General features: G+C 41.2%; 6 protein-coding genes across 16 annotated transcripts; 1 reads left to right on the top strand and 5 right to left on the bottom strand.

The window, feature by feature from the left end:
• Positions 1-2,121: 2,121 nt before the first annotated feature.
• On the bottom strand, positions 2,122-36,993 carry UBQLN1 (ubiquilin 1). 2 transcript variants are annotated; one of them, XM_084629702.1, is made up of 11 exons: positions 36,632-36,993; positions 22,442-22,593; positions 19,787-19,902; positions 17,919-18,181; positions 16,857-17,015; positions 15,817-16,060; positions 12,194-12,336; positions 10,934-11,017; positions 7,651-7,766; positions 5,140-5,308; positions 2,122-3,313 (listed from the first exon to the last, which is right to left on the bottom strand). In XM_084629702.1, exons 1-11 carry the CDS (start codon positions 36,791-36,793, stop codon positions 3,161-3,163), a joined length of 1,761 nt encoding a protein of 586 aa, XP_084485828.1. In that variant the 5' UTR covers positions 36,794-36,993; the 3' UTR covers positions 2,122-3,160. The 2 variants fall into 2 exon arrangements, with proteins under 2 accessions (XP_084485828.1, XP_084485827.1); XM_084629701.1 differs by having other exon boundaries at positions 2,122-3,316; positions 36,632-36,989.
• Positions 36,994-43,192: 6,199 nt separating this feature from the next.
• GKAP1 (G kinase anchoring protein 1) lies at positions 43,193-84,903 on the bottom strand. Of its 3 annotated transcripts, none has more exons than XM_084628639.1 (12): positions 84,819-84,903; positions 70,847-71,118; positions 66,688-66,831; positions 58,824-58,901; positions 56,208-56,340; positions 54,455-54,477; positions 53,533-53,685; positions 51,491-51,592; positions 49,092-49,155; positions 46,863-46,933; positions 45,987-46,064; positions 43,193-43,500 (listed from the first exon to the last, which is right to left on the bottom strand). In XM_084628639.1, exons 2-12 carry the CDS (start codon positions 71,063-71,065, stop codon positions 43,453-43,455), a joined length of 1,113 nt encoding a protein of 370 aa, XP_084484765.1. In that variant the 5' UTR covers positions 71,066-71,118; positions 84,819-84,903; the 3' UTR covers positions 43,193-43,452. The 3 variants fall into 3 exon arrangements, with proteins under 3 accessions (XP_084484765.1, XP_084484763.1, XP_084484764.1); XM_084628637.1 differs by lacking the exon at positions 84,819-84,903 and adding an exon at positions 84,612-84,810; XM_084628638.1 differs by lacking the exon at positions 84,819-84,903 and adding an exon at positions 84,632-84,810.
• A 7,963-nt stretch (positions 84,904-92,866) lies between these two features.
• On the bottom strand, positions 92,867-145,121 carry KIF27 (kinesin family member 27). 4 transcript variants are annotated; one of them, XM_084628636.1, is made up of 20 exons: positions 145,004-145,121; positions 142,478-142,546; positions 141,215-141,591; positions 138,464-138,664; positions 128,248-128,334; positions 127,358-128,079; positions 121,215-121,358; positions 118,443-118,649; positions 116,622-116,797; positions 116,075-116,208; positions 115,285-115,440; positions 113,009-113,214; positions 112,325-112,522; positions 111,853-111,963; positions 104,333-104,509; positions 103,471-103,686; positions 101,681-101,887; positions 98,665-98,863; positions 97,395-97,559; positions 92,867-95,071 (listed from the first exon to the last, which is right to left on the bottom strand). In XM_084628636.1, exons 3-20 carry the CDS (start codon positions 141,510-141,512, stop codon positions 94,608-94,610), a joined length of 4,068 nt encoding a protein of 1,355 aa, XP_084484762.1. In that variant the 5' UTR covers positions 141,513-141,591; positions 142,478-142,546; positions 145,004-145,121; the 3' UTR covers positions 92,867-94,607. The 4 variants fall into 4 exon arrangements, with proteins under 4 accessions (XP_084484762.1, XP_084484761.1, XP_084484759.1 ...); XM_084628635.1 differs by having other exon boundaries at positions 127,358-128,334; positions 141,215-141,608; XM_084628633.1 differs by having other exon boundaries at positions 127,358-128,334.
• Positions 145,122-147,881: 2,760 nt separating this feature from the next.
• QNG1 (Q-nucleotide N-glycosylase 1) lies at positions 147,882-164,963 on the bottom strand. 2 transcript variants are annotated; one of them, XM_084629290.1, is made up of 5 exons: positions 164,797-164,963; positions 164,174-164,520; positions 162,477-162,736; positions 150,285-150,480; positions 147,883-148,655 (listed from the first exon to the last, which is right to left on the bottom strand). In XM_084629290.1, the coding sequence occupies exons 1-5, from the start codon at positions 164,946-164,948 to the stop codon at positions 148,423-148,425; spliced, it is 1,188 nt and encodes a 395-aa protein (XP_084485416.1). In that variant the 5' UTR covers positions 164,949-164,963; the 3' UTR covers positions 147,883-148,422. The 2 variants fall into 2 exon arrangements, with proteins under 2 accessions (XP_084485417.1, XP_084485416.1); XM_084629291.1 differs by lacking the exon at positions 164,797-164,963 and having other exon boundaries at positions 147,882-148,655; positions 164,334-164,686.
• Positions 164,964-166,547: 1,584 nt separating this feature from the next.
• HNRNPK (heterogeneous nuclear ribonucleoprotein K) lies at positions 166,548-193,415 on the bottom strand. 3 transcript variants are annotated; one of them, XM_084627861.1, is made up of 16 exons: positions 193,283-193,415; positions 190,429-190,503; positions 190,243-190,325; positions 188,994-189,091; positions 187,007-187,063; positions 185,453-185,496; positions 184,412-184,484; positions 183,723-183,836; positions 182,320-182,448; positions 181,097-181,404; positions 180,857-180,911; positions 171,290-171,340; positions 169,035-169,056; positions 168,875-168,957; positions 168,280-168,449; positions 166,548-167,465 (listed from the first exon to the last, which is right to left on the bottom strand). In XM_084627861.1, exons 3-16 carry the CDS (start codon positions 190,289-190,291, stop codon positions 167,435-167,437), a joined length of 1,284 nt encoding a protein of 427 aa, XP_084483987.1. In that variant the 5' UTR covers positions 190,292-190,325; positions 190,429-190,503; positions 193,283-193,415; the 3' UTR covers positions 166,548-167,434. The 3 variants fall into 3 exon arrangements, with proteins under 3 accessions (XP_084483987.1, XP_084483985.1, XP_084483986.1); XM_084627859.1 differs by having other exon boundaries at positions 166,548-167,525; positions 193,283-193,414; XM_084627860.1 differs by lacking the exon at positions 193,283-193,415 and adding an exon at positions 192,959-193,059 and having other exon boundaries at positions 166,548-167,525.
• Positions 193,416-193,512: 97 nt separating this feature from the next.
• RMI1 (RecQ mediated genome instability 1) lies at positions 193,513-198,745 on the top strand. Of its 2 annotated transcripts, XM_084627858.1 has the most exons (3): positions 193,513-193,638; positions 195,350-195,534; positions 195,646-198,745. In XM_084627858.1, exons 2-3 carry the CDS (start codon positions 195,385-195,387, stop codon positions 197,251-197,253), a joined length of 1,758 nt encoding a protein of 585 aa, XP_084483984.1. In that variant the 5' UTR covers positions 193,513-193,638; positions 195,350-195,384; the 3' UTR covers positions 197,254-198,745. The 2 variants fall into 2 exon arrangements, with proteins under 2 accessions (XP_084483984.1, XP_084483983.1); XM_084627857.1 differs by having other exon boundaries at positions 195,350-198,745.
• Positions 198,746-234,526: the final 35,781 nt, after the last annotated feature.

Raw genomic sequence — 234,526 nt, 5'->3', positions numbered from 1 at the left:
AGAAAGGCATACACCTCAATAGACTGGGCCAGGATTAGTTTGTACAGTGGTAGAAGTACTGAGTTACATGAGAGACAGTATCTCCTTTGTAAACATTTTATTAAGCAAAATATGGATCTGACATCCCTGGGAATTAAGGAGGCTAAATACTTTTGTGGATCTGGGCTTAACGACTTGGTCTGCACAACAGGTAGCAGTTGAAAGTGCAAGCTTTCATTATAAAGCAGCCTTGACTTGCAGGGAGCGTCTCCAAGGGGCAAGGAATCAGGCCAGTCTCCATGATGTTCAGTGCTCGACTTCTCCAAAAAAGCCAAGTGTGGGGGTAGTTTTATTGTGTGGGCACCTGTTCACCAGAAACTGGACTGAGCTCGCCAGATCACTTTACATACGAAGTCAGCAGCCAGCCGATAATAACTTGAAGACACTACTAACCTGGACTGAATTTGAACTAGCAACTTTGAAGCAATAGGTTCAGCTTACTAATGGCATGGGACAGGTTAAGTCCCCCATGATTGAGGTTTTTGCCATTATTCACTGTGCCTACTCTAGCACCTTTGAAGTTGACATGTTTTCTTGCAAAACCAGGTTCCTTCCAACCCATGTACAAAATGGTCAAGTGTTGCAGCACTGTTCATGAGCAAGAGACTGCTAGGACTGTACCTTGAAAGCTAGGCCAAGTTTGATATTTGAGCCGTCACATAAATATATAGGTTTTAAGTTATCTCCAAGGAGAGCTCATACAATTTGAATGTAACGCTTTAGACTTCTTTCAGTGAATTTGGAATAGAGTTCACTTTCCTCTCGCCTACTCTTTAATAATTTTAACTGTCAATAGACTAGAGATATTTTAACAGCTCTCGACTCTCCATTCAAGTCCTCTGAACGTACCTACTTTTTTTTTTTAAGACCACTGAAATCAAGGAATGAAAGTCCAGAATCACTAGTCACGTGAAAATCTTGGCTAAGAGTAACTGACAAAGTGGAGTGGTTATATAGGCAATTTGCTATATCTTCACTAACTCCCTCTGAATTGCACCTGAAGAGATGCCTTTTCCACAGATTGAGTAAAAGATTCAAGTTGAAGATTCCCAAAGATTCAGATTAAGGTATGGGAAGAAAACCCCGTAGTTGTCTATATTCTAAAATGGAACAGTCCCAGTCTTTTTACTCTCTCCTCATATGGAAGCTGTTGCATACCCCTCATCATTTTTGTTGCTTCTTTCTATACCTTTTCCAATTCTAATGTATCCTTGAGATAGGACAACCAGAACTGCATGCAGTATTCAAGGTGTAGGTGTAACATGCCTTTATAATAATTGTTTTATTATCCACCCTTTCCTAATGGTTCCTAACACTGTTAGGTTTTTTATTCCCACTGACATTGAGCAGATGTTGTGAGCAAAGAGGTTTTCTTGAGCTTTTCCCAGCACTGTGCCTAAGCTGTAATTCAGCAATTTACTTATTAGTGCCAAAATTCAGCTAAAATGTTTACCATCCAGGAAAGGTGCAAATGAGAACAGCACATTCTCTTGAGATTTGCGCTAACAGATGTTAGAAGATTTCAGTTTTATAACCAACGTAAGTGATTTAAATACAGAGAACCTGATCTCTTTTTGTTGTTTATATTTCAAAATTCTTTTCGTTCATCTAACTTATGTATGGAAGGATAAGTTTAACCTGTTTCCCATCACCTTTTAAAGTAAATCACATTTATACTCAACAGCAAAGGAAGTGATTGTTTACATGATTTGATAAAATACAATGCTGAGATTAAAGTATAAATAGTACAAGTGAATAATCTTCAACATTTAAACTTGACGTAACAGGCCCCAGAAGGGATGAATCATCCAAACCAAACCCAGTTTGCTAAACAGGAGAAAGACAGTCTAGTATGCTTTATCTCATCAAGTGTTACATTTTACCTACTTTCAAAGGGTGGTCCTCATACTTTTGATTTCCCTCTCTCCTTTATAATCCAAACATTGTTTATTAACCCCGGTCAAAGGATAAACATTTGTATGGTGTTCCAAAAGTCTCCCTTAATGGCCAAACATCAAGAGGTTTCATTTTTCTGAAAGTTAAAGAATCAGCAATTGTGCAAAAACACTTGAGACAAATTGCTCAAAGAATTTTTAATTCATTTATTACCTGTGCACAAGAGAAATAACTACCAATAAAAACTCAAAAGATATACAGTATTTTTACATGGTGGTTAAAAGTAATTAGAATATCACATGACACTGTCAGTGAAAGTAATTCTTCCAATTACAAATCATAATGCATGTTAGAATCTCAATGAGAGAAGCCAAAAAGCTTTAGAAGCAGTTTCAGAGCATACAGTAGTGCTCCTTCAATCTGCAAAAAGATTAAGATAATTTACAGTCAATCCTTGTGAATACTGAGACAATGTTACAATGCAGCTTTCTGTACAGTTAGATGTAGACTTAGAGATAATTAGATCAATAATTCTAGCATATTTTAAATGAACTTGCCTAAACTCTTTTGCTGAGAGATGTTCACCAAAGATGCTCAAAGTTTCTCCACTAGAAATGTGTCAATTTTATTTGTTCTGGATTTTTTTAGTTACATAGATTCATTCTATTGCAGTGTTTAAGTTCCTAGATGTGAGCTGTTTCCAACATTTATATTGTGTGTATATTTTATACAAATAAAAGCAAAAATGATAGATAAATCAAGTGGTATAAATCTTACAGCATTTTGCTAGCAAAAAATACATGCTGAAGTCACAAAAAGCAGTATTGGTACCCACAAATTATAGCTTCATTTAATTTGTTTCCTTTTTAATAATTTGTATTCTACATAAATTACTACCCAAAGCTAATGTTTAAGTAGTAAATAAATTGGACAATTGTAGGTCTGACAAAACCTGTTGATTCAATTGTGAAAGATATCTGTTTCAACAAAATCACAACAAATGCTGAACAAAGAGAAGTGTTTGATGCATGCAACAACTGTGAATGAAAAAGCATTGATTCCCACTGTTCAAAGAAAACTACTGCACTCCACCTTAAAATGCATCAGACTGGGTGTAGTTATAACAAGACAATCTCAAGAGTCAGAATGAAATAAAGCAAGTATTTTAAAGATTTAAGAGCTGTTATCAAAAATAAATTACATTTTTCAAGTTAAAGAAATGTTGCTATGATGGTTGGGAGCCCAGTAGCCTTTCAATAGCTGCATTGATATCTCCTCCTGTTGCTATTAGAGCTTGTAAATTTGCTTCACGGTTCAAAAAGCCCATTGCACTGAGCTGCTCCAGTTGTTGCTGAAATCTGACTTCTGGATTTTGTAACTGCTAAAAAGAGGACAATTTATTTCAAGCTATAGACACAGGCTTAATACAAATACTGTGTACAAACTGTACTAGATTAAATACATTTGATTCTATTCCATACTTTGTCTTGGCATATTTCTGCAACTAAAGTTTCCTTTAGTCTCCAAAACCAGACAGCAAAATTGAAATGCTTGAACAACTGCAACTGAATAGCATCTTTCTCCAAGGATAGTCTGCTGACTGGTTTAAGAACACCTGTACCTGTACTGATTGTTTTTGAAGTGACTACAGGAAGTGCTGCATGTTTGATGTGATGTAAGGGAGCAAAGCAAGATAATCTGATTGAGAATCATTTCCTCAAAATAGTTCCTTCAAAATGTCATTAACAGATTGTTCTTGTAAATGAAATGAAGAGTTAAATCCAATGATGCTATGCTTTGGAGATTTTTAATAAACTCATTGTTGGTTACTGAACTGATGAGGCAAAGTAAAGTTATTCTCGTTATTGGCATATTACCTTTTATAATTTCTAAAGGCTTTAAAAAAGTCAAGAAGTATTTGAAGTTGCAAAAGTTTTATAAAAGTTTAGAACTTCCAAATGGGAAACTGAACAGCTGTGCTTTTATGGTCTGATCCCGCTCCCACACAATTAGTGGCAGAAATACTGGCTTCGATAGTACAGAATTGAGCCCTTACAAACTTCTGATGGTTAGAAGCATTCTTTGAAACCGTTTTAGTTGTAAGTGACAATATGTTTAACATAGGTATTTTAAACCAAGAAAGCCAAAGAAACTACACTTCTTGCTGTTTCCAGAAGTTGCCATTCCAAAAGAGTTCTTTAACTCCAGTTTTGACAGATAAGCAACAAAGAGGAAACTGTTTTTCAAATACTAGATTTTAAAAAGAGTGAACAGTTACAGGAGTTAGTGAACAACCTATAAAAATACAAAAAGCTTTTTTTGTTCATCATCAAGCCTTCCATTCTAGCTTGATTCCAGCTATTAAGCCCATGTTCAAGTATTACAGCACAGATGGTATGGCTGTTCTGAACTCCCTACATTACCTAAGCAGTAAGGGAATATTAAATGGACACCAAAAAATTCTCTTAGCCAACATTTTTACCTACTATTTGTTACTTGGAACTCTCAGTTTAACAGATTAAACAAAAACATTTTGTTTAGTTTGTCTAGTTTGTGTGCATTTCGCAGAATGTTATCTATAGTGAGTGTCCTTTGTCTGTATAGCAATTAGGCTGACAAATAGTTTTAAGATAAAATGTTACTGTACAAACAAGAGTTAGCAGAAATCTTAGGGGCTATTGCATACCTGAAAAAACTTGCTTTTTGAAATCTAGTTCATCTCAAGTTTGCAATAAAGTCAGTACCCAAATTAAGAATTTTATAGCTTTTGTCAGTCTAAGTTTGCTCTTTGTACTACTAAGGACATTTTGCACATTGTGAGAAACTTCTACCACCATATCAGTCTTTCAGATCGATACAAGACAAATGACACCTACACAGAATTGAAATAGCTTTAAAAAAACAAAACTGACTGGGCAGAGGCATAAGTGAAAGGCTCAACATCGACACTGAATCTGCGCATTTCTCTGTGCACGTGAACAACTCAAAGGCAAATGGTCCCCAGGACAGAAGTATTAAAATTTCAATTTTTCCAGCATTTATTTTCACATCGGGAAAATAACAGTTTTCTAGCCTGGTCTGCTCATCCATCCATTAAGCATGTGTTTTTTCAAGTACTCCCTAACTGTCCCTTTCAGCCTCCATTGATAAATCAAATAATAGATACATCTTAAAGTTCTAGGATTTAGCCATCTGCTACCTTACCTGAGCATTTGCACCAGCAAGTGCCTGCAACATTTGCTGAACAAATTGTTGGTGACTAGATTCAGCAACTCCTGAGGCTGGACTTGTATTTTCACTGGAGATGGAGCTAGGTATGGTTGTCCCTGTTGGACCGCCAGTGCTTCCTAATCCCCCTACACCAGGATTAAATCTGCAGAGATGAGGAACAGCAATGCTAACATTCATTTTTGTATTAAAGTTGATCATCACATACTATTACTCCTCCTCCCACCAACTGTCACACTGGAATTCTGTGGATATCAGTGGGAATGGAGAATGTGAATTTAATGTAAGTAAAGCATCCAAACACAGTAAGATCCATTATAAATAGGACCCTACCAAGTTCATGGTCCATTTTGGTCAATTTCATGATCATAGATTTTTAAAAATCGTAAATTTCATGATTTCAGGTATTTAACTCTGAAATTTTACTCTGTTGTAATTGTAGGGGTCCTGACCCAAAAAGGAGTTGTGTGTGGTGGTGGGGGACTTCCGGGGGCTGTGGGGGAGGGGAGAGAAAGGGTGTCACAAGGTTATAGTGAGAAGTGTGAGGTCATGCATTTAGGGATTAACAACAAGAATTTTAGTTTTAAGCTGGGGACGCATCAATCAGAAATAACGGAGGAGGAGAAGGACCTTGGAGTATTGGTTGATCATAGGATGACTATGAGCTGCCAATGTGATATGGCTGTGAAAAAAGCTAATGCGGTCTTGGGATGCATCAGACGAGGTATTTCCAGTAGAGATAAGGAGGTGTTAGTACCGTTATACAAGGCACTGGTGAGACCTCATCTGGAATACTGCGTGCAGGTCTGGTCTCCCATGTTTAAAAAGGATGAATTCAAACTGGAGAAGGGCTACTAGAGATGATCCGAGGAATGGAAAACTTGTCTTACAAAAGGAGACTCAAGGAGCTTGCTTAGCCTAACCAAAAAAGGTTGAGGGGAGATAGGATTGCTCTCTATAAATATATCAGAGGGATAAATACCAGAGAGAGAGAGGAATTATTTAAGCTCAGTACCAATGTGGACAAAAGAACAAATGGATATAAACTGGCCATCAGGAAGTTTAGACTTGAAATTAGACGACGGTTTTTAACAGTGAAGTGAAGTTTTGGAATAGCCTCCAAGGGAAGCAATGGGGGCAAAAGACCTATCTGGCTTCAAGATTAAAACTCGATAAGGTTATGGAGGAGATGGTATGATGGGATAACATGATTTTGGCAATTAATTGATCTTTAACTATTCATGGTAAATAGGCCCAACTGCCTGTAGTGGGATTTAGATGGGGTGGGATCTGAGTTACTACAGAGAATTCTTTCCTGGGTATCTGGCTTGTGAATCTTGCCCACATGCTCAGGGTTAAGCTGATTGCCATATTTGGGGTCGGGAAGGAATTTTCCTCCAGGGTAAATTGGAAGAGGCCCTGGGGGTTTTTCACCTTGCTCTGCAGCATGGGGCACGGGTCACTTGCTGGAGGATTCTCTGCACCTTGGAAGTCTTTAAACCATGATTTGAGGACTTCAATAGCTCAGACATAGGTGAGAGGTTTATTGCAGGAGTGGGTGGGTGAAATTCTGTGGCCTGCATTGTGCAGGTCAGACTAGATGATCAGAATGGTCCCTTCTGACCTTAATATCTATGAATCTATTGTGGGGGAGGGGTTGTGGTACTGCTACCCTTACTTCTGCACTGCTCCTGGCGGCGCTGCCGCCTTCAGAGCTGGAGAGCAGCAGCTGCTGGCCAGGAGCCCAGCTCTGAAGGCAGAGCCATTGCCAGCAGCAGCATAGAAGTAATGATGGCATGCTATGGTATTGCCACCCTTACTTTTGCACTGCTGCATGCAGAGCCGGGCCCTCAGTCAGCAGCCACCACTCTCCAGCCACCCAGCTCTGAAAGCAGAAGTACAGAAGTAAGGGTGGCATGGTATGGGGTATTGCCACCCTTACTTCTGCCCTGTTGCTGGTGGGGTGCTGCCTTCAGAGCTGGGTGCCCAGCCACTAGCCTCCGCTCTCCGGCCACCACTCTCCGGCCACCCAGCTCTGAAGGCAGCGCAGAAGTAAGGGTGGCAATACCATGCTGCCCCCCGCCCCTCCCCCCAAAATAACCTTGAAAACCCCCCCCCCCGACTCCCTTTTCTGTCAGAACCCCCAATTTGAGAAATGCTGGTCTCCTCCGTTAAATCTGTATAGTATAGGGTAAAAGCACACAAAAGACCAGATTTCATGGTCTGTGACGCATTTTTCACAGCTGTGAATTTGGTAGGGCCCTAATTATAAACATTAGCATATTAACATTTTTTAAGGGGAAAAAGGTAGGAGATGCCTGAAATGAAGATATTTAGTAAACTGTAAATAGTGTTTGTGTGGAACAACTTGTGCAACTGGACAAGCTTCTAAATTTAAAGCAGCTAGACAAAAAGCTGACAAATAAACCAAAGAGATTTAAAATAAATAAGTGAAGAAATGTACAAGTTCGTTGGGCCAACTCTTACCCTGGTATAAGCCCTGGTGCTTCTGTTGCTAGTGTCTGCAAGCCCTGTTGAATTTGTAGCAAAGCTTGCATTGCTCTAGGGTTTGACATTGCCGACAGTGTGTCCGGGTTCTGCATCTAAGAAAAGGAAAAACTTGTTATATAACTGAAACATGTACCAAGTTAATCTTCATCACTGTTTGTTTCTTGTAGTGAACCCACTCCCTTAACACCTGTTATTGCTCATCTTTTTATTCTAATACCTCTCTGCACGCTTCTTGTGATGGTTCCCTCTTTTGCAGTTGCAGCTCTACCAAGACCTTTTAAGTATGGGGAATCGTGACAGATAAGGCAGTATCCTCAAAAAAATGTTACTGTACTAAATGCAAAGCTTACATATTATTGTGGGCTAGGATTTCAGGTAACCTCTTGGGGGATGTGATGTAAGACCTGGAAGTTCAAAGGCATAATCTCAGTATAGTCTAGACAAGAATGGGTTTTCCGGGACAATAAGGGTGAAGTGAATTACCTAGGGAAATGTTAACACAAATTATTCACTTCCGGTGATGCAAAAACCCTGAGGAGAGGGTAACTGTCTTCTGATTACCTGGTCCTGAAGGCTAATGGCCTGAGCTGTATAGAAACAAGATGACTTCCCCAATCTTAGTTCTGAGACAACTATAAACTTGTAAACCCAAATGTGGGTTTTGAAGGACTGACATCTATCAGAGCCTGAAGTTGGAGTAATCTCTGGTAACTTTTTACCATGCATGTCAGTTCTTCTATTGTTTTTAAACATTTTTTCTGCAACGCTTTTACCTTAAGAATAAATGTGCTTCCTTACAAGGAGCTGTGTGGTCATTTATAACAGAGGCAGTATATTGGGCGTAGCCTTTGGAGAAAAAGCAGAAGCACAGATGCTGGCTTTAGGCAGTCTGGCTTGCTAGGTGTAAATTATCACAGTGTAAATTAGGGAGCTGTGCAGCTGTAACACCCCAAGACAGGAGGGAGAGAGATGTGGATCTCTGCCCAGGAGAGTTGACAGCTGAGGAGTTGGGAGCCTAGAGGAAGTGCCTTTGGTGGACCACCAGGGGATGGGGGTAGGGGAGAGGGGAGGAGGATAAAGGTGCAATTGGCCTACATTGTGACAAACTACTCCAGAAGCACTGTTTCTCACTAGTCGTCCAGTGAAATGTATCATATGACATACCTGATCTTCAGACCAGGACTGCTATTAAGTTTAGACTTCGCAAGTGTATGCTCAATACCCCCTCTCTGCATTATCTATAGTGCCATATCAGCCTACTTATGTACACGAATGCTATCTAGATGATACATACAGTCTGATGTATACACTTAAGATGGCTGGATCAAGTTCCTCTTCACCTGCTGGAACATCTGAACCTGTAGCTTTCACAACTATTGATAAGCACAAGCCAAATCCTGAGATCTGAAAATCTCTAGACACTGCGAAGTTTCAAATATGAAACTGAAGTTCATGGCTTCGGCCCATCTCTTATCAGAACTACATAAACAAAAGGTGAAATCTTGCAATGACTTTTGAGTGACAAGATTTGTCTAAGATTCAAACTCTTGGGGGTTACAACAAAGACAGCACTCTCATTTACCATTTGGAGAATCACCTAATGGATTCTAAAATGAGGCTGGCTTAGTATTTGGTTGTGCTATTTATCATCTTGTCTTCAAAGTTACAATGGACCATTACCAGATTTTTGACAAACACTGTGCATCAAAGGGAAGTGGCTGAAAATTAGGACATGCCAAGAACTATTTCCTTCTGTGTTTTGAGATTGTGGCACTCCTTTCCTCTTAGGGAAAGGGGACTAGTTTCAAGGTCCATACTTGAAGACTAACAAAAGCAAAGTGTTTCAAGAAGGCCCTACCAGAAGTGGCTGCTCCTCTAACAACCATTCTTATTGGGTGTTTTAGTATAGGATAAAAATTATAAAAATCCTACCATGTTAGGCTCCTAACCACCCTGTTCTCCAGTTTTTCCCTTAGGCTATGTCTACACTACACCAAAACAGCCAAGGCAGCTGACTCAGGCTCATTGGGCTCGGGCTTTGGGCTATAAAATTGCCGTGTAGATGTTTGGGCTCAGGCTGGAGTCTGGGCTCTAGGACCCTTACATGGATCAGGCCAAGTTGTTAGCTTCCACAAATGCAGAACAGGATCTGGAGAAAAATTCTAAACCTTCTCTGATTAAGTTCAGGCCAGTAATGCTCAGTGAGATATGAGAAGTATTGTGGGCCCTTCATGCACACAATACGTCTTTTAGATACGTTGAGGAAGGTCAGAGGGAAAGAGCTAGATCCACAGCTGGTGAAATTTGTCAGTGTCTCTGAGGAAAGACCCAGTGCCAACTTCTGCAAAGTATGCCGCTATGCACTCTTTGCCTTTGCACAACTTGTCTATCATCTAGTGTCCAACAGTTTGAGTTTTATTATAATAGAAAAGACTGACAATTCAGAGCACCTAGATGTCTTAGATTTCCTTACTCCTGTTAATCTGGTACAGACATGAGTATAGATCAGAAACTATATTGATGGATGAGGATCTCTCCCAGGAGTGGTAGGGCTGCACACAGCTGTGCGTGTTCTTCCTTGCCGAGCACTCCCACAGAGTAGTACTATGCAACTGCTCATTATCCCAAATGACACAGTCACAACAATTGCCATGGGATTCCGTCTCACCTTCCCTCACCTAGAGGATTAGTGCAGAGGTATGGGCTGCAGTGCTTTTAGCTCTGCATCTCCATCTCACCCTACGCAGTCAGTGGTTTGAACACCTGACCCTGCCTCTGTGGAGGCTGAAAAAATGGATGAGAGTGAGATGGCTAAAGTTCAACCCAGATAAAACTAAGGTTATTTTATTTGACGTATGCAATCTGGCCAAGCCACAGCGCTCTTATCAAGAAGGTTCAAGACCTCCACGAAGTTGAGTCATCATGCAGTTCCCAACAACATGCATCACGGTTTGTGGCTGCCCACACTGACATAGTGGACTTTCTCATTCAGGGCACACTATCAGGCCTCTACCTTTCGGGGAGGGAAAGGCAAACCAAGAGTTCATGTTAGTGGTGGAGGAAAAGGGGTTTGGGTTAGTATTTGCAAGTATTTAAATCACTAAAAGCCCAACTCCCAATTGAAGCTAGTGTTTGCAGTAGAATCATAGACCAGGCCTTTATGCTTTCAACCAGAACAAAGCAAGACCATATGTTTGCAATTCAGCTAACACTACACGCAAGATGTTTGCTGACAACAGTTAGCCTCTCTTTTACTCACTTGTTGAAGGAAAGTTGGGAGTTGTTGTCTCATTTGTTCCTGAAGCTGAGGATTTCCAGCAAATAAGGGATTATTCAGCATCATCTATGAGGCAAATGTTCAATTTTAGCTGCAAATACTAAAGACAGTAAATAAAGCTGCTCCCCTCTCCATCTCCCCCTCCCCCCCCCAAAAAGGTGATTTAGTGCAACTTATATATTCAGTACATTTATAATTAACCGTTTAATATGACAATTAGGATCTTCTTTGAAAAACAGAAATCTTTTAAATGACCATGTTGTCTTCCTTCACTTACTGTCCAAAACTGACTTCTGCTAGACATCCAGTCATCTAACAATGGACAACTAGGTGGATGGGTTTTTTTTGTAATTTTTTTTTTTTTTAAAGTTTTTATCCAGATGGAAGTGCCATTATTTGCATAAACATCCCTTTGCAGATGAGATAGACTGAAGAGGATGAACAGGATAAGACTTGCATACTACAGAGTTAAGGACTGTTCCTCTATGCACACATTCAATGTGTGCAAAAAGCCAGTGAAGCTCCCCTGCTAAGTGTTTTTTGTTTTTTTTAAAAGCATGAGATACTTTCCATTCCACTCCACGTGGCACACATCCAACCTGTGCTGACCCTTTAGAAGCTGAACCCACAGGCATATTTGCACTATAAGTGATATTAGGAAAAGACTATGCCGCCATTCATAAAGCTGTAATAGTATTTGCACTTATACAGCAAATGAAAGCCATACAGGAAGGTCACAGCTGACGACTGAAGATACAAGTGCCATGTATCTGACAGCCTGAACAACTAACTCCTAAAATCAGTTTGGGGCTACATAGACCAGTGGCCCTGCCTAAAAGTTTGAGACTAACTTTTCAAGTGGTTCCTATATGAAATCACAAGTTTATGGTTGTTAAAACATTTCACACTGAAGTACACACAAAAAATTTCAGCTCCCGTGGTTGTTCTGTCCATCTAACTTAGTACTACCTGGCCCCTTCGGTTCACCCAAGGTTCTGAGCCAAGAGTTTTTGCAGTTTGCTTTACAGTCTTGCCAGTGCTCCCTGTTTAGCTCTATCCTGCAGTTAGACTCAGGAGGTTGACTGTCAAGATGTCTAACTAGGAACTGGAGAAGCATATTAATAGGCTAGTAGGTGTTGGTGTTAGCACATAAAATTGTTACTTTGTTGTGACAGTAGTTATTGCATGATTTTGCAATCCCTCTCTTTTCATTCAGTACATACAATACATAGGTGCCTTTACCTGTGCTGCAAGATCAGGGTTCTGGCTTAGTGACTGCATCATGCTTCTCATATAGGGTGCAGACAACATGTTCTGCATAAGCTGTGGATTTTCTGTTATCTGCTGCAACAAACTCTGCATTCCTGGAGTGTTGAACATACCAGCTTAAAAAGTAAAAAATGGTCACTTTAGCAATTCATAAGCATGAAAATAGTGACAGATGCATTTTCATTTAATTATAATTAAATATGGTGATGAGTGCATAACACTTCCATGATTTAACATGAGAGAGTAATTACTGTCTATAATGGACATCAGCCACCACTCATCTCAAGAAGCTTCTCCACTTTTAACCCATAATCCAGGGGTAGGGAACCTATGGCCCGTGGGCCGGATTCGGCATCCTGCTTAATTTCATCTGGCCCATGGCAAGTCTGGGCGCTGCAGGCCAGAAGCACCAAGCCTCTGCGCCATCCCACGGGGGACTCGCCCCGCTGTGGAGTGAAACTGGGGTTGCCAGGCCATTAAAAGTCCAGTTGGCAGCGCAGCAGGCTTAAGGCAGGCTCCTTGCCTGCCCTAGCTCCGCGCAACTCCCAGAAGCAACTGGCATGTCCCACCCCGCACTCCAACCCTCTGCCCCAGCCCAGTGAAAGTGAGTGAGGGTGGGGGAGAGCAAGCGACTGAGGGAGGGGGGCTGGAGTGTTTGATTTTGTGCAATTAGAAAGTTGGCAACCCTAGGGGAAGCATGTGCACGGTAGCCAAAAGATTAAGAAGGAACTGAGGGGGTGGTGGGTAGGCAGGCCTCTATATTGAGTGTCATCAAGGCAAGACTCTAGGGGGTACCCAGGGCGACCCGACGGATGCTGCTAGGGAAAAGTCTTCCAGCTACCATGCATATGCACACACCTGGTAGGAACTGACATGAACAAGCACTCGAAGAACAGGCTGTTAAACTAATAAGGGCACTTCTCAAAATTGTGCACTCTCCATAATTCTTTTAAACCACTCAGAAAACCTGATTATCCCATCACAAATGGTACCAACACTTCTAGAAGTGTGTCCAGTCACACCCTTCCATTCCTACATAAGCTTCCTGCACACAGTTTTGGAGCTGTCTTCAAATGTTGATTTACATCTCTTCAGTTACTCAGTCTAGTCATTCCTTCACCATTTGACCATGTGCTATCACTACAAAGTCAGATCCAGCAGACCACTTCCCACATCTCGTGCAGGAAGAATGCGTTGTGCTTTTTGGGTAACCTGAATAATCTACCAACATTAGTAAGCTTGCAAACAGCTCCGAAGAGAAGTCAACTTCCAAAGCTGTGCAAGAGCACTGCGAACAAGTTCTTCCTTAACCTGTGAAACTTCAGTTTGTAACTAACAGCGTTATGAGAGTGTGGAGTTGACACTGAAACCAAGATATTCTACTTTTCATTTTGTACGCTTATTCAAAAATGTTAAAAAATAACTTTAAAAATTAGGTAAATTATTCTCTGGCAAAAAAAGGTTTATATGCCAAATTTTTGCCTGACTTAAATTTTCACATCCAAGTTTAATACCCATATCCAAAGACTTAGAAGTCATACTGAAAGATATGTACTAGTTACATCAGTATGAACTGAAATGAATTTGAAACTTTCACAATTAAAAAAACAAACAAACAAACAAAGACTATCTTGGATATCAAAACTCTATAGACGTTTGAGTTACATTACTAAATCCTAATTTAAGGTAATTCCATATCATCAAATAATCCTAGACTTTTGGGGTTTTTTTTGCTTCCTGTCATGTTTTGCAGTACTTTGGGGTGGAACACAGCAGCTGGTTTAACACAGAAGTGGCTGCAACAGATCTTTCTGTACCTCTCCCTCTGCTCCTGTGCCTGTCCTTGTCTCCCTCCCCTTAACATGCACCTTTCTACACTAACCAGTCTGTCCCAGCCTTCCTCCTCTCTGCACTGGAGCAAGTCAGGCTGTTTCCCCCCCACCATGCTACTTGAGAAGCAGCAGGGGGATCACTTACAGCACAAGAGTCTCCCTACTCTCCTCTGGTGAATGGAGCCACGCACAATAGCCCTTGGCCTACAGCACAGAGTAATTAGTGGCAACGTCAGCCCCTGCAACCTGGGGATGCTGCATGTTTAGTAGCTCTGTGGGATGGGGCATGCTCAGTGAAATCTTCTGTAAATACTGCTGCCGGCCACTAACAGATTTATGAGCATGAGTGAAGTGCTATTTATAAAGACTTGTAATTTGGAAAAATTATGCTAGGTTTTCACAGAAATCACAAAAAGACCCATCCCTTAAAATAGGGTGATGGCTTTCATCTCTGCTCCAAAGCACAGAAATACTAGGGCTTCAAGGAAAAGAATAAAATATTTTATTTTTAACATGCGTTAACCATGTTTTCCCTGGCTCGTTCTCAGAAATGGAGAATAATTTTTGCTGAAAAACTTTAAAAAAATTTAGTGTTAGACTGAAAATGTCTATGCTGGTGTCTGACTAAACTGTTAATATGACAAAGTTATAGGCAACTGAAAACAAGGTTTTATAATGTGAAATGTTCAACAATCTTCATTATAAGCCTTGAGACCAGCACCACCGATAATATAATTTTATCTAAACAAGTACTTTCTCTTATTTTCCCTTCTTATTACGATGTATCTTTTGCCTTTATATTGCAGCAAATCCTATTTTCCTCCAAATCTATACCAAAGTAGTTGATACCTTGATTCTGACCTCCACTCTGGCAGAGATGTCAACCTGCATCGACTACTTATTAAATTTTCAAACAAGCACCTTTGTGCTCTCTTCCATGGTGTCTTTCGCACAGGGGAGGCGATCCCCATAAACATCCACTAAACTGCCTCATTGTCCTTAAACTCTTGTTTGCTGTGTTGCCTGCAGAAAACTTGATATAATAAGTAGCTGCGCTGCTGAGACCAATGTGCATCATGGTGATCATGTTTTCTTGCTTCCATAGGCTCTTCCTGTCTGTTGTGGCCACCCTTTGTTTCTTGACTTAGCTTTAGACTGTAAGCTCTTTGAGGCACAGACAATATTTTTTGTTATGTGTTTGTGCAGTGCTTAGCACAATGAAGCTGTGGGTCCGTGACTGGGGCTCCTACGTAGCATGAGAATACAAATAAACTGACTTTGAAGTTGGGGCATTACTATTACAATTTCTAATATTGGTTTATTTAACACATTCACATTTCATTCCTCTGTTTACATGGTAAAATTTCAGTTTGTTTCAGCTCTCACATGAACTCTATATGTCCTTTCAGGTAAGTGGGAAAGACAGAGGCTGTATCTAACAATATCTCATTCACTACCTACTTTACTGGACTTTTGCACTCTGTCCAGTGTGAAGAATGTTTTCAATTTGTCTAGCGAGTCTCTGCTTTTACTGTTATTTTAGCAGATCTGTGGCTCCTCTTAGTGTTCTTGAGATAAGTTTACTTTGCATGTTTGTTTTCCTACATAGGACTTTGATACTAGTAAAGAGAGCTATGCAAGTAAATATTAGTAACACTAAATCAAGTCATTGAAACACAACTTTGTCCAACACAAGAATGTCTGTCATTTCAGCAATTACTTGCACCTGTGCAAGTAAATACAATTCTACCATAATGAACATACCTCCTACTCCGGGTCCCAAATTAGGCATGGTTGAGCCTGGTCCTGTACTGGTGGAGGTGCTATTTCCAACACTACTACTGCCCCCACTTTCGCCACTGTTGCTGCCACTGGTTGTGGAACTCTGAGAACTGGACTGAGGAGCCCAAGGATTTGGTAAAGGGTCTCTATTTTCTGTACGAGACGGCTGACTTTCCCCACCTGAAGATGCATTGCTTACTAAGGAAGCAAATGGGTTACCTCCAAACTACAAAGGAGGAAAAACAAGGAATACCATCTATTAAAACCATCAATTTTATCTCTGCTAGAAATGACAGATTTTGAGACATATGCAAAATTACAAACTTGAAGACTCTTGACTCTGAGAGCAGTCTTTAATTATATTCACCAAGCTAAAACCAGTTTCATGGTAGAATAATCAGCTGTTTTGAGATGCTAATCTTAAAAAGGGACATTAAAAAAATAAAATAAAATAAATCACATCTCTCAAAATGTTGTACCTTACTATAGCAGCAACACCCAGGATTTCAGGCTGAAAGTAGGAAGGGAAAAATCTATTTTCTATTTTGTTAACTTGGTGCATTTGTCAACACTTCCCTTAAAATGAAACTGACTATATATCGTCAGGATATTGAGTTTCTCTCTTGTTGAAAAGACTTAAGAAAAGCAACAAAAAAGACTTCGGAAACTGTGCATAAGGAATCTAAGATAGAATTTCCTGAACCTATTTAAAGAGTACTTTTAAAAACTTTTAGGAATTTAAGTCAATTTCAGAAACTTCAAGTTAAGTGTTCCTTTATGAAACGCACATGCCATAATCACTGACTTTCAGACTGTGTCACAAAACCAAGAAACACAAACTTTACTCTTTCAAGGTTGAGAGTTTGGGATTTCTGCAGTCCTACTTCTACAAATGGAAACAGAAGGTGCAGTGACTTCTAGCACCAAATTACATTTTCTTGAATGCTTGTTTAAACAGTGCATAATTTCCTTCACTCCTGAGAAACTGATTTAATATTAGGTTGTATGTACCCATTTCTCACCTGCTCTTGGGCTGCATTCAACATTGGCTCCTGAATATCTGTGTACATGCGTCGCAAGGCATTGTATCCACCTGGTATGCTCTCAAGGTTGCTCAAGGCTCGGTCTTGGTTTCTCATCATTTCCTGCATCATTGCAGGGTTTCTCGCAAGTTCTAGGGTCTAAGGAACATTTAATCTGTATTAGTAAAAAAATTCATTCTAAAGTGAAAACAACATCTGAAGCAGTGTCTCCATTATAACAGCTATTTATAGATTATCTAACCCACTGCAGTTAGTTTGAACTGCTGTTAGAACTAGAGCAAGAATTTTTCTTGTTGGAATAATTAGAAAGTTAAGACAACTGAATTTTCATCTGCCATTTTGTCAAAATTGTAAAATGTTGAAACATTCTAGTTATATAGTACTGATACAAACAGTATGAATGTATTGTACTGGGCAAGAGAGAAGGAGGAGGACACAGAAAGTTACGTCCAAGTTCATTTCTATTCAAACAGAATTAGTGAATTTACTAAATATTGTTTCAACTCAGAAATACAGTATGCTGCTTTCAAATAAGAACCATTTGAAATAAATATCCGGTTTCTCAAATCCACAGTATCCATCAGTTTGTGTCTTAAAAGCCTCTACAGTGTAGAAGTATGCCAGCACCTTTCAACTGCATTTAAAATCTGACTGAAGTACTAAAATTTATATTAAAGAGTGTTGGGTTTTTTGGCAAGTACATTATTGGCTGTATAACAACCCTCCTTTCTCAAAGAAAATAGGAGATCTGAAGTGCACACAAGTTCTGTCCTAATTTAACTTCAAAAAATTTAGTTATGTAATCCTGAAATACTCTCCAGGGAATGTTATGGATTATTTAACATTAAAGACAACACATTGAACTATGTCAGACATTAGTGACTAGAAAAAAAATCAACAGTATTTGCCTAGAGTAGCATTCTATGAGTTTTCCTATATGATCCTAACTTTCTCAGCAATACTTCAAACACTCAAGTCAGCACATTTAATTTTATTAAAGAATTTTAAAGTTTATTAATTTACAGAGAACTTTCAACATACTTGTCTCATTATATCTGGATTATTAAGCATGTGACTGATCTCTGGATTTCGCTGTATCAATTGCTGCATTTGAGGATTGGCCATAATTAACTGCCTCATCAGGTCGGGATTTGAAAGCATGCTCTGAACAAAGGGATTTTCCATTATCTGAACCATCATTTCCGGGTTGGACATGAGCTGTCGCTGCATCTGACTCTGTAACTCTGAAAAGTTAGACGTATTCAGGCCCAGGCTACTCAGACCTGCAAGTCCTCCGAGGCCACCTTAAGGGGGGAGAAAAAAAAATTGAACTTTCTGCTTTTAGTACATTTCTAAATCATTTTCATCTGGACAACTTTTCTTAAATACAAAATACTTTAATGTATCACCCAAATTTCCAGACAATGCAAAACAGTGAGAATTCCATCCTTCCCAGACACTAAAGAGTCCTTCCTCCAAAGTCTGTTGTTTTAATAATGAAGACATTTAGCTGACAACCAATACTTTGGATAAGACATACATGTTATTACCACTCTAGTAATGTTGATGTCTGTGTCCTTCAGATTTCAAAAATTTCTCCCTTGTAAATCATGCAGTATATACATGCATGTCCGCAAGAGTCTATTTGCAGGAGTCATTTAAAATTTAACAGAGAGGAAGTATGATAGCATTACAATACAGTATATTTTCCTTTTATTTTGATAAAGCAGAACTCTTGCCAGTTCCTAATGCATCAGGTACTAAAAATAAGGTAAAACAGTTTTCCACAATCTTCACGCTGTCTAAATTGCAAAACTTCAAACTGACCCCAAAATTGTGGCAACCAAAATCACTCATGAAAATCTGAGCCACTTTAAACTCATAACAGCAAATGCTTACTAATTTTAACTTTTTTATTCTATTCATTTTTCAGAAAATGAAACGAGATAGAGGGCCTGAATCACCAGTGTTAAGTCTGGTGCGGGTAGCAGGAGAAAACCACTTTTCAGCTGCAGAACAGGAGTCTGTCTGTGCTTGGGAAATGTATGCTCCGGAAGAGAAGGTAAGATAGAGCTATTAGGCCCAGTGATTTGATTTGGTCAGAGAAATATGCTTGTAGGTGGAGTAACAGTTTTGTCACTGTTGTTCACAATCTGGGTGACACTAGGGGCACAATTTCTGCAGTGCCCTCCACTCCTTGGACCAATCCAGATGCATTGTAGAGCAGGGGTGGCCAACCTGAGCCTGAGAAGGAGCCAGAATTTACCAATGTACATTGCCAAAGAGCCACAGTAATATGTCAGCAGCCTGTCCCCCCTCCCCCATTAGCTCTCACCCTCCAGCCCCGCCCTCCATGGCCCCACCAGTCAGCACCTCCTGCCTGCTACAATCAGCTGTTTCACATGTGCAGGAGGCTCTGTGGGGGAGGGGGAGGAGCAAGGGCATGGCAGGCTTGGGGGAAGGGGCAGAGTGCGGGCAGGGCCTGGGGCAGAGCAGTGAGCACCCCTCCGGCACAATGGAAAGTTCACATCTGTAGCTCCAGCCCCAGAGTCAGCGCCTATGCAAGGAGCTGCATATTAACCTCTGAAGCGCCGCTTGCGGCTCCGGAGCCACAGGTTGGCCACCCCTGTTGTAGAGCATGCACAGCTCACAGGGAGCTCTATAATTTTCACACTACCAGTAATGCTGGAATGAAACACCAGCTGCACCTTGCTATTCGTTGATGTGCTATATGAAGCAGCAGCATAGGAGTATTCCATGTATGCAAGATTTTCCACAGAGGAAGATTTCAAGGAAATAAGATTCCTACAATCAAATGCTGAAATTAAACCCTTTACTCTAAATGGGCTATAACAACTCAGGGAAGGGCAGTGTTCTTAACCCACAAAGTTAGCAGATAGAGATTGTACCCAAACCAAAAGGGCTGCTGTTTGTTGAGGGGGGTGTGGAGGTACTACTGCTTGATGTCGATGTGGTAGAAGTATTCCCTGTGGTGTTCGTTTGCTGTACAGGATGATCTTGTGATCTGAAAAATAAAGTTAAAACTATGAACCACTTTATTGAGGCAATTTAAAAGATTTCTGGAAGGATCCAGAGACAAGTTAGCATGAAATAACCAGAATATAAATTATGACTATTCTCATATATTGTGTCAATACCGTTACTTAAACATGGACAGCAAGTAATCTGGCTTGAGTGATTTATTTAGAACATGCTTTGGGTATTTCTATTTTCTGCCCAACTGGATATTAAACTCTCATCCCCAGCCCAGACAAAAACCAGAATCTCAAGATTCTCCAGGACAATCTCTAAAAGGAAAGATTTAAACACAAATAGGGTTAAAAAGGTGATCGTGCATGTTTTATCATTCCAAAATGATGTTTTCACTGAGATCCCAAACCCCACCCCTCACTGCAGCTGGAACTGTGAGCAGGATTTCTGCCAGTCACTGAAGCAATTAACACAGTACCACAGCCATTATTTCTGATAAGCTTCAGCTGTTTTCTGAACAATAGCAGGTACCAATCCATTTCCCTTCCCATTGTTTTCTGCTCAAACATTGCAAATAAACTGAGAGAAACAAAACCATCCAGACATCTAAATTATCTGACAGTGCAAAGTAAAAGCCTGTCCTACCGAACCATTTCTAGCTGGGACACTGTGGCAATTCTAATCTGAAGGCCAATTGTGGATACAACTATAAACAGTCTACAGCCAATACAAACAAAACTGAGTCATTTCAGGCTGCAAGTGTTGTAACACGTACTGCACACTACTGTCTATTCAGAGTTAGAACTCTTCAGAAAATGGGAGCACAATTATGTAAACCTGGCTACTGATTTATGACCAAGTCTGTTCCCAAACTTGGTCATGGCAGATTTCTCATTTTCAGTCTCAGGATAGCAGTCCTGCACTTGACGGATCAGCTCAGCTTTGGAAGGTCAATCTGTCCTTTGCTGAAATGATATGGACCAGTCCCAAAAATGTGAACACCCCCTCAGCTGCTTCTGGTGCAGTTCGCTGTTGCAGAAGGTAAGGAACATTCCTGGAGCACCGCTTACACACGCCCTAGACAACTGCAATGGAATCGCCCTTCCTTGCACAAAAGGCCTGTAAAAGCAGCCATATGTTTGTATGAAGAAACAACATTAAATTGTCTTGGCTAAAGAAAACAGATGATTTGCAGTTCGTAGGAAGTGTGTAGGTGGCTAGCAGTTGTGGGAAGGCCTTGAAAAATGGTATGCTTAATTGAACCTACTGGGCTTGGAATGTGGCTTTACTGGAAAAACTGGACCTGGAAGGTAACTGATAAAACAGGTGAAAAGTCTTGAAGAAGAAGCCCCAATCATCAGGGGTGGTTCTACGTGGCTTTAACAAAAAAAGGTTTCAGAGTAGCAGCCCTGTTAGTCTGTATCTGCAAAAAGAAAAGGAGTACTTGTAGCACCTCAGAGACTAACAAATTTATTTGAGCATAAGCTTTCGTGAGCTACAGCTCACTTCATCGGATGCTGTAGCTCACGAAAGCTTATGCTCAAATAGATTTGTTAGTCTAAGGTGCCACAAGTACTCCTTTTCTTTTAACAAAAAAAGAAATTCATAAAGCAGTGACTATAGTCACATAGGTTCTGATACATAAAGTATAAAAGGGTAAACTCAAAAGGATCATTACTAGTACCTGCTGTCCAGCTGAAGCCAGCCAATGTGGGTTTGAGTGACCTCAGTCTAATCCTGCAGTAAGTACTTGAACAATGCTTATAACTGCATGTTACTGAATGGGCATATGATTGCTTAGGCATTTAAGGCACATTTGGAGCAGCTGTATCAATGGCATTCAGCCTTTGAATTTAATAAAGGATTTTAAGATTAAACTGGTGTCCTGGTGATGTCTGTATTATCAATAAAAATAATTCCAATAGGGCTTCTGCTCTACACCTGGAGATTGACTTAAAGGTAAACACAGTTGATGTGTTCATCTTTTGCAGATATTTTTCTTTCAGTTGGGCATGGTTTGAAGTTGCTGAACAGGCTACCTTCATCCCGGAGAGGTGAAAACTCAAACACCTAAGAAGCTTATAGGGCAACAAATAATGCTGGTGTGCAGCACTCAAGTGCCAGAATTGAGTGCCAAAAGAACAGAAAGTTTTTTTATTATTAGCAACCTAAACCCATCTAGAAGGGAAGAACATGGCAAGCAATACTCATGAAAAGAGCACTGTGACTGTAGAGGCTCAGCTCCTACAAGGAGTTTTCACTGACTGAAGTCAAGAAGGCACTGACTGGAAAGTTTTAAGTGCAGTGGTGAAGTTCAGAAGGTGGCACATGCCTGCCAAGAGAGGAGGCTGACACTCACACTATCCTGCTATTGCAGCATTTAGGGAACAAAAAACTTCAAGAGTTTGGAGATTTCCACCTATGCTTTTGCAAGGGACCTCAGGACCAGGAGTAAGAATATTGCTTTTTTTTGAGATCTAGTAATTGCACAATAAGATCTAACTGGGAAAGGAGAATATTTATTTGGTTTCTTACAGCTAAAAAAATAGAAGACAGCTTATCAGCAAGGTTACCTGTTTTGTGTTTTGATGACAAGGTGAACAGTGAGTCCATCGTGAATCCCATGCTGGGTCAGAGTATCTTGATCTTTTAAAATTTTTCCAGCAAATATTAATACAAGTTGATCTGTGTGGGACTTGAAACGCTTAGAGATTTCTTCCTTAAACTAGATATTAGAAAGAAAAAGTTAATGTGATTATGTTTAAATCAGTGCATTAACTATTCTATTTTAAAAAACTTTTGAGATTTGGTGAAGGTATTTTGCATGTTTACTATTTTCAAGTTTATACAATATACGCCCCCTTTATTAAATGCTCCCTCAGTTTTTTATTTTTGACAATGACTATGAAGTCAGATCATTCCCATTTGTAGATTCAAAATAATAAACAGTATGTCAATCAACAGTGTTAGAAAGTGATTAACTTTAAATCCTTTCCTGCACCAGCCACATATACAACAAAAGCTTAATGTCAAGGAATGAGAAAAAAAAATCTTGGTTATCTTTTTCAATTACAGCTTCTCTCATATAATTTTGTATAGGTGTCTATGTAAGAGGTGTAACTCTTATTAACACCTGTAACAGATATAAGTATTTGAAAACAGCATTTTCACATTAAGTAAAACCCATTTTTGACAATGTAGTATTAACATAATGTTAGGCTTGTTACAACTTCACAAAAGGAAGCATTTCCAGTGTTCTTATATTATCGCCATGTACTGAAATGGGGTCAAATTCCTGTGGTCAAAGCACATATAACAGAACCATAGCTAAGCTGAGCAAATGCTACCATGGCCATCTAACTCAATTTTCTTGCTCTTATGGGGGTTATACAGCAACACTATTTTGTAATACTTCTGTGTAGTCTATCATTTCACCACTTAACTTCTGTACATGGTACTATGCATTAGCTTTACAGTGCTGGTGTGATATTTACAAAGTTATGGAAAGCAGTTGTGACAGATACAGGAATTTCTTGCATATCCTTGGGAGACCTTAAGTTCAGGTATATTTGAGGTCCATTGTATGAAATGCAAAGTTTATATATTATTGTGGGACAGGATTGAATGTAACCTGGGGGAAAGGGACAGGAGGATGTGATGTGATGCCTGGGATTTCAAAAGACTCTATGCCAGACAAGAATGGAGTTTTGCATTAATAAGCGTTAAATGGATTTCCTGGGGAATACCTAGGGAGAGGTTAATGCAAATTCCCCACCTCTGTTTAGAAAAGTCTGGCTTGCTGGGAATATCACAGTGTTGGCTGTGGAGATCAAGCAAGGAGGAGGCACGCCTCAGGGCCTTATTTCACCCCGGGGTGTTCGCTACTTCCCACCACCCAACACAGACGTAATGAGGTTAAGTGGTGTCTGTATAAAATAAGAACTATTAATTATTCCTCAAGAAAGGCTTTTAATGATTTTCAACGATAACAACAGCATAAACAAAACAAGAAAAGGAAAACCAAAGGCCAACAATGAATAAGAATACAAAAGGCAGATTTTACTGAAGACAAGCGCAAGTACAAGTAATATTGTGGACCATTTGCGAGTTTCTGAACAGTGACTCTACATATGCTGGTCCTGGCAGGTCATAATAAAAGCCCCGAAGACAAGCATAGGTAAAACTATTGTTCACCAGCCCTATATTCCTGGTGTTTTTAAAGGCAACATAAAGCTGACCAACGACAGCACTACATGCGTTTGCTAGGACTATGTAAAAGACAAGCAATAACACGTGCAAAGCTATTATGCATCAGCCGTCTACTATTGATTTTATACTATGGTATCGATACAACTCTTGGCAAGGAACAGGAGGGAGAGAAACGTAGGTATCTGCCCAAGAGAGGTGACAACTGAAGGGCTTGGAGCCCAGAGTGGGTGCTCTTGGTGGACTACAGAGGGGGGAACTACAGGTGCAATTGCCCTGAACTGTGACAGCTGTTGCATATGCTTTTACTTGTCTTAAGTTTCTATTCTTATCACCAGAAAAAAAATTATAGAACACATTTAAAGAAATCAGGCAAAAGAACGGGAATGACTCAGTGTAACAGATAGTGATATGCAACATTTTCAACATCCAGATCACTAGTTCTAATTAGCAGTGACCAAAGTTTGTTGCATCCTAGGACTATGTTGTGGCTTCAGCCTAGTTATACTGAATATACCTCCACACCACAAAACAAAGAAACATACAACCAATGGCACCAAAGCCATCTTTTGTTGGCAGTCTCAGAAAACAGAATGACAAGGCAAGCTAACTATTTTGCTCTCTGCCCTCTAGCGGTGATCCTTGCAGGCCCTGGTTGCAGCATGCTGGGGCTACATAAGCAAGCGTGGATTGCCACCTGTCTGTGCTTCATCTATTCTGTGGATAGGTGCTATACTGACACACAAAAGTAATAAATGCATTTCATTTTAAAGAGAAAAGGAAGATATTTTGACAGGCTGATGACATATTGTGGAAAAAAATCAAACATTTCAACTTATTTCTTGATTTAAGGACTAAGATTGTAAGCTAAATTGCTTGGAAGATTTTAGGCTTTTAAAAATCTTTCAGAAGCTTGCCATTTTTTATTATTGATATGATCAATTTAATTTTTAAAGAAATCATGCTCTAACTGGAGATAGAAGTGAATTCTCATTCCATGCAAGACCCCAAGATATTGATCCAGAAATGAGTTATTCATTTATACTGCAGTAGCACCTATGGACCAACCAAGTCAGGTCCCATTGAGCTAGATACTGTATAAACATAGAAAGTGACAGTCCCTACTCCAAAGAGTTTGCAATCTGACAAAAAAGATAACACAACAGATGGATGAGACAAACAAGAAGGTAGTGTTGTGGCAGTGAAGGCAAGAAAACTCTGTGCCTACACAAAGCTTTATTAAGTCAATAGAGCTCTTCACACATGGAACTCATCTCAGGATGAGGATCTAAAAGAAATTATGGCTCAGAATTTTCTTTTTAGGGGGTTTTTTAACCTTAACTGACCTTGATGGCTACTTCTTGCTCAAAAGACACATTTTAGATACTGCTATTTACACGTGCTGATTTGTCATAAAAACAGTAGTGACTGGTAAAAAACACTGTTTAGTGACAGCTTTAAAGCTGAAGAAAAATTATTCAAGTTGCAATAAACGAACATTAGTATTAACTTTAAATTTAATCTTAAATCAAGTCTAATTTGCTATGACCCAATTTCTAGAAGGAACTACTCACTCAAGAGGTCAGGACATAGAACAATTTGTGGGAGGTTATATAACCACACGCTACCCAGTGCCATCAATATACTGGCATCAAAAGCAGCACCACCACTCCCTTCTCTCTGCCCAGACATATCTATGGTTTGCAGATGACCCACAAAAGAAACACAAAAGATGGGTGACTATGCCAGTGGTGAAAATGCTAACAGCCCCTGACAAGCTAGGGCACAAACAATTCCTACATGACATACCTAGGCCATGGAATTGGTCAAGCAATCTCTTCTGCATAGGTAGTAAAACTATTCTGAACTGTGAGACATTTTGGGAACCTAGCAGATTGCATCAAGCAGCTCACTACACAAAGATCATCTGCATTTGCAATAGCCGCAATTATATGGTTATACACAATAGAGATACAGTATCCCTCTTTTTAGACTTTAATCTGTTAACACAATGGGAAGCCATAGAAACACTGAAGAAAATCCAAGCCATTACTTGTGATTTTCAGCAATAGTTTTTCTGGATGGCGAACGGAAGCCAAGAATACCCAAGCCAACAGATTGCCAGTTTACAATGCACTTGAAAACCCAACCAACCTACCCACCCACCGAAACAGAACACAAGTTGAACAATGGGTACCCCAGAAACCAATTTTTAGTACAGGTGACTTCTAAACTATTGCCAGCAGCTAATCTCCCATTCCTGGAAAAAGTTATTGTTTTTCATTAGCTTCTGAATCTGCAATGCAACTGCCAATATAAGAAACCCTTCTCAAACAGGTTCTACACTAGAATTTGGCACAGAGGAGCTGCTGGTTGCACCTTTTAACCAGGCACAATGGACAAATAATCACATTCATTCTTCTGAATTTCAGTATGTGAAACGATACATTACGAGATACTTTTCACAGTAGGGTTGTGAGGGAGGACATTTAAAAAAAATAAATCAGAAAAACATTATTCTAGGGAAAATTAAAAAATGAGAACCTGAGCTGCCTTTCCACAGCCCCTCCTGGTAAGCCAAACACTGTCTGCTGACTCACAGTAAGCAATAAAAAACAGCAATTGTGAATGCATTGGTGCCCATTCATGTGCCTGACTGAAGACAAAGAGTGTTGTGAAATAAAAGGAATAAAACCAAGGGAATAAAAATATCCAGAAAGACCACTCCCCATTTTCAACCAATCGTGGCCTAGCATGAGAGATACCTATACAACTCATAACTATTAACTATTATAGCAAGGATTTTCAAAGAGGCCTAGAGTATTAGACACCCAACTCCCATGAAAACTGGGCACCAAATACCTTTTGGCCTGTTGAAAATTCCAGCCTGCAACTTTATATATCTAAACAAGAAAGTGAAAGCTGCTTGCTCTTCCAAGCACAGGACTTTTGTTTTGAACAGTGAAATTCCTGTAGTACGGGACTGCATGTGAGACTGTCCAGGCTTTGTAGCTGGGTGAAAGAGTTACAACAAGATTTATGTTCCTAAAAGTCACTTAAAGTGCAGTTCTATTTCAAAGATTGACATCACCTTACTCAGAGCAGCTCCCTGTTATGTTCCAAGTGTCATCTGTAATGACAAATAAGTTTTTACTATTATTTATTCCTATTAAAAATAGAGGCAATGCAGCTAAAAGAATTAGCTGGATTCCATTCAGGTCTGGCCTACACCACAGCATTAGGGTGACCTAATTATGTCAGCGTACATACCACAGCCTTGCTCCCGCTGAGGTAAAAGCCTTAGTATACTGACATAACTCCACCTCCAGGAGAGACCCAGGGCTTATTTCAGTGTATTTAGCCTGACACAATGTTTCTGTAGACATTCTGTTACTTACAAGTACTGGTTGTCATTCTTGTCAATTTCACTATTCCGCTGGCACCCGGTTTCTCAGCACCCCGCCAGGAACAGGGCAGCCACACCAGGCTTCTTAGCTCCCCGCTGGGAATGGTGCAACCAACTGGACACTGGAGGCAGATCTCCCCTAGCCTGGCTGCCCCACAAGGCTCTCAGCTCCCCAGTGGAGCATGGCTGTACCCGACAGGAAACTCCACGCCCAGAGTCTGGTCAGCTGCCACGCTCTGGGTGAAGAGCCAAGAGCCCAACGGGGAGCCGAGAAGCCAGGTGTGGCTGCCCTGTTCCCCGCAGGGAGCCCAGGGGGAGGAAGAGGGGGTGGTAAGCCCAGCTTCTGGCAGGGAGCTGCGTGCGGAACTGAAAGCCCCGGCTGTCAGCCCCCACACTGCCCCTCTTAAATCGGTGGAAGCACTCCAAGTGAAGACACACACCACCAATAGAAGAAGGATTATGCGGACATGAACCATTGGCGGTAAATCAACCTAACATAGATCAACTTAAGTTTATAGTGTAGACATACCCTCTGTCTTACACAAAGGAATCAGTATTCTACTTGACAGTCCAAATACCTAAATTAAATCTGGGCAACCCCTTAAAATCTGCAGAATTGTATTTTCTTGTGATTAGAGAGAGGAGGAAAGAATTTTTATTTCAGTTCCTTGGCTGATTTGTAAGGTTGTCAGTTTTAAAAAAATTACTAGTGAGGCAATGTAGCCTGGTGGACAGAGCACTGGACTGGGACCCAGGAGAGTCTAATCCCAATTCTACTGCTGGGTACTATTGGGCAAATCACTTCAACTCTGTGCCTCAATTTCACCATCTGTAAAATAGGGATAATTATCCTCACCTCCTTTGTAAAGTGGTTTGAGATCAAGTGACAAAGAGCATGATATTCCTATAAACTGAGCAAAATGATCTGGAACTAACAGATCACTAGAAAGGCATAATGGGATTCCATGTTAACTATCACTTTTTGAAGGAGAACACCACTTTGAGAACCCGGCCAAGTATCCTTTTTTAGCATACAAGTCCTACAAAGGCGTTAAATTTAAACTTACCAGAGCTAGACAATTTAGTGGCATTCTTACTGAGAAAACTAAATGACTTCAAGTTCTAATACTCATAAAATGGCAAGTGTTTGCTTGAGAAAAAATACATACACTGCATCCACAGGTTAGTTTTTCCACCTAATTTTAAATTAGGCATTACAGAACCAAAAACATAGTAACCTACAAAGAAAAGCTAGTAGATTTATTTTAGGCAACACCAGAGCTATCTTAAAAGGGATTTTATTAAAGTTCAACTAACCTTATCTTAAAGTCTGACATAACTTTATATTAGACTGCTTTGTTTCGGCTACTGAAAGTAATATTTCTTTGGCATGGAAAATTTTAGTGCTAAGGAACATAAGTTACCAACCCCATCAACAAGGGCAGGTCCAAACAAAAAAATTTTTCCTCCTCCTCAGCACACAATCCTTAGTACTTTAGAATGTAGTACAAGATCTCACCTAACCAAATCAAGCATCTGAGCACCCACTGCCATTCTGTCAATGATTCCTCTGCAACAAAGTATTTCATTGATTAGTTTTTCTTTGTGGACTGCATTCATAACAGTATTTAGAGCAGCCTTTCAAAGTTCTGTTCCCAACAGACCGAGGATGAATGATTTTTTTAAAAAACCCCATCAAGATAGGGCAGAAAATTAGATTTTGTGCTTTGGTTTATAAACTTTCATGACAATTCTGATTTACAGAAAAAAGTGATGAAGCATAGGCAATTTACTTAATTCGGAATTATCACTCAAAAATCATATTTGATTACAAGAAACTTCAGACCCTTATTCTTACAGCTGTTTGATGCTTAACTATTTTGTCTGTCAATCATTTATCAGAAAAATGTTAGTAAAATACTTGATGGTATAACATTTTTTGTTTTGTTTTTTAAATATGGCACTTTCTACCTGATCCAGGTTTTGGAGGAAAGTAAATACATATTTTTTTAAAAAAAGTCACCATTACCAAACCAAGCAGTACCTTTTTGTTGTTCTTGAACAGCTTTTAAATCAAGTTTCCAGAATGTGGGAGAAAGAATTTAAGTTATGAAATGCCGAATAATTCATCCCAGCAGTGGTTTTTTGTGTTTGTTTGTTTGTAAGAAAAAGAAATGCATGAAGAAGAGTTGATGATTTGCAAGAATGAGTCAGTTCACATGAGTTGGCTGTGAGTTTGATGGCTTTTAACGTGTAGTTTAGGGAATAGAAGTGTATGCAAAAGAAAACAAGTCAAATTTTTACTCCATTTTTGAAACTTTTATGCACTCAGCTGCTTAACTGGAAGAAAGCAATCAGACAGATGACACTATCAATAGCTGGAGAGAGCAATAACTGACTATTATGTGACTTCAGTAGTTTTGAGAGTGAACCTAGGTTGATGAAAGCCACATCTATGTTATACCATTCATCAATCTGTGGACTGCTAGAAAACCACTGAGAAAGGATTGATTTACACTAGTTTACAGAAATTGAAAGCAAATTGCACACATCAGGAATATGAAAATATGGTGCCAACATTCTGTTCCCTTTCATATATATAGTTTTATAATTACGTTAACACTGTTCAACATCAGGCCTTAATATGTGGAACGTGGCTAAGCTGTAATTGTGGGAACCAATAACAATTTCGAATTGCATGATTTATGCATTTAAACATTCAACCATAGTGTTCCATGAATAGCTTTTTTCCTTTGGGTGTTTTAAAGATAAAGAGAACACTAATGCACAAATAGCCATCTTTCTATCATGCAGAACTCCAGAATACGAGATACATGTGCATGTATGCTTGTAAAAAGGCATTCCAGAATTTTAAAATTGAGTACAGTATAGTGTGCACAGCACATTATTTTAAAATACGTGGCATCTTATTTTTAAACTATTGGAAATCACTCCAAACATCTCAAACACACTTCAAAGAGGACAAGAAACACTGTATGGCAAAGATGAAATTTAAAAAAGGAATCATTAGAGCACAAAAACACTTGAAATTTTTCTCTAGGTTCGATAATTTAAGTTGCATTGTACTAACCTTACCAAGAGAAGATTTACGTGTGAGCTTAGGACAAATGAAAAATTTCAGGCCTGAGGGTAATTTTTTGCAAGAGTTATAAGCACTTCAATACAGGATCCTAAAATAATAGTGCCTTGACTACTACAAACAATCTATAGAATATTTCTATGTATGTTTTGGAGCATTTTAATATGCAAGTAGACTGTTTGCATACAAATTAAAAAGATAAAGCAGGCTGCATTTTTCTGCCAGGACTGTAGTATTTACAAAATAATGCATGACTTGACATTTGGGGATTTTTGCGTATGTGTAGGTGGATGGAAACAGTGAACTCCTTACACTCAGAACCTTGAAAATTGCCAACTTCAGCCATGGATTGCATGAAAGGTTAACAGAGAGCATGAGCTCAGGAACACAAAGAAGCACACCAGTGAATGCCCAGTGAGCTTTAACTTCTCCAAGGTAAACTGCCTAAAAATGAAGAGTAAAGTTGTTTAAGGTGGCTGATTCTAACATCTTTTACCATTCAAAACACAGCTTAAGTCATACTATAAATAGGAGGAGAGATTATTTAAAGAACAAGAGGCCCTTAAAATGACTTCCTCTCCCCCACCCCCACTTTTGCCTTCTTCCCTATGACCTCTCCTAAAACTTCTCTTCTTAAAACAATCCAACTGAAAAAGAACTAACAAAATCATTCCCTTGAATACAAGAACGTTCTGGAATGTGCATCTTCTGGAAGAGTAGTCAGCATGCTCCTATATCTGTGATTGATTCTTCAAACAAAAGATGAAAGACCTAGCCAAATAATGTACCTAGTCTGGAGTCAGCAGGTTTACAGCTATTCCTTATCCCTCAATATACTACAAATCTTTGTATAGTTGTGCAAGTTTAGTAGCAGACCCATTTCAAAAACAGTGAAGCTATAGGCTCCAGTCCTTGGGTCAAGCCCAGCTGCATGCAGCACAGAAACAGAAGGTGCTGGGAAAGAGAGACGTGACAATATTCTACCTTTATGGTTAACTAGGCTACCTACAGCTTATTTGGGTTTTGATGCAAGTTAGAGCAATCTAAGTGCTGCTCTAAACTGCGCATGGCTGTAACGGTCCCCCAAGAAGCTGTCATGGCATCCAGGAAACACCAGAGCACAAAAACACTCGAGACACATTCCCTCCTGGCTTAAATACACCCTACACTGGGGCTTTGTCTACACTGGAAATTGAACGACAAAACTTTTGTCTTTTAGAAGTGTTAAAAAATAAAAAACACCCCCAAAAGACAAACATTTTGCCAACAACAAGCGCCAGTGTGAACAGTGCTCTTGCCAACAAAGCTAACCCCACTCGTCGGGGGTGGAAGTTTTTTGTCAGCAGAAGAGAAGACAAATAGTGGCTACACTGCGCAACTTTTAGCGGCATGGCTATAGCGATACAGCCATGTCACTAAAAGCTGTGTAGTGTAGACATAGAATGTACATGCAAGATCCAGACTAATTCACCAAACAGTGTCACGTGAGGTCTCATAAAAACTGGTGTCACACTGGTTGTCACGATCACTGTGATATACATGTATGAATGCTGTGTAAGGAGTTATTTATATATAAGGCTACGTTTTTGTTACCAATATTTTTAGTGAAAGTCAGGGACAGACCACGGTCAATAAACAAAAATTAATGGAAGCTCGTGGCCCGTCCCTGACTCTCACTAAAAATATCCCTGACAGAATAGGGAGGCGAGTCCCCACCACCTGCCCCGACTGGGCAGCTGCAGGACCCACCTGCTGCCCCCAGCTGGACAGCTGCAGGGTGCCTCCATCAGTGTGGGGGCTGGGAGCTCCAGCCCCAGGGCAAAAAATGTCACAGAGGTCAATGGAAGTCACTGATTCTGTGACATAATCGTAGCTGTATTTATATACATGGAAAATTATGTTCTGAAACATCTGTTGTCCAGGGACTGGTTACCAGTAAAAATGAAAAACAGATTTTCTGTCAGAAAAGAAATGCTTATATAGTTGACTGTTCACATGTAAATTAAGTATTGTATGTTTCACAATGCTAATGAAGGACTAGGGAAAAACTTGAGAGAGAAAAGTAATAGGAAGAAGCAAACAGAGGAGGAAAGGCAGGAATATCAAAGGTTTCTGTGCTGTAATTGGGGGACAAAGACGACACCCTGTTATCCCTCACTGAAGAAGTAAGTGGACAGCGAATTTGCTTCATGAAAGCGGGATCTCATCCAGGCTTGGCTGAAAACACTGGAGAGAACTTCAGGTGAGATAAGCTTCTTCAGATAAGAAGATAACTTGCTAGTTAAGTTTAGTTTTTAAAAAGCATGTTATGATTTTGTTTTCTGTGTAACCATTTGTATTCTTACCATGGTAACCTGCATCTCTGTTCTTTGATTATGAACTTATTCTTGTTTTCACTATAGATATATCTAAGTGTTGTGATGCTAAGCACAGTGGTGATCCAGAGTTGAAGCTTACAAGCTGGTCTGTACTGTTTCTTTGGGAACAGCAGACCTGGTAATTCGATGAGTGTTCAGTGGATAAGGGGCTGGACACTGCAGAAATGCTCTGAGGATGGTAGTTAGTGTTTGCCTATTGCTTGCTACCTGTACATTCAGAGCAAGGCCTGTGGAGGCCTGGAAGTCAATGCTTGTGCTGCCAGAGGCTGGTGGTTTCAGGGAACTAATCCACCGCACCGCAAGCACAAACAAGACTTCCTCACACTAAGGGCAGTTGACGGTGAGGTGTCTCACAACCCTGGGTACTGTCACATTGTTCTATTCCGGAACTCACTGTGCAGTACACTTTTCTTAAAATGAACTTCAAAAATAAGTCTCAAATGACGAAGGGATTATTATGCTGATATACAGATATGCAGATATACAGTTTAAGGTGAACTGAAAGGCTATTGAATCTGCCCACACAAGTTCAGACCCTCATCTAATTTCTACGTTTTTCCTGCAGCTATGGAGCACATCATTGTCCCTGCTGACACTAGCAAAAGGACCCATTGCTGACTACGTGTCAGCAACAGATGCAGTTGAACTGGTGTTCAAAACTATTTGGTCAAGTCTACACTCGAAATTAATCCATTTTTAGCACTGGTTCAACTGCATCCATTGCTGACAGTGAGCAACTACAACAGGTTAATGTGATTGTATAGCAAGAGCTGCTAATATCTAAAGTATTACAGGAGCTTCAGACCTTACATCCTCTCAGATGTTAGCAAGGCCATCAATTATTGCAGAGATGAAATCCTGGCCCCACTGACTCTATGGTAGCTTTTGCCACTAATTTCAACGGAGCCAGCATTTCACTCAAGGCCTTATCAGGTAAAAAGTAGGATCTAATTTTAACTAATTTGCTTAAGTAGGTATATATATTCTGTAAAATCACCTGACATCCAAAACTTGTGTTTATTTTGGGAAAATATTTCATTACTCCATTAACTGCTTTATAACTATTCCAATTTTTAGACAGCTGTCTACTAGCAAAGACAGGTTTTGGAGTAGCAGCCGTGTTAGTCTGTATCCACAAAAAGAACAGGAGGACTTGTAGCACTGCCACAAGTACTCCTGTTCTTTTTACTAGCAAACAGTGCATCTACATTAAAATATCAAATTTTTAAAAAGTAGTCAGAATTTATAGATCTACTGTAGATATATTTCATATATAGATCCAAGGAATAATATTTAATGATAAAAAGTCATGCACAAGTACATTGGTCTACCCAGATACTTATAATGAACTCATTACTATACTAACTAAGCAGAGCTTGGAAAATCCATTGGCAAGTGTAAAGCTTTTCATGGCAAGTGAGAGTCCTAAACTAGTTCCTATACAGAATATAAGAACTCTGAAAAACAAATTTCCAGATGTAAAATGATGCAGAGTTGTTATTTGTAGCCCACAAACAGCTCTGGGCTAAATGCTCAAAGACACCTAGGAGAAAAGTGACATATTGCCTATTAATTTCAACTAAAGATTTGTCTACATCCCTGAAATAGCTTTGAATATCTCAGCTCTAATGTCGAAAGTTGCAAAGTTTTGACAAAAGAGTGAAAATAAGACTAATCAGTTTCACTACTGCTATTCAGAACTCTCAGGTCAAGGGGGAAATGAAAAAACTTGTCAGTTTCACACAGCTGCTGCTTAGGAAAGCAGCCAGAAGTATCAAAGCACTCTGGAATTTTGACTAGGCAAGAAGAGTCCAAAAATGAAGCTTGCAGGCAGCATAGCAGAGAGCCTACCCCACTCCAGCAGTCAGGAGGCTCTGGAAAAGCTAAGGGTATGTCTACACTGGATATGCTACAGCAGCACAGCTGCAGCTGTGCTCCTGCAGTGTAGACAAATATTACAGAGATGGAAGGGGTTCTTCCACTGCTGTTGCCACTGCTGTAGTAAATCCAACTCTGACAGGCAGTAGTTAGGTTAGTAGTTAGCAGTTTCTACACCAGGGCTTAAATCATCTTCATTACATTGAACAGGGAGTGAAGTTTTTCACAACTCAAAGATGTAGTTAAGCTGACCTAACTCTGTAGTATAGACCATCCCTAACAGGCAAAGCAGCCAAGAGGAAGACTGTGATGAAACTTCTGGCCTAGTAGCCAGAAACTGATCTAAAAAAACCAAAATCAAATTCCTGAGCAGGGCCCAAAGGGAATGCCTTGGTAGAAATTTCAACATCTTACCCCTTCCTAGTAGCAGCAAGGGGCTGGCTGTGCTTTTAACCAGATTGTTGATCTTAAGTCTTGCTACTGGAGCTCCCATCTTGTCCTTTATAGCCTTACCTGGCTAAGAAGTTATGACCTTCAGCCAGTAGGCAGCTGGTGCAATTTTCTACACACTGGGCATATTCCAAAACACCTAGTTGCAAAGGCTTAGAAAAGAAGGCTACCACTTTGATTGAAATCATTATGGAGTTAAATTTAAGTTGCATACATTGAATGCTCCAGTGATGTGCAAAAATTAAGCACTTTTTAATAAGAGCATGAAATAAGCTCTCATGGGTAACATTTCTTTGGTTTTTGCAGCTCTGTCAGTGTGGCAAAGTCTGTATCCTTCATAAGTAGGAAAACATCTACTCTACAGCTAGCTGCTTTACAATTTAACTGTTAATATCCTAGGACCTGCACCCACAGAACTTCAGGGTTCTCATAAGCTAAATAGAACCAGGCCTGGTCCATATTTGGATGGAAGGTCTCTAAAGAAAGACTTAAGTACCACAGGAAATGATGTTGATTGAAGAATGGCATTCTTCCCTATGAACCCAAGGTGGAAAGGAATGAATTGATTTTCATTAGAACACAGAAAAAGATCCTAACAGCTCATGATCGATAGACAATACCACTGGAGAAACTACTGTGTAATGGCACCAGCACATTCCCACACAGCTGTGGCTGCATTTCACTGGCAGCATCCTTATCAATATAATTTTAAGCGGTAATACTCTTTTTGGGTAAAGACATCATGTGCACACACCCTAACTAAACTACACGCTGCACCCCTTTCTTTAGCCACGAGGACTGTCGGGGAAGGCTGTAACTATCCTTTCTCATCATCAACCTCTGCCTAACTGGTAACCCATGCAATATGCGTGTCAGGTTGAGGCCCAGCCTCCCGCTGTTAGCGCCGCTCAGCTGCCTGGGCTTAGGCTCAGCTCACAGTAGGAGAGCTAAAGCCACTCATCTCCTCTCGCCGACGGGACTACTACAGAGACAGGAGCTGAGGGCTCGCTGCCAGTGGGCGAGCCGGCCCCGGCAGCTCGCAGCAGCGCTAGCCGTACTAGAGCAGGCCATACTCAGGGCCAGGGCAGGCAGCGACAGCGCACAGGGTAACACAGCGGGGCGCTGCTTCGTCACCCGGCAGGACTCGGGCTTGGCTTGGCTAGGAGGCCCCCGCCCTGCGGCTGGGCTCGGCTGCGGGAGAGTGCTGCCAACCTCACCTCTCCCCACGGGAGCAGAAAACTCCCCAGGGCTCGGAAACTCAGTCGGCGGCAGGAAGCTGCGCGGCCTCGCCCACCTCCCCACCGGCGCTGCTACCGGCACGGCCTCCCGGGCCCGCCCCCCTCACCTGCCGCACGTTGCTGGTCTCGGACACCGCGAACTCCTCCTTCTCTTTGGGGGTTTTCACGGTGACTTTGATGATCCGCGGCTCCGAGGAGGCGGCTCCTCCCGGGGCGGGGGAATCCGGGGGGCTGCGGCCCCCGGGGGGGCTCTCTCCGCTCTCGGCCATGGCGGGGGAGGAGGCCGCTTACTCGAGGTCTCGCTCGCTCTCGCTGCGCGGGGCACGCTACGTAAACCCAGCCCCTCACCGCCGCTGCCTCGCGCGCCGACACCAGGAAACACTCGCGACACTCTCACTCCAGGAGAGTTAAACGGAAACAACCCATCTCAGGCGCGGCGCGCAGTGATGACGTTGCGAATGAGGGAAGTTACTAGAAAGGGATGTTGTCTCGCCTGGCGTGGGGCACACAGGTCAGCCTAGCGCGCATGTGCAACGAGTGTTGCGCAGTATCAACTTGATAGCAGTGCGCAACCCTGTCCACTGAAGGCTCTAGGTTAGTCGCTGTGAGACTCCTTCCGGTTCGCATGCATAACCAGTGCGCCTGCGTATGTCACCTGACCGGGCTAGAGCGATGGTGCGTTGTGTTCGCTTTGCTTAGTGCGCATGTGCGGCCTTTTCCCTTCCGCTTGAGCGTTGGAGGGCGAGTCGTCAGTGGTTCCTGACTGTCTGGGTTGGAACCTAGGAGAGTCCCGCCTCCCTCTCTTGGTGCTCCGCTGTCTCCAGCACTCCCAGCGTGCCCGGGACTTGCTCATTGCTGGGGCTTCTGAAGCAGCCAGGCCCCCTGGTTTCACTCTGCAACATGCATGGTGCACAGCAAGGGGCCTGGAGATAGCTGCGCTCCAGGCCGTGTGGGCGGCCGTTATGCCCGACTCTGGCACAAGTAAGGTAAAGCACCAGGTACAGCCCACCCGCCGCAATGAGTGAAAATCTGCGTCCCCTTTATGCAGAGCTGCTAGGGCATGGTGTCATGCATCTCACCTGACGCATGGGGCAGCTTCGTCACATCACTCGACCCACTCCCCCCATCATTGGTAAATTGTCAGGTGTGTGTGAGACACCCAGGGTCTCATAGGCTAGGGGGTGAAAGAAGTGCTCTTCTCACCCCATTGTCACTGCCATAGATCAGTGGTTTTCAGCCGTTTTTCATTTGCAGACCCCTAAAAAATTTCAAATAGAGGAATGTACCCCTTGGGAAACCTTAGACCTAGTCTGTGGAGCCCCAGTTGAAAACCACTGTTCTATCATAACCACCTTTCGCAGACCCCGTAGATATAATCCGTGGACCCCCAGGGTCCATGGACCACAGTGCTACCTGAGAGGTTGCAAAAGATCCAGGCGGATCTGCTTAGTATAGGGCGTAGATCTCCAGTCTGGCCCTATCATATCTTCTTTGCCACAGTGCTTTCCAGAACACCTGCCAAGTTGTGCTTGGTTGTGCTGGCTGTAAGCCCTAGCCTCCACTCTGCTCCCAGCCCCAGGAATAGAATCCTGGGAAACTGTTACCCACCATTCCACTGCTGGCTTACAGTCAAACAGCTGTATAACCCATTGGTAAAGTGCCACATTCCCTCTTCCAGTTGGCCTGTATACAATATAATACCCTGGTTTTGCTACCAGTTACCCCTACTGGAAGAGATGTGCAACATATAGATGAAAATTCTGGGTTCAAACCTTGTTAATGACCCAGGTAGAGTCAATCAGGGGAAGAATTTGCTGGATGGTAAAACTAGACAAATAATAGTGTGGCCAGATTATGGAATTTACATCACTACGCTCCCACAAATTAGTCACATACCCAGAAAAAGATCAGAGTGAAAGGCAAATCTTGTTCCCTGCCTCCACTTCTGTGGTGTCTTGTCAGCAAAATTGGTGCAGGCCTGCATATCAGAGCAGAATTACAGGGTGCTTTTTCCTTGTGTGGTATGGAGTGGCAGTGGCTCCCTATGCTCTAATGCAAAGGAACAGGGCAAGAAGAGGATCGGCTGCTATATAGAAAATTCTATACTTCTATACACATTTAAAGTGGGCTAAAGCCATAGGATTAATGCAGTCTCAGCTCCCCAACCACTCCAACGCTGGCAGTGAAGACTGTTTCACCCCCTTCCTCATGGGGATTTCCTTAGAGCTCCACTACCAATCCTGGAATCTTTACTCAGGATCTTGCTGTCATAAACATTCACCATTTTGAAAGGCTGCAGAATTATAACAGAGGCATCCACAGCAATACCACTGTTAAAGTGTAAGAGAAAGTGTGGTAACGTATCTATAGCACCTTCTCTGTTACCAGTTTAGGCAGAACTGTGAACTGTGCAGCCTGGAAATATGGTCAGATGGCAGAGAGATGTGGATCTCCACCCAAGAGAGGCAACAGCTAGGGAGCTGACAGCCTGAGAATGGGTGCCCTTGCTGGAGCGTGGGAGTGGAAATATAGGTGCATTTGCCCTGAACTGTAACAGTTCCAGCAGTGCAGAGCAGTGGAAATTGTCTTGAAATAGCATTTTATACAGAAATCAAGCATCAGATTGGGGATCAGAATTTCATTTGCAGTCTACAGACTAGAGATATACGAGTTGGGGTAACCTAGGAGCTAGTCTAAGTTTTACATATATTTGAATCCCACCTACAAAGCAGTTGTACAATTGGGAATGTCACAAAATAATGTATTCTTACAAATATTAAGAATTACACAGTGCCACATTGTTTGGAACAGCCCTTTTATAAATTTTCAGTTTGAATGAGGCAGATTACTAATGCCTTGATTCAATGAGAACATTTAAAAAAATGGGAACAAGTAATTTACTGCAGGCTGGTTGTGGAGAATGACTTACTAATGCACTAGAGAGGGTCCTCATCATAGAATTAGTCAACTGGGGGGGGGGGGGGAGAGTTCATCAAGAAATTAAAGATTTCTTGATCCACCTACTCCTTTCAGTCCAGACGATAAGGAAGAGTCAGTTTGTTGAGTTTCAACATCTTTTTTTTTCTTGCCATTTTCTCAGGGGACAAAAAAAACAATGTATTTGTTCAGAGACATTAAACTACACTGGTGTGAACCCATCTTACACCTTTTACCCAGCAGCATATGAGAACCAGAAAGTGAAACTAACCCTAAACATAGGATTTTTACAACTGTTCTAGTTTCTTCCCTCTACAGGCTATGTATGCACTGTAGATGGGAGGTATAATTGCCAAGCTGGGTACACACACTAGCTTTGCTCAAGCTGACATGCTAAAAATAGCAATGTAGTCATGGCAGCACTGTCTAGCCCAGGGGTGGCCAACCTGAGCTTGAGGAGCTGCCTGAATGTACCAGTGTACACTCCCAAAGAGCGACAGTAATACGTCAGCAGCCCCCCATCAGCCCGCTCCCCGTGCCTTCCACCCACCAACAGCCCCACCGATTAGCACCTCTCCCTCCCTGCGCCTCCCGATCAGCTGTTTCATGGCATGCAGGAGGCTGGGGAGGGGGAGAGGGCGCTGCAGGCTCAGGGGAGGGGCCAGGAAGGGGTGGAGTTGAGGGTAGGGCCTGTGCCACGGGTTGAGCAGTGGGCACCCCCTGGCCCATTGGAAAGTTGGCGCCTGTAGTTCCAGCCCCAGAGTCAGTGCCTATACAAGGAGCTGCATAGTAACTTCTGAAGAGCCGCATATGGCTCCAGAGCCACGGGTTGGCCATTCCTGGTCTAGCCTTCTGAGCACATAACCAGGATCTCAAAACAGGACTGTATTTGGGTGGCAAGTGTGAGCTGTTGTGGCACACTGCTATTTTCAGTATGTCAGATTGAGCAGAGCTAGCATGTGTTCATCTACCCAAACTGAAAATTACAGCTCCCAGCTGCAGTATAGATATTAGTAAGGGTAAGTAGATTTAAAAAAAAAATTAAAAAAAAATAAAGAGTATCTTGACAATGTTCTTTCAACTCGTACTCCCCTTCTTCACTTCACTCTTTTTCTTCTTGCCCTGCTCCTTGTCCTTTCCCTTTTCTCAGCTAGTTTTTCTGCATCAATTTCTGACTACAAGTGCTATGTCATTTGGTATAAAAAAGTTCTTTGGTGCAGGGAGTTAACTTTTTCCTTTTGTCATTTTCCTATTGCTACAGTTTGAACATAGGAAAGCTGAAGTTTTGCAGTTAGAGGGGCAGATTCTGGCATAATTCTGGAACTAGTTTGGGGCATTTACATCTGTGTGGCATCAAATTCCCTGGCCAGCCAAACTTTGCGCAATTCTGCTTCCATAGGAGAAACAAAACCTTTGATGGGAACAGACTCAGCTATTATGATAATATAAATGAAAATCTTCTGATATAACTGAATGTTTGTGCAAAGATTTTAAATAGTTTTTGTTAATAAACTGATTTTAATATATTGTTGTATTTAACCCAACAAGGTATATCATTTGCATTGTGCTAGGATAGTGCTGCTCTTTGGTCGCACTGGTAACTACCAGGCTGATGGCTGAGTATTCCAGCCACCAAAGAAACAGTGATACGCTCCCTGAAGTGCGTATCAATTACGTATTAATTTTCAACAAAACCCTTTAAAGAGTGGAAGGTGTGACTTATATTTCTACACATAAGGAGCAAAATAGATCCATCCAGGTCAGTCCTCCCTTACTGATCTAAATTACCATAGGAACTGCAAATTCTGCAACTGTTGTGTTAGTTAATGAACATTCTTGATAGGACGCTCAACTTTTATGTTAACCAATTACTTCACTTGTTATTAATTACTCCAGGACCAGTTGGCTTTTTCCTCACACACCAGTCCTGTGCAACCACTGATTTCAAAAAGGCTTTGAGTTTCAAATTAAAGTCAAGCTTGCAAAGAAAAATATATGTCTATAGGACCCCACCAGTGCAATAGCTGAATGATTCTTAAACAATGAACTTGTCCTTGCAACACCCTTGTGAGGTAGGAAAGTATCTTTCTGAGCTACAGAGATTAAGTGACTCGCCCAAGATTGGAATTGGGAGCTAAACCCAGACCAGTGTCCCAGTCCAGTGCTTTAGGTCCCTAGCTTCTATTGAAAAGGCAATGGGAGTTAGGGACCTGTCATTTATATCTTTGAAAATCTCTCATGTAATGACACAGTCTATTTACAGAGAGTTTAAACCAATAAGCATTTACAGCTACAAGCTGTAGTTGTGCATGTTTGTTTGGGGGATTGTGGAGAATGGGAATGAAGGGTATTTCATGGCACTAGAATAAGTTAATATTACTGTAGATTTGGTCCCATTGTGATGCAGGGTACGCAAAGCCCTGGTTATACTCCAACATGCTGGCCTTACTAAAGGCTTGGTTTAGGTACTGTAAAATCAAATAGGCAGTATGCTTTTTTATTGCAAATAAATTTCCAGCAGCCATGTTCTTGGTTTCAATAAGAGTCTCTCACCGACATATTTACAGACAGATGAATGGTATTATGGAGACACTTTCCCCAGGGCACTCATATCCTAACAAGAGCTAAACAATATTGATAATTAAATGGTAAAAAAAAAACCTACATAAATGCGGAGTTAAGGTTTCTTTGTGGTATGTTGTTCCTCTTGCAGGATGTTGAACTGATCAAAACTCAAACTTCTGAAACCCAGGAAATACACAGTTAAGGTTACCTATGCAACCTTAACGTTGCCTTCTTTCAGCAAGGCCCCAAATACGCTCCATTGACACACATGCCTTTACTCTGCCAACCCGAGAGTTAGTGAAATGTACAAGCTATTCACCTTTTAAAACCATTCACTCTCCCCCATAGGATTCCATCTAACATTAATAAGGGACACAAAAACAAAAAATTGACTACATTAATGTGAACTAGGAACCTTTCAGTTCGTTACCACAGTGTCCACATGGGAAAGTTACAGCACAGCACTTTGGTGCACACTGCTATTCATACCCCTGTAGTCTGAACAAACCCTCAGTCTTTAGTACCTCTGACTCAGTTTTACAGTACAATGCAGCAAAAGAAAACCAAGCGGGGCTGTAACTTGAGAAGCCCTCAGTCAAATGATCCCAAATTGGGACCACTAATGCTACTCCTCGCACTCTTATGGGGCACATCAAATTTCAAAGCAATTGGATTAACTGTTCAAAGTTTAGAGAACTTACAAGAATAGAGCTTTAAAACATAAAATGGCAGGAATGGAAACTCTCTAGTCATCTTTTTGTATTGGGGCACGCAGAGTGTTAAATTGTACATTTTCTTAAATACCATTCTGGATCACCCAAAGATTTAGTGAGTGCCCAGCACTATCTTGGATAAAACTTGACAGACTATTTTTACCCTAGCTCATCAACCATTTGATCACTAGCTTTGGACAAAAACCCCACCTAGAAATCTTTTTTAAATGCCTTTTTATTTTCTGGGGCTTATATTTCTGAAAATCATGGCTCAAACTCCTCCAAATTTGGGTCACTAATCCTATACTGCACCCTTCTAACACACACTTAATTTCAAAAGAAATCCAACTAAGTTTACTAATTTTAGAGGAATTAGAAAGGTTGACCTTTAAATAGATGTAATAATGCAACCTATTCTAAAAAGCAAGAGTTTAGACATACAAATGAAAGAGTAAATTTTATTGACTGATAAACTAATTATGGCATTAACAGCAACAATGTTTGAGCTCTGCTAGAACAGTTCTCTGCTTTTTTCTTTAAACTAACAGAAAGTGCAACAAATTAACTATTTAGAATGTCAGTCAAATTAGTAATGGTTAGTCTCTTTCCAAAAAAACTGCATAGCTTTGCAGTGTACAACAAATATATACATTTCTGCAAAACCCTGAAGAACAAGATTTGATTTTTTGCTTTCAACTTGATGGCAAGTATGATCACCTGCATTGGTCAGATTCTGAGTTTCTTTTCCCTTTTCTCCCACCCTGTAGAGGAAAAGTGAAATGGTAAACTAAAAAAATACCATTTGACATATTTGAATATTTAGTAAGAGATACATATGGGTATAAAGACATGCACGTCAGTTAAATGATTTTTTGATTGTTTAAATCTTGAATTGTATAGCATTTTACATACACAAGTCAAGCATTATTATCTGAGCACCAAAAGTGCTGTACAAAATAGATGAAGATAGTTCTTGCCTCAGGGAACTCACAAATGAAGAGAATGACTGACAACACATGATTAAGCAAAGAATTTTAAAAAACACTTTTGTTAGAACTATTGAAAGGATTCACAGACAAAGTGTGTTTTAAGGCAATACTCAAATTAAGAAGTGGTGTGCAGTGTGGGGCTCAGGTCACTGCTGGCGTGAACTAAAGTAAATGGTGGAGGCTCTGTAACAAAGTCTTTAAATCAAGAACGGAGGACTTCAATAACTCAGCCAGAGGTTATGGGCCTATTACGGGAGAGGCTGGGTGACGTTCTATGGACTACAATATACAAGAGGTCAGACTAGATGATCATGATGCTCTCTTTGGGCCATAAAATCTATGAGTCTTTTGGTGCACAAATATGAGAGGGAGCTCAAACAGGTGAGGGAGGTCATGGAAGACAGTGCAAAGACAAAAGTGGGAGAAGGGGTCCTTTGATAGACAACCTAAGAGAATTATAGGAAGGAATAAAAGTAGAAATTGTGATGGTGTAATTGTGCAGTGCCCTTAAACAGACGGCAAGCTTGAACTTCGCACAAAAAGAAAGGCAGCAAAGGGGATTAAATGAGGAAGGAGATAATAGGAATGGAGGAAAAGGAACATTTTAAAAAGCAGAATTTGAATAGAGAGGGAGGGAAGAGAAGAGGACACTACAATAATCAAGACAAAGATGAGGATTTTTGTAGGAATAAAAGATGGATTTTGGAGATCTGGAGGAAGAAATGAGAGAAATTAGCAACAGCATGGATATTAGAGAAAAGTTAAATGCAGCAGTAAAGTTGTAAGTCTGAGTGACAGGGAATATGATGGAGTTTGATGGTAACAGGAGTGTTTGTTTTTGTTTTGCTTGGTTGGTTTTTAAGTATTAGTGGTGTGGCATGCTGGATGTGTGAGTGAACAGAGAGTGAGAGGTCAAGGTATGCTTGTACACATTTGGGAATTACTGTAAAAATAATTTACACTGAGTGTATGAGATCATTCCTGTGAAATGCACAGGGAAAAGCAGGTGAAATTGAGGATAGAGCATCATGGAATATCAGAGAGGGAAGATGTTAAAGCAATGAGAAAGAATAATTAGATTCTAATGCAATAATGAGGTATTGTCATGGGATGAACATGCAGGACTCCAGCATAAACAAACAAACAGCAGCAGCTCGAAACAAGAGAGCTTACTGTTTACACCCAAGTCTATGCAGCTACTTGAAAACTTTCTATTTTAACTTACAAGTGATGAGCTTTCCCTATAACTAAGGATAGGATTAAGTCATGGATTCCGTGATTTTAATAAAACTCTGGGACTCCTTCGGCTTCAGTCCCCCATGGTGATCAGCCCTTCCCGCTCCCCTGGTTATTTTTAGTAAAAGTCATGGACAGGTCGTGGGCTTCTGTTAATTTTTGTTTATTGACTGCAACCTGTCCATGACTTTTACTAAAAATAACTGACAAAATCTTAACCTTACCTATAACTGAAGCAATATTTTCTTTCAGCATTGTTTTAAGTCTTTTTCCAAAGGAAATACTACCATACAGAAATAAGCACAGCATCTTATTGCTGTGAAATCAAATAATTTCACTATTTTGAAGGTGCTCATAATTGAATAAGTATAAAAACATGCAAGTGTGAAAATTCAGCTTACATGAAAACAATTTCAAACATTTTTTCAAGTCTTATATTTCATTAACAAAAATTGATCTATTGCTGAGCCAAGTAGAAAATGCCACATTAAAAAGCACAGATCATTAAATGCACTCTTCTATATATTAAAAGCAAAATTAAAATCTATTTCATTTATCTCATTTGAAAGGTTTGCCACGGGTGGAGAAAAAGCCATTATTCAATCTACTAAGACTTGCACTTGGCTTCAGGTTACCTGTCCCAGATAAGAAAAATATACAAGATCAAGTTACTAATTTAGATGTAGTCTTATATTCAGAATGTTAAGAGTATATAGAAGCAACAAAGATGTGTAATCTTGTTTACCTGTATAATTCAAGTAGGTTTTGAGGCACAAAATGGAAGACTAAATCCATTCAGTCACCCAAGTAAATGTGTAACTATGCTTCAGTTTTGTTACTGTTTTTCTAAAAAAAGTCCATTTTTAAGATCGCCTAGGTAGTAGCAACTTTAGCAACTACAGATACATTACCTTCAAAGGAACTATTCAAAAGTAAAGATTCTCTTGCATCAATGTTTCCATAGACCATTAGAATTATACTAGACATTGGTGAATTTCTAAAGACAATATAAAAAAAAATACCTGATATTTTGTTAGTTCTGCTTGTAATAATTTCACTTTAGATCTTTCTTGTTCTAATGCAGCATGAAGTGTAGTCACCTACAACAATTTTTTTAAAATGTTACAGAATTATCTTAATCTCCAAACACACACACTCCCTGAACATTTCTGCTGCAGTTCAACAGCCTAAATTTTTTTTTTATATAAATAAAATTTTTAAAAAGTGTTGATTGGAAGAGATATTTAATTTATTCAAGAAAATTATTATTCTCAAAATGATCAAAATTTGATGTACCACACAAAGTGCAAGTAGTATTCCCTAAGTCTCTATTAGTTCCCAAGTGCCTCTTTGTGTTTGCCTGAATAATGTGATATGAAAAGTGACAGTTTTCTTTCAGATTTTACTTTATGTCAGCGTACTGTAACTGATGTAATTTAATGCAACACAATTGATTCAATTACCTCACCCTTAAGTAGTGATTATCTCAGCATTCACAATTAATGGAAACTGAATTATACTATTTCGTGTCATTCTATGACATTGCACAAATGGAATACTGGATCAAGTTTAATATTTTAATTAAAAACCACTGCAAAGCCAAAACAAATACAGAAATATGGTGCGTACTCCCTATACTATGTTCATATAATAAATGTTAATGCTTCGTTTTGGAAATCTGCTCTTCTGCAGTAGAAATCTCTGAATGCACAAATGCCATTTAACAAAGGGTAGTTGGATTTTATATACTCTGTCCATTAACACAAAGGAATTCTGCGCTTATTTCTGTGCTTATACCCATTTTCAGTTTGGCTTTGCTGTTTGCCTTCATATACTATTTTTAAAAATATTCACAAGGTTTAATTTTTATAAAAAAAAAACAAAAAAAAAAAACTTACCTGTAAGGTCAACTCATTCTTGATACTCTGAGATTCATCAACCTGTAGAAGTATTTCTGCTTTGTCTTTCACTTAAAAAACAAAACAAGAACATTAGGCTGTCTCTGTGTTTAGAAGTCTTTAAATATAACGGTAGTTGGGGTTTTGCTTGATCCATTTTTTTGCTACCCTTAGGATATTTCCTCAGTCATCATTGAAGGCAGGACCAACCATAGAAGTTGCCTGGAGCCTACAGGATATTACCATTTCCAGTAGCAGCAGCCTGTGAACATAGGAAGCTTTTTAGGCCTTTTAGGAAACTTTCACTGCCTGCACCTGTATGGGATCCCACAGACTTCACAGAGACTTACTATGGACACAGGTCCACCTGCATGGTTCTCTGGGTATGGATGGAGCTTGAGATGGTAAGCTTTCCAAAGCCATGCCTTAAATCAATGTGAAAACCTTGGTTAAAGTTTTAAATACATAGCAAAATTAAGGTGTGCTGAACCTACATACTGGTTACTTTCTTTGAAGGTTGTGGATAATTCAGAATAGTGCTATCATTATAAACCCCTACTGTACATGTGAAAATTGGGATTTTCAAGGCTCAATTGTACCACATTCAAGCTAGTTTTTACCAAAAAACACATTAATTTTTCCTCAGTAAGTGTTCCATCAAATTAATCTTTTTCCCTCAGCTATTTCAGCAAGAAATCTAGTAAAAGAGGTGGTAAGATTATTATTTTATAATAGGACATTGTTTCCACATAGGGTTGCCAATTTTATACTCGCACAAAATGGAACACCCTTGCCCCGCCCCTCCTCCGAGGCCCCGTCCCCGTTCACTTTATTCCCCTTCCACTGTCACTCGCTATCCCCCCATAACTCTCTCTCATTTTCACTGGGCTGGCTCAGGGGGTTGGGATGAGGGATCCGGCTAGGGATGCGGCCAGAAAAGAGGAGTTTAGGGTGCGGGAGGGGGCTCCAGGCTGAGGTAGGGGGCTGGGGTGTGGGTTATTGGGTGAGGCCAGAAACGAGGGGTTCAGAGTGTGGGATGGGGCTCGGGGATCTGAGATGCCAGCTGAGTGCAGACTCTGGGGTGGGGCTGGGGATGAGGGGTTTGGGGTGTAGGAGAGCGCTCTGGGCTGGGACCAAGGGGTTTGGAGGGCAGGAGGGGGATATGGGCTGGGGCACAGAAGGGTGTCACAGGTGCAAGCTCTGGGTGGCGCTTACCTTAAGCAGCTCCCAGAAGCAGCAGCATGTCCCTCCCTCCGGCTCCTATGCAGAGGCGCGGCCATGCTCTGTGCACAGCCCCATCTGCGGGCACTGCCGCCGCAGCTCCCATTATCCGTGGTTCCTGGCCAATGAGAGCTGCAGAGCCAACGTTTGGGGCGGGGGCAGTGTGCCAAGCCCTCTGGCCGCCTCTACACGTAGGAGCCGGAGGGAGGACATGTTGCTGCTTCTGGGAGCCTTGTGGAACCACAACAGGCAGGGAGCCTGCCTTAACCCTGCTGCACCACCGACTGGACTTTTAACAGCCTGGTCAGCAGTTCTGACCAGAGCCTCCCAGGGTCCCTTTTTGACAGGGCATTCTGGTCGTAAACCAGACACTGGACAACCTTGTTTCCACACTCCTCCAAAACTGGCTGAACCAATTATTTTTTCCCCAAAAATATTTCACTCTGACCAAGACACCAGAAATTTTCAGTAAATTATGAGTGACTAAGAACTGGGGGTTGGAATGCAAACACATGGGCAACTTTAACTATAGTGTCACTAGTGAGCCTGTTATAGTGTAGCATCCCCAATACTGGTAAAATTACAAAATTTCTTCTGAGTTACCCTCCTCTCTCATATTGTTTTACAATGTGTGATGCACTAAAGTATAGTTTACATACTGCACCTGATGTCATGGAACCAACTTGAACATGCATGACCCAGCAGTATTAAAAAGTGTAACACAATCACATGATTCTTCTATTCCTATTAGGAGGTTGCTTATAAAGATAATTTTACTGAAATAGTAACTAATGAAATTGAACACTAGTCACTCGAATTCATTTTCGGTCTGAGTGACTTGCAAAGGAAATTGTCAGATTAAATAATTCCATTCTTACAATTTACAGTTGCCACTCATTACTCTTATCAATTTATCTTTAAAAACTGTTTTTCAAAGTCATTTAAGTAATTTTTAAAATAACTTTGTACGCTTTAAAATTCACATCTTAGAGAATAAGCTTTACTTACTTTCACCTTCCTGCAACATTTTCAACAGCTGTGCATTTCTTGCTTTTACTTCTTTATACTTCACCTAATATTAAGAGATTTAAATAAAATCACCTTTTACTATATGGCAAAAGGGACCTTCTTTAAATTGTTATTTGTTATTTTTAAACATCAAGTTTGAAACCCGTGATTTTACGGTTAATTTAAGAAGCACCAGGGTTCCAGACTCATCTATTTCAATGCACAGGAGTCAAGGATGAGAGAATACAAGAGTGGTAGTTTAAATCAATTAGAGGCCAAAGTCAAAGGAGCTCAAGCAGGCACTGGCACTACAGAAGATTCAAAATCAACTACACATGGTGTGAATGGAGAAAGAGAAGAACGAACTGCTAAACAGAACTTTCCGGAAGATTTTAGCTCCATGCCTGACAGAGGTTTTGTGGGTTCCCTGAAAAAAAAAAAATGAAGGCCACATGAAAGAATTCTAATGCCAAAAGAAGTGACATTTAGACTATGGTGGTAGCCAAAGAGCACATTTAGGATTGAGTCCTCGTTGCCCTAGGTGCTATACAAGGACGCACAGGGAAAACATGATCACTGCCCCCAAAGACCTTACAGGCAAGGAAATTCTCTTTTGGACTCTTCATCTTTCAGTTTTTCTGACCTTACTGATCTCTCCTGTCCATCTGATGCCTGAATTGCCTCTTCTAAGGTAGCACTTCTCATGACTGATCACTGGTGCCAATTCTGGCAGTTTGGTTTCTGTGTCTTTTCTTAATTCTACACCTGTGTTTTATATTTTCCTCACTCTCTTTTCTCCCCATTTCAGTGTCCCTATATTGCTCTCTCTGGCCTTGAAGAAAAAATTATTTTTATAGGATATCTTGAACCTGGTGGCAAGTCACAATGCTCCACTTACACACCAATCTCATCCCTCATGTTAACGCCATAATGCTTCATACAACAGGGTCAGCTGGTTTATAAACAGAGTTAGCAGTGTTCCTTCTAACAGGATGCTGATTCAATTGCATGGGAGCAGAATGAGGAACCGCAAATGCCAATATTGAAAAGGGGTGGGTAGATAATTCTACAGTAGAGTACCTTCAACCTCTCCAAGAAAGTAGACTAGAATGCCACACCATCCCTTCTATAGCCATGCTTTAGAGCAATATTTATTGAGCCCAATGCCAATAAGTGAATTTAAATGGTCATAGTAATGCATTCTTCCAGACTCACAGCTAGCTAAAGCTTTCTATACCCTTCAATGCCCAATAAGCATAAAAGACTATCAAGTAGAAACTCTTAACAGGTTATATCACATGAAATGAAGCACTTAACAAGAGTTCTTGTGCATTGCATTATTCTGCCAACTGTACTCTAGGAGCAATATCAAATAGAAATGGTTTTCCATTTCAATTAATTTCATCTGTGAGCCCAACCTTGACACATGACAGCAGCTGTTAACCAAAAAACTTGTTTCCTGTTTTGCAGCAGATTGAAATCATATTCAACATTTCAGCTAAGTTCCGATTAGAAAATCACTATTGTCAACAATTTAATGCTGTTTATACAGAGTACAACTGTTCAGTACCCAAGGCTAAGTTATGCAGTTGACATATTGATCAGTTTTTGTTTACATAAACAAACTATTCCTCCTTGTATTCCTGTTCACCACTCCCAAGCAAGGATAAACAAAAGCTGATTTAATGTGACCAATAAGAAGTTGGTCCTGGTGCTTCAGTGCATTTACTCTCGCCTTTTGACATAATGGTAATTTCTCATAAAAGTTCCATCCTTGCTGCTTTGTATTCATTTTCAACCCGTGTCAGCTAGAGTCACGACAGGTATTAATATGGTGTTCCAGAGCAGCAATTCTGGGAATTTTCCTATCTAATTTAGCATCCAGCAACACCAGAGGATTTAGTAAGGAGTCAACATTTGTACTGAATATTGTTTTGAAATCTTCCTCATAGGTTGGGAGAAGGGGCACAGCAGATGCAAAGCTCCATTTCAATGCTACAGGGCTACAGCTCTAAATGGTTTCTCTTGTATCTGGAGAAGTATGCACTGGTTTCCTTTTTTAGGCATTGCAGATTGGTCTACAGTCTTGACAGCTAACAAAATGGCAACATCTGGGAAACAAATGGTACTTGGGTATGCCAAAACTGATAAATATTTACTCCTTGATGGGTGACCTTCTTACAGTAGTCAGTTTATTTATAGATACCTGTCTTACTTACCAAGAAAGGTCAATTCATCTGGTACTGCAGGAACAACTTTGGAGAAAGATGCTCTGGAAAGGTAGTATTTTGGTGGCCAACACAAAGTTCCCTTTCAGACTAACCATGTTTTGGCTTAATCAAATGGGTAAAAAAAAGTTAGATTTTGTTCAATACTTGGAAACATCATCAACTACATACCTCCCACTGAGTAATGATGCTTTTCAGTTGCTGAATTTCTGTATCTTTCTTTTCAAGTTCCAACTTTAATCGTTCTGTTTTTCCATCTTTCAAAATAACCTCCTACAAAAAATAAGCAACCACACAATTTTAGGACTAACGATAAAAGTTTGCATTAGAATTTCAGTCCTGCAAAAGGCAGAATTCAGCTGCCCTTGACTGTGTCCAAACAAAGAAAAAAAACAACAACCCACTATTAGTCTGGTTGCTTCAAAGTAGCTCTTGTGCAAAAAAGTGTTGGTTTTCCATATCTGCTCCACCATTAAAATATGGTATATGTAAATCAGTAACAAAGTGTTTAAGTTTTAACAAATACTTGCATGCTTCAAGTATGTTTTGAAGGACCAAGCCATAAAACATTTAAAGACTGGGTATCTGGCAGACTCATGTGACAGAGCTTCTGTAAAATGTTCATTTTAAAAATATAGCTTTAAAAATATTTTAGAAGCTTTTATGGATGGATACACAAGCAGGATTTTTTTAAAATCTTTTTCAACTTCAAAAAACATTAGACTTGAAGAAGCACATTCTGTGGAAGTGCAAGCAAAATGGGAGAAGCTCTCTAAGCCTTGACTATTGGATTTTGTTCTTATTGCTAGAGAACCAGTAAGTGTGACAAACTATTCAAGTGTTTTCGAATATTAGTGTACACACTAACCCCACCTGAATAGAAGCTGTTAGAAAAAATTGCTTGTACCCAGCATATGAGACAACTTTGCCCTTCGTTTTTACAACTGAGGAAGTCCTAGTTTACTAAACCATGCTAGAAGATTTTAGGAGCTAGGCAACTTTTTGATGCTTTAGATGTATGAGAGGAGGAGGGGGAATGGAAGTAGTTTTGGGCAAAAAAGTGTTCTGGGGTTTTGTTTTGTTTTTTTTAACATTCAACGTGCTACAAAGAGCTGGGAGCAAAAGTACACACAAACCAGATTAAATGCTAATGCTGTTTCAAGTTCACGCTCGAAATGACTGAATCCTGCACACTGTGTTTAGCTGGAGCATATGCAATGCTAACAGTCATTTTTTCTCCAAAAAAAGATTTTTTTTTAAGAAGATTAGAACTAAAGAGAATATCAGATTTTTTTTCCTGAAGGAGTATAGCAAGGTTTGTGAAGGTTGTGAATAGTGAAGTCACAACAAGATTGTAACCTCAGCTCAGCTCTCTCTCAACTGAGTAGGGAAGAAAAGGATACCAAGTCAGGAAAAAAAACTAGGACAAACCAGAACACATAATTAAACCTTAAAAGTACAGTCGTAACTGAATTACTTCAGCTTTTAACAGTCAGATCAAGATGAAACTTGTTCTCAAACATTAATGTTATATTCTTAAAAATCAGCATTTGCTCTCCCTTCTGACTTTATTTTCTCACTGTAGGGAAGAAATATCCCACTCAACAACACGGAAGTCATAGGAAATATCCCCATTATGGCTTTCTGCAAGGACATTCAGTCACCACTGCAGCAAGGGGCACAGAGCAGAAGTAGTATTTTCTGAAGGAAAAAAAAAAATTTGCTAATGCCAGACTACTACTACAATAATAATAGCCCTAGAAATATCTACAGGTAGTCAAAGGACCTGATGACTGATCCATGAGAACTGCAACCAGACTGCAGGGACCAAGGTGTTAGAACTACCACCTCAGGAGCCAATTTTGTAATTCTCCCTTCTCCAAAGATATTTATGCTACTGGAAAGAGGTCAAAGAGGAGTGGGTCTTTGTCATTCCTTCCTCTTGACCTTCTCAGGAGGAGGAGATTTGGCAGTCCCATTTCAGTTGTTTGCATTTTGTTTTTTCTAAAGTGATACACTGACCCATTTTTACATGAACCAGTCAAAAAAAGTTATCCATAAATTGTGTTTTCAGCATATAACTGAAGTTGTGAGCGCATAAGCAGTCAGATATTTTTTGGTAAGAAGAAAAATTATTGCAGAAGCTTCACATTTTATTTCGGTTATCCACCAAGCAAACACGTGCACTTGAAAATAGCTGCCATTGTACATGCCTGACTATGTTCATGAGATGTACAGTTATCCACTCCATTGTAATCTGTGAGTTGGTCTCTCCTTTTTTCTCTAATAAGTATTTTATGAACATCATCTTCCAGTCTATTGAAGAATCCTCCATCATGCAATAAAGTCTGGGAAGAGCTCAGTTCCTGTCAAGAATTAATGTCATGATATATCTCCATTTAAATAAAAGTCAATATCCAGCTAAACAATTAAATATAGCTGAGTTTTAAAGAAGTCTGTTTAAAGTCACAAAAATGCACAAAATATAGATATCTTCTTTAATATCTAGAGACACATCATGAGAAAACTGAGTACTAAATTATACCTAGTGCATATTTTCCTGCCAACCATAAAACTCTGAAAAATAAGAACATTTCACAGAAGTGGTATCAGGTGAGAAAAAAAATATTCCCATTGATTTAATACTTTTGTGCAATGCCTATCTAGATTTTTGAATTATAAATCACTTTGACGTTAAATATTTCTTTTTCTACCTAAAAGGGTCATAGTATTAGGAATGTTCCACTGCACAATATTTGCCATTAATATTTTCTTATCTACTCTGCTTCCAATAGTTATTTAAATTCTTGTACCCTGCCTAGAGAACTTTTAGGGCCAGGCTTTCAAATCTGTCTGAACTGCACCAACAAAATTTGCAAGCCTGTAACTGATGGCACAAAACTGGAAAAGGCATATATAAGTTCTCATTCATGGACTTTTATCTTTGCATTTGCTCACATGAGTTTTATGGACATACTTTAGGCATCCGATTTGAAAAATTAATTCCTGTCATTACAGAAAGTGATTAGGCCTCTTTGTTTAAATACTTATCTTCTGCACACAAAACCTCATTATTTAAGCTGGTCTTTGGTGTTGTGTTAGTTTTTATTAAACTAATAAACATAAAAGTCCTACCTCGTGCTTTTTAGCAAGGGGATCTGAAAAAGAACACAGGAAAAATAAATATTATTTAAAAAAAATACTACATTGATTTAAATTATACCAAAAACTATCAAAGTGAAATAATTCAGATGAGGCTGAAAAATCCATTTTGGTTCTTCAGCATTAACTCTCATTCTTTTCCCAAAGTTACACTAAAGAATTAAAGAGGACTGTCTACACCAGTGATACTCAGACCTCAGTGGTTCAGAAGCCAAATTAGCGATAAATATTACTCAAAAGACCAACAGTAGTGTGAATTCATTGTTTCATTTACTATAGTACTATATTTTATATATATTATTCTCACAGCAAATAAGTTAAATCAGTGCAAGTTGATAACTTAGTTTATAAAAGTATCCCGATTGGTTAATAACTACATCACACAGTGTTTTAAAATCATGTGCTGCAAAGAGTCACAGGAGACACGCTAAAGATCCACTTGCAGCTTGTGAGCCTCAGGGCTTCTCTACTAGGGAGATCAATGCTGCTGCAATCAATGCAGTGGATGTTGAATTAGCGACTTAAGTACTCCAGCTCTCCAAGAAGAGTAAGGTAAGTTGACTGGAGAGGGTCTCCCACTGACACAGTGCAGCGAAGACATCAGGGGAAGTCAACCCCAGGGACGTGAATAATGTAGCTGGAGTCACGTAACTTAGGTCGACTTACGCCAGTAGTGAAGACAAGCCTCAGTCTGAGTATCATTGGTCTATGTTGTATTTTAAACCCTATCCCTTAAAATAACGTAAAAGAAAGCAGACCCTAATTTGTTAAATGCAGTGAGAATTCATAACTGGCAAGCAACATTTTTGCAATAAACAGACTGCAGACTGTATTTAATTCTATTCTGGTTCTTATATTGCCCTTATCACCTTAGAATCTCAGTACCTTCCAATAGCATATTAGGGCACAAGACCAACATCTATAATTTGTTCAGACTGTCATCCTTTGTGGGTGTTTTACTGGTTTTTTTTGTTTTTGTTTCTTGGTTTGTTTTTAAAATCAACACACATTTAATAAAATACTGGTAACTTAGATAAGTGCTTAGAATATTTTTTTTTAAAATAGACTTGATTCAATAGTATTTTTTCTCTTTCCAGATCCTACCATTGTTTCCCTGCTAAAGGCAGGACCACTGCTCTGAAGACACCAGAAACAAACCAGCACCCAAAGAATTTACAAAGAGTGTAAAAGGCGCTGTGGTAAGCAATATTTCCCCTCCCTTAATTCTTCCTCCCCAAAAGAGCCAGCTTTGGGTGCAAAGGGCAACTAGTGTCCTACCACGGTCTGGGAAGTAGAGGGAACTCACTAGTGTGGGGAAGAGCAAGGCAGCAAGTACAACCAAGCTGGGAGTAAAGAGTTTTTCCTCTGGAGTGAGCTTGGACCATTGCCTGATACTGGTCACTGAAACAAGTTCAGTACTTCTCCACACCTCAGCAGTTAAAATACTTCTCTCATTTGCTCCTCTCCTTAGCTTAACTGATTAGTCCACATTAAAAATAAGAAGATTCAGGATACCTAAAGTTAGATTTAGAGCTATTAGAACACAGTGTTTAGTTTACTTGTTTCTAACACTGTTCAGTGAATATATTTAAATACAGTGTTCCTGAACTGAGACTTTGGAAATGCAGAGTTTCAGTCCAGAGGGTGTTTTGTTATTAAAAGTATAAGTCATAGTAATTCCAAAGAATTAAACACTTGGTTTGTAAATAAACATAAAAATGCATACCTATATTAATGTCTGACTGAAAGTCTTTCAGAGATACTGTGAGAGGTTTGTCTTTTCCCTGCTGGTTCTTTCTTTTCTCTTTCTTATTCACTGATTTTGAGGGAGGTGAAGCATTCTCAGCATTTTCATAGTCCTGAAAGGAATAAAACCCTACTGATTGCACTATTTTACTCTAATGAATAAACCAATTAGTAATTTAATTGCTCTAAAGCGGAGGTCCCCAAACTGTGGGACATGCCACCTTAGGGGGCGCAGAGGAACATTAGCAGGCCCAGGCCAGCCCCCCCGGGGGGGGGGAGGGCAGGGAGGGAGGGCCACCCAGTCCCACCAGGCCCCCAGCTTTGCTTTGGCCACACCCCCAGCCATGGCTCCCGGCCCTATCCCCAGACTCAGCATGGCTTCACATGCAGCCGGAGGCCAGCTGCTGACCCCACCACAGCCCAGCTGCGGCTTCACTCCCAGCCCTGCCCTCAACCCCTGGCTGCGACTCCGTTCCCAGCCTGAGGCAGAGACTTGGGGGGGAGCTGCACCTGGACAGGGGCTGAGCAGCCAGCCCCCAGCCTCTGCTCCATTCCTAGCCCTGCTCTCAGACCCACCTCCAGCCCCTTACTCCTGTCCATGTCATGCTCCACCCCCACTCCCAGCCCCAGGAGGGCTGGGGGGGACCACTGCTCTAAAGTTTTGTGTTCTTAAGAAAAATGACAGTACATAGACAAAGCTCTTGGTCTAAAATAATTTGAAGGCTTTTGGTAGACATCTTTCTTGCTCTGTACTCTGATTAGCCTAAAGAAACAACTGTGTTCTTTAAACCAGAGTATAGCTATTCACAAACAGTACAGTGAACGGTCAGCCTACTACCCCAACACCTAGATAAAATGATATCTAAAAATCAATTATTTAGTATAATATAATCAAAAAGCACTGTAATACAGTAGTGTCACAATCAATTATACTTGCTTTAAAAACAAAACATCTGCTTGACATTTACTCTCAATATCCCTAGTCATTCATATAGCAGTAGATCACCAATATTCTGTGGCCATGCTCTAGCCAACTGACATTACTTCTTAAATGAAATTAGACAAAGAGTTTTAATGAGTTCCTTTTAAGCCTGAGGTTCTGTTTTATTAAATGTGCCATTACACTGAAAACAGTAAAGTGTGATTTGAAGGTTTTACCTAAAGAGAAAAAGTAGTGATACAGAAAATAAATAAAACAGGGAAAAAAAGATAAAACAGTCTCTGATGTTGTATACCAGCCGCTCTCAACTGGGGGTCCACTGCCTCTCAACTGGTTTCAGGGGGTCGCGAAGCAGGCCAGTTTTAGACTGGATGGGGCCCAGGACAGGAAGTTCAGAGGCCCCCAGCACTCCACAGGGCAAGAGTTCCAACCCCTGCCCCCAGCCTGGTGGCTGAAGCCTGGACCGACCCCCTCACCACTTGCGGCTGAAGCCCAGAGCCATGCCTCTTCCTCAGCGGGAGTTTTTAATAGCCGGGGGGGTTCAGAAAGAAAAAGGTTTTGAAACCCTGTCCTATACTATGAGACTACAATATAAACAGCTACTAGATTTTAAATTTACTAGCATATACAAAGTTCTCTCAAACTGCTAGAGAGTTGGCTTTACTTGTAATCCATGCAGATGCCATTTGGACTCAAGAGCAAATCCCCAACAGGCTATGCTTAAAGACTAAGTCTTCGCTTGCCTGTACTTAAGTATGCATTTTAAAATGAAGTTAAAATTGGAAGTTAAATTACAGTTTAGTTTTAAGAACTTTAACTTAATTGTGGGGATTCCCTTCAAACAAACAAAAAACCTCTGCAAAGCCTTAGTTTGTCCAACAGAAGTACAAGACACTACTAAAGCTGACACTCAGAGCAAAAAATTGGATGTGTGCCATTTTTGCTTTTTTATTCTGTATAATTTAAGGTTTTTGTTTTTCTTAAAGTTTCCTACTTGTTTTTCACACTAGAAATTCAGGACTTATCAGCACTCTCTCTCCTGGAACACTATGTAGATGACTGGAGAACTAGCAAGACAACACCACAAGCACCAAAGGTGGTAAACCTAACCAGCTGAGAAGGAATTTTTAGTCAGCCTGTTCAAAACTGTTATCTATTTAAGTCAAATACCTGAAACAATTGGGAGGAAAGACATTAAAGATTCAACATGCCTACCACTTCAATTCAGACCTAAAAAAGCTCCCCCTCCCCTTCAGTTCTATGATCCTCTAGGAAGACCTCTCCAGAACCCCCACCAAGACCAATAAAACAAAAAACAAAACACACCCACCCACCCCTACATAGAACAAGCTTTAGCAGTCCTATTTTTAATGTGAAAACAAATGTCTTTATATTATCAAAGAAGCAAAGAGGGTACAAACTCATTTTCCCCCTTGGCAGGTCATCTTTAACATTCTCAAACTGTAATATGGCTGTTTGTGGTTTCCCTCAACTCTCTAATGGTTCTCTCAATTCTTAGTAAATCTTTGGGTATTAAAAACTAAAGAGTTAGCTTACACAAAATTTTGTGGAAACCAAATTAGACTCCTTTCTCCAGAACTCAATAAAGGTCAAAAACTTGCACAATTTTCAGATCACGATGAAGCCACCAAATACCTTTTTGTGCTCTTCATATTCCAGTTTGCTTAGCAGTAATGCCTTTTCAAGATCTGCTTCAAACATTTCAGATGTCAGCTGAAGAAATAAGATTAAGACAAACTCATGACCGATTGTTTTTGTTTTTATTAATAAAAAGCAAAAAGGTGCGCAATTGACAGCTGGTTAAAAAGGTTAAAACTTAATTTTAGCCTATGGAATGTTACAGCTACTGTCAACATACTCTTGGTAATATGATGAAATGCACAAGTAAGAACGACTAAATACGTTTGTACAACAGTTGGTAGAATACCTTATTGGTTGAAACACATTTTGTTAAATAAAAGTCTGACTGAAACCATGCACTACTAAGTCACTATAGGGAAAGTGAAGTTCTTTTTTTTTTAATTGCTTTTGTTCAAAATGCTTGCTTGTAACTTAGATCTTGAAGTTTTGCATGCAGAAGCTTGTTGATTTTAAAGCCTAAAATATGAACAAGTAGAACAGGGGAAAGAAGAGCCTCTCAAAAGCATAGAAAAGACCAGGCCGCCTCTGCCGCCATTAACAAAAAGTAACTTCTGCTGAATGGCAGGGATGGCAAGAGACTCCAGGACATCATGTGTGAAAGAAACAAAAGTTTGTCTGGGATGCCATAGGAGGATGTGCAGTGCAAGAGTTGTTTCAGAGAAGCGTAAGGGATCAAGAGCGGTCTTAGATTAAGGAGAGATGGAGGGAAGCTTTAGTCTTGATGGAGTTTCTTGGGATGTGGGATAAAAGGGGAATTGAAATTTTATATGTGGGGACTGAAAAGGAAAGAAAGAACTAAGTGTTGCTTAGCAGAGGTAGAGGGGTAACATCTGATTTTATAGTGTGGTGGTACGGTAGAGGAGTAGCTGAGTTTTGTTTACAGCACTATATTAATCTCCATGGGAAAAGGTAAGCCAAAAAAAAAAAAAAATACACCAAAGCCAATACAAACTTACTGAATGGGGAACACAGATGGGCTGAAGATAAGCAGAGGAAGGGATTCACCTGGATTCAGGGTATTGCTGGATCAAAAGGAAGTGGCTGCTTTTCAGGGGGTTGGAAAAACTGCAGTGTGCACACCTCAGATGTAACTAATTATAATACATCTCTAAAAACGTAGCAGTTTGTTTGCATCAGATATTATTCCTTTAAATGGTTCCCAAATTATCAAAGCAATCCCAGTGTGACAAATAAGCAAATATTATCATGTTTCCTAGTTTGTCTTTGTCCGTTCATTCCGCTACTCTTCTCTTTCATCTGTCATTTGTCTGTTCTTTGAGTTGCAATTAGGATGTTTTCAATTAGTAGGGATTAAACTTGAAGTCTCTGTAAATTGAAGTCTCTAACTCATGATTTGAGGACTTCGGAATCTCAGCCAGAGATTATGGGTCTGTTACAGGAGTGGGCGGATGAAGTTCTGTGGTCTGCAATGTGAAGGATGTCAGACTAGATGATCATGATGGTCTCTTTGGCCTTAAAGTCTGAGTCTTTGCACATTCTCAGCTCAATTTGATCAAATTAAAAATGGCTCAACTAGCTTTTATAAGTTTTAGTGATACCATATAACTTTCCTGCCTGTGATAACTGTGCCCTTAAAGAACTTACAGGGTTTCAGGAGACACAGATTGCTTAAAATACATGGTTTATTAAATCCTCCAAAGATCTAGACCAGTGGTTCTCAATCTATTTACCACTGTGGGATGCATTGCTCACAGCTCTCTTTGTGTTATCTGAGCCGCATCCACACATTATATATACTACCTGTATGGTCCTGAGGATGTCACATGGGCCACAGCTGTGTGCGGATTGGGCCGCGGGATGAGAACCACTGATCTAAACATTCTTTGCAGTCACTCTAATCAGACAAAACTCCCACAATGAGTTTTGCATGAATAAAGACCAGTGTTCTTAGTTTTACAATAGTGAGCCAAGAGTCTCTCCTTTTGACTTAGGTCCTTGAACACAATCATATAAATACCCTCTCAACAGGAGGCAAGGACATGTGAGAGACTGCCAGAATGCAGGTATCTGTTTGGGGTAATAGCGCATAATTTATTTATTCTATGGCTACAATTTAGTATCAACTATAGAACAGAATCTGAGCCTGATCAAGAAGGGTGTCTACCAAAAAAATCAAGGCACAACGCTTGTCCTGAAAAATTAAAGTAATGAAAAAAAGGAAGAGATGGGTGGAGTGGGGGAGGAGTAAAGTTATAAAAAGGCAATGTTTAACATGTATGTGGAAGTTAATACTGTAAGTTCCTCAGGACAAAGACTGTCTCCTTAAATGTTTGTACGGAGTCTAGCACAAAAGAGACCAAACAGTTATTGGAGCTAAGTGCTACTGCAATACGAATGCCATCACTAAGATGACAATCCTCTTGGGGCTACGTCACCAGAAATCCTTTACCAGCTTTAGGACCTTGTTCTGTTCTATTAATAGTTAAATATTTTCCAAATACTGTAGGAACAGTATTTTAAACAAAATTTACAATTTAAACATTTACATTGCAGTTGAGATTTAAACTGGAAGACTAATGGCTATATCCTCTACTGCAGGGGTCCCCAACGCGGTGCCTGCAGGTGCAATGGCACCCGCCAGGGAAGTTGTGTGTGCCTGCAGGACACCGCGCCGCCGAAATGCCACCACCAAGCACGGCCACCTGAGAACCGCCCGCTGAAATCCATCGAGAAACGTTGCCGTTTCTTGGCAGCATTTCGGCGGCGAGGCTTCTTTCCGCTGCCGGTTCTCGGAGGCGGGGTGTATGGCGCCTGCCACAGTCTGTTAGGAATAGGAATGTACTAGTCCCACAGAAAGATTTGGGACCACTGCTCTACTGTAAAATAAACTTTAGCAAATTTACTGAAAATATTTAGGTTTTCTTGTTGTTAGTCTCAAAATTCACACAACAGAGTATAAACAAACTAAAGTCTCTCCTTCAGCGTTGCTGTAGCTCATGAAAGCTCATGCTCAAATAAATTTTTTAGTCTCTAAGGTGCCACAAGTCCTCCTTTTCTTTTTGGTCCAGTATCCCTTTTTCCTCACACAATCTTCCCCATCCCTCATTCTAACAGGCTACCTCCAAAGAGCCAAAGGAATATATTGCAGCACGGGCAGACATTATTGGCAGCAGCTACAAACAGCTATTACGTTTATAAATTAAGGAATAGTTTTAAAGACAGAAAGTTTTTATTATTAAACATGTACTAATCAAACAGAGAATATGGAATTTACCTATACTTGTTAAGGGTACTCACGCCATGTACACCTTGCAGCAATACTCAAAATTCTCTCCAAGGTTCAATTTTAGATAGTATGCAGTGTTATGCAGTACAAACACATTCCTGGTGGTGCCCCCCCCCCCCCATCAGTCTCTGGAGAAACTAATATTTCATTCCAAGAAATTGGGTTTCTGGGTGGAGTTTTCAGAAGTGCTTAAGTCATTTAGAAGTCTAAATCCCATAGACTTTGGCTCTTAAGTGACTTAGGTGAATTGGAAAGTTTTATCCTCTAGCTCTTGTAGTAGCCAAGAAAAAACTACAAGATATAAACCACCAGACAGCACAGTGACAGAAGTAAACTACTTCATTTTTTTAATGGGATGTTAACTCTGCAGCCTAATGAGGCTGATGTTACATTTTTAGTTATTTCATTACTGATCAGCTTAGAACAAACATCTAGTTATTCAGGAATTGTGGGCAGAGCATGTGCCAGGAGTATCACAACTCCCCATCCTCTACTGTGATCCTTAAACAATTGCTTAAAATTGACAGCGTGCTCAGTACTATACTACATACACAAACAGTCCATGCTCTGATCGCAAAAGCTACAATAGCCTCAATCTAGTTATGCTATTCTCTACTACCCACTAGTGAAAAAGTGTCTTATCATGGCGCCAAAGTCAGAGTGGTATATTTCAGGACAATAGCAAAGCCATGAAATTACTTTTAAAAGCGAAAGGAAAACCTGAGACAATTTTATAACCTATGGGCCTCGAGAATGCAACTGAATTAAGAATTAACTGTATGACCACCATCCAGTCCCACTGTTCAATAATACATTCATAAATACTTAAACTAGGGTTTAGTGTTTCTCCTCTTTTATAATAAGGAGGGCAGAGACATGCAGCTTGTAAGCTTCATGCAATTCTCTAAAGCACTTTATGGTCACTACACCAACCATCTAATCAGAAGGCACAGGAAGGATGAAAAAAAATTGATACCTCTCCCTCCAAAAGTCTCCTGACATCACAGTATTAACAATCTTCAACAATTTATTATGCACCAATGCTGCTCTCACTTAACACTTGATCATCTTCCAAAATGGGATTTCTGAAATTAACATCCTCAATCTGTGGCTCAACAAAGAGGAAGAAACACCTATATTGACAGCTACCTGGACTTCATTGACATGTAGAGAGAGATTTTCAAATATCATTTTCAGAACTCTGACCTATCTCCTGAACTTCACACAGACCTTTTAAAGACATGTCACCATCAATACTGGCCCCTTAAGCGGACCTTACAAGTGTACAGGAGTATCTCAAAATGCATAATTCATAGAGAATTGTGATGTCACCAACTCTGCATGAATCAGTTTTCTTATAAAAGGAGAAAACACAATCAGATATCCAGATACCCAGTAACCAATAACACCAGATCATCACGTATCTATTAGTAAACGTTGTAAAGAGCTTCATATAGCTCTCACTATTCTAGAACAAGGAAAAATGTAAAAATACACACCTAAAATAAGATGTAAAAACAGAACGGCATTGCACTAAATGGTAAAATAAACTGACATTCTATAAGTCAACAAAATATTTAGGTGAAGTACTGAACTACTGTAATCAACAAAGGAACATCAGTTTTAAATTATAAATGTTTCTCCTACTGACATCATAGGGTGGAAAGGCACTGTTACATTTTCATAAACTGATTGATGTAGGGTTTTTCAAATGGTCTTATCTCAAGGCTAAAAGGTTTTAACATTTTGAAGCCATCACAATTTTTAGTGTAACTGCTGCCTTTAGTAGTTCTACCAAGAGGAATCAGGGTAAAAAGGTTTCAATGGCACTCACTACATGCACACACACTACAGTGGCCTCTGCTTTATTACATTTAAAAATGTTGGTGACCCCTATCTCTATAGAGAATACTTACTCTTGGTAAATATATCAACTAAAAAAATAGGGGTATCTATTGCAATTAATAAGTATCTTATATTGACAGATGTGACTGTTCTCGTAGCCTTATGGCTTGTTAGGTGCACTGCTCTTGGAGAGATCTGGATTTGAGAGTGAACTCAGCACATCAGAGGACCAAGAATAAGCCAACTGAAATGCTCTTTTGATAATAAGGGTGATGGCAAAGATGCTTCAAAAGATTTTTACAGCAGAGAAAAATCTTTAAAATACGAGATTTAAGTGTAAAGATTGAGCAAAGCAGGAGATTCTGTCTCATGTCTTCCATTAGACATTATTAACAGACATTAAGGGCACAAGAGCAAACTATCCCATTGCGTAGAGGGAAGTAATGGCAAGAGACTATCCTGGCTTAACCAGGAGATCTTCAATGATCTAAAAATCAAAAAGAGAGTCCTACAAAAAGTGGAAACTAGGTCACATTACAAAGGATGAATATAAAATAACACAAGTATCTAGGGCCAAAATTAGAAAGGCCAAGGAACAAGATGAGATCAAACTAGCTAGAGAGACAAAGGGTAACAAGAAAACATTCTACAAATACATTAGAAGCAAGAGAAAGACCAAGGACAGGGTAGGCCCATAACTCAATGAGCGGGAGAAAACAATAACAGAAAATGTGGAAATGATGGAAATGCTTAATGACTTCTTTGTTTTGGTTTTCACCAAGAAGGATGGTGGTGATTGGACATCTAACGTTGTGAATGCCAGTGAAAATGAGGTAGGATTAGAGGCTAAAATAGGGAAAAAACAAGTTAAAAATTACTTAGACAAGTTAGAGGTCTTCAAGTCACCAGGGCCTGATGAAATATATCCTAGAATACTCAAGGAGCTGATTGAGGAGATATCTGAGCCATTAGCGATGATCTTTGAAAAGTCATGGAAGATGGGAGAGATTCCAGAAGACTGGAAAAGGGCAAATAAAGTGCCAATCTATAAAAAGGGAAATAAGGACAACCCAGGGAATTACAGACCAGTCAGCTTAACTTCTGTATCCAGAAAGATAATGGAGCAAATAATTAAGCAATCAATTTGCAAACATTTAGAAGGTGATAAGTAACAGTCTGCGTGGATTTGTCAAGAACAAATTGTGTGAAACCAACCTGATAGCTTTCTTCAACAAGGTAACAAGCCTTGTGGGGGGGGGGGGGAAGGGGGGTGATGAGTGGTAGACATGGTATATCTTTACTTTTGTAAAGCTTTTGATACTGTCTCGCCTGACCTTCTCATAAACAAACTAGGGAAATGTAACCTAGATGGAACTACTATAAAGGTGGGTGCATGACTGGTTGGAAAAGGGCGTAATGAGTGGGGTCCTGCAAGAATCAGTTCTGGGTCCGGTTCTGGTCAATATCTTCATCAATAATTTAGATAATGGCATAGAGAGTACACTTACAAAGTTTGCGAACGATACCAACCTGGGAAGGGTTGCAAGTGCTTTGGAGGATAGGATTATATTCAAAATGATCTGGACAAACTGGAGAAATGGTCTGAAGTAAATAGCATGAAATTCAATAAGGACAAATACAAAGTACTCCACTTAGGAAGGAACAATCAGTTGCACACATACAAAATGGGAAAAGACTGCCTAGGAAGGAGTACTGCGGAATGGGATCTGGGGGTCATAGTGGACCACATGCTAAATATGAGTCAACAGTGTAATGCTGTTGTAAAAAAAGCGAACATCATTCTGGAATGTATTAGCAGGAGTGTTGTAAGCAAGACATGAGAAATAATTCTTCTGCTCTACTCCGCACTGATTAGGCCTCAGCTGGAGTATCCAGTTCTGGGAACCACATTTCAGGAAAGATGTGGACAAATTGGAGAAAGTCCAGGGAAGAGCAACAAAAGTTATTAAAGGTCTAGAAAACATGGCCTATGAGGGAAGACTGAAAAAAAATGGGTTTGTTTAGACTGGAAAAGAGAAGACAGAGGGGACAAGATAACAGTTTTCAAGTATATAAAAGACTGTTACAAGGAGGAGGGAGAAGAATTATTCTTAACCTCTGAGGATGGGACAAGCAGCAATGAACTTAAATTACAGCAAGGGAGGTTTAGGTTGGACATTAGGAAAGACTTCCTAACTGTTAGGGTGGTTAAGCACTGGAATAAATTGCCTAGGGAGGTTGTGGAATCTCCATCATTGGAGATTTTTAAAAGAAGGTTAGAAAAACACCTGTTAGAGATGGTCTAGTTAATACTTAGTCCTGCCATGAGTGCAAGGGACTAGACTAGATGACCTCTCGAGGTCCCTTCCAGTCCTTTGATTAAATTTTTTTTGTTTGCACTGTTGTAGCTACATTGACCCAGGATATTAGAGAGACAAGATTGGGGAGGTAATATCTTTTATGGGACCAACTTCTGTTGGTGAAAGAGACAATCTTTTGATCTACACAGAGCTCTTCCCTGAGTGTCCAGAAGAACACTGTGTAACTCAAAAGCTTGTCTCTTTCACCAACAGAAGTTTGTCCAATAAAAGATATTACATTACCCACCCTGTCTCATTAAAATTTTTGGAAGATGAATGAAAATCCTCCAAGCTGCTTTGAAAAATCTCAGCCATAGCTATTTCTCTCACACATTTACCTTTGAAGTTCGTATTACATTACTCTGCAAGACAACCAAGTAAAATAATTTGATATAGCAAGCTTTACCTGTTCATCTCTTTGTCTCCACTCTTGCCAATTTTCTTCCTGAGAGTCTTTCTCCACTGGGCTGTGCAACGTTTGTTCATGTTGAGACAGACAGCCTCCATGAGAGGATTTCTGAGGAATCTTTTTAAAAGCAAGATTTCGGAGCTGCAAAGCAAGATCCAGGAATATAAATCAATGGTGCTGCTATTTACTAGAATATTAGTGATTATACAGAAACAATATGCCAATTGGGCTATCTTCGACATTTAGGTGATGTCTACACTACTCCTTATGTCGCCAAAACTTATGTTGCTCACGGGTGTGAAAAATCACACCCCGAGCAACATAAGTTTCGCCAGCATAAGTGGTACTGTGCACAGCACTATGTTGGTGGGAGAGCTTCTCACACCAACATAACTACTGCCGCTTTTAGGGGGTGGCTTATGTTGACGAGAGAGCTCTCTCCCTTTGGTATAGGGCAGCTACAAAAGAGACCTTACTGCAGTGCAGCTGCATGGGTACAGCTGTGCAGCTGTAAGGTCTCTAGCATAGACATAGCCTTAGGGGATCTGCCTATAACTTACATTCATTTCACCAATTAAACCAATACAGCCAAAGTAGTTTTAATAGCTGATAATGCTGATATTTACAACAGTTTAATGTTTGCAGTGTCAGACCCAGGATATTAGAAAGACAAGGAGGGTAAGGTAATACCTTTTACTGGACCAACTTCTCTTGGTGAAAAAGACAAGCTTTCCAATACACAGCTCTTAAGTCAAGCATGTGCTAAGTACTACATCAATCTGTGAGCAGTTACTTTTACAATTGTTTTCTGGCATGTGAATACTATAGTGATAAGAAAAGGAGTACTTGTGGCACCTTGGAGACTAACCAATTTATTTTTACTACACGAAAGCTTATGCTCAAATAAATTGGTTAGTCTCTAAGGTGCCACAAGTACTCCTTTTCTTTTTGCAAATACAGACTAACACGGCCGTTACTCTGAAACCTGTCACTATAGTGATAGACACCTTAGAAGTACCTTAGGACTTGTCTACACTGGCAAGTTTTGTCGCAAAAAACTGCCTTTTGGCGACAAAGCAGCAGGAGCGTACACACTACAATGGGACTTTTGTCGTGAAAAACGCCCTGTTTTGGTGAAAAAATACTTCCACCCCTACAAGAGACTTTTGTCTTTTCCCCCCCCTTTATTGTCGACAAAGAGACAGTGCAGACACCGCTGATTGTTTTGTCGACAGAACTGGCTTCTGCCAGTATCTCACAATGCCTGCCCTGATTGCTCTGCTGAGTGTTTTGATCTCTGCTGCCCTGCAGGCATGCTCCCCTCCCCTTTCAAAGCTCTGGGAAGTATCTGTATGCTGCTCCCTTTGGGGAACAAAGAGCAAATCATTGGAATGCTCCTGTTGTGCCCTAAGAACACAGACATAGCGGGAGGGGGACACACTGCTGTGCTACTTTGCCATTCTTCAGCACCTAGAGCTCACAGAGCTACTCATGATGCTGCTCTCGGCAGCTGAGGGGGCTGTGGGAGAACTTGGAGAGAATCCCAAGATGTGCAGAGATCAGCTCTTCCTTCCCACAACACTGCACAGTGGGATACATACCCACAGAGCATTGGGGACACCATCATCGACAGGGTGAGCAATGTGGACATGATCTGTCCACAGAGGGAGCAAGTGTGAACACCCTTTGGCGATTTTTGTTTTGTCGACTTTTGGGTGTCAACAAAGTTTGGTCAGCAAAACTTGGAAGTGTAGACAAGCCCTGAGATAACTACAAAATAATATGTTGAAAAGTAACATTAAAGACTCTCCAACTCAAAAGCAAGGAATTTCACGGTTCACATTTAAAGTGCATAGCTGACCTCCCAGCCCTAACTTCACTCTAAGTTTTATTACACTCTCCTGTGTTTATTTTATAGAAAGTGCTCAGACATAGGAAATACCATAACAAAAAGACTACCTGTCCACTCAGTTGTGTATTTTCATGAACAGAAGTCAATTCCAGATGTTTCAAAGACAGACTTAAGACCCTCCACAATGCAACTAATTCTGAAAGACTGTTTCACCGGAAGATGGGGAAATACGATTTTTCTGGACCCCAGATGGCATACATCAAACTTTGAAGCTTACAATTTTATCTTAGGTAGTGTAACATTAGATGTTATTTTCACTCGAATCATTCTTAAATATAAAGATGGTGTTGATAATGTTGGAGCAGCAAGGCTAGGCACTTACAAAAACAAAAAATCAGAAAATGTTCGAATTAAAATTGCATGTGCAACATTGAAAACCACAGTTTAAAAAACACATTTGTCCAAAATTGTTTTACCTATTATTGTTACAAATAGGTATTAAGATTAATTCCAAAAGGATTAGTCCAATTTTTTTAAAATAAATATTTCTAAATTTTTCCTACTTTTTCAATTTGACAATGTGTCAAAGAGGGAACTGTTCTAGACAGGCGACACTAACAAGAAGCCTAAGTAGGTGGACCAGATGTTGCTGCACCAGAAGGAGCAGTTTGAGGCTGCCAAGCATTGCACTTCTATACCCATCCTTGGATCTTTGATTCTATTTAATCTTGGACTCACAGGCCCTCTATACCAGGGATAACAAAGCTTCAGAAAAAAGATTATGGGTATAACAGACTTGGGGCTTGGATCCAAGGAGACTCCAGGGATATTTCTCTTTGCAAGGCCTGTATAGACAGTACCAGGGAAGCCAGTTTTGAAGACTCCTCAGACACAGCCAATGGTTCTAGCTATCTTATGAATATTCAGAAGGACTTTCAGATCTCCTTGAATCACAGAATGCTATCAGTGTCATGGGACAATCAGAACTCAACTCCTGCACAAAGTACCTGACACAAATGAAAGATTGTTGCTTCCCACTGGACCCCTGCACACCTGTGCTTTTTTCCTGGTAAATGGAGGAGCTGAGAGACCTCAGATCCCTGGAGAACTCTGTTGCTCTACTTGAGGAAATTGTACCCTAATAGCTAGGTCTGAAAAATGTAAAGCTCTTGAATGTGGACAAGCCAGATTCTTCTTTGCCAAGAGGACTTTTTTTGGGAAGAGATAGTGAATATCATTCCAAGAGCTGAACAACCTGAATCTGCAACACTTCCCACAAGGAGAGACTCTGAAATGTAAAGGTTTCCATAAGGACTACAATTGTTTTCCCTACATGCTGGTGTGAAAACAAATAGGACATCCCATCCTCAAATGACCTTCTGGGCATTATAGACACAGGATGCCTTGGTTCATGTCCAACATTACATCAGCACAAGACCGTTTCATGAACACTGGCTTCTTTCCCCCCAGATCTGCCATGGCTGGGTGCAGTGACAGTTTCACTATAGGAAGCTTTGTTTACATTTGTAAGATTTTCCAAGTGAATATTTTCAACAACTTAACCATCAAAAAGTTTAACTAAGAAAACTGTCCCAATGCAGAGAAAGGGGATGGGTTCCAAGTTCACTGAAGCTAGAGGAAAGAGAAACTGAGGGATGGTCAGGATATGGGGCTGTTTATTTGATCAGCTCTAGAACGTAAGATCCAAAGCCGTTCTTTTAAAGAGTTCCATTACTCATTTGGTATGCAAGTCCTACAAGTTGAATCTGCTTTTTAGAAACATCTATTCCAGGTCAAAGAAAATCTACCACATCCTTCATTACTAGCCCCACAACCTATGATTCTACAAACTTGTTCCAAGACCTCTCCATCCCTTTCTGGATATAAAGGAAAAAATCCTATAGGAACTACAAGATACCAGCTCCCACTTCCTAAGATGAATGTTTCCCTGTCTGTCCTATATCTCCAGCTGAATAAGGTCTGTGACCAGGAAATGGGGATATGTAAGAAACCAAATTATTTTCACTTAAATGTATAAATCTAGTTGTTTGATTAGTCAAGAGCCTCCCACATTTAAAGAAGTGTAGTTGTGACTGAACTCTAACAAAAAGTTGAGGAAAAAAATTATTTTTTAAAATAATTCCTTTTTATGACTATAACCTGACATTCTTTTGTTTTACAAAGTAACATGTCAAAAGCAACAAAAATAGCCACATTACTCAGCTAACAGATGAACAATTTACCCAAGGCATCTGGCATAACTGCACACCTTGTATGTTACTGAAAATATAACAGCCTCTCTACCTCATTAGCCTCGCTCTGCTGCTGTTCCTTCTTTTTTCTCCTCTTTTCTTTCTTCTTCTCATTTGTAGTTGATTTTCCCCCTGAAGCTTGCGACTTCCCAGCACCTCGACCACTTCTTCCCTTTCCAGTCTCTGAATCAGAACCACTACCACTATCCACTTGTAATAGAGCAAAGCGAGATGCAGTAGTGGGAACTGAACTGATTACAGCTGAGGCCATTGTATGGTTTGAGATTATTTTGAGGATGACTTCTTATTCAAAGAAAATGTTTCCTGGGAATGTAGCAACAAAAGAAAGAATAAAGGAATCACACTATTCTGCTGTACAAAAACTTTTTGCAATAGCACATGCCTTCACATCAACAATTCAGACCTGTCAATTATAAGCTTTATGTAATTTTGGGGCAAAAGGCTTCAGGATAAAATAGTGGCTCATTTTACTTTTGAATTAACTATTTCGATAGTTTAATAATTATAATGTAATGTTTTAGTATTAATATATGAACAAGAACAATGAAAGTGAAGGTTGCTTACCAGTAACTGGAGTTCTTTGAGATAAGTCTTTACGCACATTTACACTTTTAGAAGATGTAGCAATGATGCAGCAAACAGAATCTTCTAGAAGCAGTGCTCATTGTGGCACCTGCCTGCTTCTCTCACTGGTCCTAATGTTCTGGGAGCCAGAGTATAAAAGTGGTTGAGGCACCCCTACAGCCTCATCTCCTAGGACCTGAACCTAAGAGTTCAGCAAAGAGACATAATTCCAGGGAAGGAAAGTGGGTGGCCAGGTAGTATGAATTTGTAGGAGAGCTCATCTCAAAGAGCTCCAGTTATTGGTAAATAACCTCTATTTCTTCTTCAAGGAGCTGCTGTATATCCTCACTTCTTAGAAGTTTAGCAAGCAGTATTCTCCCCCACAAAAAGCTTGGCTGAGGAGTTCTAGCTGAACAAAGATTGTAATACTGTTCTCCCAAACTTTGCACCAGACCTTGAGGCTAAATGTAAGGAGTAAAGTTTTGTAAATGTGCGTTATGAGCTTTAAGTTGCAGTCAGTCGTACAGATTTGCAGTCGTACAGATTTCTGTTATGTGAATGCATCTAAGGCATACCATCAAAGTCACATTTATCCCAGTGTAGAGGCTCCTTGAAGAAGAAACAGAGGTTATTTACCAATAACTGGAAGGGTGGGGGAGGGGGCACAATGAGGTAATCAGGTGGCAGGAGGACCTGGTGAAGGCCCAGGGTCAGGAGGGGGCTCTGTCTGACAAATGAAGCAAATGGGCTCTGTGAAGGTCTCAGTCAGTGAGACCCAGGCTCCCTAACTGCCACAGTTGCAGCAGCCACCAACCAGCAGTTACCCTCCTCTTTTGGGGAGGCCGGTAGGGACTCTGCAACTGGGAAGCAGAAGGCTGCATCCCAGGAGTACTAGCCTCCCTGTTGGAGGGGTCCCAATCTTGCTCCCAGCCCTTAGCACTGTGTGATGCTTCCCAAAGGTACCCAGGATTGCGAGGCCCTTCGCTACCACCTGCCCTTAGCACGAGGGAGTTTTGTCTGTGCCTGCTGTGGATCAGCTCCCTGACTCCACCAACCTCTGGCAAACACAAGCACTGCCTTCAACATCTCTGCAGGCCTCACTGTCTCTGTCTAGCTTAGCGATAGGCACATGCCACCCCCAGTCTCGAAGTGTCCCTCTGGAGCACTCAGCCCCTGTTCCACCAAACATTGAGATGCCCTGCTCCCAAAGAACCCAGCTTACAAGGAAACTCAGGATCAGCACTCTGCTTAACACATAGCCCTTAGACATATTTATAGTGAAAACAAGAATAAGTTTATTATCAAAGTAGAGAGATTCAAATGATTGTAAGTAAGATTATTGTAAACAAATGGTTACATATAAAATAGAGACGTAACACACTGTATTTTCCACTGAATGCATCTGATGAAGTGAGCTGTAGCTCACGAAAGCTTACGCTCAAATAAATTTGTTAGTCTCAAAAGATGCCACAAGTACTCCTTTTCTTTTTTACTTTCTAGAGTGTGAATTTAATTCAGAGGACATTCCTGTATCTCCTACAGGATAGTTTACCTCAAGTCTTTTTCCCCAGTGTTTTCAACCAGGATGGCTGAGATCTCTCTTGCACAAGATCAAGCCTGCAGGCAGCTTGTCTTCACAAGTATGCCAGTCTCTCTCTCTGCGCACCCGGAGATGTACAGCGGACCAGGCCTTTGATCTTCACCTGAAAACAGGATTATCTCTCCCTCCCGCCCTGCCCCTTTTTACTTCTTCCTGTTAATCTCCCTTCTGAAAAATCTACAAACTCTTCACTTCATTACCATTTGACTCACTCTGCTAATACACCTCTGTTGTAAGATACTCAATACACAATGGTCCACCAGGGAGACAGGAGTCTCTCACTTCCTGTCTGGAGAAGGTTGTCTCACAACACAGTACCTTTCAGTACTTTAACTACAAGACCTAGAGAACATAATTTTCATCATGAACACATAACTCCTCATATACAGTACTTCCTGTATATACAGCTCCCAATGATTATGACCACCAGTGTGACACACGCTTTTAGTAAAGACCTGACTCCTTTTTGTACCCCTCTGTGAGCTGGCATCAAGAGGTCCTTGAAACATACACAGGCCCAGGGCACAGAGCTCCCCTCCCCCATGCTGGACACAGCCAGGCTGAAGGCCTGAGGTTAGCAGGAGGCTATATCTAGCAGGGGTGCCAGTCCTCCCAGGGTGCAGCCTTCTTCTCCCTTCTTGACCTTTGCCTCTTCAGCACAGCCCCATTTGCTTTCCCTTTGCAGGAGGGGGATCTGGATGGGCAAGGTGCTGGGCCCCAGCAATTGAAACCGACTGCTGCAGGGAGCAGGTTTGCTTCCTCAGCTGCTCCATAGGGATTACCTCTCCCCACTACTGTTGGTCCTGGGCTCCCCTCTCCCCTGCATATCAGTGCTTGAGTTATGGGCGGGGGAGGAGAGTAAAAGGGCACTTAAGGATGCAGACGGTCCTGAAGGCAGGATGGGGTGAGGTGCCAACATATGTCTTGGGTGGCTCCTGTGCTGACATGCTCTGCACTGCCAAGCCAAGCCCAGCTGCAGCAAGACTGTCTTCTCCCTTCCGCCCTGCCTCCTTCTTCCTCACCTGTTAACCTCCACCTTCTGCCCATCACCTACCTCTAACTCTCCCTGCCTGCCCCCGCTGCTTAACCCTCTTACCCTGCCTCCCCTATCCTTAATTGCCTCTGCTACCCTACCCCTAATTCCATCTCCCATTACCCGACCTTCTCCTCCACTCAGTAAGTCCCCTTCTGCCTGCCACTATCCCTTCCTTACATCCTTAACTGCCTTTTGCCCCATCCCCACCTACTGCCTCTGCCTTTAACCTACCTTTCCCTGATTTCTGCACCCAACCAACATCCCTAGCTCCCCTGCTCCTTTCCACCTACACTAAATTCTGCCATCCCCATCTCTTCCACTGATTCCCCTCCCCAACCCACCTCCCCCAGGACTGGGCTTTTACCCCCTAATTCCCTTGGTTCCCTTTGGTGACAGCTCCCATTCTCTGACTTCTCTCCCCCTTTTAGGTCCCCCAGACTTTCACTCCACCCCCTGGTTCCCACCTCCCAGCTCACCCAGTCACAAACCTCCCTCAGCCCCCAGCTCACCAGGTCCTCAGTACACAGAGGGCCAGCACTGGGACCTTTGATCACTCCAGCAGACTCTGCTCTCTCCACAGACCACCCTCAAATGAATTCTAACTCCCCCCACCAAGGGACGGCATGTTCTCCTTGTAGCTCTTGGCCATACTGCTGGTCAAGCAGGAAGTAGTAAGGAGGCCAAAACATCCCCCACCCCCACATGCATTTGAATAAGTCAGAAGTGGAGTAGCCCCTAAAGTAGAAAGCGGGCCTGGACTCCCCAAATTTACCCTTAATTTGAGCACTGCCACCTGCTGTGCTTCATTTATTTACTAGCCACAAAAGTGATACCAAAAGAATCTGCCAACTCCTTGAGGAGTGCCTGTTATGTTTTTGATCAACTCTGAATCACTGCTTCCAGGTTTTACTGGATTATTTGACCAACGTATTTGACAAGCTCAATGAATTTAACCAATCTTTGCAAGATAGAACTGTAATGAACATCTGAATTATGCACAAAAAAAGTATATAGCTTTGTCAAAAACTTTTGCTCTTTAGAGTAGCTATGTGCTGCAAGACAATTTAGTTATGTTCCTGACACTGTCTTCTGCCATTATGGACTGTGAAATGTTGGTCCTAGATGTTGAAGATATAATTCTGGAACATTTGTATCAGTTTTTCACACAATTCAGAAATACTGTCCCAAAAGAGAGGCAAATGAATTGCAAGATATCATAGAAACGTAGGGATGGAATGGACCTCAATGGGTCCTCAAGTCCAGCCCCCTGCGCTGAGGCAGGACCAAACCTGCACCATCCCTGACAAGTGTTCGTCCAACCTGTTCTTAAAAAACCTCCAGTGATGGGGATTCCATTCCCTTCTTTGGAAGCCTATTCTACTGTTTATCTACCCTTACAATTAGAAGGTTTTTCCTAATATATAACCAAAATCTTCCTTGCTCCAGATTAAGGCCATTACTTCTTGTTCTACCTATCTTCAGTGGATGTGGAGAACAACTGATCACAGTCCTCTTTATAACCGCCCTTTTATTTTAAAACTTATCAAGTCTTCTTTTCTCAAGACTAAATATGCCCATTTTTTAACCTCTCCTCACATCAGATTTTTTAACATTTATATAATTTTTATTGCGGTCTTTCTGGACTCTCTCCAATTTGTCCATGTCTTTCCAAAAATGTGGCAACCAGAACTGGACACAGTACTCCAGCTGAGGCCTCATGTGCTGAGTAGAGAAGGACAATTACCTTCCTTGTGTTACATGTGACACCCCTGTTAATATACTCCCAGGATATTAGCCTTTTGCAACTGCATCACATTGTTGACCATGGGTGGTGGGTGAAACTTTCCTGGGGGGGGAGGCTAGCTCCTTGTCCTGCCTCTTCCACCCACACTCCACCCCAGGTCCCACCCCTGCCCTCCGCTAACTTGCGGCTTGCCCCTTCACACACACCCCGCAAGGTCTCCCCCTCCACCCACCTGCTGCTCGCCTCCTCACCCTACCTCACCAAACTCCTCCCAGCCTGCCCTGAGACCACCCCCACCTGCCATGCAGCTGACTCGCCACTGACCTCCCTATCCTGCTGCTGCCCCCCCCCCGACCCTCCTTCCTTTTCACCTTAAAGCACTAACAACATTCCCTAAGGGAACTGAATAAGCAACAGCTATAGATCAATTGCCAGATGGATTCTCCTCTGTGTGGCAGGGAGTTCGGTATATACTATACAGCAGGGGTGGCCAACCTGAACCTGAGAAGGAGCCAGAATTTACCAATGTACATTGCCAAAGAGCAATAGTAATAAGTCAGCAGTTCCCCATCAGCTCCCCCCTAGCTCCCAGTGCCTCCCACCTATCAGCAGCCCCGCCAAGCAGCGCCTCCCGCTCCCTCCCCAGACCTCCCGATCCGCTGTTTCGCAGCATGCAGGAGGCTGGGGGGGGGGGATGGATGGGGAGAAGCAAGGGCACTGCAGGCTCGGGGGAGGGAGCAGTAAGGGGTGGAGTGGGGGCAGGGCCTGTGGCAGAGCCAGGGGTTGAGCGGTGAGCACCCCCCAGCACATTGGAAAGTTGGCACCTGTAGCTCCAGCCCTGGAGTCAGTGCCTATACAAGGACCCGCATATTAACTTCTGAAGAGCCGCGTGTGGCTCTGGAGCCAAAGGCTGGCCACCCCTGCTGTATAGAGATGAAAAGCCAGACTACCTGCACCAAACTGAAGCCTAATCTCTCCTTTTAAAAAAATGTTTGTCATTGACAGCCTGCATTAAGGCAATAGTTTAATAACCTTTCTTACACAGAATTCCCTGCCAGACTTGTTTACTTAAACTGGATTTGAATAAAACAATCAGATCAAGAAATAAACTCACTGGCTATGCCAGCTCCTCCTTGAAGGAAGTTAGTCAAAAATACTTCTGCTGGATACAGAGAATAAATGACTGGTCATTTGGAAACTGTTTTAAACCCCAATAACACATTTTCCTACGAAAGCCAGCTGAATGTTGCCAAAAGGCTTCCTGGGCATTGGCAACTACCTGTTATATGACCTCATTACCACTTTAATGGCCCTTTAACAGTTTCAGTGATCTGCTACTAGGGACTTGTCTAAACTGGCAATTTACAGCCCTGCAACTTTCTCACTCAAGGGTGGGGAAAAAACACCTCCAAGTGCAGCAAGTTTCAGCACTGTAAAGTGCTAGTGTAGACAGTGCACCAGCGCTGGCAGCTATGCCCCTCGTGGAGGTGGTTTTTTTAGAGCGCTGGGAGCAGTAGGGTGTTTTTTTGTTGTTGTTTGTTTGTTTTTTTAAGAGCGCTGCACCGCGACCACACAAGCCACATTAAAGCACTGCCACGGCAGCGCTTTAGCGTTGCCAGTGGAAACTAGCCTACGTCTCTGGAAGGCTTTTTCACTTGTGTAAAGTTACTCAGAGATCCCCTCCCCTCCTCACTCCCCCACCTGCTGCTAGCTCCTGTGTGCATGCCCCCCTCTCCCATCTCCCCCCTGTAGCAGGCCATGAGAGCCTCAAGGAGAAGAGGCGGGAGGGGGCGTATACCACAGCCTCCCTGTTGGGCAGCTGCGCTAGTGGAGGCTGTCTGACCATGTCGTTAATTCATTCAGTTTGTGATCCACTATAACCCCCTAGATCAGTGGTTCTCAAACTTTTGTACTGGTGACACCTTTCACATAGCAAGCCTCTGAATTAAACCCCCCTTATAAATTAAAAACACTTTTTTATATATTTAACATCCTTATAAATGCTGGAGGCAAAGCGGGGCTTTGGGTGGAGGCTGACAGCTCGCGACTCCCCATGTAATAACCTCACAACCCCCTGAGGGGTCCCGAGCCCCAGTGTGAGAACCCCTGCCCTAGATTCTTTCCAGCAGTACTACCACCTAAACAGTTATTCCCCATTTTGTAGTTGTGCATTTGATTTTTCCTTCCTAAGTATAGCATTTTGCACTTACCTTTATTTAAATTTATCTTATTGACTTCAGAACAATTATCCAATTAGTCAGGGTCATTTTGAATTCTAATCCTGATTCAAAGTCTGCTTCAAAAGCCATTTTCAGAACACTTAATAGCAAAGGCCAAGATTATCATGACTATAAAGGAGAATTTGACTGATGCTGCTGTTAACTCTGTTTTGAGAAAGGATTTTGAAGTCATGCCTCTTGATCTGTTCCGGCTCTTAATTCAAAAAGAATTCCATGAATTGTCCTAAACAGCCATCAAAATACTTGTTCACTTTGCATATCTAAGTGAAATGAGTTTTTCTTTCCCTATTTGCATCAAAAAGTAAGTATAAAAGCTGCTTGAACATAGAGACTGATCTGCAGTTGAAACTCTCAGAAATCAGACCGAAACTGCACAAACTGTGCACTAGCAAACAGGCTAATCCTACTCACTGAGACAAAAAGGTGGGTCATCAAGTATTCTTTTATGTTCAAGGTTATTCAGCAGTAGGGTAGTCATATTGTGCTTTCTATCTTAAGCAATACGTTATTAGCCAAGATAAAATCCTCCTGCACTATGGAAAAATAGTGTTTCTTAGAAGGGGCGGGGGGGGGGGGGGGGGGGCTCCACACTGGACTTGAATCTCTTAATGGGAAGGTTCAGCAAAAAAAGTTTGGGAATCTATCTCCTAATGGAATAGGCCTCAAGTCTTGGTAGCACATTTTTGCTAAATTTTAACACTCCACTTTATTGAGCCTGGTCTGTTTGGACAGGCTTTGGGAAGTGATGGCATTATGGTTCTCTTGGTAAGCAATTAAAAGCCTAGATGTTTTGATATACTACTGATCTATTTTGGCAAACAGGTAATACCCTCATAACATTTAAGATGTATAACTTGACCTCTCTTAATATGGAAGTGAGGTCTTGGAAAGAACAGTAGATTGTCTAATTAAGGTAATCCTCCATCAACATCCTTGGAAAGGATTCAGGGTGAGGACAAAAAGATCACTTTTTCTTTATGGAAGATTGTAAAGGAAGGATCAGCTACAAGAGCCTGAAGCTCACTGACCCTTCTCCAGAAAATGGAGATATGAAATGTGAACTTCTCAGAGAGATTGAAATAAGTTCTGACTCCCAGAGGGTCAAAAAAAGGGGGCTTTAATCAGTCCTGGGAGAATTAAATATAGTTCGGAGGAATGTGTATGGTGTTTTACTCAGTGGAAAGATGTTCACATCTTTCATAAAACCTTTTTCTAAAGTAGGACTAACATGTTAATACCATTATAGGAAATCGTAACTAAGTGCTTTTTGATTGAAGACACTGGAACTGTGGTTGGAGAGGGTGGGGTTTTTTGTGTTTGTTTGTTTTTTGTCCACAACAAAAATACCTTCACTACTATATATACGAGAGAAGCACAGGGGATTTCTTAAGGCTACGTCTACATTAGAAACTTCAAAGCTCTCCCGCAGCAGCGCTTTGAAATGTGAGTGTGTCACATGCGAGCACTGGAAGAGAGCTCCCAGCTCTCAGAGCCTGTCCACACTCACACTTTAAAGCGCTCAAACTTGCTGTGCTCAGGGGGGTGATTTTTCACACTCTTGAGCCAGCAAGTTAGAGCGCTATAAAATGTAAAAGTGTAGACAAGCCCCTATATTGTCACAGCTCGTGACAGAATTCTAGAAACATGGGGAAGGATGCTTGCTATTAGAGGGAACTGGGGAAAATGCACAGAAAACACTGGTTCTTCACTCCAGAAGAACATCTGCTGTTCACTATCTATTCCTGCTCTGAAGAACCTTTTGCAACTGGCGGAAAAGAAATCTCTCTGAATGCCCTGATTTTTGAAAAAATCCAGCCTGCCACTGTTTTAGAGATCACTTGTCTTGATCCTGGAGGATTGGACTGATCTGATCAGCTAAAACAGTGGTCCCCAATTTTTTTTCCCCTCACACTGCCTTCTTACCCTTGTCTGCGCTCCACCATGGAGCCAGGCCGAGCAGGGCTGCAGCTCTGGGAGGCGGGGATGCACATGGTGTAAGGGGGCCAAGGCTGGGGCCACACCTGGGGGCAGGAGTGGAGGCCTACAGCCATGCGCGAAGCCCTGGGCGCAGGACCAGCAGCTGGGCAGCACTCCCTCCCTGCCCCCTGTGGGGGCTGGTCCAGGCCCCAACCGTGCCTTCCCAAACATTACTCCATGCACCCTCCCCCCCGGGACTGCGCCCTACAGATCAAACACCTCTGTGCTCAAATATTGGAGATGTCTGAGATGATCACTGAAAGAGGCTGGAATATTCTCATCTGAATAATATTCCTATGATTCCATCACTTGAGGCAAGTGAGCACCTTTTTAGGTATTGTTAACAAAAATAATTTCTTCCATATTTAGACCATAATGATGAGCTACCCAGTGTCACAGAGGTTTCATCCTCAATCAAGCATAAGGAGTACCATAAATGGCTGAAGTCTCAAGGCCCAACAGACCAAGATAAGAGATCATTTGCTGATCAGAGTTCTCAGACAGTACGTACATGGTTCTGCATATATTTAGGTACCTATGTTCTGTTAGGAATACTTTCCCTTGTGCCAAATCCAACATAGATATGCAATCCTTTTCCATACTAGGCTGCCTCCCAACCCCTCTTCAGGGATCCTTCTCATGAGACTATTTGAAGGGCATAAATGCATTCTCTTCTGGGGCTGGGAACAACAGAAGAATAATATGAGGGGGAAAGGGTTTCTATTAGAAATGCTTTTTGATTCCTCAAGAGAGTCAGAGGCTATTTTGGATCTCAAATTTAAATTTCTTAATCAGAGAGCTCAAGTTTCAGATTGTTGCCCTGGACTTGAGTGTTCTCAAAATGTCAGACATTGGTATGGCAGCCGACTTAAGATGGCAGAACATACAGGTCTACCTATACTTGGATGACTTGTTACTTTAGGTCTCATCTTAACCTCTAACAGAGTCCACACAGAGGATCAGCCATCTGTTTCACCCTGCCGTCTGCATCACCCTGACTCAGACTGCCTTTCCAAAAGTTCAAAACTATTCAGTATCTGAGTGAAGTGCTTATTTACATCAAAAGTAAGTACAGAAGCCGCTGTCTATTTTGGGATAGAAAAAATTTCTCATAGAAGCATTTCCCTCCCTCATATTCTTCTTCTATTGTTCCTAGCTCCAGAAGAGAATGCATTTATGCCCTTTACACTGTCGCATTAGAAGGGTCCCTGAATAGAGATTAGGAGGTAGCATAGTGTGGAAAAGGGCTGCCTATATATGCTGGATACTTCAAATTGCCATGGATATGATCTAGTGTTAATAGAATACTTTTACACTTCTAAAGGTCAGCACAGTAGCCAATAGGAAAGCACCACATTTACAATCTGTTTCAAGGAGACAATATTAGCGGATCCAAAATATAGCCCATTTCCCTTCTTATTCATTTGCAAAGTCAGTAGATTTCATTATGTATGAACACACTTTCCATTAAAAGTAGCAGCATCTGAAAACTCCTGAACAACAGTACTGTAACAATCCATCTTGTGACAAAAACGTTATGGCAACACATTGAAATGTCAAACATCCAAGGAGCTATGAGCAAAAAGCATTTAAAACTTCATGAAAAATACCATGGCAGTCTCCTTTTAAATTGTTGTATAATGTATATCCAGTAGGCTGACAGTAAGTTTGTAACCATCATCATTAGAATTGTTTTATTTACTAAAAGTATATTATAAATGTAAGGCACTTGATCCTGGTGGTCAGTCTTATTTATTCCCTCCTAAAATATTTTTAAGTTTTATTTTCTTTTTACAGCAATGTGAATGCAAGAACAGAAACTGCCATTTAAAAACTGCTTATTTTTGATCCAACCAAACTGAATCTACCCATTTTGGTCAAGATTTTCTAAAAAGTAACAAGTGATTTTGGATGCTCTACCTGAAATACCTTAAATGGACCTAACTTTAATATAGTGCACAGCAGCTTCTTAACGTCAAGTTCCATTAAGGTGTCATATCTGGGCAGCAAAAAAAAAAAATTAAGACACTCAAAAATACTATCACTTTTGAAAAGTAGGTTTGTTTATTTTAAAGGTTGCAGGGTTAAATAATGCAAACTCACATTTCCAAGCTCTCAAAATATTTTTTAGCATAATGACATACTATTTCTGCCATACAACGTAGCAGTTTTTACAACTGGAAATACACATGAGCAGCTATGATCATGTGTGATAAGCTCAAATGCATACGTGCAAAAGGGCGGTTACAACCTTAACTTTCGTGAGCTACAGCTCACTTCCTCAGATGCATATCGTGGAAACTAGGAAGTGAGCTGTAGCTCACGAAAGCTTATGCTCTAATAAATTGGTTAGTCTCTAAGGTGCCACAAGTCCTCCTTTTCTTTTTGCGAATACAGACTAACAGGGCTGTTACTCTGAAACCTTAACTTTCACATTTCCTGTCTTAGGTACTTTGTGCAACTGTAACAGTTCATTAACTTAGTTTTTTTACATTTAGTTTCCAGTGTGTGTATATGGAGGGCAGTTTTGTTTTCCTTTCAAAAGGAAAGTCCCCAATTCTCTAACACATACCAGTCAAAGATTAACAGGCATTGATCATCATCATTAGTAAACTCTGCACTAAGAAGCACCAAACAGCCAAAGTTCAATGTGTCTTATTACTGGAGACCTTATGCACATTCCCTTTTCTCTGCATTCATATAACTATGAGTGCAGTCAAGAAAAACACCTCCTGCCACTTGACCAGTGCTCTTCTCCCTGTAAATCCTCCCTTTTCTGTAGTTTTAACATAGGCCTTAAATCTGCATTAAGTAGCTTAAACCACTCTAAATCTTTAGAGCGGCTGAAACAGATTAAACCTATAAGGTCTTAGGCCCCAATTCTGCGATGAGCTCCATGCAGGTGGACCCATGCACCCACACACAGCTGTGCCAAAGCCAAAGGAGTCTGGCTCAAAGATCCACCTATGCAGAGCTTGTTGCAGGATTGGAGCCTCAGTCTTAAAAAGTTTAAACTCATCTAAGGTTTTAGGTTGAAACCGGAAAAAAGTGCCAGGAGATACCATGCAAGTGGTCAAAAAGGTGGTAGGAGAACCAAATGATGTAGCTGGGCAAGGGATGATATAATACAAGTAGGATTTGGTTAAGCTTTTCTTAGTTCTGGATTCTGATCACTAAGTAGTCATATATATCCTAAATAGTCAAAACTTTACAACCACCAGACAAGTATTCCCTAACCCAGGATTTGTTTTGGGATACGTCACTGAGACTTAAACTCAACCCAAAATTAAGAAAATCAATTTGCTAAATTTTAAAGCTACAGATGTTTAGGTAAACAAATTTTGAAAGGTCACACTCAACATACCATGCATCCATGCACCACTCCTTTACCAAAAACATACTCATACATATAAACATTTAAGAGTTCTAGCTCTTGTAAATCCAAGTCTGACTCCACACCTAGAGCGCTCCCAGTACTCCCTAGTGCACATTTTTGCCAGCCAAGCAGAGGTATTAGTGCTCATTGTCTGCTATGACCAAACAAAATCTCAAGCTTCAAATGTTAGCAGTTTTCCTTGTATTCTTCTCTAAAAAGGGAGTTAGATTTGTTTACAGAAAAAAGTCAGAAGTATTTTTCTGCAGTGACCCAGTCCCAGAGCACATCTAAAAGGGATTTGGCTCAAGCTTTGGGAAAGGACCTCAAACAGGAGAAGTTTCTATTACACAGAAAAAGAAAAGGAGTACTTATGGCATCTTAGAGACTCATGAAAGCTTATGCTCCAATACGTTTGTTAGTCTCTAAGGTGTCACAAGTCCTTTTCTTTTTGCGGATACAGACTAACACGGCTGCTACTCTGAAAGCTGTTACACACCCTGAAAGCTGTTACACACCCCTGAACACCAGGGGCTTATTTTACATATACTGGGGCCCAGCGGTAACAGGCAGAGCTTGGCCAAGCAGTGATCAGGGGGCGGAGAACGAGCTGCTGTGTGTATCAAAAAGGCCAAATGCTAGACAAAGTCACTGTTTCCAAGAGAGGGGAACTAGAGGCAGCAGGAGGGCCAGCGGCGGCCGAACCCCGAGGCGCAGGCCGACGGGATCCCCACGCGGATGCGGGATGGTTAGTTACCAAGACACCCACGCTAGCACCGGCAGGGTTTAGCTGCGGAGCGAACAAAGCCCTGCACGTCTCAAGCAAGGGCGGGCGGGCTGGCTGGCCCCAGAGGGGAACAGGCTCGACGTGACCCAGCAGGGCTCTCCCGGCTGCAGCGGCCCTCAGCGCTCGGAGCAGCTGGAGACCGCAGCCCCCACTCGAGAGGCAGCAGCAGAGCGGCGCAAAAGGGCGCGCGGCGGGGCCCGTGCCTGACACACCCTCGGGCCTGGCGAGAGAGCAGCGGCGAGTGCCGCGGACGCAAACGGCTTCTTCGCCGGTAACACCTCCGCCCCTAACAGGCCCCCCTCCGGCAGGGGCAGCGTCCCGCCGCGCCCGTTCCTCCTCCTCCTCGGGGGAGGCCGCGGCTTGCGAGGGAGCGGCGGGATACTCATCTTCTGCGCGGAATAATCGGAGCCAGGGGGCGGGGCGGGGACGCGATGGGGCAGCCTGAGGAGCCCCGGGGGCCCGCGGAGAGACATACTGTGTGGCCGCCGCACTCACTCCTTCTCCGGGGCGGGAAGGCTCCGGCTCTGTCCCCAGCAGCGGAGGGGCTGTCAGCGTCACTACTGCCTGCTAACAGGCGGTTACAACGGGTCTCGAGGGACCGGGCCGGGCAGTTGCGGAGAAGCTCGCGCCGCGGTGGCGAAGGGAGGGGGTGCCTTGTTGGCTCGCGGGTTTGTTTATTTACCTCGTTCGCTGGTTGGCTGGAGTGGCGGTACCAGCGCGTGCGCAATAAAAAGGACGTGTGACGCACAGTTGCGAGCGGAAGGCAGCCATCCAGGGCGGGTACGGATACTAGGCTGGCTCAAAATGCCTAATGAGCCGACCGCGGGGCAGAGGCGGCTTGGAGAACACGTCGTAGCGAGGGACGAAAGCTAGGGGCGTGTGCAGCCCGTCTCTGATGAAGCACCACTTCCCTTCGTGTACGGGGGGGGCACTGCTGAGGCACGTGCCACTTCCCCCCTCCCCGATAAAGGAAGATGGCGGCAGGGGGCTTCGGGGGAAAGGGAAGCCAGGCCGCGCCATGGGACCGACCTCTCCCCGCTTCCCACCCAGCTCTGCTGTCAGGGAGGGGGCTGGTGCTGGGCCGCAGCAGCCAGGCTTGGTGGCGAGGGCCAGCTCTGCAGTGTCTGTCAGCGCCCTGCGCAGCAGCGCCGTCAGCAGGACGGGGGCGCAGTTTGCCTTCACTTCAGGCCTGCTCTTGCAGAATCCTGCATCGCTAGCCACAGCCTTGCTGTGAAACCAGGGATGGTTTCCCAGCTCGGCCTCTGCTGGGGCGGGGGAAGAGAGTCGCCCCAGTTGCGGCTTAAACTAATACATTGTTCAAGTTGCAGGGAGGATGATCTACAAGCGATTCTTATCCCCGACTGAAAGCACAGGCCCTATAGTTGAGCTGGGTCCTGTTAGGTTTTTTTGCCCTTGTTTCCCGTTTTAATTTTTGTTTACTCAATTTATAGCTGTTACTTCAGATCATTGTGTTGTCTGTGTTATTGTTATAAGAAAAGGAGTACTTGTGGCACCTTAGAGACTAACCAATTTATTTGAGCATAAGCTTTCCTGAGCTACAGCTCACTTCATCGGATGCATACTGTGGAAACTGCAGAAGACATTATATACACACAGAGACCATGAAACAATACCTCCTCCCACCCCACTCTCCTGCTGGTAATAGCTTATCTAAAGTGATCACTCTCCTTACAATGTGTATGATAATCAAGTTGGGCCATTTCCAGCACAAATCCAGGTTTTCTCACCCTCCGCCCCCCCCCACAAACTCACTCTCCTGCTGGTAATAGTCCATCCAAAGTGACCACTCTCTTTACAATGTGCATGATAATCAAGGTGGGCCATTTCCAGCTCAAATCCAGGTTTTCTCACCCCCCCCCCTTTTTCCAAAAACCACACACACAAACTCACTCTCCTGCTGGTAATAGCTTATCCAAAGTGATCACTCTCCTTACAATGTGTATGATAATCAAGGTGGGCCATTTCCAGCTCAAATCCAGGTTTTCTCACCACCCCCCCTTTTTCCAAAAACCACACACACAAACTCACTCTCCTGCTGGTAATAGCTTATCCAAAGTGACCACTCTCCTTACAATGTGTATGAAAATCAAGGTGGGCCATTTCCAGCACAAATCCAGGTTTTCTCACCCCCCCCCTCACCCCACTCTGAACGCTAGGGGATCTGCATGAAAAACCTCCTAAACTTATCTTTACCACCTTAGGTCAAAACTTCCCCAAGGTACAAAATATTCCACCCTTTGTCCTTGGATTGGCCGCTACCACCACCAAACTAATACTGGTTACTGGGGAAGAGCTGTTTGGAAACGTCTTTCCCCCCAAAATACTTCCCAAAACCTTGCACCCCACTTCTTGGACAAGGTTTGGTAAAAAGCCTCACCAATTTGCCTAGGTGACTACAGACCCAGTCCCTTGCATCTTAAGAACAATGAACAATCCTCCCAACACTTGCACCCCCCCTTTCCTGGGAAATGTTGGATAAAAAGCCTCACCAATTTGCATAGGTGACCACAGACCCAAACCCTTGGATCTGAGAACAATGAAAAAGCATTCAGTTTTCTTACAAGAAGACTTTTAATAGAAATAGAAGTAAATAGAAATAAAGAAATCACCTCTGTAAAATCAGGATGGTAGGTACCTTCCAGGGTAATTAGATTCAAAACATAGAGAATCCCTCTAGGCAAAAACTTAAGTTACAAAAAAGATACACAGACAGAAATAGTTATTCTATTCAGCACAATTCTTTTCTCAGCCATTTAAAGAAATCATAATCTAACACATACCTAGCTAGATTACTTACTAAAAGTTCTAAGACTCCATTCCTGGTCTATCCCCAGCAGAAACAGCATATAGACAGACAGAGAACCTTTGTTTCTCGGTGGAATATTTTGTACCTTGGGGAAGTTTTGACCTAAGCTGGTAAAGATGAGCTTAGGAGGTTTTTCATGCAGGTCCCCACATCTGTACCCTAGCGTTCAGAGTGGGGTGAGGGGGTGGTGAGAAAACCTGGATTTGTTCTGGAAATGGCCCACCTTGAGTTTCATACACATTGTAAGGAGAGTGGTCACTTTGGATAAGCTATTACCAGCAGGAGAGTGAGTTTGTGTGTGTGGTTTTTGGAAAAAGGGGGTGGGGTGAGAAAACTTGGATTTGAGCTGGAAATGGCCCACCTTGATTATCATACACATTGTAAGGAGAGTGGTCACTTTGGATGGACTATTACCAGCAGGAGAGTGAGTTTGTGGGAGGGGGGGGGGCGGAGGGTGAGAAAACCTGGATTTGTGCTGGAAGTGGCCCAACTTGATTATCATACACATTGTAAGGAGAGTGATCACTTTAGATAAGCTATTACCAGCAGGAGAGTGGGGTGGGAGGAGGTATTGTTTCATGGTCTCTGTGTGTATATAATGTCTTCTGCAGTTTCCACAGTATGCATCCGATGAAGTGAGCTGTAGCTCATGAAAGCTTATGCTCAAATAAATTGGTTAGTCTCTAAGGTGCCACAAGTCCTCCTTTTCTTTTTGCGAATACAGACTAACACGGCTGTTACTCTGAAACCTGTGTTATTGTTATGACATTAGTGGCCGTATTGTACTAGGTGTAGCACCACTACAAAGTAAGGACAATCCCTACCCCAAAAAGTTTAAATTCAGAAGAGACAAGTTAGGCAAGGGGTAAGTAAGAGAGCATATTATTTTACAGATGAGGAACCAGTGCACAGAGAGAGTGTAATCTGCTTAAGGTCACACACAAATTTCTGACAAAGCTAGGAACTGATCTGCTATCCAACCCACTGAAGTGCTTTGGACCACAAAAATCATTCTTCCTTGGAAGAGCCTGTCACACCCTACATTCCTTAGGGCTTGGCTACACTTGCGAGTTAGAGCGCATTAAAGGAGCCCTGGGCACCCTAGCTCACTACCCGTCCACACTGGCAAGACTCTATGGCTAGAGCGCTCCTGGTACTCCACCTCAGCGAGAAGATTAACACTTGCTGCATCTTGGCTGAAATTCCTGGGCATCAGTGTGAACGAGGTGTTGCATTACTGCACTCTGATCGGCCTCTGGAAACTCATCCCCTTAAGTCAAGTGGCCACTCTTGTCATTGTTTTTGAATCGCTGCAGGAATGCGGATACGCCCTTTGAAAGCTACGTTTCTGACAGCCAGCTGCTTATCTGCTCCAAGACAGCATTTCACAGTAATGGTTGTTTTGTGTGTGAGAGAGGGAGGTGGGTGGGGGGAGGAGGGTCTGCTACTGTCTGAACTTACAAGACAGCATGCTGACATGTTCTCAGTCCCCCAAAAACAACTCTCTCTCCTCGCACATACACACAACATACTCCCTGTCACACTCCACCCACCCTCCATTTGAAAAGCACGTTGCAGTCACTTGCATGCTGGGATAGCTGTCCATAATGCACCTCTCCCAATGCCGCTGCAAGTGCCTCAAATGTGGTCACACCAGTGCGCTTGAAGCTGTAGGTGTGGACAACCTGCAGTGCTTTCCCTACTGCGCTCTCCGAGGGCTGGTTTAACTCAAAGCACTCTACATTTGCAAGTGTAGCCATGTCCTTAACCACGATTCAGGATGTTACTTTGGGTTTTACATTACATAATGTATCTCAACTAGAGTTATGTTAAATGGAAAATGGAGAGACAATAAAAGCAAATAAAAAATACTCAGCTATTATTTCATACTGCTAAACAACCTAGCCCTACTGTAAAAATCTTGTAGGTCTAGTGATTTAAGCCAAGGAATGTTTACATCTTAAGCATTTTGTCAAGCTGTTCCCTCTGAACATCTCTGACATCAAGACTATTTCTCTAGTGCACATCTCTCCCTCTGATATGGGGCAAGTATCTTGCCTGGATTGCACTACATCATCTTTTGGGAATGATGCATTGTCAAGTTTAGCACTTACAAATTTACCACGATCCCATCTCTAGTAAAATTCTTTTTATCCAATGTTTACTGAAACTTCAATTTTCTGGTTTTTACCAGTCTCCATACTTGTGTGACGTAAAGCATTTCCAAAGGAGTTGCATGTTGCTTGGTTAAAATGCCATTTATTTATACAGCTCTCGCTCTAGATAAAGGTTTTTGTATTGCCTCTTACCCCAAAAGTGAAATAATCTCTGAACTCAAAACTTATTTACATTTTCAATAAGGTGGTTTTTATACCACATTTTTTAAATTATATTTTAATAACATTTTAGTATGGTTTTGGACTAACTTTTTCTTGAATAATATTGGTTTTGTACCCATATTTCCTTCTGATCATGGGCACCACTAGAGAGGCCTATGCCTTCCATAATATTTTCCTATATAATTGAAAATGTAAAGATTTGTTTACCCTACAGTTTACCCTACCTTTACAGTTTTCAAACAGTTAAGTGAACTGTTGGATCTTGTAATTATGAAATGCATCCAACATGGCTAGCATAAACTCACATAATTTCCTTTAATCATTGCACTTTCTGTGCATGAGAGGTACCTGTCCCATAGATCCTAGCACAGTTCCCCAAACCTAAAGGTTTGTGTTAACAATTCACTTGGATAGGTGAAGTACTTCTATTTTTTTTTTAAATGCAAACCAGCTATTACCATTTTTTGTTGTATTTAGAAAAGTTAAATGGCATTGGTAATGCATCAAAATATGTTCTGAAACAAAAAATACCTTGCATGCATCAATTTCGTATAAACCTTATAAAACAGAAAATTCACAAGCATAAGATTACAGAAGTGTCGCCAGCTCAAAACAAAGGAGTACAGGAAACTGCACGTTGCATAGAGTAGGAACTAAGGTAGTATAAAAGCACTATGGGACTTTGCTGAGAGGACTAATTGTAACATTGTAGCTGCAGTACTAGTATTTTCAGTCTATATTAGGCCTGGATTAGTACAGGGTGACCCAATGCAGTGGTGAGCCTTGCTAGGAGTAAGTGCAGTTGTAATGGTTTGGCAACAATTGGGCTTTGTTGCAAGTACTTGTTTGTAGTCTAGAGGTGTGCTACACGTGCCAACAATCCTGAGTTTTTATAATATAGACAAAGGTTAATATTATTCATGTAGAGCTAGCTGTGTTCCTTAGCTGTTCTCAGTGGGAGATTTTCTTTAGGGTTCCATCCTGAATTAGAGATCCTATGTTAATCTTTAACATGGCAATGAAGGATTTATAAATCTTGAAAGGTCTGGAAAGCCTGAACGGTATTCACATTTCTAGATTTAATAACTTGTCTTTTAAGTTAAAACGAGGAAAAAAGGCACCACAAAGAAGTGCCTAACCATTTATTTATTAAATTCAGAAGTTTAGTGCTGAGAGTCTGAAAATAAGAATATCAAACTTACTCTGAAACCAGTACAGAATAATCCTCATCAAATAAGAATCGATTTAAGCCATTTTCCACCTAATAAAATTGCCTTTGTGCAGAATTTGTATACCAAATGTCATCCCAATATGACTAAAAATGATTCGTGCAGGGTGAAACTCATTGTAATGCAGAGATGTATATGAAGTCTTATGTGCCTCTTAAATCTCACCTTAAGTTCCTACAACCAAATCCTTGTCCTATTATAGACAGCAGCAAAACTCCCACTGGTTTATGGGACTGGGCTTTAACCCTTAATATATTGTTTAAGTGGGTGCACAGAGCCTGGTGCAGAACATATGCATGAGATGAATTTCACTATGGTCTACACCAGGAGTGGGCAGACTACAGCCTGTGGGCCGGATGCGGCCCATGAGCTACACCACGCGGCTTGGCCCCACTCCGGCCGCGGCACTGGGTCAGGGGCCACACCACGTGGCTTGCCCTGCTCCTGTGCTCTGGCCACGGCGCTGGGTCAGGGCCGCACCATGCACCTCGGCCCCGCTCCGTCTGAGGCACTGGGTCCGGGGCCGCACCACGTGGCTCCTGGAAGCCACAGCCTGGCCCCGCTCTGGCTCCTATGCACTCCAATGGCTCCCTTCAGTGCACCAATGGGAGCTGCAGGGGCAGTGCCTGTGGATGGGGCAGTGTGCAGAGTCGCCTGGCTGTGCCTCTGCATAGGAGCCACAGAAGGGACAAGCCACTGCTTCCAGGAGCCATTTGAGGTAAGCACTGCTTGGAACCTGCACCCCTGAGCCTCTCCCCATGCCGCAATCCCCTTCCCCAGCCCTGGTTGCCCTCCCTCTCTCCAAACCCCTCGATCCCAGCCCGGAGCACCTTCCTGTACCCCAAAGCTCTCATCTCCAGCCTGCACCCCCAGCTGGAACGTGCACCCCTTCCTGCACCCCGTGCCAGCCCTGATCCCCCTCCCACCCTCCAAACCCCTCAGTCCCAGCCCAGAGCACCCTCCTACACCCCAAACTCCTCATCCCAAGCCCCACCCCAGAGCTGCACCCCGCCCCGCACCCCAACCCCAATTTTGTGAGCGCTCATGACCCACCATACAATTTCTATTCCTCGATGTGGCCATTGGGCCAAAAAGTTTGCCCACCCCTTGTCTGTACTCCTAAAAAAGAGGGTCTATACGGAAAAAGCAATAGACCTCCAGCACCCACTATTGTGTTTAGATATTGTAATAAATATAGAATTTGGATTGGAAATCAGGTTAATTTAACTTCAAATGTACAATGCTACCCAAGCAGCCAAACAGTTTTTAAAGGGCTTTCTCTTTTTTGCAGTTAAGTTTTAGCATTGACATAACAGCTGAAGCAATTGTCAGAAGAATGGTGGCCAGGTAGATCACTGTAAATTAACGCCTTACATTCTTTTTACTCCCAGGCTGCACATTAGTGAAACACAGGCCATAAATGCCAATTAGTGAATAACATGAAGACAACCAATAAATGGCTTCTTTGTGGGACTTAAAGTCTTGTAGTCCCACTTATATTTACCAATAAAAACCAGGACACTCTCTCATATAGTGGGAGAGGAAAAGTTAAGAATGTTTTGTTCACCCCAGCTCTATTTTCACTCAAATATTTATACTAATCAGAATTTAATCATTCATTTAGCATATTTGTTTTTTCCTCCCTGTATCACTGCTACCCTTCCCTCAGGCTGTCTTTATTCTGTTTTCATATCTAGACTGCCAGAACCCATTCAAAGCTCACAATTCTTCCATATCTCTACTGAGTGGTTCCAAATCTTCCATTCAATACATCTAAATGTAAGAGGGACAAATGCAATTTCTACTATATGGGGAAATATATACACCATGCAATGTGTGCAAATATATACACCAATGTGCCATGGAACCAAATCTGATATAAAGTAGGTAAAACATCTTTTAAAATTTGCAACAGGTTTTAAAGACATTTAAGTAAATGCCCATTATGCTTGGATAAGTAAATAATCCCACCCAATCCTACAGAAATTCACAGAGCATCCAGTGACACTTAGTAGTGAATCATTCTATCCTACATTTTAGTCTGTTTTTTGAGCCCATATGGACACATTTTTGGTTGGATTTTTATGTGTAATACACAAAGCAAAATCAACCCAGATCTATTTAAATGCAGGCTAACAGACAAGATAGTTTGAGGTATAAAGGCTCAGTATAGGTCTTTAACAGTTGTGTTTCATACAGCTGGTACGGTGATGTAGAAAACTGAAATTAAGCTTTTTAATACATTTACTGTATTTCCATGTATTGCTTTAGCATACCTGTATTAAGATATGAATATTAAATACATTTATATAAAATTTAACATGACAAAGCCTCAATTATTTAGACTTACAGCACAGTAAAAACTCCTAACCAAAACCACCAACCAGTTTAAAAAAAAAACAGAAACCTCCAACTCCCTTATATCACAATTCTACAGAACAATATGTAATAAGTCCAGTTTTCAAGGATACAATTATATAGGCCTTTACAGGGCTGCAAAATGGTTCATCAATATGGTTATAATACAGTTTTGTGCAATCTATACAGAAAAGACCAACAATTGTGTTATAAGACAGTCAGAGCACTATCATGTTACAACATGATCTCCTGACATGGTGAAATTTGCTCTGTAGACAGGCCTTTGATGGCCTGAAGCATGGGAAAATGAAATTCTCTTTCTCTCAGTGGCTCTGTACTGGAGGCTTCAATCCAAGTATATCAGCAAATAATCTCAGTTCAGACTGGAAGGATTTGCTGTTGCTAAGTGCAGCAAATAATTCAGGACAAAGTTTTCAAATATGGGTGCTTAAAGTTATGTGTCTACATAAAAATGGCCTGGTTTTCAAAACTGCTGAGCTCAGAGGTACCTTTGAAAATCAGGTCACTTTTACTTAGGAGCCTAAATATGAATGTAGGTGCCTAACCTATAGCACTCAAATTCAGAAATCTTGGCCTCTTCCTTCAAGTCAGCTCAGCTAACTAGCTTCTTGTGAATGATAACTGCTCTCTTACAAAACACTATTTAACTTATTATTCAGAACTAAACAAACTAGTTGTTAACCAATGGATCTGTGTACTGTCTGCTCTGAAGTACATTTGGATTTTAAAAGAATGATTCACATTTCCTTCTAAATTAAAAGGTTGTGAACCATTATTATTAACAACAATGTATTACACTGTACTGCTGGATTACCTTAAAATGCTGAATTTTTGGTCCCATATTTACCATTTCAATAGTACACAAACATCACACTTCAAATCTAGATACGTCGAAAGAAAGAAAGAAAGAACGAACGAACGACCCCACAAACAAAAACCACAAAAAGTAAAGTGAAATAAGTAATTGCATCAATTTCACAAATAAGGCATAATACTTGTTTCGCACAGAGCTTAAAAAAGTTTATATAAACATGTAAAGAAAAAGACAACAGTTTTTAAAGCATGTTTGGCTCATGCAATATAACTCTTACATAAGAGTAAGTAATTAAATACTGAGGAAAAATTAAAAATTATTTGAAATATTTACATATGTGCCTTTCGAGGAACGAACTTAGTTTTAGATCCTGATATCAAGCATATGCTACGTAAGATATGTAGCATGAGTGATGGGAATTCAGTCACTGCCAATTACTAGGTCCAGCAGCCAAGCTTTTAAACTATGTATTTTGCAAATTACCAGGGACCTTAATGTGTTTTTAAACCATGAAAGTGAAATTACCTTAGTCTCAGAATATTCTTGTACACTTCAATAGTCTTCAATCTTCACTAATGTTAACTTTTGAAAAATGCACCAGAACTTTTAGAGTGATTTGAAAAACCAAGGAGTATAAAGATTTTTTTTTTTCTCTCAGGAATAAAAAGCTTTTTAATCATGTGCCTGTTTGTGGTCATGCCAATAAGACAGTGTCTCAGATTCTTTGAAACTGCATAAGCGCAAGAGACATATATGATCTCTGGTGTTCTGAATATCAACAGTTACAGAACAATGTGGCTGCTAGTTTACTAGTACATGAATAAAGGAAATGTAATACAGTGATTCCAGTAGCATGTGCTGCTAAAAATGTGTTAAAGAATAACTATATCTTGAAGTCATTAGATTTTCTGGACATTTCAATGGAATCTGCAGCAACAGAATTGACACCAACTCCAAGGCTGGAGCGCCTCAGTGATAGTTGGGACACAGGAATATGCCGTAATTCTCGGCGAGACAGTTTTACTGGAGTTACTCCTTGAAGCTGTGTTATGATCTCTTTTGTCTGAGGATGAGAAAATAGTTGAGGATGAGATTTTGAAGGGTGTACTTCATCTGGTCCTGGTTGGTCTTCCGTACTACTTGATAAACACCCTCTATTGTGTACTAGCTCTGAAACATCTTCTTCAAGCCTGTATGAATTCTGCCACCACTTTAAACCACTTGCTGGGCTGTCTGTTTCTCTTAATTTTCCTGATAGTTTGTTACTTTCAGGTTTGGATGTCAATTTGAATTTTTCTGAAGAAACTCCTGCTTCTTGGCTGAGTATCCTGTTAGCAGCATCATTATCTAAAAGGAAGTTTTCCGGGAAGCAAATGTTAGGATACAATTCATATGAGAATCCTCCCAGTCAAGGAAACATTGTTTTACAGAACATTAACTAGGAAATACAGTCTTAGGGCATTAACAAGATTAAATGTGAAAGCTGTCCCCAATAATAATGATTCAACAGTGGTGTATACAGTGTAGTCGTAGCTGTGTCAGTCCCAGGATATCAGAGAGACAAGGTGGGTACGGTAATATCTTTTGTTGGACCAACTTTTGTTGGCAAGAGAGACATTGGTGGCATTTTTTTCAGTCTGCTAAACAAACATCTCATGTATAATGACAGAAGGTAACTAGCTGTTACTTCCATCAACCTAGGCCAGCAATTCTCAAACTTCATTGCATCGTGACCCCCTTCTGACGACAAAAATTACTACACGACCCCAGGAGGGGGGACCAAAGACTGAGCCTGCCCGAGCTCCACTGCCCCAGGGGTGGGGGGGCAAAGCTGAAGCCCAAAGGCTTCTGACCTGGCCGGGGGGCATGTAACCTTAGCCCTCGGTGGTGGGGCTTGGGCTTCAGACTTGCTGGGCCCAGGGCTGACACCAGCCTTGGGGTCCCGACCCACAGTTTCAGAACCCCTGGGTCTCGGCATTTATACCTATCTCTTCACTATTTTAACTTGTAAGTGCACCTGACCTAATGGGCTGATGCATAATGGGTCAAGCTGTCAAAAGCAGCACCTAAAATTACTCCTGTAGTTATGCAATCAAATGCACAATTCTGTAAGTTCAATTTTAATGTGCATGTTCATTTCTTAGACTTTTTTGAAAATCTGGCTAATAAATTTAAATCAGCAGAAAAAATAGATTTTATTCTCTTGTATGAACACATACAAGAACAAATCCAAGAATAAACAAAAGGCAAGGTGAGATGTTTAATGGTAATATTATAAGAAAACTGAACCACTATTGGATTTTGTATCATTCCCATCAAAAATGTATTTGGGAAAATTAGATTGTTCCAGAGCTCAAACATTTTTCTTTGATTAAATGACCAGGACTAGTTTTTGGAGAAATTCACTTGTCCTAAAAAATGTGCTTACCTGACAATTAAAAATCTCGATTGTAGTCTTTCCCACATTCAATTAGAATCAGATCCCCTGTAGTACTAGAGTTTGTGGTTTATGTTCTGTAGTGTAATGAACTTGTTGGCTCATTACACCACCTCAAATGAGCTAGAGGGAAAGGATTTCAGGGATGAGTGGGGAGACAGGGACCCAGATCAGCATACAGCCAAAAGGAGGCACTAGGTTACCCAGAATGGCCCAGAAAAGGTGACATTTTGGAAGCAGAACTGATCGAGCTCAGGGAGAAACAGAGGATCAGTGAGCAGCAGGCCAGAATCAGTGATCTGGTTCTCTGAAGGGATGGTCAGGGGGAGTAGCCTGTAACCAGAAGACATGAGGCCAGCAACCATTTAAACAGGATTACAAAAAGACAACATGAAGAGGGTCCCCAACTAGGCATGCTACAGGACTGAACACTGGTCAGTGGGATACACAGGCCAACACTTAATTGCCCTCTAATGGTAGAATGGACTAGAAAGGGCACTCTAGGTAATAGGCCTGAAGCTCCTCCACTGTACAGTTGCCTTTGGTTCCCCCTCTCCTAGGCTGTACTCTAGAGCCGAGTTAGGAACTAATGTGTTTATCTTTTTATTGTATTTGTCTAATTCACGATACCTAGAGTATCTACATCCTTTCTACTAGACCTAGTAAAGATTCCTTTTTTACTTACTAGAAGTCTCTGAGTATTCAATGAGAACCCACCAAGAGGTAAGTAATGTCTGTGTAGCATAATACTTGAAGCAGCTACAGTGCTTGCCTCAGAGTCAGTGGTATGCATCCCATGCTACCACATATCTAAAAAAGGGACTGCTGTACCTCAAAGTTTACAATGACATCTTACAGTGGGGTCAACTACAGTACCATTTGAAAGCTTTCAGTTAATAAAAATCCTTTGTTTTTAACTCTATTTGAGACAGTGAATACTGAAATGTTAGAATCCAGAAAAGCAAGATAATAATCCGATGCAATTTTAAAGGTACAACATATTGCAGACTGTTGAGACTAGAAACAAATGACTTCTTTCACTTGAAAGCAACAGAAGCAATAAATCATCCTGGACAGATATCACTATTAAAAATTAAACTGAGGAAAAACTGCTTTGCTCAAGTCTGCTCAAATGTAAAAAGTTCAAAGCTTGAGACTCTCTGCATTAACTATTTTTGAAATGTTACAATTAAAAGTTGTATATTGTTTCTATTGTGACTACAAAACACATACATTTAGTTGGTGCCACCAGCTGATAAAATGACTCTCCCACCAGCTCCTTCAGTTTCTTCTTTAGTTCTCTGCTGGTTTTCTTATAGAAGAACAAGTCTTTTTCCAATTGTTCGACTTTAGCTTCATACAGTTTAAGGGTTTCTGCAATACTTTCACCATCTTGTTCTAAGATGACAACATTAATTTTAGCTTCAAAATGTTTATTTCATTTTTACAGATGCAAATAATAATGCAGAATACGAAATTACAGACTACATCCTACAGCCCACTGCTGGTTTCCTCCCAAAAGCATTGTAAAAGTTATAATTTACTTCTTAACAGGATTCCCCTGCACAGCACCAGAAAATGGGAGAATTCAGGTGTCTTCTGGGAGTTGAAGGTACCCAGCGAGGAAACACTTAGCATCTTAAAAATTGGATTCAAAGCCCATCTCCATAGTTTGAAGATTTTGCCCCAAGATCTGCTCACTTTACTCACACAAGTAATTCTGCACAAGTGACCACTGATTATGGATGTCCAACAGGAGACACCTGGGACTTGACTATTTACAAATGTAACTGAAATCAAGAATTGTTGATATGCGATGTGTCTGGCAAGAAAAAAAAAAGAAAAACCAAGGTGTCTCAAGCTGTGTACCCAAAAATCAGCACCTACTTTTGACCACTAACTTTTTAGGGAGTAATTGTGAAAGTAACACATGAAAAATATGGTCTTTAATTCTCATTTACATCAACAAGTTCCAGTTTTTAAAAAGGTCATTCCATTTCCTGTGTTTAGTGTAAAAACTTTAAAAACGGAGTTTTCCTTTCATACCAGAACTTATATTGTGTCTGTGCCCCAGCACTGTATCATGCAATAGAATTAGGGCTTGTCTACATTTACAGTGGTGCAATGGCGCAGGTACACCAGTGCGGCTGTAGCACTTAGTGAAGACACTGCCGACGCTGATGGGAGAGCTTTTCCTGTCAGCATAGGTACTCCACCTCCCTGAGCGGCGGTAGCTATGTTAACTGGAGAAGCCCTTTTGTTGACATAGCGCTGTCTGCACCAGGAGTTAGGTCAGTATAATTCAGTTGCTCAGGGGTGTGGAAAATCCACACCCCTGAGCAACGTCATTATACTGACATAAGTTTGTTGTCTAGACCAGGGCTTATTAATAATACAACTGTATGTTGTGGCTACACGTGTATGAAGTTTCAACTGAAAAGCAGTATTTTTTTTTATAGTGAATAAATAGTGTTTGCCAATAGAGACCCTAAGAAGCAAATACCTTTGAAATGATGCAATATTAACTGTATCTTTTGTTCATGTTCTTTCTGCTGGAGGGTCAGTCGCCTGTCACACTGTAGCGTGAGGTGTTCGAGTGCCGATTCCAGTTCGCGTATTATGTTTTCCTGTTCTATGACTCTCATTTCTAGCTCTTCAGTCTGCAGCTGTAATTTACGTTCTGCCTCACGTAGGCTAACAACCTAATAAACAAATAATTCCCTTTTTGAGTAAAAGGGGAGAAAATCTTGAAGGAATGTACTTTTTTTTTTAATAAAACATTTTATTGTACTTACTGGAAAGTAGTAGCTTAATGCATATAATATTCATTAACCCATGGGGAATAACCCTTTATAAGCCGCACACACATTGACTGGAAAAAGAATGGTCTAGAGTAGACTGCACATCCACAGCAAGACTATGAAAGGCTTACTATAGAGAAGGGTCCCCCCTGTTCCTGGTGGATTCCACAACCATGAAAAATTGCTGCAGAATTGCACTTTTTTTTTTAAATTATGTGTCTAGCCCATATGGTTATGAAGAACCTTAACAATGTGAATCAAGTGTAAATTAATGTTGTGTTGTCTTCCTCATTTTGTAAATGCCTCTAACAATAGCTCTGTGAGGTGTGACCTGTCTGTCCAGTTCAATGGATTGTTTACTCTGAAACTTAAAAACAACAATTTAAATGTCAACGTGATTTGGCATTTCACTGCTATTAATCTTAACAAAAATATCTAGCTAATGTACTTATCTCGTAATCTCAAACTGCCTCCCACACCTCAGGTAGCAAAAGCCCCAGTTGTCACCTACTAAGCTGCCAAAACCTCCAGCTTGTTTCATGAAAACTTGTGATGCAGTTATATGTTGTCAATAAAAAAATCTGCAGTATACTGTAAACTGAAAACACAGAGCCAGCATAAAATAAATTGAATGTAATATCAAAATAAATACAAATGCTAAATGTAACAACTGCATTAATTGTCATATTTAATTCATTTTAAAACATTTAAATTAAAAAGTGAACTGCCACAGAATTTGCAGTGTCACACCAACATGCTGCAGTATCCAGGTGTCTTTCCACAAAATCAAATCAACCAGAGAACAGGATGAGTTATTTCTTGGACACCTGTCTGTAACGTATGGAAAGAAAAATTGTGTTCTTATGGGGAACTTCAATTTAGGAGATGTATGCTGGAGGTGTCATGCAGCCAGTAATAAATCCTCATGGAGTTTCTAAACATTATAAATTTTCTAACATAAAAGGAATTGCTGCCAACATGAAGTAACTGTTTTGGACCTCATGACTGATAAAGATGAATGAATTACTGGACAGGAAGTTGGTGGTTGCCTAGGGACCTGATTATATTCCATATGTACAAACAGCCTCAAAAAAGGGCTGATTTCCCAAAGCTGAGGAAAATTATGAGCAAAATTAATTGGGAAGAAAAATTTAGAAAAAAGTGAATGAAAATTGGGAATTTTCTAAGAAGAGTTTATTAGGTGGCCAAGAGAGTTTAATAGAACAATATTGGCTAAAATAAAATCCTGATTCAGTGGCAAAAGTGAAGGAAACAATTAGAAATAAAAAGCTGTAAATAACAAATGGGAAAAAAGTGGGCAATACATAGCATAGCAATTGATATAAGTTAGGAGTTATGAAGTGCAGAAAATTGATATCGAGGCTAAAGATATCAGGGAAGAATCCATTGCTGGTAGGGCCAAGGACAATAAAAAGTGTTTTAACTATATTAAAAACAAAAGAAATCCTAGCAATGATATAGACTCATTACTAGATGGAGATAGTAAAATTGTTAATAACTATACAGAAAAGAGAAGTGTTCAATAAATATTTCTGTTCTGTATTTTGTAAGATGCAGGATGCACTCATCTCAAATGAGGATGATTAAGTATTCTCAAGTCCATTAGTAACTGAAGGTTGTTTGACAACATTTAGGGATAAACATTTTAAAATCAGTAACTCAGATCATTTGCAGCCCAGAGCCTTAACAGAGTTGGTTGAGAAGGTCTCTGGCCCACTGAAGTTAATTTTTGAATAAATCTTGCAATACCATGTTAATTCTAAAAGACTGGAAGAGTGCTAACGTTGAGCCAATATTCAAAATGTCAAATGGGATGACCAGGATAGCTATCAGCCAGTTATTCTGACATCAATCCCAGACAAAATAATGGAAAAAACAGTCATTAAAGAGTCACTCTCTCTCTCTCTCTCTGGCCCAATGAATATTTAAATATTTATGCACAGTAGAACAACTTCAATAGGAGAGTGAGAGAGCCCCATCCCAGAATAATCTATAGCCCAGTGGTTAGGGAACTCTCCTGGGAGGTAGGAGACTCAAATCCCTACTCCACATTAGGCAGAGGGGTGCACTGAACTTCTCTCACAACTGTGAACACCAAGTAGAGATAGGCACCTACGGTCTCTTTCAGGAGTTGGGTTTAGGCCACACCCCTCTCCTTAGCACTGGCTAGTTTAGTCTGTTCCAAACTCAGTGTGCATGCTTTTGTGATTTCCATTTTCTAGACACCTAACTCTGCCCATGCTCTGTATATGGAGCCTGGATGCCTAACTTGTGGTTGTGAATTCCATTATGTGCCAGGGCACCTAAAAGAAGTTAGGCGCTGCAATACCTAAATCATCTAGTTCCTTGCTACTAGAAGGATCAGGACCACACTGGGGAAAGGTGGGAACCCTTACCTCCACATCTGAAAGTAAACACTATGTAGGCTGGCAACATCTGAAAGGAGCTTGACAAACCTGACATGTAAAAGTTCAAAACTATTTACAGAAGTGAGAAACACTGCACAGTATCTGGCTCAATACAGGGAGACAGAGCCTAACTTCAGCAATCGTCACTGAAAACACAACTTTTAAAATGAAGTTTTCTTCTTTTTTCGGGGAGAGAGCTAGTCCTAAGATTGAACTGTTTCATTTTATTACCTGCGACACAAATGAAAAATAAAATTCAGTTTAATATTATTCATCAGCCAAAACAAACCTTGTTGAAGTATTTGAAGAGAATAGCTCTAAGCTCAGTAGCAGACAGGGAAACTAGTTTTCCCATTACATTGGCCTCGCTCTGTGTAAGGATTTGAGATGAGCCTCTAAGTGAGTGCTGGCGATTCTGAATATTTTCATTCTTGTAGTCAATGGCGGCCTCCAAAGCTTCAATCCCTTCTTCCAGTTGGAAAAGGGCATGTTCTTCCTACAAATAAAAGCAGAAATGAGGTGCCACTCTCCATTTCAATTAAAAAGCTACACAAGAGTCAGGATACTCTAACGTTAATATGTTAATTTATTTTATTATATAGACTCTGACTGTTTGAGAGAAAATGCAACAACATACTACAAATTGAGGAAAATGTTTAAAAAAAAATGACCTTTTTCACGGTGGGTTAAATACAATACATTACTGAATGGAGGACTCACGGGATAGTCTATACCCTGTAAGTGGGACTTACTTCACTTTAATTTAAGTTAATTATGCTGATTAGCAGGATTTCTACCTCACACTGTGCTAGAGTCTGGGAATATCCTTAGCAACACACCTTATTGTCACAATGGAAATTTGGGGATATTTCAGGTGAGGTTTCCTTTTCACAAAACCCAATGAAAAGTCAAGTGGAGCCCTTATTAGTGGATAAATCACCTCAAGCAATGTCCGAACATAATAAGAACCAGCTGCGAAAAACTGATAATCATCCACTGAAGTTTTTCTAAACAGTACGAATTTTTAATTATATGGTTATTTAGAAAACTAGTAGGTGTGGGTATTCCAAGAAAGCAGCACATAAAAAAATAACTTTAAAAGATCTTGATCTTCTTAATAGAAAGTACATTTATAGTAGTAGTCACTATAAACATGCATTGCTCTGTGTATACATTATATACATAATCTTCATAGAAAATCATGGGAGCTATAATTTTCTACTTTTAATTCCCTGTTTTAAGTAGAAAGGAACTTAGTAGCTACTTTATTAGGATCCTGAAATCGAGGGTCAATCTGCAAATGTGTATCTTTTTAGCATAGTGAAGATGAAGCTATGCCAGGAGAAGGAAAATGAAAATGAAACACAAAAAGACAGAACAATGCTTTTTATTAGTTTTGTATTTTTAGTGTGTGGATGGTGGGAAAGGCAGCGGAATGTGCCTAGGTGTCTCAGAAGTTTTAATTGGCTGTGTCCTGCAGCAAGACACGTAAGTTTGGAGGCAGTTTTGTCTCTTGCTTCCCATGACAGATGTCAGACCACTGTGTCAAGAAGGTGATGTATTTTTAATTCCCTTGAGAGGAAAGGAACTTGTTGCATAAGCGTTTCCTGCTGGCCAATCCAGAACAGTACTGATGTCAGTTTCAGTGGCAGCTATTAGACAGCTGTCTCTAAGGCCTAATCTATACAAGAAAGTTACACTGATTTAACTAAAGATTTAAGTCATGCAGGTTTGAAAGTCCTATTTCAGTTTAAAGACAGAATTGTGATGGTTATCTGGAAAGGAGAAGCACTCGGAGTTCAAGGAAGAAAAACAGTATGCCACAGACAAAAGAACAAGGGAGGGTTGTCAAGACACCAGCTGGAACAGATTTCCAAACCTAAACCTTCTTATTTAGCAAACCAGGCCACTACTGTTGTACTTAAGAAATTCAAAGGAATTAAAGTATTTAAAATTTTAATATTTTAACAAAAACTGTTCAAATTTCTCAATTCTAGTTATCTGATATTTGGAAACATGTTTAGATCATGATTAGTGTGTTATATTACAAAATAGTAACTAATAGCTATTTTTACTTACTTCAGGGGATAACACTTTACCATCTTTAAGTTTCTCATCCACACTATTTCTTCTTCTGAGCAGCTGGTCCCTTTCTTTCTGAAGAACCTGAACTTCTTCCACAATCTGTCTCTTCTCTTCACTGGCACTGGTCTGGAGCTGCACACTTTTATCACACAATTCCTTGTCCAGCATACTCAGGCGGGTAGATAATTTCAAGCTATCTTTGTTTAAAGCCTAAAAAAACCCAAATCCACAAATGATACAAAAATGCTACCCATAATTAACCAAACTGTACATAGTTTACATTGCAAGCCCTTCAGGGTAGGGACTGTCTCTTTTCCATTTTTGTAGAGCACCTAGCACAATGGGGCCCCAACGCTCTTTGGGCACTATCATAATATAAATATTTACTACTAACTATAAAACACTCAACTTCAGCTTTCTACATACAGAAAGTTAAATCATAATTTAGTCATCACCCGTTATAAAGACACCTGCTATTAAGAAATCTGTGTTTAAATTTCTATTCATTTTTGCTTTTAAAGCCAAATAGCCAAAGAATATATTTTGTTTTCAAATTGCAAAGAGATCTACCAAATTTTACAAAGTACAAGACTTTACACTTACATAAAGGAATTTGTCTCCAGAACTTAAAGAAGTGTTTTACAGAAGGTGAAGAAATATCTTTGTTCTACATTATCCCCAATTTAAAAAGTCAGAGAAACTGAGGTACAGAAAAACAGATTGGCTTGCTTGAGATTACAGGGATAGAAATCAGATTACATGAGACCCATACTGCTGCTTCTCTTTCTAATATGTTTTATCTGGACTCTCAAACAATGGTACTGTAACAATAGTTACACAGTATTATATAGAGCACCTGGCTAGATCTTAGTTTCTTGATTTCCAAATGACTTCTCTCTTGTAACAACGCTTCTTTCTTGTTTATGATATCTTCTCTTTTCTTTAAGTCTTCTTCCAGTTCTGCTAATTCTTGACGTTGATGCAGAACCTTCTCTAGTTCTTCATCTAACCATTTCCTTTGCTCTTCCTGTTTCTACGTTTTAAAAAAATAATAGCAAGATATATAGTATTAGTCAGGGCTCAGAAGTACATCCTTTGCACAGCATTCTTTAAGTACAGTATTTTCTCATCTAGAATAATAATTCTATCGATTTCAGATTTCTATAACTTAATCCAAAATTGACATTCTTAGTGTTAACAACAGTAACTCTACAACAGAATCCTGATTTGGAACTCAAGATAATGAAGTTATTTGGCTGAAGAAATTTGAAAAGCCACAGCAGTATTACATTGCAAAGTCTGCTATGCACATGTTTGTATAAAACAGCCCTTGCTGAAATACATGTTATTTTCCTAAGAATATTTCTATAGCTCAGGTACAGGGTGTTACATTACATTTCATCAAGACTATTTACTTGTCAGAAAACAGCAATTGAAAAGAAAATGAGAAGTTAAAAGCTACATTAACAAATGAAGTCAGAAAACTAGTACACTGGTCCTACATCAAGGTCTGCTAGCTTGGATATTATGCCCAAGTGAAGTCCTATTGAAGGCTTGTTTTGAACAGGTTTAATCAATGTCAGGAGACTGGAGAGCTCCCATACAGGCCACCCTGTAGATGCTCCTGTATCCCCAGGGTGTGGCACCTTTGTCCTTCTTATTTAAGCCCTGGTCTGCACTAGGACTTTAGGTCAAATTTAGCAGCGTTAAATCAATGTAAACCTACACCCGCCCACACAATGAAGCCCTTTATTTCGACTTAAAGGGCTCTTAAAATCGATTTCCTTACTCCACCCCTGACAAGTGGATTAGCGCTTAAATCGACGTTGCCGGCTCGAATTTGGGGTACTGTGGACACAATTCGATGGTATTGGCCTCCGGGAGCTATCCCAGAGTGCTCCATTGTGACCGCTCTGGACAGCACTCTCAACTCAGATGCACTGGCCAGGTAGACAGGAAAAGAACCGCGAACTTTTGAATCTCATTTCCTGTTTGGCCAGTGTGGCAAGCTGCAGGTGACCATGCAGAGCTCATCAGCACAGGTGACCATGATGGAGTCCCAGAATCGCAAAAGAGCTCCAGCATGGACCGAATGGGAGGTACGGGATCTGATCGCTGTTTGGGGAGAGGAATCTGTTCCAGTTTTCGAAATGCCAAAACCTTTGTGAAAATCTCCCAGGGCATGAAGGACAGAGGCCATAACAGGGACCCGAAGCAGTGCCGCGTGAAACTGAAGGAGCTGAGGCAAGCCTACCAGAAAACCAGAGAGGCGAACGGCCGCTCCGGGTCAGAGCCCCAAACATGCCGCTTCTATGATGAGCTGCATGCCATTTTAGGGGGTTCAGCCACCACTACCCCAGCCGTGTTGTTTGACTCCTTCAATGGAGATGGAGGCAATACGGAAGCAGGTTTTGGAGACGAAGAAGATGATGATGAGGAGGAGGTTGTAGATAGCTCACAGCAAGTAAGCAGAGAAACCGATTTTCCCGACAGCCAGGAACTGTTTCTCACCCTGGACCTGGAGCCAGTACCCCCCGAACCCACCCAAGGCTGCCTCCTGGACCCAGCAGGCGGAGAAGGGACCTCTGGTGAGTGTACCTTTTAAAATACTATACATGGTTTAAAAGCAAGCATGTGAAAGGATTACTTTGCCCTGGCATTCGCGGTTCTCCTAGATGTAGTCCTAAAGCCTTTGCAAAAGGTTTCTGGGGAGGGCAGCCTTATTGCGTCCTTCATGGTAGGACACTTTACCACTCCAGGCCAGTAACACATACTCGGGAATCATTGTAGAACAAAGCATTGCAGTGTATGTTTGCTGGCATTCAAACAACATCCGTTCTTTATCTCTCTGTGTTATCCTCAGGAGAGTGAGATATAATTCATGGTCACCTGGTTGAAATAGAGTGCTTTTCTTCAGGGGACACTCAGAGGAGCCCATTCCTGCTGGTCTGTTTGCCTGTGGCTAAACAGAAATGTTCCCTGCTGTTAGCCACAGAGAGGGGGGAAGGTTGAGGGGGTAGTCACGCGGTGGGGGGAGGCAAAATGCGACCTTGTAACGAAAGCACATGTGCTTTGTATGTAATGTTAACAGCAAGGTTTACCCTGAAAGAGTGTAGCCACTGTTTTATAAAATGTGTCTTTTTAAATACCGCTGTCCCTTTTTTTTTCTCCACCAGCTGCATGTGTTTCAATGATCACAGGATCTTCTCCTTCCCAGAGGCTAGTGAAGCTTAGAAAGAAAAAAAAACGCACTCGCGATGAAATGTTCTCCGAGCTCATGCTGTCCTCCCACACTGACAGAGCACAGACGAATGCGTGGAGGCAAATAATGTCAGAGTGCAGGAAAGCACAAAATGACTGGGAGGAGAGGTGGCAGGCTGAAGAGAGTAAGTGGCGGGCTGAAGACAGGGCTGAAACTCAAATGTGGCGGCAGCGTGATGAGAGGAGGCAGGATTCAATGCTGAAGCTGCTGCAGGACCAAACCAGTATGCTCCAGTGTATGGTTGAGCTGCAGCAAAGGCAGCTGGAGCATAGACTGCCACTGCAGCCCCTCTGTAACCAACCGCCCTCCTCCCCAAGTTGCATAGCCTCCACACCCAGACGCCCAAGAACGCGGTGGGGGGGCCTCCGGCCAACCAGCCACTCCACCACAGAGGATTGCCCAAAAAAAAGAAGGCTGTCATTCAATAAATTTTAAAGTTGTAAACTTTTAAAGTGCTGTGCTTAAAGTGCTGTGTGGCATTTTCCTTCCCTCCTCCACCACCCCACCTGGGCTACTTTGGTAGTCATCCCCCTATTTGTGTGATGAATGAATAACGAATGCATGAATGTGAAGCAACAATGACTTTATTGCCTCTGCAAGCGGTGATAGAAAAGAGGAGGGGCGGGTGGTTAGCTTACAGGGAAGTAGAGTGAACCAAGGAGCGGGGGGTTTCATCAAGGAGAAACAAACAGAACTTTCACACCATAGCCTGGCCAGTCATGAAACTGGTTTTCAAAGCTTCTCTGATGCGTACCGCACCCTCCTGTGCTCTTCTAACCGCCCTGGTGTCTGGCTGCGCGTAACCAGCAGCCAGGTGATTTGCCTCAACCTCCCACCCCGCCATAAACGTCTCCCCCTTACTCTCACAGATATTGTGGAGCACACAGCAAGCAGTAATAACAGTGGGAATATTGGTTTCGCTGAGGTCTAAGCGAGTCAGTAAACTGCGCCAGCGCGCCTTTAAACGTCCAAATGCACATTCTACCACCATTCTGCACTTGCTCAGCCTGTAGTTGAACAGCTCCTGACTACTGTCCAGGCTGCCTGTGTACGGCCTCATGAGCCATGGCATTAAGGGGTAGGCTGGGTCCCCAAGGATACATATAGGCATTTCAACATCCCCAACAGTAAATTTCTGGTCTGGGAATAAAGTCCCTTCCTGCAGCTTTTGAAACAGACCAGAGTTCCTGAAGATGCGAGCATCATGCACCTTTCCCGGCCATCCCACGTTGATGTTGGTGAAACATCCCTTGTGATCCACCAGAGCTTGCAGCACTATTGAAAAGTACCCCTTGCGGTTTATGTACTCAGCGGCTTGGTGCTCCGGTGCCAAGATAGGGATATGGGTTCCGTCTATGGCCCCACCACAGTTTGGGAATCCCATTGCAGCAAAGCCATCCACTATGACCTGCACATTTCCCAGGGTCACTACCCTTGATATCAGCAGATCTTTGATTGCGTGGGCTACCTGCATCACAGCAGCCCCCACAGTAGATTTGCCCACTCCAAATTGATTCCCAACTGACCGGTAGCTGTCTGGCGTTGCAAGCTTCCACAGGGCTATCGCCACTCGCTTCTCAACTGTGAGGGCTGCTCTCATCTTGGTATTCATGCGCCTCAGGGCAGGGGAAAGCAAGTCACAAAGTTCCATGAAAGTGCCCTTACGCATGCGAAAGTTTCGCAGCCACTGGGAATCGTCCCAGACCTGCAACACTATGCGGTCCCACCAGTCTGTGCTTGTTTCCCGAGCCCAGAATCGGCGTTCCACAGCATGAACCTGCCCCATTAGCACCATGATGCATTCATTGGAAGGGCCCATGCTGTCAGAGAAATCTGTGTCCATGTCCTGATCACTCATGTGACCGCGCTGACGTCGCCTCCTCGCCCGGTATCGCTTTGCCAGGTTCCGGTGCTGCATATACTGCTGGATAATGCGTGTGGTGTTTAATGTGCTCCTATTTGCTAAAGTGAGCTGAGCGGCCTCCATGCTTGCCTTGGTATGGCGTCCGCACAGAAAAAAGGCGCAGAACGATTGTCTGCCGTTGCTCTGATGGAGGGAGGAGTGACTGACGATACGGCTTACAGGGTTGGCTTCAGGGAGCTAAAATCAACAAAGGGGGTGTCTTTACATCAAGGAGTATTTCAGGTAGGACTTCACGGAGGGTTCCAATAAGAAATGGTGCACCTAAGTTATCATTCTTATTGGAACAAGGAGGTTAGCCTGGCCTCTGATTGATACATGGCTAGATTTACCTCGCTGCACCTTCTCTGTGAGTGACTGCAGTGTGACCTAGAGGAATGAGTCCCCTACACAGGGGAGGAGGCAAATGAGTACAAAACAAATCTGGTCTATTTCTTGTTTTGATCCACTCCATCTATCTTTTACATCTTTGGCTGGCAGCAGATGGTGCAGAAGGACTGCATGCCATCCACATCTCATGGCTGCCCGGCAGAAGATGGTACAGTACGACTGCTAGCAATCCGTATCGCCTGCCCGCTCACCATAAGACGGTTCAATAGGACTGACTGCAGGACTAAAGAGAATGACCTGGTCAAGTCACTCCAAATTTAGTCCCTGCGCCCATGTCTGCCCAGGCGCTCCCAGCCGACGTGGCCAGGAGCACCTCGGACACGATGAGGACGACTACCAGTCGTATTGCACCGTCTGCTGCCAGAAGGCAATGGGTTGCTGCTACTGTGTAGCAAAGCCGTACCGCGTCTGCCAGCACCCAGGAGACATTGGGTGACGGTTACCTGAGCGGGCTCCATGCTTGCCGTGGTATGGCGTCTGCACAGGTAACTCAGGAAAAAAGGCGCGAAACGATTGTCTGCCCTTGCTTTCACGGAGGGAGGGAGGGAACGGGGGCCTGACGATATGTACCCAGAACCACCCGCGACAATGTTTTAGCCCCATCAGGCATTGGGATCTCAACCCAGAATTCCAATGGGCAGTGGAGACTGCGGGAACTGTGGGATAGCTACCCACAGTGCAACGCTCCGGAAGTCGATTCTAGCCTCGGTACTGTGGAAGCGCTCCGCCGAGTTAATGCACTTAATGCACTTAGAGCATTTTCTGTGGGGACACACACACTCGAATATATAAAACCGATTTCTAAAAAAACGACTTCTATAAATTCAACCTTATTCCGTAGTGTAGACATACCCTTAATGTTTATCTTCTCAGCATGTATTTCACATTTTCTGGCAGTAGAGGGAACCGTGATTGGGCATGTCTGGACATGCTGTAAATGTGACATAAGAACACAAGAGCAACCATACTGGCTCAGACCAAATGTCCATCTAGCCCAGTATCTTGTTTTTCGACAGGGGCCAATGCCAGGTGCTTCAAGTGATTCATCCCCGGTCGCCCATTCCCAGCTTCTGGCAAACAGAGGCTAAGGACACTATCCCTGTCCATTCTGGCTAATAGCCATTGATGGACCTATCCTCTGTGAATTTATCTAGTTCTTTTTTTAACCTTGTTACAGTCTCTGGCAAAGAGTTCCACAGGTTCACTGTGTGAAGAAATACTTCCTTTTTTGCTTGTTTGAAACCTGCTGCCAATTAAAGTCTCATACATTATTTCCTGGAGCCCCCCATGTCACCCCCAACGTGCTATAAAAACTCCAGAACCCAGCAGGGGTAGGGGAGGATTTGGGGCTTGGTGTCAGCTGCTAAGCTGGGGGGAAGGGGGGGAGCTCAGGGCTTCTGCCCTATGGCGGGGTGGTGGGGCTAGGGGCTTCTGCCCTGTGTGGTAGCAGTGCTCCAGGCTTCAGCTGTGGAGTGGGGGGCGTCTCAGCACCATGGCTCAAGGCTTCAACCTCATGGGGAGGCGCCAGGATTCAGGGTTTCAGCACCAGGGAACACACCAGGGCTCAGGGCTTCAGCTCTGCAAGTTTGAAAATATTTACTGGAGCTCCACTCCGGACAGCTCTGGCTGAATTTAAGCCCAGCTTGTGGCCATCACAAGGCGCATGCATAACTTAAGATATATGGGGGAGTGTTACAGCTAATCCATGTGGTGGCGAGGTGACAGACTCTGAACACAGAAGAAGGTTCATCTGCCCGCAACTGATACGCCTCGCCAGACCACCAACAGGGAGAGAGAGTCTTTATTTTACTTTCTGTACTGTAGCTCAGGATCACATATTTGGATTCTATTGTAGTTTTCAATAAATGGTTAAAATCCACCTAGGTCTCTCTCGAACCTAACTGAATTGCACTGGAGGAAGGGCGGTTCATAACATCAACGAAGTACTGAAAATAACAGCTGGAGCCAAAAAGCTGGCTATATTAGCTCCCAACACTGCTAATGCTGGAGCAGCCAATACCGCAGAGATTGAAGAGAATACTGACCATAGGCAACCAGCCCTGAACCAACACTTCCCTCATGAAGAGCTGGACACAGACAATGGTGCCTCTAATTTTTTCTCAGTCTTAAATGCTTTCTGCACCCCATCCTACCACCCACTGCACTCGGTTGCCCATTCACTCTTGGTCCTATGTTCAGGCTTGGAATAATCTAGATGGCATTGTCACAGAGGTTGCTACACTAAAGTTGCCACAAGTAACAGAAGCTCTATGAAGAGAGCCTTGAAACTGTCCACATTTGGGGGAAAAAACCCAATTCATCACCCTCCAACCCACCAGCTAGCCTCACCTAGTGGATGACCAGAGGAAAGGGTAAAATACCCCTTCCAGCTGCTGGCAAAAGTCTTTTACAACTCTGAGCGACAATCAGCCACAATCCAGAGCCTGTAAGCAAGTACAGCAGAAACCTTGTACCCCTGTGCCAACCAGAAACTAAGTTCATTGTACCACAATAAAGCCAAACTAAAACCATCACTGAGAGTGAGGGCAAGCAGGCAGGCAGAAGTTATTCCTGCTCCCTGCTGGAGGATTACCTTTCTCTTTACCTTTGATGGCCAATTTATCCCTGCTTCAAAGAAAGAAGGGCATCTAACAATTGATTTGAGTACAGTTCTGCCAATCAGGAAACAGAATCTTCCCTCCTCCCAAACAAGGCTAATCAAGAGGTGGGGTGGGGGATAATGAGTTTTGTCTCCCCTCCCCTTGCTTCTCAAGGCCCACCAAATTTGGAATAAATTAGCTACCTGTAATTGCTGTGAAGTTTCTGCCAAGTTTTTCTTCTTTTTAAAAGCAGCAATCTCTTCATTTTTAAGTTTGAGAATTTTCTGCTGTTGCTCTGTCTTTAACTGAAGTTCCTGTAAGTAAGAAAGATAAAACTATTTTCCCAGCCTCGTTGAGTCTATTGTCATCACATTTAGTTTTTTTCTGAAGGAGCCCATGTCAGTATATAAGATATAAGATTTTCATTCCACTAATGGAAGCTGTATTGTAATGATAGGAGATGGACAGTAAAATAAAAAAGCATGAAGAAGAAGAAAGTAATTTGTAAAAATTGTAGGTGAAAAGATTTTGTATGCATTTTGATTTTTCCTACCTTGAATGGCATTCCTTGTATTTATGGGAAGCCTTATAGTTATGCATCATGATCTATGAGAAAGTGATGGGGTGAAACTGTACTATATGCTTATCCATTATACAGAAAAGATAGCCTCTTACTTTGATTCGCTGTTGGTCCCTTGCAATCTCTGCCTCAAGAATTTTCTTTTTTTCACTTTCCTCTCGCAGTCTTTTCTGTAGCTGGGCCTGCTGCTGCCTCATGTGATTCACAGTCTGCTCAAGTTCTGTAGCCCGTTTCTCATTTTGGGTGGATAATGATGCCAACTTCTTAGTGTCCTGCTGCTTCTTCTGTAAGACCTGAATTCACATGGCATATTTCAGTCTAACAGCATAAACACTTAAAGAAACAAAAAACACATCTTAGGACAAATAGCAGTAAACAAGTCCACTGATATTTGCACAGGTTTAGGATTTAGTGTGGTATTTTGATAGAAGACTTGTGCTACAAAGCAGATTGCTTTAAATTGATTTGCAAACTTTCTCCCTAAGTTCTTACCAACTGCCAAACACCATGGTATGTGAGCACATCCATGCTATCCAATAATCTCTTTTTTGTCCACCTTTCTAGTAAGAAAATACACTTCTCACATAAGGATATTGTTTGATACATGCAAGTACCAACTATTGGTACATTGAGGGCCTGATTATCTACTGTAATTACACTGACTTCAATGGAGTCACATTGGCATAAAACTTGTGTAACAGAGCAGATGATTAGGCCCTAAGTGTTCTATGGGATAGAGCAGTAATTCATAACTCCTAATGACAAAAATAAAAAACTACCTGCACTTTTAATTTAGCTGTATCCATTTTCTTCCGAAACTCTTTTTGTAACTTGGCTTTCTCAGCAATGTCTCTCAGCTCCTTGTTCTCCAGCTCCTGAAGCTGCTTTTGTGTTTCAGCTAATTCTATCTTGGCTTGCTCACCTTCATGTTCCAGTTTAGTTATTTTCAAAGAGTACTGCCTGCTTACAGACTGAGCATCATTGCCTTAAAAACAAAATATTACAAAATTTCTTGAAAAATTGCTTTATTGAAAAAAACCCCCACTATTTCCAAATTCCATATGAAAATCTAATCCTTAATTATACATCTAAAGAATTTATTACTACTTAGCATTTATTTCAGGTAACACCCACAGCGTACCAGACACGTTCCAATCAGAAAAAAAGGCATAGTTCTTTCCCTAAGAATTCACAATCGAATACCCTAACAAACAGGCACAAGGCAGGGGAAGGAGTACAATATACAGATAAGATGCCAGATGTTGATAGGACTCACCTGGATAGTACAAAGTATTTATAACCCAGTTACCAAAAATATACATAGACTATTCTCAGTAACACTCTTATTATTGGCAGCTAGATTCTGGCAAGTGTCAAAGTAGAAGTAAAAAGAATGAGGAGTACTTGTGGCAACTTAGAGACTAACAAATTTATTTGAGCATAAGTTTTTGTGGGCTAAAACCCACTTCATCGGATGCATGCAGTGGAAAATACAGTAGGCAGAGATAGATAGACAGACACATAGACACAGAGAACATGAAAAAATGGGTGTTGCCGTACAAGCATAACGAGAGTAATCAGTTAAGGTGAGCTACTATCAGCAGGAGAAAAAAAAATAAAAAAACTTTTGTAGCATGGGAAAATAGTTTTACTTTGTGTAATGACCCATCCACTCCCAGTCTTTATTCAAGCCTAATTTAATGGTGTCCAGTTTGAAAATTAATTCCAATTCAGCAGTTTCTCGTTGGAGTCTGTTTTTGAAGTTTTTTTGTTGTAGTATTGTGACTTTTAGGTCTGTAATCGAGTGACCACGGAGATTGACGTGTTCTCCGACTGGTTTTTGAATGTTATAATTCTTGACGTCTGATCTGTGTCCATTTATTCTTTTACGTAGAGACTGTCCGGTTTGGCCAACATACATGGCAGAGGGGCATTGCTGGCACATGATAGATATATCACATTGGTAGATGTGCAGGTGAACGAACCTCTGATAGTGTGGCTGATGTGTCCCCATGCTACAAAAGTTTTTTTTTCTCCTGCTGATAATAGCTCACCTTAAGTGATTACTCTCATTATACTTGGTATGATAACACCCATTTTTTAATGTTCTCTGTGTATGTGTGTGTATACACACACACACACACACCTCCCACTGTATTTTCCAATGCATGCATCTGATGACGTGGGTTTTAGCCCATGAAAGCTTATGCTCAAATAAATTTGTTGTTAGTCTCTAAGGTGCCACAAGTACGCCTCGTTCTTTTTGCTGATACAGACTAACACGGCTACCACTCTGAAAGTAGAAGTAGATCTTCAAGAGGAATTTGAATGCAGCCAAGTTCAAGAAGGACATTCCCTTCGTAGGACATGACATGGAAAAAATATAGAGATATTTATGGAACAAAAAATCATTAGGAAAGCACACCAAATATTTAATGAAGGTATTTAATAAATGTATGGTGGGGCCCCAACCCACATCTGGGGCCCCAGGTGCCACGATAATACAATTAGTAAACAATTATTAAAAGAAGTGACAAAAACTTAATGATTTTATAATAGCCCCCACTGATTAAGATTAATTACATATTAATTACAAACAACTAGGACTATTAAATAGCTAATCCTTACTTTCTTTCATACAGTAGAACCTCAGAGTTACAAACTGAGTGGTCAACCACTCACCTCATTTGGAACTGGAAGTATACAATCAGGCAGCAGAGACAAAAAGCAAATACTGTACAGTACAGTACTGTGTTAAATGTAAACTACTAAAAAATAAAGGGAAAGTTTAAAAAACTGACAAGGTAAGGAAACTTTCTGTGCTTGTTTCATTTTAATTAAGATGGTTAAAAGCAGCAGTTTTCTTCTGCATAGTAAAGTTTCAAAGCTGTATTAAGTCAATGTTCAATTGTACACTTTGGAAAGATCATAACATTTAGTTCAGAGTTATGAACATTTCAGAGTTATGAACAACCTCCATTCCTGAGGTGTTCATAACTCTAAGGTTATACTGTATATGTTTTGAATTAAAATGTGCTTTACACAAGTCAGTTACCTGTTTTTACTATTTCTTTAATAAGTTCCTCCTTCATTTTGATATTAAGTGCAAGTTCTCTCATCTTTTGCTTGGCCTCGGTGAGTCTCAGCTCTGAATTCTTTAATTTCTGCATGTTTATTACACGACTCTTACGGTGGCATTCAATCTCTTCACCTTGAAAGAAAGGGGCAATGCTGAGAAGAAAGATCTGGAACATGCTATATATCCAGAGGACAAAATCCTGGCCTATTCTCTGCATATACACTGGGGAGGGAATCAGAAAGACAGGATACAGGGAGTCTCTTCCTCACCACCTGCCATCTGCACAAAATCAGGACAGGATACAGAGTAGGAGCACTAAGTTGGGAAAGAAAGGTCCTTGGCTAACATACCCACTGATGCTCCATGACCCAAAGGGGAGTGAAATAATGTACTTGCAGCCACATGTGGCCTTCTACAAGTTGCTTCACTTTTCTGTCTCACTTTATCTGTGATACAGGGATAATACAACTTACCTCCATCACTTACAAAGGTGTTGTGAGGATTAATTAAATATCTACACAATGCTCTGGATATGTGGCACACTATATAAATGTTAAATATTATTTTTAAAGCACCAACCAGTAAGAACATGAATGTACTTCACAAAAAAAGTATTTAAGAACAATTCCAAATGAGGACATCAAAAGTATTTTTATTTTAAAGTCCATGTTTGAATGGAAAAGATTAACAACACTAAAAATGTACGTTTTCATGGTGTGACATAAGCATATGTTAGTATCTCATAATTTCCATTTGTAATTGTTACCTGTGACAGTGTCAGTCTGCAGTATGGTTTCATTTGATAAATTGGACTTGTGCATTTGGAACTGTAGATCAGTCAGTTGAAGGGGAGAACAAAGAAGAGTCTGTTTCCGTGTCCATGTGCGGTTTATGGAACGCCTAAAAAGAAATTGAAAACCAATCCATATTCCAAATTTATGATTTTTTAAAAATTTCATACCAGATTATATAATCCTAATGCACTAGGTCCCAAATCTACAAAGACTTGCATGTGTGTCATAAATCTACTTTTACCACCACCTGCTCCCTTCAGGTCCTGCAAGTAGATCCTTGGATCAAGACATACTTATTAAAGTGAAGAGGCATTCAATCTAAAGCTATGTTAAATGGAATAGAGTAGGTCATTAGCAATACCTATTGTGTTCACTTATTTTGTGATGTCAGGAGGTTCTACAAATTTACATAAAATGACACTGTAAACTGGCTCCATGATATGCCAGTATTTGGCAGTAATATAGCTCTTTCTGAGTGAAAGCTTTAAAGACTGAATAAAACAACAACAAAAAGATTACCTAAATGCTGATTTCTTTTTGCTGTCTGTGTTCCTTTCTTCTTCATCACTATGATCAGAGAAGTGGCAGTGAAGGACCTCATCTTGGTCTTCTATATGACCCAATATCATTTGCCTGCGAGTCTGAAATCCAGCCATTACTCGGGCCAGTGAGTAAGTAGGAGGGCTGGTGTGTACCTTCCAAGAGACCCCAAAAATAAAACTGGGGGTAAAGTCATTTGCAGAAAGCTAGGAATATTTAGGGCTGATTTTTCAAATGGACTTCTGTGACATTATTGACATAATCTGGAACCGTATATATCATCATTGCAACCAAGGTCCTGTAGTGGCACCAAATCTTACATAAAGGGGGTCAAATGAGGTGTCTAAGACAAGGTTATGGTTTGCTGATTATGATTATGCTGTCTATATGTGTGTATCATTTTTGTAATTGAAGTTACGAATATTGGCTCTATACTGTCTGTATTTCAAATTTATGCTATGCTTCTGGGTGACACCCCAGACGAGTTGGTGTCAGCTCTGCCTAGCCTGCTTGATGACCCATTAAGGGCCATCAGCTATACAACTGAGCCATTGAAAGAAGGCAGACACGCCTTGTGACTCAGCAAGGTATGCAGGGACATGCCTATGGACAGAACTCCGAGGTTTTTCCATGCCATGTGATGGACAGCTTGTCTTTGGAACAAAGAAAGACAGACCACATGGCAAGAGAATATAAAAAGCTGCTGCAGCTCCTCCATCTTGTCTTCAATCCTGCTTCTTACCTCTGGAGGAACTTTGCTACACTGAAGCTTTGAACCAAGGACTGAAAGACCCATCCCAGCTGTGGATCTTCTCCAGAGACTTGATTTGAACCTGCAGTTTATTCTATCACTGCTGCAAGCCTGAACCAAGAACTTTGCCATTACTGTATGTAATTGATTCCATTTAACCAATTCTAGCTCTCATCTATATCTTTTTCCTTTTATGAATAAACCTTTAAATTTTAGATTTTAAAGGATTGGGAACAGTGTGATTTGTGGATAAGATCTAACTTGTATATTGACCTGGGTCTGGGCCTTGGTCCTTTGGGATCGAGACAACCTTTTCTCTTTTACTGGGGTATTGGTTTTCATAACCATCTGTCCCCATAATGAGTGGCACTGGTGGTGATACTGGGAAACTGGAGTGTCTAAGGAATTGCTTGTGTGACTTGTGCTTAGCCAGTGGGGTAAAACCAAAGTCCTCTCTGTCTGTCTGGTTTGGTTTGCCTTAGAGGTGGAAAAACCCCAGTCTTGGGCTGTAACTGCCCTGCTTTAAGCAGTTTGTCCTGAATTGGCATTCTCAGTTGGGTCCCACCAGAACCAGCCTTGTTACAACTTCATACACAAATCTGCTAACACCTGCACTTGCATGCAAACAATGAGGAGGGTTGTGCAAGTTTTCTGGATTTCTTTTTGGAAAAATCTATGGAGATACTTTTGAGAATTTGGTTCCAACTGTTACAGAATGGGATACTGGCAAATCAGTACACAGCACTCTTTTCTTGGAATTAGTACGGAATAAATATATCATTATTAGTAATTATTTGTATTTTACTAGCACCTAAAGGCCCACTCAGGAGTGCAGCCCCTTTGTACTGGAGGTTGTACAAATACATTTGCACTGGATAAACTGGTGCTGTGTACGTTGCCACAGATCAGAAATTAATGTTTCACACTCTTTAATGTGATATAAACAGAAAATGTCAATGCAACTGTTAGTATCTCCTTTCAACTCTTGTACCAAAATCAGAATAATTACAAAACGAAGGAGAAAAATAAAAAATGTGTTTAGTCATTACCTTTCGGGACTCCAGTCCTGTAGCCATATGAATGGAATGTACTAAACTATTAGTGAGTGGCACACTATATGGTCTTCTTGCAGATGTCATAGCAGCTGGCCCATCTCCACAAGCACTTCTGGATACTGAAGCTGTAGTCACAGTAAGCTTCTCTAACTTATCTTTCAGCTGATCAATAAGGAGTTGCTGTTCCACCATTTTCTCATTCTCAAAAAACAAACAAACAAAAAAACCCTGTTAGGTGCCAGCTCTACATTATATTTACATTACTCTAACCACAAACACATTGGTTTGAATGGTAAAGCTATTAGCATGGTGCTGTGTTTGGTGTAGTACACTGAACCTAAATTCTCTTGCAAGGCTTAAGTTTATGCAATGCACCAGTGCTAACTTGAAATAGAAAATTTGATGGAGGTGCAAAATCTTTGAATTCTAAAACATACAATTTTAATTAAATTAATCTAAAAATATGCACCGCATAATGAACAAACTTCAAAAAGGTTTGTTAAAAACATCATTAACCTTTTCAAACAGGCCCATCTCAGGTATGTTATATAAGAAGATTAAAAGAGCTGAAGGGGATACTTGTGAGTCCATATTTGCTTTATTAATGCATAATTGGAAAAGAACAAAATATGAGTCAGCCAAAATTGATATTCAAAATGGAAGTTACAACCTTGGAACCTGATCCTAAAGCACAATGTGTATGTTTGCTCAACAAGTAGTTCCATTCAAGTAAGTGAACTCATATAAATAAAAGTATGTACATAAACATTTGCAGGATCAGGACTTTGGTTTGATCTTGCCTGCCCCACACAACTCTGCCAATGATGCTAGTCTGGAGAACCTACTTATCTGCCTTTCCCACAACAGTTTTTGTGCATTGTTCAAAACATTGTTCAAAACAGTTCACCACACTGGCTCATAGCAACCAGGAGAAGCCGCTACAGGGGAAGTCTTGCTCAGACCCTGATTCCCCAGGATGGAGTAGTCTCAGTATACATGGAATCTTTGAGAAATTTAGCTGCAAAATGCTTAACAAGTCTCTACTGATCATGTGCAAACTTACAATTTTCAAAGGATTAAAACTTGGCCAGATTTGAATGTTTTCTCCATGGGGACAACAGGGCAATCCCCTGCCAAATTTCAAGTCCGTGCTCCAAAACACAGTAGCAGTAGAACTTATCAGCTAAATGTTTGTAAGAATTTCTTTTTAACACAGAAAAATAATTTATTTTCCCCTAACTTCATTCTCAAAAATGACTGAAATGTTTCTGCTGAAATGAAAATAACTAAATAAATCAGACACACCCAACATGGAAAATTTTAGTCCAAATGGTTTAAGTTTGGAAAGTTTATAAGCTATTGAAAATAAGGTTTTACAATGGGAAGTGTCAGGCAACATTCAGTTGCTTAAGATATGATATTTGCACATAATACCATGTGTATGTACTGCAATTTACTTTTACAGTTCTGATCCAATTTGAAGTGCCAATCAAATCACATATTCTTGTGAATGCTATTAAAAACTATTTGATTCATAGAGTTGATTTTTATTTTAAATAGAAAGGGATGGTTTAGTGAACTTACAAGTTAGCCAGGAACTCAAATTCTAATCCTGGGTCTGCCACTGTCTTGATGTGTGACTTAGGCAAATCTCTTAACCTCTGTATCTTCACTGAAAACAGATGTGTTTTTACATCAAAATGGATTTTACGCTGAGAAAGCTATCTCAGCATAAAATCTCAGTGGAGACAAGGCACAGGTAGTTTTTACCTCAGTGTAGCTAGTCAAGGTAAAAATGACCTGTACCTCACCAGAAATTGCAGAAAAGGAAGAGAAGGAGCAAGAGAAGAAGAAGGTGATAATTGGTTTACTCGCCTTTTATGTCACATTACGCAGTGACCTGCTCATAAGGCATCAACAGAGGGAGGAGGAGAAGGGAAGATAAGATGGGATAAAGACAGAAAAAGGAGAATGAGGAGAACAGCACTGATTCTCCCATACTTGGAATATTTACAACTTATTTTCTTCATAAGTTTTAGGGGATGGTAATATTTGTGGATCTTATGAGATCGTCAATTTTAGGAGAAATATATTGAATATTCCACTTGTAATCTGATGGTCCTCTGGCTACCAGGCAATTGACTAAACCCATCATAATTATTTTATTGAGAAATGCTCCAAATGGAGGGGAAAGTAGTGTCTCCACTCTGCTACCCTGATTCCTGTGTTAGCAAATCTTCCTATATATTTAGGCTGAAATCCTGTCCCATTGACAAAGCTCCCATTAACTTCAATTAATTTAGTGGTGCCAAGATTTCATCTCTAAACTTTTTAGTATTATAATACAACAGACACTTCTATAACCCCTTCCATCCAAAGATCTCAAAAAGCTTTACAAATATTGAAGAATTAAGAGACACTACTCTCCAGTAATGTTGGTAAATATTACTGTTCTTGTTTTACGGATGGGACAGGGAACAAGTGACATTAAGTGATTCACCTAAGGTCATGCAGTAAGTCTGCAGTAGTCTCAGTTCTGTATTTTAGCCACTAGACAAAGATAATTTTCTCATAAATGGTCACAGTTATGGAATCTAAGGAATAAATAGTACAGCCTGAGACAAAATTCTCATTGATAAGAAAATAACTTGCCTGAGGGCTGCAAAATATGGCCCAAATTTTAGTAACTATAGTAATTACTGCATTCTAATATGCATCTTATTTGAACCAAACTTACACAGTAAAATGTGCAAGAGGAAAACCTACCTGTAATTTATTTGTTTCTTGTGCCTCTTTAAGAGATTCCAGATGTTCTTGGTTTTCCTGTATCAATGTCAGTATTTGATCCTGTAATACCTTCAGCTCAAGCTCCTTTTGACTGAATACTTCTTCGTCCGTAGCTAAAGCCTGCTAGATAACAAAAAGGAGATAGGGTGAGGATAGAAAGGTGTTATTCTGACAACAGAATAATGAAGAGATTCTTCATATGGTGTTAAGAAAAGCAGATCTGAACTGCAAAATTTCCCAAGGTATACCATTGGTAGATTTTCCATAAATGATGTGCTGATTCTAGTAGATCTTGAAGATGCAGTATCTCTAATTATTCCCTCAGTATTATTCATCATCTACTTACTTTTTTTTGATAAGTTCCTTTCTCCATATGATGGGGTGGAATAGGCCAAGAGGCCCCCAGCTGGAGGCCTCAGGGTCCTGCAACACCTGTCCCAGAAAAAGAGCAGTAGAGAGGTCCTCTAAGCTTCTTAGACAGATTGAGTGGGACATGGTGAATCTGGGGACGCTGCAAAGGGCTAGCCAATCAGTATAAAAGGAGCTGCAGTGCAGACCACAGTCAGTTCCTTGCTGGAGCTAGAGGAGTTCAGTTGGTGCTCTTGACTGGTCAAAGGGAACTGCAGCACCATGGACAGCTCAGTGCTGGCAGGGACTGGGAGAGCAAAAAGGAGCTCCTGGTTGGCTGCTGGGCCTGAACATAGAAGAGCCCTAAGGTAAGGTTGAAGGACTGGTGAAGGCTGGGGCCATGTGGAAGTGGCCCAGGGAACTGAAAACACTTTTGTTAAAGGGACACGGTGGCGTGTGGCTGCTATTCTTAGGGTCCCTGGGCTGGGACTTGGAGCAGTGGGTGGGCCCGGGTTCCCTCCCCCACCACCATAGGCCACTGGAAAAATGGCCTAGAATTGGACAGTGATAAACCCCAAGAAGGGGATCTGAATTACTTAGGGGCCCAGCTAGGTCAAAACCATTGCCTCCAGAGAAGAAGCCCTGGAAGTACGGCCTGGTCCTAGGGCTAGGACTGTTTAAAGACTGCAGTCACACCCAACCTGAAGGGGACACTCGCAAGAGGTAGGTGCATGCCATTACACTCCCTAAGAGAAATGCCAGTAACCAGAACTACTGTATGCAATGGTATATTAATACAATGCTGCTTTCAGCATGCATTAAAATTCAGTCACAAGATCCAAGCATTTTAACTGCAAGAGTAGTGCAAATCTCTCATAAAATAGTTAAGAAACTAACATTGCCTTCCTTGTTCTACAGCTGTGATGATAACCACATGAAAATTTCTTTTGATGTCTTTACAGGTGTATGAGCCAATGTTGGTCTAAGCAACTTCCAGAGTGCAGACGCTGCAGTAGCTGCATAGTGTATTTGAGCTCTGCACCCATGGATGCTTGGTAGATCATCAATGATCTTGGGGGGGGGGGGAAGAGTCTCTCTGATGAGGCTATTACATCTAACGGGCTCCCCAAAACCATTCTTTTCTCAGAGCAGATTCATAGAGAGTCACTCCACCCCAATTATCACATATTGCAATTGAGCACTGGTGAATGACTCCAGGAAAGCACAGAGCACGTTCAGTGCCTCAGCTGCAATTACAACAAAGACTAGGTACCTCTCCAGCTAAATGACAATTAGCCAAAGGACCCTTAAAAAGGAACAGCTTCAAAACAGAAATACCATCCAAGAAAAGAGATTGTGGGTGGAAAGGGGTCTGAGAATGTCCCACCTAGTAATTATGGGGATTGATGATTCACAGCTCAGATTGAACCACGAACAGAGGCATACACAACCTCCCAATAAAAAAACCAAGACAAAAGTATGCCCCTTCCATTTCTCCTGCCACTGAACTGATGAGGGATTCCCCAGGACTACAGCAGAGAGAAGGGCGTTAGATAGGGCATGTATGAGGCTGATTAGGGGCCAGAGGTTTGTTGAGCTCTACATCCAAAAAGCAACTCTATCACCCACGTGCAAAACAGGCCTGAGTCATCTGGATGATCCAGGACTGGTTAGCCTGGTTACAGCTGTTCTACCTACCTCTTGCTGACAAATACACTGAGATGGGCCAATTGTTAACATTATTTAAACTGATCATCCAAGCGATTTATGAACCATTACAAGATAGAACTTTATTCTGACTGTGTGCATCAAAGCACTGAAGTGTCTCTATCACTTCAAAAGTTAACTGACGCTTCAATTTCCTGGCCCACATTGGACCGGTAACATCATTCAGATTCCAGGCAATCGCTGAAAACCAAGAATTCTCCACTTCATATTCTGACCTGACTTAATTAATAGTAGAGAAAATAACAGCTAATAATAAAGATAAATATGCATGTTGTGGGCGAGATGTGAGAATAAGTAGTATGTTGTCCATTTACTTCCTTTTTGATTTTACATTCAAATACCAGAAAGCTGCACTCTTATGTATATGAAAGAAAATACAGCTACATCAAGAAACTGTTACAATAAACTATGCTAATTGTTAAAACAGAAGAGGACAATGAATTAACGTAAAGAATTTATCATATCCAAATAATTTTACTTAACATTCATAGGGAGGAAAAAAACATCCTGATAAATCTTACTTAATTTTTCCCATTATAGGGGTATATTTTTTTAAAAATTAAGATCAAAATTAGAATGTTATTATGATTTGCATTATTTATGAGGAACAGTAAAGTGTAATATGAATATATACTTGGAACTATTCACTGAGGAAGCATATTTTGACAAACTGAGCTGGAAATCTTAGAACATTTTTCCCTGCTCTACTATATTCTTGTTTATGTTGTATAAATATAGTTTAGCCACTGCTAAAGAGGCAAAACAGGATAATTCTCAGTGCTTGAAACACAGCAACAAGAAGGAGGAGTGGTTTGCCTGGCAACCTTACCTGTAAGCAATTAAACATGCACCCTAGACTCTCCAGAGAAGTAGGAGGTTTAAAATAATCCAGAGGGGGAAATCACAAGCAAAGAGAAAGATCATTCAGAGTTAAAGGAACCAAGAGTAGATGCATATGTTTCCTTTTAAACAAATTAAAAGAAAGCAATTGGAAGACATAATTTATATAGGCATTTCCCAAGAGAGAGTCTATAAACTGCATCAGAATTCATGTGCAAACCTCAAAGTAGGTTTCCCCAACAAAACAAGCATTTTGTTGCACTATTTATAACACATAGGAGCACAGATTCCTTCAATCACAAGATATAGACTCAGATTAGATTATTGTTGTTGACCTACTATTAATATTCTTATTCTTTTAATGCCACTTTCAGTCAGTTTTAAACTCTTGATTCAAATGTCTTAAGTTACACCATTAACTTTTGATTTGGTTAAAGCTGCATGGTTTAGTGTACTTTTTATTATCCATACAAAGCGTGTTAACATAACATTGTTTCCAAAAGTTCCACCTGCTAAGAGGCTGTCCCCCAAGAAGTTATGTATGTTTATCATGTAATATTTTGGGGGGGAGGAGAGGGGGTAGTCATGATTGAGATGGCAAAGAGCTCGTCTCTCTCAGCAGGTCATTGTCTAGCACTATTATGAGCTGAAAGGCTGCAACCTTATGTCTGCCTCTGAGAAAGAACTGTTCAAAGTTGCCAGCACAAGAGTTCCTCTCTCACCTCCTCCTAGATAGCAGTCCTGCTGGGAATCTCATACCTTCTTCAAAATTCTCACCTCAGCAGGAGAATTGAAAAGAAATGTTATGGCACCAAAAAGCAGAAGGCTGATATGTAACACAGAAATACACGTCCAAGGAGTGCTATGATAAGAAAACCTGTGAATAATGGATAACAAGAAAAAAACTGCAGTTTTGAGAAACACTATTTTTTTTCTTGAACGTTACAGCTCTCAGTCAACTAAGGATTTGACAAGTAAAAGAAAAACAGCTTTTTGTCAGTTATTTTTATTTTTGAAGTAGGCCTGTTAAGCAATTAAAAATTAATTGTGATTAATCGTGCTATTAAACAATAGAATACCATTTATTTTAAATATATTTGGATGTTTACTACATTTTCAAATATATTAATTTCAATTACAACAGAGAATACAGAGTGTAAAGTGCTCACTTTATATTTATTTTTATTACAAATATTTGCACTGTAAAAAACAAAAAGAAAATTTTTCAATTCACCTCATAAGTACTGCAGTGCAATCTCTTTATCATGAAAATTGAACTTACAAATGTAGAATTATGTAGAAAAAAACTGCATTCAAAAGTAAAACAATGTAAAACTTTAGGGCCTACAAGACCACGCAGTCCTACTTCTTGGTCAGCCAATTACTCAGACAAACAAGATAATGCTGCCTGCTTCTTGTTTACAATGTCACCTGAAAGTGAGAACAGGTGTTTGCATGGCACTGTTGTAGCTGACGTTGCAAGATATTTATGTGCCAGATGTGCTAAAGATTCACATGTCCTTTCAGGCTTCAACCACCATTCCAGAGGACATGCTTCCATACTGATGATGGGTTCTGCTTGATAATGATCCAAAGCAGTGCGGACTGACGCATGTTCATTTTCATCGTTTGAGTCAGATGCCACCAGCAGAAGGTTGATTTTCTTTTTTGGTGGTTCAGGTTCTGTAGTTTCTGCATTGGAGTATTGCTTTTTTAAGACTTCTAAAAGCATGCTCCACACCTCATCCCTCTCAGATTTTGGACGGCACTTCAGATTCTTAAACCTTGGGTCGAGTGCTGTAGCTGTTTTTAGAAATCTCACATAGGTACCTTTTTTGCGTTTTGTCAAATCTGCTGCGAAAGTGTTTTTAAAACGAACATGTGCTGGGTCATCATCCGAGACTGCTCTAACATGAAATATATGCAGAATGCGGATAAAACAGAGCAGGAAACATACAATTCTCCCCTCCAAGGAGTACAATCACGAATTTAACTGATGCATTTTTTTTTTTTTAAAATGAACATCATCAGCATGGAACCATGTCCTCTGGAATGGTGGCCGAAACACGAAGGGGCATACAAACGTTTAGCATATCTGGCATGTAAATACCTTGCAACACCAGCTACAAAAGTGCCATATGAATGCCTGTTCTCACATTCAGGTGACACTGTAAATAAGAAGCAGGCAGCAGTATCTCCTGTCAATGTAAACAAACTTGTTTGCCTTAGCAATTGGCAGAATAAGAAGTAGGACTGAGTGGACTTGTAGGCTCAAAGTTTTACACTGCTTTGTTTTTGACTGCAGTTATGTAATAAAAAAAGGTCTACATTTATAAGTTACACTTTCACGATAAAGAGATTGCACTTCAGTACTTGTATGAAGTGAACTGAAAAATACTGTTTCTTTTATCATTTTTACAGTGCAAATATTTGTAATAAAAATAATATAAAATGAGCACTGAGCACTTAGTATTCTGGGTTGTAATTGAAATCAATACTGAAAATGTAGAAAAACCTCCAAAATATTTAATAAATTTCAATTGTTATTCTATTGTTATAAGTGTGATTAATTTTTTTAATCACGATTAATTTTTTTGAGTTAATCACGTGAGTTAACTGCAATTAATTGACATCCCTATTTTGAAGGATAGCTTTTATTATTCTTGCGAAGGACTGACTTAATAAGTACTAGGTTAGACACTGATACTTGACACGACAGTGTTGAGGCCAAGTAAGTAGGTAGAGTGGATACAACTTGGCATCAGATGACCTATGTTGTCAACTTGTCTGTGGCTTTGATACATTGAGTTATACTGGTGGGATATAAAAAGAGATTTCTCACTTAACTTGACAGCTTCAGTTATCACTGTAAAGGAAAGAACTAACGGATGAGAGGTCATCATACTGTTATTCAAGCTCTTTAAAGCTGTAATGAAAATTCATTAGCCCGAGCATAAAATCTATTTGCCCACCTCTAACACAATGATGATTAATGTTTTAAATCACCTATCAAAATGAATAACTCACCCAAGTGAGCAGGCAAACAGAATTTTGCAATGCTGCTATTATTTAACTAGATCAAACCCTAGATAAAATGCAGATGATAGGGTTAAGTATTTTAAAACTTTCAAAGTCTAATGTGAATTCTACTAGTGGGCTACCCTTTCATGTAACAATACTTAAATTAATAAGTTATAGTTTAATACCTGGCATTTTTTTAGTTCCCTCTTCAGTTGAAGAATTGTAATATGATGTGGCTCTTCTTGGTCGCTTCCAATTCCACTATCAGTTCGTGGCATGACGAGAGCTACCTTCCTTAGCTCCTGTGCCATGTTGATCCAATCCTGCAGCTTCTCTTGTTGACGCCTTGTTAGGCTGGCAAAGTCATTTAGTTCAACTAGAAAGGGAAACGCTTCCTCTATGCAATTTCTGTAGTTGAAACATTCCACCTGAAGCTGGGAAAGCTGCTCCTCAAGAGAATGAATTCGAGTCCTATCTTCACTCATATCCTGTGATCCCTGGCTAGCATGGCTCATTACACTAACCTGCTGATTCTGCAAAGCTTCCCGGAGCAACTTGATCTCAAGTTCCATTTCATCAATCCGGTCCCGCTCAGGGTTGTAGTTTACAACTGGTTTATTTCTAATATTCTTGGCTCTGTTGGCATATTTGAGGGAATTTAAAGACTCATCAAAGTCAGATGAGGACGGATTTATACATGTTATCATGACCGTCTTGGCGTTTCCTCCTAAGGAGTCTTTCAGAATACGAGTAATTTTAGCATCCCTATATGGGATATGTACACTTTTTCTCTTTGGGTCTCCAAGAGCACTTATCACATTTCCCAAAGCCAACAAGCCACTGTTGATCTGAATTGATTCCTTGAACCGTTCACCAGTGTTCCCTGTTTTTGTCACCCTTTCTGATCCTGCCAAGTCCACAAAGTGAAACTTAGAAGCAATGATCTGGCCTGATCTCAGAGAGAAATCTTGCGCAGCAGCTACATTTTTCAGAGACTGTGTAGGTCGTTGCTGACAAATATTGATGGTAAAAATAGCATGAGATCGGCTGGAGTGCTCATTCATTTGTGTCGTACCTGTGTGGCGAGCTGCATTCCCACTTTCTAAAAGGCTCATCACTTCATCCACGCTTTCCACTTGGAAATCCTTGGCACCAACAATCACTACAAACATCAAGCCCAGGAAAGCATGAATAATGGGTTAACACTAAGTTCTCAGCAAAAGTTTACAGAAAAACAGTTTTTAGATAAAGTCATGAATAGTCAAACTAATCCACAAAAAAACACACTAAAAATCCAGCAAATAAAATTAGCTATAATAATGTGCACAAGTTCACATTAGCATATGAGCTCACAGCAAATACCTACAAGAAAAAGTTATATTAATGGAAGCACTGCATACAGCATATTAAACCTGTAGCATATGTATAAAATATATATATGTACTGTTAAAAAAATGCATTTTTACCTTTTTACAAAAAAGCTTGTTGAGACTTTATTTAAATCAATTAAAAAAACAACAAATGCAAGGTTACAGTGAAGACGTTAAACAAACAAAAGATAGAAAATTCAAAGTTATGGTTTTCACAACTTTGTCACTTTATACCTATATATTTGTATTATTGTCTATCAGCCTAATACAACAAACGCTTACATTTGTGAGTAATTTTACTCATGTGAGTAGTCCCACTGAAGTCAATGAACTATTCAGAGGCTAATTTGCAGGATTGGACCAGAGGGTATTAATGTTTATACTTCATTATATCTAGGAAATATGACCAAGTAACACTTACTTCAAGCAATTAATTTGAATTTCCTGAGCTCTTCAAATGTTTACATGCAGGTCTGTGCATACACAAAAGAACTGAGTGCAAAACTGGAGGACAAGATGATGCCATACTGAAAAATTGGGCCCCATGTGCAAGGGAGCATTGTGCCATGTTGCCTTGTGAGAAATTAGGAAAAAAAACAGTGTATCCCAGTGGTTCTCAACCAGGGGTACACATACCCCAGGGGGTAGATCAACTCATCTAGATATTTGCCTAGTTTTATAACAGGTTACATAAAAAGCACTAGCAAAGTCAGTACAAACTAAAATTTCATACAATGATTTGTTTATACTGCTCTATATACTATACACTGAAATGTTAGTACAATATTTATATCCCAATTGATTTCTTTTATAATTATATGGTAAAAATGGGAAATTAAGCAATTTTTCAGTAATTATGTGCTGTGACACTTTTTTTATGGGTTTTTTTTTTTTGTATTTTTATGTCAGATTTTGTAAGCAAGTAGTTTTTAAGTGAGGTGAAACTTGGGGGTACGCAAGACAAATCAGACTTCTGAAAGGGGTTGTCAAGGTTCCTTCCCCACTCTGAATTCTAGGGTACAGATGTGGAGACCTGCATGAAAACCCCCTAAGCTTATTTTTACCAGCTTAGGTTAAACCTTCCCCAAGGTACAAACTATTTTACCTTTTGCCCTTGGACTTTATTGCTGCCACCACCAAGTGTCTAACAAATATATAACAGGGAAAGAGTCCGCTTGGAAACGTCTTTCCCCCCAAAATCCTCCCAAACCCTACACCCCCTTTCCTGGGGAAGGCTTTATAAAAATCCTCACCAGTTTGCATCGGTGAACACAGACCCAAACCCTTGGATCTTAAGAACAAGGAAAAAGCAATCAGGTTCTTAAAAGAAGAATTTTAATTGAAGAAAAAGTAAAAGAATCACCTCTGTAAAATCAGGATGGTAAATACCTTACAGGGTAATCAGATTCAAAACATAGAGAATCCCTCTAGGCAAAACCTTAAGTTACAAAAAGACACGAATATACATTCCATTCAGCACAGCTTATTTTATCAGCCGTTTAAACAAAATGGAATCTAACGCATTTCTAGCTAGCTTACTTACCAAGTTCTAAGACTCCATTCCTTTTCTGTTCCCGGCAAAAGCATCACACAGAGAGAGAGCACCTTTGTTTCCCCCCCCCCCCCCCCAAGTTTGAAAGTATCTTGTCTCCTCATTGGTCATTTTGGTCAGGTGCCAGCAAGGTTATCCCTAGCTTCTTAACCCTTTACAGGTGAAAGAGTTTTTCCTCTGGCCAGGAGGGATTTAAAGGTGTTTACCCTTCCCTTTATATTTATGACAGGGGTACAGTAGCCTGGAAAGGTTGAGAGCCACTGGTGTATCCCATGTATACCACAGAATTTTACTTCATTTGAAAACATTTCTACAGTCAATATATTTGCTATCTTTGAGGATGCTGTCATAGCAAGCTCAGAATAATTAACTACAAAGAAGCTATGTTTAATTCATCACAGCAAAACAAACAAACAAAAATCCAAAATGTATAAAAAAATTTATCTTAATGGTGATAAAGGTTTCATGCTTGAATAACTTAAACACAGCTATATGGAATTTTACAAACTTGGTCTAAGAACAAGAATGAGAAATCTCAGTTCAAAAGGATAATTCCCCCCCACCCCAGTTAAAACGGACTGAAAATAGATGCTTATAATGGAAATTGCTTCTCAGCCGTAACTAGAACACTGTGGTAGCGATTCCATAATATGCTGCTTAAGGACCAAGGATTTTCTGAACAGCTTCCGCACCTCCTAGGTCTCTGTTTAATTGGATAGTTGAAAATACAGAAGTAATAAAGAATATTACTGTCCGAGATAGATTTTCCCCAGGATTTTACTGATGAATGGAAAGAGCTTGTCATAGAAGGATATGTGGTCAACTGAGGCTGATTAGAAATTTACGTGCATAAATGTTTGTACTAAAGAAGAGTAACTGATCCCTGCACAATAGTTTAAAATTTATTGATGGATTATTATTCAAAAACCCGTGTTCCACCAAGAACATTCTGTCATTCATCCATTTCAAAGCCACAAAGACTAGCAGTTTATCTCAGTATCAGACCATTCAAGATGAACTTTACATTTATCAATAAAATGTATCCCTACAATAGATCTCCCCTCGTTTCATAATATCTGTAATTGTCATAAATATAAAGGGAAGGGTAAACCCCTTTGAAATCCCTCCTGGCCAGGGGAAAGCTCCTCTCACCTGTAAAGGGTTAAGAAGCTAAAGGTAACCTCGCTGGCACCTGACCAAAATGACCAATGAGGAGACAAGATATTTTCAAAAGCTGGGAGGAGGGAGAGAAACAAAGGGTTTGTGTGTCTGTCTGTAGTCGTCTTGGCCGGGGACAGAACAGGAATGGAGTCTTAGAACTTTTAGTAAGTAATCTAGCTAGGTATGTGTTAGATTATGATTTCTTTAAATGGCTGAGAAAAGAATTGTGCTGAATAGAATAACTATTTCTGTCTGTGTATCTTTTTTGTAACTTAAGGTTTTGCCTAGAGGGGTTCTCTATGTTTTTTTAATCTAATTACCCTGTAAGATATATACCATCCTGATTTTACAGGGGGAATTTCTTTATTTCTATTTACTTCTATTTTTTATTAAAAGTCTTCTTGTAAAACACTGAATGCTTTTTCATTGTTCTCAGATCCAAGGGTTTGGGTTTGTGGTCACCTATGCAAATTGGTGAGGCTTTTTATCCAACATTTCCCAGGAAAGGGGGGGGTGCAAGTGTTGGGAGGATTGTTCATTGTTCTTAAGATCCAAGGGTCTGGGTCTGTAGTCACCTAGGCAAATTGGTGAGGCTTTTTACCAAACCTTGTCCAGGAAGTGGGGTGCAAGGTTTTGGGAAGTATTTTGGGGGGAAGGACGCGTCCAAACAGCTCTTCCCCAGTAACCAGTATTAGTTTGGTGGTGGTAGCGGCCATTCCAAGGATAACGGGGGTAATATTTGTTACCTTGGGGAAGTTTTGACCTAAGCTGGTAAAGATAAGCTTAGGAGGTTTTTCATGCAGGTCCCCACATCTGTACCCTAGAGTTCAGAGTGGGGGAGGAACCTTGACATGGTGGCACAGTGGTGGGATTAACCTGAAATCATTTTGAGATCCAGTTGAGATTTTTTGAACTAGAAATACAGATTTTAAAAAGGAATTTTTAGGAAGTCCAGAAGGCAGCTTTGAAACTGAAAGCAGCTTGGTTTCTCTCTGCTTTGTGGCCAAGCAGAGACAAAAGGGGATTATCTTGTGAATTGCAGGTTTTCTTTGCCTGGAGGCAGGGTACTTAACTCCTGCAGGGAAATTCACAGTCTTCCAACCCAGAGGTTTTTTTTTTTTTTCTTTTCTTCCTAAAAGTAAATAGGGGGTGTGTGCTCTACCCATTTGCCTGGAGACAAAAGTGGCAGGGTTTTTTTAGGATTTTGATTTTTTTTTTGTTTTACAAGGAGCACAGGTTTGAAAAGAAATTTTTTTTTTCTTTGGGCTGGGTAAGCAGTTTTCCAAGTAGTTGGAGGTTTTTTGCTTTAATTTGGGCCCAGAGCAGAGACAAGGGAATTGTCTTTTTCTGTAGGCTGACAATCACTATCAGAGAATAGGTATTCTATTCCAGCACAGCAAAATTTTACAGCCAAGTTTTGTTTGTTTATTTCTAAACCTCGGGTGTAAAGTTAGTTAAAAACAGAGAGGTTAGAATGGCCAAATCCTCAGCTCGACTACAGCTGGAATTAGCCAAATTGCAGGCTGAGGAAAAACAAAGGGAACATGAAAGACAGATAGAACTCATGCGGCTGAAGGAGGAGGAGAAGGAAAAAGAGAGGAAGCATGTGGAGGAGATGGAGAGGATAAAGGCCCAGCAGAATATACCAACAAACCCTAGCAATCCTTCTCCAGGTACCACTTCCCATCCCAGAAAGTTCCCCACCTACAAGGCAGGTGATGATACTGAGGCCTTCTTAGAAAACTTCGAAAGGGCCTGCCTTGGGTACAACATCTCTACTGACCAATACATGGTAGAGCTGAGGCCGCAGCTCAGTGGACCCTTAGCTGAGGTGGCAGCTGAAATGCCTAAAGAACATATGAACAAGTATGAACTGTTTAAATCCAAGGCGAGAGTCAGAATGGGGATAACACCCGAGCAGTCTCGTCGGAGGTTCAGAGCCCTAAGGTGGAAACCAGACATGTCATTTACCCGACATGCCTACCACATTGTAAAACATTGGGATGCCTGGATATCAGGAGCAAGTGTTGAATCTCCAGTAAATTTGCCCTTCCTAATGCAAATGGAACAATTCTTAGAGGGTGTTCCTGAGGAAATAGAAAGATACATCCTAGATGGGAAACCCAAAACTGTAATTGAGGCAGGAGAGATTGGAGCCAGATGGGTGGAGGTGGCAGAGAAGAAGAAAACTGGTCGCAGTTGGAGCGGAGACCAGAAGGGACCACCCCAGACCACACCCTATTACCGGGGGCCGCCCAAAGCCCCACCTACCTCCCAAAGAACCCTCCAGACCCCTTATCGTCCCACCACCCCGTTCTCCAGCAACCCTCCTCGCCCCAGTGACCCGTCAGCTGGACGATGTTTTAAGTGTAACGAGCTGGGGCATGTAAAGGCCAACTGCCCCAAGAACCCCAACAGATTACAGTTCATTGCACCGGAATCACACCAGAGGTCCACAGGCCCAGATACCTCCCAGATACCCTTGGAGCGGAGGGAAACTGTGAGTGTGGGCGGGAAGAAGGTCACCGCGTGGAGGGACACCGGAGCACAAGTGTCAGCTATCCATGCTTCCTTAGTGGACCCCAATTTAATCAACCCAGAGATCCAAGTGACGATTCAACCCTTCAAGTCCAACTCTTTCAATTTGCCTACAGCCAAGTTGCCTGTCCAGTACAAGGGCTGGTCAGGAATGTGGACTTTTGCAGTCTATGATGATTATCCCATCCCCATGCTGTTGGGGGAAGACTTGGCCAATCATGTGAAGCAGGCCAAGAGGGTGGGAATGGTCACCCGCAACCAGGCTAAACAAGCCGTGAGGCCTAGCTCTGTTCCGGAAACTTCTATCAGGACCCAGTCAGAGGTGATGGACCTGGACCCCAGGCCAATGTCTGCAACAGCAGTAGTGGATCCAGTCCCAGAGACCCAGACGGAACCAGTCCCAGAACCGGAACCAGCCGAACAACCAACACCAGACCCCGTGTCAGCACTGAATCCAGTACTTGCAACCTCAACACCAGAGGGCCCCACCGAACCTGAACTGGCAGCAGCCGATAACCCTACACAAGAGGCTCAGCCGGAGCCTGAATCCCAACATAGTACACCAGCGGAGAGCGGTTCACAGTCAACAGAAACAGCTCCATCCCCTATATCGCTTCCAGAGGGACCAAGCCTAGGTCCACAATCCCATGAGGAACTGATGTCTCCAGCATCAAGGGAACAGTTCCAGACCGAACAGGAAGCAGATGAAAGCCTCCAGAGAGCTTGGACGGCGGCACGGAGCAACCCACCGCCTCTCAGCTCTTCTAATCGATCCAGGTTTGTTGTAGAAAGAGGACTTTTATACAAGGAAACTCTTTCTGGGGGACACCAGGAAGACTGGCATCCTCAGAGACAGTTGGTAGTTCCAACTAAATACCGGGCCAAGCTCTTGAGCTTAGCCCATGATCACCCTAGTGGCCATGCTGGGGTGAACAGGACCAAAGACCGTTTGGGGGGGTCATTCCACTGGGAGGGAATGGGCAAGGATGTTTCTACCTATGTCCAGTCTTGTGAGGTGTGCCAAAGAGTGGGAAAACCCCAAGACCAGGTCAAAGCTCCTCTCCAGCCACTCCCCATCATTAAAGTTCCATTTCAGCGAGTAGCTGTGGATATTCTGGGTCCTTTTCCGAAAAAGACACCCAGAGGAAAGCAGTACATACTGACTTTCATGGATTTTGCCACCCGATGGCCGGAAGCAGTAGCTCTAAGCAACACCAGGGCTAAAAGCGTGTGCCAGGCACTAGCAGACATTTTTGCCAGGGTAGGTTGGCCCTCCGACATCCTCACAGATGCAGGGACTAATTTCCTGGCAGGAACTATGAAAAACCTTTGGGAAGCTCATGGGGTAAATCACTTGGTTGCCACTCCTTACCATCATCAAACAAATGGCATGGTGGAGAAGTTTAATGGAACTTTGGGGGCCATGATACGTAATTTCGTAAATGAGCACTCCAATGATTGGGACCTAGTATTGCAGCAGTTGCTCTTTGCCTACAGAGCTGTACCACATCCCAGTTTAGGGTTTTCCCCATTTGAACTTGTATATGGCCGTGAGGTTAAGGGGCCATTGCAGTTGGTGAAGCAGCAATGGGAGGGATTTACACCTTCTCCAGGAACTAACATTCTGGACTTTGTAACCAACCTACAAAACACCCTCCGAACCTCTTTAGCCCTTGCTAGAGAAAACTTACAGGATGCTCAAAAAGAGCAAAAAGCCTGGTATGATAAACATGCCAGAGAGCGTTCCTTCAAAGTAGGAGACCAGGTCATGGTCTTAAAGGCGCTCCAGGCCCATAAAATGGAAGCATCGTGGGAAGGGCCATTCGTGGTCCAGGAGCGCCTGGGAGCTGTTAATTATCTCATAGCATTCCCCACCTCCAACCGAAAGCCTAAGGTGTATCATATTAATTCTCTAAAGCCCTTTTATTCCAGAGAATTAAAGGTTTGTCAGTTACAGCCCAGGGAGGAGACGACGCTGAGTGGCCTGAAGGTGTCTACTACGAAGGGAAATGTGCTGGTGGTGTGGAAGAGGTGAACCTCTCCATGACCCTTGGGCGTATGCAGCGACAGCAGATCCAGGAGCTGTGCACTAGCTACGCGCCAACGTTCTCAGCCACCCCAGGACTGACTGAACGGGCATACCACTCCATTGACACAGGTAATGCTCACCCAATTAGGGTCCAACCTTACCGGGTGTCTCCTCAAGCTAAAACTGCTATAGAACGGGAGATCCAGGATATGTTACAGATGGGGGTAATCCGCCCCTCTGAAAGTGCATGGGCATCTCCAGTGGTTCTAGTTCCCAAACCAGATGGGGAAATACGTTTTTGCGTGGACTACCGTAAGCTAAATGCTGTAACTCGCCCAGACAACTATCCCATGCCACGCACAGATGAACTATTAGAGAAACTGGGAAGGGCCCAGTTCATCTCTACCTTGGACTTAACCAAGGGGTACTGGCAGGTACCGCTAGATGAATCTGCCAAGGAAAGGTCAGCCTTCATCACACATCTCGGGCTGTATGAATTTAATGTACTCCCTTTCGGGCTGCGAAATGCACCCGCCACTTTCCAAAGACTTGTAGATGGTCTCCTAGCGGGATTAGGAGAATATGCAGTCGCCTACCTTGACGATGTGGCCATATTTTCGGATTCCTGGGCAGACCACCTGGAACATCTACAAAAAGTCCTTGAGCGCATAAGGGAGGCAGGACTAACTGTTAAGGCTAAGAAGTGTCAAATAGGCCTAAACAGAGTGACTTACCTTGGACACCAGGTGGGTCAAGGAACTATCAGCCCCCTACAGGCCAAAGTGGATGCTATCCAAAAGTGGCCTGTCCCAAAGTCAAAGAAACAGGTTCAATCCTTCTTAGGCTTGGCCGGTTATTACAGACGATTTGTACCGCACTACAGCCAAATCGCTGCCCCACTGACAGACCTAACCAAAAAGAAACAGCCAAATGCTGTTCAGTGGACCGGAAAGTGTCAGAAGGCCTTTAACAAGCTTAAAGCGACACTCATGTCTGACCCTGTACTAAGGGCCCCAGACTTTGACAAACCGTTCCTAGTAACCACAGATGCATCCGAGCGTGGTGTGGGAGCAGTTTTAATGCAGAAAGGACCTGATCAAGAATTCCACCCTGTAGTGTTTCTCAGCAAAAAACTGTCTGAGAGGGAAAGCAACTGGTCAGTCACTGAAAAAGAATGTTATGCCATTGTCTACGCTCTGGAAAAGCTACGCCCATATGTTTGGGGACGGCGTTTCCACCTGCAAACCGACCATGCTGCACTAAAGTGGCTTCACACCGTCAAAGAAACTAACAGAAAACTTCTTCGGTGGAGTTTAGCTCTCCAAGATTTTGATTTCGACATCCAACACATCTCAGGAGCTTCTAACAAAGTGGCTGATGCACTCTCCCGTGAAAGTTTCCCAGAATCAACTGGTTAAAATCGTCCTTGAGATGTGGAAAATATTGTTAGTCTTTATGTACTTGGTAGTATATTTAGAGATGCATGTGTCTTATTAACTCTGTTTTCCTAGAGCTCCAGGAAGAAATCCCAGCCAGTGTTTCACCCTAGCTGAGATTTGGGGGGCGTGTCATAAATATAAAGGGAAGGGTAAACCCCTTTGAAATCCCTCCTGGCCAGGGGAAAGCTCCTCTCACCTGTAAAGGGTTAAGAAGCTAAAGGTAACCTCGCTGGCACCTGACCAAAATGACCAATGAGGAGACAAGATACTTTCAAAAGCTGGGAGGAGGGAGAGAAACAAAGGGTTTGTGTGTCTGTCTGTAGTCGTCTTGGCCGGGGACAGAACAGGAATGGAGTCTTAGAACTTTTAGTAAGTAATCTAGCTAGGTATGTGTTAGATTATGATTTCTTTAAATGGCTGAGAAAAGAATTGTGCTGAATAGAATAACTATTTCTGTCTGTGTATCTTTTTTGTAACTTAAGGTTTTGCCTAGAGGGGTTCTCTATGTTTTTGAATCTAATTACCCTGTAAGATATATACCATCCTGATTTTACAGGGGGAATTTCTTTATTTCTATTTACTTCTATTTTTTATTAAAAGTCTTCTTGTAAAACACTGAATGCTTTTTCATTGTTCTCAGATCCAAGGGTTTGGGTTTGTGGTCACCTATGCAAATTGGTGAGGCTTTTTATCCAACATTTCCCAGGAAAGGGGGGGGTGCAAGTGTTGGGAGGATTGTTCATTGTTCTTAAGATCCAAGGGTCTGGGTCTGTAGTCACCTAGGCAAATTGGTGAGGCTTTTTACCAAACCTTGTCCAGGAAGTGGGGTGCAAGGTTTTGGGAAGTATTTTGGGGGGAAGGACGCGTCCAAACAGCTCTTCCCCAGTAACCAGTATTAGTTTGGTGGTGGTAGCGGCCATTCCAAGGATAACGGGGGTAATATTTGTTACCTTGGGGAAGTTTTGACCTAAGCTGGTAAAGATAAGCTTAGGAGGTTTTTCATGCAGGTCCCCACATCTGTACCCTAGAGTTCAGAGTGGGGGAGGAACCTTGACAGTAATTAATAAGTGTTTTTTCTTTTAAGAGAAGACAAGAACATTTGCATTTGCTTTCATAAACTTGCACTTAGAACGAAATATTCTTTCAAGCATATAAGTAGGAGCAAATTTAATAAATTTTTGAGTTCAAATAGGCTTCTCTACCTGTGTTTCCCTTTTCATCTTCTCTGATGTGTAAATCTTTCATAGAAGTCTCTAACTCCAGCAGATCTCTGAGTTCTTCCTTGTAGACCTCTATATAAGATACTTTCACACTGAAGTCAATATTATGGTTTTCAGAGATGCTCTGAAATAGTTCCTGTATAGCACGTGGAATGATACCTTTTTCATCCTCTCCAACCGATGCTAAAATATAAACAGAAACGTCACCAGACTTGCAGTGAATATATCTTTAGTACAAACTATAAAGTTTAAACTTCTGAAACATGAACAAAAGTCTGTGGCCAGTAGCGCTAAGCCACCCATGAATCTGAAGAATTTAGTCCTGTCAAACAGTCACAATATATCAATACTATTGAATGGCTGAATATTTGTTTACAATCCTTAACAGGATTCATAATCAAGCTCCAATAAATTACTTGTTAATATAAACTGGAGGGCAACATGATGGGTGGTTCAGGAGTCAAATGCATCACTATTATAAGCCTATATTTCTCATGAGCCACATTTTACACTCAGTGATTACTGATGGCCAGGACATTGCACAATTTTACGACAACCTCAATTTTCAGTAGATACCTCTTGCTCCAATAAGGGTACAACAGTAGTTCAGTAAGTTCCCATGTGCCGGAAATAGAAGACAATATTTAGGAGCACTTCTTGTTCTTTCAACCAACATATGGCTCACCAATGCCATGTCAAACTCCTGCTTTTAAATATCAGAAAGGATCTCAGATGTTACTTATTCCACAGTATGGAAATTGGTTGGGCCTTGATAAGAGGCTTCTGAGTGGCTCACACCTTCTAACCAAGAAAATTAGAAATTGTCCCATCTAATCAGTGACTCAATAGGTATATATGAAAAAAATTGCTGAGCTTTGAACAGCTTTGTACTGTGGCACCTGCTATTTAATGCTTCTAGGTAACTCAGGCTTAATATTCAATAACCATGGTTAGTCAAAAGATGACAAGAAATTAAAAGAATTAAGAATAAAGAGGATTTTAATTTTTACTGAGATTTTTAAAATAATCTATTTATATCCACTTGGAAAGGTGAAATTAAAAAAAGAACTGCCATGTTATAATTTGGGATTTTCTATTAGGAGAATTAACACCTGAAAACAGTGAACATGGTCAAGGGAGGGAATCTAATCTTCAAATGATTCAATTTAAACACAGAAAAAAAAAGATAGTACGACCCAGTTAGTCGGAAAGATAAAAGACTGTTTTCCATATTTTAGAATAATATGCTGATTACCTGATGATGTCGCCAATATTTAAACAGCAGGAGTCTAATCTGGAATCTTGAACCACAAAGACATTGAAATAAGAAATGTCTTACCATCTTGTTTTCTATTATAAAATTCTACAGCAGCAGCATGCTCTAACAGGAATAGAATTCCAATGATAATAAATAATAATAATAATGTCTGATAACTCAGAATGATGATGGTTAAGAGAGCTGTCATTTCTGGGGTAATTTTGCCAGTAAAGATCAGATGTTTGCCATTTTAAACCAAAATTCTGATCTCTATGATACTGATCTCATACTAAAAGTGTATCCTTTTTTAGGCCATCAGATGAAGACAGAGGGCCAAATTCATAGGTGAGTCTAAAGGAATCTAAGGTGGTGTACTTCCTACCTCCTGACATCCTCAACATGTAAATGACAATTTCAAACTTCATTACACTCAGTTTGAGTCTAAGGAGAGGCTACATCTGTGTAATTTTCATGCTGAGGGAACCAAAAGGAAGTGTATATTACAATGGCCTAGACTCACTCAGATTCACTAATATACTAATGCTAAAATAATATTTTCTCAACTCTTACTTTAGATAAAGATGTAAGCAGACTCTACATTGAATACTACATTCTGAACAGACTCTTACGGTGCTCAAATGAATTATTTGAAGAGCACAAAAATATTCTGGGCACGCAAATACTATAGTGATGGATATGCTAGAAATACCTAAAGTAGATTAGATAGATTTGCTCACCATTGCTTTTTTTAGTTAATACCTAATAAAGTTAAGAGCAAACAGGTTAAAATAAATGAGATCTTGATGCTCAAGCACAGGCTGGGATTAAATTTGGAAGATGAGAGCAAATAGTTGCACATCTAAAACAATCCTATTTTAAATGTGGGTCAAATCCAGAAGCTCCAACCAACCTCATATCAGTGGCTGGCACTGTCAATGTTGGGGGTGTGTGGAGGAGGAAAAGCACTTCATATGACATTTCTCAGGGTTCTTGAGTACAGTCTAATTTAAGGTAAACCCCTGTTCTGGATAGCTCATCTCACGGATGTTTAGTCAGAAGAGTATATTAGTTTATAGCAGTGTTCTCTATTAGCCTTTTAACTGTTTTCTGACAGTAGCACAGAGCTTAGATACTGTGGCAATGAACACTGTAGAAACTTCTCAGATATAGATAGACTGTAGTGCTCTCTATGCTGCATAGACACAGTTGTTGGAATTATTTATTGCAAGTGGAGCCAGCCCAGTGTTCTAATAGGAAAAGTCAATCAAGCAGCAAAAAACAAACAAAAAACCCCACACACAAACAAAAACCTAACAGCCAGCCTGAACAACTATTCGCCTCAGGTGTTTAAAAATACACCTGTAAAATATAGTTATTTCACAACTATCACATAGCCTTCCATGTATTATTTATTTGGTTTAGGCAAGTACACTAGTCACAAATCACAAAAACAAATTAAACTTTCCAAAACATACCAATGTGACCTCCACCAATGGTGTACGTCTTCCCAGACCCTGTCTGTCCATAAGCAAAAACTGTAGCATTATATCCTTCAATCAAAGACACCACTAAAGGCTTAATGCAAGTTGTATAAACTTCATCTTGAGTTGAATTTTTGCCAAATACAAAATCAAACGTGAAGACACGGTCTTTCCCAATGATAACTTGTTGTGTGTTTGGAACCAGTCTCATGCATACTTGATGGTTGTGAAGAATCTCTTTGGAAAGCAGAGGTCTTATTCTTATGGCAACTTTAACTGGAATCTCTTCCATGACAGCCTCCAATTTTAACACTTAACCTGAAAAATTTTCTTATGGTTCTTGTCTTCACAGCATTCTCAATCTTCTGCATCTAAGAAACAAAGTTTTCTGAAATACACAGTGAACAGAAGTTCATTTCCCAGTGACTTAGTTAACTAAACTGAGTGAGTTTCTGTCCTGTAAAAATGGCATAGAAGGCTCCAGTCCCATATTCCTTCAGTTTATAGGTAATTTTCCCCCCCTCTTAATTACCAGACCAGCAAATTCGACCTGGAATCTGAAAGCCAAGTGATTTCTTTCTGGACATGGCATGATTACATTAAGTCAGCTGTTCTCAAACAGGGGGCATTCCCCCCTGGGGAGGCTTGCTAAACTTTCTATGGGGGTACAGTGAGCCTTCCCGTTCACTCACAGGGTTACAACACCACTCAGTGAAATTTAGCCCATCTGCCACACCATCTGACAGTGGGGTGGCTAGGACAAATTTCACCGAGTGGTATTGCGACATAGAGCAATGCCCACTAGCACTCTTCAATGCTGAAATTGAGAAATACTGCCCTGAAAACTTTGTGGATACTAAGGCATGTGCTTTTAAAAGGTTTCCTAGCCTATGCACAGGACTGATTTATTTCTAGTAGAATTCCCTTTATTGGAATCAATGTATTAATAGCCCCAATTCCACCTAGATTACATTGGAAAGTCCCATTTTGTAAGGATGGGGAGGGGAGGTGGTGGAATCTCCTTCCTTAGAAGTTTTTAAGGTCAGGCTTGACAAAGCCTTGGCTGGGATGATTTAATTGGGGATGGGTCCTGCTTTTGAGCAGGGGGTTGGACTAGATGACCTCCTGAGGTCCCTTCCAACCCTGATATTCTATGATTCCAAGTTAAAAAAAAAAGTTATGTGGGAGGATGGCATAATTTCAAAAAGGTTGAGAACCTGTACATTAAGTAATAGAGACAGCACCGTGAGAGCTTACTTATCAATTCTGTTGATGAAGCACGTGCTCAGAATTAATCCAACTCACTCTCCAACAGCTATATTAGCTCTGTAGGGGAAACAGAAGTAAAAGCACATTAAAAATGTCTTCCACTTACATAAGATAAGTAGACAGGACTTGAAAAGCACACGGGAAACAGATTAGTTGCATATGACAAGAAGGTGTAATTTTAAATACTTCTCTGATTATTATACTTTAAGAAGCCTGATGCAGAAGTCAGGCCTTTTTAATCAGTGTTAAGTACCTACCTAATTAAAATGACAGTTTTGTTTTTTGTTTTCATTTGTTTTTTGAAAACAGGTAACTTATAGCAATTGTGGTTCCTTGTGTTGCCCTCTGCATATTCACTCTTATGGGATGTTCCTCCTCCCACAGCTACTTTCAAGAACCTTCTGGAAAGCTGAGTTTGTCAGGCATGGATGGACACCCCCTCAGGACACCAAAGGTTCAGAGTTTAAGTTATGGAAAGGCTGCGTGACCACAACGACTTCAGTTCCAAGAGTCCCATGAGAGCAGAAATGAGGGGAAGAAGTAGTTCTTGTGGGTTGCATTGTTTGCTAGACTTCCATATATAGGAATACGTAAAGGCTAGCTTGTCATATAAATAGTAGGTATGGATTTCCTGCCTTTTAATACTTTAGAATCAAAGCCTAAATAAAAAGTTTTATAACTAGCTTTTTCTTGAGGTTTGGTGTAACCACAAATTTAGTATCACTTTAGTATTGGATATGTTCACTGTCATGATCACTTTTCACGAACTATATTCTGCAGTTGCAGAGAGATGGATCCAAAGGTCTAAAAGATGTTTTCACTATTTTATAAACTGGACCCCTATTTAAGTATTCTTTTTTAATTGACAATAGTGAGTGGAAATGAGTGCCCCAGGAATCAAACTGAAAGCAGAACAAGTAGTAGATTCCAAGTGGCATTGTACTGTAGCTACTATATATGGGAGGGATGGGGAAGAAGGATTTGTTTGTTATTTAAATGGTGCCTGTTTATAGAAAGAGAGATGATTTCCCTATATAAGGAACTTACTAGGGTCTCATAACAATATTATGTACACTGTTGGTTACTGAACTTTTTTTAATTAAAAAAAAGCACACAAAACTCTCAAACATAAGAGAGTCCAGAGTTGGGGCAACAGGGGTATTAGATGAAATATCTTACAAGATCACTTCTAAACATTTTCAGCATAGACAAAAAAGTCTTTAAAGAAACCTGATTGTGGTTTACAAATACACAGAATAGAGTCTCTCTACAAGCATAGAGCACAGGTACAACCGTTTGTAGTATGCAGAGTAGAAAGAATTCTATTGTCTGATGGCTCAGCACAAGCAAACCCCAGTCCACACAAATAAAATATATATATATTTTTTTAATTATTTCTACACAGAATTGTTTTTAGTCTGAATGAAAATATCATGAGCTCTTTAGAAACCACTAACTGAAATATAAATCAGTATTTATACCTGCCAAATGTATTAGCTTTTACAGTATTAAACAAACAAACAAAAAAAAACTACCTCCATGGACCATTACCTTGTTATCACAAAGAATTTTGGAAAGTTGTGGAAAATACAATGAGTGCAGAGCCTTTAATTAATAGGGGATCAGGTCTCTAAAATGAGAATCAGGAGATCTGACTTCTGGGTTCATTCAGCTTTCATGTTAATATTTAGCAACTGAAATATTTAATGCAAGAATATGGCTAAAAGTTCTTCCTTTGTTCACCTAGTGCCAATATTATGCACATGTATTATGCTAATATATTTACTTATTATCTGAAATATTGGATTTCCCCATCCTCCCCCAGACACACACCACAATCCGAAAGACAGACTGGCACACAGATGTAACATAAATATATAATTTTAAGAAGTCTATTATGAATTACTCATATAACCAGTCATAATACACATGCAGATGTCACAGTTTGTCTCTCTGCTCAATCATTATAATTAATTATTATTATTAAAATCGGGTGCAGAAATCATCCTCAGACTAAACCTGGGTTCAGCTAACAAAAAAGCCGCTTTGCTGCACTGTGTTTGGAAAGGGGTCCCCTGCGTGGTGTGGTGCCAGAAAACCCTTGGGAATGCCATTGTAGCTCCCTAACCCAGTGCTCGAGAACCACCTGCTAAGACAGGGCGCAGGCCTGGGGGGACCCAGGAGACTTGGCTCCCAGACCTGGCTGTGCCACTGGCCTTGGGCACGTTGCTTAACTTCTCCACCCTTCTTCAGCGCCCGGCCTGTGACACGGGGATCAGGCTGCTCCTCCCCGGCGCGGCTCCTCGGCTGAGCAGCGTCACTGCTCGGTGCTATGCCCGAGCGGGACGGGCAGCGTGTGGCTCCTACCGGGCCGGGGGGTGCCCAGCTTTTCTCCCTTTTTCTCTCCCCTTGGGGAAGGCCCCCACGCCGGCCCGTCTGCTGGCGGGGCCGGTGCCAGGCACAGGAGAGGGCTGGGAAGGGAAGCACCGACCCGCGGGGCTGCGGCAAACCCACCTGCTGCTGCTGCTGGGCACGGGCGGAGAGTGACGCAGGCCGCTCCCCGCCACTCCCCTTCTGTTTACACGCGGTCACCAGGCAACAGCGGAACCTTCCGGCCCGGCGGCGGTCAGCGAGTCCGAGGCCTCTGCCGCCCCCAAGAGCGGCGCTTCCCGCCCCGCCCGGCGCAGTGCCCCCTACAGGACCCTGCGAGCGCCGCTGCCCGGCCGCGCCGCTCCCGTGTGTGGGTGGCCCTGCAGGAGGCCGCCCCCGCCGCCGGCTTCAAGCCCCAGACCCGAGCGACTGGCTGCGGGGCTTCGCCTTCCGTCCCACTTGGGCCATGTGAGGAAGCTGGGCCTCAGTCTGCGCCCCCTCAGTCTGGCTCAGCTCAGGCCTCAGCACTTCCCGCCGTGCCACAGGGCTCCCTCCCCGCCACCAGTTCGGGGGGGGGGGGGGTGGTCCACATTTTAATTTAATTTTAAATAAAGCTTCTTAAACATTTTAAAAACCTAATTTACTTTACATACAACAGTGTAGTTATATGTTCTAGACTTATAGAGAGAGACCTTCTAAAAATATTAAAATGTATTGACTGGCACACGAAACCTTACATTAGAGTGACTAAATGAAGACACAGCCCACCACTTCTGAAAGGTCGCTAAGCCCTGAGCTGGAGCCACTCACCCCAGGCTAGGTCTCCAATGGCCATGTCCCTGCTACATGTTCAAAAATCAGGCCTCAAAATATCATGAGACAAGAGTGGTTGTTTTTTTTCAGTCTTAAAAAAAAAATTATGCCTTGGCACATCTGCTTTCTGAGCTGCTGGAGAGGGGTAGGTGGAGGGACGAGCCTAGGGCAATCCTGATCGAGCTGCTCTCTGCACACTTCCCCCTCCCCGGGGTTAGAATTGTACTTTAAGAACAAAAAATAAAGTTGAGATTCTCAATCATTGGCTCCAGAAACTGTGGCTTTAAATAAACAACCAAATATTGCAAGACTTGTGATAAAATCATTAAGAGTTGGCAGGATGGCATCTATCTCCCCTCATCAGTTGCCACTTGCTACAGGTTCTGCTGCTGCCGCCTATCTCCATTTCACTTAGCAGCTGTTACGCTGCCACCAGGCCCGTCGTCATAACTCACATATTACCCCACCCCATCACAGCCAACCATCATGTTACACAGCCATGTCATGGGTTGCGCAGCAACTCAGCTGGTATTTTGCCACCAGATCACATTACACTACCAGGTGTCTTACACTGTTGTGCTTATGGTGCTCTACCATAATGATAACTAAATGTACCAGCCTGAGGTTTTTCCAATTAATTTCAAGCCCCCTCCCCCACCAAAACAACAAAGCTATCTCTGTCATCACTTCCATTAATTAACCAATGTTCTCAGTGCTGCAGAAGACACACAAATTACAAAAGAGCCATCTTATGGCCAAAAGAAAACAGACACAGAGTATCAGAGGTGTAGCTATGTTAGTCTGTATCCACAAAAACAAGGAGTCCGGTGGCACCTTAAAGACTAATAGATTTATTTGGGCACAAGCTTTCAGGGGTAAAAAACCCAATTCTTTAGATGCATGGGGGAGTGGAGGCATAGGAGAAGTAGACCTGATGTATCTTGATTTAAGTAAAACTTTTGATGCAGTCACATGACATTCTCATAAGCAAGTAAACTAGGAAAATGCGATCTAGATTAAATTACTATAAAGTGAGTGCACCACTGGTTGCAAGACTGTACTCAAAGAATAATTATCAATGGTTCACTGTTGAGCTGGGAAGGTATACGTAGTGGGATATTACAGGGGTCCTGTATTGATGAAAATACTGAATAGTAAACTTGGATAATGGGGTGGATAGTATGCTTACAAAATCTGCAGATGACAAGGTTGGAGGGGTTACAAGTACCTTAGAGAACGGGATTAGAATTCAAAATGACCTTGACAAATTAAAGAACTGGTTTGAAATCAACAAGATGTAATTCAATAAAGATAAAAGTGCAAAATACTACCCTTAAGAAGGAAAAATAAAAAAATCAAATGCACAACTACAAAATAGGAAATAATTCGCTAAGCAGTAGTACTGCTGAAAAGAATCCAGTGGTTATAGTGTATCACAACTGCATAAGTCAAGAAAGTTTGCCAACATCTGTTTGGGCAGGGCTGTGGGGTTTGGGGCATGTGTTAACACCACAACAGGGGGGAATCTTATAACTTCACATCAATACTCCCACACATCTTACCAGGCCAATACTAACCAGCAAATTATGAGTTTTCAAATGATACCTTACAAGGCACACTTTGTAGAAATATTACAGTAGGGTGCGGGGTGTAAATACAGGGGAGTATGCCCTATGAGGAAAGGTTAAAAAAACTGGGCATGTTTAGTCTTGAGAAAAGGCGGCTGAGGGAGAACCAGATGAAGTCTTCAAATATGTTAAGGGCTGTTATAAAGAGGATGCTGATCAATTGTTCTCCATGTGAGTTGAAGGTTGGATAAGAAGCAATGGTCTAAAATTGAAGCAAGGGAGATTTAGGAAAAGCTTTCTATGTATAAGGATAATTAAGCTCTGTAGCAGGCTTCCAAGGAAGGTTGCAGAATTTCCATCATTGGAGCTTATTAAGAACAGGTTGGACAAACTCCTGTCAGGACTGGTCTAGGTTTACCTGGTCCTGCCTGAGTGCAGGGGGCTGGACTTGATGACCTCTCAACATCTCTTCCAGCCCTGTGTGCCTATGAAAATGCAGTGATGTTTAAAATTTACAACACAAATTTGATAATTGAATATTTACTGAATCAAGTGATTCAACTCAATGGCGGATTAATGATTTTGCCGCCCCCAAGCCTTGAAATAATTGCCACCCTCCCCCCCAAGCAGCTCCCAGCCCCCCCGCCACAGCTCACCTCCGCCTCCTCCCCTGAGCGTGCCGCTGGGTCCTGCTTCTCCCTGCCAGTGCTTGTGCGCGAAACAGCTTCATGAAGGTGGGGTGGGGAGGGAACATGGCACATGCTCAGGAGAGGAGGCGGGGCTGGGCCAGGGCGGAGGGCACGAACCAGCACCAGGGGAAGCAGTGTCCATCTGCTATTATAAATTTGCTGCCCCTGCAAATTTGTGGCCCTTAGGCCTAGGCCTTGTCAGCCTAGGCGTTAATACACCGCTGATTCAACTTTAATAAAGTTTGATTATATAAATCCAGATCTCTCGGTTTTATTTCAAGCACAATTATTTACTGAATACAAAAAATAGGCCTTCCCTGAATGTGATCTCTATGGAGTACTACTACACAACTGCAGTGATGGACAAAGTGTTAATATTATCAGAGAACAGGTATTTAACTTTCTCCTGAATGCTTCAAATCAGTATATAAAAAGCTACAAATTAAGTGACAAATCTGCAGGATGCTTTAGTGAGAGATCTATAAAATTGGTGTTAGTAGTATATGCAACGTACACGATGAATTGGAATCTCTTTCATATCTTCTCTGTGATCCCGGGCATAGTCCCATAGATAATAATCAAGAAGAACTGCATTGATTCTTTCACTCATGTTTTGTCCTTTCCTCTTATAAAGTTCCAGCAGGTGATCACAAATCAATCCACAACACCAAATAGAACAACCTCGGATCTCCACTTCTTGTTGATCTCCAGAATGGAACATTACTCCTGTAGAACAGAGTAGAGAGCACTTCAATTAATGTTCAGTGGAACAGAAGACAGGAGTCACAGAATGGTATACACTTTCTCTTTAAGCTACATATAGTTAAATATAAACCAGAGTTTCAGATTTAATATACTGCACTAAAAATCAAGAAAATTCAGCCTGTGCATTTTCTAGGGATTTCGTTTTGTTTTTCTGTGTATATTTATGAGTTGCTGCATTGTTAAACTCCCATCTATTGGGATGTCCTATATATTGTAGTTTTTTCTAAAATACAGCACTAAGTGGCCACGGATGAGGGAAGGGTTGATATACAAGCCAATCCAAATACTACAGCACTATTCAAAGTCAGGAATGCTGCAGGCAGGTGCTATGCAAGCTGCATACATTTATGAATACACCTTATTCCTGTTCTTGCGATTCCAGTCTATCTTTTTCTGACAAGAGATTGACAATTATGTATCCACCATGGTATAGCAACAGAATCTGAATATCACCCAGCACTAGAAGACCACAGACTCAATAAATAAAATAAATAAAAACACAATAAGGAAGCTGTATTTGCTGGATATGAAAGTGTGCTATCATGTACTGACAAAACACATTACAGATTAGAATAGAAGCAGCTGTCAGTGGACATGACTAAAGGACTGCCAGATGTGAAGGGACCCATTTATTCTAATGACTACAATAGCTATGCCTTTACTATGACTCCAGAGAGAATTTGCTTATATGGTCTTCAGAATTTCACTTTACATAATAACTAACAAAATACCTTTATGTTTCTATATTACTGTTCTTTTCACACACACACACACACACACACACACACACACACACACAGAGTAGCTGTTAGCAGGTCAAGGTCAATGACTGTCCCCACCCTTTCGTTTTTTTCAGGTTCAGGAACGGACTCACTAAGTATGTTTACATTAGAATTAAAAATCTGTGGCTGGCGCATGCCAGCTGACTTCGACTCACGGAGCTTGGGCTAAGAGGCTGTTTAATTACAGTATAGACATTCAAGCTTGGGCTGGAGCTCCAACCTGAGCTTGAATGTCTACACCACAATTTAACAGCTTCTTAGCCCAAGCCATGTGAGTCAGTCAGCTGGCATGGGCCAGCTGCAGGTGTCTAACTGCAATGTAGACATACTCTAAGCCAGTGCTACTCAAAGTGCCGGTCTGCGGACCAGTGCCAGTCTGCGCGCACATTGGAAAAAAAAAATTGCCGGTCCCCGACATCAGATAGCTTGAGAAGCACTGCTCTAAGCCACAAATTGGAGTGGCAGCTATAACCTTGTTGAAAATGGCACCAGCCCTACAGATGCTCAGTGTTCAACTGGTACACATCCTTTTAAATCCAGACTTAGTAGTGTTTAATCCAAATAAATTTACAGTTTAATATTTATATAAGATGAAAAGGATGACGGGGGCAGTCTTCTCATCCCAGATCTTTAGAGAATGTACTTTCCCACTCTCCCCTCATCATTGGAGGATAACTCTGCATACCAAAAGGAAAAAAACTCATATACACCTCTTTCATAGATGCTAATCATCTCTATGCTTCAAAATTAATATTCATAAATGCTGATGAACCACAAACACACTTGATGCAATAAAGGAGTTGCAAACCTTCACGAAGTTTCCTCATCAATTCATCAGAATATCTCATTGCTCCCAGGTGAACAAGGACTTGAGGGATCCTGTAGTCAGCAAATATAGTCAGACTAGAAATGTCACTGAAGCAGCCATCTCCTTTCCCTTCCAATGAGCTCCAGGTATCAGCCACTAGTATTTGTGCCCGTTTATAAAAAGACACCTTTTTACCCTGACAGAAAACAAGAATACAACTGTTTAGGCACCTGAGAGACGTAGGTATTCAGAGACTTCATTTTGTTAAAGGAAACGATTATTATGCTTACTCAACTAAGGATAGCTAGTTAAACAGAATATAGTATCCTCCTATACATTCCAATAAAAACGTAAAACCAAATGCAAATTTTATATGCAAAAACTCCTTAAACAAGAAATACACCTGAACTTACTGAAGTGGAACTCATATACTGTGATATCAGGTTATTGAATAATATTGCAAAAAGAGAAGGAGTACTTGTGGCCCCTTAGAGACTAACAAATTCCTTTGAGCATAAGCTGTCGTGAGCTAACAGCATTTGATGCATCCGATGAAGTGAGCTGTAGCTCACGACAGCTTATGCTCTAATAAATGTGTTAGTCTCTAAGGTGCCACAAGTACTCCTTTTCTTTTTGCGGATACAGACCAACACGGCTGCTACTCTGAAACCTGAATAATACTGGTTTATTGTCCATGGGAATTACTGTAATATCAGGTTATTGAGTGACAATAGTTTATTGTCCATAAGTTACACTCCTTGAAGCCCAGTTAATACAAAGTTTCTTTCAGAGGCCCTAGAGTTCACCCAAGACTTTATCCGGAGGAAAGGAACATAGGGAGCATCTTACTGGATCAGACCATTGGTACATCGAGTTCAACAGTTTGCCTCTAATACTGATCAAACAATAGTCTAGTGAAGGTAACACTTAATATTCATTCCATACAACTCGCCAATTACACAGCGGTAGAGAGGAAAAACTCATTTCAGTAATTGTAAAAATACTTTTGTATTAGGCCTCAATCCTCCAAAGACTTACGCACAGGCTTCCTTTAATGCACTGTGTGCAGTCTCATTGACTTCAAAGTGTAAAGTTAAAAATGTGCATAATAAGCCTTTGTAGGATTGGGGCCATAGCTCTTATAACTATAAATATTTTTATTATAAAATAAAACTAGATCTGATTAAAATACAGCTATGGCAGAATAGGGTTTGTTTGTTGAAGTGACTACTATAGAATACTAGCAAATAAGATGGGACTTTTATTACATTTCTGAATACTTTTCTTCCACTTCCCCTCCCCTCAAATTGTCACAATTCACAATGGACAGCAAGAAAATTATTCTTTTTCTAAAAAAGGGCTTTAAATTACTCCAGCGAATAGAGCATATTTTTCGCTGCTCTGTGCCCAACTCCAAAAGGACCAAGAGATCAGTAGTGCCAAGTCTGTTTCACTGCACAACACCTGTGTGCTTTTTTTTAGTTCTCTCTCTCCATCCTCCACTCATCCTGCATGGCTGCCCCCCCTCCATTTTTAAAGAAATACTCATCTTAGAATGTTATCGTGTTTCACTTAAATGCTACTCAAAGTATATGTAAGGTTCTATGTAAGGAAATAATACTTTGTATATAAACAACAATTTCCAGCACTTCTCTTTTCAAAAGAAAGAAATTAAAGCACAGCTAGACTGTGATAGTAGTTTTCATGCCCTGGCATGCATGCACTTTTATCCTTCCCAAAATGCTACCACAGTGACCCCATCTCCCTCTAAGTCTTCATAACTTGTCGGCTGGACAGAGCAGAATTAACTAGGGTGGTTGGTGGCAGTTAGTCTCGGAAGAAGCATATATCTTTAGGGAAATAGTGTTACCATTTGAACTGCTTTCTCAGACTGTTTCAGAGGGAAGTTGGGCCAACTATCAGTTTTGGCAGTGGAAGTCCATTGAGGGATTGGATGGTAATCCCTACTCCCCAATGAAAAGAGGAAAAACAGCTGGAACCATCAGAACCCTTACTAATTCTGACCTACCAACAGTTCTAATCTTGAGTCAGACAGAGGCCTTAAGTACCATGTTACCAATGCTAGTTGCTGCTAACAAAACAGTGTATTGAGCATTTAAGATATGATAATGCTTATAGCACCAAATCAGAGAAAAGGTGGATTGTTAGGGAGTGAGGATTTTACAGTTCCAGAACGTTGGACGCGAGGGATACGTATATGCATCATTCATGGGTCACTGCTTTGAAAGGATTCCATGGTTTAACTGGCAGGCATGAGACTCCTCCAGTGTGAATCTCAAAAATCTGGGACACATTTCAAATACAGCAATGATTTTGAGTACAACAGTGATTCACAAGTAATATGGATCTGGCTCCCAGTTCAGCAAAGCACTTAAGTTCTTGCTTAATTGTGGTCTATAACAGCAACTGTTTTTTTGTTTGTTTGTTTTTTTGGGCCGGGGGGTGGAAGAAAGGGAGGGCAGTCTATTAATATTGTTAAGGGCACAAACAAAACCAAAAAAAGGACATACTTTTTTGGTTTGTAGTTTGCCTTTAAGAACATAAGGACAATAGGGACTCTGATGTCTGTAATTTTAGCAACAATGTCTTGTATGTAGTACATTTTGTGAAACTTGTGCCCATCGAATTGGGGACATATTGTCTTAGTTTTAAAAATTCCCCTAGAAAATCAGAGCATGACTGAGTAAAGCTGAAGTCTATTTTAGTTATACTTTTTAATACAAACGTGAGACACTAATACACATTACATATTTGTTCTTAAGTGTTATTAGGGAAATTTGATTTGCTTTCAGATTCCTCCCCCACCCAACTTCATTCTCTGCTACTTCCTGATCCTGTATCACAGTCATGGTCCTGCCTTGTGACACCTCAGTCTTCTGCCATGGAAACAATGTTGATAATGTGAAAACTAGGACTGTCTCTCAACTGGTAGCACTGATTTTGTTACAAGCAGGGTATAAATTTGGGCAGCAGTGTTTCATCCACCTTCAGAGCTGCCTGGCCAAAAAAAAAAAAAGACAGTTTATTGCACTAATGCAAAGCCTTTGATCGTGTAAATGTTTATGGTGCAATGGCAGTGTTTGTGACTGATTTTCATTCTGCAGTTTGTTTGCAGCTGCTATTTATAATGCAAGACTCATTAAGCATTCAGACTCTTGTGAAGGTTACATAAACCTATTTTGTCATTACACAGATAAGAAGCATATTCTGCTGATCACTTTCCAGTAAAGTGTTTATCCTTTAATCAGAAATATATCTGAGGGAAGGAGAAAGAATATGCTTTGAACTGTTTAAAGTGAACAGCACAGTAAGTTCAGAAACCAGTTAGGGTGGACCTCTTGTAGAATATAGGCCCACATTAGATTTGGATGAACTATGATTTTAAATTGAGTTGGGATATTAGCAACAGATCCAACACAAATGAACAAAAAGAATAAGACCATGAGAAAGAAGAGTTGTTGTGAAACGTGTAGTAACTCTTGTGCAGCAACACTATGTCATGACCCCATTCTGGCTTATCTCGGAGTGAAGCTGGATCACACACTAACCTTCCGTAACCATCTGAAGAAGGTAATTGCCAAGACAAAGACAAGGGTCAACCTGGTCCAGAAACTGGCAAGTACAAGTGGGCGAGCATCACCATCAGTGCTAGGGACAACAGTCCTTGTGTACTCTGTAGCGGAGTATTGTGTGCTGGTATGGACCAGAAGTAGCGATATTCAACTTGTTGCTGTCCAACTGAACACTGCAATGTGGTGCATCACTGCAACCCTCAAGTGAACCCCAACACCTTGGCTGCCAGTACTGTTGCATGTTGCAGCAAATGGATGGGGAAGCAATGCCACAACACTTTGGGAATTCCAGAGGACCGCGGAAAATGAAGTCTTTCCATTCACCAGGACCTTAACACCGTCCCTCACCACCGCTTGAGGTCATGTAAGCACTTTTGGACCCACGCATTTAAGCTTCAACAAATGTGACTTCAACCCTGATGATGCTTGGAAAGCAGAAAGGAATTCATAAAAAAAGTCACAAATAAATGGCCTGTGAAAGATCCAATGCAGAAGATCCCTGGTTTTGATCTTCCACGAAGCTCATGGGAAATTCAAAACACATCCGCACAAATCATGGCAGATGCAGATACTTGCTGTACAAATGGAAAATTAAAGACTCTCCACCGTGCAACTGGGGTCACCCAGAACAGACCACAACTCAATGCCCGATTCACAAATACAAAAGGAGGCATCACAGCAATACACTCTGCTAGTCCAGATGCAATTATCTGGCTTAATCATCTAAATGTAAAAAAAGATAGAGTTGTTGCTCTTCTTTGTATGGCTGATGTAAATGTAGAAGAAATAGTGACCCTTCAAATACCAGTGTCATCTTATTTAAGATTCAGGCTAAATAACAGAAATAAAACATAGTTAACTGGGTACCAGGTGCAGTAAATAATTGGCTATAAAAGAAACTCCATCTGGCCTTAGCAAAGGTCCAATAATTGGCAATGACATCACTTATTTGTTAAAAAGGTATAAAAAAGGGAAACTCTTAAAGCATTCTTTGCTAATACCAGTCTGACCGTGCTAGAGCTAACCAATAGCCCGTTTGTAAGTGTAACCCTTCTGCCCATCAGAGTTGGCAGCAACAAGGGCCGGGTTCAGTATCTAGGGGTTCCATTCCAATAACACAATGCCAAACCGGCTCGAGCCCGCCCCCAGTGACCTGGGACAAATATATACCACCCCTACTGGGCGCCTCCAAGAGGCAATACTTCCCCTCTCCCAAGCATGGAATCTGAGTGTAGCAAAAAAAGCCTTTTCATAACAGAGAGAAACAATGTGGCATTATGTTGGGGAACCACCACCAACAGGATTCATAACACAACCCATGAGCAAAAACCCACCCCAAGCAAATTGGCACGTGTCCTTTCCCTTGGGTTCTTGAGTCCAGCAACCCAAAATCACCCAAAGGCCCAAAAGTCTCTGTCCCTGGTCAGGGCAGCCCCAGAGTTCGAAAGTTTATCTGCAGAGTTTTACCTCCCAACCTGGGTGGAAATGGGGGGGGGGGAAGGGGCACCTTACATGATCTGAAGCTGACTGTGCCACAGCTCCATAGGGCTCCGCTCCGCCAGCCAGTCCACAAACTGCTCTGCGTCCCACAAGCAGCTCCCATCATCCCATGAACTACTCCACCAGCTGGTCCATGAACTGCTCCGCTCGGCTCGGCGTCCCACGAACTGCTCCACCAGCCGGTCCACAAACTGCTCTGCTCCGTGTCCCACAAACAGCTCCTACCGTCCCATGAACTGCTCCACCAGCTGGTCCACAAGCCGCTCCAGCTGTCCCACAAACTGCTCCACGATATATCTTCAGGTTCCCCCACTACTTAACACAACACTCAGTGATTTCAGCTCTTAGTCAGTTTTTAGCTCTTTTGTGATTTCAGCTTGTAGTAGGGGAGCCTCAGTGCTGGTGCACCATTAGCCCAGAGTGAATTCAGCTCAGCAGCCTGTAACTAGACTCCTAATAGAATCAACATTAGCTCTGATACTCCACAGTGGAGAGAGGAGGAAGTGCAATTAGCGTGTAAGGCCCTCACCAGGAGGCCCATGCCACCAAGTATAAATACCTGTCCACAGCCTCTCTCAATTCACAGAGTTTTGGAACCCATGTCCCTGGCCTAGTGAGTGCTACTTAGCTGATGGCGAGTCCCTCCATCATAACAAAAGGCCCAGTACAGTTCCAAGCACAGTTCCCATAATCAGGGTAATAATTTATTCTTCCTGCCCCAATAACAGAGACACTGGGGATCCCACAGCAGCCAAAGTGACCATTTGGGCAGCTATGGGCTCGTGCTAGGCGGGGTGGGTGTGCCTATGCAAATGAGATCAGCCCCTGAAGTTCTTTTCCACAAGTTGCCACACCTCACCACCAGATGTCAGGGTGGAGCTCATCCTGACTCTGCTTACATCAGTATCTTGATCAAATGCTTATAAAATGTTTTGTTACTGTTTGGATGTAGTAAAGTGCTTATTATTTGGGTTTTTAAGACATATTTAGAGCACCTGTATAAATACCATCTGGTTTTGGATTTAATACAGAAACTTATGATTAAATTAATATCATGGTAATACCCTGCATAAATAATCATTCAAACTCATCTCAACTGTTTCCCATACAGAAGACATCTCATTTCTCAGTAGGAAGCCACAAAAAGAAATAAAACATCACTTACTGAAAGCCAGCTAGAGAAAAAAAAAAAATCAGTTATAAAATACCGTTCTGCACTTTATTGGCCTGCTTCCTCTTTGTATGTTGTCCATATGCTTTACGTTCCAGTTAAGGTGATCAAAAAAAGGTATCTTGAAAAGACTGCACCTATTATCACAAATGCTCATACAGGTCTTCACATGTGGTGTTCAAGCCGAGTACTAGTATAGACAGGACTAAACACAGTGCAGCTCACCTGCTCTGACACCTGGGACAGAACATGCTAGCACAGACCAAGCTCCAGTATAGACAGGAGATGCCAACAAATGAACAAAATTGACCAGACCCAATTTCCTGTACAGCAGCCCTTTCCTTTTATGAGACTGTGTTTCATTCTGCTCCATCCCTGTAGAGATGAGCTACTGAGCAGAAGTATAACATTATGGGTCAACTCTATTTTATATTCATCTATGCAACACCCACTGAAATCAACAGGAGTCAAGGGGCAGATCCCCAGCTGGGGTCAATTGTTATATTCCATTAAAATAAAAATTTCTTCAGTGGCTGTTGAAATCCTTAAAAAATGGGGAGAAAGGGAAGAAAAAAAACCCTGGAGTCTCAGCCCTGGTCTACACTATGGGGTTAGGTCGAATTTAGCCATGTTAGGTCAATTTTAAAATGAATGCATCTACACAACCAACCCCGTTCCGTCGACCTAAAGGGCTCTTAAAATCGACTTCTGTACTCTTCCCCAACAAAGGGGAGTAGCGCTAAAATCGACCTTGCTGGGTCGAAGTGCAGACGCAATTCGATGGTATTGGCCTCCGAGAGCTACCCCAGAGTGCTCCAATGTGACCACTCTGGACAGTGCTTTGAACTCCAATGCACTAGCCAGGTACACAGGAAAAGCCCCAGGAAATTTTTGAATTTCATTTCCTGTTTGGTCAGCGTGGTGAGCTCAGCAGCACGTAATCATGCAGTCCCCCCAGAATCGCAAACAAGCTCCAGCATGGACTGAAAGGGAGACACTGGATCTGACTTCTGTATGGGGAGAAGAATCTGTGCAGGCCGAACTCCGATCAAAAAGAAGAAATGATAATATATATGCCAAAATCGCACAGGGACACGCAGCAGTGCCACGTGGAAGTCAAGGAGCTTAGGCAAGCCTACCAAAAGACAAAGGAGGCAAACGGTCACTCCAGGTCAGAGCCCCATACATGCCACTTCTATGATCAGCTGCATGGCATTCTAGGTGGGGGGACCCTACCACTACCCCATCACTGTCCGTGGACACCTGAAAGAGGGGAGTCTCATGCAACAAGGAGGAGGATTTTGTGGATGAGGAGAATGCTCAGCAGGCAAGTGGTGAATCCGTTCTCCCCGGCAGCCAGGACCTTTTCATCACCCTGGAGCCAATACCCTCCCAAGGCAGGATCCCCGACCCTGAAGCTGGAGAAGGCACCTCTGGCGAGAGTGCACATTTGTAACTACAGTACAGGGTTTAAAAGAAATAGTGTTTAATGTTTCAATTCTTCAAGGCAAATGGGATGCATTTGCAGCCAGTACAGCTACTGGAAAAGTCTGTTAACGTATCTGGGGGTGGAGCGGGAATCCTCCAGGGACATCTCCATGAAGCTCTCCTGGAGGTACGCTGAAAGTCTTTGCAGAAGATTTCTGGGGAGGGCTCTCTTATTTTGTCCTGCATGGTAGGACACTTTACCACGCCAAGACAGTAGCAAGTAGTCTGGAATCATTGCAGCACAAAGCATGGCAGTGAATGGTCCTGGGTTTTGGTCGCATTCAAGCAACATTCCGTCTTTATCTTTCTGTAGTAGCCTCAGGAGAGTGATATCATTCATGGCCACCTGGCTGAAATAGGGGAATTTTTGTAAGGGAACAGTAAAAGGACACTGTTCATGCTGGGTTGTTTGTGCTTGGCTAGAAGGAATCATCCCAGAGAATAGTGGCAGGGGAGGGGTGAAGGGATCATCCCAGAGAATAAATGATGCAGCGGGGTGGGAGGAGTTGTGTGCTGCACATCCACCCAAAAACCGCAGACCCTTCTTCTAAATGTGTAGCCCAACCAGCATTGCTTGCTATGGGAAAGGATGGCGCTGCAGTTTGAAACCATTCCCACATGTTATGAAGGTGTAAGAAGCCAACCCCACGTACCAAAAGGCTTACCATGGATGCCTGGAAACTGAATTCTGTTGCCCGGCCATTTGTGATGTGTCACCGTACCGGCAGGTGCTCAATACAAAAGGCAAAACGTGACCTTGTACCTAAAGCACATATGCTGTCTGCTGTGAATCGCTTCATTCATGTGAAAGTCTCCCTTTTGTTCTCAGAAATGATCCCCCTATCATCTCCGTCCCTGAGGTTATCGCAGATTAGAAGGCGAAAAAAACCGAACTTGCGCTGACATGTTTTCCGAGCTCATGCAGTCCTCCCGCACCGATAGGGCACAGCTTAATGCATGGAGGCAATCAGTGGCAGAGGCCAGGAAAGCATTAAGTGAGCACAAAGAACAGAGGCAGGAGGCGATGCTGAGGCTAATGGGGGAAGCAAACGGACATGATGAAATGTCTGTTGGAGCTGCAGGAAAGCCAACAAGAGCACAGCCCCCCGCTGCATCCACTGTATAACTGCCTGCCCTCCTCACCAAGTTCCATACCCTTCTCACCCAGATGACCAAGAACATGGGAGGGGGGAGAGGGGGCGGCGGCGGAGCTCCAGGCACCCAGCCACTCCACTCCAGAGGATGGCCCAAGCAACAAAAGACTGTCATTCAAACAAAACAGTTTTGATTTGTAGTGTTGTGGCTACAATAAGCCATGTGGTCTTGTCTTTCCCTCCTCCCGCACCCCACCCGGGCTACCTTGTCAGTTATCTCCCTTTTTTTTTTAAATTAATAAAGAATGCATGGTTTCAAAATAATAGTTACTTCATTTCCTTTGCCAGCTGTGATCGAAGGAGTCAGGGGTTGGCTTACAGGGACTTAAAATCAACAAAGGGGGCAGGTTTGCAGCAAGGAGAAAAACAAAACTGTCACACCGTAGCCTGGCAAGTCATGAAACTGGTTTTCAAAGCCTCTCTGATGTGCAACGTGCTTAGCTGTGCTCTTCTAATCGTTCTGGTGTCTGGCTGCTCAAAAATCGGATGCCAGGCGATTTGCCTCAACCTCCCACCCCACCATAAATGTCTCCCCCTTACTCTCACAGATATTATGGAGCACACAGCAATAACAATGGGAATGTTGGTTGCGCTGAGGTCTGACCTAGTCAGCAAACAGCACCAATGAGCTTTTAAACATCCAAAGGCACATTCTACCACCATTCTGCACTTGCTCAGTCTATAGTTGAGCTGCTCCTTACTACCGTCCAGGCTGTCTGTGTACGGCTTCACGAACCATGGGAGCAAGGGGTAGGCTGGGTCCCCAAGGATAACTGTTGGCATTTCAACATTCCCAATGGTAATTTTCTGGTCTGGGAAGTAAGATCCTTCTTGCAACTGCTCGAACAGCCCAGAGTTCCTCAAGATGCGAGCGTCTTGCACCTTTCCCGGCCATCCCACGTTGATGTCGGTGAAATGTCCCTTGTGACCCACCAGTGCTTGCAGCACCATTGAGAAGTACCCCTTGAGGTTTACGTACTGGTTGGCAAGGTGGTCCGGTGCCAAGATAGGGATATGTGTTCCATTTATCGCCCCACCACAGTTAGGGAACCCCATTGCAGCAAAGCCATTCAGTATGACCTGCACATTTCCTAGAGTCACTACCCTTGATAGCAGAACATCAGTGATCGCACTGGCTACTTGGATCACAGCAGTTCCCACAGTAGACTTGCCCATTCCAAATTGATTCCCGACTGACCGGTAGCAGTCCGGCATTGCAAGCTTCCACAGGGCTATCACCACTCGGTTCTCAACTGTCAGGGCAGCTCTCATCTTGGCATTTCTGCACTTCAGGGTGGGGAAAAGCAACTCACAAAGTTCAAGGAGAGTGGCCTTATGCATGCGGAAGTTTCGCAGGCACTGTGAATCATCCCATACCTGCAACACTATGTGGCCTCACCAATCTGTGCTTGTTTGCTGGGCCCAGAATCGGCATTCCACGTATCAACCAGCCCCACTGCCACCATGATGTCCCAACTGCCACAGCCTATGCTTTCAGGAACATCTGTGTCCATGTCCTCATCACAATCGTCCTCGTGCTGGCGTCTCTTAGCCCGATTCTGCACATACTCAAGGATCATGCACAAGGTGTTAACAATGCTCACATCAGCAGTGGTGAGCTGAGCGGGCTGCATGCTTGCCATGGTATAGTGTCTGCATGGGTAACCCAGGAAAAACAGCGCGAAACAATTGTCTGTCGTTGCTTTCATGGAGGGAAGGAAGGAGGCGACTGACGACATGTACCCAAAACCACCCTCAACAATATTTTTGCCCCATCAGGCATTGGGAGCTTAACCCGGAATTCCAATGGGCAGTGGAGACTGCGGGAACTGTGGGATAGCTACCCACAGTGCACTGCTCTGTAAGTCGATGCTAGCCATGGTATTGAGGACATACTCCGCTGACTTAATGTGCTTAGTGGGCACATACACAAATCAACTGTATAAAATCGCCTTCTATAAAACCGACCTAATTTGGTAGCATAGACATACTCCCAGATAAAAGGAAAAATAGGGTTAGTGGGAGCAGAATATGAACTTTCAGGGGCTGGAATCATCTCTTCCTGTGTGTTTATATAGACCCTGGTACAATGGGACCCTGATTTGATTGGGAACCCTGTGACTCCTACAATACAAAAACAAACAGCAAGAATGGTGAAGAAGGAAAATAAACTGTGTGCTTTTACTCAGAAAAGTGTGCATCATCCATAAGGAATGCATCACTGACTAGTACAGGAGTTATTTATCAGTGCAAGTAATTAAGGCAGTCCCTATTGCAGGGGTGGCCAACCTGAGCTTGAGAAGGAGCCAGAATTTACTAGTTACATTGCCAAAGAGCCACAGTAATACATCAGCAGCTCTCCCCGCCCTCCGCCATCAGTTCCCCCTTCCAGCGCCTCCCACCCACTGGCAGCCCTGCCAATCAGCACTTCCCCCTCCCTCCTGATCAGCTGTTTCGTGGCATGCAGGAGGCTGGGGGGGGGAGGGAAGAGGGGGAAGGAGTGGAAGCACAGCAGGCTCAGGGGAGGGGGTAGGAAGGGGTGGAGTGGGGACAGGGCCTGTGGCAGAGCCAGGGGTTGAGCAGTGAGCTCCCCTGGCACATTGGAAAGTTGGCGACTGTAGCTCCAGCCCCGGAGTTGATGCCTATATAAGGAGCCACATATAAAACTTCTGAAGAGCCGCACGTGGCTCCGGAGCCACAGGTTGGCCACCCCTGGCCTATTGGGTTTCAAGGAGCACAAAGGCTTTAATTAAGCAAGTGAGTTTTAAGTAATTCTTGTAATTTTGTTATCTATTGTTAGCTGTATAGATAAAACACAATTTTACCACATCTTAAAATTAATTTCTTAAAAGAAACAAAAAAAAAGTTCCCTTTATTACTAATGATTAAATATTATTAAAAACCCATTAAAATATCAGATTTGCTTTTCACTACATGCTGTTTGCTTTTTACAGGAGAGAAACATCAGCAAAAATTGATTAGTCAATTTCACTCTCAGGTTCTCAAGCACTAGCACCATGCTATAATGTTTGGATTGCAAACACAGCAGAAGAATTGTTACCATTGAAATTCAAAAATAAAAAGATTTCAGGGCAGCATTTCTATTAGTCTTTGATTTTATGGAAGCTTGTTTTCACAAGACCTCAATTCTGACAAAATTTGACCTGTTGTCATTTAAAAAAAAAAAAAAAAAGTTTTCATGGACAGCTTAACAATAGTTTTGGGGTACGCTCAGTAATAAGTGAGCTCTTTTGAAGTTCAAAATTCCCCAGCAGAACTAACTTACCTTAAATGTAGCCTCATCTCTGTAAGAAGGAAAATTCTCGACTACTATACGCAGTAGTTTCTGAGCACTTTTCTCACTCATTTTAACACAGGTGACGAAAGAGCCTCCAAACTTCTCAAGCAGAATTGTCCCAGTTTCTTTCAGAATACGATGTCTCTCTTCAATCAAAGGCATGGGGACATCTGTGTCAGAGCGAAATACATGTCTAACCTGCTCAAGTGTCATAGTGGCATAATATGCCGCACTGGTAATAGGTATTCCTTCAGAAAAAGGAAAACAAAACCTTTTAGAATGTCATGTTATATACGCATTTGCAAAATAATAATACACTGAGGATTGGAGTGGTTATATTCCACTTGTACACTAGAAAGTAATGTTTACAAATTAAGATGAATCAAGTATTCAGATAACTGTTAAGTTTGGTTTTAAATGGAGACAGTGCTTTATTAGGTCTGTAGACTCCTATACATAACAGCTCCCAACAGCAGGTCATCATAGTACATTTCTTCTCTTTCTTCTGTGTCTTTCCCCATTTCTACTAGTCTTCAACACTTGATTTGAGGTTTAAATAATATTCCCATGCAAATATCAGTACGTGATTCTTACTCATATTTTTACACCAGTCATTCTGAATCCACATAAAATACTCTTACAGCTTTCCCCTTATTTGTATGCACTCATTGTGGTTTCTTCATTATGACATTTAACTAGACCCACAAGGAGAATTTTTCGCCATACCTTCACCATTGGGCTAGCACTCCTTCAGTGATAGCAACTGTGGAAGCACCAGCCAACACCAGGCACTGTGTCAAGTATCAGAGGAGTAGCTGTGTTAGTCTGGATCTGTAAAAAGTGGCAAAGAGTCCTGTGGCACCTTATAGGCTAACAGACATACTGGAGCATAAGCTTTTGAGGGTGAATACCCACTTCATCGGATGCATGTAGTGGAAATTCCCAGAGGCAGGTATAAATATGCAAGCAAGAACCAGGCTAGGGATAAGGAGGTTAGTTCAATCAGGGAGGATGAGGCCCTCTTCTAGCCTGATTCTTGCTTGCATATTTATACCTGCCTCTGGAAATTTCCACTACATACATCCGACGAAGTGGGTATTCACCCACGAAAGCTTATGCTACAATGTGTCTGTTAGTCTATAAGGTGCCACAGGACTCTTTGCCTCTATTACTGTGGTTTCTAGACTTGCTAGAGCTGCACTGGTGTTAGATTAACAGAAGAGAATTCCCTAAAAGTCTCAGTGTAGACAAGGTTTACTTGTTAATCACAAAAATATAAAATTAATTTTACAAAGTATGTATCTGAAATAACAGGAGTCACATATGCATAACTACGTAATTGTCAAAAGTATAATTAATAGGAAAAAATATAACCCAAGACAGAAATTGTTTTGCATATACATGATTGAATAGTTTACTTTAATTTCTGTAAGAATAGGTATTATTAGAGCCCTTCTATTTCATCTCACGTGAACTTGATGGGACTACCCATGTATACTAAGCTGCTCACCTCCATGTATTTGTAGGATAAAGGAGTAACTTTGAAACTGACTCTGAGACAGTCTTGAATTTCCTCCTTCTCCTATCATAATGATAAGTGGCATATAGATTTTTAGTTAAATAAGCTACTCAACCATACAGCAGCCATGCTGCTCCACCACGATTCACAGTACTTATGCACTAACCATCATCAAGTGCTCTGTTGATTGCAGCACAAAGAGCCCAGTAACCACTGTACATCTTGCCTCTGTACTTCACCAGACACTTACAGTCTTCATGTTCAGACCAAAAGGAAAAGTTAAGGGTATCTGCAAGAAACACCCAGTTCACTGCATCATCACTCACTGCTTGAGGGTTCAGTTCGTGAAGAGATTTCCAGCCAGCCAAACTGAACTCTTTTGCTGAGACTTTGTCGAACAGAGCCTCTGCAACTCTCCTCACTCCCTCCTCTTCAACGAGCACGTCTTGGCTGCTCTCGGCTATGAACCTGGCAGAGTCTTTAGGGGACAGGAACGCTTCCATGGCTCTCCTTCTGGCGACAGAGAAAGAGAAACACCCAGAGTCACCCAGGGGCGTGGCGGGGCCCAGCACGAACAGGGCCATCATTAGCATCACCCAGGTCTCGCGGTGGGTTGGCCCCGCCCCTTGCACGTGGTTAGCTACAGGCCGCCAGAGCACTTCTCCCCGCAGAGCGTACCAGAAAGGAAGGAGAACTCAGGCCCGGGGCCGGGCCCCCCGCCCACGCTGAACACCCCAGGCGGGCGCTGCTGCAGCGGGGACGAGCGCCCCCAGCCGGCTCCCTGCTTACCTGGGCGGACGCGCGGAGTGCTCCGCACAGCGAGCGACGGAACAAGGAGGCTGCGCCACAGAACGAGGAACAGCGGCGCACAGCCTGCCCCTTCCGCCTTTCTTCCAGCCGTCGCACCTTCCGCGGCCAATGGGGACTTGCCTGAGGCGCATAAGAGCGGCGAGAAGACAAGACGCGGGGCGCTCCTTCGGAGCTAATACACAGGCTGCAAGAAAGAGCCGATTAACGGAGCGGGGGCTCGGCCTGGCCTTTACAGCAGTTTGTATCAGAAGGCGGTGGGGCGCTAACTCCGCCTGACGGACTCTTTATGGCGCTTCTGCCAAACGCTTTCCTTCTCTGTAACTCCTGGTGCAGTGAGAGGGGCTAGCTGCTGATTTGGGGGTAAAGGAGAATGCGGGGAAGGCAGAAAAAGGGAGTTCTGAGGGAATGATATTGCAGCACGGATAATCAATTGCTCGCAGAGCGATTTGAACACAGAAAGCACCGCGCTTTATTTTAAAGCGTTATATGCCTACAACAGGCTTAAGGAACGTGAACAAAATACCGCGTCATGTTCCCCCATAGAAGCCGTTTGTTAGCCGCTGGTAGTCAGAAAGACACAAGACACTATGCCTTCTGTAACTCAAAAGCCTTTAGATCATGATTTGAGACAGAAGTTATGGGTCTATTTCAGGAAAAGATAATGAGATTCTGTGGCCTGCAATGTGCAAGTCACTCTAACCCAGGAGTTCTTAAAGCTCATTGCATTATGACCCCTTTCAGATAAGAAGTTACTACATGGGGCAGGGGGAGGGGAGAGAGGGTAGAGCTCAAGCTTTAGCTTCAGCCCTGGGTTCCAGCAAGTCTAATGCTGGCTTTGGCAACCACATTAAAATGAAGTCACAACCCACTTTTGAGAATCACTGGTCTACCTGACAACAGGCCCATCTGCCTGCAAAGGCTAATAATTGTAACACCAGTTTTAGGCTCATTTACACTGTATTGTGAAATAGTCCACATTTAATAAAATATAGTTGGACACTACCATTTCCTGCACAGAAAATACCAGCAACCCCATCTCTGCTATTCAGTGGAAGAACTGTGAAGTTATTACATGAGGGGTCACAAGCGCTCAGCCTCCACCCCAATCCCCACTTTGCCTCCAGCATTTATAAAGGTGTTATATATACACAAGTGTTTTTAATTTACAGGGGGCGTGTCACGTCACACTCAAGAGGCTTGCTGTGTGAAAGGGGTCCACCAATACAATAGTTTGAGAACTACTGCTTTATATTGATTTTAGGAATTGAGGAAGCTGACAATTTCTTGTTTTCTCTATAAAAATTGCTCTAGTTTAAGTAGGATTGAGTAAAGCATGTGTAAGAATAGCAACACACAATAACCAGCTTTCTAGTATCTACATCTTTGCCACAAGTGGTGTTGATAGCTGTTTGGGAGGGTAGCTGAAGTGAAATGTCTCAGTAATGAAAACAAGCATCCACACAAACTAGATTTATCAGATCCAGCCGTGTGTAAGGTGGATAGTTTTTTTTTTTCCATTTATTTTTATTTAGGAAGTGAAATTAAAACTTGTAAACTATCACTACAAATGCCAAGGTACATGAGATATCCAGAGGTACTTTTATAATTTTTTGAATTTCTCATGTTTCCTACATAATCCAACATTTAACAGGGAAACAATACAAGTGTTACAGAGTATCTATCAAACTCCCAATTCTTTAGAAGTGTCTACCTCATACAATTGAAAGATGTGAAAACAAATCAAAATGTATTTATTAGAGGTACACCATCTTTCATCTCTATAACAGTGTTATTTGATACAGCAAGGCCATCAATGACCAGACTTCAGGTGGAATCTAACATTGTAACTCAGATATCACAAAGTTTTAAAGGTTTTATTCACATACAGTCAGTAATATAGACAAATGTGCTGCAAATCAGATAAGTAGGGACAAACACTTGCAACAAACCCAAACCCAACCCAACTTTTGCGTATGTTTCAATTTATTCTCAAGCAGCAAAGCTTTGAATCATGGTATTTTCACCAATACACTTTAATTTGCCAAAACACAAGTCTGTATCAGAAGCAGAAGAACTTAACAGCAATTTTCAATTACAATTCCTTGCGGGGGGAGGAGGGGGGAGGAGAAGAGCATCAATTTTAGATATTACCTTCATGGATATCTAAAAAAATGACCACCAAGTATAGATTCACTAAATTTATTTTAAAAATCATAAAACATTTCTTACAAAAGAGCATTACATTCTGCACACTGCTCTGAATGGATGCCAGAAACATGGACTACTAATATTCTCCCCCTTCAAAAAAATAAAAATACAGTGTACATAAAGCAGGGTGTTCACAATAGTTACAGAAAAACATTACAGATTACCACCAACTAACAAAAATAAAAACCACTCTCTCTGCTGCTGTTTCAAAATTCCAATGTTAGTCTCGCGCAACACCCTGTTTCCCCCCCAAATATTTGTAAGGAACTAAAACATTACATCTGGTGGACAGCAAAGCTTTCACTACACCTCAAATGCAGAACACCTATGAAGCAGAGGAATGTTGGCTTTTTAAACAGAAGCAGATAAAAAAAAAAAGATGCAGGACTCCTTCAGTTCTTCACTAGTCTTAGAAAAACTTTCCAGAATACTGCTTCACACTATAAAAAAGAAAAAATATCTTGCATTAGAATCCTTCAACATCTGCATACTGCTTCACACTATAAAAGAAAAAGAAAAAAAAGCATGTATTAGAATGGTTGAACATACATTTTGCATCAATATTTACACACATTTTTTAAAAAAACTCAAAAATACAAGTTCTCAAAACACTTGCATATTTTTAAAGACTAAGGGTTTAATTCACATTTAAGCATTAATACTCTGAAGTTCAACATTCAAATCTATTATTACAAAATATTTACTAGTTAGCCAACATGTTAATACAGAAAAATTAAGCAAATTAAATCTAAAGCTGTTAATATTTGGCAGAAAAGACAAGGTAATGCCAGTAAGGTGTGAAATGCTGCATTAACAGCACCAATCGTTTTCAACTTGTCCTGTAGAGGGATGGCCTGTGCCATATGGCAGACTGCGATTTGTTGTCGATTTAGTTATCTAAAAACAACAAAATCACTAGTCTTCCACACAGAACTAGACCAACATCCACTGAAATCTTCTATATTTTCTACAGGCTCTATATAATTTATTAGAAGTAGTTTTTGCAGCAGTTTTCACCAGAGAAATGAGAGGACTGCTTGGTTAAGGCGTCTTCCAGCAAGATTAGTTTTGAGGGCGTCTTCATTTTAGTAAGAATGGAGAACAAAAGAGAATAAAAGGCAAAACTACCAAGTGTAGAAGTCAGGTCCTTATATAGATATTTTTAAAACCCTGCCTTCTAAAAGCTACATCATATAAATAGAGAAGAAGAGCTTTAGAATTTAGTGGGAGTGCAACATTAAAACTTTAACTTGCCTGTTCTGCAGTAAATACTGTGCATTCTGTATCTGATCCTGTGTGCCTGTAATAGTTATTATCCGGTCTTCTGAGCCTTCTAAAGGTTCATCAATTTTGATTGAAGCCCCTGATTCATGACGTATTTGTTTGATCCTCTGACCTCCTTTCCCAATAATAGATCCAGCCAACTAGAAAAAAAAAAGCCAGTCATTTACATTTTAATATAAAATTTCTCTGTAAAAGCAGTTACAGAATTCAAGGTGTTACTCTCAGTAGTTTCTATGATTTTTTAGAGTGCCAATGGAAATTGCTCCCTTGTGGCCACCATTTGTTCACAGTATTTTTGAGAAATAGTCAAATTGACTAAGCAAAAAAATCAAGCTGACTAGTCTATTCTGATTGCTCAAGATCAGTAAAATACTAAGTTTTACTATTAGTTATTTTTGTAAAATGAAGCAACAAAATGAACTTCAAATAATCGAAGAGTGGCAGTTTGGAAAAATATATACAGCATAGAAAGAAAAAGGGTGAGCATCTGAAATATTTCTGGTTCATTTGTACAATCTGGACAAGATGTTTTAGAGAGCTATTACAAAAAGAATAAAATACTTACATCTTTGGGAATCGTTACTTGTGTTGTGATGATGGGTCCACCGAGATCACCGTATGATCCACGACCCCCTGCATAAGAATAGTCTGATTTAAACGTATGCATCAAGTCCTTATAATACTAAGCAGTAAACTATGCGTAAAATGTATAAATATAAACTTACCATATCCAGACCCACCCTCAAACTATAGGAAAAAAGAAAAAGGTTTAGTGTTCTTATTTAATGAATCAAACATTTAGACAAGAAACGTTTGTAGCAAATGTACTTAACACTCATTAAAGGCGCTGATTTGTTAACTCTGTGTATATCCACACAGCAAAGAGAAACCTGTGGCTGGCCCATGCCAGATGACTCAGGCTCAGGCTGTGCGGCTGTTTCATTGTTCTGTAGACTTCCGGGCTTGGGCTGGAGCCTAGAAGTCTATAGAACAATAAAATAGCCCCACAGCACAAGCCTGAGTCAGCTGGCCTAGGCCAGCTGTGATTTTTTGGGAAGACATACCATCTGAAGACTAACCCCATTTTGGGCAAAGAAAAACACCACAGTGCCATAAAAGCATATGCAGAAAGAAAACGACTGCTCTGCACAATCTTTCCAGCCTATGTACCTCAGCTCTATTCTGGAAGAAACATCTGGGACTGAGATTGCAATGACACCAAGGATCTGGATATGTATGTTAACAAAAGAATGTGAATTAATAATGTTATTTAGATATGATACAAATGGACATCTCACAATAGTGACTTACTGATCCAAGATCAGAATTTATGACTCAGAAGTGAAAAGCCCAGCATTTCAAAGCCACTTAAACTACTTGGTATGACGACAGCTCTTGTGCTCTACAACGTTTTTCTGAGCCCAAATATGTGACTTTTATTGAATCTGCAGATTGTATCAGCCCTCCTCTCACTCTGCCTAGGTCTAGGCCAATAGTTCTCATCCTGCAGCCTGCTTGCAGCCCAATCAGCACATAGCTGTAACTCATGTGAGCCCATATAACCCATAGAGAACTGCATAGGAGAACCACTGGTCTAGGCAAAAATTAAGTGGCAACTGTAAGGCAGTGCTTTAAGAAGATTAGCCCCAATACATAGCCCCAATATAACATGCCCCCCAATAGCCACAGTGCCCCCCTCCCCTCCAATCCAGGATAGAAGAGTGCTAAAAAGAATCAGAGCACATGATCAGTGCAGAAACCTGTCACTAATTCTATGGAACTTCACTTGATGTCTACAGTGCTTCACTTCATGCACTTAGTTCTCCAATGTTCCTGATTAAACACATTTTAACTGATTCCTCTAATTTATCACTTGTAACCTCTTAACTCCTTTTTTAAAGTGCAAAAACTAACTAGATTTGGATACTTATTAAAATTCAAATTATAATTCAACAAATTAGTCAGAAATAGGGGAACATGCAGAATTGTTATTTGTTTGTAGAATTTCTAATTGAGCTGCTTCTTAAAATAATCTCGCATTTATTTACCTGCTACCTCTGGTCCTTTTTGAGAACTATGCCAAAAAGGAAACTATTTAGAACCAAGTGTTCAGTTAATCATTTGTTCCTAAGCAATGAATATGGTATAATCATGTTACTTAGCAACAGAGTTATCAATGCAGTATATTAGAACTTACAGTGGAACACAAAAAAAGAGGAGAATGAAAGCCACTGTACAGGGCTTCATTCAAAGTTATGATTTTATATTTTATCTGTACACTCAAATAGTGCAAAGACCAAGCAATGCATACCTGATAAGATGCTTATCCATAAGTGTATGTTATAACCCAATTTTAACATTTTCATAATTAAAATTTAGCATGAAAAACCAAATAGAATATTTAGCTTCTTACCAATAACTGGTTAGAGTACATTGCCTCAGCAGATCCATAGGGGGATACAAGCACAAAGAGTGCTGTTGTAGTAGAAATTTCTGCAAAGCAGCAAGTGATGTGATGGTAGAGTAATAGCACCTCATGGATCAAATGTTAGGACTAAAAAAAGGGGCAAAAGGGGAGAGTGGATCTAAAGAGGCAAGATATTGAAACAACAATAGTTAGAGGCTCTTTACCATTTTCTTCTTTGAGAAAGTTTCTGCATATTTGTACTCTGGGATATTAACTGGTAGTACAATCCCCAAGAGAAAGCTTAGCAACTGCAGCATTTGCTCTCAAGAAATGGACAAGTGAAAGATGTCAAATGAAGAGTATACCTGCATGAATCTGTAGCCAGAGCACTAAATGGAAGGTTTCTATAACTTCATAGTACTACACAAGCCTGTCATGGGCTATACCTAAACTGAAGAATTGCCTGATGTCCTTCTCATTGTCTGAGGAGAACATCCTTAACCAGCTAAAAAGGCACTCCCTCTGAAGCAGTAATTATAGTAGATCAAATTAAAAGGAAAGAAGCTCACTCACCAATTCTGGTGGTTGTATGTCATCACAGGCGTCCACGTGACACTGCATCATCTTGCGAGAGAGAACATGGTAAAGGGAGAGAATGGGGACAAGAGAAATATATCTGAGTCCATGTCCTCAAGCAGAACTATAGCTAACGAAGTGAAGGTGTGCATGTACAAACACACACACACAGAGGATGGAGATGTGTAGGGGAATACCCTTGTGCTCCCAACCACCTTCCCCAGTATAGAGTACCGAAAAGGGAGAAGGAACCAACTGGCCACTCTGTTTCCTCTAGATTCTGGCCAGTGGCAGGGCTTTTGGAGGGGGGAGCCTGAAATGGCTCATCACTCCTTCTCTGCCCCTTTGGATGGGACAGATTTTCCTGTTAAGGATGCAACAGACAAATAGGGCACTCTGAGTTAGCTTTACCACCTATTGGCAAATGTTACCCCCCCAAGCACCAAACCCTCATGCTTTTACTTCAGATTCTTCTGCCTGATGAACCCTCATTTCAATAGTGAGTGCAGAATAATGAAGAGTGGGAAGCGAAGGCTCTCTCTCCTTTTTGCAAGAGCGGTAACTGTACTTCCTCCTTATTTTAGTATCCCTACTAATGGGGACAAGCTGTGTGAGGTAATATTTTATTGGGCCAGCTTCTGTTGGTGAAAGAGACAAGCTTTCCATCTTACACAGAGTTCTTCAGGACCTGCTAGTTCACCATCAAAAGGTGGTCGAGTTAAAGATATTATCTCACCCACCTTGTCTCTCCATTATTCTGGACCAACATGGCTACAACACTGCAAACAATGGAAGATACCCATCCTCAGAACTGTTTCACTTTTGCTGAAGGTGCAACCTACTCTCCCTTCTCCCAACTTATGGACTATGTTCCTGACCTTGAGATTCACATAAAATCATCTATGGTCAAAAGATTCAGTTATCTCCGAGTTGTGTTTTACACACAAGTTCTGCTTATGGCTCCACAGCTAAGTCTGAGTACTTAAAGTAGGGCTAATACCACTGTGTTACATCCTTACAGCACATCCTTCCTGAAATTACAGCACTCTTGGGGCACAGAATAAACTTCCTAAAATGCTGGAAATAAACCCGTTAGTTAGTTTGAGTTAATGGGTTCTCTAAGATGTCCAGTACTCAAGAGTTACATCACATATGTTCCCAAGTGATCTTAACTGAACATACAGACCCATCAACAGTTACAAATAACTGAAGTCTCATATACTGGTTACATTTAAAAAAAATTTTTTTTAATGGAATAATAATACATTTTTGCCATTATTTTTCAACTTGAAAAGTTTCTCCTTCAGCAAAGCCTCACCAATAATTTTCCACATGCAACTTGTCTTTGCCCTAAAACACAGGGTAAAGAGTAAACACCTGTAGCATGGAATGAATATCCAGAGAGTGGCTACACTAATGTTTAACATGTTACAACTTGACTTAGTTGGCAATTAACTCACTCAAGGTTAAATAAAAAATCTGGTGTAGATAAGATCCATTGAAAGTGAAGCTGCAATCAACAAAATGACATTTGAAAATGACCCCCACCATTCCCCATGGAATTGGCGGCACCCTACAATGGCTGTCAGGGGCCATCATCTTCCCCTAGGGCAGCTTGACTTCATCCACACTAGGAGCAATGGAAGGCTGTGACCATTCTGAAAATGGGCACTTACTCACTGAAAGCAATAGAAGATGGCAGTCATTTTGTCATTTGCTATTCCACCTTTATGAAAATCTCTGTAGTAGATTTAGAGTAACATTTATCGAGCTCTGCTGAAGGAGAAAGGTTCAATAATGGGGGGTGAGGGGAGAGAAAAGCAACCTGTTGTACCAGGTCTACTCATCAGCAATGGCAGGTGGACATTTGGGGGAGGTCTCAAAGAAAATTTGAGGTACTGGAGGGAGGAGGTAACTGGTGTTCATGTATGGAGGTAGGAGAAAATTACGGGATATACACAGGGAAATGTGGAGATCAGGAGTTGCGGTATCTGACCAATACACACAGGCTGCTTTGCGTTCATCTAGACGAATGCAAAGTAGACCAATCATGATAGTGAATATTGCTTTAAAAAACATTTCACATATCTTATCTTCAAATGATAAGAAATATCACATGGTAATAAAATTGTCAAACTGGAGTTAAGCTTTGAGTACAAATCAATAATGTAACAGAACCAATAACTTAAAAAAAAAAATCCAAACGTGTTATACTATGCAGCAAAAGCATCCCAAAATAACCTTAATTCCATCCTGTAGTGATACCATTCAACCACAATAAATATATTACTGTGTGTTTGCAGTCCCAGATTCAATTAAACTGATTTTTGAATGTTCAGGGATGCTTCCCCCCCCTCTTCTCCTGCTGTCACTGAAGGACAGAATGGTATTCAGTAAGGCCTGGAAAAGCAGTTAAGGTTAACAAATGTGGATTTCTTTTGAGTTTAACTGTGAATTTCCTGGATTTGTAACATTTGGATTTGGGATAATTACAACACCTTTGTGATGCTTTCACCATTATGATAACGATATGTACTCAACTTTAACTACCGTTTAATAGAGTTTTTATTTGGAAATATACACTTATGGAAAAAAACTGAATCTGTGTTTAGAGATTAGCTATTAGGAAACTGGTACTTTTATCAAAATGCTAGAAATGTTCTCTTCCCCGCCACCTGCGTTTGTGGAAATCTGCACACTGCCCATTTTAGGAACCCCCGCCCCCCTTCTTCCTATTATAGATAAATTACACCATGTTAAATATAATGAAATAAATCTTCTCTTTTCCTTTCTTTGATATGTCTCCTAAGAGAGATTTAAAGAATAAGGAAAATAAAGAAAACTACATGTTATCAGCACTTTTATGTCTACTACAAGGCCAGCTGCAAGGAAGTAATGTCTTTTTAACCAATCCCTTTCCATTCCTCTCATGTAGCTACTGTCCAAGTTGCCACTCTACTGGTACCTCTAGGTTTGTTTGAATTATCCCAGTAAATTTAGTAGTAAAACTGCTGATTATTTTAGGATTTTATTTATTTATTTATAGCACAATTATTCTGTGGAACTCATTGCTATAAATCATCATCAAGGCCAAAAAATTAGCAGGATTAAAGAATTACAGATTTGTATGAACAAGAGTAATAGTAAACATATTAAAAAACCAAAAGCACCATTCCCCCCACCCTCATAAATCCTTATGTTTTAGGGCTTAAAACCGGCCTCTAACTACCGGGGACAGAAGGAAACTTTCCCTGGGGCAGGTTATCCCCTAATTGCAGTGTTTCTTGCAGCACCTTCCTTGCTGGCAAGAGGCTAGAAGACCATATGGACCACTAGCCTCATCCAATAAGGTAATTCCTATATTTCTAATAAGCTACCCATTGTGTTTATAATTATTTTAATTACAACTCTGCACTTTTTACAGCTTAAAGTGAGCAACGTGGAAGCGGAAAAAACTCATTTATTGTCCAGAAAGACAACAGCTTCAGTATTTATATCAGATTTCCTTAGAAGTTTTTTGTTTTTCTTTTAGTAAATGAATTTAATTGTGTCTAACCTTCAGTATCAACCATCCATTTGTGTAGATATTGCTAATATTTATGTATGAAACATTATGTGCTAACAGTGGTTTTTCCTTTTTATTTTTAAAAACCAGAAGTCTTTGCCTGATATTGCTTAAAGATTTAATATTACAGTGAATTTTGATCTTATTTTCTTTTGTATGTGCTTCAATCTGGTTGATAATTAACTAAATATTTTCTAAAATCCAATAAACTGTTAAGATGTACCATGACACAGCTTTTGAATGAGCAGAACAGAAATAGCAGCTAAATTATAAATCTGGAAACATGGTTCACTTTGAAACGGAGACTGACTTCTTACGTTTGTAATTCCTAGCTGTACATAATTCATGTAAGCTATTTCATAAAATTTTTTGGGGAAAATATAATTTAAATAAAAACCATTTTAGATGAGGATGTACCACCACTTTATATGTTCAAAAGCCTGTGAAAGGAGGAATTCTTGGAGCTCATTCAGGTCTTCTTATGTAATCCAGTTAAAAGCAAGTATCTCTCGATAGGCTTGAAAGTCAACTCTATTTATCTAATCTGGACTAGATTCAAATCCAATGTCTATGGTGGTTCTGTAACTAGAGATACAGGACGAATCAATCCTTTATAGCCTTCCTTGTGAAGAAATTTCTTACACAGAATGGCCTGCACAACTAGCAATATATAGTTATAGCTCTTAACTTAGAAAACAGACGTGAATATTCCAATTTAGTGGATTAAGTGAGAGGAACCAAAAAAAATTATTTTTAAAAAAGCTGCAACAACTTTTCCTTTTCAAAGCATGTTTTCCTTTTTCAGGATCTGGAAGATTCTTAACTGTCAAAGTTCATAACCGAAACTAAAAAAGTCTCAAACTAGCAAATCTATTTACCTTCAATCTGGATAGAAAATCTAATAGTTTTAAGACAAAAGAGCTGGGACCAGTGTAGGAAATGCTCACACCAGAAGTGCTGAGCACAAGTTGGGGATAAGAGAATAATGTGACTCATGCTGGTCACTGGAAAAAAGTGGCAGAGAAAAACAAGCACTCCCATGTACTTCACTTCCATCCAGCCACATGGTATCTGAATGTTGGATCTTTTCCTGTCTTATCAGGATAATGTTGTGCTGTCTTTTGAGTCATTAGATTTATATAAACAAGATCTTACTTTCTGAAGATGGCCTTTACTCCAAAGAGAAACTGCTGAGCTTGAATTAATATGCAAAGTAGATACCATTAACTTGGGTTTGAACAGAGACTGGGAGTGGCTGGGTCATTACACATATTGAATCTATTTCCCCATGTTAAGTATCCTCACGTCTTCTTGTCAACTGTCTAAATGGGCCATCTTGATCATCACAAGTTTTTTTCTCCTGATGATAATAGCTCATCTTAATTAATTAGGGGCTTACAGTTTATATGGCAACTTCCACCTTCTCTGTATGTATATATCTTTTTACTATATGTTCCTATCTATGCATTCGGTGAAGTAGGCTGTAGCCCACGAAAGCTTATGCTCTAACATATTTGTTAGTCTCTAAGGCACCATAAGTACTCCTGTTCTCTTTACTATAAAGTCCTTCAGAGGCTATATTCATATTGGTTCAGCGGAGACTCAGACATTCTGCCAGAGAATTGTCCTTTCCTGTTAAGTGAAGGCAACTGGGAAGATCTTACACTTTATGTATCACTACTCCTACAGGCTCTGTCTCCAATCAGGAGCAGCATCTTTATATTTCACATACAACCATACTTCCCAAACACATGTACAGCTGAGGTTGCTGGGACATTACATTTTTTCTGGCCCTGAGAACAGCAAATGGATTAATTCAATCTGTTTTGAGGAAGTAGCAGTTCTAAGAAGAGTATACATGATCATAAAAGTCAATTAAGCTTGTAATATGAGGGGATGGAAAAAAGTGAACTGATAGGTTCACAGGAAGATGCATTTTCAAGTCTTGAGACTTCTGTTCTGAGAGGAACTCTTAGGTCACCAAACAACCAAAGGACACCCAATAAAAGTTGGCTTGATTGGGACAAAGTAGACTTTCTAGGTTTATTCCATGTTTGAGTCCATAATAAAGAACATTACTATGTGAAGAGAGTATTTTGAAGACATTGTGCTTTGATCAGTCATCCAAGTAAACACATCACTTTTCAGACACACAGATCAAAATATGAAAATCGGTCTTGAGAACACGAGGTTGGAGGTTGTCAAATGGAAGGCTATATCACCTGATATTTGCACATATTGATTAGTTCAGTTTCTGAAGATGCAGGATAGAGTAGAAACTCAATTATAAGTGGAAACTCTTCCCTTCAATACTTCTGAGAAATTTCTACTTCTCTGTTATATAAGGATAGTAATTTCCTGCCACAGCAGGTTGTGAAATATCGAAGAGTTGAATAAGGATGGAGTGCAACCGGATCACATAGCTTTCTTGAACTCTAACATCACAGATCAGTATGTTCAACTTTGTGTTACATGGAAAAGCTAGATAGAAGAAAAGGCATGTCTCGTCAAACTTATTGCATTCTTTCAGGTTCCAGACTGAGCCAACAGAGTAGAGAACAATACCTTAGATTAGAGTCTTACCTCAGTGATTCATCTCCCTGATGCCCAAAATGAGCTTTGATATACACTTTCCACACCCGCTCAACAAGTCTCCAGAAGAGGAAACCTGAAATTTGCTGTGACAGTGGATGACTACTGTGAATGTTTCTTTCTGAATCAAGACTGACAGCCCTGAACAGCTAGGCTATGTTAGTGTGGTTTTGTTTTAGTGAAGGGGTTCAACCTTCAATGGACATATTTTCATATCAACTAGGAGCCCTGAGTACTCCACTTGTGCACGTCTATGCAGGTTTAACAGGTAGCCACAGCCTTTGCAGCTATGATCACTTAACACTGTTGATGAATATGCACTGAAATTTTGCAAGAGGATATTTAGCTTTCTTAAAAATCAAACAGAAGATATTTCAGATATAAATTTTCTCCCAGACATAATTATAAGAAAAGAATGGCCTAAAAAAATGACAAAACTTAATGCCTAGGAGCCAAAGACTAAGCCTTTCTTCCTAATTTCCCTTGCTCCAGAGTTTTCTGCAGATATGGAGACCAGAGAACCAGGAATGGGACAGAAAAAGGAATATGCAAAAGCCTTGATAGAGGATTTGATGAAGAGTATTCAGGTTCTTCACCACAGGTGTTATGGATGTACGGTTAAACCAAAAACGTAGCAGATTCCAGTAATCTGTCACTAAGAAGCAAAGACAGCACTGTTCTGACAAGATTCCAAAATAGTCTGTCCATTTAAGTCTTTTCTTGAGTTTAAGACACTTCCAACTTCAGAGTTTCTGACATCCTGATCAAGAAGCCTTGAAACTGCCTCAAGTCATCACCACCTAATGTTGAAGTAATGTAAAGCAACACTCAAAGACCGACAGTTGATGCTCAACCTTGCCTTATAATCACTAATCCAGTGACTGGACATCTTGAATAGGTCAATTCTAATCTTAATACAAGAAAAGATGATCTAATAAGGGAAAGAATCAGTATCACAGAGTTTCTAGGAGTAGAGAGAAAATACTGCAGACTTCTCAGTGAACTCTTCAATCCTCACTCTCTAGAAAAGATCTTAACTTTTGTTGGGGTAGACAAACTAGGAATCTCTCAATGGACTTCTCTTGTCCCCTAGAGTTCACCAGGCTCCTTGTGATCATGAAACAAATGGGCTGTATTGACAGAATCTGACAAATGGCGAAGGACGAGAAGTTCATGGAAAACGGCTGTGAGAGCACACACTTAGTAGTAAAATTCAAAATCTCTGGTAAAAGTCTAATTTTTCCTAATATAAACAAGGGTCTAGGCCAGGGGTTCTCACAACACATTTTTGGTGGCCTCTGACTCTGACAATTTTTTTGGTGGCCCCTGACTGACAATTTTTCCTAAAACACTTAATTAACTTTAGGAAACAAAACAAAAAAACAAGTATGCACATATACATGTCCAAATCATTATAATTTATCTATGTAGGGTTTTTCGTTGCAGACGCAATAATACAAATACTGTACAGTTATCTCTATTCTTTACTGGATCAAAAGAGAACAGAAACATAAATAAGGTGCTTTGAACATTCTTGGTTTTTTTTTTTCTCGTTTCTTTTGCTTTTTTGGGTTGTTGGTTTGGGTTTTTTTTTTTAAGACTTGCTAGCTATAAGTAAGTCTGCGGTGAAAAGCGGTATTTGTATGTTTGTATGCATCACTTTTGACTGCAGGCTTACTCAGCCCCAGCAAGCCTGGGGACAAATTAAGCCCTGGATGGGTAGGTGGGTTCAGAGGCAGCGGAGGCCAGGGGTGTTGGGGCAGGCAGTGGGGGCCAGAGGTGATAGGGAAGGTGGGGGTAAGCTTGGGGACAGAGCCCGCCACCACACAGCCAAGGAAGGGAGCCCAAAGCCCCATGTCCAGGGGACAAAGCCCGAAGCCGTATGGTGGGAGCCTGCTATCCACCACCCCAGGCTGAAGCATAACCCTACCACTCCTGGGAAGGTGGAGAACTCACTAACTGCCTGCTCCTCCAGCTTGTCTCTCCCCAGAAGGAGGTGGGGCGGCTTTGCCTCCCGCTCCCTCAAACCACTGCCCAGGAGCCTGTGGCTGCAAGAAAAGCTGCTGTTGGCCATATTTGAGAAACGTTGATCTAGATGTTTGTGGGTACATTTAGAGACAGAAGATATGGAAAAGCCATCATGAAACATCAAATTTATAAATTCTGATTGGAGTATATATTGAGTTGAAATCCAGGTACCTCTGGAATTTACCTGAGCTCTCAATCCAGAGGAAAAAAGAATTAAGTGAAGAACATGAGTGATAAGATATTCAAGATAACTTGGGGCAGGTGACAATCTGCAGAAAAGTGGCAACTGACAACTGAGACTTGAACTGGGGGCCAAATGGGCAGTACCTGCAGCAGGACCCAACAACACTAGAATGGAAAGCAGCAAGCCATCTGAATGCTCATATCTGGCTTGCCTTTTAACTTAAAAATCATTCTTGGACCAATGGCATCTCTCAGACGATGGCCCCAAACTTAAGTCAGAGTAGCACTCCATCACTTTTTTCTGAAGCCGTGATGAATAAGTCCCAGAAGCTTCAGAATACATGAAACCACAAAGATCCAATAGCTTTAAATCTTAACATTTTTGATACTTTTCTGAGAAGCACTTTTAGGCAAGATGTGCACTGCACAATGGGGGCAGTAGAGCTTCTCCTGCGGACATAGCCACCACTATTCGTTTATGTGGGTTTATTATACTGACAAGTCTGCATAGTGGCTACATGAGTGATCTTGCAACTGTACTGCTGTAAGCTTGCTAGTGTAGACGTGGTCTAACAGTGTCACAGCTATCTACAAGATCTAACAAAGTTTAGCACATATTCTATAAAGAATAGGAGTACTTGCGGCACCTTAGAAACTAACTAATTTATTTGAGCATAAGCTTTCGTGAGCTACAGCATTTGATGCATCCGATGAAGCGAGCTGTAGCTCACGAAAGCTTATGCTCAAATAAATTTGTTAGTTTCTAAGATGCCACAAATACTCCTTTTCTTTTTGCGAATACAGACTAACACGGCTGCTACTCTGAAACCTGTCACATATTCTAAGGGACCATTCAAGATGAAGTGGCCTATTAGAACCCATGTGATCATAGGACAAAAAGGCGAGTTAGTGGAGACAAACTGACAGAGCACCATGGCTGATAACAGGAAAACAAGCTGACTCAGGCAGTGGCGTATGCCCCTTCTAGCTTCAGTCCTAAATGTCCCTTTCCATGAGGGAGCTGTGAAGTGTACCTTTTGCACTGTTCTGATGGGTCCCTGCTTTCTAGAACTTTGAGAAACAAAAACACATATCCTAGACCAGGTACTTGAAGAGGCAATTCTTGAAGGAGAACAAACAAGTAAGGTTTTTTTGGTCAATACATGGTAAATTACAATACAAATTAAAATCCTTACCATTCCATCATAACGGTCTCCAGGTCTGCCCCTCCGGTCATAAGACATAAGATCTCTACAATGAAAGAAAAAAACCAAAACTGGTGTATAACTTAAGTATTTTTACTTATGTAAGGTCACATTTTAGTTCAAAATTGCTAAGTCAATTTGATAATCTGCAACAAACACAGGAAGCCCAAATAGTAATCAACAAATTTTACTCTTTAGAATTATTTTGTATGTCCTTACGCAACAACTCACCCGCCACGAGGAGGCGGAGGAGGAGGAAGAGGAAGATTACGTGCTCTGCTACCACCTCTGCCACCACGACCTGGAGGAGGGGGAGGGGGTCCTCTGCGAGGGCTCATGTCATCATAATCTCGTCTTGATGGAGGCATGGGACGCCCACCACGACCAGGAGGCATTCGATCAAAGCCTCCCCTTCCACGCATTGGAAATCCTACAGGACGTCCCCTTCTATCATCAAACATCATTGTGAAGCCACCATAGTCATATGTTTCATCATAGAAATTGGGGTCATATGGCTGTGCCCGTCCTTTGATTGGAGACTAATTAAAAAGTAGAGAAAGTTCGCATTTGACTGTTAAAATTAATAGACCTCAGTATAATACATAAAAGTATAAAACAATACTTTAAACCACCAATTTAAAGAGTTTGAAAATTATCCCTGTACATTTTGATAAGTATCATGCTTGTGAAGAGTACATCTAGCAACCCTGGCATGTCCTCAGTTTATCCACAGAATAGGAACAGAAGAGGCAGAACGAGCATGAACTTTCCTATTAGGCTATGTCTACACTACCACATATGTCAGAAAAACTTTAATGTCGCTTGGGGGTGTGAATATTCCACCCCACGGAACAACATAAATTATGCCAGCGTAAGTGCTAGTGTGCACAGCATCATATCGGCGGGAGAGCTTCTCCCGCTGCTTATTGAGAATGGATTAATTATGTCAACAGAAGAAGTCTCTTCTGTTGGCATAGAGCCGCTACATGAGAGCTTTTACAGCAGCGCAGCTGCACTGCAATGCTGCGCTGCCATAACCTCTTAGGTGTAGACAATAGCCTTGATATGCTTCCTATGAAGTTCAACTCTGCTGGAGACACCACTCAAGGATCAGAGAGTAATTCAGTTTCTGTGCCCATTCTTTTCTGATTTTATTCTGTCCCGGACTCCCTTTATATCATTCAGTATACAAGAGAAAGTGAACAATGCCTTTTTTTGTAGAAATACTGCATTTTTTTTTAAAATGTAAAAAGAAAACATTTTCTAGAATTGGCCTGAAACTTATTTAACACAGGGCACCAATAGCCAAACTGTAACTTTTGGTTATAATTGCCATATGCTAGAATAGAAATGGAACCCAGAAGACTGAAGTGTCATGTCCCTATCTTGAAAACATCTAGGCACGTTATAACAAAATACTGATCTTTAAATAAGTGAATCTAAAAACATGTTACCTCTGATATAAGATCCAGGATGATCTTGATGCATTCCACAACTCTATCAGGCTTTCCACCAATAAGTACCACTCTGTCCGTGGAATGAGGACAGCACTCTTGAAAAAGTTTAATGGTGGTCTGAGTGTTCTGTTAAAAAAAGAAACATTTCAACAAAAAACCCAGCAATATTTGTGTGCGTGTGTGTATGTATATGTATATATAATAAATAAATAAATGAGATACAGTCAACTTAACCTAGGCAATTAAAATTCTTAATAGTTTCAGTAGACTTGGTTCCTGAGCTCTCCTGCAAACATCTGAAACAAATTCTACACCACATTGTGAAATGCACAAACTGAAGGAGAAAATTTTTTCCTCTCATCTTTTGGTTACAGTAACCCAAGATTAATTTTAATGATAGGATAAAAAAAGCACAGACCTGTATTTTTAAATTTTCAGCATCCTTTCAAAACCAAGTAACTCTGTAACCCCAGGATTTAACTTGTAATGTAGGTCTATTGTTGTACAGAAATAATATCAAAGATCTTCTTAGGCTGCTTATTTTGTTTTACAGTCGAAATAGTCAATATTTGACTATTTTATACAATAAAAAACTCAAGTAATTAAATTATATCAATCTGTTTTGAAGAGCTAATGATGCATCTAAATTATTAATGGTTTAAAATGAAAGACTAAATATTAAATTGATCAATTTTATCCACATATAAATTTAAAATGAGTGCACAAGAAAAATGTAATTTTTTTTGTATATAAAAACCATTACACGAATCAGAGAAGTCAGGGATTTAAAGTATTATTGGTAAAAATTTGTTACCGAGCAGCAGGGTGTGAAAAATATTAGAATCTTCTAAGCAACTATAATTTTACAATTTGTAGGACTACCTCTATCAGTACCAGGCTATTTTTCATATCCTTCCAAAAGCTACATAAATATTTACTAAGTTATTTGACCAGACACAGCCTAAATTTTTTTTTGTATTGGTATCCATGCCATTCAACACCAAATAGAATGGTTATATTGTATATTTATAAAAAACCAAAAATGTTAAGGAAGTCTTCATAGGTTTCTAAGATGTTTTTAGAAAAAAATGGTGATCCAAATTAGACTTAAATATAGTACACTTTAGTGGACAGGACGGACCAAAAGTCATAGGCTTTATCACCATCTGTCCCGGGCTCACTGTACAACTGTAGCAAATCCTACAATAAGCTATGTACAAGCAGACCCCTTTGCCAGCATGGAAATCCGATGTGAAGTCAGTTCTGAGTAAGTCACATTGCCAGTGTTAAAAATAAAGCAGTCACGGAATGCACCCCGCCATGCTGGAACCCACCTATAAATACAAAACTAGTAAATATCTTATAAAACAAATCTGGATAATGGGGAAAAATTATGATACCTCTCGGAGTTCTTTGATTTTAGCACCCTTGACGCCAATAATTCCTCCTGCCAGACTCTGGTGAATCAACAGCCTTAGCTCGCAGTCAAAGTCACTTCCTTTGTAGTGCTGGTACTGTGGTAAAAGTACATAGAAAAATTTGTACACAATGAAGATCAGCCAAATATAGCACAAATCTGTCTTGAATAAATATTTAGCATAGTGCTATTTCTATTTTTTCAGATCGTACAAAGTTCTAAAGAGATCTATAGCTGGCCAAAAACAGCTGAAATTTGTTTCTGTATTTCCTATGCTTTGACTACATAACCACTGAAGAACCATGCAGCACTGCGTGGGGTCAAGATAGCATGGTGCAACATCACAGCCGGAGCAAGTAAAATTAAGAGTTTAGGATGGAATGTTCCCAATGTCCATTTTTGCCTGATTATTGGAAGCATTTTAGTAATTGTGAAGTACCAAATTCTTGTATGTTTAACCTTAAGACAATTTTTTCTGCTGTATCAGAATGCAATTTGTGATAAACTGAATCCAAAAATTGATCTCTTAAATTATTGATTCTTATTGTCTAAGAGTTTGTAACACTTCCCTCCACTAAAAGAAGCTTAATTTACATATAAAGAATAGCACGGACAGAATTGTCATTTGATGTTTTACATTTCTGAAGATGCAAGTAGAGGAAAAAGGCATACCTCTTCTAAGGTAGGGATAATTTTCTTCAAAATTTCTCCAATTGTTTCAATATCTGCACTTATACTCAATATGCTGTCAAAGGCCGCAAGTGCCAGATAATAAAGAGAAGGTGAAAAAAAAAAGCAGAAGTAAGTTTTGCATTCATAATCATAGAACTCAAAACAACTTACTACAGAGTAGAATTTACAGTATTCCCCATTTAAAGTAAACCTGTTTACTGAATTTACAACACATGCATCTTTGTTTATGCCCAATATATACACACGATAAATTTAAGATTAGATCTTGCAGAGGCAGAGAGATCAAGAGACAGAGCAAAAGACAGAGCAAGAGAGAAAATGGGATTTTGGAAGGGCTCAGATTAAGTGGGCAAGAAACTGATGCAGAACTGAAAGTTGAAGTGAATATTCGTGTTCCCCACCACCACTAATTTAGGATACCCTCGCTATTACATCAGTAAAACTGGCACACCTTCTCATAGGAAAAGTAGGGATATGCAAGTGGTGAACATTATATTCGGAGTAAGGTTATGAGACCAGTTAGAAATTACTAATGGGGCTCTGCAAGAAAACAAATACAAAGCAAGACAAAAAAAACCCAAAAACAAACAAAAAAACCCCAAAAAACCAACCCCCCCAAATAAATAAAAAGACAACACAAATGAGAAGTGAAGGAAAGTGAACCAGAGAGTTAGCATTTCATCAGAAAAAATTATGAACAGGCAATGTTGGGGGAGCAAGGTGGGCCACAAAAAGACAGAGCGAGAGATTATTTTGAAACAATTTGATTTACAATGCAGCAAATATGCAACACTTGAAGCTGTGCTCCTTCCATTGAAATAAAATTAGTGGATTGTTTGGGTGGGCAACTCACGTAAAAGTTCAGTGACAAAAAGACTTAATGGGGAAAATAAGACAGAAAACTTGAAAAAACAATACACCGTCTATAAGGGGATACTATTTAATTATATAAAAGGCAGGTAATAAAATACATTTCTCTCTTTCTAATCAGGCAGTGAGGCATAAACTGTTGGGACATACCGCTCGGGGCCACTGCTGTCTGGGACTGAAACACTGGCATTGTACTGCATTGGTCATTGGCGTTCGTGGATGTTGGCATTGGGCATGGGCATTCAATCGGAAGTTGTCAAGTATGGCACCCGTTTGGCAACGAGCACATTTTTGGGCATAGCCAACCAGGGTTTTCACATGGGCGTTCAGGGGCGGATGGGCCAACGTCATGATGGGCAACGCAGGGGCAAGTCGATCCAGTACATGGGCAACGGAGATATATGGCCAAAAAAACAAGGAGAGGGAAAAGGGGGAAAAGCAATAAATTTTAATTTAATACAAACTATACTCATTACTCTCAATTAATGAAACAAGCTTAAGTTGTTCTGAAGACTAACACAATAACGGATTGCTACATTGACTGTGGCTTAACATTTATGGACCTTAAAATGAGTTACTTGATCTAACTATACTACTTTTTACTTTTAGCATACGATGTTTCAGTAGTAGGCTGGCTCATGAGGGTAGACACAAAACCTGTTGAGATTCAGATTACTGAAATCCTGGGCAAACTGGGAAAGTTAATATTCCAGATAATTATATATGATATCTGGATTTTTCCCCCCTTTAATAAAAGAACACTAGCTGCCAAAGAAGTCAGTTAATGTGCATATGGTTCCTGACCATTTTCAATTCTAGTTGATAATGTTTATGAATTTCCAAGCACAATTTTTACAAGGAGTTCAGTTTACGTATTTAAAATTTAAATAATCTAATGAAAAATGTAGACAAATCTGATACCAACTGTGAAAATGATACACTACCAAATATGGTGTTTAACGAAGTGTCTTTCAAGAAAGAAAAACTGCTGAAATCATAGCTGTTGTCAAGTACAGGAGGATAAACTAATGAAATTTCTTTTTAAGTGTTGCCAAGTTTTATAAACAAACATTTACGTTGAATATGTGTCTAATCACAAGAGTCAACCCACTATAAAACGTGAATAGTAGATAAATCATGATCATTTAAAATCTTCCAAGTTACAGAATAAAATGTTTGTATGCTGTTCTATACCCATATTTAAATCATGCAATCTTCTTAACATTAATGTCTTTGTGCTTCATGTGCAAGCTGTTAAAGTAAGAACAGATGGACAGTTTTAAAAAAAGGAAGTCTAAAAAATATTCATCTATCACTGGGTTAAGCCAGCCACCTGCAATGGTTTTCAGTAATACTATAATTGATTCACACATATGGGAAATGGTGCAATTAAGGGTTTTAAGCTCTGTCAATATTTCTAATTAGATTGTTAACTCACTTGAAGTGTATAATTTAGTGGAATCCTGTTAATACGCAAAGAGGTTTAATACAAACCTCCTCCCACATAACTCAATCTGGGTTTTAATTACAATATAAACTCAAAAACCTTGAGGTTATCTATTCTAACAGTCATTACAAATGGCTTGTAACTAGACTATTAAGGTCTAAAACTGATTTTCTCAATTTCTAGAAATGCATGTAATCAGGTTTAAATGCAGTGTTCTGAAAGAATCGTTAAATTAGTTCAAACTCTCAAATACTCACGTCTGTACGAAGTGCCTTAATATTTTTGCCACCTTTTCCAATCACTGCTCCAGCATTCTGAAAAAATATTCAAAAATTACACAATGCCAATGCAAAATTTATTTTTCCAAAGGGAAATAAGTTTAAAAATGACATTTATTTTTGCATCAGGTTGATTTTAGCATGCCTTTAAAGACAGTTTTCTTTAAAAGGGTTCAAATTAAATGATGGTGAAGAAACTGAGACAAGCTATGCAAACTGAAAAAAGGCTGACAGATCTGTTACTGCTCAATTAAGAAAAAGCAAAATTTTGCAATCTAATAAAATTTCCATATTAACTTTAAATTTCTGGGTTTTTCAGTCTGCATCACTACAATATCAAGATATAGTTCACCTCTGACAAGTGACATTTGGCATTATGAGGTTCCACATTTATTGTGCAGGTCAATGGCTTTTAGATTAAATCTGTTCAGTTTATAGGAAGGTTTATCATCTTAAGTGCCAGCACTATAAAACTTGACTTTTAGATTGCATAATGCTCCTTGACAACTACTTGTAATAAAGGGTCTACAGTCCAAGTGTTGCCCTTGATTACACCTATGCAACTCTACTGCCTTCTTGCAAGGTACAACCCAAGTTATGATATGAAGACAATGGAGTTGAAGTGGCTCCGCAATTTGGATTTATCCGATTTATTTACAAGCCAAAAAACAATCCAGTTCACATTCAGAATCCACCATGTTGTGAAAAGTTAAGAGCGGTAAAAAAACCTTACTTCAACTAAATAAAGTAGGTATGACTCAATACATATAGAGAGGTTTGTTGAGTAAGGTGATGCCAATTTAGAATGTCACTTTCCTGAGTAAGTCTACATTTCACATTTTTGATTAGTAGAATAAATTTGCAGCAGTCTATAATATTGGTAGATGTTCAACAATGGCAAATAAATGTATCAAACTCGGCTGTTACATTGACTGGTGTATTAAAATCACCTGCTTACTATGCTGCAGATTCTTCAAATACTATACTGAGTATGTCGAACTTGTTCTGCAACAATTTATGTAATCCATCTTCTAGAACTACCACATACAGTCAAAGAAACATAAATCCTAACAATAAAACCCCAACTACAGATTACTTTACTTCAACAAAATAGAAAACCAAGCTGTGCCCATATTTTGATGACTGCATGGCAATTTCTGAGAGAACCAAGGAATTAGCCATAGCAAGATGATCACCTTCTGTCTCAGTGTCGCAGATAAACACAGTGGGGATAAATGCTAAACTAGAGTGAACTGACATATAAAAATGTATATCCACTGAGGAGCTACCCATGTATTCTTCCACACTGCTCTTTTGCTTACTATGAGGGTGACTAACAATTGCACCGTTGAAAATAGAGTTATTAAAATTCACAGGCATAATTTCCTCCCCCATATTTAAATTGATGATCCCAACTGAACAATGTTCTCCTTACAGCCTTATTATCTGAGGTTAATTTTTAGTCCAAGCCCAGGAAATAACCTGCACTTTAACTGTTATTGCTTAACTTCCTGGTTACTGGCTTAAAATGTAAGACCTTAAAAATCACTAGGGACTAATCCCGGTAAAATTACATTAAAAAAAAAGAAAAGCAGTAGAGACTAACAAATGCCACAAGTACTCCTTTTCTTTTTGTGAATACAGACTAACACGGCTGCTACTCTGAAACCTATCATAAAAAAAAAAAATCACTTTTTATCTGCAACATCCCATCACCACATTCAATATGCCAAACAATCAAATTTCATTTGACTATTTTAAAAGATGATCTACATGGTGTTGCTATTTCTGCTACAACACTGTATGTTAGTTCTCTCAGCAGAGTGAAAAATAAAGTTTTATTTTACATTTTTGTTTATAAACCTTCAACTAGAAACTCAAGCACCAAGATTATATGCTTTGCTATGATTGCCTGCATAATTGCTACTACACACTTTAAAGAGGTAACATATTTCAAGTATATTACTTTGCTCTGAAGCAGGATGCGCAGTTCTACCATTTCATCAGTGTTGCGAGATCTTTTGAAAGCCTGTTCTTCTTCCATATCTTCTGCAGGACGTTTTCCTATAGTTTCATAGGGAAGGAATGCAAACACTCATTTAGCTTTCGCTATGCCATATTCAAAATGTGTGCACTTCGATACCAATGTTCCTGATCAAACTTTGTTTGATTAAGCGGATACCAATGTCAAATCCAAAAGCTAAATATACTGAACATTTGTAACCAAAATAATTCACAATTCCAATGCAAAAACTGTGGTAATTAACATTCTTACAGAATGGTGATCTTAATATCGCAATCATTTATAATCTATGAAGTACAGTCTAAACCAAGATGTTGGGGGTTTGTCGCTTTTATGAAATTTAGGTCTACACCATTTATTAAGATATACTTATGATGACAATAGTGCTGTTTTACAATTTCCAAAATTCTCAAAAGATTAACACAAACATATCCAAAAGGTTGAAAATAGTTTACCCCATTGCTGAGTACTACTGGAATAATTTGCAATGCAACAATTCAAATACTCTCTTTACAAGCTGGCATCAATTACTATGAAAGCTGAATTACTGCTGCTGTTTTGAATTTTGCCACTGATCAGAAGATCCTGAGTAAGCAATGCATACTATCTGTAGTTCTTTTGTGCAAAATACTAAGTAAATAAAAGCTGCAATAATGACGCCGACTAGTACTTGCTTCTATTGACCAGAAATACGAGCTAAATAATGGATAGATAAAACAATTTTTAAATCCTTAGTTTTTATACTTATTTGATTAGCATCTGTATATACACATACACACATGCTAAACAAGAACACGCAGTAATGCACTGACAAGATAGCCAAACTCATAGCACTGAATCAAAATTCAAAATGTAACGTTATTTGACCATTAAGAAATTTTCAGAAGTGTCACAGTCAATGCATAAGAGGTACTGCGACCTACTGTCTTGAAAACATTCAGTACATCTGAGTTATTGAATTTGTGAATGCAATTAGTATTTTAACAATTTAAGCCTTCTAAAGTATTTAAAAGCATATAGCCTTTATAGAAATGTTTAAAATTGTCTCAAGGCTAAACATACAAGAATTTGGTACTCACAATTACTAAAATGCTTCCAATAATCAAGCAAAAATGGACATTGGGAACATTCCTTCCTAAACTGTTCATTTTACTCGCTATATATACTTGCATATAGCTTTTATAGAACTTACCATTTGTCTCTGTGTTGGTAAAGGTCTCCTCTTGCTGCTCGGTCTCCATCACTACCTTTTATTTTTAGACTAGTAAATGGAACCTGTCAAAGAATAAAAAGGCTAGCACAAGTACTCTTTATAGAAAAAATCAAACTGTGCATCTTGCTAAAAAGAATCAAAGAGACAACTGCTTCTAGAACTTACGATTATATATCCTTGCTGAGCAAAACTGAAGTGTTCTGGGCGGGATCAAAACCAACAGCCTATTGCTTCAATAGCCTATGAAAACCAACATACATTAATTTTAGTCTTGTTCATTTACAGTTACACAGTCTAGAAAAAGAGTACATTGAAGCTGACGCATTGACCTTTCCACTGTAAACGCTATTATACAGTTTTTCTTTAGAACTCAGACAGCATGAGGCCTTAACATAAAAATGCCAATAACTGATTTTTCCCACTTCCAGTCAATATGTAGTTACTGAAATATTGTTTTGCATTTGTTCATAATTTTCAGATTACGTTTAGCAACATTTCAGTATTCACCTTTCACTCAACAAATGGGAACTTCAAATTCTAAAATTAAATGAGACAAATCAATCCTTATTACACACAGCACACTAACACTTTAGACTTATGCACATTTTATTTTGAGGGGTTTCCACGGTCTATCTGTAAACAGGAGAGACTACTCAAGTTAAAGCACAATTACAAAAGCCAGTAACAATTTATTAGCCACATCAACTTGTTTTTAATAGGGCTTTTAACTCCAATATCAGCTGTGAGTCTTTAGAATGATAAAAGATCTACCTGTAAGTTTAGGAAAACTTTACTAAAAGCACTGCACAAGCATATTTTACACTCATGTATACACATACAACTGCTATCACACATTAAAAGCAGTAAAATATATTCAAGTGTAAACTATACATTTGCCTGCTTGCGTAAGAATGTTCAGAAATTGCATTGTCTGAAATCCTATTAAGTATAGATTTGCGCAGTATTCTTTAAGTAACATTTCAACAACTAAATACATCAAAAAATAGGTTTCCTAGGCTAACAAAAACTCCATGCTGGTTTAGAATTCTTGGTATTCTCTACCTGAAGTTTGACTTAATACTGTTGATTAATTCAGGATATTTAACAGGTTTATGCAGACAAATGGGCAATATCCATAGTATTGTTATAAATCACTGCATTATTCTAGAAAAAAAATATTTGGGGAGCGCCCAAACTAGCCTTTGTAAATGTATTAACTCTCTGTTAACTAACTATTAACTCGGGGATAAAAAAAAGATTAGTGCAAACATATTTTCAAGTCTATATTTCTGCCACAATTGAGGAAAAAAGTGAACTCCAAAAAGTTCAAATCGATTGTGAATATATGGCCTGGGGATGTAACCGTGACATTTCCGAGCCGTATTTCCATTGCTGCTAACGCCATCAGGACATTGGCATTGGCATGCTCCATATTTACTGAGCTGCTTACAGGCGGCTCGAATGCTCCCAAGCGGGACTGGTGTGTGACTAATTCACGCTGGCTATAGTGCTAGGCTAGAAAGTGCCAGTCCAAAAGCATGACACGAATAACGTAGCAGCAAGCCATAAATACTGTACAAGAACCGATACTCAATAGGGCAGTGGAGGGGAGATTACAGTGCCTACAACTTGCCCTGTGCTGGTGTAACCCTTTTGCGCATCGGGACGGGAGGAGCTTAGCCGAGATTGGCCACAACAGCCGCACCGCGCGATGAGAAGTGGGGCAGGGTGGGCCGCCACCCCAACCCACTCGCCCAACAAGCGGGATACTCGCTGTCTGAGAAGCGAGCAGCCGCGCCTCCGGACTCGGCCGCTCCCGGTGTCAGATCTGATAGAGCTGTCCCGCTCCCGGAGGGGGGGGGGGAGAGAGGGAGAAAGAAGCCGACTGGCCGAGTTATATAATCTCTTCTCCCCCCGAGATGACTCCGGAGCTTCTCTCTTTCCCGGCGGCAGGTCAGGGAAAAGAAATGGCGGCCGCTGTAATGGCGCCTACGCGCTGCTAGGCGGAGCCGGGAGCGGAAAAGCCACCACCACGCGGTCACACCAAGGCCTACCCCTTGGCTGCCCGGGCGGACACAAAAGAGGCGCCTAAGAGCCCTCGCACCATGGCCTGCCCGGGCGGATAAAGGCCTCCCAACAAGAAAGGAGCCCCCCCCGCCGCCGCCGCCATGATCGCCCTGCGGGATCCGAGACCCAACCCGGATCCCGCAAAAATCGACACAGGCCCCGCACGGGCCACCACGCACGCTAGACACCTCTCCCCGATTACGCGCCATGATCCCCCAACAGCCAGTCCCCCACACCGAGTTAGCAAAACAAGCCCGCAGAGATCACCCCGCCCCCAACCCGCCAGGTCCGACTGCGGGAGGGAAGGGGGGAGAGACTCGGCGTATGCGAGAACCGACCGGGGGGGGGGGCTACAATCCCTCAGGGCACGGATCTGCTCAACCCACTCCCGCAAAGGGGGAAGACGTCTGCCCTCGGGCAAAGGAGGCAGTGCCCTGGTGAGCGAAGAGAGCTGGCAGCGTGACAGTGCAGGCTGATGCACAGTTACAACCAGGCCGCCCGCCTCACTGTGTCTCGAGACGGATTGGCGCAAACGGGGCCCGACTTCATTTACAGCGGGAGGAGGAATCCCACGCGCTGCATCGTCCCCCTTTCTCCTCAGGGCCGGCCTCTCCAGGCTACGTCTTACCGCGCTGCGCGCTCTCTCGTCCCAAGCAGCGACGCACCAGTCGCCTGCCCCACCGACTCGAGTGCGAGAAAGAAAGGGGTGTGGGAACGAACAGCGCGCACACACACAGCACTTTCAGCCCATTGGCTCAGCCTACAACCCAAGATGGCACGCCACAGCTCTATTGGCTAATAGAGCTGCCCATCACGCCTCAGGCGGTTCCCATTTAGCCCCGCCCTCCGTGGTAGCTACGCAAATCTATTTGGGCCCGAAAACCGTAAGAAAGGTGCCGGGCTTTATTCTCCGGTCGCTCTGCATCGCACTGGCATGTCGGACACCCTTTACCTGACAGGCAGGAGTCACGATAAAAGCTACGACAGCAACAAGAACCAGCGGGCGGTGTAAGGGAAGCAAGAGCGACCTCCGTCGTGTGGCGAGAAAATGGCGTTTGTGAAAACTCCGCCTCCCTCGTCCGTCTCCGAGATGGGCGAAATTCTCGCGAGGTTCAAAGTCGCGCGCGCTTAGCCGGGCAGTTCCCGGCTGTAAACGATCGTTAGATTTTAGGCTCGGGTCGTGGGGACAGTGCGGAGCACGGCTGGCTCTGCGCATCCAGGCCGTGCGCGCGCGCTATGAGGGGCGGGAGGAATGGTCTCTGTTGCCTTTTCCTGGCCGCTTGGCTCGCTGCCCCGCCCCGGGTGCGGGTAAGTGGGGCCGCTCCCCGCGAGCCGGGGTTGGTGGGGGCTGGTACCTAGCACGCTCTCCTCTAATCCCGCCAGCCCCACTGCCCGTGGGTCGTGACATTCACAGCAGCGTGCAGCCGGGCTCCGTCCCCAGCGCTCTGCCTAGAGCCGAGCGGCCATGGCGCCTGCGCTCTGAACCGGTTCGAGCGCCGCAGCTAGGTGGTGAGGGTGTTCACGGTGGTTTCTTAGATCCGCTTTCAGAACGCTCTCAGCCGCATGCCTGGGCGGCACCAGTGGCCGCTCTTGGTTGGAAAGCGGCTAAAGCCACTGATTTTGGGGCAGGGCCTGCGTTGCCCTCTGTCTGTGGGGCACCTACTCCACTGCAGACGACACTGCAAGACAAATGACAAAAACAGTTTGCAAATGCAAAGCCCGAGGCAGCAAAACTGATAGCAAAACAGTCCGTCTCGTTGTAATCATACTGAAGTCAGTAGCTCCTACTTGCACAGGATGACCAGGCCCATAAATGTGTGCACACACTGCTTTCTTCTCACGTGGGGGAGAAGGTCTGCTTGCCTTGCAACGTGACTGATTCAGGCAGAAGTTTAGGCCAGGGTGGCTTTTGCCACAGACTAATATATAATTTAGAATTTCATGGAGGAGAAAGGTCTTATCAACCTCTGCTCTTATAATGCTTCTATAGCTCCTTTAAAAATAAAAAACAGCAATAATAAAACTTTAAGCTTTCTGATTACATAATAATGAAGTAAAAAAGGATACAACCTAGCTGTGTATGTTTTATTGAATTTCTTGTTTCTTTTGTTGATCAGTTTTTAAGACCATATAACCCTCAAAGAGCTTTTATTAGTAATATGGGTGTTCCTCAAGGCCTCACGGCTACAATTTGGGACCACCTCTACCTGGAATTTCAGTTTAGTCAAGGTGCCTGGTTGTATGATTTCACATCTTTAAAAGTACTTTGCAACTGGATTCAAGACTTGGACATATCTAGATACTACTTTAGTTCTAACACTTTCATCCAGTTACAGCACTTTTAAGGTCCCCTCTGTGCCATAATTGTACACAAATCCCCTGAGTTGCTCATAGAATAGATGGGTCCTGTCACTTCTATGCATAAGCTTATTAGTAGCAGTGAAAATAAGGACCGTGTTCCTGTCAAAAGTAGAGAAGGTACTAGAGCCATTCCTGGAGGAAGAAGCAAACATAAACTGAGGCTGAGGAGGACCTCCCAGCCTGCTTTCCACTATTTAATCTGGCAGGGTGGGAGGGAGATGAGACAATGACAGCAAGCATTCTTTCTGCCAGCAAGAAGAAAGATTTTTGAGTCACAGGCTTGTCGGAAGTCTGTACAAAAGATGGAGTCACCAAGATGGGTTTAGGGAGAGCAGCCTTGTAAAAATCTCAACACTTTCTCAGTTCTTTCTGGTGACCAGCTGGATACTTAGGCCTTGTCTACACTGAGACTTACAGCGCTGAAACTTTATTCGCTCAGGGGTGTGAAAAAACACCCCCCTGAGCAATGCAAGTTTCAGTGCTGTAAAATGGCAGTGTAGATAGTGCTACAGCGCCTAGAGCCTCCCCTCACGGAGGTGGTTTTATTACAGCGCCAGGAGAGCTCTGTCTCCCAGCACTGGAGCTATGACTACACAACCACATTAAAGCGTTGCCATGGTAAATGGCCCAAGAATAAACTTTTTTTGTTTCTTTTTAGGGGATTCATGCATTTTTCCTATAACTTAAAAGAAAATGAGTGCATCTAGTGTTGCAGGAAAAGTGGAAACCTGGCTTTCTTCTACGTGGCATGTTAAAGTTCCTCTGACGTGGCTAGAAGCTTGTATTAACTGGATCCAACAAGAAAATGGTTGTAATTTAACTCAAGCTCAGATTAACAAACAGGTATTTGAACAGTGGCTTCTTACAGATCTGAGAGATTTGGACTATCCTGTTTTGCCTGATTGTATCTTAGATGGTCCAAAAGGAGAACTAAATGGCTTTTATTCCATACAGATTGATTCACTGGTGGATGTTAGCCAGCCTGCATATTCCCAGTTGCAAAAGATTAGAGGAAAAAATACTGTAAATGAAGAAGTAACAGCCAACACTCAGGCACCTCAAAAGTCCTGGGAAGCAAAGCCTACCCGAATGCTGATGCTGCAGCTAACTGATGGAATACATCAAATTCAGGGTATGGAATACCAACCCATTCCTGTCCTCCATAGTAATCTTCCTCCAGGTACAAAAATTACAATACAGGGTAACATTGCATATCGTCTTGGAGTTCTTTTGCTAAAATCAGAAAATGTTAAATTGTTGGGGGGCGAAGTAGATGCTCTTCTGGAGGACTATGCTCAGGAAAGAGTCCTTGCCAGGGTAATTGGAGAAGCTGAGAACCCTAATCCTGTCAAGCAGCATGATCATGAACAAGGCATTTTAGGAGCTGTTGATGAACTAGGACAAACTCTAGGACCTTCAGATGAAGAGCTTCTAGCAAGTCTTGATGAAAATGATGAATTTACCATAAATCCTGAAGTTCCTTTAGAAAGTGGATATTGTAGCAGAAGTAACAACTCAAATACAGCCACACATTTGCTCCTTTCAAGCAATGAAAACTACTCACAACAGGGATTTGGGATCCTCTTACCTGGGGCAAATGAAGAACAAAGTGTTCCAGCTATGGAGGATGTTGATGGAGATTTAGATGACTTCTCATTGGAAGATGACTTGTTTTTAGAAGAGGAGATCCAAGAAGAAATTCAGACAATGCAGTCACCGGTCATAAACAAAACCATAGATATCATTACACAAAGATTTTCACATATGCCAAGATCTTCACTAAGTTACACATCTGAAAAAGATGACAGAGGTCAGTTGGATTCAGTTAGCAAAGAAAAATCCTGTGGGAGAGAACTGTCTGTTGGTGATGAAAGTAGTACAAGTAATTTTTCACTACATCATAATGTACAACACTCCAAGAGCTTTACCAACGATTTCTCCTTGGAACATGTTCTTGAGCAGAAGTGTAATAAGATAGATGTAGTTAAGAGCAGTCAAAAAAATTGTAGTTTTTCTGGCAGTAGATTGTTAAACAAAAGACCAGTTAATTTTTCAAAAACTGATTCAGAGATAAACAAACAAAATTACTGTGTACAAACCTTTTCTTACAGAACAACAGAGAAATGCAAAAGTCTTGAGTTAGATTCCCCACCTTTTACATATATTTCTGTTCTACTTGCAAATACCGCAGAAACTGTTACAACAGTGAAAGTTAAAGCCTTTATTGTAACCCTTACTGGAAATCTCACAAGCAGCAGTGGCTTCTGGAATATAATGGCAAAAATCTCTGATGGTACCGCTTATCTAGAGGTAGACATTGCTGATGAAATTCTAACAAGCTTAATTGGATTTTCAGTGCCTGAAATGAAACAGTTAAGGAAAGATCCCATTCTACATCAGAAGCTTAAGGATGGTTTGCAGAAATGCCAAAGAGAACTGATAGATCTTTGTTGTTTGATGACTATTGAATTTAATCCCTTTCAGTCTAAAGCAACAGTACTAATTTTACAAGATGTTGATGCAGTAGATCTAGAAAACTTGAAGAAACGTTTAGATAAATAGTTGGAGGAAAAATCTATAGAAAGTAGTCCCAGGAAATATGTAATTCAAGGCATAGCAAAGTAAGTGTTGAGAACTCCATTAAGAAGTCCAGTGGTTTGTGTTTGTTTTTCTTAATGGCAGGGAGGGAAGGTGGGGGAAATATCCATTCTTTAAGCGGAAAATATTTGAATAAAAATTACAAATACATTTGTTTTGATAAAATGTTCATGTATCTAGTTATTTTTACAAAAGCCACCTTGCTCCTAATCAGGGAGCTGAGGAATACCCATTTCCTACTGAAAGTTTGTTATCGAGTGCTGATCAGCTGATCCTTACATTTTTCAGTGGAGTTACCATTAGCACTAGGGTCACTGCTAAGAAATTTTTACAAGGGAGTACTATGCAGTTCCAGAAGAAATCAGGGGATGTGACGGGGCAAGGCCAGATGGCTATAGAAAAGTAGTGGGAGATACATATATTAGCTCCAGGCTAAACAAATCCTTGGTACCAGGTTAAGTGAAATGGCAGCTGCTCCAGGTCAATTAAGACATTTGGGGCCAAATAAGAACTTTCCAGAAGGCAAGGAGAATGCTAGGTTGATTGGGACACCTGAAGCCAATCAGGGGCTGGCTGAAACTAGTTAAAAGCCTCCCAGTTAGTCAGGTGGGTGTGCATATCAGGAGCTGTGGGAGGAAGTTGTGCTGTTGGAGAGACTGAGTAGTACACACCATATCAGGCACAAGGAAGGGGCCCTGAGGTAAGGGGGAAGTGAGGGCTGCTGTGGGGGAAATAGCCCAGGGAATTGTACATGTCATGTTTCTAAAAGGTCAGCTACCATAGCTGATACTGTTAAGGTCCCTGGGCTGGAGCTCAGAGTAGAGGGTGGGCCCAGGCCCCAATCTTTGCCCCCTGATTAATCACTGAGACTTGGAGACAACAGAGCCTGTGCAAGGAAGAATAACTTGTCCTCACCTCCCTTGCTGGCTTATGATGAAAATGGCTCAGTAGACTGTGACCTTTGTGTCTAGAGAGAGAAGGGTTATGTGGAGGGTCACAGTGAGCCTCTGAGGCTAGCGAAATCCGCCAGGAAACACGGGACCCATGGAGGCAAGGACAGAGCTTTGTCACAGGGAGTAAATCTAATCTAATTATTTGCTTTCATCACAAGGCACTGAACCTTTGTAAAATATAGAAGTTACCTATATTATGACATACTATCAGGACAAACCCTAGGGGATTTGTAACTCAAATATGTGTGTAGTGCATGAGAAGCTGAAAGTGAATAGAAATGGTTTATGATCGAAAGTCAAACAGACTATTTTATTCTTATTGTCCAGTATGAGAAACAACGACTAACCAACTTTTGAAAATCTCAGTGTTTTTCAAAATTATTTCATTTAACAGAGGGTGGTGTCTATCATATAAGTAAGCATATTTGTTTATTTTAACCTGACAATGCCACTGATCAATATAGTAGTACAACAAGACTGACCCTCATTAACATAATTTTTTTCTCTCCAAAATAGTAATATAACTTAACAGTTGCTTTTCTAGTCTTTGTGCTGTTTAGTCAAATGTTTTTCATGTTCCTGAAATGTTTCATGTCAATGTGGTTATTATATTTATTAAAATATCACTTTGTTCTGTCTTAAGACTCACAGAAAGGTCCAGTTTGGAAATTGATAGAGTGAATGGATCCAGAGATGAACATTTTTAATATTACTGGATCATACATAAAAATTAACATATCAGATGACTAAGTATGATTTGGGTTTTTTGTGAGAAGTCTTAAAGGTGACCTTTAAAAAAATTGGTGTATGTTTTTGGTGGTGGTTTTTTTTTTTTTTTTTTTATCCTTTATGAAATGTGTAGAAGGTCTGAAAGCATTTGTTTTTGTTTGTTTTTTCCCTTGCACCTTTTTTTACAGTAGAAATTTGAATCCTCTCTAAGCTACAGGATGGATGACTGGAGAACCAGTGCACTGCTGACTTCTACTAAGAGTGTAAATTAAGAAGGGAATGAATTTTTAATCAGACCTCAACCTACAGTTTTGCTTGTTCTGGTAGCCTCTCTTACTGTCTCGTAACTAACATTCTGGAAAAAGGAAGTGTGTGTTATAGATTCAACACCACTGCCCCATAAGTTGTGAGACCTAACAATATGCATCCTCTGTGATTCCAGCAAAAGTAGGGAAGACCCGAGCTGATGTTTCTGTTAAATAAGCAATGTTAGCAATGCTGATTTCATTAGACTTCCTTTGTGACCTTGGGCAAATCACTTAATCTGTGAATCGGTTTCCCATCTGTAAAATAGAGATAATTTTTCTTCCACCTTTATATAGTCTATTTAGGTTGTAAGTTCTTTGGAATGTCTCTTTATATGTTTTTACACTGTAATATAAACTACAATAAACAATGGTCTTAAACCATTAAAGAGTAAAAACATACACCAATCACACTATAATACAACAACAACAACAACGATTTAACTCTTTTGATGCCAGTGTGGTTACTGCTGATGAGAGTAGAATCAGACCTGTTGCCTTTATTGGGCAGTACTACTTAAAACTCAATAGCAAAATATGACCTTTTGTTTTCTGGAAAATTAACACAAAGGCTGATTTTTTGCGCTCCTTAGCCAGACAAAATCTCCCTGACTTCAGGGAAGTTCTGTGTGCACAAAATGTGAACTGATAATTATTTCTATATTGAGGAAATGCTTTCTTTGGCAACACTGATGATAAGCACAGAACAAGTGTGGGGAAAATTGCAATGTAATTGATGGTATTAAATATGGCAGATGAATAACTGATTTTAGTTGACAGCACCAGCATTCACAACACATTTCTAAATTTAATAATAGATTTTAAAAGATTAATGTGAAAAATGTGTATATGTGCAAAGGATTCTTGGTAGAAAGCCTGATTTATGATAATAAAATGGTGGTAATCTATACTACTAACTACATTTAAGTAGTTTTCAGAGTAACAGCCGTGTTAGTCTGTATTCGCAAAAAGAAAAGGAATACTTGTGGCACCTTACAGACTAACCAATTTATTTGAGCATAAGCTTTCGTGAGCTACACCTCACTTCATCGGATGCTCAAATAAATTGGTTAGTCTCTAAGGTGCCACAAGTACTCCTTTTCTTTTAACATTTAAGTAATAACTTTTAGTTGGTAATTACATTTATTTATGACTTTTCTGACTTTAAGACAGTTCAATATTTACAAGTACATTGCAGTCAACATTTAACAAATGTATATGCAGAAAAGCATTGTCAATATTAAACCCTGAAACTTGCCTTAGTCATACAGAAGAAATGTGCTTATGGGCCTCAGCCCAGACAAGCACTTAAGAATGTGCTTCGGAGCAAGGAAGAGCGCTTACTTCCTGGATCCAGCTACTAGTATAGTGCCAGGCCTCGTGCAGGTGCAATTTACTACAAATTGAAGGATACAGTGCATTTAAGAAATGCATTAGAATGTGGGAGGAAACTTAGGTAACTTTAAAACACTTAGTTTTTCTCAATGTGTAGACATTTTATGAATGCACATGGGTGATACCGGCTGGATCCTTTTATTTACAGATTAACAGGGTCTTCTCTTCTGTTCTTTGGGTACAAGAACTTCACAAAATATTCTTGATCTGCAGAAACCAGGACTGAAATAACACATACAGTGGATGTACAGCTGAGGCTGATTTAAACTAATAGGGTTAGATTTTTTTAAAATACACAAATGTTAATGAGCTGTTGTATGCACCAGACTTGCATGTGCTCAGATCATGATGTGGGTGTACAAGTTGGGAGCACACATATATCAGAATTGGCTGGAATAGTGGCTCACTCCTCTCCATATGATGTTTCTGAGCCACCAGATCTGTGCAAACCTGATACCAATGGCATCACTCTGAGCAAACCCTCAAGTCTCCCTTACACACCAGCCTATTTGGCTTGCACAGAGTACCTCTCTGAAATGCACCAAGCGTGTAGAGATTTCTCTGAAGGGCTATGCAGTTTGTGCAACTCTGGATTTTCTTTCAGGGCTTAAGTAGTGCAGAGGTCCTCCAATGAGATGAATTTCACCCAGATAATATAAACGCTGCAGAACCACAAAGAGTATGACTACACTATGAAAAGAGGTTTTTTGTTTTTTTCCCCAGGGAAGTTGGCTCAATTGAGTTAACATGCTAAGAAAGTCTCCTTAACACCCATGGATCCACTGGGCCAATATAGTTGTAAAGGTGTCAGTTGGAAAACCCATGTAGACATAGTTTATGTCAAACTAACTCAATGGGGCTAATTCAGTTGAAAAAACCCTACCTTTGTTTGCTATGTAGACATGGCCTATGACTGCAAAAATAAGCAAGTCGTATTCTTGTTGGTACCATCTCTTCTGTGTTTGTACAGAGCCTAGCACAGTGGGGTCCTGGTCCATGAAGGGGGTACTCTGAGGTACTCTGCATAATAATTCCATTGTAGCCCGTGTAGCATAAGACTCTAATTTCTAACTAAACACTAAGGCCCAAATCATCAAATATATCTAAGCACCTAAATGCCTTTGACAATCTGAGCCAAAATATAAAATTTATTTATGTACTGGTGATGGCTGGTAAAGTATGAAGCAGAAAGAACCCAGTTTGATTTACAGGGATATCAAATGGATTACTACTCCTTCCCCATTGACATTTGGAACTTTTGTTGCAGTCCTTCCCTATTTCTACTTGAATACTAGATTCAGCACAAAATTGGAATTCATGAGTTCTAAGCCTCACTGATACTGACCCTCTCTGTGACACTGAGTAAGGCTGATCTACACTACAAATTTAGGTTGATGAAAGATGACTTGCATTGACCTAGTGCTGCATGCATCTACTTTTAAACATGTCTCCCACTGAAAGCTCTCCAAGATGCCAACGTATAAATACCACCTCCCCTAGCGCTATGGAGCAATGACTGATGTATTGAAGACAATGCAGCATGAAGGTAGACACTGTATTACGTATATCAACCCTAACAGTCCTCCAGCGACTGTCCAACACTATCCAGTACTGACTATTCTTGTCAGAATTGTGAACTCTACTGCCCAATGGTGACAGAGATTGGAAGACCACACCACTCTTTAAAGCCTTTAAAATTTTTGAAATGCCTTTTCTTGATTGTCCAGCTTGGAGAGCACACCTATCAGCTCTTGACTGTTGTGCACAACTGCCCAGCTGACCATGCCAGCTACATGATCCAGATGTGCTCTTGCTTGGAGTAGACAGTTAGTGGATCTCCTGGATGCGTGGAGAGAAGAGACAGAAACAACTCTGACATCATAATCAAAAAGGCTGACAAAGGAGGTGCTGTTGTCATCATGAATAGGTCGGAATATGAACAAGAGGCTGCTTGGCAGCTCTCCAACACCACTTTCTACAAGCCATTACCCTATGATCCCACTGAGAGTTACCAAAAGCAACTACAGCATTTGCTCAAGAAACTTCCTGAAAAAGCACAAGATCAAATCCGCACAGACACACCCCTGGAACCCCGACCTGGGATATTCTATCTACTACCCAAGATCCATAAACCTGGAAATCCTGGGTGCCCCATCATCTCAGGCATTGGCACCCTGACAGCAGGATTGTCTGGCTATGTAGACTCCCTCCTCAGGCCCTACGCTACCAGCACTCCCAGCTACCTTCGAGACACCACTGACTTCCTGAGGAAACTTCAATCCATCGGTGATCTTCCTGATAACACCATCCTGGCCACTATGGATATAGAAGCCCTCTACACCAACATTCCACACAAAGATGGACTACAAGCCATCAAGAATACTATCCTCGATAATGTCACGGCTAACCTGGTGGCTGAACTTTGTGACTTTGTCCTTACCCATAACTATTTTACATTTGGGGACAATGTATACCTTCAGATCAGCGGCACTGCTATGGGTACCCACATGGCCCCACAGTATGCCAACATTTTTATGGCTGATTTAGAACAACGCTTTCTCAGCTCTCGTCCCCTAAAGCCCTTAAACTCTACTTGCGCTATATTGATGACATCTTCATCATCTGGACCCATGGAAAAGAAGCCCTTGAGGAATTCCACCATGATTTCAACAACTTCCATCCCACCATCAACCTCAGCCTGGTCCAGTCCACACGAGAGATCCACTTCCTGGACACTACAGTGCTAATAAACAATGGTCACATAAACACCACCCTATACCGGAAACCTACTGACCGCTATTCCTACCTACATGCCTCCAGCTTTCACCCTGACCACACCACACGATCCATCGTCTACAGCCAAGCTCTGCGATACAACCGCATTTGCTCCAACCCCTCAGACAGAGACAAACACCTACAAGATCTCTGTCAAGCTTTCTTACAACTACAATACCCACCTGCGGAAGTGAAGAAATAGATTGATAGAGCCAGAAGAGTTCCCAGAAGTCACCTACTACAGGACAGGCCTAACAAAGAAAATAACAGAACGCCACTAGCCGTCACCTTCAGCCCCCAACTAAAATCCCTCCAACGCATTATTAAGGATCTACAACCTATCCTGAAGGATGACCCAACACTCTCACAAATCTTGGGAGACAGGCCAGTCCTTGCCTACAGACAGCCCCGCAACCTGAAGCAAATACTCACCAACAACCACAACCACACAACAGAACCACTAACCCAGGAACTTATCCTTGCAACAAAGCCCGTTGCCAACTGTGCCCACATATCTATTCAGGGGACACCATCACAGGGCCTAATAACATCAGCCACACTATCAGAAGCTCGTTCACCTGCACGTCCACCAGTGTGATATATGCCATCATGTGCCAGCAGTGCCCCTCTGCCATTTACATTGGTCAAACTGGACAGTCTCTATGTAAAAGAATAAAAGGACACAAATCAGATGTCAAGAATTATAACATTCATAAACCAGTCGGAGAACACTTCAATCTCTCTGGTCACGCAATCACAGACATGAAGGTCGCTATCTTAAAACAAAAAAACTTCAAATCCAGACTCCCAGCGAGAAACTGCTGAATTGGAATTCATTTGCAAATTGGATACTATTAATTTAGGCTTAAATAGAGACTGGGAGTGGCTAAGTCATTATGCAAGGTAGCCTATTTCCCCTTGTTTTTTCCTACCCCCCCCCCAGACGTTCTGGTTAAACTTGGATTTAAACTTGGAGAGTGGTCAGTTTGGATGAGCTATTGCCAGCAGGAGAGTGAGTTTGTGTGTGTGTGTGTGTGTGTGTGTGTCCCGGGAAGGCGGGGGGTGAGAGAGCCTGGATTTGTGCTGGACATGGCCCACCTTGATTACCATGCACATTGTAGGGAGAGTGGTCACTTTGGATGAGCTATTACCAGCAGAAGAGTGAGTTTGTGTGGGGGGTGGGTGGAAGGTGAGAAAACCTGGATTTGTGCTGGAAATGGCCCAACTTGATGATCACTTTTGATAAGCTATTACCAGCAGGAGAGTGAGTTTGTGTGTGTATGGGGGTGGGGGTGTGGGGGGGTGAGAGAACCTGGATTTGTGCTGGAAATGGCCCACCTGGATTTGTGCTGGAAATGGCCCAACTTGATGATCACTTTTGATAAGCTATTACCAGCAGGAGAGTGAGTTTGTGTGTGTATGGGGGTGGGGGGGGGGTGAGAAAACCTGGATTTGTGCTGGAAATGGCCCACCTTGATTATCATGCACATTCTAGGGAGAGTGGTCACTTTGGATAAGCTGTTACCAGCAGGAGAGTGAGTTTGTGTGTGTGGTTTTTGGAGGGGGGTGAGGGAGTGAGAGAATCTGGATTTGTGCAGGAAATGGCCCACCTTGATTATCATACACATTGTGAAGAGAGTTGTCACTTTGGATGGGCTATTACCAGCAGGAGAGTGAGTTTGTGTGCGGGGGGGCGAAGGGTAAGAAAACCTGGATTTGTGCTGGAAATGGCCCAACTTGATGATCACTTTAGATAAGCTATTACCAGCAGGACAGTGGGGTGGGAGGAGGTATTGTTTCATGGTCTCTGTGTGTATATAATGTCTTCTGCAGTTTCCACAGTTTGCATCCGATGAAGTGAGCTGTAGCTCACGAAAGCTCATGCTCAAATAAATTGGTTAGTCTCTAAGGTGCCACAAGTCCTCCTTTTCTTTTTGCGAATACAGACTAACACGGCTGTTACTCTGAAACCTGTGCAAGCACAGCTATGGACTAGCTATAGAAACATAGATATGTACAAGTAGATTGCACGGGGGATGCAGGAGAAGGGGTACAACAGGGATCAGCAGCAGCAGTATGGCCTGAAACCAAAGGAATTGTAGCAGGAATACCAGGCGGCCAGGGAGGCCAACAGTTGATCGGGTGCCAAGCTGCAGACCTACCCCTTTTATAAAGAGCTTTGCATGCCATACTTGGCAAAGAAGCCACTACCAGCCCGCATGCCGCTGTGGATACCTCCCAAAAGCCCAAGTCATGGGCCCTTGGCATGAACAGTCAGGAGGAGGAAGAGGAGGAGAATGGAGGACATGCAACCAGGGGGTTCAGCTATGCCATGAGCCAGGACTAATTTGAAACTCCACCAGAATCCAGTCAGTCCCAGCAGTCGAGCATAGATGAGCCCATTGCAGGGAAAGAAACCTTGGGTAAGTGTGTACATTTATTTCCCATTACAGTGATGGCACCCCCAACTTAGCAGGATCCAGCTATCAACTTTTCATTAATTTACTTGTACTAGAAGAGGTAGCAGTACAACAAAGAGAGGGAGAGTTGTTTTCGGCTTTTCATTCCCCTTTAGGAGGGGCAGAGCGCTGATCAGTTTGTTTATGTACACAGGGATGTCCCTTTAATCCTCCTGAGAGATCTTGATGAAACTTTCATGGAGGTACTGTGCAATCCTCTCCTCAAGTTTTCTGGGAATGGTCACCTTATTTCTTCCTCTGCAGTAGGACCCTTTCCTGCACCAATCAGCAATAAGTCACAGTTCTGTGTAGCAGGAGACTATTAACAGCCCTGCACGCTTGCATGACAGTAGCCCCCAAGGTGGATTTTCCATACTCCAAAATGAATTTCCACTGACAGGTAGCAAGCAAGTGTTGCAAGTTTCCACAGTTTGATTGCTGCTTGCTGCTCCACTGTCAGTGCAGTTCTCATTTTGGTGTCCCTGCACTGGAGGGCTGGGATGAGCTTGGCACATAGATCCAGGAGCGTGGCCTTGTGCATCCAAAAGCTCTGCAGCTACTGCTCATCATCCTAAACGTGCATTATGTTGTGATCCCATCAGTCAGTGCTCAGTTATCGGGGCCCAGAAACAGTGCTCCATGAACGGCACTAACATTCTTCAATTGGTTCTCGTTATGTCCCACATGCTTCTGTCAGAGGTTATGTACAGTTACAAGTCCCACATGGGTTTGTGAGATTTTCAGAATAGGAACAAAATTATGGGACAGAGATGGCATTATGCGGTGGAGAAAGTTGCATGATGGGAACTTGCTCCCTTGCTCCCAGTCAATATTGCATGATTCGTTTCAGCCCCACTGTGCATGTCCAAACTTCCCAAAAGACAGTGTGCTGTATGGTGGCAAGTTGCATTCTGGGATACCTATCCATGGTGCACCACATCATGCACTGACATGAGCACTCTTAGTGAGCAGAGATTACCTGTGACTGCCGATAGTGGGGTGGCAGAGTGAGGGCAGCTGGCTTTAGCAGTGTTACTGAGTGTGCTCAGTCTGTGTGAGCACGCTCAGTACAAGCCAAGCATCAAATCTGGAGGATGGCACGTGAACCTGCATGTCCCCTCACACGGTCACCTCTGCTAGTGAGCATGCGCTGTACCAACCTATGGCACCAATTATGCATATTTCAACTACAGCAACTTTATGCCGATATAATGTGCTGCATCAAAAGTTTGTAGTTAGACATGCCATAAGTCATTTAGGCCATTGATTTTGAGTGCCTCGGTTTTGGGTGTGGTATTTTACAGGCATGCCGGACATGATTTTTAGACATACAGCATAACCACCATGGGAGCTTTGGGGTCAAATTTAATAAAGTTGGGTATCCAAAAACAGCCTCAACATGAATGGACACCTTTGAAAATTGTTGCTTTAACCTCAGTCTCAATTTCTCCATCTTTAAAATAGGTGTAATACTTTGACCCACCTGGCAGGGTTTTTGTGAAGGTTAACTGCAAAGCATTGCAGAAAATTCTTGGTCTGCTTACATCTCTCCTCCTGATCCAACTTCTATCCTCCTCCTGCAGAGACTAAATGATGCATTCCCCATACCACACCAGAAAAGATAACTGATGTTCTAATATTGACTCTTGGGGTTCAATAATCAGTGCTTGCATGTGCAAAAATGCATGCACAATTGCAACCCTATTTTGCCTATGCAATTACTACAAGTGCCCATACAAAGAGCTAAGTAAGGGGTATTAATTTTCATGTGCAGTTACTTAGTTTATATAGGGTGTTGCAGCAATTGTACAAAAATACATGCATGAAACTGCACAGACAAGTGAGTTTTCATTCATGAAATTTGTCCACATATGTGCTGTCGTTCAAATGACTTTTTGTCATTTCTGTATCATTGGCAGCTGCACAAATCACTAGTATGATATGTTATGAGGGAACTAATTTTTTTTTAGATGTCTGATTTGCAGACAAAGGTGAAATATTGTTATCTCTTCCATTTATGATTCTGTGTAAAGAAGATATTTTTCATCTGCGTGTATATTCCCATGTGAATCAGAACGAAATAGCTTCATTTTTAGTATTCTATTTTATCTTTCTCACACACTATTACAATAACTGTACCAGTCTGTACAGGGCAGCAATGCAAAATAGATATATTGCACTTGATTTTGCCAGATGAATGCCTTTAAATCAGTGGTGGGCAACCTGCGGTCTGAAGGCCGCACGCGGCCCTTCAGGTTAATCCGCTGGCGGGCCGCAAGACAGTTTGTTTACATTGACCATCCACAGACACGGCCGCCCACAGCTCTCATTGGCTGGGAACAGCGATCCATGGCCGCTGGGAGCTGCGAGCAGCCGTGCCTGCGGACGGTCAGTGAAAACAAACTGTCTCGCAGCCTGCCAGCGGATTACCCTCCGGGTCGCAGGTTGCCCACTACTGCTTTAAATGAATAAAACAAACTGAAAAAACAAGAACACTGCTTTTGTGTCCTCGATAACCTTGTTGTCCTTACCATAGATAATGCTGAACAATATGGACTAGTATAGTGTTTATCATTTATCTGTGAAGGACATCAGGGTTCTTTCTGATCTTTCATTATCCAAGAGAAAGATATGTTCTATTAAAGGAACAGGTGTCCAACAGACATGCATGTTGATGTTGCTCAGTTAAGGTTTTGCATTACTGTGATTATGAGGTATGTGACATACTTTTTTGTCATTATGTGTGTTAGAGGTATAAAGGTTTTATTAATAGAGGTGTGTAGTCTGTCAGTGAAATGAAGATGTGATGGAGGTTAAGGTATTATAAAGAAGGATATTTCAGTTGGAGATTCCCTTGCTCTTAAGGGATTATGTAGGAGAGCATTCTCCTTAACTAATTTTTAACAAAGTTTTGTCTTTGTGGAAATATATATTTCCACAAAGGCGGCTGTATTAGGTAAGAAAACAATGGCCCTTACATACCCTAGCCCAGGTATCCATATTGTGTTGCTGGCATTTACACCGTGAAACCCTAGCCATGCTGAAATCAACAGCAACACTTCAGCTGACTTCAATGTGGTCAGCATTTTACCCACAGTGAATGCCTTCCAATATTTCTGCACTGCTCACAGATTTTCAATAGGAAAACTGTAGACTGCTGAGCTGGACAATAGTGCCACGTCCAGCATATCACAGGGACCAACAGCTTTGATGGCTACTTCAGGGAAAAGACCTGTAAAAAGCTCAAAGTTCTTGGCATACCTGTGGCATCATCCTACTAAGATTTTTGCCAGTGTAGTTACACTGGCATAGTTAAATTGGCAAAACCCATGGATGTTGTTATATCAGTGTAAATGTACTTATACTGGTCTAGTTTATGCCAGTTCCTTTGAATTGGCATAAAGATAGACTGGTATAAGCATAGCTGTACTGATGTAACTGCCTCCAGAATAGGACTTCTGCCACTATAGCTAAGGCTCAGATTTGATCACAAATATTTTTAGTAAAAATCATGGACAAGTCATGGACAATAAACAAAAATTCATGGAAGCCCATGACTTGTCTATGATTTTTACTAAAAATATCCCTGATAAAATGGGGAGGGAGGAGGGTCCAGCACTCACAGCGGCTGGGCTGCTGCAGGCACCAATCCCAGCTGTGGTGGTTAGGCAGATGCAGGGGGCTCCCGCCGCCCCCAGGGCAGGGCTGCTGTGGGGGGGCTCCTGCTGCTCGCCGTGGCTGGACTGCTGCGGGGTCACCCGGCCCTCCTCCTGCTGCGGCTGGCTGCTGGGGCGGCGGGGGCTCCTGCTGCCTGCTGCAGCTGAGCTGCTGGGGAGACCCAAGGCCCCCTGCCCTCTCAGCAGCGGCTAAGAGCCAGAGCCAGGGCAGAAAATGTCACAAAGGCCTCTGGAAGTCACAGATGCCATGACTTCCGTGACCTCCATGACATAATCGTAGCCCTAACTATAGCTATGTCCGTAAAAAGACACCCTAACTAACATAGCTATAACAGTCTAATTTTTAAATTTAGACCAGAGTTGAGACAGAAGTGGAAAAAGAGCAAGGAGTAGATCATTTTGGACACAATACAGTTTCTAATGAATTGGGATGATGACAGAATGGTTGTCTTTTTGAATTGGCAGGAGGAAAGGAGGAAAAAGATATAGTTAAAGGTGAATAAAGAAGGCAAAATAGGAAAGCTGAGATGGATTCAATTGTTTGAGTATAGCTAAAGAAACAGCTGGTCAGACCCTTTCTTTTTGTCTGTTTCTGTCGGCCCAGTTAGGAGCAGAAAGGGAAACGAATGGGGGAAAAATCAAAGATATAAAACAAGTGATAACTAGACTGAAACACTGAAAAAAGTCAATAGCTGTAGAGAGCCAGACTTGAGTGCAGGAGACAGTAGAAATGGGAAAACAAAACAAAAAAAGGTTTCAGAGTAACAGCCGTGTTAGTCTGTATTAGCAAAAAGAAAAGGAGTACTTGTGGCACCTTAGAGACTAACCAATTTATTTGAGCATAAGCTTTCATGAGCTACAGCTCACTTCATCGGATGTATACTGTGTGCATCCGATGAAGTGAGCTGTAGCTTACGAAAGCTTATGCTCAAATAAATTGGTTAGTCTCTAAGGTGCCACAAGTACTCCTTTTCTTAAAACAAAAAAACACACAACCAAGAAAAGAAAATAATCCAAATACACTTATATGAGTAAGGATGTCAGAACCCTGATATGCTGGGAAAAGGTTACTTAAAATTAATAGGATTTACCATCCCCAAGGTGTTATCTGCTTGAATTTTCTTTTTTTTTTTTTAAAGGTAGGTACAGTGACAAAATATTTGTTCCATAAGAAATGAAAGTTGAATAGGATACTAAAGTCTAAAATCCCTGTAAGTCTGTTTCTTCCCCCAACCAGAAGGTATGCTTCAGCGTAATTTAGGGCCCAGTTCTGCTACCTATATGTTAAGTAGTACATTACTCTGTCAATAGACCTACCAAGTTCAACTTAGTGTGAGTAAGGACTCAATTCTACCATTGCCTTCATTAGTAATTAGAGCACGTTCCCTCATGCTCACTGCCATACTCACCCCGTAAGAAATATGTTTTCATATGAAAAGAATCGGACACAGCCAGTTTCATTATGTAGGCTACTTAAGCCATTAGAAGAGAGCCCTGTATGGTGATATTGTAATGTTATTTAAGCATGGGAATAGTAGTTAGGAAAAAAAGAGAAAGGATTATGCTCAATGCTAAGTTTTCCCCTGCTGCTTTTTAAACAATGCATTTATCTGTTCTACATTTTTCTAAGTATCTTCTCCAGCTGTGCAGTTCTAATTTAGCAGTAGTATGTACTGTCACTTCTGCATTAGTAAATACCCAGGACCTGCTGAGTAATTACTGAATAACCTCATAATGAAATGCAGCAAAGAGTTCTAATTAAAATTTAAAGTTGCTTAACAACTACTCTACTTAAAATGAAAATTTTCCAGCTATGTACCCTAATGAGTTTTCAGAATACATTACTAAAAATTTGTAAATGATAGGTAAATATAGACTATTTCCTCCTGTGTGTGAAGAACATTTGCAAACAAAATAAACACAATATACCCAAAATATGAAAATGCTAAACAATATTAAAATGCTGGGACAGATACATGAAATGATTTGTGAAATCCTATATTACAAGTCAGGAAAATGCAAGGATAAGGCTAGGTCTACAATATAAACTTTTTTTCCAGCATACTAGGGGTGTGATTCTTTATGACATTTTTAAACTGGAGTCCTATTGTAGACACAATTATAATGGCAAAAATGTCCCTTTCTCAGCATGACGATTCTCGGGGCACCCAGGACTGAGGGTCACCTTGTTACCCCCTGCTTTCAGCGTGACAGTCTTGCTTGTGCCTAGCAGGGTGTCAGCTCCCTAATGCTACTAGCCTGTTAGCCACTCAAGCACTCTCCTTTGGGCTATGACAGCCCTGTCTCCACCTTATAGGTTAACAATAGGTGCATCTCAGTCCCCAAATCCCTTTGAATTGTTCCCCTGTGATATCCAGCCCCTGAATTGGCTGCTCACAGAAATTCCATCCTTGGCCCAGTCAGACTCGACCCGTAATAAGCAGGGGGCAAATTGGTCATTCTGAGGGTGCGCCCAAGGGCGACCTACCAGACTGTTCCCCAGATCCATCTTTCCCAGTGTTCTCCGACCGTGTTTCCCCTTTCCTCCCAGGGTGGACTGCTATAACTTAGGGCCGCTGGGTCCTCAGCACAGTGGAACAAGGTTATACCCTCCAGTTCCTTTCTACCCCCACTTCCCACCTCCCTTCCCCATCCCTCTTCAGGGACCCCTCTCACGAGAGTCTCCTTGAGGAGGTAAAGGGGTTACTACAACTGGGTGCAGTGGAAGAAGTTCCTCTTGAGTACAGGAACAAGGGGTTCTATTCCCGGTACTTTTTAATTCCAAAGGCCAAGGTTGGTCTATGGCCCATCCTGGACGTGCAAGACCTTAACAAGTAGCTACAGAAGCTAAAGTTCCACATGATCTCTCTGGCTTCTATTCTCCCCTCCCTGGATCCAGGAGACTGGTATGCCATCCTCGACTTGAAGGACACATACTTCCACATAGTGATCTTTCGAGGACACAGATGCTTCCTCTGGTTTATGGTGGGGCCCTACCACTACCAGTTTGTGGTCCTCCCATTTGGCCTGGAGACAGCGAGGGTGTTTACCAAGTGTATGTCAGTGGTAGCGGCTTACCTCAGGCGCCAGGGTATCCAAATCTACCCATAGCTCAACGATTGGCTCATCAAGGGCAGCTCCAGGTCTCAAGTCGGAAGGGAATGTTGCTGTGCTTCAAGTCACATGCCGCTTTCTGGGCCTACTGGAGAACGACAAAAAGTCAACGTTAGTGCCAGTGCAAAGGATGGAGTTCATTGGAGCAGTCCTTGACTCTACCTATGCCAGAGTGTTCCTGCCGCTGGAAAGGTTCCACATGATTGCAAACCTCATTGCGGAAGTTTCTGTGTTCCCTCTGACTACAGCTAGGGTCTGTCTGCGCCTGCTGGGCCACATGACAGCACGCACTTACGTGGTCCGCCATGCCAGGCTCCAGATGCAGCCCCTGCAACAGTGGCTGGCGACAGTCTATTCCCAGTCCCGAGACCCCCTGGAGAAGATCATTACCATTCCCCAGGCAATACTTACCTCGCTGAGATGGTGGACCAACTGCAGGACAGTCCTTGAATGGGTTCCGTTCGACAACCGTTCTCACTCCATCGAGTTGGTGTTGGACACCTCGGACCTCAGCTGGGGGGCACATCTCAGCAACCTCCAGACACAGGGGATGTGGTCCGCGAAGGAGGCGCTGTTACACAAATGTCAAAGAGCTCCGAGCAGTCTGTCTGGCATGCAGTCTTCTTGCTCCACCTTTCGGGCAAAGTGGTACGAGTCCTGACGGACAACACAGCCTCAATATTCTACATCAACAGGGGGAGCATGCTTGTCAGCTCTCCGTCAGGAGGTGCTCCATCTGCCCTGACTGTAAAACTTCTAAGCCCAGTTCTAACTTCACATTGGTTTTCTACCGAGCTCTCCACTGACTTCAGTGCCTGAAGGATACTGTGGTACTAGTTGTTTAAAATTAGTTGTGTAATCACCAGAGGGCCTCCCAGTGGAATGGATCTCTTACATGGTTCAAACTCAGTCTGAGTTTGCATGCTCAGAGACTAGCATCTGTAGGAGCCATCTTGTTACAGAACTAATAAAGGGCATGGCTACACTGGAAACTTCAAAACGCTGTTGCAGGAGCGCTCCTGCGGCAGTGCTTTGAAGTGCGAGTGTGGTCTTAGCTCCAAGGGGATTAGCTCCCAGTGCTCGGAGCCTGTTTACGCTAGCGCTTTAAAGTGCTCTGACTTGCTGCACTTGGGGGGGGTGATTTTTTCACACCCCATAGCCAGCAAGTTAGAGTGCTACAAAATGTAAGTGTAGCCAGGCCCAAAGAGAGTTCAAGCTTAAAGTTTATACCCCGGTCTCACTCTGGGTTGCTGAAGTACAGAGGGTGTGGCATACTTACAAGGAAGATACTCTCTGTTGTCTCATTGCATTAGAAAGATTGCAGTAACCTTGTTTAGAGTTGGGGAAAAGGTATTTTAAAAAATGCATTAACACATTTTCAAACACCATCTAACACTTGGTGTAGAAAAGGGTTTAAAAATGTGCTAGATGGTCGAGGTCAAGAGGTTGACCAGGACGAACTAATATTTTTTTTCAAGGTGCTAACACTTTTTAAAAGTCTTAAATCATGTCTATACATGTCTTTAAAAATGTATTAGCTAACATGTTTTAATTAACACATTTTAAATACATCTTGCTTGAACAGGCTATAGTTCTTGCTGAATCTACTCCTTATTTTACACTCTGTGGTAAGGCATAGAAAATATTTTGAAATAATAATGTAATAATACCTTGTACTTATATAGTATCTTTCATCAGAGGAACTGAAAGTGCTGCATAAAAATAATTCACTTCTTAAGGAGAACTTGTATATCTCAATCTGATACTGTGAGGATTTGGGGTTTTTTTGATAACCAGAAAATTTAGTTCAAACAAATTTTTTTTTTTAAAATTACTTTTGTTTTCTTCCTAGATGTTTTATGGCACTAATAAAGCACTTTGAGATCTACTGATAGAAAGTGCTATTTGAGAGTTAAGTATATTTATAATTATGATTAATATAATTGGGACTCAAATATTCTTAATGAAGAGACTCTGAAGCATTGTACACCGGAGCCAATCCTGCAAGCCCCTGCTTCCCTGAGAGTTCTTATTCTTGTTATTTTTTCATTGAAATGAATAAAATGTATTCGGTGACTGTGACTTCAAGAATGGATTTGGAATACTGTATCTATTGTTGTAATCCCTGATGATATGTACTATGATTTGCTATAATGGGCAGTATTAAGGATAATGTACAACAGTCTCTTTCTAAGCGTATGTTTACACTGCACTTCAACACCCGCATCTGGTCCATGTCAGCTGACTTTGACTTGTAGGGCTCAAGTTACAGGACTGTTTCATTGTGTTGTTGATGTTCTGGCTTTGGCTGGGCCCAGAGCCTGGGCTTCAGCCCAAATCTGAACGTCTACACCACAATTAAACAGCCCCAGCCCCGTGAGCCTGAGTCAGCTGACATGGGCCAGCCACAGGTGTTTAACTGCAGTGAAAACATACCCTAACTGTTGTCTTTTCTGTTTTATCTATTTTCATATAAGAACTAGAAATAAGTAAATATGTGCTGATTTCATGAAGATCTATCCATTTCAATCTATCCATTTCCTGTTACAAAAAGTTTCTGAAAGCAGTTTCGCAGTAGGTGGGGCAAGTAGCCAGATGAGAATAGTCACTAGGTTTTTGTGCTGGAAGAGGTGGAATGGTATTTTCTATTCCTGAAGATGTGGTCTTATTAAACCTTTTATCAAATAATTTGGTTTCACAATACATTTCCGGGAATTAGTGAGATTGGTTATGTTCCTAATTATGTTTTTTTAAAAATGTCCTTAGTCTACTTTGAAAAATTTTAAAGTGGACCTTTATTATAGTTACAGAATTGTATAAAAGAGCATTGCCCTCATAAAATGAGGGTCACAGGTGGAATGTAGCACTGCTAATATGAAGGGTAATGGAAAAATCCACTACATGTGTTCACTACTTAAATGACATGGTTGGGTAAATGGATTTCTCTCCTTCCTAGGAGTGCGCTTCTACATTAGTCTAGCAGCAATTAGAGAGAAGAGGTTGCTCTGCAAATTGGCTCTGCGAACCATGTAGTTCATCTTTTTATTGTGTAAAACATAAAAAATTGCTGCTAATCAATCCACTTCAACTTTCTGTCTAAAAATTATTACCATCCCTTTCAGCCTAGAGCACTTTCAGAATGTTTTCCTTAAATTAACTAAAAGCAGGAGGTATTTGTATCAGTAAGCAGATTATGGTTATGTGGGTTAAATCTTACCATGGTAGCAGTAAAGAAACTGCATTATTACTCAAGAGTTCTTAACAAATTGATTAATGCTTTTAGAATAATTAGTCCATATTTCAGATGTAATAGTGCTATCTTATTTATTAAATCAGAGATGCAGCACTGGATGACCATAATGCTAAAACAGTTTCTGTTTTTTTTTCTTAAATAGGAAATAAATTGTTTTGAACTTTTTTTGTCAACAGACAGTAAGTCACTTATTAAGAACAATTTGGCTTTCACAGTAACATTTGTCTCTCTTTTTTTTTTTTCAGACCTACAGTGGGACTTGGACTTTTCTAAACAATGACAGTAATTGAAGTTGTGGCTTAACTTTAGTCAATAGTTTCCACACCTTGAAAGAGTAATCTGTGATCAGTCCATGGGACTAGGAGTCAGGAAATATGATTTCTACAGCAGGCTTTACCATTCACTATGGACAAGTTACTTGACCACTGTGCCATATTTTCCCCATCTGTAATAAGGGAATCATACTTACATGACAGGGGTGTTGTGAGGCTTAACTGTTTGCACTTTGAAATTCTTGGAGGAAAGATGCTCTAAAAAGAAAAAAGTAGTATTATCCAGTTGGACATTTTTAATCCAGTTGACCAATTGAGACCAGTTATGTAGTCCTCACTAAGGCAAAGCTGAAATGCAAAATATCTTTACTGATTATTACAGCTGACTGGAGAATTACAGTTTAGTTTCATGAAAACTTTTGAGTTTTCAGAATTTGTTTTAGGTGGAGCCCATCCTTCCTTTATAGGTGCCTTCTTTCCCAAAAGGTTCCCCAGTTCCTAATAAACCTAAAAGCCTCCTCCCTACACTATAGTCTCATTCCTGCATTGAGACCCTGCAGTTCTGTCTGTCTTTCTTGCTCTACATGGGGAACGGGATGCATTTCAGAGAATGCTGCCGTGGAGGTCCAGGACTTTACCTAGTAGCCAAAATTTGGCCTCCATGACCTTTCTCCCCACAATTTGATGTCCAGGTTGAATTTGCAGGATTGGGAGGTAGAACAAATATGTTTTTAAACTTGTAAACTGAGCAGATTTAATATGGAAATCATAGAGACACAATGAACAAGAAACTCCATGATGACATTTTTATAGGATTATTTTCAGACTAGAATAGTACTTTAATTATGGTGATTCAGACTTTCTAGCTGCAGACACACCAAGACAACTACACTGGGACATGACATACACTAGGAAGTATTATGTTTACATTATCAAAGTTATCTTCACAACCAAAAGTCAGAAGTGCTATTTATTTTAAATTGAAGTTTAGATCCTGGAGAAAATGGCAAAATCCACTTTTAATCTGTGGGGAGATCCTAATGCCAACATTTTCAAAATCTTACCCAGGTGTGAGTTGCTATTTGGGCTTTCATTTAGAGATTGGTTATGGCAGAGGTGGCCAACCTGAGCCTGAGAAGGAGCCAGAATTTACCAATGTACATTGCCAAAGAGTCACAGTAATGCGCCAGCAGCCTCCCCCCCCACCCCGCATTAACTCTCCTCCCTGCTCCTAGCGCTTCCCCCTGCCTCCCCACACCTCCCGATCAGCTGTTTTGTGGCATGCAGGAGGCTCTGGGGAGCAGCAGGAGGAGTGAGGGCACAGCAGGCTCAGGGGAGGGTGGAGTGGGTGCAGGGCCTGTGGCAGAGCCAGGGGTTGAGCAGTGAGCACAGTTGGAAAGTTGGTGCCTGTAGCTCCAGCCAGTGATGAGCTGCCAAAATCTTAACAACCGGTTCCCTCCTCACCTCACGAGGGGGTTGTGGCGCACCCCCACCCCCCAGGACTCCTGCCCCATCCAACCCCCTCCCCTGTCCCCTGACTGCCCCCAGAACCAGGCAAGAGGGTCTCATGGGCCACCATAGTGGGTGTCCACCCTGCCCCTAAGAACCAGAGGGACCTGCTGGGGGGTGAGGTGGGGAGTCCCAGCAGTGCTTACCTGGGGCAGCTCCTGGGAAGCATCCAGCAGGTCCCTCTGGTTCCTAGGGGTGGGGTAGCATAGCTGGGGGGGATCAGGGGGAGCGGCCGCTCCCCCCACAGATCACATCAAAAGTGGTGCCTTAGGCACCGACTCCGTGGGTGCTCCGGGGTTGGAAAATTTGGTGGGTGCTCAGCAGCTCCTTGCCCTGAGCCTGGCCCCAGCTCACCTCTGCCTCCTCCCCTGAATGCACTGCCCCGCTCTGCTTCTCCACCCACCACCCCAATCTGGTTTCCCGCAAATCAGCTATTCGCGCGGGAAGCCTGGAAGAGCTGAGAAGCAAGTGGCGGCTTTGCGCTCAGGCCCTTGTGGGACAACCGGTTCTAAAAGGGCTTCTAAATTTAACAACCGGTTCCAGCGAACCAGCGTGAACTGGCTCCAGCCCCGGAGTCGGTGCCTATACAAGGAGCTGCATATTAACTTCTGAAGAGCTGCATGTGGCTCCAGAGCCACAGGTTGGCCATCCCTGGGTTATGGTCACAGACAAATGCCTGGTTCTCCTGTGCTCCAAGGAAGTGGGTTTGAGGGATGAGCACTCAACCAGTATTTAAAAAAAAACATTTCAGGGCACTGAATGGCTGCACCAAACTTAGTTGGGTCAGAAACACACACACACCCCTTTACACAACAAACTGCTTGTGAGTAGCAGAGAGAGAGAGAGATACATTTGATAAGAATCTAGGAAAGATGGAAGTGGGGATAAGAGACCGGCAGGACCAGAGGCACATAACGGGTGCAGAAAAAGTATTAGAGTTATGGTCACAAGGTTGGAAAAGCAACTGAGGGATACTGCAGTACTACATCATGCTGGCCTTGTGTATACTGCTTGCTAACGGGCTCTGGACTGGAACCCAGGGGTAGAGACCTGGGTTGCCCTACTGTTCATCGCAGAGTAGCATAGCTTGGGGCAGTGAATAGGAAGCCTGTCTGACTCACTGCAGGAGTGACATAGTCAAAGCAGCAGGCATGAAGACAGTCTGACACTGCTTGTGCAGAGTGACTTGGAAAGACTCCCCTGGAAGGGGGAATCACAGTATGACCCAGCTGGAGGGCCAAGTCAGGAAGCAGCCGTACTGTGACTCCATGAGTGGGAGGAGAATGTAATGGTGGAAGAAAAGAAAAGGGGTGCTGAACTGGGTGGAGCGAATCCCAGAATCACCAGAAAGGGGTGCCACCCAGTGGTGAATAGAGCACTCCATGACAACACCTCAGAAACAACTATACCACACTGGATTCATATCACCTATAAAAAAAAGACATTTGCTTCTTTATGTACTGTTTGAATATACTGTGTCTAAAACTGTAAATCAGAGGGCAGGTTCTCTGCTGCTGCTGAGTTTTGCTCAGTGTAGTGGAGGGGGTGGGGTATCAGGGAGTTGGTTATAGCTCTTGGATTCATTTGGCTCCTCTGCAACATTGACTAGAAAAGCTTGGGGGATGCTTTGATTTATACCAGCTGGCAAATTGTTCATCAGCAGCATAGTCCGTTCGCATGCTTCCCCACCTTCTACAGAAGGGCTGCAGGGGATGGAGGTGTAGGTGCTGACTTTACCATCTCTGTGCTGTCTGGTGACTCTCCAATACTATGCTAATCCTCAGCAGGAGAGATATAATACTTTCACATTTTTTTTTCATTACTCAAAAACAACAAAGGGAGAGAAGTGGGGCAATAAATCTGCTCCTAGGAATTTAATTCTAATTGTATAGATTCATAGATTACAAGGCCAGAAGGGACCTCTGTGATTATCAAGTCTGACTTCCTGCATAACCCAGGCCATAGAGCTTCCCCAAAATAATTCCTAGATCATATAATTTAGAAAAACAGCTAATCTTGATTTAAAAATTGCCATTAATGGAGAATCTACCATGACCCTTGGTAAATTGTTCCAACAGTTAATTACCCTTGCTTCGAAAAATGTACAGCATATGTCCAATCTGATTTTGTCTAGCCTTAACCTTCAGTCACTGGATTGTCAACAGACTCTTCTATTAAAGGTTTTGTGACTGGAATTTTTCTGAACTATCTTCTAATTCAAATGAAGGGGAATAATTCTTCTACTGATAGCAAGACAGCTGAAATTTCTAAGCATTTGGATATGTCTTTGTCAGAGAGCTCAGATGCTGATTACATTTGTTAGTCCTTCAAGGACTTTGGTATACTTTCCTTTGCCAGTTTCTGTCTAGTACAGGTTTATAGATTAAACACAATTTCTGAGGCTTTGTGAAAAGGATGCAGCCTAGAATGTTTTTAAATAGGTTTTAAAATTCATTTTCATTCCCTGTTGTTCATAAAAACTCTTTGGGAGTCTGACATTGAAATTTGTTTCCTGACTCAGTTTATTTAATAATTTTTATAAAAATAAAAAAGTAGGCAGAGTACAACATCTGAATTAAAAAAAATATTTTAGAGGTTACATTAACAAAGTTTTAACTCCATAATTACAGTGTTTTTTTTTGTTTGTTTGTTTAAATGCTGACTGCCCCAATAGCAAAAGTGGGGAACTGAAAAGGTAGATTTTAAAAGTACTGTTATTTTATTAGGTAAAGGATGGTTGGTCCTGTAACTTGAGCATAGGACTGGAAATCACCTTAGGCAATTCACTTACCTTATCTATGCCTCAGTTTGCACAGCTGTGAAATTGGGATATTAATACTTCCTTCCAAGAGGGGCAGTATGAGGTTTAATTCACTAATGTTAGACTTCAAGCTATAAGATGCTTGAAAAGAGGTGCTATAGAAGCACAAAGTATTATTTTTAGGTTCTGAAAAGCCATGATTCTGACTCCCTTACCATAAAATGTCCCAGCATGCAGTATGCCAGTAACACCACATCCACCATGGAACCCAACTAGAATGTGGAGTCAAGGTTTGGGGATCAGATTGGGAATCTACTGGTGCTAGAGTTTGGCTAATAGAAGTAGCAAGTCTGTAATGGTAAGGGATAAGTCAATGTTATTCTCAGTGTCAGGTCCAATACTGCATCAGGATTTGCTAGCGTCGCACCAATATCCATACAGATTTCAATGCAGGACTGAGTCTTTAGATCAGAGGTCGGCAACCTTTCAGAAGTGGCGTGCCGAGTCTTCATTTATTCACTCTAATTTAAGTTTTCACGTGCCAGTAATACATTTTAATGTTTTGAGAAGGTCTATTTCTATAAGTCTATAATATCTAACTAAACTATTGTCATATGTAAAGTAAATAAGGTTTTTAAAATGTTTAAGAAGCTTCATTTAAAATTAAATGAAAATGCAGAGCCCCCCGGACCGGTGGCCAGGACCCGGACAGTGTGAGTGCCACTGAAAATCAGCTCACGTGCTGCCTTTGGCACGCGTGCCATAGGTTGCCTACCCCGGCTTTCGATCATAAAAACTGAATATGCTTTCACTAATATCACGAGAGGGTACAATACAAGCAAAACTTGGTTGGCTGCTGCATGACAACCTATCAGCAGTTGGAAAGATAGCTACTATGCCCAAGCCACACCATGATAGTTATTACCACTTGGGCACTCAGATACTACGGTGATGGACAGAGTCTAATAACCTAACTAGATGGATATACTGCAACGTAGTTTTTAGTTTCAACATATTTGACTCCCCAAAAGTTACCTTGCTTTCTGTAAAATACTTTATTTTTTGAAACTGGATGTCCTCTGCCTTGCTGTTTATCAATGGGTATCGCAATATGGATTGTTAAGGACAATCAGGTTGCATGCACTGTTTACGCCCTTCCTCTCTCCATATTTATTTGCAGTCCTGATAAGACACTGATTTTGTGAGTGGAAACCCCACCCCGCAATCACTTTCAAGCCATGTATCTTCTAATGCTTTTCTCTATGTTTTGAAAGTTGTGCGTTTGGGTCAGAGAGAGAAATAACCTACTTCCATTTACATGGAGATGCTAGATGGGAATTCTTGCATATATCTGTTGGGCTTTTCATTGTTAAGTGCTAGAGTTGCACAGGGATATTACAGAAGATTAATTTAAAAAGCAAATTTTAACTCCCATCAATTTCTAATTCGATTACTGGGCATTCTTGGAAACAAATCTTTTGAATGTCATTGTGAGAAAAGAATTTAAAAACTGGATTTTAATGGATATGCTTGTATTGAGAAAGGGGAGAGTAGGTACAATGAATGAAATGTTTGTGCCCATAATAATAAAGTATTTACCTCTACAGGAGCATGCTGTTTATATAATTAAAATAAAAATGTATTTCTCAACATGGTACTTGAATGCCAAATGTTGCTATGACTATACTGAAACAAACAAGAAGGAACTGCATTCAGATGAATTACGACATTATATGTGGAAGACAAAGAATCAAATGTTTTCCAGATGGGGCTAGATTTAAAATTAAAGCAAACATTTTAATGAGTCTTTTCTTAATTGTTTCATACTGTATGATAAACAAGAGGAGTAAGTAGGAGCAGGGAATTATGTTTCTTATACAGTGTTTCAGCAAAATACAGTTGAAGGATAGTCTCTCTCACATTCCCCCCTCCTCATTGCCCGAATAGGGCTTACTGAAAGTGTTGGTAAAGGAATGCAGTAGCGCTTAGTGGCTAGAGCACTGGGCTTGGTCTGTAGAAACCACAGTTCAATTCCTAGCTGTGCTACTTAACCAGCTGAGTGACTGTGGGCAGGTCACTTCCCACCTCTGTATTCTCATCTGTAAAATGAGAAAATGAGACTGACCTCCTTTGTAATGCACTTTGAGAGCTAAAAGATGAAAACCACTACATAAGAGCTCAGCATGATTATTAAATAGGGAAGGCACATCAGCCTGCTGTAGATGTGTATCTAACAGCCTCTCCACACTATGTGTATGTATTTTCCACTGCTAGGGATGTCTAGTTCTAATAAGCTAGTGTGGATAAGAGAACATATTTCTATACCTAACTCTATAAGGATTCTGGCTGGTAGTCAGCAGACCTGGGCTCTATTCTAGCTTTACTACTGACATGCTGACCTATCCACAGTAATATTAAAGAAAATGGTTAGAACACAGAGATCCCTGGTGGTGATGTTATACAATAATTATATAACTAAAAAACACATTAGAACATGGATGCCCTTGACTGTGGGAGACAATTGTGTTAACACATGACTATATTGCTTGTGTGAAGCCGCCTCTCTCTCTCTCTCTCCTGATGTACTACTTTCTAACAGCCATTCAGTGCTCTGAGTACCTCTTTGTATGTGTGGCATGTCTTCAGTTTCCTTCAGTGGGAGGACTGGTAAAAAGGATAAGCTTCCAAGCATCATTAACAGGGGAACAAAACAGGAATGGAAAAGGTACTCATGTAACAACAGGAAATAGTAATCCGAAAGGAGACAAGTGGGGAAAGGCAGGACAGGCCCTGTGAAAAGTAAGATAATGAAGTGCTTGATCTCACCTGATAGAGGGAAGAGCAGAGAGTTGGAGGAAAAAAATATTTAAAAACTCTCAGTGAACGTAGGGGAAATATGCTTTTTCATCCCCAGAGAAAACTTTTGCAAACTATACTAAAGGTGTGACGAGGAGAGACATGTCACCAGGGGGAGGAGGTTATTGACATGGAAACATCTGCTTCAAGAAGCCACTTGTAAGGTAAGTGTGCACTGAACTGGAGGAATCATCTGCAACTGGCCAACAGCAGAGCAAAAGAGGCCAGTCTCCTCTTTGCTCCTGCAAGTAGAAGAATCTTATTTTCAAGTTCTCTCTAGTCATGTTTATGATAGTAAGACCCAAAAAGTTGAGTGGCCCCAGTCCATTCCTGGCGATAGTCATGCATCAAAACTTCTTGTTGCTTTTCCCTTGCCGCTCTCTCTCTCTTGCTTCTTTATTTTTTGTTCTTTCTTTCCTATGACTCAACCTGTGTACTCTGAGTGCCACCACATGTCCTCCAATCAATCAGTTTGGGTTCTACAACCAAAAGAGTAAACAGAAACCCTATCTTGCAACTAATTGGTTCATGCCCTTTGACAAATATTAGCCAGTTTCCAGCCGGCAATTGGAACCCACTTCTGCACTACTATCACCTCCCTCACTCAAGTGGTGTGGTACTAGATGGTTGGTGCAAGCACCTCACACAACTCCAGGAACATTTACTTTCTCATGCAGAAGTTCTAGAGCCACTCGAGGTCATCCCAGATCTGCAGGATGATTTGTTCCCACCATGCTGTAGTAATTGTCTTTCACAGAAACACTAGTCTATCCATAGAAAATAAGCACTAACTGTGGCATTCAATAGGTCTGTCCAGTCTGCCATGAATTAATCCCTCTCTGAGTACCACCACTTTTCTTTGGTCTCAGAAAGTGCTCCTGGAATGCCATCCAGCATCTTGCTGATTGCTATGCTGCACAAACCATTTACCCACAAGCAGGAGCAGCTGATCAAACAGATCTATAGCTTGTCTCTGGGTTGGAATGCACAGAAGTGAGGAGCATGCACAGCCAGAGGTGCCTCAGAAAAAACTGCATTTAAAATGTTGCTGGCTGAAAGCACTAATGCACAGGGGTCTGAAAAGGACAGACAAATTCTTCCACAACACACCACAAACCAAGGATTAGAGCGGCTCCAGGTGGTGAGGATGTACAGGACTATGGGCTATGCACCCATAAATTCAAGCACGAATCACATGTAGCTACAGCACCAGTATGGACACAACTCCCTGGGGTCTGGCACACGTGAGACTCTGCAGAGTGTACTCTCGCAGCGGACTTGGCTAACATGCGAATGCATGTGCACAAGCCAGGATGCAAGTACACACACCACAGACATATCCTTAGTTATGGCATGCAAATTTATCTTAATGAAGAGCTTCTTTTCGTAAGATGACACTAGAGAATAGTAAGCTCTTTGGAGCAGGGACCATCTCTTTGTTATATGTTTGTACAGTGTCTTGCAAATGGGGTCCTGATCTATGACCCAGACCTGTAGGCACTTTCATAAGTAATAGTTAATAATAAGAGCCTTATAATGCCTAACTAGTACTTACTGACACTCTGGTCACTAAATAGCAATCTATAAATACTTTGAAATGGATAAAATATTATTTTCTTCATTTCCCAACTATATATGTGTGAGCATGTGTGAGAGAGCGTGCGTACATGCTTTCAAAATACCAATGTATTGTAAATCTGTACTACTGTTGCAGTGAGATGTCTAACATTTCATTTTCTACAAGCACTGTAAAAGGATGCTGAAAAGGACCACACTGGAAATGCTGAGGTTTATATGTAAGCATTGTTTGCCTTCTCAAAGCAATTCTACTAGGCTGGCACTATTTTAATCATTTTAAAATGTTTCTTTTTATTTTATTTATTTATTTTAAATGAACAAGGAAAGCATGTTACCAAACAGAAGTACTGACTTCAAGCCTGTGACTAAACTGGAGTCAACAGGACAAATTCTGCTCTCATGGGTGCAACTCCCATTAATTTCAGGGGGAATGGCTTCTGTGTAAATGAGAGCAGAATTCTTCCTGGGTGAGTTCCAGTGTATCAGTTGGCTAGAAGTGTCCAGGAATAATAAACAAATACACTGACTTCTAACAGTTTGTCCATCCAGAGACAGAACTGTGTGCAGGAGTGCCTGTGAAGTGGAATATGCGGGCTTCTAACTGCTGTTTAAACCTATCATTCTTCAGTTATGACTATTTATTATTTGTATTACTGTAGCACCTAGAAACTCCAGCCAAGGTTGGGTCCCCCAGTGCTAGTCACTGTACAAACACCTAGTAAATGGCAATCCCTTCCTCAAAGAGTTCATCTTCTAGACAAGATAAACAGAAGGTGGGAGATGTAAAGTGACTTGCCCAAGGTTACACAGCAAGTCAATTGTAGAGCCAGCAATAAAACCCTCCTAACTCCCTGTCCAGTGCGCAGACATGAAAGTAAGCTGGTATGGTTGGCAAGAGCTGGTACACCGTGCCGGACCAGACCAGCTTCCCCAGGCTGGCGATTTAAAGGGCCCAGGGCTCCCTGCAGCAGCCAGAGCCCTGGGCCCTTTAAATCACCTCCCGAGCCCTGCTGCCAGAGCCCTAGGGTAGCGGTGGCAGGGCTTCTGAGCTGATTTAAAGGGCCTGGGGCTCCCAGCTGCCGCTACCGCAGCTGGAGCCCCAGGGCCTTTAAATCTTGATTTAAAGGGCCCAGGTTTTTAAAGGACCTGCCTCTTCCAGTTGAGGCCATGCCCCCTGCTCAGGACTCCGGCGTACCGATAAGTCCTTTAAGTTACTTTCACCCCTGCCAGTGCTCCATCTACTAGACTACACTTTTCCCCCTCTTAGAACCTTTTTCCCGTGTTTGCTGAAACTGAAAGGTCCACATATTTACACAGTGTAGGAGGTGTCCATCCTCCACCACTTCTGATCAGCCCAAACCCCCTTCTCCTTTGTGAAGCAGAAGTGCACCTCTTGCACTGCCAGGGGACCCTCTCTGGCTACACCAGCAGTATTTGCCCCAGAATGAAATTCAGTTTGGCAAGGAGAGCTTGTGTAAGGTGCTCTACACCACTTATGCAGGGAGAGGCCAAGTGGAGGAAGATTTTGAGGGTGTGCTGCTGGAGGAACTATTGCAGATCTAGTGGCTCAAAACCAATGGAGGTTAATTGTTGGCCTCTATTCTGGGTCATAGAGGGGCTGCTCTTTACAGCCCTGCAAGGGTGTGTGTTTGTGTGCACATGGATTCCATCTTCCCAGCCTCCCTGGAGTTTCCCACAAAGAGCTTGACCCATGAAAGCTTTGTTAGTAGAGGAGTACCTTTTACCTCCCTAATGAAAACCACCTTATTGGCAAACACTGCCTTGTGTCCAAAAGACCCACAGAGCTGATATCGGGGCAGTGAAAGCATCTTATGTCATCTTCACTGAAATGGAGACAATGTGATCGGTGGATTAATTAGAACAGTTTCATGTATATTAGCTCCAGCTGACCCATGAACCTGAAAAGTTAATAAAAGGATTTATTTAAAACATTAATGTCTCATGGACTTGCATCAAAGCCATAAAGACGTCAATGCAAATGAGACTGAGATGTCAGTGAGACACTTTTTTAAAAAATTTTTATTTTGTATTAGCTATTTTATAGGAGCATGAAAACAGCAAAGGGAATTAAATACAAATACAACTGTAAAATGTCTGAAGCCAGCAAGCTATTGTTATTGTGTCCTTTAAGGGGCACTGTCAAGTTGTTTAGGACCATAACTTCGGTCTGCTTTTAAAAAATAAATAAATAAAAATAAGACTTGGTCATGCTGAGCTCTGGGCTCTTAGCATCTGGCCCTAACTTTTAGAGGACATTCAAGTAATGAGGGATATTTATTCCTTGCCCTTCTTTCAAAAGCTGTTGCCTCCAGATGCTGATATCTATGCAAACTATATTTTAGTCTGGATTTTGAATGTGAGGTGGAAACAGAAAACTGTATGGAAAACAGTAGGGAGACAAAATATTTTTGTTTTTCTCCTTTACGTGTTCAGTATTGGGGGGAGGGCTATGGAGGTAGTGATCTTGCCTTAGCCATTAGCTGTAGTATATTATGTTGTACAATATGGGATTTACCTAACCCACTTCCTGTGACCCCTATCTTTTAATCATGAAGCCTGGACATAAGCCCCTCAATCCTGCTAGAATGCACACCAGTACAATGTCCCATTGCGGTCAATGGAACTCCATGAGGATGCAAGGGCCAGTATACCCAAACTCTTATGATATATGAGGAGAGGCCGAGGGAACTGGGATTATTTAGTCTGCAGAAGAGAAAAGTAAGGGGGGATTTGATAGCTGCTTTCAACTACCTGAAAGGGGGTTCCAAAGAGGCTGGAGCTCGGCTGTTCTCAGTAGTGGCAGATGACAGAACAAGGAGTAATGGTCTCAGGTTGCAGTGGGGGAGATTTAGGTTGGATATTAGGAAAAACTTTTTCACTTGGAGGGTGGTGAAGCACTGGAATGGGTTACCTAGGGAGGTGGTGGAATCTCCTTCCTTAGAGGTTTTTAAGGTCAGGCTTGACAGGCCCTGGCTGGGATGATTTAGCTGAGGATTGGTCCTGCTTTGAGCAGGGGGTTGGAGTAGATGACCTCCTGAGGTCGCTTCCAACCCTGATATTCTATGATTCTATTTGAAGGGATGTGGCTTATATTCTGCCTTTATGATTCTAGGAGATACTAAAGTAGAATTTTTTTGTGATTTTGATGTTGTTCCTTACCACCACATACCATGTACGTTGAGCATATGCAGTGACTTAGTCTGTAATGGGGCCATGATTTAATTCCATTTTTGGACTAGAGTTGAGTGAATAATTGATTTATTTAGTTCGGGGCCAAATTGAAAAAAATCTGAAAAGAATTAGAGTTAAAACTAATTTTGGGGTCCCTCCTTCACTGGAGTGAGAAAAAAATGTTTTGGGTAAAATCAAATGTTTTGTTCTATCCAAAATGTTTTTTTCCTTGCCAGTTTTTGGCTTTGTTTCAAGTTGAATGAAACACTTCGCTGACTTTGAACCAAATCTGAATTTATGAATCATGTAATCTTTAATAGAACCTTTCAAGATTTGGTCCAGGATTGATAAACAAGCAACCCACCTATATGGACAATATGTTTACTTAGAATCTTGTTTCAAATATTAAAGGCTTTTTTCTTAAAATTTGGAAAAATTTAATATAACAGAAATCTTTCCATGTATTCTTTGTATTCCTAAAACATTCACTTGCAGTGCTTATAACCTAGTGCATAACAGCCGGAAAAGAAAAAAAATTACCAAAAGTGAAATTGAAATATATTAATATGAAAACTGAATGAAATGCAAAAAGCAACATCATAAATGGGAAAAAGGACATCAGATTTTAAAATTCTTTCAATTTCAATAATCTGTGATGGTGGTAAGTGTCACATGGAAGGAGAGAATACAATAAACATTTCAGGTGCCTATCATCCCTCAGAATTTGGTTCCATTAAGTGGCTCTGACATGCAAAGGCATAAAAGCTTATAGCATATTATGTAAGATCACCCACTGTTCTTGCAGTATATGCAAGCACAGCAGAGGGAGTCAATGATGAATGTCAGACTTAGTTAGGAATTTTCTAGCTTGAGTCAGTTTGACTTAGTTCCCAGAGGACTGTTGTTTAGCTGGTTCAGAGGGACTTGGATAAGCATCTCCAGTTATCATGAATGAGAATGATGTGCTGCAGTTCTTCATGCTCTGTTCCTAAACTTAAACACTACTTTGTGTATCTTGTCTGCATTTAATAATGTTATAAATTTAATATAGCCCAATAGTCAGCTTTTCCCCTGCCTGGGTTATTCCTTCATAGGGTGAATGAAAAATTCCCAAACTTGGGGAGTTTCCTAATAATTCTCCATTGGGTGGAGGATGGGGATTTGCCCCTCTTCACTCCAAAAAAATAGTCAGGGGAATCCTCAAAGATCTGCATGGATTTGGGGGACCGCAAGAGGAAAAGGGCTTCCACACATAGCCACTTGCCTCCCAGTCCCTATGCAGCCTGACTTCTACAGGAGCCAGGATTCCAGTGACTCTCCTGGCATCCTGAATTGAATCCTCAGCCCTAATTTGTAGTAGCAGATGGACAGTCCGGCCAATCACTATAGGAGTGCAGTGGATGCAGTCCACTGCTTTCCACTATCCGGGATTTTTGGCCAGCGAACGTGCACTGTGCATGGACACGTTGACCAAGCGCTCATCTGCCCACAATCCATTTGCCTAGGGAAGAGAAGCACTGTGGAGCACAGCTGTGTGATTTACAGGGATTGCAGAGTTTCCCTGCGCAGAGTTGATGTGGCATTGCAGCTGCTTTGACATTTATGTGGCCATGTATTTGCTTATCTGAGCCACACTAGTCTAGTGTTGAATTTAGCTGCTCCATCTTGAAGGCCGAGGTTTTCTTTCTTTCCATTATAAGCCTGATTTTGGCTTACTCTCTAAAATCCTTAAGAAGGTCCTTCTCATTTCAAATTGTGTCCACAAATTGTATCCAATTTGAAGAAGAAAATATATTTTTCAAAATTTCTAATTAGATATCTAGCATACTGAAGGCAATCATTCCCCACTCATCATTTAAATTTCAAGTGGCATCAATTATACAGGTATAACCAAACACAGATTGTGTATCTATATTATACAGATATCCTGGACCCAGTTCAGTTTAGAACTTGAATGAAGAGAACAAAGGTTAGTACGGGTTGAAACATCATGTTTAGTATTGGAAAGTCTCTCTAAAATTTGAAACCAATGATAAAAATGATGTTTGGTGGTTACTATTGTTAATACTCTATCTGTAAGATGTACAGTACACTGTCTTTTCTCAATTTAAAGATATGCACAGATGGCAGACTTCTTAAATCCCTTGTGAAAAAAGATGGAGGGAAGATAGTGGTGGTAAAGTCACTGTATCAATACAGAAATCTTTTCCAAATGTAAGATGTCCACAGCCATATGCCTTGATTCTGCACCATTCAAGTCAATGAGAATTTTTTCACTGACTGGAATGGGAGCAAAATCAAGCCCATAGTCTATGGACTTCTTAAAGAAGTAGCTCTCAACCTTTCCAGACTCCTGTACCCTTTTCAGGAGTCTGATTTGTCTTGCCTACCCGTAAGTTTTTCCTCACATAAAAACTACTTCCTTACAAAAATCAGACAAAAATACAAAAGCGTCACAACACACTATTACTGAAAAATTGCTTACTTTCTCATTTTTATCATATAATTATAAAATAAATTTATTGGAATATTTATATTGTACTTAAATTTCAGTATATAGAGTAGTATAAACAAGTCATCGTCTGTATGAAATTTTAGTTTCACTGACTTTGCTAGTGCTTTTTATGTAGCCTGTTGTTAAACTAGGCAAATATCTAGATGAATTGATGTACTCCCTGGAAGACCTCTGTGTATCTCCAGGGGTACATCATTGGTTGGGAATCACTGTCTTAAATTTCTTAGAAAATCCTTGATCCAAATATAACACATATTGAGGGGATGACAGGATGCTGGTATCACTCTGGGGGAAAAATCAAAGTTGTTTGGGTGTTCTAAACTGTGGATTTATATACTTTAAAAGGTTTGGGTTTCATTTACTTGTAACCTTAGCTTTGAATTTCCTGAGTGTCTAATTGTTGTTTTCTTTAATATGAAATTAAGGCAGAGAGAAACAATTTTAAGTTTTAAATCTGATAATACAATATAGCCTGACAATTCTTGTCTAACTGCGAGCAGTGGAGTTCTGTGGCTGGAGGACTATAAAAACCACATAGAAAATGATAAATTCAGACATCAAAGACATTTGAGAAATGTTTGCAAGCTAGTGTGGTCAATCAAGTAAAATTAAGCTTTCACATCTGTGATTTAAAACAACTCTCTTAAAAAAGATTATTTGAAAATTAGGTTAATTGAGTCCCACTAGGCAATACCAACTAGACAAAACAAGATGTTCATATTTGTCTGATGATATCAAGTCAGACTGTTAAGATCTCTCTTTGCCTGGTGTACCACCTTGTTATTTGATTAGATTTGAAATATATGTCAGCCTTTTGCAATTGTTAATCTTTTTATTTTGACTCCATAAATAAACCTCAAATAAATGATACTTAATAAAGGCATATGCCCAGCAGCTGTAACCCATAGCATTTACAAAGTTAAAATTTAAATCTATACACTCTAAATATTAAACAGAATTTTTTGTTTTGTTTCACATTTTCTCTCCTCTAACAAGGGGAAATTGGTATGCTCTGTGCTTCCTCTGGGCCATCAACATTAATACTGATGGGAAGCAAACAGCCATCTCACTTTCCCCATGCCAGGTGTTCACTGATTGTAAACTGAATAATGGATAATAATACATCCTAGTCTATTTATCAATCCACATATCTTTTTACAATGCAAAAGAGGTCATTTGAGACTCTGTGTAGGTTTTTTCAACTCTATCTATTCATCAACAACAAGCTGTCTGTAAAGACTGCTGTGTGAAAAAGAGGCCACATTACCTGGAAACAATAATGGAGTGTGACACTGCATGAAATTGTAATTAGGTTTGACCAGGGCCAGGATACAGTTGCTATAATCAGTATCACTCAGAATTAATTTCACACTTATGAAAGGATATGAGGTGAGATTGATTTAATGGTGACCAAAGCTACCCTATTTCCCATAAGCCCAAAACCTTTTGAAATGGGGGGTGGGGTGGGGGGCCCAGCGGAGAGAGAGAGAGAAAGAAAATTGAGAGATGATCATCATATTATTAGCACCATGGCGAGCATCCTGATCCCCTTAAAATAACAATGTGTTGCCATTTTAATGAGCTCTAAGGGAATAATAACACGGTGATTATCTTCTGAACTCCTAGACCTTTGTATTGCTCTTTAGATTTTTAAAGGTAAAACTAAAACACTAAAAATGTAATTCCATCCTTTCATAAATTTCACATTTTAAAAAAAAGATGTATGCAGAGAGCAACATTTTAATCTTTACAGGGCAGAGGTGTAACAAACAATGAAGTTGGGAGTATACCTTATTTAGGAAGCACTCGATAGACAGTCAGTCCAGATGCACATCTTATTTTGCCATGTCTTCAAATGAGTAAACAGGATTTTTCCAAGAAAAATTAAGGCAGGAGAGAGACTAGTTCTCCCATTGCATCTAGATTGCTGTGCACAACGCATGAGTCCATTGACCTCCCAGTCAAGTAATAACAACTTCCCCCTTCAGCAATGGAAAACCAGTTGACCAATGGTATTTGAAAGCAAATGCAATGTAATTTTCTTTTTAGATTTATAATTCAGAATAAGAAAAAGCTTGTGAGCGGTGAAGGATGGGGCAAGAAGAATGTCGTGCATTTTGGTCTGAAGACTACGGAAACATTATACCAACGTTATATTCCACGTTATCTATTTTCTTGCATTCTTCCTCTTTTCAATCTCACTGCCAAGTGACTGCTTAAAAATAGACTTAACACATACCATCTGTTATACTCTGGCCCCCTCCACGGTGCCCTCTTGTTTACTACAACATTACATTTAATCAGTTTTCTTTTGCCTCTGACATTTAAAAAACACACAGACCCAGGTGAACTAGACAATTTCAAATCACTGCTAAGCTCCATAAAACACCTCCTCATACATATGTTACTACGTTTTCTTCTCTTTGAATTTTCTGAGCCAATTAGTCTTGGGCTACATCCTAGTTCTGTTTGTTTGAGGAAGGGAGGTTGTTATTACCTTACTGGAAGGGCGGAGGTGGAGATGGGGGTCAAGCCCTATACGGTTTAAAACAGTAGATTTGGTAATTGAGGATTAATAGATTAAATAACTAGAGTTTGCCCCCTTAATCCCCATTCCACTTTTATTAGGTTTCCTCCTTACTCAGCCGCAATCTAATTAATCAGGAGCCAAATGCCGCTCTCATTGGAGTCTATGAAAAAATGCCATTGACTTCAGCAGGAGCAGGATAGGGGCTAAACACGTCTATTTGCAGATCAAAATAGTCTTGTCTTCACTTCTTTACCCCTTAAATGGGAGCAGGAGCTCTGCAGAAATCAGTTTACTAATGTTCTTAAATTCAACTCAGGCAATATGCACAGTGCATGGGCATTTAACATAACATTACTGTCGAATACCACAAAGGAGCTGTAGTGAGTGAGTACACGCACATCAACTTCATGATGAAGAAATAAAAGTATTTTTAGAAAAGTAGCTGACTACTATTGTGAAATAAAACCACATTCCTGCCTGGATGTGATTCAATACTGGGAAATGTTAGTCCAGGGTATATCTACACAGCAAAAAAAGTCTCATAGCCTGGGTCAACGGACTCAGGCTCATGCTGCAGAGCTACAAAATAGGTGTGTAGAAGTCTGGCCTCAGGCTGAAGCCCAGACTCTGAAACCTACGAAAGGGGGAGGGTCTTAGGCTGCAATTTTCAACCCCTCAGCGCAAGCCCTGCGAGTCCGTGTCAGTTGACGCGAGCTGATACTTGCTGACACTTGCTGATACTTGCAGACACTGCTGTGTAGACGTGCCCTTACTCACTATTGTCATGATAATTATATCGCTTGTATAGTTTTAGACCATTTCAACAATGACTATTGTGTGCTTGTAAACTAGTGGACTTCCCACTCTACTCTGCAAATAATTTATACACATTGGCTAATATTTTCAGACCTAGGTGCCTAAAGTTTGGCTCCTAAATCCACACGTTGTTACATAAATGAGGGTGGTCTGATTTTTCAGAAGTTCTGAGTGTGACGTTACTGACATAACTTGTGACCATATAAGTCATTGTTGCAACCACTGTTATATATTTGCAGCAAATTTTGTACAAGGTTGTCATGTAAGATGTCTATGGAAAGGTTATAATTTGCTGATTATGATTATGCTGTCTGTATCATTTTTGTAGTTGAAGTGATAAATATTGGCTATGTACTTGTATATCAATGTGTTTTGATTCTAAGTAGCCTCATTGAAGCATTTGGTCAGCTTCTTGAGAAGGGACTATTCTCAGTAAGTGCCCAATCAAGAAACACTTAACTGACAATGGACTTTGGAAGACGCCAATCCATATCTGAGCTTTCCTGGGAACATTCAAACTAACATGTATGTAAACAATGGCATCAGCC

This window comes from Lepidochelys olivacea (genome assembly GCF_965140295.1).
Source record: "Lepidochelys olivacea isolate rLepOli2 genome assembly, chromosome: 5".
NCBI lineage: Eukaryota > Metazoa > Chordata > Testudines > Cheloniidae > Lepidochelys > Lepidochelys olivacea.
The sequence above is the reverse complement of the archived record's forward strand: the minus strand, read 5'-3'. Positions and strand labels throughout refer to the sequence as shown.

Excerpts from the sequence above, each read along its gene's own strand:
- HNRNPK (XM_084627859.1), bottom strand. The coding sequence starts at position 190,291 with ATGGAGACCGAGCAGCAAGAGGAGACCTTTACCAACACAGAGACAAAT. Across the intron at positions 185,497-187,006 it reads TTAAGGCACTTCGTACAGAC|TACAATGCCAGTGTTTCAGT; the intron begins GTGAGTATTTGA and ends TGACCAATGCAG. Across the intron at positions 182,449-183,722 it reads AAATCAAAGAACTCCGAGAG|AACACTCAGACCACCATTAA; the intron begins GTATCATAATTT and ends TTTTTTTAACAG.
- QNG1 (XM_084629290.1), bottom strand. The coding sequence starts at position 164,948 with ATGCGCCTCAGGCAAGTCCCCATTGGCCGCGGAAGGTGCGACGGCTGG. Across the intron at positions 164,521-164,796 it reads CACTCCGCGCGTCCGCCCAG|AAGGAGAGCCATGGAAGCGT; the intron begins GTAAGCAGGGAG and ends CTCTGTCGCCAG. Across the intron at positions 150,481-162,476 it reads GAGATGAGGCTACATTTAAG|GGTAAAAAGGTGTCTTTTTA; the intron begins GTAAGTTAGTTC and ends GTTTTCTGTCAG.
- UBQLN1 (XM_084629701.1), bottom strand. The coding sequence starts at position 36,793 with ATGGCCGAGAGCGGAGAGAGCCCCCCCGGGGGCCGCAGCCCCCCGGAT. Across the intron at positions 19,903-22,441 it reads GTCATCAAAACACAAAACAG|ATCACAAGATCATCCTGTAC; the intron begins GTAACCTTGCTG and ends TTTATTTTTCAG. Across the intron at positions 7,767-10,933 it reads TCCCAACTTTCCTTCAACAA|ATGCAGAACCCGGACACACT; the intron begins GTGAGTAAAAGA and ends TCCTTTTCTTAG.
- KIF27 (XM_084628635.1), bottom strand. The coding sequence starts at position 141,512 with ATGGAAGAGATTCCAGTTAAAGTTGCCATAAGAATAAGACCTCTGCTT. Across the intron at positions 118,650-121,214 it reads AAGAAACAAATAAATTACAG|AATGAGAAAATGGTGGAACA; the intron begins GTAGGTTTTCCT and ends TTGTTTTTTGAG. Across the intron at positions 113,215-115,284 it reads TAAAGAAATAGTAAAAACAG|GCAATGATGCTCAGTCTGTA; the intron begins GTAACTGACTTG and ends TTTGTTTTTAAG.
- RMI1 (XM_084627857.1), top strand. The coding sequence starts at position 195,385 with ATGAGTGCATCTAGTGTTGCAGGAAAAGTGGAAACCTGGCTTTCTTCT.
- GKAP1 (XM_084628639.1), bottom strand. The coding sequence starts at position 71,065 with ATGGCCTCAGCTGTAATCAGTTCAGTTCCCACTACTGCATCTCGCTTT. Across the intron at positions 66,832-70,846 it reads AGCAGAGCGAGGCTAATGAG|CTCCGAAATCTTGCTTTTAA; the intron begins GTAGAGAGGCTG and ends CTTGCTTTGCAG. Across the intron at positions 46,934-49,091 it reads AATGTTGCAGGAAGGTGAAA|TGAAAGACAAAGCAGAAATA; the intron begins GTAAGTAAAGCT and ends TTGTTTTTTAAG.